The following is a 229,282-nucleotide window of genomic DNA, read 5'->3' as shown; positions in this document are numbered from 1 at the left end:
AAAAACTGGTTTCATTTTGGCCATGCTTCATTCAAATGTAAAACCAATAAAAAAAAACTGCAACATGAGGAAACAATTAAGTTTTGTCAATTCAATGTTTTTGTGTATACTTTTGGGATAGATCACAGACCCTGACTTGTAAACCAACAGTTCAGCTCATCAGTCACTGGCCTTGTTCTTATCTGCTGTGGGATGTATGGTGTAACAGGGCACAGGTTAGAACACACTGTAATGGAGTCATGTGGGAGGCAGAGGCACTGTTTTTATTTATTTGGCCAGCTGTTTCTCACATCCTGTGGCTTTACTCACACGGTAAATACCGTTTTAGTAGTTTGTAAAAACATAAAACAATCTTATCTGGTGTGGACGAATTTATTAAAGATATACCAATATTTCATTGCTTAAATACTATAGTAAAATGGTAAAATATAGTAAAACTGTATGGATGGTGACATCCTCATCACAACTAGTCTATCAGCCCTTGTGTGTGTGTGTGTGTGTGTGTGTGTGTGTCAGTATGTGTACTGTAATTTAAGTTTAAATGTTCTAAGTGGTGGCAGCTGTTCTGTCCACATGTTACAGCCATTTAACATAAACAGGATACTGTAAAGACAGGAGCAAGATCAAGGTCCATGTTGCAATGGAAAGCTACAAGTTACTGAAAGATCCAAGTTTCACTTCTAGTTTCGCCTACATTAATCTGGATTAAGATCTGTTGCTCTATAGTGACACTCACAGGTTTTTTAAGCTTCTATGAAGCCTCTTAAAAAGCCCACAATTGAACTTTGGCAGATTTTCACTCCCCCCTAACAAAGGCTAATTTGACATCTGTCTTGCATCCTGTCTCTTCTCTGAGCTCTCTCCAGTTAGTCAAACTCAGTCCAATGTCTTTTCTCTTGCTCTGTCACTTTGTCTTTCTTTTCCTCTCTTCCTCTGATAATGTCCCCTTGCGTTTCTTTGTTGAATCAGCCATGGTGCACATCTTAAACGGCCAATTTTGAAGTGCAGGTTCTTAGCCTCGGTACGCTGCAGGGCAACAATGGCTTCAGGAACGTACATAATGAAAGTCAGCGTAGTATCAAAATGAGTCAGAAGCACAAAGTTTTAATGTCAGAAAGTTATGTAGTCTTACTTTCAGCTGCGTTTGTTTATCTGCCTGTTAGCAACATAACTCAAAAAGTTATGGACAGACTTTGATGAAATTTTCAGGAAATCTCAGAAATGGAATAATGAACCGGGATTATATTTTGGGGGGATCCAGATCACCTCATAGATCCAGGAGGTTTTTTAAAAGATCCTTTACTACGGGGAGCTAGGGATACTTTTGCCATTAGAGCTTCTAACTCAAACATTATGTTATCTTGGTGGAGGTCTGCGCTCTCTGAGTGTAGACCTCTAGTAACGTCTAACTTTTTTATTCTTTCTTTCTTTCTTTCTTTCTTTCTTTCTTTCTTTCTTTCTTTCTTTTCTTTCTTTCTTTTAATTTAATTTCATTTCATTTCATTTTATCTTATTTACATTACCATTTCCTTCAGACAGATTGGTCCAACTGTTCCTTTTTTACTTTCTCTTTTCTTTTCAAAGTGAGATGTGGGTAGCTTTCCAGTGATCTTTCCTTTCTGTGAGATATAAATATCATCCTCTTTGCACCTCAAAGAACTATGTAAATTAAAGCATCTAAGAAGTTTTGAGGTGAAATCTGTCTTATTTGGTGACACTACAAACAGCTCACAGAAATTTTCAAAAAAGTGATGAAAGACTTTTTTTTTATTATTATTATTTGTTTATGAATTTTTTATTTTATTTTATTTCAAACTAAAATTTCAAACAGGCTCCAGCCAGACAGTTTTTTCTGAGATGATGAACTAAAAGTGTTTCATTTAAGGTTAGGAAATCTTCTTTTAAAGTAAAATCTTAAACAGAAAGGTAAGTGACTACAGACCTTGGATGAATTATGAGTAAATTGTTGTGAGGTAAAATACTAAACTGCCAGCAAAAACAGTTCATGCAAGTAAAACTTAAACAAGTATTTCAATCCACATCAAAAATTTGGTTCACAGTCATTTTACGAATGGGGTTAAATAATGTATAAAGTCAGAACATTTGCGCTGCATGTTTGTGGTTTTCTACATGTTTCTAAACAGCTGCAGCTGAAATAATTTAGAATATGATAGAAAACAGAGATATATAAATAAAAAGCAGCTCCTCTAATCTGGCATTTCCCAGAAATCACTCAGTTTCTGCAGAAATGCACAAGTGGTGGTCGTTCAGTCTTTTGGAAAGCATGCATGCACCATCTAGTGGTATTTACAGTTATCTACACAGATAGTGTCACAATACCCTGCAGCTACACAGATGAATAATTGTGCTCTGTGTTTGCAGAAAATCTTATAATCATGTTTGCTGGAGTCTTAAGAAACCCAGAGTGATGTTGAAATGAGAATGATTTCGAACAGAAACACATATTTTGTTTTATTCACATGTTTGTACTAAATCTGGCATGTGTGTGTTTTATAAGTGTGTGTATGGGGAAGGAGCATTATATTACATTCATATTTCACAATCTTGGAAACAAATATATGTTGGACTCCCTCCAAGGCATTTATCAGAAAGTTGTACTTGTGCAGAGTTTGAACTTGTCATCTGGTTTTCATCCAGAATTAATTTCTACAACCAAATGAGCGCTAAAAAAAACTACAAAAGAAATTCCCAGAAAGTTTTTACTATGTAAATACAGCTGGTACTTTTTTGTTTAAACCACAGAAAACTAGATTTACACTGGAAAACAAACTATGATTATGTAATAAGATGATGTGGCTGCCTTAATCAAAAGATAATGACGGAGTGAATGGGGTGAATTAATGTTGAGAAACTGGGGAAATTTTAGCACTTGTGAGAACAAGTAACAAGCAGTGTGGGAAAAAGAAGGATTTAGGTTTCTAGCCAGTTATTGGCCAAAAGTAAATTTTTATCTGCCACAATATTTAAAAAAAACAAGCAATGAACATGTTGCTCTGAGAATATGTGTTTCATTGAGGTTATTTAGTCTTACTGTGCAGAATCATTTTGTACACCAGGCATCTCAATCTTCAGTGTGTGTTGGAGCAGGGAAGCGTCTAAAACTGGGTCATTGGCTTTTGAAGACTGAAATTTAAGATCCTTGAGGTGTACAGTCTGTATTGTCTGAGGGGGAAAGTTCTTCTGACTCATACTGAATCAGACTTTAACACATATGAGAGGACATATCAATAACATCCCATCAGGTATGATTCTTAAAGGAGGGAGAACAGTTAAAACAGCAAGCAACAATAGTGACCATCTGTTATTGATCCAATATATATAAACTTGATCAATTTTTATTTCTGTCTTTTACAGTTTGAAAATAACCGTTTGGGCTTGCCTAATCAGTATTTAGTAACATCTTTTTGGCAGGTAATACAGCTTTTTATAGCAGCTCTGTTTGGAGCATTTCCATCGACTTTTCCCGTAAAAGAATTTGGTAAGTTTGTCTTGGACGGATTATAATGCTTGAGGAAGTTCATTGTTGATTTAAACTGTTCAGAACTAACAATGTGAAAACAGAAGTTTCTTCAGCCTATAAGCAGGTGTTTGCTTCTGAAGTTTACTGTATTTAATTAACACTGAAATGTCCAAAAACAATGATCAGTCCCACACTGTGATTAACAAGATGAATGTCATTATTTTCAAAGCTCTTTATTTTTCTATTAAATCATCAGGACTTTTTTTCTGACCTGTTCAGAGGTTCTTTTGCAAAGTTCATATTTTTAGAAAAGCAATGCATCATCTTTATTTATTTATTTATTTAGAGTTGCCTTTGCATCAGTTCTTATAATCATCCACTGGGAAGGTTTTTCTTGATATCACAGACTTCATATTTACTCCCAATTCTACAGGTAACTCTCATTTTGTCAATAGATAACAAGTTGATTAAAGATTTCTCTGAATGATCCCTGCTATACCCTGCTGCTTCCTGTTTGGCCATTTTTATTATTATTGTTATTGCCAGAGTGCTGAGAGGCTGCATAGACAAGCCCAAGACTGCAGATCGTACGGACAAGGTTTGATGAGTCTGTACTGATAAACGTTTGCAACGCCTGGCCTCCTGAATGATGATCGACAACAAACAGCAACGTTAATAAGGACAGGCAAGTTTATTTGTATAGCGCAATTCAACAACAGGGTGATTCAAAGGGCTTTACAGAAACATTAAAACATTAGAAAAAAAGAAGCATAATTTAAAATTAAAAACAACAGAAAAATGAATAAGAAAGAACATTAGATTAAAAACATTATAAAACATGATCAAGTTTAAAAATTAAAGAGTAAAATAAACAGTGAAGATTTGGACTTTTAAATAAAACCCATTTAAATGCAGCAGAGAACAGGTGGGTCTTTAACCAGGATTTAAATAAACAGAGTGTTTCAGTTCATCTGAGGCTTTCTGGGAGTTTGTTCCAGACATGTGGAGCATAGAAGCTGAATGCAGCTTCTCCATGTCTGGTTCTGACTCTGGGAACTGATAAAAGACCAGATCCAGATGACCTGAGGGCGGTAGGTTCATACTGATGTCAGTGATGTATTTTGGTCCTAAACCATTCAGAGCTTTATAGACCAGCAGCAAAATTTTAAAGTCTATTCTCTGATGGACTAGAAGCCAGTGTAAAGACCTCAGAGCTGGACTGATGTGGTCCACTTTCTTTGGTCTTAGTGAGGACTCGAGCAGCAGAGTTCTGAATAAGTTGCAGGTGTCTAATTGATTTTTTATGTAGACCTGTAAAGACACTGTTACAATAATAAAGCTGAATATAGCTGATAATAATCAATAAGCTAGGACGGAAAATGTGACCAGAGTTATCTGATTATTCCCCAAATTATCCACCCAGACTTTAGCATGAGGCTCCACATTTTAACACTGAAAACTGTACTAAACTAAATTTATTCACTGATTTCCTTTCCTTTGGAAAGATGTTCCATCTTTAACTTTAACTGGTAAGTGAGCAGTTAATCTTCCATACACAGCTGTTTCTAGTAAAATATATATTTTGAACAGAATAAATAAAGTTTTAATGCCACTGTATGTATGATGCATGTCCCTACCAATGTCCAACAAGTCCCGAGTTTTCTCTTCCATTTTCCTGTGCTCTCTATCTGCAGTAGCTGCTATAAGTCCTTCTTTATAACCTATTTAAACTGATATGATTAGCTGTGCTCATTTAATATCGTTTCACACTGGTTAGCGCTAACTAGTGGCAGGAAGCAACGCTAACAGCAGTGGTGTACTGTATCTTCAGTCTGAATATCAGGAGAAATGAAATTAAAAGTGGATAGGAGTTATTTTAGAGTAAGTCAATGTAAAAGTTGTCACAAAGAGATTATTTTCTAAACTGCTATTGAGTCATTAATAATGGTGATAATAGTCACTAAGCCAAAAGAGAAAAATAAATCTTTAACATGCATCAATATGTTATTTTTGTCAGCTGACAAAAATGAAAGCTGCCAGGCAGTTTAAAGAAAGAAGAAGAGGTTGAAGAAGGTGAGTTTTAGTACTCAGAGTTGTGGCTTTGTCTTCATAATTCATTCAAATCCAATCAAAATCATAATATGATATGCTGAAGTGTTTACCTAACATTTAAATGGTATTGTACAAACTTAAAAGGCACTTTTGTTTGGTACATATCCCTGCAAAAAAAATTATCATGATAATTTTAACACTTTTTAATTTAAATTACCATTAAAATTATGTAAAGATGAATGTTCCTTGTATCACAAATTCTGTGTAATCGCAATGACTCATTTATCGCATTTTTTTTTTCAAAATTATTAAAATTATGTGCATAATTATGTGCTGTGTAACATCACTGTGTTTGCATTTCTATCTTTTAATGTGCACATTTTCCTTCAACATTGCATTAAGTAATGGATTTCTTTACTGTAAGATTAAAAAACATTTCTGTGTTGTTGATGAGTACTTTACAGTAAATATATGACAAAGTCAAACTGTCTTTTTGTCTGGACAATACTTATGTGAAACAAATGTCTTCATCATAACATTACTGGAATCATTAAGTAAAATAACTCCTTTCAGTAAAGACACAAAAAATTGAATTATTTTGCTATAAACTTCTGCTTGTTCAGAGTTTCTGTATGCTCTAAATAATATTATATCGCAAATAAACATCATAAGTGCTAAATAACCTTCCATGGGCCTCTATGGGCCACTTTTATGATGGGTACATTATTCACTTACTTCAGAATATTAACACAATAACAGAAATATTAGTTCATCCCTGATTTTACTGAACCAGGATTTTTGACACATTGACACCTAAAATGTATGTGTTTATCAAACGCCAAACTTATACTGTTTTCTATTAACCCTAAAAGGGGGGATGAAACGCTAGTAACTGTCTGTAGGTTGGTGACATCGCAGGTAAAAAATAAACATCAACATGACTAATAGTTCAATTAACCCTTTAAGGCCCGACCCATGAAGAAATGTGAGTTCTTTATTTGGCACTTTAACAAAATATAACAAAAAATATAAAAAAGATTTTAGGGGGGATATTTACCATTTATTATCATCTGATATGTCAAAATTATTATAGTGTAATAAGGGGCAGAAGACAAGTATCAGATTGTGTTCAACAGGATTTTGAGTGAAGTTTATACCATTAAGAGATGCAAAATATCTCAAAACTGTATGTATCAAAAATGTTACATTGGGCTCTAAAGGATCAAACACTTTTTTTTTAACGTCTGAGGAGGCTGCTGAAATAATTTTAATATGTCCCTTTTTTATAGCCCAATTTAAACTTGTAAACCCATGCCCATGATCACAAGAATACTGTCACTTACTTAATTTTTTTACATCATATTAATAGATATTGCCTACTGTGAAGATATCTCACTAATTGCAGTATTTAGCTGTGTTGGTGACATTAAAGGCTGACAGGCAAGTCATTTCCTCCAATTAAATTATAATAGGACTAAATTAACCCATATTTGGTCCATCAACAGTCTCAACAATAAACTTTACCCTCTAAACTAGAAGTTTGTAGTTTGAAGCCATTAAAAATGGGTTTTCTGCGACGCTGAGTTTTAACAAACAAATCGGTGGTGTAGTGAAAGCTCAATTTTGTCATCCTAGAAATAGTCAACTGTAACTCTTTCTCACAGGGACCTAGAAATGGCCATTTTTTTTCATTTATTTTCAGTTGGACTACTGAAAAAAAAGCTTGGCACAAAAAGTAAGAAAATTTGTATTTGTTGGATTATTTCTTTGTTAAAACAATATTTTGTGGCAGTGAATTGTATACTTTTGGAAAGCCTGTTTATTTCCTTGTAAACGGTGCCACATTTATTTGTAAGGAAGATGGATTTGTGGGATAAGCAGAAGAGCTGAGTATGTGGGTTGTGCCCATGGAAAACTTACCAAATTGCCAATGCCAAACTGCTGTTAACTCTTGTTTGGTGTTTTGTTGAACTGGATAAATGAAGTCTAAAGAAACCAGATATACTGGCTTTTGTAAGCACTGTTTCTTGTTTATTACAATAACTAAAACTAAAACAAAAGTGTGCAGCAACGACAATGACAGCAGCAGCATGACAGCATCATTGGATGATGGGTATGGTTCGATGTTCCAGACGGGGTTGCAGTGTTACTGTTTGGACAGTTCTTGCCCCCATGGATGACCTTGGTCAATGGCAGCTCAGTTTGAATGCTGATACGACTTGCTGGGGAGGTAGCATCCGGGACCTTGGGTCTGGCTCCCAGCTGGGCCCACTCAGTTAGGTGTATCCAGGCCAGGTTGCGCGAAAGCCTTGGTCGACTGCCTGACATCAGGGCCTTAAGTTTAGGGTGCTCAGGTAATCCATTTTGATGGTTGCTAAACACTCCTTGTGATCACCAGATCCAGTTGCCACTCCAGTGTTGTTCGACACCAGCAATGGCAGAGCACTGGTGGAGTCCTAAACTGGAGCCTGTGAGAGCCGGGAGGACTGGGCAAAAGCAACAGACATAAAGTTATCGATCAGCTTATCTTTGTCCCAGATTTTCTTCTTACACACACTGCTGTGGGATGGCATCCCATTATTTAACCAGCATTTGTTTCAAGTCACCCATTCTGTTCGAGATGGTCATTCTGGCACAAACAGCACGCCCAAGCTGATCCCACAAGTGTTCAGTGGAGTTGAGGTCAGGACTGCAGGCCATTACATCTTCTCCACTCCCAAATTCTGGAGGCAGTTTCTGATATACCCCACTCTGTGAGGCTGAGAATTTTCATCTTGAAACACAGAGTGTAATCTCAGATTGTGGAAATATAGGATTGCCACTGGTTGCAGATTCTTATCTCGACATCTCTCAGGAGTGAGATTGCTTCCAGGGATGACAAACTTTGTTTTTCCAGTGAGATAGACCAAAAGCTGTAACCCTGTCAATGAAGCAATCAGCATAATGTTCTCTGTCTTTTGCCCACTGTCCCTACGATTCATCTGCAGTTGGTAGATAATCTAGACTTGCCACTGAACATAATGTTCCTTGACATGTCCAGGTTCCAATGCTGTATACTGCTAATCAGGCAGTATATTGTTGGCGCCTGGGGTACCAGAAGCTGAAAACAATAGTATATCTTCTTTATAATCTGTGAAGCATATAGAAGTTCTGGCAAGCTTTTCATGGACGCAATCCACATACTCAAATTTGCTTTTTCTTTACAGATGTGGCAGTTTTTATTTTATTTTAGTTTTTTTTTTGTTTGTTTGTTTGTTTGTTTGTTTGTTTTTTTGGTTTTTCTTTGTTTTTGTCTGTTCTGCATTCATGTGTGGCTAAATCACTCCAGGTTTTAAAGACTACAGTTGTTCACAATGTTAATACTAGATTCTTAATAGGGACAAAAAAAGAAACAGCTCATACGCTCCCTTTACACGTGCAAACAGGTATCAAACGTCACTGCTCTACTTTCACGTGTTCCTTTCCATTGTCATGGTTGTGAGCCATTACATCCACCAGAGAGCAGGGCAGAGCTCAGCATCCAAGCTTCTAGTCAGTTTCAGGTAATAACAAAAATGTGGTGAAGATGGAAGAGATCATATTAATGTACATTCTCAGAAAGAGACATAAAAGGAGGCAGCACAATCAATGGCGATGTGTGGTAAATATATTGCAGGTTCTTTCTCGACTTCTACGTTCCTTTCGCAGGCCCCCAAAAAAGGACAAAAATATGAATGTATATAATGTAGAAGATGGACAAAATGTTCTGTATCTGTCTTTAGTACAAGCCATAAATTGGCACTAATTCTGACTAAGTTTCCTAAGTTACCAGTTTGATACTGGAGTGATTTTAAAATTATATTTATTTCCAATGCTCTTCATATTTTAGCCTGACAGTGCATCACTGATGTTACATTACTGGTTATTTCAGGCATTTCCAAAGTTACAACGTTCAGCCTCTTGTTCTTTATCTTCTTTTTATCAAACAACATTCTAGCACAGAAGTAACTCATCAAAAATATCAGTCATAATTTTCAGTCATCTTTTAATGCTACCCAGTCAGCAGTATTCTGTGCCACTGAAGGACTGTGAAACAAAATAAGTCAACATTTGGAATAAGAGACTTTTTTTTAAGGTAAAGTCCACTTCTGTCACCTCTGAGCTGCATTTCTTTTTTCTATATGGCATATACTCTGTGCACAGCAGAATATTCAGGCCAAATCAGAAGCTGCAAAGTGTATCACTGCTGGCCTGAAGGCCTCTGCAGAACTCTTAATGCAGCTGTGTGAAATAAAATCAAAATAAGGTCACTGTTAGATGTGTAGCACCTATAAGAATTTATTTTTATTTATTTATTTATTTGCTTGCATATTTAGTTTCACTGTGATTCAAACATATTTTCAGTCAAATAGTTTACCATTGTCACCCTTAGGGGGCAGAGCAAACAGTTTGTGAGTGAGCGGCCAGACATAGGAAGAGGAAGAGTCCAGAAACGTGTGCAGTAGTCGAGGCATGTGCCCGGTGCTGATGTATCAGTTTTGCAGTCTGCCCATCTTCTAGAAATAAAAATGAAGTTTTCTATATCCAGTGCCGTCAGTGTAAGTGATGTAACAGATGCACCAATGATGACTGGGAATTTAACTCAGCACCATAAACAATCCTACTTGCAGCATCACAATTCACATTGCTCTATCGTGTTGCAGTTACCTGAGATCCACATCAGGAATCTGCGGCTTCATTAATATATCGTCTCTGTATGACTTCGACGCATCATATAATGAGAACATCAGGAACATTTCTCCCGCCTGCGGCTGGACTGATGGTCTGCATGTTGATAATGGTGTGATGGAGCTGTTTGCTGCCCCCTGCGGGTTTGCAGTGGGTACTGACGATGTTACGTAGGAAAACCCTCTAATCTGCTTTCTGCAGTCAGCAGCCTTGTGTGGACAGGTACAGACATTCACACACGCAAACAGACTAAATATGGCGCTAAGTAAGCCTGCATTTATTTTGGTATAAAACAAATAGCACAGCATGCTTGATTTTTCCCTTTCATAATAAAAATGAATTTGTCAAGGTGATTAAAACCAAACACATTATTTCTGCTGCAAATAAGTCAGATTATTTTGATAATTTGTTTTTAAAATGTACCGATTTTTGTGATTACTCTGTTTAAGCAGGGCTTGTAACTAATTCACTATAATTTACCAGTGCTTTGGAAATGGCATGATGCGTCTTTACGCACACGGATCTAAACGCCCATTTTATTGATGTGGTGAAGCGGATTGGCTGCTAAAGATACCAGCGACTTGAGGCTCTCTGTGATTGGCTGCGACTCTCCTGGCCCTTACGTTATGCCTACTCCACACACACTGGCAGCTGGAGAGAGGGAAGACGTAATGGTTTGATTCCCTGTGCATTTGCAATGGTCGTCGCTCTGACATTACTCGGCAGATTCCTCTAACGGGAGGTGCAATGAAGGTATGTGGTTGCATTTAGACAGAATGATGACATGGATGCTTTTAGGGAGTCGACTTTGTGTTTTTTTAGTGATATGTACACTAGGCTGCACAGGGATGCAGGGAATACCCCCATCTTAATGTGAATTAATGTGAGTTTTATGTTCCCTGATGTCTCTATATCAACAGGCTAAATGCAGGATTCACTGTTTGGTTTGAACTTGTCATCAAATGTGTCCCCCAAGCGCTGTCAGTCTGCTCTGCTGCTTCTTATTATTATTTTTTAAATAGATTTTTATTTATTTATTTTCTCATCGAGCTTGCAAGCCCGGAAACGCTTCCCCTGCATCTCCATCCGTTATGATAAACAGTGGGTACAGCGTGTAGCCTTATAATGAGACTATTTTGACCCCGGTGTGATAGTTCAGTGGACTAAAGCGGTCGCAGCGACGTCCATTCACCGTCAGACTTTAATCCGCTCTAATAAGATAGAGACTGCGGTCATTGAGAGCGGGGATGTTTGGAGACGTCTCGGGAGGAGGACTGAGGATCACCTCTCAGGTCCGAGCTCTGTCATCCCGAGCAGGAGACTCCGTCTTCACTGTTGAGTGTGTATTTGTGTGTTTGTGCTGTTGCAGTAAAGGAAGGAAAAGTGATAATGCTGTCTGGCAGCTCGAGCTCAAGACTCATAGAGGATGGCGATGATGTCATTTGTACCGTGGTGGTGGCAGGTTTCTGGTGAAAGGTGAAGTGGAGGCAGGGCTAACATTACAACCAGCCACTGTGTTCATCAGCTGCAGCAGCATCAGTCAGTAAATGTGAACACGCAGTGAAAAACAGCTAATCAGCTGTTCTTGCTGTCAAAACACTGTTTTTGTGGACTGGCTGAAATCAATCTGCCTGTTTTTGTTTGGGGGGGTGAGCTTTATCTTCCACAACATTCATGTGATGCAATGCAGTGAAAACAATCACGGTTGTGTATGTAGTTCAGTGACTGGAAATGTAATGTTGCAGTAATGAGCTACAGTTCACTGTATTGTACAGTGAACTGATTTTGCGTTTCCACGTTGTAAAAATGTCATAAAATATAAAGACAAAAGTATAAAAGTAAATGTTAAGCTCTGCAAACATCTATGAAACCACATATATAATGCGGAATAAACCAATATGCAGTTAAATAGCTTTCTGTGAGCTTCTTCACAATACATCTATAATAGATTTTTTTTTTAAATTCCAGCATAAAAAAGAAAATCTTTTAGATTTTCCTCTGACTTTCACAGAAATTTTCAAGAGAAATTTCACCAGCATATCAATACCTTGTCAGTGTCCGACCAGGCCTGAAGGTATGAACAAAAAATCCTGCGAAGACAACCCACCGCACCTTAAGAAAATGTATCCAAGTCAACAAAACAAGAAAAAAAAAAGAATAACTAAGACAGCAGTGCTTAAACACAGCAGGGTTTAATATCTAAATCATGCAGCTGAAGCTGTGTTTTCTGTTGACCTTCCTGGGTCACTGTAGGATCCCCACTAGCTACAAGCTGAACACTCAGTTCTTTTTGAGATTCAAATCTGGACTTAGCCAAAAAAAAAAAAATCAGCACTGGCCTTTTTGTCCAGTCTGGCCATATACAATCATGCACACCACAAATCTTTCTGCTCCCTTAAACGTATAACCTGGGCAACTCCTTAAAATCACTAAAACCATGTTGTGACTTAGCAGGAATCAGTGAAAGACATATTAAATACTTCCAAAAAGTGTAATCTCTTAATATAATAAAAGTCTATACTCCAGAACATTGATGAATATTAGAGCAGCGTTAATCCTACTTTGGGTTTGAGGGAGAACGAAAATAGAAAGAACTGACATGAGAAATGATGAGCATGGTAGCTGCATCCACTGGCACAGAGCGGGGTTTAAAGAATCTGATTGGTTCAGCCTGGTGTCAGTTAAAAGACCCAATGGGCCCCAGGTTAACATGTTTCGTGGGACGGTGGTGAGGAAAGAAAGTTCTGTGCTGACTATGAATAAATTACTCAGGCTCAGAGACCACAGCGAGAGGGGGTGGTGTTTAAAAATCTGAGCAGGGCAGTCCAGTGTTAGCTGGGCCACCAATCTACTGAATTTTATGGACCAATCCGACCAGTAAATAAACTGTCAGCCCACTGGTAATATGCCTGATGACCAGCCCACCCCTGCTGGATATTGTATGTATGTGATGTTAATCTGTGCCATTCATTTGGATTTTTGTTTTGTTTATTCACTTTGGCTAATCCTCTTAAATGTGTTTGAAATGTTGCTCTTTAAAAAGGTCATTTATTTTAATTTATTTAATTAGCTACCTTCAGCTAGCAGTAATATATGTACATTATGCACAATCCACAGTACTGATACATCCATTGAATTTGCCCTTTACAGTGAATAAGTTATTTTTTAAATACTCCCAGATATTTTATAAGCTGTTAATCACAATATTGGGGAAAGATAAGAGAACACAGGGCTTAACTCTGTGAAGTTAATTTTCCCAAGGCACACCATCACTAACAGCGTCCCAGGGAAGCAAAATGGATGTGATGTTTTATTGACTAATCTGGTTTAAATTAAAAAGCAGCTTTTCTGCCCCTGTGGAGGGAACGGCATTCTCTGTGTTAGGAGACATCTCAACACAGGAGAGACTACCATAGAGTGTTATCAAGGCTATATTTGAATCAGTGATAGAGGCATGACTGGATCCTTAATACTACAACATGAATGTTTGACTTTTTAATTCTTCTTTACATTAAACTTGTCCAGAATAAGCACATAGTGTTCAAATTCTACAAAATCTGGTGCAGTACTGCACACGTGGCTCACTTTTTTTAATTCTAAATGAGACTAAACTCACTTCAGGGTTGAATTTTCAAGTGGAGGACAAAGTCTGAAGCTATTAAGAGCATCCGGAGGCACAGCAGATTTCTGGTGATAGTTGTAAAATAGTCCAGTCGTGTTTTATATCGCTGAATAATCTCCCCCAGCTTAATTTTCTATTTGCATCTCTGCACCAAAGGCTAAATCCCACCCAAGTTCTCCTCTGCTTTGGACTAGATTGGAGAAATCAGCTATTTTTTTTGGACACAAATCCAAAACATTGCAGGCGACACCTCAAGGTCTGCTTACATATCTGCCCATTTGACATGAGCAGGCGCTGTCACTCAGCTTTGTTCAGGTTCAGGTCATGTTTATAATTTAAATTAACTATTACACTTAGCTCCATTTTTAAAGGTGTTGAATGGCAGAGTTTAGTTTTTGTGACAGAAAAATCTCCCACTGATTTTACTTTCCAGCATGTGCGTGACATTTCCAGTTCGCGCAAGACGAGAAAATGAAAAGGATGTAATGAAAAGTGCAGGAGAGACAGTGGATGATGAAGGCTGTCTTTTTTAAATATATGAGCATACACATTTGATTCAGATTCATCTGGTACATATTTGTGTACTGATGGCTGCACAGATATACACTTAGTCTGAGCATCAGGCTGTGACATGAAAAGATATAAAAGTGTCAGCTCCAGGGGATTGATAAGAGTTTATACAGATTGACTCCCTCTAAAAAGAGAACCTCATTGATTTAACATTGCACTCCTGTAACAGTGGCAGACTCAGCAACTTTGGAAATACCTTTGTTTCATTTACGTGCACATCTCTTTTTTTTAAAAAAAAAAAACACCAGGCAGCTATCGTGTTGCTGTCAGTCAAATAGTTTTTATTGTTCAGGCACTTTTTTTTAAACCAGCTTAAAAATTATTGAGTTTGTGTGATGAGGATTTCCTGAAAGCTGCATCCAACTTTTTAGCTCATATACAGCAAAACCTCCAAACTCCAGTTGACAGATTTAGATATCTTTGTCTATATTTGTGTTGCAAATCACTGAGCAAGACTGATTTAGACTTAAAGTCTGTGACGTTAGAGTGTGTAAAGTACTTTGGGACAGACAAGGAGGTGTTAGGTGCAACAAAGATTCACAGCACAAAGCACAAAGCACCTGAAAGTTCTTTTGCTTGACTTTAAAGTAGCACTCCTTCAGGCAGCTGCAGGGAAATTTAACTCACATGATTTTTTTCACATTGAGGAAACAAGGAATTAAATCCAGTTATATTCAAATACATTCACCTATAAACAATTAGAAAATAAAGCAAGCTAAACTGTGTTCACTGTTAGTTTAAAGGCAAATATTAATCAGGAAGAAAATGATTTTCCCCCAAACCAGCTGGTTGCATATTCCTTGAACATCTTCATTGGTCATATTTGAGCTCCATGAGGAAAAATGACTAAAGTCCATTTTGGGTTAAGGATGTTCTGTTCTATTTATAGCTTGTTTCTCAGTTGAATTACCACAAAGGTTATTACAAATAATAATATCTATAGTAACTGATATTATGTAGACTAGTGAAGAAGAAAATTTCCATAAAATTGCTGAGTGGTCCTAAGCCAGTAATATACTTGCTTTTAATTACATGTTTGTCATGACTGTCTTGTGTATTTTGCATTTGTTTAAAGTGTCCTCAGAAATTAGCACTACGCATTCGCAAGCTGTGGTATGGGAGTAACCGGTAGAGGCAAAGTAGACAGCAATTTGGCCAGCTGTAAGGTCACAGGGTTGACGATGCTGATGCAGTTGTTGAGATTTGATCTCCAAAAGCTCATTTGATGAGGTCAGATAACTGCTCATCCACATGAGCCTTTTCCCTTTGGGTTTTTCTATTTAAGTCTGAGCCTCTGTCTGAATTTGCTGCTTTCCCCCGTTAGTGGTTTTTGTGTGAGTATGTGATGTGTATGAGAGTGTGTGAGTGAAATGGACTGGATTGTTTGCCAGTTGCATTACAGCAGCAGTTTAGGAAACATCTCACTTATTTGTCAAATAAGATCTGACATCCAAAGCCTTCAGATGCGGTGGGAATGCTAAAAATCATTCTTTATACCCACAAGTGTATAGCTCAGGTAAACGGCACTTCTCCCTATTGTGGGACTCCCTGCCTGCAGAGCTTTCATTGCTGATATAAGTGATTGAGGGAAGTCAAGCTGCTGGATGGAAGCCAAGTAAGACAGTGGCTCCTCATCTGGGAGGGGTGCAATAAATATTAATTTTTTTGTGGCTTCACACCCTGATGAGGGGAGGCTGCATTGAACTGGGGAGACTGTTAAACCGTAAAACATCAGATCAAGTTTGTGCCACAGGAAAATAATGCAAGTTGTTATACATCATGGTTTCATTTTTTCAATTTCTCTGAGGGAACCTCCCAAAGGGATTAATAAAGTTGTCTGAAGTATGAAGAAATCTGTAGAGCTCATCCCGACAAATTCAGCTGCTGTTGACGGATTTAACTGAGAACAACACGCATAACAACAAAAATTTATAAAGAATTTGGGCTGAAACAGCTGATTGACATTTCTGATCTGCATTTTTAGCCTTTAATGACAAATATTGTAGAGTCCAGCTCTGAAGATTCATTGCATTGTAAAGTTTTATGTGACGATAAATATTGTTTTTAGGATTTTAGACTGACACTGAGCTATTTCAAGATGTCACCTTGGGCTGGGAGTAACTTATCAACATGTTTTCTCTGTTCATCTAATAGAATGAACAATTTTGGTCAACATAGTAAAAATCTAAAGGTATTTGTTTTATTATTTACAGTCCTGCACGATGTAGTTTTTCAATATAATGATTTTGTACATTGACTGGCAGGCAAGCAAAAAAAAATTACAAACTTTACAGGAAAATTTAAAACACAATAAATTAAACAACACTTTGCTGTCTATGTGCACTGAGGACAGCCCTCTTTTTCAACCTGACTCTACAAATAGTGCCTCATTCCTGAGATTACATAACGAATCCCTAAGCAGATGGAAGAGGTCAGATCAGGGTGTTTGTGACATGTCCGAGCAGAGCGCTGCCATAAGAGGAGATGTGGCAGGACCCTGTGAATTCTATTGTTTTCCTGTTCAGAGTCGGGAACCACAGAGGGCTTACATTATGCTCATGTCAGCTATTGATTCTGCAGGCTGGGAGGGAAACAGAAGACGTATTCTCCCCCTCCCTCCTCTTCTCATCAGTATGCTCCAAAAAGCCATGGCTCCCATCGTACCATCTTTGCTCTCTGTCTCTGCACCGTCAGGGCAGAGATTATCACTGCTTTTATCAGCTGCAGAATGAAAGCTATGCACAAATTTAATGAATCAAATATTATAATCAAATTGTACAATATTCTTGCACAGTAGAAAGGTTTTTTGGTAAAACAAGTTTATAAAATTACAGCGTTAAGAATGAAACATGCTTTACCACATTTTCAGCAAGATTGCTGTTTTTTTTTCCTTATATTGTGCAGAGTGTGAAGAAGGGTCATGCAAAAGTTTGCAAGCGATCTGAGCTCTCAGATAGTTTGTAGATCATCATTATTGAGAAAGACTAGGTAGTAAAAAATTCAAAGCTTTATAAACACTTTGGCTCCTGAAGCTCTCCAAGCCTCTGAAAAGTAGAAAAAACAGATGCCTACAGAGAAATTTCAGTCTGTCATGTTATGATAAAGCAATAGTTAAGAGAAACGGTTGAAGTCAAGATTAGGAAAACATTTAGAGAGCAAATCTCATAAGAAAGCTTTGAAGGCGAATTTATCTGACTCTGGAGTTGCGGCACACTGCTCCACTTCAATACCTTCATAGAAAAAGTCTTCAGAAGAAAAGCTTTCCTGCCTCTTCATAAGTAATTTAGCCTAAGAAATGTGTATATTTTTACATTTTAATTTCCCACTAAACACCACGTTGCCATGTCATCACAGTTTTGTTGACTTGCTAACTGTGTTACATTGTTCGTAGACCTTTCAAAGACCTTTGGTCTGGTTGATCATAGGCTGCTGTTGGCTAGTTGAAGAACTAGTCTGCAGACAGAACTCGGTGTGTTTATGTTGATGGGAGTAAAATCAAGTGTTTTGAAGATTTCTAAGGGACTTCTAAAGTTTCTGTTTTTGCCCCAGTTTTCTTTTCTATGTTTATCAACAATGTTGGGATTCAGGTTCACTCAGCTAAAGTGCACTAGTAGGCAGACAACACTGTATTGTACGGATGTGCTCCCTGCCTTACTGTGGCTATTCATAATCTTCAGATTGCACTTAATTAGCTGTAGGTTTGTGTAATCTGAATCAGGTTTTCAACGCAAAGAAAACAAATTAATTGTCTTTTCTAGGACTCACTCTTAGCTCACACCCTCTGTTGTTCCCTTATCTAGAGATAACATTGGAAAGGTTTCATGATGTAAACACTTGAGCATCTGGGTGGACAATGAGCTCTTTCAGAGTGCATATCGAGAAGCTAAGAGTTAGGCTTGGGTTTCATTAGCAAAATAGGTCTTTAATACAAGGCAAAGATAATTTTTAACTGTTTCAGTCTATCGTGACACTATTTATATTCATACTTCATCATTTGTGCTCCGTCGCCTTGACTCTGGTTATCATTTCTGCCTGCATTTTATCTCAAATTTTTTTACCCAGCATACATCATTGTGTTATTTATAATCTGGTCTACTGTCCCTCACTGACCTCAGGAGAAAATACTACTGGTTAATTTTAGTCTACTGGGTAAATTGTTATATTCAAGAAGTTTCTTTATACCAATCAATAGCTTTTATTGACTGCTATAGCTTGTCATTGGCCAGGTCTCCCTAGGAAAAGAGATAGTATTCTCAAGGGACTTCCAGGTTAAATAAAGGTTAACAAAAATATTTTTCTGGAGCAGTTTTGAAATAAGATACTTTTGTCTCTACTAAATACAACAAAATGAGTTTAAATTACACTTATTGTCCCTGTAGCCTTTGATACCAATCAAACAAACCAAAAAAGGTTGCTGCCAAACCAACAAAATAAATCTGTGTGAAATAATTAGTATAAAAATGGAGCAGTGCAGCAACAAAGGTACGGAGATGTTGGCTTTCATTTAATTTGCTGTAAATATCACACAGCTACATATTAAAAAAATACAGTAAAGGATACATATTGTAAAGTGTAACAGGCTAAAATGTGTGTACTCATGTAACTTTCCATAGGCAGGGGCGTCGTCCATGTGGGCGTCATGCTGCGGGCTGCTGAACGAGGTGATGGGCACGGGAACGATGCGGGCGCAGCAGCCAGGGTTTGGAGCAGGGGCGGGGCCCTTCCGCTTCGCCCCCAGTGCAGGGTACTCCACCTACCCCCCCACCACCTCAGGGAGTGCCGGGCAGCTCTGCAAGGCTTGCGGACTGGCCTTCTCTGTCTTCAGACGCAAGGTAAGCACGTGTGAGGAGAAGTGATGAAAAGTGAAGGAGGTGAAGGGAGTCCTTTGCAGTCCTCTTTTTATTTATTTATCATGTTATGAAGGTTTAACAAGTGATTTTTACTTCTTGTTTACTTATTTAAGGTAACATTAGCACCCCTAATTACCAAGATAGTTTCTAAAATGAAGAAAATCTTCTGAAATAATCTGGATTTAGTTTACTTTAAGCGGGCGCTGGGAACATTGTAACAAATGGGTGGATTTTATTATCATTTTGTCTAAAGAGCCCCTTGTGAGTGTACACTGCATGACATTAGTAACTTAACCTGAAGGATAGAAGGCGTTTGGTTTTTTTTGGGAAAGGGCTTAATTATTTATTAAAATTAGTGTCAATTTTTTCTTATTAAATAATAAAATTCCGTTTTTTTATATATAAAGGAAAGGGTAGACTATAAGAGATACAAAATGCTTACATTTTGTCTACTGTCTTTCATTAAATTGCGGCCAACAAAGTCCTGGAAAAGTTGTAAATTGTGCATTTATGTAACTATGTCTGGGGAGGCTAAGTTTCTCAACAGTGAAGTTAATGAGGGGTTCAGTTAACTGTTTATGCAAACATATATTTACTTTTTTCAGTTGGTTTTCTAGATTGGCTAAATCTCAGACAGCTCATGATCTGGATTCTCTTTGTGAGAATTCAGGTCTCCTCTTTCTGAGTGCCATAAATGCACTACACTAGTGTAAATGGTAAATGGTCCGTATTTATATAGCGCTTTACTGTACCTGGGATGATACCCAAAGTGCTTTACATCATACCTCACATTCACCCATTCACACACACATTCATACACTGATGGCGGAAGCTGCCATGCAAGGCTCTCAACCACGACCCATCAGGAGCAATTAGGGGTTCAGTGTCTTGCCCAAGGACACCTCGACATGAACTCGACTTGGCCGAGGACCGAACTGGCAACCCTCAGGTTACAAGACGACCGCTCTACCTTGCTGAGCCACGCTAGTGTAAAATATCTACCTGATATTTATTTCTTCGTCTAAACTTGAATTCATACAGAGAAAGTTTAATGGATGAATAAATCTGCCTGGCAGACAGACAAACTGATAAAAAGTCTGCCTTCCTCACTTCTCATCTCACTGCTTCAGATCACTTTCTCATCATCCACACGCCCATTTCTGACAGCGATATGGCTCCCATTTGAGTGTCAACAAGATATTTTCATAGTATGTAAAAAGACCCGCCAGGGGATTAACAACAAGTGATTGAAGAAAAGCATCTGTTACGGTGGAAATGTGCTCCTGGTGGATCCGGAGCACAAGTTGTGCTTAAGTGATAAGGAAATGTTTACGCCATGTCTGACCTGCTTCTCTGCCCATTTGAAGTGTCAATCTACTGAGTTGCTTGGTGTCAGTGTTAAGCCTGTTAAATGTCAAATATCACCAGGAGCTACAGATACTTTAATTTGCTTTTCTTTACTCACTCCTAGAAATCACTCAGCGTGCTGTAATATAAAACTTTTTCCTCTGTGTAAGTCACAGAGGAATGTACAGAAATAACAATGACCATAGAAGTCCAAACATTAGCTATTCAGTCATGGCTAAACATTAGCTTTAATCCAACCTAATGCAGTCATGTCAGGAGTTGAAATGCTGTAGCTTAGCTGCCCCAGTTTTCAGCTCCACTATCAGATAAACCCTTTCTAGCAGATGGTTCATTTATTCATCAAAAGTAGCATGAATGACTAAGAGTTTAATGGGCTAAGTCAGACGTCGGGGCCTAGTTAGAAATTATGAAAAGAGTTTTGGTTATGGGAAAAAATAACTTCAAGAACAAGTTTGGTTGCTTCAGTTAGCAGACAAGGACAAGCTGAAAACATCTGTCCATCACTCTCTTCTCCTGCTGCAGCACATCTGCTGTGACTGTAAGAAGAGCTTCTGCGCTCTGTGCTCAGTGCTGCAAGAAAACCTGCGCTGCTGCACGACCTGCCACCTGCTGCGTGGCACGGCTTTCCAGCGACCTCGCCTCATGCAGCTCCGGGTGAAAGACCTGCGCCAGTACCTGCTGCTGCGCAACATCCCCACCGACACGTGCAGGGAGAAGGAAGACCTTGTAGACCTGGTGCTGTGCCATCAGGGGACACGGGAGACCCCTAGACCTGTAATGGAAGAGGACGAGGAGGAGGAGGAGGAAGAGGAAGAAGAAGAGGAGGAGGAGGAGGACACACGTGAGGATGAAGGAGAAGATGAAGGGGGAGATGACACAGACAGTCTGCACTCGCTCCCTCACTCACGTGCCGCCTCACCACCCTCTGCAACACGTTCCACCTCTGAACAGTCGGTCTTGTCCGCCTCTCAGGGAGACGTGCTCAGCCCAAGCGACAGCTCAGGGACCACCAGCCAGGTTTGTGCACCCAAACACACAGCTTATATTCAGCAGTTTACTCCACCCAGCCACACACACACACACACTCAGACATCCCCTCACATCTGCCCTCAATCTATCCAAAATAATTAATTTCAAATGTGAAATCAACTTATTTACAAGTTTCACAGTGTTTGAAGTCAGACAAGCAAGCAGCCTCATGTGCACTGGTTTAGATGTCAGCTTTCTTCTATTTGTTGTCTTCTGATTGTTCAGCTCTCGCTACTTTGTTATGAATGAAGCCTGAAAATCCGCTACATTACAGTGGATTTTCAGTGTTCAGCAAAAGGTCCATGTGACAGCTTTAAACAGCTGTGTTGGCTTCGTGTGTGAGAGCAGAGCCCTCAGACCAGCCAGCGAGGCAGCTTAAGCCCTTTGCCTTTTTTTGGTCTGTTACATAGGCTGATATTGTTATGTAACAAGCACACAAAACTCCCCACAGCATTGCAGCTGCAACCAGAGAACAGAAACGCTACTGCAGTACATCATTCTTCTCCATATGTCTGTGTGAATAAATGTTTTTTTTTTCATGCCTTGGATTTTTAATGCAGAAATAAAAATGAAATTTCTGCTTAAATTAATCAGAGAAACAAAAAAGCTAAATTATGTTTAATCTTCTTGTTGAAATGACTATCTCACATGTCAAAATTAGGGGCTGCAAGAATTAAATTAATTTAGAAACTAGAGCATCCCGTTTTCTGAAAGCACATGAATAAGTGTGGCTTTCTGTCATATGATCCACTTTTTACACTTTTTCATGTCAAGAGAATAAGAAACAATGAAATGAACAATTCACTAGGGCAAGTTTAGAGTAGTTACTTTATAAAATGTTTCTGATAATTAACACAATAACATGGTAATAAAATGTGACATGTAGTCATTACCACACTGCATGTCTTTAATTTAAGGGTATTCAAGTTCCAAATTGATGAAGATGAACTGTCTCCTCCAAGAGCTCGAGTGTATGTGGAGAAATTAATAAAACAATGAATTAAATGGTAAAACATTGTTGACAGCAAGGTCAGAAAACCATGTATGTCCTTAGAAATGGATTTCTTTTGTTGCTTTCTCAGTCGTTGATTTTCTGCCTTTGGTTTTCACTTCAGCAGATGAAGGCGATTGAATTTACTGTTGCAGAATTTTTCTTTATTTCTTTATATTGAATAAATCCTGGATTGCTCTCACAATATGTTTTGGTTTAATCTCTGTCTAAACTGTGAAGCATTGACCAATCAATTTGGTTTAAAATTAGTCGAAAGTATACTTCATATTATAGACCTAGTGCAGTTGGAAGGTCTTTTTTGTGTTGTCAAACTCAGCTGTTTTTCAAAATGGCACTCAAAATATTTCCTTCCTCATTGTCATTAAATCTGTGGATCATTTTTCCGGCTTAAGGATGACCTGTTTTATTTGCATTGAGATACAAATGCTGCACTGAACAGGCCATATTTATTTTATAACCATAACTTTTCAGACTTCACTGGAAATTTCAGCTTTTTAATATTTCCTGCATTCTGTGAGTTTTCTATTGAAAGACTGAACTGGTTTAAAAAATGTGCATAAACTTCAGTGGCATTTAGTATCAGATCAGGCTGTCGATCATGGGAATCGTTTTTTCTTTTTCCTTCATTTCCTTTTTTCTAATATGCTCCATATTTCATCATAAATTGTTGGGGAAAAAAAAGAAATGTGACATGCCAACACATGATTGTCTGTCACGTGCACAACATATTTTCATGGGACTGACTCATGTCAGACTATTTTTCCTGTTTAAATAACAATAACAGCAGCTTTCACAGCAGAAAAGTACTTTCTAGTAGTTTCACGTTTGAAGTAGCTGAAGAAAATCTAACATCACGTCAAAGAAATGCTGTGTTCCAGGGAGGTTTAGCTCTTCGAGTGAGTCGTCACTATTGCTCATGTTTGTGTCTCCGAGGAGTCTCGTCTGAGTATGAACATGATGTCTGTGCGAGGGCTGGCATCTAACACTGCGACGCTGACGAATGCATTATTAACACATCTTTATTGGAGAAAGATGGTGGTGTGCTGGAATGGGGAAAGGCCTAAAGATAGTTTGTTTTCATGGCACAGAGGTGGAAATGCCAAACTACACATCAGATATCACAAACTCTTTTTTGCTGAACAGATAAAAGAAAAGGAAAAGAATATATTTGTTATTCAAAGTGCACAAATTGGCTAAAATACCACACACATGCAAATCACCTGAATTATAATGCCGCTTATTAAATTTTTTTTCAAACCAGTAAAATCTGGTTTGAAAGGTGTGAAAAAAGTCTGGAACTTCATATTTGATTAGAATCATTAATTATCAGATTTTTTAACATTTCTAATACTCATTAGTTGTCTGTGCAGTTGCACAAGAATGAAATTGCATTTCAGTTGTTCTCATCAGTAATTAGGAATACATGATCACTATCTCTTGAAGAAGAGAAACAGATATTAATTGGTTTAGTATGTTTTTCCACATAGTGAGTTTTTGCATGAGCACTCAACAAAAAACCTCTTCACACACCATTCATCATGCTCCTCTAGGCTGCTTTGGATTGTCATGAACTCCTGCCTCGTATATCATACATCAGTAATGCTACATTTTCGCAGTCCTTCATAATTGCATTACATTACTGCCATTTAGCACAGTGGTTCCCAACCTAGGGTCTGGGACTCCCCAAGGGGGTCACCCAAAGAGCACAGGGGGTCCCTGAGGCTCTGAACATTAGAGCCATTGTGATTAATGTCCACAAATTGTCCCTGTAATAAGAAAAAAAAGTGAGGCTATATGTTGTTCATTAAACTTTGACTTTATCAAAGGACAGGACTCAACCAGAACACATTATATATGATGAGAATCTCACTTTTGAAAGCATAAAACCACGCATGGTTTCAGCATAGAGTGGAGCAGGGGTCCACCACATTTTAGAATATGCATGAAGGGGATCCCCAAGGAAAAAAGGTTGGGAACCACTGATTTAGCAGATGCTTTTCTCCAAAGCGACTTACATCTACGAGTAGGTAGTAGCATTAAGGGTCTTGCCCAAGGATCCATGTGGAAGTTGTTAATATTCATCCTCTGTGGGATTTGAACTTTTGTCTCCCGCATAGGAGATGGATGCATTTTATAACTGTTGTATCTCAAGTCATATTATAATTATAATTCTATAAGGAAGCATGTATAATGACAGTTTCACTGTGTAACATTTACTGGCAAAAATTCATAGCTATGTTTTTATTACCTTAAAACCAGCCATTTAAATCCAAAGACTTAATGGGTCACTTTTCTCGCCCTCCTTCATGTTTCACCTCCATATTACTACAGTAGCCCAGCGGGGACAAACCAAACAGTCACTTCTGGATGGCCTGCTGGGCTTATCTTTAGAATGGCTTTGTTATAAATTATGAGAAACTATGACTGTATGTGACAGCTCGGTCTTTTAAAGGGATGTAGTGTGCAACATCATTTAATGTGACCGGTCATGTCATCCATGCTAGGTTGCTGTAAAGTTTTCATAAGCATAAAAGGAAAATCCTTCAAACAGCTGGGAGCGACTAACAAAACTTCAAAATCCGTCATGTTACTGACGCTTTGCAGCAGGAAAGTTGTAGGCTACTTTCATGGACATTTCAGTTTTTGATGTGAAATTATAAAGCAACACGCATAAGACCAGACTAAAAATACCTGAAAGGTGTTTTGTGGTTTAGAGAGGTTTTCTGTACAGATTCTGTCTTTTGTGCTTTGTGTAATGTTTATTGCGCACTGATGTAGTGGAAATGTGGATAAAGATAGATGTTCAAATACTGTCTTGTTTGCAGAGGAGCCATGTTTAACCCATAAAACTATTTCTCATTTCAAGGAGGAGCTTTAAGGCTTCCTTTTATTTGGCGTGAGATTAGTTTGGGAAGTGTGAGAACATAAGACAGACTGACAGAAGCTGTCTCACACCAAAAGCATAACATCAGTAACCCTGCAGAGTGATTTTCCTCCTGTCTGTGAATATGTCCCTGATGGGCCTTTTATGGCACTAAATAATTTGATTATGCTAACAAGGAGCTGGCAATTTTTCAAGCTAACTTATAAGTTCAGAATCATTTTGCAAATATAATGCAACTTAAACTGACTTCACTGTGTTAATCTCCTCTCACAGGAACATGAGGATACTCCAACAGCGTCCCTTTTGAACCTGGAGCCCACTGAAAATATCTTAGAGGTGGGCCGTTTGTTTCTATAAACATCTAAAGAGCCCATCTAAAGATCTTTATCCTAAAAGTGTAAGTGAGCGCAGTCCTGCCGCGTCAGTGATTACAGCCCTGTTCCCATTTGGATTGTAGGTCAGCCCGGCGACGCAGAGGAGGATCAGAGCTTCGCTGTCTGATCTCGACAATGAAGAGGCGATAGAGAACCTCTCTGTCCGCCAGCTGAAAGAGATTCTCGCCAGGAACTTTGTCAATTACTCCGGCTGCTGCGAGAAGTGGGAGCTGCTGGAGCGGGTGCACCGACTCTACAGAGAAAATGAGCAGAACAGAAAATCCAGTGAGCACTTTGGCTTTTGCATATAAATTCCATGCTTTAATATTTGGTGTTATCCATGCCTAAAATACTATTTTTCTCTCTCTTCTTTTTTCTTTAGTGGAAAATGTCAGCATAACTGCAGGTAATTGCTTTTGACTATTGTATTTATGTTTGAGATATGACTTTGCTTTTTGATGTTATTGGTGTATTAAGCTCACTTTAACTGGATGAAGACATATTTAATTAAGAAAATACTGTATTATGTGATCCCATAGCATTGTTTCACACAAAAGGGCGCATTTGTTGTTTCCTAAACTAAATGATTTTCTTTATTACTGCCTATTCTTGCCTATAAAGTGGTTGCATATCCTCCACCTCTCTGCAACAGTGGAGTTGGAGGTAAGATGTTAATACGAAAAGCCACCTTCTCACCTCCTCCATGATTGTCACTCATCTGTCAGTCATTGGTAAAGGCATGCTGCAGCCATCTTTTCCCCACTCGATGTATTCCATTATCTTTTGTATTATCATTTTGTGGTCATTATTTCCAGCCTGGTTAAATGTTTCCACATTATGTCACTAGTGTGTCTCTTCCAGTGTGCATCATCTCGTGTAATTCTCAGGGACAGCCTCTTGTCCTGTCATTAATGCAATCTATTAAAGCTTTTACCTCTTGATGAGCCATCATATTACTCCAGTAGCAGCATGTCTCCATCAAGTGTAATTACATTGTCAAGCTTCTACACTGAAAAAAAGGGCTCAAGGATCTTATTAGCCCACTTAACATTCAGCTGTGCAGGGATGGTGGACAGGCTGCAGCTGGATGGATTTTTTTCTTCTTTTTCCTGTCACACAAAATGTGAGCAGCAGCAGGAGCCAGATTTAGGCCAGTCAGCTGATCAGTCAGCATTTAACTCCCATAAGCCAGTGCACTGACACGATTTGATCTTAAACTACTGTGATGGGTATGGCTCTTCTTCCCCAAGCTGGATTGGACAGTTGATTATTTTTCTTTGATGTATAGATGATTCATCTACATGTTAATCTGCACATAAAAAATGTCAGAACAGACATAAAACTCCTAAGTTTGTGACATCTGGCTAAAGAAATTGTAAATAAGCACTAAATAAATTTGAGTGGCTATAAAAATATAGTTTGTCCATTCTGGGCTGCTCCTGAAACATGCTAGACTCCTTGGATGTATAGATTTAAATATCTGGTTTGAGTGTATTATTCATCAAGAACAGTGTGAAAATTAAGTAGAAGTGATGGAGGAAGACGAATCGATGCAGATGGAGTCACTGGCTTTCTGGAGCAGCTGCTCATCACCTTCAATCTTAATAAGCATTCAGGGAACAATTGTTTACTGACCATATGTTTTTAACTTTTCCATTTACAGATGGTGTCAAAGCTCAGCTGGCAGCAGATGAAAACCTTTGTCGCATCTGCATGGATGCCATCATCGACTGTGTGTTACTGGAATGTGGTCACATGGTAACCTGTACCAAATGTGGGAAGAGGATGAGCGAGTGCCCCATCTGCAGGCAGTATGTAGTGCGGGCCGTGCATGTCTTCAAGTCTTAAAACTCTGTGCGTGCATCGGAGCCGCCCTCAGGCGTGCACGTGGCTCAAGCCCTGAATTTATTTCTGAGGATGAACTGCTGTGCATGATGTCTCACAGGGCCTAATGCTGCAGCAGGCGAGAGCAACTTTCCGGTCTTTGAAACCAGACTGTTGCCTCTGGCCTACCATGGTTTACCCCCCACCCCGTCACCTCTCACTAAACTCACATTCCAGTCCTGCCTCTCCTCCCTGGATGACCATCTTCAGCTGCACCGGGTCTCTCAGACACTCCTGCCATCACTTCTCTCCATTTTCTGTTCAGACTCTTCTCACATGAGACAACAGGAGGTGGTCCTGTGGATACTTGAAGAGGGTTGGCTTATTGTTTGTGGTGAAATATATAAGATCCCAGGGTTAGAGTCAATATGGTTTACACGGTCATACCACATGACACCGTATTATCTCCCTCAGTGTACTTTAGGATGTGCAATATATGAGATAAAGAATTGTCTTTTTAGAAAAATGTCTATTTATCATTCTGAACACTTCATGCACTGAGTCATCTCCTCACACACACAGGAGCATGTAAGGTGCCGAACATCATGCCTTCCATGGATATTTGGTTAAAATCTCACAGTATGCATCTGATAACCAGCAAGCTTGGTGTGATAGATTACTCTCGGTTTCAGGTTTTATTTTATCTTTTTATTTTTTGCAAATGAACTTTAGGAATTAAAAGTATTCATGTAAACCTTTTAACACTGTGTGAAGGATGTGCATTTTCATTTTCCTGTCTGATAATATACATTCCTGTTTTTGTGTAAAAATTCATCCAAAAAAAAACAAAAAAAAAACAAAGGCCTACTTACAGGCTTTTTCTGGACTTTTCCCCAGCTTTTGCCATTTCTGTGATTGGATCACTCGGCTCACTCGGTTCGGCTGACATCATATGACATAACATAGTCTTATAATGATCCCGTTTTCAAAAAAAATGTTGCAGCACTGTAAAATGTGTCATCCTTCCTCTGAGAGCCAGAATGAAATACAGCCGAGAGCTTTATTAAAAAGCAGATCTTGAGTTTAGATTCTGTTTTTATCGTTTATTACACTCATTCCTCTTTAACTTTAAATAACTTTCACCAAGCAATACCACCTCATTTTAGAGTCTACCAGTTGTTTGTGCTGTCCTCTAATGTCAGATCTAAAGGTAGATAACAGGTGCTACTTCCTTGTTTCTGAGCGTAACCTCAGAATACTTTTTGTCCTGTCATCCAGGCTTCCTTCCACATGTCCCTCACACAGTGAGAGGTAGAAGTAGCAGATTTACTTTGACCTGTTATGCAAATGAAACGCATCCTTCATGTCATGAGATCCAGTTAATTCAGATGTCACTAAAATATCTGTGTGTTCTGTTTGCCTGTGGTATATTCAAACAAACTGCAGCTGATTTGCTCCTAAGCGAATCTCATAGATAGCTTTTATGGTTGTTTAATGATAAGTTATTAAATGTATATTTTTCCATTTTACTTGGGAGACGTGATTTAAAGTTCTACTAAGTATGAAGGTTTAAAAATAAAAAAACTATACTGTTTTCCAGAATGTATTCCTGATGGTTTTGTTCTCTCACCATTAAAGCTACATCACAGTTTCTATTTCTTACACCTTCTTGTCATCATCTGCTTCAAATCCAAAACCAACACCTGCATCACACCACCGTAACAAGTCACCTGTTGTTCTCGAAGATGTCACTCATGGGCAGCTACAGTATAATCGGACTGGGAGGGTATCGTGATCACTCATAATCCCGGATCTTTATATTTTGAATGTTGAATCCTTTTTTATTTTGGTTAACAGGGGAAATGTTTATTTGAATTCAATAAAATGCAGTACCACAAACCAGAGAGTAAAATCTTGCTCCTCTTTTTTTTGAAGTGGTGATAAAAGTAGTTGGCATGCAGCTGTATGAATCAGACAATGCTCAATATTTAAAATGAATTTAATATCTCAAAAAGTTTACTTTTCCTAAAGGCTTTACATGTACAATATGTACAGATAGATCTGAAGTAATGTACTAAATTTTGATGGTGACACAGTCTTTTAATAAAAACATGAATTTTTAATGTAAACCCATCCACCAAACTAGAAAAAAAGGACTGCTATTCAGGAGTCACACAAAAGACTTTAAAAAAAACTCAACAAAACTTCCATTTTAAAGATCAAAAACCCAGAAAACCTATAAAATAATTAAGCTAGTGAGTTCTACAAAGGTTAAAATGAAAAGCCATTTCAAATGACTTGTAGGAAAAGCTGAAAAACACAACCAGCGTGAATGTGTGTCTTATTCAGTCGAATCAAAAGGAATTTAATTGTAATTTTCACAAATCTTTTGAAAATCAATTGCAAGCTGTTCGCATGAAAGGTAACAGCATGCCTGTTCAGTGTATTAAGTCTTAGATGGAGTTCTTGAACATTGTCTTATACAAGTCGTTGTAAAATATGTTGTTTTGAGACTTCATACACACTAGTTAGAAACAGTTTTGAACTGTGTGATGGTGAAAATTTTGGAATAAACAGGAAGAAAACTGGGTCGGGGCTGAACAAAGGAATCACAGCTATGTCTGTCCGATCACACCTAAGTGACCCTGTCAGCCGTCTGTGGAAGAAAACCCTTTTCTAAAGGATCTGCACAAAATGAATATACTATTCCTTAACTTTTGCTGTTTGCTGATGATGATTTTTCTTATGTGCCTCAGCAACATATCTTTTCTTATCACATGAAAAAGGGTTGGAATAAACAGGTTATATTGTTAAAAGCTTAATAAATGTACTTGATGACGTAAACATTTATTTGCTGCATGCAGAGCTAAAATGCTTACTTCCACAAAGCACCAATAATACTAAAGAGATGGCAGAGACCATACTGTGCATGTACATCTTAACCAAAGACACAAGCAGTTAGTAAAATTAGCTGAACATCTCAGTGGTGAAAAAATATGCTTTTTAACACTTTACACTGTAGTGTTTGTGAGAATACATTCATGTATTCATATTTACCGCATCAGTGCAAATAACTTTGAAACGACTGAAACGTTTCTACCACATCTCTCATCCAGACATGATGTTATTGTGTGGAAAACAAAATATACAGTACCTGTCTCTATTTAAAAAAACAGAGCGTAGCCACATACAATTGAATATATATATATATATATATATATATATATATATATATACAGTATCTTACAGAAGTGAGTACACCCTCACATTTTTGACAACACTATAGAAATGGAACTTTGACTTACAGAATATCAAAGTTTAGTTTCTATAGTTTGATATTCTGTATATCCAAATTTCATTTCTATAGTGTTGTCTCATGAAAAGATATTCTAAAATATTTGCAAAAATGTGAGGGGTGTACTCACTTCTGTGAGATACTGTATACATACATATATATATATATATATATATATATATATATATATATATATATATATGTATAAAATTGTATGTGGCTGAGCTGAAAAAATCAAGCTACCTTTCAACAGTTTGCAACAAATCAATAGACATTTGCTTCTCAACAATAAAGAGCTTAAGGGTACAGCCAACTGATTATCAAGTTCAGCACTATAATACTGTACAGTGGTGCATTTAATACTGCACATACTTGTATGAAACACTTTCTGATACAAAAATATTGATCTATAATGCAAAAAACTTTGCATTGGAACAAAAAATAGTCTATAAACACCAAGGAATAACTGTGGTACAATACATAAACAATCAGTTAAAGAATAAATAACTTATGAACAGGTGCAACAACAAAACCTTTTGTAATATTGCCTTCACTGAACAAGACTTCCATTTTTACATTCTGGCCTTGCAGCACAGCTTCACTTTACATCAGGATATTAATCCTTGTGTTCATTGTGTCTGTCTGGCACACAGTCATCTGCTGCCTCCATGTGGACAGTAGTTTCACCTCCTGCGAGTGTCACACAGTCTTCCATTGTCCTTCTCCTAACTGATCTTCTGCAGCAATTTATCCTCTATCAGTTCGAACTGTACACTGACTGACATCTCTGCAATGAACTGGTCGCACCCCTCCTTGGTCACCTGTTTACAGTATCGCAGGTCGATGTGGCAAATGCTTCCACAGCGTTTGAAATAGGTCAGCGACTGGTCAGTGACCCTGTTACAGACTGCAGAGAGAAACTGGGTTAGAAGAAACAAATGGTGCATAATGGGTCAAGTGCTCTAACATGAATTATGCACACACACAGATTAATCAGCCTTGTAAGATAAGACATTAAATCAAAAAAACTCATTATAATGAGCCCTGTTTTTCAGATTAATGTAGCTGATTGAATCAAAAAGCCAGGAAATATTTTCTTTTTTTTATTCACTGCTTCAACATCAAGTTATTTTTACACTTGCACTTTGCATAGAAAAGTCTGTTTTGAAATAAGACACTGTGTATGCTGTGTTAAGACAGACCTGTCTTGTAATTTTGGACATTGGCTGCTTTTCCCTTTATTTTCAGTCAAATTTGTACCCGAGCATTGTCAAAGAAATTTGTTTTTGTTATCATGTCACTCAACACTGACCTATGATTTATTCAAGCATAAAAGGCACCAAGCTCAAGTCACGTAAACACATTACTGACATCTAAGCAGAGGAAGCATTTTAAATTGTATCTTTAAGTACTCTGTAACTTGAGCTGCATTGAGAGATACATCTGGATCTTTATCTGATGCAGCTACTGTTTGCTGAAGCCTCATCAGAAATGGCCTCCAGGGTGGCTGTCAAGAAGTCATTCTTTAGAAAGGGAAGCAGGGACAAAAGGCTGAGGTACGCCAAATTACACAAGAACTGGGCTGAAAACCAGAGGCAACAGGTTTATATGTGAACCCTCCCCAGATCTCAGACCTTAAAATTATTGAAGCAGTGTGGGATCATTTTAAAAAAGAACAGAACAAAAAGGCAGCTGGTTTCCAAAGACGAGCTTTGAAATGTCCTTCAAGAAGCCTAAAGATTTTTTTTATGTCTCCTTAAAGAAATTACAAGAAAGCTTGTCTAAGAGGGTTCAGACTGTGAAGAATTTGTGAAGAATTAAGGTGGTCATAATATTGGCTTTGTTACGCCAGCCGGCTTATCAGCCAAGAGGAACTGGAGTTGCAGCAAGCGCTGGAAAACCAAGTGACTGTGGAGACTACCCAGCACCCGCCTCCCCTGCTTCCTGATTGGCCGCCCTACGCTTCACTCCCTAACCAGCTACCCAATCCGGAGGAGAGGCCTCCTTTAAGAATGCATCATCACCATCATTCGTGGCAGCTGTGGATTGTGGGAAACACGCTTGCCAGTTTGAGAGAGATTTCTGCTTGTGTGGTTCAGAGACTTTCCTGTGTGTGGATTTTGGAATATTGCTTTTGCTATTAATTGCTTTTGTGTTCTGAGTTTGAGTACCGTCCCTGCCTGAAATAAGGATGTTTTATGTTGTGTTCTTAGGAGTTTGGTTTTGTTAGATTATTAGAAGTCCGCCTGAGAACGTGTATTTATTTTGTTTGTTAGTATTCCGCCTGTGAGAGTGTAGCCTGTTTTAGGGACATTTTTGGTTTGTTTGGTTTATTTGTTAATTGTTAGTGTTAAAGATAATTGTTAAAACCCAAAAGGGACACTTTTAGTTTGTTTATTTTGTTTTATAGTTAAATCATAGCCAGAGAAGGATTGTTTGTGTTTTGGAACCCATTTTTGTTTTGATTATTAATAAAGATCATTGTATTTTATTTATCCGGCTTCGTCTGTGTTACTGTCCTATTGACCCCTGGACAAAAGGGGCACGTAACATAGTGGGGGCTCGTCCGGGAGATTAATTTGTTATATTTCATAACGATTTATTAGGTAAGTGTGTGTGGTTTGAGTACCCATCGTGGTGTGAGTGGTTACTCATACTACCGTGTGTTTGTGTGGCTCCTTTTCAGGCACGGTAAGAAAAGTAAAACTCAGTTTGTTTGGCATTGTACGGGTAAGTTTAAGTGTAATTTTGTGACATGGCTATGCAACGTGCCCCATTTGATCTGGATCGGTTCATTGTGGAACCGACCCTGGATTGTTTGCAGGCATGTCGTAAAGATGATTTAGCCTTAGTGGCGGACCACTATGACATTCCATGGCCAAAACAAAGTCGGAAAAAGGAACTGAAGTCATTAGTGGTGGCAGGCTTGGTGGAACGGCAGGTGCTTCAGGTGCCTGAGGTTGCTGGGAAGTCAGAGGATTCTCCTGATGAGGCTGTTCCCTCCACCAGTGTGGGTGGGGTGGAAGCTGAGCAGAAGGCTCAGCTGGGTCTGGTTGACATGGATGAGGAACTTGAGGACGGGGATAGGCCTGCGACGCCTGTCACGTTCCCCGTTTTGATCCTCTCCAGTTAGACAGCGACTCTAGTGCTTCAACACTGAGTGCACGTTATAGGCTAAAGCTGGCCAGACTTCAAATGGAAGCCCAGGAGAAGGCCCAGCAGCGACAATTTCAGCTTGAAATCAAAAGGCTGGAAATTTGAAGCCGACAAAGCTGGGCGCTTGCAGCAGGTCGAGCTGGCTGCCCAGGCCAAGGCCACCTCGCCGTGGATCTCTGCTGCACCTTCAGGGTCTCAGAGTCCTATGGCTCCGTATGACATCTCAAAATTCATTCCTTTTGTTCTGGTGTTTGGTGAGTCTGATGTGGACAGCTATTTTCCGGCGTTTGAGCGCATTGCGCTTGCACTGCACTGGCCATTTTTGGCCATTATTAGTACAATGCCGATTAACTGGTAAAGCTCAGGAGGGGGTAGCAGCGCTCCCTCTAGTAGCTAGCCAGAATTATGAAATTGTGAAGGCTACGGTTCTCAAAGCGTATGCGCTGGTACCGGAGGCATACAGGCAGAAGTTTCGCGCCCATAAGAAAGAGTCCTCTCAGACTTTTGTGGAGTATGCACGAGAGAAGAGCACGCTCTTCGATCGCTGGTGTGCTTCGTGTGGTGTAACAACTTTTGAAAAACTTAGAGAGCTGATTCTGGTTGAAGAATTTTAAGAATCGGTTATCAGAAGGGTTGGTGGTGCATCTTAATGAGCACCGAGTGGATAACGTATCCTCTGCGGCCACCCTATCCGATGAGTATGTGTTCACTCACAAAGTGGTGTTTTCGGCTCCAGCTAAACCCACTTTCAGAAAAACAAATGAAACCGACAGAGTGAGAGAACCTGAGGACAGAAAATGCTTCTATTGTCATAAGCCTGGTCATTTTATTGCAAACTGTCAAAAGCTGGCACAGAAAGAACAAAACACTCCTTCACAGAAAGAAGTTGGTTTTGTTAAGCAAGCAGGACAAGAGGTGAAAAGTGGCAGTAACCTCGTAGACCCTTGCTTTAAGCCATTTGTGATGACAGGAGAAATCTTCCTCAGTGGCCAGAGCTGTGATGAGAAGGAAGTGCAGGTGTTGTGTGACACTGGAGCGTCACAAACCTTTATTTTGGCAAGTGCTTTGCCCTTTTCTGATGCTTCATCTGAGGGTTAGTGTTATGTTAGGAGGTGTGGAAATGGGATATGTGAAGTGCACAGAGTGCATTTAAAAACCGATTTAGTCAGCGGTGTTTTCCCCATGGCAATTTGTTCTGAACTTTCTTAAAACAAGAAAGCTGTCAGCGAGATTAATTTCATCAGTTAAGTTTCTAACACAGCTTTCTCGCTTGTGCACTCCAGTCAGCGCTTCCGCCTTTATGGCATTAACCTCCACCGGATTGCTGATCACTTCTAGGGAAGGCATCACTCGTCCTCCTGCAATGTCGTTCCCTAAAAGCAACGTCAAAGCAACGTCAACGTCACGTTAGCAACAGGATGCATTCTTAAAGGAGGCCTCTCCTACGGATTGGGTAGCTGGTTAGGGAGTGAAGCCTAGGTCGGCCAATCAGGAAGCAGGGGAGGCGGGTGCTGGGTAGTCTCCACAGTCACTTGGTTTTCCAGCACTTCCTGCATCTCTAGTTCCTCTTGGCTGATAAGCCAGCGGGCGTAACAGCTTTTAAGCTCAGATTTTGCCTTGCATAATGAATTTCCATTCATGTTTGAACCTGCTTCAGTAAAATCTCCTGGTAATATATAAAGAAATAAGGACATGCTCAAGTCTTTTGAAATGCATGTTCATTTGATGTGTTTTAGGACAGAGGCATGGATACCACTGCGCTGCATCACAAACAAGTGAGCTACCCATGTGCCCTAAACCACCACAGATGAATCACAGATGCAGGCTATTTAACTGTGCTGATAAACCTCCTGCTTTCACGATTTCCAAAACTAATTATGATTTTACATTTTTCAGACCACAATAATCTAATATTTCACCTACATGAACTGAACTGAGGCATTTCTGGATCATATGATGTTTTCGCTGCATGGAAAAGTTTGAGCCAGTAATAAATGAAATGGTCCCTTGCATACAGATAATTCAACACATTCTCAAAATCTTTTAATATTGCCTTTTTCCATCTGTAATTCTGAAAAACTGACTTTTATTTCTAAAAAAAAAAAAAAAAAAATCTCTCCAAATTTAGAAAAATGGTTAAAGCTGTAAAGATACCAGTTGTTGTAAAACTTAATATCTGATTCACACACAAGTAAATGGTGTGAATGGACATCAAATTTACAGCCTACAAAGACAGTCATACCTGATAGGTTGATGTCAGTCAGTGAGTCTCTGGTTGTCGTCCCTGCAGCAGTCAAGATGTTGACGGACTGGTCAGTGACGTGGTTGCAGTAGCTGAGGTCAAGCTTAGATAACAGGGGCATGTAACGAATGATGAGCCGAAGAGATGTGTCTGTGATGTCCAACCCTGCCAGACGTAAGTCCTCCACGTTACGCAGTTTACTCCTGTTGTCTAACTGACCTACAAAAAAAAAAAAAACAGGGAAGATTAACAGAGAGATAATGCAAAACGGAGACAATTTATTGTAGATGGATAGTGTTGTTGGCTTGTCTGATTAGATGACTTTTCCTTATGTTCAACAAAGCCAAAGTAAAGACTAAACTACTAACAACAGCTGTCTGTGCACCCATGGCACAGCATAACTTAATATTCTGTGCCACAGAGCTCCACTATTGACTAAATCCAAAATTCAAAACACATCAGTGAGTCACAGCATCACTTTGGGTAACATGTTCCTGCATTACAATGACAATAGATCAGGGGTAGGCAACGTCGGTCCTCGAGGGCACCAATCCAGCAGGTTTTCCAGATTTCCCTGCTCCAGCACACCTGACTCAAATTAAATGGATCCAGCAGCCTATAAGTATCTCCACAATGACTTGTTAGTTTAAGTCAGGTGTGTTGGAGCACGGAAATCTGGAAAACCTGCCGGATTGGTGCCCTCGAGGACCGACGTTGGCTACCCCTGCAATAGATACTTTAGCCAGGGCACTGATTGTGTTTACCCAAAGCTGAAAATAGTCCCTTGTCATATAGTCCCCACTTTTCATGCATCTGCATTAGATTACAGGAGCTAGGCTTTATCGTGAAATGGTTTAGCCTTTTTTTTTTTTTTATTTATTTTAAACTGGACTTGTTAGCCTTTTTCAGCTCTGGGACTCGGTGACAGAGATGAAGACTTTATTTTAGCACATATTTAATCTTAGCTGATAAAAAGTTACAAGTACACTGAAGACAAATAATCTGTATCATTGTATGCTAACAAAACAATTTTAAAATGAATGATTGCAGTGTGATATATTAAGTTTCCTCTCTTCCATGATTAGCTCACTTACTTAGCCTCTAATGGTTGTGTCTAATAGTCCCGACAGATAATGTGCTTGTACCTGGCCTGTTATCCGTGGGTGGCGACAGCAGGTCTCTCATCTGGGCGTCCTTCAGTCCCTCGACCCACTGAACGTCCAGCGTTCGCAGGAGGGGACAGCTGGAGGTGCAAAGAGCAGAGACGGCCACCCAGGAGCATCCTGACAGAAGCAACACACGCAGACCTGCAGAGACAGCAGGATTACACAAAACCGTATACACTTTTTTAAAGATGCAGCACACTCATTACTTGTGTTTTTTCATGTTAACAAGAGCAGTAATTATGAAAGCTAAATATATGTTTGAAGAGTTTAACCTCATCTAAAGTCCCAAATTTAAGTAAACTGATGCAGGTAATGTTCTTAGCTGCATGAATGGTGATGGTGCATCAAAGGGATTTATGGGTAACCAAAAGACCCATGTGATGTAAAACTGATCATGATTTTTTTTTTTTTTAATTACCTGAAACAGTGACCACACTATAGAAAGTGTTTGCTGTTTCAGTGTCGAAAAAAGTGCTCTTCTAAGTTACCATTTAATGGATCAAGCATGGACACTTTAAACTGTTATCTCAGCTCTAACATTAACCTACAATTTTATATCTGAAAATAGAGGCACTTTCCAGTCACCTAAAATAGTCCTTGCTTTGAGAGGTTTTCTAAAATTCTGTGAACTGATTAAACATCCACCATGAAATAATGTTCAAATAGTAAATTCCCCCAAAATATAGTTATAAGCAAACAGCCACAGGGTCATCAAAGCCCAGCAGAGCAAAAACAGTTGCAATTACAGCCAGTAAATGAGAAAAGCAAATAATGCACAATGTAAAGCATTACACCATCTATGCTCTCTATGAGATCAGCAGAGTTTCCTCTAACTTTGCTTTATGAACATAGAGCACAATGATTGAGGATAAAGCAAAAAAAATATAGTCAAAAAAAAAAAAATCAGTCAAATACTGTATGCTTATAGAAATCTGAAATTTGATTGAATCTCTATCTAAAGAGCAACAAACCCTCTCCTCTACACTACTTAATTTTTCCTCCACCTTCGCTTTTGTTTGATGTGATAAGTAACACTTAAATACACAAAGCACTCAGCAATTTCATTAAAAAAAAGCACCACTATCCTATGCAAGTTTATGTTTCATATAAAACCAGACTATAGTTATTGTTGAATCAAACTGTTTACCAGGAAGTCTGTTGATGAGCCAGCTGAGCTGTTTCTTGGATATGTTGGTCCAGCTGAGGTCCAGAGCAACAGGCTGTCTCCGGATGATCCCGCTCAGCATAAGAGGTGTGATGGACTTACAGCGGTTCAGATTGATGTGATTCCAAAGTCTCTTGTCGCAGCACCTGGTGAGAGAAACGGCAGATAGTTTCAGAGGAGCGCCGTGGGATGACCTGTTTTCAGTTGAACCTCTACCCACCATCTGTTCCAGGTTCGGCAGACTCGCATGCAGACACAGAGATCTCTGTGAGTAAGGTGACTGAATACGGTCATCCAGGTCTCTCGCCGCATCACGTGAGCTTCCCCGTCATTTAGTGGCAGTCTGTCGGGTGGGGGGCTGATGGGAGGCGGCCGAATCACATGGCGTTCCATTTGGATACATTTTGGCGGTGACCGGCGAGGGAGTGGCCGGGGGCCCATTGGTGTGATCGGAGTGCTTCTGCTCCAGTTGATTGGTGAGTAGCCGTGCTGTGCCCCGTTCACCTCCCGTCCTCTGTGTCGGAGCCAGTCACCCAGATCGCCGCTGCCGTTATTAAGAGGCCACCTAGGCTTCTGGTCTTCTACCTCAGTCTCAGGCTCAGATTTTACAGGCTTGTGATTTTGGTTGGTCAGACAATCTTCTGTTTTCAATGGTTGTCTGTTCTGATTTGCCAAACCCTCCTCTATTTTAATGGCTCTACGGGTCTGATTAGTGGTTGAGTCGTCTGTTTTTAGCGGTTTACGATTTTGACTGGTCACAGAATCTTCATTCTTCAGTGGTCTGCGATTATGGTTGGCTGAGCCATCCTCTGTCTTAACCGAACCATGTTTTTGGTTGCTCAAAGAGTCTTCTGTTTTGGAAATCTCCTGTTTGAGCTCTTTGCTCGCCTCTTTGGGAAGACGTCGACACTGATGGCGAGCCTTAAGCTGAGCGGAGCTCCTCTCCTGAGTGTCTCCTGACTCGCTGCTTGGTCCAGCTCTGGGCGAGTTGGAGGACGAATGATCACTTTCTCTAGCTCTTAGCAGGGGGTTTGAGAGAACCTTAGTTTTGTCGTCTGCACTACTGTCCCTCTCTTTTGTTACTGTCTCCTCTTCCTCAGTATCGTCTTCTTGCACCTCAACATCATACTCATTTTTTTCTTTAAAATGCATACTATCCAGGGACAACCTATCTTCTTCATGATCCTCCCGTTCCTCATCTTCATCTCCATGATCATTCTCTGTCTTGATTTGCCGCAACAGCTTCGAACTGAATTGGTCATCTGGTTTTGAAAGTTTTTTCTAAGAAAGAGTAAAAGTATAATAATTACATTTTCAAAGAAACAAACTTTATTTTCAACTTTTACTTTTAAAGTATTTTCAACTGAGGCAAAAAAAAAATTAAAATGAAGACACATAACTGTAATATTAGTTTAAACCAAAAATTTAGGAGAAAAATACTGAAATCTCTGTCAGCATTTTAGCTGAGTCTCAAAAAGTTGTGAAAATTTTAAGTCAAATATGATTTGCTTTCCTCTAACTCCCCATAAACCAATTTATTTCCAAGCTTTACCACCGGGTAAATTTTGCAAACACAAAGCCAACAGTAAAGGTAATAAGTCACATCTTTGTGCTTTTTTGCTGACTGCTCTGCTGTATCTTTGCTTCATTTTTTTGGTCCTTTTTACTCCCTCATCCTACCTCTGCAGCACTTCCTGTTTATTCTACAATAAAAGTTTAGTTTCTAACTCCCTCCCACTTCTAAGTCCGGTGTTGAGGTTCTTCATTTTTGTTGCCCAATACCATGGATTGTGACAGTCTCAATAACAAGAAAAGCAGGCCTTTACCTTAATGGTAAAGGTGTCAACTACAGTATACTGTTGTCTTCACAGTAGCACAATAGCTAAACTATGTACTAGAATGGACAGCAAAAAATTCATTTCAGCCTTTGATAAAAAGTGAAACATTAATATTTTTCATGATGTGCAAATAATACAGTTTTACTGCTTTATTTGCCATCAGAAAGCCCTTCTGAGAGATCACCATTATACCATTATCACTCACATACTGGAGATGCTGGTCTGCTTTAATCTGTCCTGCTAAATCTGTTTGAATCTGTAAAAGCCCCCAAATAACACAATAAAAACAGATTTAGGTAGCAGTAAACCAACAACCACCATGTCCACTATGGTAAAATGTTAAGGGAGTACCTTTTAGCTTTAGTAAATAACATTTACTTTAGCTTTGACTGTCAAAAGGGCAGTCTTGTGAAAATTGTGATCCTCAGGGACAATCGGAAATTGAAGAATTTTTAAACCATGTTTGTCGCTGTGTTTCAGTGTTGTTTTTTTGTGATTTTTTTGGGCAGTATTTTACTCTTGCTGTTGTCAGATAGCAGAAACAGTAACATAAGCCCACTTTTGACTATGTGATAAGTTAAAACTCACAAGTCGACGTCCAGTGTGGAGTTTTTATTGGTGTCATGAATGGTGACAAAATCATCATCCATTTGATTTACTTGGTTTCTAATTTTGGGACCTTTAGGTCCTGTCTCTTCCAAGAATATTTAAATCTCCTTTGAAAACAGTGGCTGAAAGATTACTTCTGCCATTTGAGTCTTTATTCAGTAAAACATGGCCCTGGTAACGTGATTATAAGACAATAAGGGTGACCTACCTTCTTTTTCATAATGACAGGCTCATCATTGGTGTCAAACAGTTTCCTTTTTTTCCTGAGCGGATTATCTTCCAGTCTTGGTCGAGGCATACCGTCCAGAGACAGCAGAGGTGGGCGTTTCTTTGGAGGCTCCTCATCGTTCCTTTTAGAGATGACGTCCCGCTCTGCCTTCCTCTTCACTGCAGATGTGGTAGTCAAGGCAGGAACAGTTGCTGTAGCCACCGTGGGTGAGTCAGACTCCTCTTTTGAATCCCGGTTTAAGCGTGGTTCTTTCAGAAGCGAGCCAGGGAGGTTTGACGCATACTTAAATCCTGGCCCCCTTTTTTGCTTTGAGGCCAAAAGATTGGAAAAAAATAGGGTAGGACTTTATTTTTCTGGTTACAAGACACTTAGATAAAGTAAGGTGTTGAAGAAAATCATCCATCAGTCTGTTACATGTAGAATAAAGAGCATACTGATGCTTACTTTCCCTGTTTTCCCTGCATGGTTACACTTTGGGCATTCCCAGCAATTTGGCAACTCATCATTAACTAATCCATTTGAGTCTTTGACCTGAACAAAAGAAGCACAGATACACTATTAGAGAGCATTTTGCAGCTATAACAAGGAACCCCAAGTCCACAATTTTACCAACATTGTTCACTGTGCTAATTTTTAATGCATATTAATATCAAGGGATTTGCCTTGAGGCAGTTGGGATGAACAATCTCATTGCAGATGGAGCACTCCATGAGCATCAGGTTAAACTTCTCCTCCTCATCTTCCACTGTGTCTTCCTTTCCAGCTTCTCCACAAACAAGACACACTGCTGTGTGGGGCAGGACAGGCTGCAGAAAACAAAACACATTGGAAAAGACAGCGAGGCTGCATGAAATCACTACTCTTAGCTGCAAAAGCTAACCAGTATCTTTAAATAGTTAGTTATGTACAATGTTTTGTGTATGCTTGCAGTGAAGTAGTATGATGATTCTGGAAGATGAGGCAAACAGATTTATAACATCTCTTTGCCAGGACTTGTACCAACCTGTTGATGAGATGATTTAGCTAAGAACCTAATCTGACCATGAAATCTTAAGTAATATTGATGTGGCGATAAGCCTAAGAATGTGGTAATTCACTTCATTCTGGTTCTATGTTGTACATAAAGTTAATAATTCACAGTCAACATAGTTTCTGTTTAACATTTTCTTCTCTTTGCATTTGAATGCATCCTATTCAATTTGAACCCCGTCATTTTTAGAAGCTTAAAACCTCTAAAAATGACTAAAATTGTTTTTTTGTTTTTTTTTTTTTTACTTTATGATTCCCTACATCAATCTTTCAATTTCCAAACATCTGTCCCAGAAAAACACCAACATTTTTGGCTGTAGGGATATCATCTCCAGTTCAGCCTTTGTTTACTCAGACCAGAGGATTTTGCTTCTCATTATCTGAGTCATTTGGAAGCATTTTGGCAAATTCCCAGCAGGCTGCCAGGTGTCTTTTAGTGGCTTCTGTCTGATTATTCTTCCACAAAGGCCCGACTACTGGAGTGCTCCTTCAGTTGTTGTTTTTGTGTAAGGGTCTCCCTTCTTCACAAATAATCCTTAGATCTAATTCTTAGTGACAAGGGACATATTAGTTAGCTGTCTGATTGAGGCCCTTCCTCCATGATGACTTGGTTTATCCTTGACACACAGATCACTTCCAAACTTCCTCCAGTTTAAGGAGACATAGAGACATAGTGTGCTGATTCACCAGACCTTTGGTCCGTATGTCTGTTTGTTTTTAATAAATCAACAGAACACTTGAAACACTTGTTTTCCTTATATAAATGTGGAGTACTCTGTGTAGACTGATGAAAGTAAACAAATAAACAGTTTGAGATGTAAAAACTTTCTTTGGCTCTGCAGGTAGTCCAACATGCTGAGACTGTAGTAGGATATCAAAGGAAGGTAAACACTGACTATGCTAAAGGTGAGAGGGACACAGTTGAAAGAGATTACATTTCTGCCAATTTGGGATATTAGGACAATAACAACAGATGCTCACACAATCTTCACTATACTGGTAAAACTTTCCTACTCAGTTTTTACAATCATCTACGTTATAGAAACAAATCCAGTTTCTGTCCATGGTACTGAAACCTGCAACCACAGCCCAATAAAATGTGCTCATGAAGCCAAACTAAGTCCTGCTGCCTTTCTTTAGTATAGATTCAACTTGGATGACAGGAAATCTTCACAAACAATCTCTGCATTTATTTTTGCAGGCACTATTATTAACTGATAACATTATTAGTTTTAGTTGCTGACATTGTTAGTGTTCTACAGCAAATGTTCAACCTGGGTTTTTAATCCTATAAGGAATAGTCTGAGATTTTGGAAAGAGGGTTTACATAGACTGACAACCAAATCTGAAGCTATAGATATAGAAATTGTTCTGGATTATCACAGATGCAAGAATCTCTGTTCAAAGGCTAAATAAACTACCTCCAAGCTCTTGACTAATATTGTATGTTTTTTTTTACAGAGACAATAAGTTATTTTAAGAAGATTAAGAAGGTTTCTGGAGGGTTTACATGTTTGAACTATTTGTTGACCAGGAGTAGGATGGATGGTTGCAATGGTTGAATTGCAACTCACTGTGACATACAGGCACAAGGACATTACCTGTGAATCAAGTCAAAACAATATATAATGTGTTAATTAGAGTTATTGTTTACCTCTGCATAGAGCCAAGGCAGCTGTTTCCAGTGTTCATGATACATAAGATATGCTTATCACCTCCTAGATGCACTTTTTTATTTATTTATACAATCTTCTTATGTCAGATAGAAAAGCAAATGTCAAACATCATGTATATAATAAGAAAATAAACTCCAAACATTATGTACTTACAGCAATACACTGCCTCATGATGCATGACTGTTTCATTCGCCCTGGCCCACCAAACTTCTTCATGTCCTTACAAAAGTGGCACTCTCCGCACTCTGTCCGCAGGCATGCCTCACACTTTCGGCAACGAGTCCTTCTCCTCCTGGCACCAGATGTTCCCCGACTGGCTGACAGCTTGACTGCTGATGCAGGAGATGCAGCCATCTTAGGTTTCGGCCGGTTAGGAGGCCGGGGCTAAAAGAATGAAGAGGGTACAGTATCAAGTACCTAAAAACAATAAGCCAACAAATATTTCACAGAGATCTTGACTGCAAAATAAAATGGTTTATGCCGTTATATATGAAGTCTACAACTAATGTATCTGGAAATTATTTATTGCAAATGTACTGCAAGTTGATAAATATAATGACATCATGCAGGTGTTAAAGGGAGTTTGGTTTGCTCTTCAAGCAAACCAAATCAAGCACTTCAAAATCATTACAAAGAATGAATGGTTAAAAAATCATAACACACATGGTTATGTATATGGAATGCTGCCTTTCTGTCTCTAGGTTAATATATCAAAAACAGACTAACAAAAAAAAACATATTGATATACAATACAGAAAACAAACCTGATCCAAACATGCTGGGTATAAACACAATATTCGTGGCTCTCACAGCACAGAAAATAAGAGCAAAGAAAAAAAAAAACACACACACACATCAAAAATGTCCCTGAAGGCGCCTTCCAAATTTAGCACCTCACTTGCTTGCATGTTTCTACTTCAAAGAGAAGCTACACTTATGGCTACATTTCACACATTTATCACTAAGACCCATTATTCACTGTCACAGGGCGCACAAACTGATTTAGAGCAAAACACATTATCAAATTTTGCTGGGCAATAAAGAATGGATGTCTTTGATCAGCACCATTATTGTTTCTACGATATAAATTCTGCTCTCTCTCAGACTCAGAGTCAAACCACAACAATGTGGGGGCTTTATTACCATGAAAACTGCTGTGAAAACACTGCCAGCAATTCACATCAGACAATAAGTGGCAGTGTGAAATAAACAAGAACAAGGGCTGAAAAACACTGCAGCTCTTGGAGATGAAGATCGGGATTCTTTAGTTACATCGGCAGTGCAGATTTTCCTGGTGTCAGCATAGCAACAGCCACATCCCATTCCCTAACAGAACAGTGTATGACACACACACACTTGTAACCAATGAGAACTGTAATGAGAGCCTCTACCAGAAAAAGTGAGCGGGCTGAATCTTAGGCACATTACAATAATTTATTCTAACAATAGCCACAAAATAGACCGACAGAGGCAGTCAGATATGTGGTAAGCAGACAGGATTAGAGTGAGATATTGGGGAGGGGGGTAGGGCTTGTGCAGTCTGCACTGGACTGTTGTGGGGGTATGCATGGGGATTAACAAGAGGAGAAACACTGAAATGAGACCAAATAACCCACTAAAAGAAGCCCAGCCTTGAAGCAAATACATCCTGATCTGTTACCCAACCATTCCTGGGTGGTGTAGGACAAATGTGTTCAAGTGAATGATGTGCATCATATACTGTCTATCGATGTGCACTTGTCACTTTATTTACAGGTATGATTAGCAAATAATAAAAGAAGGAAAAACACTGATAACTGTCCATATTGTCCACTAATTCCCCTCTTACCCCCTGCACAGCCCCCACTGTCTGATAAGTACGTGATCTCTGAAGCAAATATCTCTATGGCATGCACAATTAAATGATAAGACAACTTGACAGCAAGACTATCAAAAACTTTTTTTTCCTGTCTCAGGTATTTTGTTTTTTTTTTGTTGTTGTTGTTTTTGTTTTTTCTTCAGTGATACCACAAATACAGCAGTTAAACTTTCAGCATTGTGTTTCTGAAGAGATGGACATCACATGTATCTTCTCTGAATAGTAATAAGGGCAGCACTTGTGACCAGGTAGTAATGTCTTAGCACATCAAAGCTCACTCAGCTGGGGAATGTTTTGAAGAAGACTGAAATGGCTAAGAGCCATTTTTCACCACATCAAAACACCCCCTGAAGACAGCTTAAACTGATTACAGGGTGCACAAATATTGTGAAAAATTATTTTATTAAAGCAGAAACAATAGATGAAAGCATCAATACTTAGAGAACTGTGGCATCTTAAACCTACGATGACACAAATAATCCACTTCTGTGTTGTTCACTTTCCATCTCTAACATGAATTCTCTTCACGTGGACAGGACTGACTAAAAAATCCAACAAAAAGAAAATTTAGACAAGCGTCAACTTCAAACATCAAAAACCTGCAACAGCGTCAATCAATTAAAAACAAGATGCTGACACTACACTGCACAAGCACATCATATGATAGTAAACTGATTTATCAGCTGCTCAGATTCAGCTAAAAACAAGAGCCCTCTTACCAGATATTTAGCTCGCTGTGCCTGTTAGCTTTAATATCAGCAAATTTTAGTCACTCCAAGAACAGGTGTTTTAACGTCACTGGGATGAAACTTGAAAAATGCCCCGTGATATTTATCAGAACAGCAAGATTCACACAATCATCTGCAGTCAGCGTTTTTCAAACTCATATGCAGTCATGGACTTAATGTAAGGGGGTGTGGTTAGGAGGTAAGAAGAGTAGCAGGACTATATTTAAATTAACAAAACACATATCATTTTCCTAGTAAGCAAGTTCCATCTGACACACACCTGACATTTGCACCAATGAAGACTAATGATCCCTCCTTTTTTAAGTAACACAAACTGGCATAACTGGCATGTTATGTGCATCACTTTCATAATCAAATTGCAAAAGATTTCTTTCCTGCATCTTGAAACAGCCAACAGAACGTCTGAGCTAGAAAAACACAGGCTTGTTGTGGTGCTAAATTTACCAGATTAAAGCACAAGCATACTCTCTTGTCTCCCTCTCACACACACACAAACATCAAACCTTTAAAGACAAAAAATCACAGACCAAGAACAGAGGGCAGACTAAATCAATGCTTTTGTCTCAAGGTAGCTCCATTTCCTCGCTGCCCTGTGATGCTGCACACTGTTCTGTCTGACACCAAGCATTCCTCTAGCTTCCTCACTATTGCCTGCCTGCAGGGCTTCTGTGTGCTAACCTGCTCAGAGTCTGAGTCGTAGTCCTCATCATCAGCACTCAACGACATGGCCATGGCTTGCTTTCAGACACCGTCCAGCTCACAGCAAACTGACATGGCTGCAGTCTCCTCCTCCTCCTCCTCTTCCTTCTACTCTTGCTACCGCAGTCAAGCCTACAGCCCTCCCTCTTGCTCCACAGCTTCACAATACCACAAGCAGATGTAGAGAGCAAGCCTGCCTCATTAATATGGAATGGCTCCCTGGGAAGGAGGAGGGATTCTGGGAAGCACAGAGCCAATAGGAGGCTGTGATGCATCAGAATATGTACTGGTAGGAGTCTGCCTCTATCCAATGGAGAAAGATGCAGCAGCAAAGGTGTTACAATATTCATGATGAGCATCACAGGGAGAGGGGAACAGGCTCTACACAGCCAATAGATCCAGATGGCATCTCATTACAAAAGGCAAACACAAAGAGGACCTGCGACCAGCAGCTGGTCGGGTGGGGACTGGTGCGGGGTGATCCCAAGATCTGATCCAGAGATCAGCAAGAACTTAATTTTCATATATTCATGTAAAACACAGTCCTTGTTCAAACTTCTGTTACGGTTTCTTAGTTTCCTTTGTAGTAACTGTGTTTGTTTGGACAGTTATAGAGAAGTTAGAAAGTTATACATCTGAGACAAACTACATCCATAATATCCACAGGATTTAAGCTATTGTCCAAGCACATTTCATCACTTCTTTAAGACACAGTGCAAGCAGGGGTGTAAGATAAAAGTGAAATTGGTAACAGAAAAATTGGAGATGGTGGATCATTGTTTCTTTTTTTCCTACATTTTGCATATTAACATAAAGCTTTGATTCTAACCCTTTTACATCAGCTTAAGGCAACATGAAATCAACCTGCCAGTGTTTACAACTGGCATCATAATTTCACTTTCTTTTTCAATTTTATGAAGCATTATGATTCCCAAAAGGCACAAAGTTGCACTAAAATAATGATTATTTGCCCACATTAAAATTTATTGATTAAATTTCTGATGTCTAATGTAACAATAAACACATAGACAGCTAAATATTTCATAGTTTATCTGTAAATGCTCTGAAAATGCACTGTATAGTTTTAGTACATAGTAAACACATCTGTCTAATGGCTGGGTTTACAGTTATTGTGAATCTGTTTAGTCAAAGTTATGCAAATGAGTATCCTACAACTACTGTTCCTGAAAGAATGCAAAGGAGGGCAGTGGGTGTCAGATAAAAAAAAACAAAGAAAAAACAAAAAAACAGGATCTGAAACTGATTTGAGGGCAAGAGAACAAAGAAGTAAAGGGACTTGGAAGGCAATGAAAGAAAAATGCCAAGTGTAAACAATGCAATATACTGTAGATTATACACACTGACAGTTTTGCTGAAAATACAGATCAGTGAAAAACAATCAAGTCAAGCTGGCAGAGTTTCAAACAAAGCTGTTCTCTATGATACTACAACTAATGCACCACTAATTAACTTTCTTACACATAATATACACCTATACAATATACTGTACCTTATAAAAACTTTCACTCTGGTGACTTACAAAAGACAGCTACACACCCCAATCAGCCACAGTATCATGACCATTGGTCTATCTTATGGCACGAGCTGAACAAATCTTCTGAAGGTGTCCATGGTAATAGAAACTGAGACTTTACCAGCATTTCCTACAGGTTGTGTTGCAGCCTTCACCCCACAAATGTACCCGCTCATCCCACAGATACACCATCAGACCATCAGATCTGAGGAAAGTAAATATGATCACATTAGCCCTGATTACTTGCCTTATTCCTCTAGTGCATCACCCTGCCACCACACATGTTCCCAGCCATTCACACAGCATGAAAGAAAATCTTACTCAATACTTGTAGACCAAGACATCTTACAATGCCGCATGGTCCCGACATTTGTTCGGTCAATGAAAGTCAGCTTGACCAGACTGTGGCTATGCTTTGTGTAAAGCACTTTGAATTGTCTTGTACATCAAAAGTGCTAATCAGATAAAGTTGTCTTGCTCTATGTGCTACAGCAGCTTTTCTGTGGGAGTGGACTACATGGGTCATCTTTTGGGGGTCGTTTCTCGCAATCACGCCCCTCCAGATCTCACTGTCATTGAAGTCCCCTAACAGAACGAGGAGTCCCCAGAAGGAGTGCTCTCCAACACCCCATCCAAGAACTCCAAAAAGGGTGGGTACTCTGAATTCGGTTCGGTGCACACAACAACAGTCAGGACCCGTCCCCCTACCTGAAGGCGGAGGGAGGCTACCCTCTCATCCTCCAGGGTAAACCACAACGTACAAGCGCCAAGTCGGGGGGGAATGAGTATGCCCACACCTGCTCAGTATATCTCACCGAGAGCAACTCCAGAATGGAAGAGGGGCCCAGGGATCAAGAGGGTCTATCCCTTTCTGAGGACAGTGGTTCCAGAGCCGAAGCCATGCGTCGAGGGGAGTCTAACTATATCTAGCCGGAACCATTCAACATTGCGCACCAGCTCAAGCTCCTTCCCTGCCAGAGAGGTGATGTTTCACGTCCCTAGAGCTAGTTTCTGCTGCCGAGTATCAGACCACCAGGTTCCCCACCTTCGGCTGCCACCCAGCTCACATTGCACCCGACCCCTTTGGCCCCTCCTGCAGGAGGTGAGCCCAGAGGAGGGGGGGCTCATGTCACCCTTTCAGGCTGAGCCCGATGGGGCCCTATGTGCAAAGACCTGGCCACCAGGTGCCCGCCTCCGTCCCCCACCTCCAGGCCTGGCTCCAGAGGGGGACCGGGTGACCCACATCTGGGCAAGGGAAACTTGGATCCATTGTTTTTAGTCATCATGGGGATCTACTGAGCAGCGCTTTGTCTGGTCTCTCCCCTAGAGACCTGTTTGCCATGGGTGACTCTAACAGGGGCATAAAGCCCCCGACAACATATCTCCTTAGATTGTCAGGACGCATAAACTCTTCCACCGTGGTAAGGTGGCAGCTCAGGGAGGAGATTTAATTATGTCCTCCCTCACAAAGTCAAGAAAATAGGTCCATAAGATCAAAACGCTTGATTTTACACTGAGTTTTTTATTCTAAAGTGTTCACTAAGTAAATTTGAATGACAGAAATGTAAATGTAAAGGAAAACAAATCATGTGTATCTTAGTTCAGGTTAAAAATATTCTTACCTTTGTCATTTTCTTAGTCCAGTACACCACAGGAAATCCAGTGATTGCTAATTTGGGGTCATCATCAGCATGTTCTTTTAAGACAACCTTAACAGCCACAGAAAACAAGTAAAACTTTAATGGAAATCTATTGAGTGAATTTACAATGGCTTATCATTTTTTCTTTTACCTTAATGTCCTCTAGGAGAGCAAGAGGGTTCTCTATTGCCTCTGGAACACATTTTTTATTTTCAGGAAGTGATTCCAGCTTCTCAACCAGTGTCCTGAGTCCAGTCAGCTCAAACTCAGTTAAATGGGTCCATTTACTCAGAGACTCTGAGGCTGGGGAGTCAGACGGGGTCTTGGGAAAATCTAGAGTGGTGGAGCCAGGATTGCAGCTGTCCTCGGAGTCAACGGATAAAACAGTCTTGAGGAACATGCCCTTTTCATTTTCAGGTGAGCAGGGGCCATTCTCAGTAACCCCATCAATTTTTTCTCCCTGATCCTCTCTGACTTGAGTCCCACATGAGTCCTCACTTATGTCCTGATTCCTGGCGTCAGAGGAGGGGCTCTCTGTTTTTCCCTTTGTCTCATAATCTGAAAGGACAAAAGCATTTTTTTAAACCAACATTACTTTAAGAGGATCTGAAGCATATCATTAGATTTGTGAGAGACATAAAAGATGCAGCAGTTTTTAGTTTGACGGCAGCAACATGTAAAAAATACAAAGTAGACTTAGTACAGGAGGAAACTAAAGAGTGAAAAATAGAATCTAGATAACTAAAATGGCTGTAGTCTTTTGGCCCAAGAGCAACGCTGCACTGAAAACAGACACAGCAGTCACAACTGTATATGGCTCAGGAACCCCTCAATGAAAACTAGTGACCACGTTTTATTCCCTATTTCCACAAATTAAAAATATAACTACACAGTAAGACAAAATTAAAAATCCAGAAACACTAAAACGTTTTATGGACTCCAGTTATTAAAGCTGAACTGAGTCAGAGTGGAAACCTGTTTTTTGAAAGAATCGCAATCTGAAATTCCTTTTAAAAATCACAGACCAGAGCTCGTTACCACAGTTCAGTCATTTCAAAGGCCACATCCACCATAAAATGGTGGCGCATCAGTTCGCATGGCATGGGTAAATTATTACCGAGAGGTGTAATTAATACTGAATAATATATACACATTTTAGAATAAAATATGCTCCCACCCAGATGATTTCTTTCAATGCCAATCAACATTTTGTATATTTTTACAAAAGCAAAGCTTTATACAAGTGATACGACATGAAAAACTACAATAATTTGTCTCCTTAGTTCCCAAAAGTACCGTTAAAACAAAAGGTGATGAGGCATAGTGGTAAATATGCATGTTTTGTTTTATTAATTAGTCACAGAATGCAGAACAGGTTGCTGCTAATTTGGCATCTATCTTGCATCCCATCTCTTTTCTGAGCTCTCTCCAAGTATGTCATCAAAACAAGTCAAAAGCAAAGAGTTTTAAGGTCAGAATGTTTTTTTGTATTGCTTTAAAACATATTATGATTTTTTTTTGTAGCGCTGCTCTGACCTGGGAAGTCTGTTAATACAGCTGCCTTCTGGGAAATGCTACAGGTTCATTATTAACTGTTTAAGTGCCATCAAAGAACTCGGCAATTATTACTGGGAATGTGCTCATTAAAAAAAAAAACACTTGTAATGTGCAATACACTACGAGCAATATGCCAGTTTTATTCTTGCTGCTATTATTTATGTCTAGTATTTATGTTTCAGTGTTATTTATCTCATACTTTTATCCTATAACAAAAAGTTGTATGTGATTTTTTTTGCTGTACATATGCACACTGAAAATTATTTTTTTTTCACACTGGGCTGTAATTAACTTTACTCACCTACTGGCTCTTTGGGGATGTTCTGAGCAATGTAGGACCGTTTGGTCAGGCAGTGCAGGTATCTCTCCAGGACATACCAGCACATTTCGTAGTAAAAGGGGAAACGGAATTTGGAGTGAACCTGTAGAGAAGGGAAAAAAACTATTTTCATTAATTAAAGACTGCAAAATTTTAAAAAAGCCACTATTTTAATGACTAAAAAACAAAGTTTTCTTATTAGGAGCAACATTTAGGATCCCTTGGCAAAAACCTGATTTCTTAGTTTCTTCAGTTATCAAATTTCTGTTTTTACACGTCTGTGTATACTTCAGACAAGAAACATATCTCTGACAACAGTGCAGGGGATAAACTGCTCAAGTGACACACACACAAACAACTGAAAGCCACTAAAATAGCTTCACTGCTATAATTGTTGCTCTCCAAAATCCTGAAAGAAAGTTACAAAATGATGGCTTATGTAATAGTATGTAGTAACAATTGTTACTGAACTGGTTTTGGATTAATTTCCTTTTCCAGTCTAGCCTGGCTGATGCCTCCTCCACCACTCCTCATACCCTTGTGAAGACTTGACTTGAGACTAATATATTCCATGTGGATTTCACACACTGGTAAATTCTGAGTCCTACCTTAGTCCTGTTCTCTATCTCATGGATGGTAAGCTGCATAGGAATGTTAAAGCTGTGCAGAATGTTGCCCCCAAACACCAATGTGTCCACAGGAGTGTAGACGGCATGAATCCAACCTTAATAGCAAAAAGCAAAAACACAACACACATTTAAATAAATAAGGAACAAAGAGAGATTTCACACAAATTTACAGAGATAATTAATAATACAGCATAATAACCAGGTGAAGCTTCATTCATGTAGCAGCAAATCTATTTCAGCTGGCTACTTAAAACAATCAACAGACCAGACGGGATGAAGAAGGTGTATCCTTGTTTAAGCTCCACTCTCTGACATCCATCAGCTTGGTCCCCCAGGAAGATATCACTCTGCTTGCCTGACAAGACCCAGTCCTCATACAGTGCCAGGTTATGAGGGGTCGGAGGCACAAGCCAGAATACCTGAGGACATTAAGATGACGTCCAAACCGAGGCTGTTGAGTTTCATTTTTAACAGACTTGAAAATGTAACCAAAATCCTAATGCTTAATAAATAACTACTAAATAAGAACTTATGGAACAAAATATTCGAACTGTTATCAAAAGAAATTTAATTAACTCACTTTCTGTCCCTTAAACACATGATACCAAACAGATGTTCCTCCGAAATCAATGTGGAAGTCTGTGTAGCAGCCTTTCACACTCATCAAGCAATACCTAGCAAGGAAAAAAGTCATTTCAAATAAGATCAACATTAAGTAGAATATTAAAAATGAAAAACAGCAACTGTACTGCTTAACAAAAATTTAATTAAATAAAAAATAAAAAATAGAAACACAAAGATCATTACTGACTTGTTTCTCATTCGAAATGTGTGCAAAATAGTCACTTGAAAGATTTAGTTCATGCTTAAATGTAAATGAAAAAAAAATTAAAGTAAAAACTAAACACAGATTTCCAGTTTAAACCTCTAATCAGTCATTTTATATGAGAGAAATCTTAAATAAATAATAGTCCTTTGAACAGCTGAATATTTGGGAAAACATGAAAATGGGTCTAAACGGGGTTTACATTTGTATGTTTGACAATAAAACTTAACTCTTGGTCTTTAGTATGTCTCAGTATAATACTAAAAAAAATTCTATCAATCCTGAAGCTGAATTAACTCCACCAAGGCGGAGGTTGTTTTCGGTGGCGTACGTTTGTCTCTCTGTTTTCAGTAAATATTCAAAATGGAATGAGGAAAAAGTGATTAGATTGTGGGGGTGATCCGGATCACCACCCGGATCCTTTTATTTACACTGGATACGGGAACATTCCAATATCCCCTAGAACCGCCAGAGGGGGTCATTTTTCCACCACGCAGACGCAGCATAAAAATGATAATGTGATGTTTACAGAGGCCAACTTTTTCTCTTTTAATCTTTTTATCATTTGGTAGTAGACGCATCTTCAATGAATACTTGATTAGCATGTCGGATTATTTTGGGCTTGTATGTCAAATAGAAAATGTCAAACACATACTAGCTTATAACATTCACTTAATCAATTAACATATAACAAAATTAAATCTTTTTTTTTAAACGTATTTATATTTTTAACAATTATTTGAGGGGGAACAATTAGATAAGAAGCTTCATATAATGCTAAAGTAATGAAACAAAGTGCTGGATGTCAGCGGATATTGATTTATTGTATTGCATGTCGACAGCTCAGTAATGGACGCACATCGGGTCATTCTGGAATCAATCCAGATTCGGTAGAGGACTAATGCATTCAGTGCAGCCATGTCCAAAATGTTATAAAACACAGCAACAGGCCATCTTCTAGTTGCAGGTAGAAATGAATGCTGCCTCTGCATCTTGTCAAGGATGTCTCCTCCTATCTAGGTCGTCTTGTAGTATGAGGAGCTGATCATTTCTCCACCTGAGTCCTCATTTATTTGCTGTAGCATAGCCAAAGTTTCTTCTGCATTCATTTTTCTGCTGCTGTTCATTTTTTTTATTATGTTTTTGGTTGCAATCGTTTTTTTGTCTGTCTGCAACATAACTCAAAAAATTATAGATGGATTATGATTAAATTTTCAAGAAATGTCATAGATCAAATAAAGAAACAAGTGATTACATTTTGGAGTTTATCTGGATCACCATCTGGATCCAGGAATTTCTTTAAGGATTCTTTACTATTGGGAGATAGGAATAATTTGCCCATTACAGCTTCCAACTCATCAGATAATGCCAAGAATCGCTGGCAAAAAAAGAAATGATCTATTTTATAGATTTTTTTAAAATATTGCAATAACAAATGCCTTTTCTACAATTAACTTGAATGATTTACATGCAGCTGTTTTTAGTGACTCCATCAAAACAGCATAATGTCTAATAAAAAATAGTGTTTCTGCTGTCATTAACACCAACTATTAATATACATAACCATCTGTATAACTGTTGCTGTTTAATATACACCACAAAAAGAAGAGTTTATAGATATTTAATTCATACAACTTAGTTCTTAAAATGAGTAAAAGAGAACAAATTATTGGTTTAAATTAATTTTGGTTCCACTTTAGCTGGCTGGCTGAGACAGGTCTGTGCAGTCAGACCACAGCTGTTACAAACCATCATTTTCTGTAGCGGTAAGAAAACTGCTGCCTAGCAACAATCAAGAGCACGAATGAGGTGAAAATACTTACTGTTCATACATGAGATTTTCTGATAGCAACAGAAGGGGCATTTCTAACATTTATATTTTCTATACTGATAGTCTACTCACATCTTTTTTTCTCATGGACTGACACATAACTGAGGAGAGCTTAATTAAAATGGTCATACCTTTGCACTTTAGGGTATTTCATCTCTGAGATAACATTAGTGGCTTCTGTTTGGCTTTGTTTCAGAGCAGAAGGCCACATGTTGTCCACCCAGTCAACTTGATCCACCTGTAAGAGCAAAACTAAATGTTTACACATCAGTCACATTATAACCAACGCCTTTTATTAAACAGCGAGTTGTAAGTTGCATTACCACTGTGGGCCGCTTGATGAGGTTCTCCAACTTAGTGTGGCTAAACTCTAAGCTGATGACGTTGAAGAGTTTGTCACGTTCTTCTTCTGGTGTCTCGTAATAACGGACAAACTGAGCCATGCTCATTTCAGAGCCTTTTTGAGTGCTCACGTCCATAACATCCACAGAGCGTCGACTACCTGCAAGAAACAAGCAGGACCTGGATGAAATTAGCCTATTAGCTAATGTAACACAGCTTGTCCAAAAGGAGAACAGAGACTGAACACATATGAAACTAAAACCAAATAATTTGTTTCCAGTTTCAGTGAAAATGATCAAGACCTGCAGTATCTCTTCTTCTGAGAGAGTTTGTGTAATGTTGCAGAGAAATAAAGAACCAGCAAATCCTCTGCCAAAGTGTTATTGACTATGTTCCCCACTAGATGGCGCAATTACTTGATCAGATATTTCAACTTAACAGCAATAATCCATGCAACAGTTTTTCAGAAACTACACAGGCACATGAAAGTGGTTATAAGCATGCCTACTGTGACTAGCTAGACAAAAAAACAAACAGTAAATGATTAAAAATGTGTGCAATCTCTCATAATATGACACCTAAAATACCACTCTAACAATAAACCTATATTATTCTTAGAATTTAAACGTCACTGTAAGTCCATATTTTAATGTCCATTTCCCTTTTCATTCACTGTTTTATTGCTTATCTCTGCAAAATTTTTTCCAATTCATGAACTATCTACTTTTACATCTGTGGACACTTCTTCAACATCAGATTTAAAAAGTGTACCTTCTAGTTGAGTCACACTGTGACAAGATCTGTATGTTTGGCCAACTTTATCATAAAAACATTTTTCAATTTGTGCTGTGATTGCATAGTATGGATCCGAATTTTAGGAGACTTCAGATCAGTTTTGGAAGAGGACTTTCAGACTCTCAACATCGCAGCGACTTGTTACCTTGCCATGAAAATTTATTTCAAATGTCCCTAAACTGAACTACATCAGCAGGCCTAACTGTCCGCCTCAGGAGCTGGGATGCTTGTGAAGGAGGATATGCTTGGGTTTGGTTTAAATTACAGACAGGTTTGATAGGTCTAGATTTAAATGTATAAAATATGTTTGTGTGCATGTATTTATAACATTACACTTACCAACTAAACCTTTAATTTCACTGACTGTAAACTCAGGATCAGGCATTCTATACAAATGTAAGAAAGAGATGCAAGTTAGTCATGCGATACATAATGTGGTGTAAAGAGTTTAAAAAATAAAACAGAACTCTTGTTAACAAAAGTTGGGTAGTTACAGATAACAGATAATTGTGATCACTTTTTTAAATGTGTAATTAGGTAATTGTTACATTGCCAAACACATTTCTTGGGTTATAGATAGATTTTATTCTTTTAAATCATATTGACAAAGGAACATTTGTATTTCGAATAAGTGCTGGAGCACTATCCTCTAGGTGGTCATTAATTTAGAAAAAGCTTCACAAATTTACACAAAAGAGTAGTACATAGGTCATTTTGCCCTATACTGATTCGGTTTACTTACAGTGTAACTTAAAACTCCTTTTAATTGCCGTAAAAATGCTAATATACATACTTTAATATTTGACTATGGAGCAGCCCAAAAATATCAGATAATATATTTTTCATCAAATGGTTTGTTTTACTAACTAGTTCAATTTAAATGTAATTAGTATTATTTAAATGACCACATTTCAAAGTAACTTGGCCCAACCCTGTTAGTAAAAACATTAACTATGCATAAACTGTATCATGTGCAGGAAAGACTCCTTACCTAATCCCTAATTCATCTTTCTCTTTAAAAATGAGCGGGATCCTGAGGGCCTCCCTTTGTACATATTCATATGTGAAGTCTGCAAGACAATAGCTGTATGTTTAGTCCAAAGTATTTAAAAACACATTTACTGGTGCAAAGACATACATCATCTCAACCAAAGTTGCATTTTATTTAGCTGCAAAATAGTGTCATTATGGCAATAGAGGCTGACTGAAAAGAAACATGACATGCTCTGTGTTTCTTTACCTTTGCCCTCCATTAAGTGGACAAAGTTTGCGCTGTAGCTTTCGCTGACAAGCTTTTCCTCCACACTGAAACCTCTGACGTTTGCAATTTCTTCTACATCAGACAAGTCCTCGTTTTCGTCGTACATCCTCCGGCAGATGGAGCGCTGCCATAAAAAATTGACAGGATTTACATGACAAAACTGAAACACGAGTGGAAAACAAATTCTTCACAAAGGCCCGCGCCTAAAATACGGAGTGAAGAATAAATGAACGTCCATTTCATGGCGAACTTTAAAACTGGGGCAGGGGGTCATATTCAGGTTTTCACAGCGCATTTTACGTTGCTACAACGGCATCATTTCTTCATCTAATGTCTCGCACTACAACGACGCTTATCAGAGAAGAAGGAAGCTACTGCTGGTACGATATTCCAAGATAACTGTGCATTGCTTGCACTCAACTATATTGATTTCTCCTGTTTTAACCGCTGTACGTTGGGCAAAAACTAAAAATATGAAAGAAGTTCTCAAATCTAAACTGTGACATCTATCGTTTTCACCCGTTTTCTCAAACTTGAGCAGTTTCAGTGACATGACAAATATCCCAAGGTTTACTGTTGCAAACGTTAGCTTAGCTAACTAATTAGCTCGCTGCCAGTCTCTCCTCATAAGCTAACGTTAACATGGCAGATGCTACACACCAGCCTACGTCCAGATTCAGCACACGTTTCCGCGGACTGAGCCATCGTCTCTTAAAAATAATTTTCCAGTCAGTCAGTTTGGGAAAAGCATCCTCGCGCGTAGTAAAGTTAAAGAAGCACTTAGCACGCTTTACAGGTTCAAAACAAGGGAACCATGTTTTTGTGTATTACGTCATCGCCAGGAACCAAAACATTGTTGGACAGCGTCATGGTATGTCATTCCGCTGCTTACAAATCTGAAATATTCATCATATTTGACGGTTGCTGTTTGGAAGTGGATAGAAAAATCAAAGAGCTGCCTTTAAACAATTAATATGGATGATTCATTCTACTGGTTTCATAACAAAAAGACTTTCAGAAGAGCAGCTTTCGTCGTAAAATTGGAAGAAGAAAAATCAAGAATTCTCATTCCCACTCACCCACGACTGTTTTGCCTCAACAAAACTAGTGAATAAAATAATAATAATTTCATTTACCACCCTTCTCATTCGCACAATAAAACGTGATATTAGATAAACCTGGCTGCAAAAGAAATAGCCCATTTGGGGATAATAAAGCTAACATTGAAACCGTTTTAAAGCAAAAGAAATAGCCATTTTAATGAACGTGAGTTTGGGACGTTTCGGTGATATCAGCCAGCTCTAGTTTTTATCCAAATTAGCTTTTTCCTAATATTTGAGTCAGTACTTACAAACTTTACAGTTGTATTTTTACTAACATTTTGAATGTTTATTTGTACATTATAAATAGTACGATTATCGTCTAACATTTTGTTCCTAAAACAAATTATTGCACCTTATTTTAATTAGGCAGCTAAAGACAATTCTCCAGTCTCCAAGAACATTTATTAGACCTCTGTATACCGAATGTATAGTGTTTTCTTGTGGGTATATTTTAATCTTTGCGTATCTTAACAGAAAAATTCAAAATACTTCAAGGTTGATGTATAAAATACCTCAGCTGGACAAGTTTCGTGATGATTCGCATTCAAAGTGTCTCGCTTCATCCATTTCGTGACTAACAATAATGTCTAAATGATGACTGTTCATTAAATATAAAAATAGAACATGTTGCCTATTTTATATACGTGTTACAACAGTGTTGTTACAAGATGTGCAGTAGTAACCCTTTATGGAACCAATTCTACCGTCAGTTTACTCGGTGACGGATGTTCCTCTCAGCGCGCGGGGGCTTGTGGGTAATTAAAGGTTCAGGCAGTCCAAACACGCTGGAGGAAGACTGTTGGTGAAAAATTAGCTTCCGCAGTTCTGTCAACAGGCGGGGGTAAATGCTTTCCAAGTGTGTATAGTTGGACTATCTTTTCTATCTTGTAGCGCAAGAGTTCCAAACAGCTGCGCTGCTCGGCCGGTGTTTTCATTGTCGGCGCAACATGAGTCTGAACGAGCATTCACTGCAAGCACTGTCCTGGAGAAAGCTGTACCTGAGTCGAGCTAAACTGAAGGCTTCTAGTCGAACATCAGCTCTGCTTTCTGGATTTGCTATGGTAACGTTATCTCCAAAGTATCGTCTTGTATCTATGTGGATTAACCACTCACATGAAAGTTCGGGCATGTGTTAAAAGTTGTGCCTCTGCTTTTCTTTTCTTTTAGGTGGCTATGGTAGAGGTGCAGCTGGATAACAGTTATCCTTACCCACCTGCTCTTCTCATCGCCTTCAGTGCCTGCACCACTGTACTTGTGGCCGTTCACCTGTTTGCTCTGATGGTCAGCACCTGCATTTTGCCAAATATAGAGGCTGTCAGCAACGTCCACAATCTCAACTCTGTGAAGGAGTCCCCACATGAGCGGATGCACAGGCATATTGAACTGGCCTGGGCTTTTTCTACTGTCATTGGCACTTTGCTTTTTCTTGCTGAGGTAGTTCTACTCTGCTGGGTCAAATTTTTACCTGTTAAGCCCAATAAATCCAGTAATAATACAGTTTCTACGGTTTCATCTGGTGTGGCTGCTGCTATTACTTCAACCTCTATTATGGTTCCCTTTGGTTTAGTCTTCATTGTCTTTGCTGTGCATTTCTATCGCTCCTTGGTCAGCCACAAGACTGACAGACAGTTTCAGGAGCTTGAAGAGCTATCTAACCTAACCAGACTTCAAAACGAGCTTGACAACAGGGGGGAATCTTCAATTTTGCAGTCTCCAAGCTCACATTTTCCATGAACAAGTACAGTTGATTCGTATCTGTGGTGGAACTCTGACTTCTTGGAATTTCTCCAAGCCTGAAGCCACAATTTTGGCTTCAGATTCTTTTTTTTAAACAGGAATGAAGATGTAACTTGCCCATAGTTGTGAACTTTTAATTTTGTGAAGAGCTGTATTTTTAGAAGACACATTTCATCAACTGTGAACACATAAATCTGCCATAATGCATGTAGCTTGAAATCATTCAATCTTAAATGTGATCGTAGCTTGATAAATCTCTTACATTATGGACATTATGGCAGACATATGATCAGTAACTTGGAATCCTGTCTGTTGCCTGCTGCATTTATTTATGTTTATCAGCAAATATTGCATATCTTTATGTATAGTATGTTTCGTGAACTACAGACTTACTCTGTTTCCTCCTCATTTACAGGATTTATGATAATGAACTCCATTTCTATTTGTACTGCTTGCTCTTTCTGATAACTGACTAATCAGCTGCCAAAATTAAATATTAGAAAATTGCTGACATACAGTATGTGGCATAGCTGTGGTGATAGAATAAACCTTTTTTTAAGAGTTTTTCAGGCTTTGTGTGTTAACATATTTCTGATCTTATCCATGCAAACAACATGCAATCAAAGATGGTTTTGTGTTGACAAACGACATTAAGTACCACTACCAGTTTTCCTTACACTGTGTGATTTGTCTTAACTGACACTTATATTTTTTTATCTGATTTATTGCACCTTCTGTAGTCTGATCCTTAATTCATATGTATGTTTTTTTTCTTACATTCCTCTAGAGACCCACAGGGAGCTTATCAGTCAGTCATGTTTATTAACATTTCTCTGTTATTTTATGCTCAACAGATTAAAGAAGCTGGTCTCTTTTTGAATTTGATAGGAGCAGACATAATTAAAAGTGGAAGCATGGCAATCCTCTTTCAGATTGGTTGCTGGAGATGGAGTATTGTTTAAGAATGGTTTCTTGTGGCTAATGTATATTGAACTACATGTCAAGCTTAAATAATTTGATGGTGAGTTTGCATCAACATTGTTAGTTTTACAGTATGGAATTAATATAGTGTTTGTACATACAGGAGTACAGTTTTCTCTTCACCATGGGTCTGTTATCGCAATGGCAGCAAATGAACTTTTTTTTTTATTTAAGCAATGTCTTCAGCTCAGTTTGATCATGAACTCTGAAGCGGGTGACCTAAGTGAGAGTACTGACGAGATGAAACATGTTGAATACTTATGCATATTTTTATTACATAATGGAGTAGACTTAATGATCCTCTTGCTGAAAGTCAAGACTGACCATTGTAAGCTGATTCAGCTTCCCTTAAAACTGACTCCACATCCACCAGACATACCTTAAAATAGAAAAAGAACATTTTAGTCAATACTAAATAGGAAAGGGGCTGTTTGGTCTATGCTCATTTGACCATGTCATAAAAGTGATTTGGAAATTGATTTAATTAGATGCAAGTTGAAGTAGTCCAAATGTTTTACCTTTGGAATTGGAAGTTTGGCAGGTGTTGGGGCTGCATCCCTTTCATAATCAGACAGGGTTCCACATTTTGCCACTCCATCCACCCAAAAACCTTCATAGAGCATGCCTTTGTCAGAATAGTAGAACTTGCCATTACCATTCTTTTGGCCATGTTGCCATGTCCCTTCATACCAGTTTCCATTTGCTTTAAAACAAGTTAAATCATACAATTTAGAGTATATCTCAGTTAAAACTACAATCCATTTTATTAATGCAAGGGAAAATTTTCTTACAAAATCTAATAATTCCTTGCCCATCACGTTTATCCTTCATCCACTCTCCCTCATAGATGTCTCCATTGTCATAGTACATCCTTCCCCAGCCACTCCGTTGGTTCTCACTCCATTCCCCTTCATAGAATGCCAAGTTGTTGTAGAAGTACATCCCATCACCCTGAGGAGTAGAAATTTATATCACAAATTTGGGATGTATATGTTACAGCATGCATGTTAAACATTATGTCAAATACATACGTGTTTCTTTCCATTTTTCCATCCACCACTGTACCTCCTTGTGTACTCCTGTGATCCTGGGAGAAGCACACTATAATCGCCATACCCATCAGGTTTTCCAAATTTCCATTCTCCATTATAAACGGCAGCAGGTCTCTTCCAAACCTGAGTTCCTTTGCCTTGACAAAAGAAAACAAGCCAGTAATCAATTATTTAACCAATCATTTAACATAGACCTCTCAGTGGTTTAGTTGAAACAATGACTAAGCAGTATCTAACCATGCTTCTTGTCATCCCTCCACTCTCCAGTGTATTTATTTCCACTGACAGAGAAAACTGTGTGTCGAAGTCCGCATTTCTGTGACTTCAAATCCTTCAGTGTTGAGTTTGGCAGATTCTTTTTAGATCGTTTGATAACTGGCATGGCTGGAGGTAGCTCAATGACACCCTGTAAAATAGAAAACCAGTGAGTCTCAACTGGTGGGTCCTGACCCAAAGATGGTAGCTGACCCACTTTCCCCAGTTTTTCCTATTCATTCCTCCAGACCAAGGTCTATGATGTTGGTGTCACACCTGAGGTTGAAGTGAATGAAACTTAATTTTTCTGGAAAGGACAGTGCTTTCAGTATTTACCAGACAAGAAAAAAAATTTATATACCTGTATCTTTTTTATTTAATCTATTTTGAGTTTGTGGTTAGAAATCTGCTATGTTGGTTTTCAGACTCAGTGAGTGACTATGTTCAGCTCATTTTATTTTATTTAACATTTGAAGACAAATTAAGAGCAAGCTTTTATTTACTTCTCAGTTGCACTTTTTATGTCATGCCTTTTGCAGGAAAACACCAACTGAAACTTGTAAAAAAAAATGGCTGTTACAGAAATATTTTGTTATGGCAGCCTTATTCTTAAAGTTTCACTGAATAATGTAACTATTACAATGTTTGTTAAATATGCAATGAGAGGTTATGCAGCTAAATCTTTATATTTCTGAGTTTTGGGTTGTTGTTTTTTTAACAACTTCTCCATTGTTGCAATTTTTTTAGCATGCTTGTGCATGTCAGCACTATTAATTCTGTACAATCTGAGGTCGATTTGGATCACAGCTTGTCATTAAGGGGTGATGGTGGGTCTCAACGCCAGACCAGTTGAGAACCACTGTTTTAAGCTATAGGTTTGTCTGTCTCCTCTTATGTCAACAAATTAATCTGGATCTCAGTCAGTTTGAGCTGGGTTATTTCAGAATCCACTGGTCATCATTTATGGCAAGATTCCCTAGTCCACACAGGCAGCAAAACAGACCAAACCACGATACTTCCTCTACCATGTTTACAAAATGGATGAGGCTCTTAGGCTGATATATGGGATTTTTTCTTTTGTTAAACAGCATTTTTTTTATCCATACAAAAAATATAAATTTTTTTGGAATCTCTAGTTTACGAATATTCATCAAACCAACGACAAATGTCTCCTTAATAATGATTAATCTAGTATTTCAGATTATGTTTACACGAAAAAAGTACTAAAAATATTGAACGCATCAAAAACTATTCATCACAATGTCACGACTTCATAAGAGGAATGGTGGCTTATATATTTTTTTTATAAAAGTTCAAATAAATTCAAAGAAGATTATTTGTACCTTAGCAGTGTGTCCAAGTGGATTACTTTTTAATTAAATCCTATCTGTTAAATGAGCACATGTAACAATGAAGAAAACATGTTACTAGCTAGCTAGCAGTCTAACTTCCTCAGCTGTGGAGCAGATGTGTTTGTTGTATCCTAGCAACACAAACGCGCACTGTCATTAATAGTCAATCATTTAATCCATTGCTAAATTTAAATTAAAGTTTAATATATCTGGTGTTTCTTGTTGATACCTCAGTCATTTCAACTCAGGGATATAAATGTTTGTTGACTTAAAACAGGTTCAACTGTGGTTCAGTTCGACCTAACAGTGAATGTGCGCCTGCGCCGTGGAGCACAATTAAAAAGCGTCTGAGTGGGACTGAGCAGCCCGTGTGAGGAGGTAATCGGGGTGAAACCGTGTGGAAACGTCCTCTTCGTCTCGCCGTTTTTGTACCACAATGTCCAAACCGAAGTTTCAGATGGAGTGGGAGGAAATTGACGAAGAATATCAACAATTACAGGTAACAGGAATCACTAATACGAGTGTTTTATCATACATGCTGGGTTGCAAGAAGTATCGTGCCGTGGATGTCACTGACAGCCCATAGTGTAGCGGCTAGGGTAGTTTGTCTGGCTCTTTGCTATTCGCCATTCATTTTCGGCTTAGCTTTAAACGCCACACTGAGCTCATAACTGCGCTTTTGGGAGTAATATCTGGGGAATGGATTATGTTTTACCAGGCGCTTATCATGGAGTTTGTCGCAACAAACATAGCAACCTGCTAACGTTAGCAGCAGGTTGCTTTTTTTCTGTTTGCCGCTGAAGAGCAGCTAGCCTCTCATTTCAATATGTAGCTACTGATCAAGGAGTTGCAAAGTTACGTAAAGGTCGTATGGGTGTTTTTTCTCTTTAATTTTTTGCCTGGGTAAGTTATTTAACTATCACTGAATATATTATCTATTTCTAGTCACCGGGCTAGCTCACTTAAGCTATAGTTGGCTAACTTGAAACAACTTCATGCAAAGGTGCTGTTCACTTAGAGCTGCAGCGATACATGTCAGTGTTTGTGATCATGGGTTACAACTACCTTTTTTGTCACGCAGATGGTGTTAGATGGCTGAGATGTTGACCTGTGTTCCCTTTAAAATCCCAAATCTATAGCTGGTCTCTGGGGGGAACAAGGTTGTTATGATGGAGAAGGTGATCAAATGCACAGGGATTACTAAACTAAAGCCAGACCACCTTTCAGACAGCTGTCTTAGGATTCAAGAGCCATCTCTTTGGAAGGACTTGAATAGCTTTGGAGAGACGTTGTGGCTCTGAGGCATAAAATATGACATAACAATGACATTAAAAAAATGAAGATCATAAGATTCAGTCTCAGTTAGAGGACCATGCATAATTCTGCATAACAGATTCATTCAGTTTCTAATTCTTTCAAGTAATTCTGTGAAGTTTGTCACTTATGCCAGCATTCCAAACTCTTTATTAAAATATTCCTTTAATTTTCATCTCCATCACTCTAAAATAATTTTTTACAAGCACACTGCCAAGCATCAGACATGAAATAATGCTGGCCTATGTCCCAACACAAATTATATATATAATAATAAAAATAGGTCCTTATACTTGTGCAAAATGACATTGTTTTTGTGAAGTTTCATTCTGCTCATCATCTGGACCATCTCCTGTCTCGTGTACACTCCTGACCAACCTGTGGTAGAAAGCCATTCTTTAATCATGTGCACTTAAGCGTTATTGTTGTGAGAAAACTGTCATGTGAATATACTGAATATAGATACTGTAAACACATGAGAACTCTCTTCTCCCCTAAGATGTGGCTGTTTTTATTTTCTTACACCAGAATAAGGTTTGCCTTCGTCAGATGTTTCAGTCATTTGTGCAGAGGTGCTGTTTTGTTTTTTGTTTTTTTGTTGCAATCATGCTTTTGGGACCAGAATTATTTTCAAGCAAGACTATAGTTCATGAGACAAGTAGAGTTCCAGAAAAAGCAGCCTATTGCCCACTTTTTCTCACTTCATTTTATGTCTTTTTCCTCCTTAAATAGCATTTGAACATGTATGCACTAAGAAAGGATGAGCAGTGCAAATCATTTTGAGGGAGCTAGTAATGAGTCCCCGTCCTCAGATCATAGGATTATCTGTGCTGAATGAGCAGCTTCACCTCCACAGATTTGTCTACTCTTGCTGGTAACGGGTTATGATGGATAAAATGAGCACCTTTTTGTAAAGTTTGTTTTAAAATAAAAATAACCTCTTGGATTTCAAGATCTGATTTTATAACAATTGTGCAACACAAGATTCTACAATAAAATTAAAGCTGTACTGACCTTGTGTCGCCCATGAAAAAGGCTCATGAATAAACAAATAAAGAAAAATAAAAACCAAACTTTTGGAGAAGTATGGAACACAAATTCATCTGTCTCACAGTATGAGGAAACATTTTTATGATGCAAATCATGCTTTGGTTTACCACCTCTGAATGCAGAAGCATTTGTGTTCAGAGGCTAGATAATATTCCACACCTGTGAACTTATCTTTGGCAAAAACTTTTATTCGCTCTTTCAGTAGATTATTAGTTTCTTTCATTGCTCAATTCTGACAGTTGGTAGATGTTTCTAACTCAGTATTCGTTTGATCCCCAGGAAACTCATAAAATATACAGACAGAAATTAGAAGAACTCACAAATCTTCAGACAACGTGCAGCAGCGCCATCAGTAAACAGAGAAAATGCCTGAAAGACCTGAGATACAGCTTGAACAAGTGAGTGCAGCCAATCATTAGTGAACCCTTGCTTTAGATTTCTACAGCTAAAGTGCACTAAGATGGGATATTTTTGGCTAAACATGAATGGATTTAAAGTAAATTTAAATTGTTCCTCTACTGATGAACATTTGCTCTGTTTACAGGTGTGCACAGACGTGTGACGAGAAAGAGCTAAAGCTAATAACAGACATCAAAACACAAATCAAAGATAAAGAAAATTTTTTCTTTGATATGGAAGCATATTTGCCAAAGAAGAACGGGTAAGTGTGTTTTCATGTGCAGTTCTGTTGAAAGCTGTAGAAACACAAAAAGCATCTTGCATCCGTGACACTGTACACGTTTGCTTTTCATTTGTTTAATTAGGTTGAGTGTTAATTGTGGGATTTTTGCTTTCTTTTTTCAGACTGTACTTAAGCTTGGTCCTGGGCAATGTGAACGTGACACTTCTCAGTAACCAGGCAAAGTATGTGAAGCCTTAAGATGGCTTAAAAAATATAGTTTTAGACTATGATCTCCTTGTCAGTCTCATCATCCTCTTCTTCATCTTCTAATCTCACAGATTTGCCTACAAAGATGAGTATGAGAAGTTCAAGCTTTATATGACAATAATTCTGATGTTTGGAGCTATAACCTGCCTCTTCTTTCTCAACTGTCGGTGAGACCTTTTTCTTTCAAGTGTTGTTGTTTGTAATGAAATCAGTTTTAATTAAACTTTTCCTGTTATGTGTAGAGTCACTGATGAAATCTTTAACTTCTTACTGGTGTGGTACTACTGCACATTGACCATAAGGGAAAGCATCCTCATGAGCAACGGCTCCAGGTGTGTGTTTTTATTTTTTTCTTAAATTTGTCAATTTATTCTTTAGTATTTCATTTGTAATGTTTATGTGATTTTGGATATATGATAAAATAGGATTTTGCTTGTGCTCCTGTCTTGATTCAAACTTTTTTGTACGTTTCAGGATCAAAGGCTGGTGGGTATCTCACCACTATGTGTCCACCTTTCTGTCAGGTGTTATGCTTACCTGGTGAGTTTGTGTTTCCGTTCGCTTAGTCAGATTCACCCTTGAAAGGATTGAAATGTGTTGAAGTTATCGACTCAAAAGAGAAAAAGGCTACAGTATCTTGGTTTCCGTTTCTCTGTGTCTTTCCACAGGCCAGAGGGACCAATCTATCAGCTGTTCAGGAGCCAGTTCCTCGCATTCTCCATTTATCAGAGTAAGTCTTGTGGTTTGTACTCTGTTATCTTCTTTTTATTTGTATGGTCCTTAAATCAACAAAATGTTATCTGACAGATGTTTAAAATATTCATTTTTAGCTTAATGTTTAATGCTGATCACATTAATCAGTAATCAGTAAAATTGACCTTCTGTTCCATGTGTTCAAATGTTAGAATTTATTAAGGCAACCTCTTAAAGTTTGAATCAACTGATATTGTAATATACTGTACATGTGAGACATTTGTGTCGTTATTTTTTTCATTTTTGGTTTCTTTTATAATAAAGTTACAAAGAAATAGATTAAAGTTACATTAAAGCATGAGATTGATTTTAAAAGTGATAAAGTCTTATTCAACAAAACAAAGCCAGTATAATGCTGTCTGAGAGTGTAGCTTATTTTTATTATCTAATCTATAAATTAGTGTAACAGAATCGTCCTGGTTCCACTTGGATGTTGTGTGTTTGTCACAAAAGAAAGACACAAGTATAATATTGAAAATGGTAAAATGTTGAGCCACAGCCAAAGACGGAAAAGCAGACGGTGTTGTGAAGACATAATCTGACGTCTGCCGTGCGCAATATAGAGAGGAGAGGATCAAATTAACTTGACCTTCTTGGGAGGGCGGGAGTAGGCGCCCCCTAATATAATGGTAGGGGAAACACTGTTTGGCGGAGGTGTAGTTCAGTAAAACTTATTTACATTAACAGGAGATGATCACCTTTAGTGAAGGGGCTCATTTATAACATGAGTCCCACTTGTTATGTTACTAGTTGTGTTGATCAGTAGAATTTTGAACATTTACCACTGGTCTTATAATAAAAGGACTGAAATATTTTCTCATCAGAAAGGAAAAGGAAAATTGTAAAACACATTGGTGGTTAAGTCATTGCTTTGTAAATCACATGTAAACTCATGATGTTTAATTGTGTAACATTTCTAGTTAAGTTTCAGCTGACAAGTCAAATGTTTTTTTTACTGCAGTGATGTAGCTGTTTTTGTTAAAATCATCTGAAGTGAAACCATCTTTCTGCATAATAATATGATGTAACCTGAGCTAGTCCAGTCTTTCTAATGTGCTGCAATCCAGTCATTTTTGTTGTCACTCTGCCCTCCAGGCTTTGTCCAGTTCCTCCAGTATTACTACCAGAGTGGTTGCTTGTACAGGCTGCGTGCTTTAGGAGAGAGAAATCAACTGGATCTCACAGTGGGTGAGTTGTAAGCTATTTTTGGTGGTAGCCATTTCAATCGTTTGAACCCTCAAGCCATCTGCAATACCATGTCTGGAAAAAAATGGGGTAAAGGTGAGAAATGGAGACAGCTGTTGACATCAATGTGCTGGGATGCAGATGTCAGGCATACTGGAGTAAGACCTTGTTGAGCTCATGTCTTAAAACCATCTCTAATATCAAACTGTTGTGAAGAGAAAAGCCACAAGAAATGCATCAATCACTTGTGTATTAGTATTCTGTATCATGAAATTGATTATTATGTGTCTATGCAGAGGGGTTCCAGTCCTGGATGTGGAGAGGACTTACTTTTCTATTGCCTTTCCTCTTTTTTGGCCATGTAAGTCAAAACCCTTTCTGGTTTTCTTACTTGTATTCTCATCAACTCTGTCACTTTAACACCTTTATAGCAGTATTATAAAAGCAGTCAATTCCACATGAGCTTATGAGGCAGTGACACACGTTTTTACATCATATCTGTTATTTAATCTGTATTGGGCACTTTAAAGATCAAAGTAAAAACGTGCTTGTGCCATCAGAGAGTGTGGAAACATTATGAAAGATGATGCCTCTTCTGTCTCCGCAGTTTTGGCAGCTGTACAACTCAGTGACCCTGTTTCGCTTGGCAGGACGCGAGGACTGTAAGGAGTGGCAGGTAAGGATCACATCCACAGAGTCAGTACTGGAGTTTTGTAAGATTAAAAAGTTTTTTTTGTTTTTTGTTTTTTTTTTACTGCACACAATTAAGTTTGATGAGTAATGTTGAAATCATGGTAACTTGTTACATGCATGCTGATATGCAAACAATTCTGTTAAAACAGTTTGAGTCCTGCGTTGATTCCTGAGAACAAGCATCCATATATACACCTAGAATCTGGCTGAGTGCATGCTCAGTCTGCAAAGTTACCAGTTTTAAGGTGTATTCAGTCAGCTGCTGGGGGACCTGGTGAACTCTGGCAGACTGATGCAGATCACTAAATTTAGGTGCATTAACCGTTCACACAAGCAGATACAAAGATCTTGGAAAAGACTAAAGCTGCAGAGTTTTTTTTTTTTTTTTAAACATAGTAACAAGCTCAGATTGTTGGAGAAATATTGCGGAGACAAAGACAAACACTTTGTACCATTTGTTCAAAATGTATTGACAGTGAAAACGGCCTTCTTTGAGTGTTGGTGTGTTGAATCTAGAAAAACAGGGTTTAAATGTAACGGCCACCAGACTCCAGTGTTAAGTCAGTGGCCCTCAAGTGACCTGCATGCACAGAAGAAAACATGTCTTACGCAGCACATTGCATTTGCAGATCTCCCCACTTCTGCTGTGAAAACGTGCCATCTGTCTCACTTCCATGTCATAAACATGACCGTTCAGGCTGAGTTTGCTTTCAAAAACATCAGATTGTGATGTGATATGAGAAAAAAAATTAATTTGTGCTGTTCAGACTATCATAAAATAAAAACAATCAAATATACGGTAGGTCACATGTGGGCATAATAGTCAGATTTGGGCTACTTTTGCCTGCCGGTTATGAACTGAATACAGAAATGAAAAGCGTGCATGTGTAGGTCTTTGAATCTTTTACAAAATGGGGAGAATTTTGGAAAACAAGGATACTGGAATGCATTTTTAGTTTCTAGGGAAAATATTAATTTACTCAGGTACAAAATTCACACTTGCTTATTTAAAAATACTGATCAAGCTAGATTTAGTAGATTTTGTGACTTGTGTTGAAGTAAAACTCTTCCTTTAACTTTCAGGTGTTTATGCTGGCGCTGACATTCCTCGTCCTCTTCCTGGGAAATTTTCTCACTACCTTAAAAGTTGTCCACCAAAAAATTCAAAAGAACCAGGAAAAAGTGCAAAAGAGTGACTGAGATTAAGCTGTGTGACCCTTCGAAAGGCCAGTACCCATGAAGCAAACACGCACAGTTGCTCTGTGGACTGACCACCAACGATCAGGCCGAGAGGACAGACCTAAAACCACCATTTCTCTCAGGCTTTGATAATGGCAGCAGCGTCCAGCCAAAGTGTCCGGTAAACATGCTCTTACCCTCTAATGACTTGATGTTGCCATGAGGCGCAAATCAACGAGGATGTTTGCCTAATAAGATGAACAGTTTGTTGCTTTATCCTGTGTATATAAAATGTGCGTGGAGAGAATGTGTTACTTGACGTTTGTGTTGGTGCATGAGTGCAGAGCCTTTGTTCAAATCATATGCAACTAAACAAGGACAGGTAGCAGAAGGAAACAAAGTTTGCCTCTAAAGACCTAATGTCTGTCATGTGCACACTTCTGTGAAGTAGTAATGGTCAAAGATGCTCTGGCTTGTATTTACTTTGGCACTGAACATCATGTCATGAGCCTCTCAACTTTAAAAATGTAGTTCTCAACACTTTATCATGTAATGTCACAGCTACGTAAGTATTTCTACCAGAGTTTTGGTCTCTGAAATGATAAATGGTACACAGAACTACTCATCTGCCCATTGTTTACTTAATTTTAAGGGAAAAAATCTGATGTACTCTTTCATTGTCAGAGGGGGACTCATATCTTGAAAGAGCTGGAACTACAATTGAAGGCACCACTTCTCCCACCAGGCAGTTGCTACAAAAGCTTTGTTTTATTATGCTCTACCTAAACTTTCTTCCTCCTATGAATCACTACAAGATGCACATGAAACGTAAACCATTTTAATTCTTACCAGTGAGGATTGAAGGGGCATTCCCTGTAACGTTAATCACTTAACATGTTACTAAAGAACTGTAATATGGACAGGTTTATCATGCTTCACTGATGGTCTTAATTTGGTCAGATTTGAACAATTTATCACAAAGTTAAAGATTGATTTGAAAGATCTGTTTTCATTATTGTGTCTGTTACCGTTTTCTTATGTGATGTTGCAGAAACGATTGAATGCTGCTATTCACACTCGTACTGTTTGCCCATGATACAGCTAAAAGTGCTGGATTATTTTTCTAAGTCTGATCAAAAAGCCAGTATGCTGTACAATTAAATATTTGTCTTAATATATGATCAAATCTTTCATTGTAGTTGCCTGTAGTTTTGTCTCACCTGTGGTTTCAGCATGTGTTTTCAAGGCTCAGGTCTATAAAGCCTTATTCTCCCTTTATAGGAAAGAAAAAAAAAGTCTTGTTTCTTCTGTTTTAAAAATCCTGCTCTTTTGAGTAATTACAGCACTTGCACTTTTTTTTTAAGGGAAATCAAAGCCTGTTTTAGACCAAAATGTTACATTTCATGTGGGAGCTGCCAGAGTGCACAAAACATGATGTCCTCATTTTTCATGATGTTGCTGTTCATTTCAAGACTGTATCAGGTGGTCAGTAACACAAGACAGTTGCCATTTTCTCAATCTGTATACATCATTGTAAAAGAAAAAAAGAAATACAAATGCCTCAATTAAAAACAATAGATATGCAAACGTTCATGTGCAATGACACAGACAGTACTTGTATTTATTTCAATGAAAATTAGTTGCAACTATGGCCTTGACAAATTGTGCAGCAGATGCTTTTATGATTTTCCACCTCTAGTGGGTGCTATAGGTAAAGCTAAGATCTGCAGGCTCACTGAGCCCTATGATAACCAACAGTATCTTTTTTTTTTTTTTTTTTTTTTTTTTGTGCTGAAAATGTACGAAACCTTACTTATATGTGAAGGGAAAAAAATTACAGTGTCATTGTGTAATAAATTTCAGCAATTGCCTGAGACTTTATTTTCTACCAGCAGGTTTAAAGTGGATTTTCTAGGCCTGACAAATTAAATCCATAACAACAAATTAGGAACAAACTCTTCTCACCCTCCAATAAAGTCAAACAAATTGCCATATTTGTAGAAAAAAAGTGCAAAATTCTTTGAAAAAATATATTGAAAACCCTAAAAATGACATTCAAATGTTAATTGGAAAGTTCATCGGGATGCTACTTGCAAAACAGTTTTTCTTTTGCATCGTATCTCATTTTTTTTGCAGCATTAAAGAAACGCCCGCTGATGGTTCAGCGAGGTCCAAATGTCCATAGACTGATGCACAGTTTCTTAATGTCCCCACTTTGATGTCAGCATTTGAGAAACTATAGGATTGTCTAAAGGACTGCAGGAATTCACATGAAGGATGGAGAAATCCTGGAGTTTCTGTCCTTTTGTCTTCACAAAACAACACATTTCTTCTTCCTCTTCTTCTTTCTCAGTTTTCGATTGACTGCTAAAGCTTTTTTCGTTGCCTCCTTGAAAATGTCTTCTACATTTTCCTGATACTTCGCTGAACACTCGAGGTAGAGCTCTGCATTCATTTGCTGCCGGGTTTCCTCACCCTACACACAGAACAACCAACAATTAGACTGTATGACTGGGGTAAAACACAAAATCTGCATTTTGATGAAATCTGTTGTTAAACAAGATCAATTTGGTTATAAATTCTTGCTAGAGTTCTTCATCTTTCATATTACACCGCCTGTGAAAAGCCCTGGTTTCATAGATCAGTAAATGTTTGCAAACATCTTATTTTCTTACCTGCATGTAAGTGATGGGAGCCTGATTCATGGCCTTCAGCTTTCTTGCACACTCTTTATCCTTCCTGAGGTCAGTCTTGCAGCCAATCAAGATGACTGGTATTTCCTGACAGAAGTGCTTCACCTCTGGGTACCACTGGGTTAACAAAATGAGGATTTAAGAGACTCAAACAATGGGTGTTTGTAAGTGAACATCAGGCTTTGTTGCGCTGTAGGTCTGACTTATCTGACAGCATTTCTTTCTGTTTGTTTTTGCAGCACTGCACAGTCTATAGGGGATCAACGTCCACAGTGCCTCTCATAGAGCATGAGTTAATCACAGCTAAAAGAATGCAGCCAATGCCAACCTACCAACCTCTATTAATCATTTACTAACTGAACTTGTGCAAACCTGAAACTCTACTTGGACACAAAGAAATTCTTTAGATTCTTTGTACATGTTTAACTTGACACAATGAGGTTAATACCTTTATCAGGACATTTTCAAAGCTGGTGGGGTTGGTGACATCAAAACACACTAGAACCAGATTTGCCTCTTGGTATGAAAGTGGTCTCAGTCTGTCATAGTCATCTTGCCCTAAAGGAACAAAAGCAGGAGTTATTTGATAGATCATACGTTCAACACGCTAACACACCCATAGATAATAAACTATATGTGTAAATGAACAACAGAACTCAGAACAATTGCTCTGCTTTGATGCTACAGTCTGAAAATAAAGATATGATGTATGTGACAAAGCTAAAGGGTAAACTCATAAAACCACATCCTGACTTCAGCTTCCTCTTCTGCTGATGCAAGGCACTCTGCTGCTGTTCAAGACATAGTTCCTGTCATGGTTTTTACTAAAAATTAAATGGTTTTACACACTGCTTATGACATGAGTGTCATGCTCCAAAACAACAGAACAAGGGTAAATTTCAAACCAGTATCTCAATTTACAATTAATACAAAGACGCGAAGTACTCAGTATTTTGCTACACAACTCCAGTAGGTTTATATATATATATGAGCTCTACAGACTTAGTTCAGCTAAAATACAACTGAATTGGTACAACTGAATGGAAATTATCTTAGATTTATGCAAATAATAAAACAAATGCTCAAACATATAGTTACTATTATGGGGGGATATTAAACTGGAAGTGAAAATGAGATAATAATAATAAAAAAAAATATGCATTAATTTATTGCAATGAAAAAGCCTTTAACACTAAATTTATCAAATGAAATTTAATTTAGTAGCTTCTAATTTCTGTTCCTGACAGATGATGCTGATGATGCTGTAGTATGAATATTGACCTTTACCACTTCCTCTGTGTCCATCACTGTCAGAATAAGATAAAGACTACAGTTCTCAGGCTGCGAGGCTGCGGGAACTATAATGTCTTTAAAGATAGAAAACCACCATTTGCCTTTCAGGCAGTCATCATTGACCTCTGAGTCTGCTTGTGTGTGGTATTTCTGACGTTTTTCTGCTCAGTCTGCTCCAAACCCTGCTGTCTTTTTATATAATGTGAAAGTGCGAATAATGTGTTGTCTTGAGAGACCGAACTGGAACATGAATGTTCATCAACAAATTATTGTCGTCTTACCGGCTGTATCATACAAGTTGAGCTTTATCTCTTTTCCTCCTAGAGAGATAGTTGTGACATATTTTTCAAACACTGATGGTGCATATTTCTGTTTTTGACACACAAGAAAAAAAGATGTCAGATTTATGTACACATCCGGGATTTTCCTAGTTATAAAATATTATTTAAGAACTATACAAGGAAACTTATATTTTACTTATACTTCATTATTTTTACATTTATGGTCAGACATCATGTCTGTAGTAATAAACTGTATGGAAAGGCGTTGTACAGCTCCTCTTACCTCTGGAAAATCACCTTTGGCATAAACCATCAGAAGAGATGTTTTTCCACAGCCTCCATCTCCTACAATCACAATTTTCAGTTCCTCTCCTTTTTTTGTGGTACCATTAGCAGTCCCAGCACCATTTTGCGTCATTTTGCCTCCAGACAAGTCAAAGGGGTGCCAAGCAGAAAAAGGCAGAAGATGCTCCCTCCAGATTTAAGTTAAATTCATGACTAAGCCTACTGAACCCACATCTGGAAAGCTGAGATGAGTTTCACACACTGTGTAGAGAGAGGAACAGACAAGCCTCATGTTTCACCAGGTAGCTCACCGCTTCCTCTTCCTGTCATGCTGACGTTTCTAACTGACCCCCTACACTTCTCTCCTATCCCATCATCGGTCTGCTCACTGAGTGCACAGAAGTGCTGTAGCTGAGGAACACATGTATGGCTGCTGAGTAGCTGCTCATACTTCCTCTTTTGCATGCATCTGCTTATTTCACTCACTGGGTGTGTACTCACACCGAGGTACTGCCTCTACTGATTGCGTGTATATATGTGGGAGTTTTTTTTTTTTTTTTTTTTAAAAAACACTAAATGTTATCACTTAAGTTAGGAATGTGTGACATGGCGTTGCTCTGATAACTGCAGATGGTTGTGTCCTTACTGAGTGGATCTAACCTTACACTTTCCTTTAAGCTATTTTTCTACACAAACAAAAGCGAAAGCACAGATACAGGAGATTATGTTTTGGCTTGGCCACTAATTCAACCATATCAGGTTGAGAGATTAGATTTATGGATACTGTTTTAATTAATTAAAGTGCAAAAGTTCCTGCTTTGTGACAGTTTTCAACTTGAATCAACATGTACACCTTAAGAGCACTGAGCATCCACCAGATGCATTTAGATTAGATATATATATATATATATATATATATATGTCAGTATATTACTGCTAATGTGGTCAGTTTGAATGGTTGAATCATTTGAGTCATTTGAATCAAAGTTGAACACCAGGACAAGCTTTTCTCTCATCCTTCTGTGTAATCAGGACTTGATCTTATTTTTGGCAACAAGCTAATTAACTCAACAAACAAATAGGCTGGAGATAGGATTCGAAGGCGCAGGATGACACCTAAACAGGACACCATGACAGGCTGCTCGGAGACATGATGACTATATCTTATCGGTTTTTAAAATTAGATTAGCTTTCGGGTCAGCGTTGAATGTTGCCAGTTACAGTGAAACACTGAGCCAGATGTGGTGTATCTGCATGAGATGCAGGACAAAATGCAAATCTGGCTTTTAAATTCAGTTTCTTTACTTTAATCAACACTGCACATAAAAAGAGAATGAAATGGGGGAGGTTTGGGTATATTTTTAGCAGGGATGATAATCACAATCAGATCAATTATAGTGTCATGTAAGAAGAGGTAATAGAGAATAAGCATACGTTAATATGTTCAAATACATTTGCTCCTGAACATTTTAGCTATCTTGAAAGCCCAACAGGCTTCTAAGTCAAATTTAAATGGGGTTACTGTGCTAAAAGCACAGCCATTAAAGAAAGCTGTCTCCTTTAAGGGAAAAGACAACACCCTTTACTGTGCTTTTGTATTTTATCTTTAAAGCATTATTGTACACATTTTCATTGTTGACTCCAAATGACAAGGGATGTTTACTACACATTTTGATTTTATATGCTAAAATACTGCTTTACACCTGGGCCTGAAAATCCTCTTTAAAAAATGTAACTTGTGTCAGTTCTCACAAAATAGAATAAAACACATTTGAAAACGAGTTACTGCATAGTCTATTTATTTAAATACACCCCATACACATACATATTTATAATACTAAGTAAAAGTGACTAAATCACAAGACATATTACATTTAAATGCATGCAGATATTTCAGAGCTACAACGATATGTTGTTTTAAATAAATACGGTACCAATCCAAAAAAGATCCTTTAAAAAGCGATTGTGTCCATAAAAAGACACAAAGCTCCGAGGATGCCTGCATTGATTCAGTGAACAATCCATAAGAATGAAAAGCTGAAAGTACAAAAGATCATGTGGCAGTGTGCTTGTCTGCTTCTGATTCCAGAGAAATGAGCCATCCACTGTTTTCATATGCTTCAAATCTTAAAATTAGTCACGTTTGGTTTATAATAAAGTCTTCTTTAAATAAAATGTATAATATATAATAAAAAGTGCTTGCTTGACTTACACAGTGAAACTGGAAGCCTCACATAAAGCCTGTAAAGAATATTAAATGTATCCTACAGAATATCCACACGCAGTCAGCCTCTCATCAATGAACAAAGAACAATTGTTAAAATGTTTTTCGCCGTGCAGAGAGACAGCTGTCCTGTGGAAGAGAGGCCAATCCCTTGTGTGGAATATTCCAGTCTGTCAGCGGTAAAGCTGAGCGCCGCGACCCACTGGGGGAATGTGTTGGGTTTTTTTCTCTCTCTCTCTTTCCCTGCAAACAAAAGGCCTATAAATAACCTGATTGGTGGATTTCAACGGCAACTCTGAACTAAAGTTACATTTCCACTTCTTCTTACACATACATCACTTCATAAATTTGCGGCCACTGCAGTATAGGCTGGGAGGATAAACAGCCAACCTTGAGATTAAAAAAAAGGGTGTCAGCAGCCTCGTGACCTGACTGCGCGCTTGGTGGTTGTTCGAGGGTAAGAACTGTGAACAGGAAAAACAGGCCTCTTGTCACACACACTGCAATCGGTGTGTGCCCTGGTGTACTGTAGACACACTGGCATCGAAAAAGCGTGCGTGGCAAGCACCGTTAACCCAGAGATACACCTGGGGACCCCCTTTACGCATGCAAATAAAGACCCTCCCACCTAGATTTTTAACTCCTTCACCGAAAAAAATCTGAATCGCATCTTATTTGTTTCCTCTATCTGGTCTGCGGCGCTTTAAACATTTCGTGTCGGTTGGTTGATGGTCCGCTGTTTGTATCGAACCAGAGAGAGCACGCGCAGAAGCCCGAAGCACCCTTCACCCAGATACAAAGACAACGCGGCGTATTGCAGAGGATTCCTGTTGACCTTATATGGCAGTGTGGGGGAGCAGCAGCGCGCTCGAGCTCTCATGGCAACCATCCAGAGCTCTAGGATTAAAGCCGTTGCCAGGGCAAGTCAGCCCGACAGCCTGAACATGCAGCTCTTATTAAAGTTTCCTTCCTCACACGTACCGTCCTTCGTCTTTCATCATTTTCTTTGTCAAACATACACTATTTCAGATTAAACCACCCAGCTACAGTTGATGAATCAACTTCCTTTTTTGAATCTCGTTGAAATACGACCGACCTCCTCGAGGGGGGGGGGGGAAAAGGCGCACTCCCGAGCCTCACCCAGTTATGGCGCAGCAACATTTTTACAGCACAGTGCTCCCTTTGTCTGTAAAGAAGCCATTTTGAGACAGAACAGCAGAGAAACCACTGAGCACGTACAGTTTACCACCCAAAGTGTCTCTGGATGAGGGGAAGCAGTGAAAAACACAAGATTTCTCCCTATTAGACTCTGTTTGTTCGTTAAAGACTTGGATTACTTGTTTTGAATACTAACTGTAAGTTTATTATATCAAGCAAAAAGAAATGTGGGTTATAGCAATAATTTTAAAAGTGAACTGAAATCATCTTTTTGTCATTAAGTTGCATATTAATGATATATATTTCAAAAGAAAATTAAAGTGCTGATAAATGACTTGGTAAATAAAGTGAAATAGCTCAAATTCCGTTACCTTCACCCAATTTTCCTTGTGGTTTCATATGATGTAGATCACATAGAAATGTCGAGATAGACGAGGTTATACTCGACTGCAATCCTGTCTTCAAGAAGAGATGGTTTGCATATTGCCCACACTGATGATGCTTGAAGATGCATATTCGCTGGCTGAAAGGGGAATGCAACCACTGATTAAAAAAAACTTTTCAAAAGAGCTGTCGTGCTAATGGATTCCTTCCTTTTCAGGGGACGCTTTCCTGACCCATATAAATGCCATTAATAGAGGATCCGAAGATGGAGCTGAAAGCAGTCATCCTGTCCCTGCGTATAGGCCTGTTAACTGCATTTCACCAATGTACTGAGGTAAATATTTTCACAACAGACGTTTTCCCTGCATCTGTTTCCTCTTACATTCTTTTGTTTGTGTTTTAAGTCGTCGTAGAAGATGTGCTTTTTTCATAGGAAAAAAAGGAAAGCGAGTCTACCTGAAAGGACTTCTTTAGATATTCAAATGTACCCTTGAGGCAAGGTCAAGCCGGCGTTTACACTTTGGACGCATTTGCCTCTTAAATGGCCGTGCTTGACGTTGTCTCCACTGTTGCAGGACAGGGCACAAGCCAAGCCATCTTGCTGTTGTGAGAGGAAGTGTTTAAAGTCATTAATCAAAGCAAAAGGGTAATCATTCAACACTAAAAAAAATCAAATGTAAAAGCACATTTAACTATAATAAATAGACCATTAGTTTATTCATGGCCTGCTTTGGAACTGTGGTACAAACCCAGTATATTTATACACCAGCATGCAGTGAACATTATGAATATAGTTGGCTATTACAGAACTTATGTGACTAATCTCATGATAGCTCAATAGAAATATAGAGACAACATACCAACACTTAACTGCATGCCTCACATTTGATATTATTCAATTGTAAAAACTGTTAATTATAAAAGAATTGAACTTACTCATTGCTACTCATTTCCTACAAGGCCATAAGTGCATTGCCAACATTTTGTCACTTTAACTGTGGATTTTCTATCACACATCTCCAAAATCATAAAGCTGTTTATTTACAATATTTGGTTTCTTTTCACTTAAGAAATATAAATACTATTATATGGGTGTGCCATGACCTAGTTAAGACAAAGATGGTTTCCAGGCAGAGGAAAAAAGGTTCAAAATGTCAGGGTATTACATCCAGCACATTCTCTTCCATCTTCTCAATCCTTTAAAAGGAGCAATCATAGTTTTATCATAGTCCGTAAGAGATGAGGAAATCAAGTGTTAGATCCCTTTTGGAACAAAGGAAACCCATATAGGCCATTGAGTCCTGTTTAAGGAAAATGGCTGCCGAGAGCGCTCAGCCCCCTCTCCCTGCTCTCTGTTGAAGGACTTCTGAGCCGTGCCTCTAATAGCAGACAGCTCCACTGCTGCTGCGCTCTGATTGGCCCGTTGAGCTACTGCTGTTAACCAGCCAATTGCCCGATCACTGCAAACAGGCAATGTCAAACAAAACCCAGTTCGCTCGACGAAAAAGCAGTTCGTCAAAACAATAATAAAAAATAATAAAAAAAAAAATAAAAATAAAAAAATAAAAACAGCTTTGGTTTTATACTGTGTAATTCACCACCTCCTCGATTATTTATAAGCTAAAACCCGAGAACCTACACTATAGTTTGTTGGTTTGGACTGGACTAACTGTCGATGTATTGAAACAAACCGCCGCATTCCAACAGTCGCAAACCCGAGACAAACAGCTAATTTTAACAGCTAATAAAACAAAATTGGTATTTAAGTCCAATTACTTTGCAACAAATTTAACTTTAACTGTCAGCTATTAGCTCTAGCATAGTCATATTCGTATAAGTCCCGACGTGTCTGAATTTATAAACGGCCACACGTCTGAACAAACGCTCGCGACCAAATCAGCTTCATTAGCTTTTCGAGGCAGTTAAGAAGATATTACCCCCTGTGTCTATCTTGTGTTGCCAGCTAGGTAAATGCTATCGGCAGATTCCACAAAAATTATTCAGGGGTTTGTGGACACTAAACTGTCACTATTTCTAAAGTAAGTCTGTGTATTAATTTCGCTATTGCCATTTAAACGGCCTTGAGCACCTCAATTTCATGGAAAGTGTCTGTTTATTTACATTACCGATGGAAAGTGAGGCAAGTTTGTAACGAAAGTGCGACAAGCACAGGGGGTGGGCAAGCCTAGCGGTGTATTGTGGGAGAGACAGCAGCTACAGACCAGAGGCACACAATATGTGCTGGCTCTCGCCTAAAAGGAGGCAGTATTCTTCAAGCTAAATCATGTAATGTAAACGGCAAAAGGAAAGCGATTTCATCTTTTCGTCAATTAAAAAAACACTCGATCGGACGAACAATGTCCAAGCCAGGGGAGAGGAACAGATTGAACGAAGACCATGGCAGAAAGCAGAGTTCAAGTAAGCTTGTTCTTTTTTTCCTCTTTCTCCAGTCCTCCTAATGCCTGTTTTCCGAAAGTGGGATATACGCTAGATCCCATTTTCGCTATCACAGGGGTTCCCTCCACCACCAAAGTCATGCATCTGTAGCGTTAGGCATTTTAAAATTGTTCGGGGCTGGCAAGAGGACCGTGTTTAGCGCTGCTTGCCGATAACGTTAGCTCTTCTCTCCTTGTCGCTGACTGCCGTTTCAGGTTTGGCGAACGGCATGGACAGTCATCCCGTCTGTGGCTCGGCGGAGAAGCGGAGTCACCACTGGAGAAGTTACAAGTTGATAATCGACCCGGCGCTGAAGAAGGGATCGCACAAACTGTACCGCTACGATGGACAGACTTTCAGCATGCCTGTAAGTGCCGCCTTTGACGCGGCGAAACGGCTACAATAGTAACCGAGTAGCCGACCTCCATGATATGTTACAATGTGCCCGTGTTGCCGGGCATGTTCAGCATCTTGAACACCGAGTCGGAGGTCTTAATTCTGATCAAAAACCTCCTCTGGATTTTACAGGACTACTTTTGAAACAAGTTAGTTCTGTGAAGTTTCTTGGTGGGATGTGTAACAAGATTGTGTGACCCCCCTTTTCTCCTACAGAACCCCGGGATACCACCGGTGGACATCGTCCGGGACCCGAGGATCGGTCGTCTTTGGACCAAATACAAAGAGACGGACCTGCCGGTGCCGAAATTTAAGGTATCTGCAGGAGCAGAAGCTTGATTCACAAATTTTCCTTATGGAGAAGATGTGCTGTCAGAAGTTGCAGACACACCCCCCTCCCTGTCAAGTTTAGGATGTGGAGTGATTGTCGGAAGATTGATTCTACCATCTGCTCCGATGCATGCTTTGATTTCAGGACTTTGTAACATTAACGCATTAATTCAACACTTCTCAAGCATCATTATTCTCGTCTCAGCTGTCAACTGTTGCCCCACATCTTGCAACATTAATCCGGCGGAACTTTGCCTTAACTCCTGTCATTCTTCTCCCAGATCGACGAGTGTTACATCGGCCCGGTCCCTCCAAAAGAGGTGACTTTCGCCAGGCTAAACGACAACATCAGAGAAGGATTTCTTACCGACATGTGCAAAAAATTCGGAGAGATCGAGGAGGTTGAGATCCTGTACAATCCGAAGAACAAAAAGCACCTAGGAATAGCCAAAGTTGTTTTTGAAACCGTGAAGTCAGCCAAGGTGGCTGTTCAGTCGCTTCACAACACGTCTGTGATGGGAAACATCATCCACGTGGAGCTGGACCCAAAAGGTAAACAGTGATTCATTCATTCAGAGCGAAGACGTTCTAGCTGCGCTTGTGCAGAGTCCATCAGTTACCAGACGCATCGGCAGAAAAATATTAAAAAGGTTATAATTACGTGTTTTGAATTTTTAGGGTGACAGCAGTCACGTGTTCAGATTTAGATTCGTTGCCTGGAAACGTGGGATAATTGAATTTAATTGAAAATGAGTCCGTTCCCACAAGCCTGGAGCTGACGCTGCTGTGTACTCCCACTGTGCATAATTTCAGACCTGCAAACAAACACAAACCAATCTGTTCTCTTCACCTCAGTTTGCATCAGTAGAGGCACTTTTAAAAAGTCCTTTTAAAGTCAGTAATTATGTTGTTCTTTATAGTTGCAAACCTGATCATTTAATACTTTTTAATATGATGGAGTGTTTTTTTTGTTTTTTGTTTTTTTTTAGATTTTTGCACATGTGCTGGTTAAGTGAAAGGAAACGTGATTTAGAGGGTTAGAGTTTTTGTAATTATGGTGTTGGATATGCAGACATGTGTTGCTTTAAGCTGTTAAATCATTGTGTGACTACAGTAACTGAAAACAGTTCACACTTTTTTCTTTCTTTTCAGAAATGTTCATTTTTGATATTCTTAGACAACGAATAAGACATAAGTAATTTGTGATCACTTTTAATGGTCTTCCATCACCTAAGCCTGCTTTCTAAACCTGACATTAAACTGATGCATTTTTACTGTTCTGCAGGTGAGAATCGCCTTAGATACTTCCAGCTTTTGATGAATGGCAGCTATACTCCACGGACGCTGCCTGTTGGTGGAGAGGAAGCCAGAGAAGTTTCACCTCGGAGCCTGGCAGAAGCTTTGCTGGTAAATATAATAATAATAATAATAACTTTCAGCAATATGCATAGTGTTGTAGTTAATTTAAAGTCACTCTCTTAATTGTGCTACTTAGCATGAAACATTTTTTATTATGATTTTGTTCCATTGCATGTGGGTATTGTTACTGAATTGTAGTTTTGCTTTGTAGAAATAAGCTAGTTTGTCAACCAAGCTTACCCATAATTTGTCATTTATGTTACTAGTGCAACAAGAGGTAGAGCTGTGCAGCAATGATGCTATTCAGACCTTTGACTGTGGTCTGAACCTCAGTCATTGAAACTTGCACTTTGGCTTTGTAGCATGACAGTTTTCAGGGTTTACATAGAATGAATGTTTGTTTGTGACATCAGGATTGATCTCCATTGTGTTTGTTTCCTCACAGGCCTGCGAACCCATCCGCAGGTTATCGGAGAGCAGCTTGTCTGCTGTTGGAGGAGCATTGCCATCCAGCAGCTCCACAACCCCTCTGAGTCTGGAGACAGGCTACTCCAGCCTAAGGCAGGACACGCCTCAGTCCCAGGGAACCCCTCACACCCCACGCCAGGCAGGAACACCTTTCTCTCAAGACTCCAGTTACTCCAGTCGGCAGTCCACACCTGCGTATCAGTCCAGCCGTCCTGAAAGCTCCGGAAGCTACAAGTCTCGCAGACACGAGAGTAAGTTCCAGGATGCGTACAACCGCAGACCGGAGCGGCCTCAATATCGCAGCAACATGTATCGAAGCACATCATCTGAACAAGCTCCTTTTAAACTACACCAGCTCACCCCACCTGAACCTCCACCATCAACCCCTTCCTTCAACTACACTGCCCCTCCTCCTGCAACGCCTAACTTTAAGTCAGCCTTTTCACCCTACCAGGCTCCTTTGCCTCCTGCCTTCCCCCCATCAGAGCCAGCTTTCCATCACCCAGCCCAAAGGGAGGGTGAGTACCTCCGACCACCACAGCCACCACTGGCAGCTGCCACAGACTTTTTACCCATCAAGGAGAGACCAGAAACTCCTCCAATCCCAGAGCCGCCACCAGAACCCGTACCCCATCCGACTACCCCTCCTCCTCAAACACCAGAGGGCTGCCCCTCACCAGGCTCACCGGTGCTGGATCCAGAGCGTAACAGCCTGGATTCCCGCATTGAAATGCTTCTCAAGGAAAAAAGGACAAAATTGCTGCCATTTCTTGAGGAGCGAGACTCGGACAATGAGGTGCGAATGGAGGGAAGTCCCATTTCCTCCTCATCCTCTCAGCTATCACCAATCCCACCCTACCCCAGCGGTTCTCAAGGTGGGCAGCCAAATTCCCGTCCCTCTAGCACAGGCTTGGAGGATATCAGCCCGACACCACTGCCAGACTCGGATGATGACGAGCCCATTACTGGAACTGCCTCATTGATTAAGAGAATAAGCTCTCCTGTTCATGAGAAGGCAAACAACAATGACCTCAAAGATGGACCTTTTCGAGGCCATACTCCCACTGATAAAATGGACACGGTAAGGCACAGACACGTATTTGAAAATAACTACATTTGAAATGTTTCAGCTATGTTTGATTTTTCAAGAGACAGCAGAAGATGCTGCTGTAATCAGCTCTTAAAGTTTTGACTAGTTGGTAGTACTGTGGTGCTGATGGTATGTGTGCAGCTGTGAATGACAGTTATTCAGGGGACACAGGAAGTCAGGTGTAGTTTCAGATTGAGATAATACTCGTAGTAAAACCTCTCATTGTTTTTATTGATGTTTGTAAAGCAACAGCTCTTATCTGCGGTACCAGAAGTTTTATAACGTGCATATGCATGAAAATGAAACAAATACTCTCTATAAAGGTAGCTACTTGTTAGCGGTTTGTTGCTACTTTACTGAAAGAAACACAAATCAAACAGCAGTCACAACTCCAACAACAAAAACACAATCTGCATGATATACAACTTGCTGAGAAATGAAAATTTCCTTTACAGAGATGAAGAAGCTGATCTCATGATAAAACATTGTACAGTGATGTTGTATTTGTACATTTTGCTTTCTGCTTTGAAAGGAGAAATACGAGTCATTCTGCTGTTGCAGAATGAAGGGGTATTGTTTCCTCTTTCTAACACTCACTGCGAACACACACGCACATGGAGGAAAACAGTTTGGCTGTTGGCCCCATTCAGCACCTCACTTCCTGGTTTTGGCTGAGCCTGACAGGCAGGATTGCGTCTCTGTTCTCATATTCCAAGTTATCACAAAGCAAACAGTGTAAACGGGTCATTTGGGTAGCGATGCCCCTCCCGTTCTGAGTTTACTGTGCTTAGTTTAATTTCTCCAGCCGTTGTGACGGGGATCACTTTCTTATATTCAACAACAGAAGAGACTTCATTGTGATGTGTGTTTGATGTTAAAATCTTGCATAATTCTTGACACAAAGTTGCCTGAACAAACAGCTCTGTTGGAAAACACTCTGACCAAAGACGTGGGTCAGCTGTGTTTGACTGAATTTGTGGGCATACAAAACTTTGAACTCAGATCAGGTTTGAAGTCATTTGCGGCACTCATTTAGAGATAGTACCAAGGTGTCAGCTCTCACTCTGGCACTGACATATGAAATATGTTCCTCACCCATGAATATCAAAAGCAGTCAAGTATTGCTGGTTGGCAACACTTTTCCTTTACACATCTCTGCTATTGTTTTAGTCTGTTATTTTTGTCTTTTTTGTCGACATGTAACATATATGTTCGGTTGGCGAAACATTTGTTTTTCAAAACAGAGCAGTCATCCCCCCCCCGCCCAAAGGGGAAAATCAATCATTTGCAAACATCTTTTTGACTCTGTGTTTGAACCTGTGAAAATCCTCAACAATATCAGTAAAAACATAGGGAAATAAATATATAGATAACAGTAAGTTAAGTAGCTGACCTGATCTCAAAGTAATGGCAGATGATTACACAGATTGTACACAAGTTTGACAGGTTGTACTTTTTTCATACAGGGGCATCAGTCGTCAGGAGAAGATATGGAAATCTCTGATGACGAGATGCCAGGGGCACCAATAACCAGTGGAGACTGTGGCAAGGACATTGTTGTAAACTCTGCAGTATCCCCAATGCAGACCATTCCCATCCACCCTGCTGGCTACCACCCCTTACAACACCAAGCCGGTTTTCCCATCCCGCATCCTCACCTGGCCCCTCACTCTGCCGTGCCTCACCTGGCTGGTCACCCTGGAGTGCCTCCCCATATGCTTCCACATATGGGTCACTACCCTACTGGCATGATGTCGCTGATGCAAATGGAGCTGATGAATTGCCTACGGTGGGAGCACTGGAGCACGGTCCCCATGTCCTTCCAAATGCAGCAACAGATGCTGAGTCGTATGGCTCAGACTAGAGGGCCCTATCCATACCCTCATTTTATTGATGGTGGTGCATCTGGGCCATTTGGGGGGCCCTACCCACCTCTCTCTATGGGTGCTACACCTGCTAATACAGGAGCACTCGATCAACAGTGGCAGCATTCCAGTTTACCAAAGTTCAATCCAACGGTTCCTCCTCCTGGGTATGAGACAAAGAAGGAGGATCCCCACAAGGCCACTGTTGATGGCGTGCTGCTGGTCATTGTCAAAGAGCTGAAGGCCATCATGAAGAGGGACCTTAATCGCAAAATGGTTGAGGTGGTGGCTTTCAGAGCTTTCGATGAGTGGTGGGATAAGAAGGAACATTCAGCAAAGGTAAGTGAAAACAAATCATAGTGAAATCAGTAACACTCATTCATGTACTACCTAATCCTTTCTGCAGACCATAATATGTGTGTGTAGCTACAGCTGATTTGCCTCTTTGTGGTCAAACTTGTATGTACAGCCAAGAGTTTTGAATTAATAGTATGGCACCTGTCACAACTAAGTAGTGCCACAATGGATTTATCTGAGCTGACTTGTCTTGTTGTTGCTATTAATGCAAATTGCGCTGAAATGTGGTAAAATTTCACTTAGTAAAGTCAACCATTTTGCTAATTAATCATTTAAGTAATCTGTCAAGGGAAGATTTTGAATGTACAAGGTTTTAGCTTATGAGGATTTGTTGCTGCTTGTTTTATTTAATTGAAAATTAAACTGTTTAGCTTTAGCTTGTTGGTTTAGATTACACAGACAATTTCAAGACGTCTTCTTTTGTAGCCTGCAAAGGGAGTTTTTAATAATTTTCTAATAGTTAATTGAATAGCAGTTTGAAAATGATTGATTTGGGAAACTTATGAGTTGTTTTTGCATCTGGAGCAGGTTCTTTTTAAAAACATTCCAGCTGTAAGAAAAATTTTTTTTCTTCTTTTTGTTTTTGTCAGACAACTTTGACTCCAGTGAAGGGTGCTGAAGTAAAAGAAGAAGACAGACCCAAACCCAATAAGACGATTGGTTCCAGTCTGCTTGAAAACTGGAACAAGGGTGAAGGGCTTGGTTACGAGGGAATGGGTCTTGGAATTGGTTTGCGAGGAGCCATTCGCTTACCCTCCTTCAAGGTAAGATTTACATTTTCACTAAACATGGGGAAGAGAGTATTTGCCCCAGGTGAGTGCTGAAAAGTTGGCTTTTGTGCACAGGTAAAAAGGAAGGATCCACCTGAGGCTGCTGCAGCAGGAGACAGTAAACGAGCCAGACCGTCCACCCCTGTGGATGACGAGTTGGAGGATGAAGGTAACCCTTAGCTGTAAAAACAAATCTGATGCTCTACTTATGCAGTCCTTTTCAAAAACCTAATTTTCTGGGTGGTAAACTTCTGTCAGACCGGGATCGAGATGCAGCTGAGTTCCCTTTGGATGATTCCAAAATGGATGGCGACGGCACATCAGCAAAACGACGGCGCGCGCGACCACTTGAATTGGACAGTGAGGGAGAGGAGGAGGCGGACACATCAGGAAAGGAGGAGTCATTGTCTGACAGGGAGGATGAGGAGCCAGATCAAGTGAAAGCTACAGACAGGCTCTCGGCGGGCAAGGTTTGCTCAGTCCTGAAATACAACATATTTGAGGTTTCTGTCTTTTTTCCCTACCAATAATTGTTTTTTATGATCTGTCTGGTCAACTTATAGAAGAGTGGTGATGAGGAGAGTGATGATGAAGAGGATAGAGACTCATCCAGTGGCAGTGCATCCTCAGATTCATCTGATGATGGTACTTCAAATATCTTACACAAGCATCTGGTTGGTTCCTGTTATGTTCCTGTTGTTTATGCTTTCTTGCCTTGTCGCTTGCAGAAGCTGAGAGTTCAGCTTCCTCCAAAGCCAGCTCAGACTCCTCAGCAGTAAGTTCAGACTCTTCGGCAGAAAGCTCATCCTCTGAGTACGAGTTAAGCTCAGAAGAGGAAGAGGAGGAAGAAAAAGAGACAAAAGCAACAGATGTAGAGGATGGCAAAGATGCAGATTCGTCCTCCTCTTCTTCATCCTCTTCATCTTCATCCTCTGATGAGGAGGACAGGGATGCAGACGTCAAACCTCCAAGTCCTCCAACAGGACCAGTCAGGGAGATCAAGGAGGAGTCAAAGGACAGGGAAGAGCTAAGTACCAAGTTTGTACGCAGGCCTCCCAGTCCAAAGGAGGAGGAGGTAGAGGACCTACAGCCACCATCAGTTAAAGGTGTCCCAGGTGATTGTCTCCTCCCACTTTTGATATAAAATGTGTTATCTTGGAGATTATTTTAAAGAAATATATTTTCTTGTCTTTTAGTCAAAGGGCAAGACATCCATGTCCATGGCAACATCATAGTGAAGTCTGAACCTCTGGAGCATGTAGCAAACCTTCGGCCACCCACTCCCACAGGAGCCCTGATTGAGAGTGACCGGGAAACTAAACCCCAAGGTAAAGCAGAGTCTGAACAAGTACCCTGCACCCCTGGTCGATTAACCGCTTCCCACTTAGATCCAAACACACCTGTCCCCAAATCAGGCTCCACATCTTTAATTCACCTCCCCCTCCCTCCTCACCCTACAGTAGAAGGTCGTTCCCTCCTCCACCCACCCACTGGTCCCCTGCCTGACTTCCCCCAGCGGCCCAGGCTCCCTACAGATGAGGATATCCCTCGCACTCCGGGCAGGGACTTGATGGAGCGTGCCCGAGGTCTGGGGAAATCCCAGAGCACTGACACCGTGCCCATCACACCTGGTAGTGATGCCCCTCTAACAGGTAGCAGTCTGTTGCTTAGCTCCCCTCACATCCCCGGTAGTCCATTTTCCTACCCTGCACAGTCCCCAGTTCTTAGTGCTGGAATCCCTCGTACTCCAGGAAGAGACTTAACATTCACCCCTGTCTTCCCTGACCCCACAGCGCTGGCACTTAATAGGAACATATCCTCTGACAGCCTCGATGATAGACCAGTTTTTAAAGAGCCACCCATCAACACCGTGCCAAACCAGGCCCTGTCAGCTGGCACAGAGCATTCAGCCAGCCTCCTTGAAGGTCTACCTACTGGTCTCTCTGTAGACATCTCTGAACCATCAGACACCACCCTGTCAAAGAAGAAACCTGGACGACCCAAAGGCAAAAAGATCTCGTCTGCAGAGGATGAGTCTTTAGAGCTCTCCTCTGATTCCACAGCTCTTTCTCAGGAAGCACATCTGGGAGATTTATCAATACAAATGTTGTCTGCTAAGTCACCCAAACACCCAAGCCTGGACTTCCGGGAAGGAGAAGGAGACCCTCAGACCATGTTACTTGCTGAAGATGGCTTCCTCTCTTATAAAGAGGAGGCACCTGTGGCCACGAAGCCGGCTCGGAGGACGCGGCGGTGCTGGGAGGAGATACTGTTGGGCAGCCTGTCACCCGTAACCACACCACCCCGGTCATTTTTCAGCCCACGCTCTGAATTTGAAGAGATGACCATTCTGTATGACATCTGGAATGAAGGTATAGATGAGGAGGACATACGGCTCCTGCAGATCACGTATGACAAGATGCTCCAGCAGGATAACGGCAATGACTGGCTAAATGACACGCTCTGGGTCAACCATCCTCATATCCTTTACTTCTTAACATGTACTCATTTATACAAAGTGTCACTTGTGTTTATCTTTACATCCCAACAGTCTAGAAAAAAAAGGCAATTAGTTCAGTTTGATATATTAAAACATTTTCTGTCATAATAAAATTGCTGCACATCAAAGATCAGCGCCCTCTGCTGGTAAAAAAGAGGAACTCTTCATAATTGAGTTGCAGAGGTTTTGCTATTTTTGGTTTCTTCCTTGACTTCCCTGCACCTACCAACATCCCTGGAGTGAAGAAAAAGAGGAGAGACGATGGCATGAGGGATCACACAACCGGCTGTGCGCGAAGTGAGGGATATTACAAAATTGACAAGAAGGACAAGATCAAGTATCTACAGAGCACACGACTACAGTCAGAGGAGCCACCGGTGGACACACAGGTAAAAGAAGACAGATTGCAATTGCCTAAGTTAGCTGCTAGGTTGAATACAGTTGACTTAAAAAGGAAACAGAGGCACTGGAGCGTGTTAACCTGTGTGTGAACTTGTCATCTGTGCAGGGTATGAGTATTCCCGCACAGGTCCACGCCTCCACCAGAGCTGGCTCAGAGCGCCGGTCAGAGCAACGACGTTTGCTGTCATCGTTCGCATGCGACAGTGACCTGCTCAAGTTTAACCAGTTGAAGGTAAACCAAAGTTAATGTTACTGTTGCCTGGTGGGAAATTTGGTACACACTAAAGAACAGTAATAAAAAAGGAGTCTTATTTTATTCTTGTAAATACTGTAAACTTTTTAATTACGTTATTAATTTGGTACTTTGGTCTCCACCAGTTCCGTAAGAAGAAGATCAGATTCTGTAAATCACACATCCACGAGTGGGGTCTGTTTGCTATGGAGCCAATTGCTGCAGATGAGATGGTAATTGAGTACGTGGGCCAGAACATCAGACAGGTGAGATATGGTTGACTGGTTTGTGCCAAATAGATTTTCTATGTCTAAACAAGTGTTTGCTTTTTTTTTTTTTTTTTTTTAAACAAATTATTCATTTACTCCCATCTTCATTGAGACTGTGTTCCTGTTTAGACCTGATGTTAACATGCATCCTGATTGTTGGATACTGGGTGTCTCAGTGATCATTTTCCTACTGTATATAAAAATGGATCATTCTTGTCTGTAAAGGGATAATGGACTTAGCTTCCTATTCTGCCAGAAAGAAGAGGAGGAATACGCTTCTCATATCTGGTCTATATAAGAAGAAATGAAAACAACACTGACTGGAGCAATTTATTGTCCTGTTTCTGATTAAATCAAGCTAAAGATGTTTTTACATACTTGTTATCTAGCTAGCTAAAATAAGATTACAGCACCCGGTGTTGCAATTTTACAATGCTGCAGATGCATCAACAAGTGCATGCTATTTTTGCAGAATCCCCAAAATTGCCCAGACAACATGCATTCACATTCTTCTGAGAATGTGGCCTCAAGCGTCCCAAACTATCCTGGGTCTGTATGTGTTCTCAACCCATTTACATGATCATCAAAATCAGATATCTGGGAATATTTAAACAATTGTAATAATCTGATCTGATGTGTTTACATGCACTTCGGAATGTCTAATATTCTAAAAGTCTTTGTTAATGTTATGAGTTCATTATCAGATTCATTTCAGAAGACGTACATGTGTGGTGATGTCACTTCCTGTTATTTTCAAAACATCCAGTTTTCATTGAACATGGCAGCACCAACTGTCTTGCCGTTGTCTAGACGTGGGAACTAATAAGTCAGCAAAATAGCCAGCGTTCGAATGCCTTACTTGTTTGAGGAATTGTCACACATAAACAAATGCTTTGTACTTTTGATTCTTTGTTTGCCATGTGCACACCCACCTGTACTTCACATATGAAACATAATTCAGGTTAAATCTACACCCCAAGGGGAAAACAAACTTAACCAGTGGTGTTCATGCATGCCTGGTGACAACGATGAGGCTGAATCGTCTGTTGGGTTAGACGACCATTTACTTTGCCAAAGCCCATATCTACGTTATTCCCGTCTAAATAGATAAAGGTCTGTGACCCAAGAGTACATTAGCACATCAAAAAATGTTTTAAGTTTTGATTCGCTGGTGTTATTTTCCCGTTTAGCTCAATAATAAGCTGCCCATAAAAAGTTCCAGCTCATGCGAGTCTGGTCTCATATAGCCATCAAGGAGATGGAGAATATCAAGGGTCTTTATTTCTTTGAGCGTGCAAGTTGTTTCCTCCTCGTTCCATAAATAATTCTTTGTTTGCGTCCCGCTGCTGCACGTTTTGTTTTTCTTTTGTTCTGCTTGGGTTACGACTGGTTAGCTTCTGTCTTTTCTAACCTCCTTTTTACATATTTTGTTTTAACTTCTTCTGTTAAAGGATTCTTTTGCACATGTACAACACTAAATAAATTGTATATATGGATTTACATGCACAAAGATATCAGAGTATTGGAGAGAAATCTAGGTGTGTAAATTCAGATTTCTCATAATTCAATTGTGTTATCTGATAATGGATATCAGATTGTGCTGTTTACATGATCACTTGAATTATTTGATAACTCAAGTAATCCAGAAATGATCAGATTTTTGGTGTGCATGTAAACGCCCTCATTGTGTTGTCTGAATGCGTTCACATGTGTGATCAGATCACCCTGGACACATGTTTGCACTATATCTAAACAGCACCAGATCTCGCTGGCCTTAGATGTAAATGGCCAAAAATAAATCTCAAACATTAATATTTTGTTGTACCACTGTTGCAGCCTGCATTCACAGTGGCATTGTTTTGATTAATTCTATTCAATGTCACAACATTAAATTCCATCGTGTTCCTTTTCATCCAGTAAAGTTTTACTCCAGATAACTTTACACAAGCAATAGTAAAAAAAATAACAAATAATCCAGTGATCTGTTCATTACATCATATAACAAGTGACAATCTTCCCTGACAGGTGATTGCCGACATGAGAGAGAAGCGCTATGAAGAGGAGGGTATTGGTAGCAGCTACATGTTCCGGGTAGACCACGACACCATCATAGATGCTACCAAGTGTGGCAACTTTGCCCGTTTCATCAACCACAGCTGCAATGTAAGGCAACATCAGGATTAGTACCATGTAAAAATCCAAGCTTGGGAAAAAAAAGTATTCTTATTTAAGTTTTGTTTCGTTTTTTCCTTGCAGCCTAACTGTTATGCAAAAGTCATCACAGTGGAGTCACAGAAGAAGATTGTGATCTACTCCAGACAGCAGATTAATGTCAACGAGGAAATCACTTACGACTACAAGTTCCCCATCGAGGACGAGAAGATCCCATGTTTGTGTGGGGCAGAGAACTGCAGGGGAACGCTTAATTAACGTCCAGTCCAGGTCAGAAAAATCTCCCATGTGGTGGAAAAGCACTGGCTGTTAAGTTTCTGTGACTTTTTGCCAGAACCTGGACAAGGAGGAATGGATTTAAGTGAGGAGGAAAGGTGTTGAGTCACCTGGATAGAGCTAAGCTACCTGTACGGCACCCTCCATACTTTAAACTTTAGATTGTTTACGATTTATGGTGCTCTTAACAGGGAAAACGCATGGTTTTTCTTTGTGTGAACACACACCTTGCTGGTGCAGCATTTTCTCCTCTCATCTCAGCATTAGACAGTATTTCAACATGAGTCCTTCCACATCCATTCTGGTTTGTGCAAAATCTTGAGACCTTCTCTCATTTTTCTCATAAGCTTTATCCACACATGTGGTACAAAACAATAGAAACACATGTTCAGCTGCTTACAAACACTGTTGAGACGCACAAATCTCCACAAGGTGGAAGGGAGGGGGAGGACTTCCATCCAGCAGCAGGTGGCAGGACAGCGAAGTTCCTCGCTGCTACCTCTGCATCACTTTCCCCTGAAATCAAACTAAAACAAAGCATCTCGAGCAACACAAAATGGTTAAATCATGCTGCAAAAACCTGGAATATTCAAACAACTCTCCAACTTCCACGAGCTAAAAATGGATCATGCTGCTTCCTATTAGTTTATGCAAAAGGTTATGATGAGGTGCAGAATTTGCATTAATCATTTTCCAGTGTTCTTTTTTGTTTGTTTGTTTTTGTTTTTTCGGTTTATTTTGGTAGTTTTCTTCATGCTTTTTTTTCTCCTTTCAAAGACACTATGTGTGTGCTTCAGTGTGAATGAGGCTCAATTGAGATGATAGTTTCGTGATGGTTTGAGAATGTGAGTGTACCGCCCCCTGTAGGCTGCAAGCAGAATTAATCATGCACCGTAAGAAAACAGAAGCAAAATCACATCCTGTCTTCATCCACTGAGCAGCAGCAAGCTAATCTGAGTTTTCAGCTTCGGAGGAGTTATTATTATCTCTTATTTTAAGTGCCATACGAATGTGAAACTATTTCTTTAATCTGATGAGGCTGATGTCTGTTCCTGTGTTATAACAAGCATGTGCAAGGACTTTCTGCCTATTTGGGGTGTTTGATGTTTTGACTTGCTTTATTTGTACCCAGGATGACTGGCTGATATCTGTGTGCTCATATGTTTCTCTTTAACTCTTGTTGTCTTGTACCAGTGTTTAATGTTTGCAGCGTCATTGAATAGTCTCTTCTGACCTCCTTACACAAGGGTTGCTATTTCTTTATATTTTATTAAGACAAAAGAAAGAATACTGAAAGCACTCAAGGCTTGCACTTCTGCTTCATACCCTCTTTACACCAGTCAGTTCCCTCTCAAAGACCAAGTCAGTCATTGCTTTTTTACTCACCTGGATTAATAATGGAGATTTTCCTTTTTTTTTTTTCACCACTGATGTTCATATTGTATATGATTAGTTGTACAGGCGATCTAAAGCTTTTTTTTTATCTTCAAAGAGGTAACACTTTTTTAAATGCATTTTCTTTCTCCTTTTTTTTTTAAACAAAAGACTGAGTATTTAAAATATTTTCAGGGATCTGTAAAGGAATCTGAAGGTTAAAAGGGTTGTTTATTTAAAGGAAAAGGTCCACTGTGTACAGGAAAAGCCTCCATCTCCCTTTTGAAAGATTGTTTCTTGTAGAAACGTCTTCATTTTCTGCCCATTGCGTTGTAATCCTAAAATGTGTAAATAATGTAACTGTGAATACTATATATATTTGTTCCCTGGGATTTGCTAAGTGAACACAGCTCAGCTGGTGAGCTGGTAGCAGGAAATTCAGCTTGTGTCAAGCTTCTTTTTTTCTTTTTTTTTTTAACTTTGTGTTGTAAATTCTATGAAAAATTGTTTGCGGTGTGGAGAATTAAAAAAAAAAGGTGCAGAATCGGCATGGGATGACGTCTGAAGCATCAGCCGGTTTCTCGTGTCTATTTATTATATGACAAATGTATAAAAAATTTAAAAAATAAATAAAGCAATTTTGCATACAACCATCAATATTAGTTTTGGTTTTGTTTTCATTAAGATGGTATGCACAATGTGACAAAAACAACATAACACAACAACATAAAAAGATTGAATAAAAATAATAATTGTCTCAAAAGAGCTCACACTGATACCAAATCTTCATAAATTACAAAATGTAATCAGTGTGTTTTGGCAGGGTCATGTGATCCATCTCAGATTACCAGGATTTTATTGTAGAACGAAAGGCAACCGGGATGTGTTTGATCAGTTTCTGTTGAGTCAGTCCACCATTAATCTTCCAGTGTGACAGCTGCAGGTAATAAAAGGTCCACACAGATCTGTCTCCTGCTGAAACTGGTGCATCATAAAGACAAGAATCAAACTGATGACCACAGACTAAGCTTAATCTTTCATTTAGAATCCACTTGTCAACATGTGTGTGCACACACATACACACACATAAAAAAACTTCCCTCACCAACCTTCCCATCTCCCCTGGGCACTGGGTAGGCTGGGTGGCTGTTCATCTCAAACTCGGGTCCTCTACCAGAATTCTGGGAGCTTGAGTGTCCTATGCAGTATCTTAGCTGATCATATCATATCTTCTGGATGGAGATGTCTGATGTTTCTCCAGATATCTATTGGAGCCACTTCTCCAATGTGGGGGATGCGGCCCCCAGTGCTCTGATGACCGCTGGTACTACTGCCTTCACCTTCCAGGCTTTCTCCAGCTCCTCCTTGAGTCCTTGGTATTTCTTTAGTTTCTTGTGTTCATGTTTCATGATATTTCCATCGTTGGGGATGGCTACATCGATCACCACGGCTTTTCTTTGCTGCTTATCCATGATCTCAATATCTGGTTGGTTAGCCACCACCATTTTGTCGGCCTGTATCTGGAAGTCCCACATGATCTTAGCCCTCTCATTTTCCACTATCTTGGGAGGTGTTTCCCATTATGACCGAGGGGTCTCCAGTCCATACTCTGCACAGATGTTTCTGTACACTATGACGGCTACTTGGTTTTGGCGTTCTGTGTATTCTTTGCCTGCCAGGATCTTGCAGCCTGCTGTGTGGTGCTGGACTGTTTCAGGGGCCTCTACACAGCCTTCACCTGGGGTCCTGCCTGGTGTGGTCTGGCTTTGTTTGCTCTGGTACTCAAGGCTTGCTCCTGTGCTACCATGAGTAACGCCTCTGTGCTGTCCAGTCCAGCCCTCTCTAGCAATTGGCAGGACTTGTTCATATGTGCCACTTCGGCTATTTGTCGGTGGTTCATCCCATGCAGGGACTTGCTCTCCCATGATGGTTCCTCCATTTCATTCTCCTCCAGGTTCCTTTGCCTGAGGCATTCACACAGTGCTTCATCCCTTGGAGTCACCTTTCTGATGTATTCATGGATCTTGGATGTTTCATCTTGGATAGCAGCCCTGATGCTCACTAGTCCTTGGCCTCCCTCATTGTGCTCAGTGTATAGCCTCTGGACACTGGACTTGGGGTGGAATCCTCCATGTACAGCTTCCATGTTTTAACATCTGTGGTGTGAATTTCCTCCTTTGACCAGCTTAGTATCCCAGCAGGGTATCTGATCACTGGCAGGGTATAGCTGTTAATTGCCCAGATCTTGTTGTTGCCATTGAGCTGACTTCTCAGGACTTGCCTTACTCGTTGCAGATATTTACCTGTGCCAGCTTTCCTTGTGGCTTCTTTGTGGTTGCCGTTTGCTTATGGTATTCCAAGGTACTTGTAGCTCTCCTCAGCATCTGTTATTCTGCCCACTGGGAGTGCAATGCCCTCTGTATGGACTATCTTCCCTCTCTTTGTTACCATAAGGTCACATTTCTCCAGTCCAGTCTCCAGTATCTCTTCAGTCTCTAACTGGGATAACAGTTGCAATTTGCGGATGTTGGAAAACTGAGCTACGAGTTGTTTTGATGTCAGTGTAGAATGTAGGTATCAAAGTATCCATACAGTACATTCAACATTCTCCTCATATAGCCCTGCTCACTAGTTTTACTAGAGTAGTAGCATTCCAACAGTGCCTTGTTTGCATCCCTTGTCCAGTGGTGTCTATTTTGTGTGTACATATATATATATATATATATATATATATATATATATATATGAGAGAGAGAGTATGTTTATACAAACTCACCTTTCACTTTATTAGTTACACCTTGTTGTAACAAATGTGTTCCACCAAATCCCAAATGTACTCTACTGGATATAGATTTGTTGGAGTACAGTGAACTCATTATTATGCTTGAGAAACTAGTTGGAGATTATTGGAGCTTTGTGACATGATGCATTATCTTGCTTGGAGTAGTTGTCAGAAGATGATACACTGTGATCATAAAGGGACGGACATGGTCAACATTAATACTCAGGTGGGTGGTGTTTAAATGAGGTTCAGTTGATACCAAGAGGCTCAAAGTGTATCTTTCATGTTGTTTGTGCCTAATTCTGACCTTACCAGAATGTCTGAATGTCACAGCTAAAACTGAAACTCATCAGACAAAGAAGCATTTTTCAAATAACGTCCAGTTTTGTTGACCATGTGTGAATTGCAGCCTCAGTTTTGTAGCTGACAGAAGTGGTACCCAGTGGGGTCTTCTGCTGTAGCTCATCTGCCTCAAGGCTGCATACCTTGCTTGTAACCAGTGATTGTTTGAGTTACTGTTGTCTATCGTTTCCAACCAGTGTACTTATTCTCTGACATCCAGAATGCATTTTGGTCTAGTCATCTAGTCACCTACCGCTAACTGGATATTTCCTCTTTGTATGTGAAAATCCCAGTAGATAAGCGGTTTCTGAAATACTCAGACCAATCTGTCTGGCACCAACAAATATTTCACATTCAAAGTCACTTATATCCCCTTCATTCCAAATTCTGATGCTCAGTTTAAACTTATGCAAGTCTTGACCAGGTCTGCTTAACTCAATGCATTCATTTGCTGCCATGTGATTGGCTGATTAACTATTGGCGTTAAAAAGGAATTGAACAGGTACACCTAATGAAAGTGGAAAGTGAGTGTATGGCATCTGTACTATAAAATGTATAACTTATGAAATTATATGTAAAAGTACTTAGAATACTGGTTTTCCTGATGTAGTTGGCTGAGGTGGAGCTCCCTTTGAACTGTTCCATCAAACTGCAACTAATGACTGATTTAACTGATTAGTTTTTTAATCAGCAAATTAATTGGTTGAGTGTTTAGTATAAGTTTAAAAAATAGTGGTAATTGTCAGATCAAAGAAAAATGATCAATATAGTTAAAATTTTTCTATCAACTGATTGATCCATGTTCTAATGGTTTAAACTTCCGGGTGGTGGGAATGATGACAACTTGAAACAACCAAACCTTTAGCTGCAAGAATCTCTCAGGAAACATTGAAAGCTCACAAATCTTTATAAGAAAATACTAATTTAACATCCAGTTATGGTGTGTCCTCAGCATTGGATATTACTGATTTGAGAGTGGAATTTGATTCATTCTTGCTTTGGAAGACAAGCTAATCACTACTTGTTTGTTATGAATTGGTAATCCCATGTTTGGCTGCAGTGAAACTCTGCAGCTTGACATTATCTTCACCAATCCCTGGATTCACATTCAGTCACAGTCCCCAGAGAAAAGGCTTACACTGAGATCTGTGTGTGAGTCTATGTGTGTGTGTGAATGTGTGTGCCCCAAGGCCGTGACAGGAGGAGGATGGTGTGACCACAAGCAGAGAGGCAGGGCTGGGAGAGGCAGCATGGGAGCCCAAATCACACCCATCTCCATCTGCTTAATACATATCATGAACACAAACAGTGCAGCACACGCCTCCATGCCGAGTGATCTGATTGGTCGGACCACATCGCTCCAACTGTGCCTTCTTGTTTTGTTGGTCATCTTTCCAGCTCTGTTCAAAGCTCGAGGCCTACTGTTTTTGAACATAATGTATGGTATGGCAGTACAGTCTAGAAAAAAGTTCATCCTTTGTTCAGTAAAGCAAAAGTTTGAGCATCATCTTTGGTATTATTATAATTTTTTGTAACAGCTAAAAGACATGCAGTCCTTAAGGTGTGTTAAGGATTCAAATTCCTGATGCCATCTTCTTGTCATCTTCTCATCTTCATCCTTGTTTGTTTTTTGTCTGAACATATAGTGCCTTTCCTCATTGCCCAAATTTTTACATGCCTCTGTATATTGGTGAACACCTACTGACGTCTATGCAACACCTGTCTGAGCTGGCTTGGTTGTGTTATTTCAGCAAGACATGTTGCCCACACCTTAGCCACAGATTTACAACTCACTGAGGCTTTTTTTGCATGATTAGTTTATCTTATCAAACAGGAAATGATACAGAGAGAAGAAAGGTCATTTAATCAACTACAAAATGAAAAGAAAAAAAAAAAACACAAAAAAACAAAAACCATCAGAAACCATCATCTTATAGAATGAGACTTTTTATTGTTAGAGTACACCAACTGGTCCAAGAGATAGACTTCAAATGAAAGTTTGTGAACTTTAACACACATGTGAAGCATTTAGCTACTTTTCTTATTTGCAAATGTTTATTTTTCATTTTAATCCTGTTTGCATACTTCAGTCCACAATGCTGATGGCTTCTGGAATTAGACAAACACTCCGAGACAGAAACACACAAGTGAAAATGTAGCTTGATGGATGCTGTAGGAGCGACTCAGTAACTATTACTTTATTCTAATGGTCTCTGTTCATCACAGGCGATGACAACATCAAAAATGGCTCCATTTCATTTCAATGAACATGAGTTTGCAGATCGGTCAGAATCCAAAATATAATTATTCTGAAACAGGTAAATTAAGATGTATATTATCAGTTGTATATTTCTTTCCTGTCCAACTGTCTTTCATGAAAAGGATTGTTGTTGTAGGAAGAATTACACAAAAAGGGAGAAGTCTGTGCAAGTATAAATGATTGCTATGATTCTGTGAAGGTGTCCAGATGTAGACTCCTAACACTGCTGTGAGGTGGAGATGTTGGTATCATGGTGAAATAATGTCTTTTTGAGAATCTTTTTTTTCCAAATGTAAATCAAAACAAAACACAATAATTTGTTAAATATGTTAAAAACCTATGTAGTATTCAATTTGAATTACTGGAAAAATGATCCACTTCTTTTAACAGCACTCGGAATGATTTTGGTATCTGACAAACGACAGTTGCAGTTTGAAATTCTCACATATATAGTTTAATATTTTTTAATGCAATGAAATTTCTCAGTCTTAACATTACACACATGGTGTTTGTATAACTTTCATCCGCATATAGAGGGTAAATGACTTAGCTTTATTTTATAAAGACCAGCTTTTTCAGGAATGGGTCATATTTGATCTTATCCTTTTTTTTTCCTACCACCACTGATTTAAAATATTTGTTCAATACTACATCTAATGATCAAACATATAAAGATAAAGGGTTACATACAATGTTGACCAAAAGTAAAAATAATAAAATAAACAAACAAAACCTACCATTTATGTTAGCATTTTACCTTTTTTTAATGAGTGCACATGCCTTTGGGTTATAGATGCATATATAAATGGTTGCAAAGACGAAACAAAAAATAATTTTAACCCACGTCTCTTCATGTCACCATAGACTGTTAGCAAAGTGCTAATTTAGTCATGACATAACTGTAGACTCATGGATCATTAAATAACATTTACAGTACTTTACTTCACAGTTTTCTTCCTTTTATATTCACTATTTGCTGGTATAAATTTCCAGTGTACCTCATGATCAAACAAGAAACTTATATGGTTACCGAACTTCATCTAAATACTGTTTTGGGTTCAATGAATTGTAAAATTAACCTTCTTACAAACCATGTTCCCCAGTTCAGTATTGTCTTTACATTTGTTAACCCTTCTGTTATATTTCAAAGGAATAAAATACAATTTGATCCCTAGAACAGAGAAACCCACTGTAACATTCCTACATGTGCTATATAAATCTAGGGAGCACAGCATTCTTAGAGTAAAGAAATGACTTCTTTTTTAGTGTTATGTGGCATTACAGTGCTAAAGTCCAGGGATGAAGCTTCCCAGTAAGATGATCTGAAGCAGATGCAGTGATACTGCTGACCTGAGGGGCTGACCTGATGTCCCTCTGAGGATTTTGGCATCTTTCGAGGCAGATACGGTGCGACTGAAGGTGGGATGGATGTGCCTGAAGTTGTTTTGCAGAGGTGTCACCTGCTCTGCATCTTCCTCTGTGGAGAAGATCTGTGAGGTAAACTGAGCCAGCTGTGGAGAAAATTTAAAGAAAATATACATGAACTTTTTCTTTCCAAGTAGAAGTCAGAAAACCTTTTTCTTTTTCTCAAAGATACTATAAACAAGTAAAGAGACCTACTTGGGACCATGAGATGTAGATGGGGACCTCATACAAAGTCCAGACAACGGCTTGAGAACATGGTGGGGTGGTGAGGCTGCCATAATACCGGTAATACTGACTCATGTTGTGCTTTGGTAGAAGGCTCATCAGCAGGAAGGGTTTGACTTTAGCTGTTTGGCCTTTAAAGAAGCATGTACAATCATAATGAGAACATAGTTAAAAGTAACATAAATTGGAAGAGAGAGGTGGAATCTCTTTGTCTCTCCTAACCTTTATAGGCAACAGAAGACAGTTTTTGGGATATGTGTCCAAAGTGCACATTGTCTGCATAAACAACCTGCAAAAGCAGACCTAATTAGCACAGTTTTATACAAAAATGCAGCAAATAAATAAAAATGCAAGGAAAGTATGACAACTGACATCAATGAAGAAGCCAAGAACAGCAATCCCAGTTGGATCGTCCAAAGCCGCAGACATGTTTGGGTGGACTGACTTCATATTGACTATGTGCATCTAGGAAAGAGTCAAATAAGAGCACAGAGATATTAAGGGAGATGTGCACTGTATTCGTCTGCAAGAACAGTTGCTCTGTGACAGTGTAAAGCTGTCTACTGACCATACTGTACCTCCATTGGGTATCTGCGTCTGTCCACTGTATGCTCAGAACCGTTAGTGGCTGGACCTCCCCAGTGGAAGTGCAGCTGGATGGTGTAGTAAACATCTGGAAGTCCTCCACCACTCACTGCCATGCCGCTGCCAACCTGAAGCACAACTGGGAGCAGCGACAAACATGTCAGATCCAACATAAAAGAGGCAGCAATGCTATCCATGATTGTACTGTCTGTATACAGTGTATTCACCAGAATGTCCATCATTAGTGAGTGTCCAGTGACCTGATTGGATCACGTCAAAACCCTCCAGATGCAAAGGCCCGAGGGAGTCGTTTCTAGTCATGTGATGGTCCAAGTTGATGGGAGAGTGATGGAGTTCAAGTAAAGGGTGGCATGAAGGGAAAGAGTCTCCCCATGCATAAGGGTCTGGTGAAGAAAAATGAATCACAGAAGCATCAAATGCAATGATGGTTAGAATTATTGACACCCATGAATCTTGAGTACAGGATTTAGAATATCTTCAGAAATTAATATCAATGAACCCATTCTGTAAAATTACAGTATTTTGGTACAAATCTTCTCATACACTTATTGGCACCTACATTGAAAACGTTTAGGCAAGAAAGAAAATGAAAAAAGACGCCAGTGGTCACATGGACTGATTTTACTAATGAATGATGGTTTTATTGTATGAAAAGGAGCAGATTGTTTCCAGTATTGCCTACCTCACAATGCTCGTCTGTGTGCATCAGAAAATATTTAAAAGTCTACAAAATACCAACATGCATAAAACTGTTAAGATGATGTACTGAGCAAAATTCAAGGGATACTTCTGCAGAAGTTAGAAAAGAATTGTTGGAAAAAACTCAACAAATCTAAAGAACTTCAAGCAAGAACTGGAGTACTCTTAGGAGGTATTTTCAGGGTACACGGTACACTGCACACTAAGCTAAGTAGGCCAAGGAAGACCCCACTATTCAAAGAAAAGGACAAAAGGTAGGAGTAATGTATTCAAAGCCACCATGGTTCTGAGATTATGTAGTCAGGACAGAGGGAGTCAAGGCTCTTTGGGAATGAAATGCATTGGTTTAAAGAAATGAAACCCTACCTACAGTGAAACAAGGCAGAGCTTTTATCATGCTGTGGAGTTGCTTTGCGAGAAAAGTGTTACCTAGCATAGAAAAGCTCAGTTTGGGGTAAAGCTCTTGGATTCTTTAGCTGGATAATGACTTGATGTATCTCAAGAGAGCTGCAACTTCAAACACAATCCTGCAAATGTGAAAACACTTGCGCACTAAACAGAAGAAACGACCACCAGATAAGAAGCTCTGAAAATGGTTGCAAGAAATGTTTAGAAGAATTCATTGTTGTCAAATGTTCTTATACCAATTAGAGAAGGGTGCCCATAACTGGGTTTTTGGGCTATATTTTGTGTGTAATTTAATTTTATTGTCTTTCCTTTGTTTTAATTAATTTCAAAACTCCATCAAAGTAGTCTGATTGTATAAAATGGATTCATTTACATCTATGATTAAAGATAAATCTGAATACTGACAGTCAGTGCCCCAACTGGGTTATTTTAGAGCTGATGTTATATTAAAATAATAAAAATAATAATAAAAGTGGTTCATAGACTGGGCTACTTACCACAGTGAGGTTCGTTGTAACAGTAGTCCTCTGAAACATATAAACACCGCAGCATTGACAAAGAATTCCCTTTTCTTTTACAATAAATTGACCACAAACAATTTAATAGAAAGTTTTTTTAACCTTTTAATTGGAGAACCCTCACCTGAAGCAGCACACCAAGCGACAATCATCAGGAGAGCTGTGGTCCAAATCATTGCTGGTCCAGACAGGTGTCAGTATCTGAGGTAGACTGAAAAATCAGCATCAACGTCCTGCTTAAGAAGGAAAGAAGGTGAAAGCTGGGTTTTATTTTCTCCTGAGCTGATCAGTGAACTGTGTCATTACCAGTCTAGTGGTCTTTTCTGATCAACAGGCTCATTGATGCAACGGACAGCTTCAACCCCCCCCAGCAGAGATGCCCAGTGACTAGTAACAAGACCTATTCATCTCATGGGAAAGTCAGAGGATGTGTGAGCAGGCTGAACAGAATATATATGACTTTGGTTATGGAAAATGTAAATATTATCTTCATCTCTCTTTTGATCCTAATTTCTGTCATTGTTCTCCACATTAATATTCCACAGTGAGAGACACACTAAATATAAATGAATGCAGTCTTATTTAAGGTTACACAAGTGTAACAATATGAAAAACTGAACAGGTTAGAAAATAACTAAATCCTCTATTTAACATGTAAAACCAGTTTTATTTCCAATTGCCTCATAAGTCATAAGTTTAGACTTAAACAGCTCAGCGTCAAGTGTCACATCTCTCCCATCCAGGAATAGTTATTCTGCAAACAAAGCCTCTTTTCTTCACAGACAGCTGGGTATCACCATCTCTGCTCTGTCTGCTGGCTTATGAGTCACTGTAAAGTGCAATATATCTGCTTCCTTCAAATCATTTGAATCTTTTGATTCACCCATAAGCTCCGTCTCACTGTTGGGGGATTTCCCTAAATCCCACGTTAATCCTCTTTGACATTTGGTCACTAAAAAAGGAATTTCCTCAATGAAGACTCACTGAGCGGCTAAATGTCGTGGCAGCCCATGTTCAACACGAAGTTCAGAGCGTGCTCAGTACCAGTGACGCACGAACCGTCCTTCACGGTGTATTTTATTTGGTGATTAATAAAATAAACATTAACCTAAGAAAAACACGAGCTCCCCCTGACAGTGAAGATTTTTTTTTATTTTAATTTAAAGGCTATCAAAGAAAAGACAATGAAATGTAGCATTAGTTGTATTACATTTAAAACATTTCAATCCCCCCACCCTCAAAAATGAGTTCTCACACTGCTGTAGTCTGGCACATACACTACAGCATACATGTAGCTGTTTGGGGTGGAGGGAAGGTTGTCAATGCACACAGACATTAAACTATATGCAGGAGTCTTTGCGCCTAATGTACACCATCCAGCTAAAAATCTTCAAAAGAGGAAGAAAAAAAAAAAAAAAATCTCAGCATGCCAAAGGACAAAACGCATGCACCAGAATTCCATAAAGAGGGTTGAGAAAAAACAAAAAAAAAAAACACTAAAATTTGGTACAAAAAAGAAAGAAAGAAAAAAAAAAAATCAAAATCAGTTCAACTATTAAACACATGCACACTTTTAACAATTCATGAAAACATGATTTTGTTTGCTGGATAATCCATTGTGGATTGTCAATGCAAAAAAAAAAAAAAAAAAAAAAAAAAAAAAAAAAAAAAATTTATATATATATATATATATATATATAGGGGAAATGAGCTTAAAGACAAGCACAAAGAAAATCATGTTATAAATTCAGTACATTCAAACATGAGATGTGCAGCGTGACATTTACAAATGTTGTTTTGGAGGCGGATCATGAACGGTTGGGATTGGATGCTGGTGCTGGTGGAGCCTTTCCGGCTCGACAATCCAACTTCTATTGACTTTGTAAAATTCAGCCTCTAGAGAATCAAACGATTGTCATCTTACTTGTTCCAAATATACAGTTTACACTTGTCCTAAAACAAAAGAAAAAGACAATCCCACTGAGAAACAAGAAAAGTAGCAGACCCATCGAACATCATAATCATCTCTGACTTCCATAATAGAGATCACAAATGTAGTGTGTGAAGAGTTGCACAGACAGATGCATCAGGGATGAGAGGGCAGCATCCAAATGTGACCATTGATCTTTTTTATTTATTTATTTTTTTTTAAATATAAGATTGAGTGGAGGGATGACTGTGAAAAACACCGGGTTTCATAACCACTGAGTAGCAAATCCTCCTGTTGATGATAAAGATACAACAGAAGGCATAACTTGTGTGATTATATGACTAAATGATTGGAATAGCCTTTTTAAACTAATATATATATATATCTATATATATATATAGATATATATATATATATATTTTATTTTATTTTATTTTTTTTTTAGACAGAATATCATCCCTAATCTTCACACATACACTTGGAAAGTCTTCATCACTGCACTGATTAACAGAGAAATCATCCTACATCTATCCCACAATCAATCCACCAAGATTACAACCTGCAGTCATAAATTATCATCAAAAATAACACAAAATCGAAGTCATATTGATCAGTATCACAATATTTGTCTTCCAATATTCAAAGCTTTGTCAGAATTACTTGTTAAAAACCCAGCAGCAGGAAACTAACTGTACCTTCTTAAGCCGTTACCTACAAAACTTCATGCTCTGCAAATACGCACTATAAATCTGGAAGACAGATTCATGTGTCAGAGAATAAAAATGGGAGTTACAGAAGGCTTTTATGAGCAAATAGAAATCTGACTCTGGGTCATGCTGTGGCACAAATTGTGGATGTTATTGTAGCTTTGAGATTGATACAGATGCATCAGTTTCATCAAGAATGATGCTAACAAAAAGCACACAAGCAAAAAAGCTGGTTTCACCGTCATTATTGGCTTTTTGCTGGACTGAGACAGACAAGAAATACAGTTTAGACGGGGGAGGTATTTACAGCAGGATGTCTCGGCCACTTTTAAGCTTTGTTCAGCCAGCACTAGAGATGGAAGTGCAGCCACCTCAGCCTGAATGTTTTTCCTGTCTGTACAGAATCAGTCCTCGCTGCTCTTTCAGATGCCAGTGTCTAAAAGAAAACAACAAACCCCTCCCCCTCCCAAAACAAAAATCAATGCTGTGAAGGACAGCTGTCTTCAGAAAAAGAGCCACTGGTGCTGTTGCACCTCAATAAAAGCAGCTGCTCCAGCTTCTGATGTCTGTACAAACTTTTTTTTCTGCCCCCTGCAGTCAGGATTAAACGACACACAGTCTGCTGTGTCTTCTCCTGGCACAGAACACACCTGCAACGTGCCTCAGCCAGCGGGAAAATAAGCGGGTGCAGCTCCCTGAAGTCTGCTTGTGGCCCTATACCATGGTGCTGAGGGAGGAGGCACAGTCTGCAGACATGGAAGTGGGGGTGTGGCCATCTGTTGGCGTGTCAGGCCCCACCAGGAGGGTGCTGCTATCTATGGAGTCCTCCCTCTCTTGAGAGGATGGTGCTGAGACTGGCCCAGGACCGGGCATGTTAGGAACATCGGTCTGGAGCCCATCTCCAATAGCGTTCATCTGTCTTGGCACCATGGTAACCCCGCTGTGCCCTGGAAGCAAAAACAAAAAGCGGAAAGGATGATGAAAGCTGATTACTCTGCACACAATTAGATTCATAAACAAGAGAAAGGACGGGCGCTTACCGAGGTCCACATAGAGGAGGCTGTCTGGGTTGATGGAGGCTTCATATGGAGGAGGGGGGTCATCTGGATGCTGGATGTCAGGGTATTTGTAGGCTGCGTATGGAGGAGGAGGCTCCTGGAAATGAAAAGCACCTCCCTCTCCATCGTCAGACAGATGCAGAGGCGTGAGACCAGTACCAAAAGCATCCGGCCCATAGTCAAAGCCTGGGACTCGTCTTCCGAGATTAAAGTGGTGCACTGAGTAAATAAATGCAGATAAACATGAAGGTGTGAGCAGTTAGAGAGGAGGGTTTATGTAACTGTGATAATGCAGTTATTCCATTTAAAGGGCAATAAGTACACGCTTTGTGTTTCACACCAACTGAGAGATAAAATAAAAAACCTAAAATCATTCAGACAGTGTATTTATGACTACTCTAACGGGCATCATGCTTACAGTTGCCTCCAATCAGCGTTTCAATGCGTTCACGTCTTCTCTGTCGGAGTCTGTGCACCATGAAGAGCAGCAAAGAGAGAATGAGGAAGGACGAGATGCAGCTGACAATCAGTCTCATCCCACTCGCCATCGAGTCAAACAGACTGTTTCCATCTGATTAAAATAACAAAATAAGTATTATGTAGTGCAACCTGTTGGATCCTGAGTTAATGCTTGTGGGAAAAAAAAACTCCCTGTGTACAAAGTCTAAATAACCTGAGAGCAAATTTAACAATCATTTTACTCACTAATGCAGTAAATTAAATAATGTACAGTGAGATGCATCATGGTTGTACCTGGATCCAGGCAAGTAAACTTGCAGCACTCCTTGGGATCCTTGCGAAAGTGCTGACAGCCCTGCGGCCGCTCACACAGCGCAGCCACACACATCTCCGGCTCACCATCATGACATGTGCAGCTCAGGCACGGATCATCTCCTTTCGGAGTGAAATAGTATCCCTCGTTTACGACGTTGTCTTTTATGTCCACACATGTTTGCCCTGTAAGAGGAATAAAAACATCAAGACATGCTCCAAAATCTCCAGCTGATTTCACATGCAATGGAAAATACTACATAAGCACATACTCCTTTTGCACAGGAACGGGAACTTCTTGTAGCAGTTCTCAGCATGCCAGCTATGCAGGCCTCGCTCATTCATACTCCTGATCTGAAAGCGCTGGAGCTGGGCACAGAAGATGTTGTCCTGGGAGGGAGAGGTCTCTCCAAACTTTGTAAGACCCTCAGGAGGCAAAAACACCTGCATGGACCCTTTATAGGCACATAATATCAACAATTTACTCACAAATATGCTCAAATGAGAAAAAGACAACAGATTCTTAAAAAATAAATAAATAAAATATTTCCTACCTTTGTATGCTACTTCCCAACGTCCCTCCAAGGAGTGGCTCTGATTGGTAATGACATACTGGTAGCCAACCCAAAACCTGAAAAAAAATAAATAAATTTTTAAAAAGAGAAAACAACACTATTTACAGCATCTGTTTGATGGTTTATGAATTAACCACTTCTCGCCACTAGATGGCCTGCAACCAGTAACAGAGCACCATTTCTCCCTGACCTCTGATACAACCTACTCACATTTACATCATAAAAACATAATCAGGTCAGCACATCAGTTTAATTTAAGTTAGAGACTACACTTGCCACTTAAATGTTTTAACCTCTAGAGTCTGGCTTTAATGTTTGGTGAATGAAACCTGACAGCTGATTTCAGCATGCATGTTCAGCCAGATACTCACTTGCACTGGTCTCTGCGCTCGCAGACTTTGTCATCAAAATCCACCTCGATCTTTAGTATGAACTGTAGCTCCTCGTTGGTCACAAACGTAGCCAAAGAGCCGTTGACTTTCTGACATGTGTCCACTGCCTGCCAGTAGTTCTCGTTCTTCAGGTAGACTTTGTAGCAGCTGGCTGTCTTCTCATAGTGGTGCCACCCGCTGGGACATTTCTCTGTGGATAGAGGGGTGACTTGGTCAGCTTTCATGGATAAAGCAGCACATGACAAACAGCGGAGAGCAAAGTGGGATGCTTACTGTTGAAGCGCACAGGCTGAGCCACACCAATGACGTCGTCTACCTGGTCATATCCATTCCCAAAACGAAACCTCTCGTCCTTTATAGCTGTTGGGAAAAAAAGCGACTGTCACTACCTTTATTAATAAGACAAAAATGGTCCCTGTAAACTATTTACAATGTGCAAATTAATTTTACATTCAAAATAACCAACTTTGAGTAAACAAAGAAACAAAGATCTGAGGCCAGTCAAAAAAGAAGCAAAATCCTTTTGATTTGGGAAGAGGTAAGAGATATAATTCAAAATATTATTTCCAAACAAATAATACTAGAACCAAAATTGTTTTTATTTAGCTTATATCCAGAGAAACACACCTACACTAAAAATGAACGAACATTTATAGACCTCAGTCTGTTTAACGCCAAAAGATGTATAGCTTTATTTTGGAAAATAACTTCCAGACCATGCGGCACCCACTGGATTCAGCAGATGTTATCTGCTCTGCCACTTGAGAAGATTACGTATGTATTTAAAGGCAAACAGGAACTTTTTGAATGCATCTGGAACCCCTTTATTGATCATGTAAAAGATTTGGATTTAACGGAGGACAGCATCAATGACTGAGTTATGCAGGCTCTGTAGTTTCTATTTGGACATATATGTACTAGTCTACTTATACTGCTTAAATTTTATTGATTGTCATTTTTATCATTTAAGATGAATATGTATAGCACGTTGCATTGATCATTAATAGCTTTTATTGGCACTTTTTGCTTGTTTATGCATGTTTAAATTGTATGAAAACTTAATAAAATTATGGAAGAAAAAACATCCTTCTGATTGTGCAGATTTTACCCTCATGTAGATACTGCATAATCAGGCGTTTAAAGAGATTAAATCTGAGGGAAGAATCTTGACATTGGCACAATGTTTTATAATCTCCACTCTTGAGAAGACATTAACATGAATCTCTAGCAAATATCTCATGTACCATATCCGCAGTTTTTATTGTGTGGAAGAAAATGTAGAGGATGGTTTGAATGAAAATTTATACTTCAATGGCTTCTAATGGTCTAATAGTCAGCAAACACTGTTAAATCTTCACTCATTTAAAAAATAAAAAAAAAAGACATACCCTTTCCCACTAAAACTGGTGTGTTGATACATGTTTTGCAAATGCTGGCAGGTAATAAAAACTATAAGAATTTAGGGGAGTTTCACTGCAACTGAAAATAACTCAGCTGTAATGAAAACAAAATTATAACAATTCAGATTTAGAGGAACTGGATAAAAAATTCTTCCTGTTTAAAATATGTTAACAAAACATTGTTTTTTGCAGCTATGCTGTTGATGTATATTTGTTTTCTGAGAGTCAATTATACAGTCATATTTGCATACGCAGACACAGTCAATATTTTACTTCTCCCAAGTATTTAATGTTTTCAGTCAACATTACCAGGTTGATTAACCCGTTTCTCTGGTATTTGCCAATATGGTTTTACTGGGAGAGATGGCACCACCTTTTTGTGTTATTAAACAAAGAGATAATCCCAAACAAGAACATCGATTGTCATGCACGCTGTTGATTCAACAATAACCCATTGCTGAGGCATATGAAGGCGTTGTTTGGATTTTCTTGTTTTTCCTCAAACTGCTGCTTCTTTGCACATTGTAAACAGGAAAATCATTACTTTCAGCTTCAAGTTAATTTACCAGCTTTCTAATGCTATATACGCATTTGTTCCAAAGTAACCGATTTAGATGAATAAACAAAGAAGGCAGGAAGTTTCTTCTTTAGCATTCTGTGCAGTTGCCTGCCAAACAATTGTTCCCTCACTGAAGAATGAATAGAGTCCAGTGTTAAACCTAAATCAGCTGTAGGCCTACAATGATAACACCAAGCATGCAAAACTACTCCTGTATAGAGGTCACATGCTGTACTCAATCCTTTCAATAATTCCCATTATGCGGTCAGAGATCTGGGGATAAGTCTTTTGGATTTAAGGGGAAAACAAAGGGATTTTGGTTAAAGGCTGAGCACTACAACATCTATACACTGTTCAAGAGCTCAAGTAATTGTAAACAAAAACACAGACACATGTGGACCCACTAAGAACTTAACACTGCCTCCTCCTGCTGTCTGTTAGTCCAGAGTCCTGCATGTTGATCCACTCTGGGGACAATGACTAATTTTCCTATACCTGCAGACTTAAAAACCACATATGGGCTGTTTGGTAAACGCACATCAGATGGACTGGGTTGTGTTTTGGGGGGTTTAGTGGGTTTAAACACATACTACAAAGGTGACCAGTTCATCCAGTAGGTTAGTCACTGTATTCACAAAGCATGCTAAGACACATATGTCATACAGTTCATATACATACAGTTCATATGTGGTGAAGACGTACAACTGTATCTCTCAACATTGCTTGGTAAGACTAAAAAGATGCTACACAAAGCTATTCTTTCCAGGATAATTTTAGATGGCAGTAACAGAGTGGGTATAAAAATGCTTAAGTGAGCTATACTCACAGGGACAGTCCATCTCGTCACTCTTGTCCTCACATGCAGTCCAGCCATCACACTGCCAGGACATCGGGATACACTGCATCTTCCCACTGCGACAGGCAAACTGCCCAGGGTTGCAGCGCTGCCCTGAAATACAACAAGAGGGTTTGTATGGTCAAACGAGCACATGATTTAAACCTTTTCCAAACAAGAGAAAGCCAGGAGAGGACTGAGTGATGCTCCGTGAGCTTTAACAGCAATTCAGACATTAATGAAATCTTAGGTGGTGATAGGGTGGATATCTGGAATAGATAAAAACAAGGTTAATGTTCTTCTTGATGACAAAATAGTGCAAGCTGAATCTGCAGATAGTGCATACAGCACTGCGATTGTTAGGATTCACCTCCATATATGCTCATACAAAGTAAAGTCACTGTTAGCAGAATCACACTATACAGAATATAAACAGCGGCAGCAAAGTAGGAGAAAACAGAACAAATTTCAACTCAGTCACTGAATACTGTTGATCTTTCTGCCGAGCATGTGGACAGACCCAAAGGAGGAACATTTTATTTGTTACAAAGCTGTAGACAGACCGATCTAATCTCGTCTGCCAGCGACAGACAACATTAGACTTGTTCTGAGCGGATGAGAGAAATTCATCAAACTCCACAAGATCAGGCCACTGACAATAAAGCAAACGTTCTTCTTATGTACACGTATTCAAGTTCAGTTCAGTTATACAGACAACTGGGAAGCAGTAGCCTAAGGCCTGTAGCTGACCCATCATTAACGTCTACAGTTTGTCCTTTTGAAACGCACTGCGCACGTCTAAACACCAACGGCACAGAGTCTTCCTTGTGTGATGTAACTACAGCTCCATCAGCAAACTAAAAAGATTCAGTCAAAGGAGAAAGGGCAACTTGTCTTGTTTTTGAGATTACAATACGAACTTTATTTCACTTCTTGGAAAATTACTTTTATGTACAAAGAAGCTGTTTGAAACAGAAAACAACTTTTAGAATATTAGAAAATTGCACTTCTGCTGTTTAAAATAGATGTTTTTGACCCCCCCTACACTACACTAACAAAACAAACTGCTTTCTTACCTGACAATAATCTTGCCAGAGCTAGCCGTGGACCTGAAACAAACAGAAACAATCAAGTGACTACCAGTATTCTGTTTGTCAGAAAGTTTTAATTTCACCTGAGATTCAACTGAGCCAAAGAAAGTATATGCTGTTTGTGCTGTAAAGCATGTTGAGAAAATCTATCACTGATACTGTCAGCAGTCCTCTGGCATCTGTCAGTGATTCGCTCATTGCTAAGCCTGAAATGGGACCATCTGTTGGTTAGGATGTGGTTGGTTTTCTGTACCTACAATGGAGCAAGAAAACCCACTTCCCTGGAAAATATTGCAACACTATTTTTAAATTTTTTTTTTTTTTTTTTAATAATATACAAATAAATAAAACAAAAACTCTATTTCTACCTCTAGGCAGTGGCTCTTTTAATTCTGTACCAACCATCTCAGGTGACTCCCCCACATAAATCACTTAACTATGGTCAGCCACACAGCGTAAAGCTACAAAATAGACTTTTATAGTTATAACAACCACTTTTTCTTTACAACAGAGCTGGTGGAACAGCAGCAAACTGGTTACTTTTAACAATAAATGCTGCATTTCACTGTGCTTATTAGTACTGATGAGGGACAAAAGACAAATTAAAATGTGAAACTACAAACTGAAAGGCTAACTATATCGCTCTTTTATTAGGAGTCTTCAGCAGCCATCATCCTGTTTTCAGTGCCGTTAAGTGGATTGAGAGGCATTACAGACCCGTGTCCGTCTCCTGGGATTGAACGTTGCGATTAAATGTGGGTCAGATTTAAAGAGAACACAAGAAACCATACATTTCAATTAGCTTATTGGTAAATACTTAATACATTGCAAGAGAATAAATGTTTGCTGGCTGGTTCAGAAAAAAACCTAATGGCTTTTAAAGACGTGTCAATATTTTGCTCAGCAGAAAAAAAAATATTTGAACATTTTGCTATTAAAATATAATGTATACCTTTGCCAATATTCCACAAACTTTCAGACTTTTCTCAACAAGCACAGGCATGAAAATTTTCAACAATACACGATGTGTGGATGGTACGGCGCAACAAGATGATGTAATGAATCCTCCCACAGCTTAGGACATTTGACATGTACATATTTTTCTGATATCTACTGAAATGTGACTTGTTATAAAGACTATTATGCAAACTAAACTCAAATCCATTTGAGTATTTACAATTCATCAGGATTTTTAATCTGCAGCTACATCGTCCTGTCCCAGAACCACAAAATGAATTCCTGGTTGGCATCTCCGATGCATCCGAGCTCCGTTTGAACAGAGAATGACTGCATACATCAGTATTCATGATTTCTGTGAATTTCTGGAAAGTGTGCTGCTAAAAACTGCACAAGAAGAGAATTTATTCAGATACCAGGAGCTGCAGGTTATCAGATATGACAAGCTGAAGGCCCAGCTTGGGGACAGCCAGATTAAATCATCTTCGATCTATAGCAGCGTCAAATTAAAGTGCCTTGGTGTCATACTTTTGTCATAATCTGAATTTCCTTATGATTGGGATGGACTAACTGAATTTGGTATAAAAACAGTTTGAAAGCTCATCTTTACTTCCCTCTTTGGTGCTAATTTCTGCAGAGGTATTCTAGTGTAATAAGGCAGTTCTTGTTTAGTATTTTTTCATTTAGAAGGAGGAACTCTTCCAGTCTGAAGAAATACATCTGCCTGGGAATAGCAATACACAATGACGACATAACAGGAACTTAATGTTAAGGGACTTTGTTTTTACAGAAATATGGTTTCATTCTATCACAAACTAAGATTTATGTCTTCCAGGTTGTGTCCTAACCAATAAAGAATAAATAAGAAATGTGTTCCTTGAGACTAGTTTATTCTATTCATGTAAACTCCTGACAAATTGGCAGGATCCTGGAATTCTGTATTCTTTGATAGAGCTGTTCCACAGAATTATGTTCATAAACAGCAGTGATTAACGGTCATCATCTGCGTCTGTGTTGGAGGTTAGAGGTATAATTATGACTAAACCACCACTTGAGATTGGTGCGTAGGTGATAAAAATGTGCTCTGGAAAAATCTAATGGTGAATGCTGCAATGGGGAGCCACCTTTTCAGCCGAGGTCAAGTCTGTCCAAACTGTTTATCCTCCTCTTTCTGTCTTTTCCCCTCTAAATCTGTGGTCTTTCCATTTGCTTCAAGAGGACAGAGAGCATAAATTATTCTGTGACCTACAATGAAATACTTAGTATAGAGATTGCAAACCATTTTAAAGAGTGTTTTTGTACATAACATCAACTCGTTTTGTTGAATTTAAGCAAAGGCTGGAAGGCTCTGCTCATAAATAAAGCTATAGGCATCTGGTTCTGTTTAGAAATATCCTCTTTATTTACAACTTGAGTTGCCTGACAGAGGTAGTGTAGAAAGTCTAGCCAAGCCTGTCATCTTTAGGTAAAAAATACAACTCATCATTGATGGATAAGCAGAATAAAATCTTCTCATATAGAGTACATTTCTCAAACAAACTTTGGATTTTGTGAAGCATCTACAGGTTTAAAAATGAGTGAACACTTGCTATCCTGAAAGAAATTACCGTTTGGATCTCTTATAAAACCAGTAGGAAACTACAATAAAGATTATGAGGCCGCCCCGACTCTCCAAATGAAGTACAACAGCTCAGTGAAGTGGCCTTGTCCTTGTGTTTGCTGTTGAAAGCAGTGAGTGGATATATGGACAATTGTTTTCTTTGTACCACCTCAAATATACAATCGTCACTCTTCTCATCACTGCGTGGATGAAAACACTGCAGGCCAGCTTCCTTCAAAAATCCAACCAAAGCAAAACAATTTTCAGCTAGGAAAACACTACAATTTTAACTGTCTACCAAGAAGTGAAATCACATGTTTGCTTTCATCTTGTCTTTTTTTTTTTATATATTTATAAATTCTTCAGCAGTTGTATTCTGATATGACGCGCAACACCTAATATGGTAACTAGCCCCTGTACAGTTCATAATATCATAAGGAACGTTAATGCAGTTCATACGCACAGTAAGAAAATAGTAAATAACTCAAACATGTAGTTTCAGGAAGAACAGACTGTCTTTAAAAACCACATAATCATAATTAATCTTGGAGTGATCCGATGTTTTACATGTTTAATGTCATTCATTATTTCCCCTGATCTTCAACTCTTTTAGCTGCAGTTTCAACTGCTCAAATGAGGTCAAGTTGTCAATCACTTCAGGTGACAGAAAAAGACTTGTTTTTAGCTAGAAATGTGTAGTAGGTCAGTGGTTTCTGTGAGCATGCTGACACAGGAAATAAGGCAACTAAAAGAGCAGCTAAGGGGAACCATAACATGGCTTCACATCTGTATTATGCTTCAGTTAAAACTCTATTCAATTGTTTACCACAAGATTAGTTTTTAAATATTTACTTAATAATAATAATAATAATAATAATAATAATAATAATAATAATAATAAAACCTGTACATATAGAAATATAATTCATAAGTAGCTGGTTGGCTGTTGTTGAAAGGTACCTTGCAAAAGTTGCAATACAACTGACTTTGTTGTGCTAAATGAGCGATGACAGTAACGCAGGTCAGTCTCAGCTTCACAGACAATCAACAAAAGTTCAGCTGACTGCTCGCTCAAATTGATAACCATCTTGGGAATGTTCAATTCAATATTTGTCTAGTCATTCTAAAAATCTGTTTCTATTATTCATCTGTGTTCACCCATATTTGTTTATTCAGACATTTAAGGCCAAAATTCAGTCTTCACATCACAAGAATAAACCCAAGCAACCACAGGACAGACACACACAAAGTCCAGAGAGCTCTGTCATGTGCATGTCTAGTTTCACATTTGTCTCATATTAATAATATTTTGCAATGTTCAGTAGGGTGAATAAACAGTCCGTCTTTAGAGCTGCATTATTTGCTTGCGAATATCATTTGGCCAACAAGATCAATGTGAATTATTGTGTCAAAATTGCTAAATAAATACTTTATATGATGTAGAGATTGTGTTTAAACTTTATGAGATGAAAGAAAATGACTAGACCATTTGACACTGAAAAAACAAAAATGTAATTGTGTTCCTGCAAAAAATATTTCGCAGGTTGAGGTCTAAATTGGTGGATATCGAGAAAATATCATCACCAACCAGAGATGACAAAATATGTACCAAAGGAACAAACCTCAACACAAATAAAGTGCTTGTTTAATTTGTTTTCTAGACAGGAGGTCATTCCTTTGCTTAGAGCCAGACAATAAGGCGTTTATCCATGAGCTGAACTGATAACCGTTTCTGTAATCCACACAATTGGCAAGATCACAAGACCAGACCTAAAGGAAACCACAAGATGCTGCTTAAAAACCAATGTAAAGGCTTTCATTCAAAGTTGAGACAGATGACACAAATATTTCCTTGTTTTGTTAGTTTAACAGTTGCATGTCTAGTAAAAAAATGAGGATGATCAAACCAGATCTAAGCAGAGGATGATAGTATGCCAATACTCTGCTTGAAGCAGATAAATGTCTATAAACAAATACATATACTGTGCATGTCCTTAAAAGGATTCTTCTGCTTTTATTATGCTTTTATTATTATTTGTTTCCATGAAAAAAAATCTGAGATGATTTTTTAGTTTAGCAAATCATGATTAGGGAGTGTTAAAAAATAAGTGTGTAGTTTCTCAGTCTGGTGCGTTTAAGTCACTGTGAGCTGTTTAGTGATGCAGGAGCATGAATCTTTGACGTGCATTTCAAATTATAGCTTCAAAGCTAAAAAGAGACTAACCGGACAATGCAGAGGATGGGAACCTTAATGTTAAGAAATATTTAATAAATAGATAAATTACCATAAATTCCCACTGTAACTGGATTAATACATCACGGCTAGCGTATATTTCTATGCAACTGCTGGTATTATTTGGAAACTAGTGTCGTCACCAATTTATAAATAAAAAAACGTAGCTATGTGAACTGCTTTGATTTTAAGGCACTTTGTTAGGTGCCTGTCGAGTGGCTATTTTATTTAGCCTACTTTTAGAGGAAAATACTGCTACAGCGCCTACAATAAGGTGGTCCAGCAGCAGCAAGGACGCGGCTTAAAAACCAACAGACTGCCTGGTTTGCCCGACAGGCCTCTGCTCCAGACCTGCCGCCCTAATCTCTTTCTCCCACTTTTCCGTTGTAGCCCACGAGAATATATGGGAACAGTAAAAAAAACAACTTGAGCTTATTTACCTGTCCGTGGTGGGTCCGTTAACGTCAGGACGAAGAGAAGGGAGAAGAGGACGAAACTGCTGCTGTCAGCCTTCGGCAACATTTATCCTCCATTCATAGTAACTCCTCTATCCAGAAATTTAAAAATATATTGAGGATCTGCAACACCGCCACCCTCTCTCAAATTATAACGATAAACGCTTAACACAAATTGTCCCCATTTTCACCCACTTAAAGCGTCGACTACAGAAGCAAAACAAAGTATATAAAGCACAGTCACATTGCACGGCGACACGGATTGTTGTTAATCTGGCCGTGCAGCTAATGTTGGCTAGCTGAATACCGTTAACGTCCTCCGTCCTCTGCTTCTGCTACTCGGTGCGCAGCGACGCTCTTCCAAGATGGCTGCGACCTCCCATCACAACAATTCCAAACATGCAACACAGGCAGGCCATCAGCTGGAGGTGCTGCCGGGGCGGAGTTTAGCAGATTACGCCGATTGGTAAGTAAAGGAGTACTGTGTGTGTGTGTGTGGTTGTAAACCACAATGTGAAGAACAACTCGCATTATTATCACTGGTTTTGTAGAGCTAATGTTCGATCGATGATGGCCAGTGTAACATCAAATTCTGTGACCCAACAGATATTGTCCCTCAAACAGATCAACAGTTTATTACAGAACACGCGGGTCCTGGGCACGCATAATGTATTTTGTTTAAGATGAAGTTTGACTTAAAAAAAAATAATAAAATAAAACTTATTTTAAGAGAAAAGCTAATTATAGTTTAACTCAATTCCGAAATTTACACGAACCACCACAGATAACCCTTGTTAATAACATTTTGAACAATAAAAACTGTTAGGGCCTACAAAACCATGCGAAGATGATTATAAAATATAATTTGTCCGTTTAAGTTGGAACCTTTTAGCAACATATGTGCAAAATGTTGCTGAAAAGTGTCTTAACATCAGAGTTATGCAACCGCAAATTAACTTCCACAATGGAAATTGAAAAATGAGGAAGTATTAATAGTAGTTCAGCATTTCCACTTTCAGCCCTAAAACCACTAAAGTCTAACAACGTAGAACTAAAATAGTTTCAACTATCAGCTTCTTGTTTGCAATATACATCTGCAAGAAAAATATGAAGTTATCAGGATTTGAACTTTTATTATACTTAAAATGTGGATTGATTGGTCACATTTGTATACAGATTTACATAACTCATTACAACAAACAGTTGTGCTTTTTATTTCTTTACAGAACATACTGAGTAATCATTAGTCTGGGCAGAAAAAGTGTGTGCAGTTAAGGAAGTGAGATGATTGAAACTGCAGGTTGTAGAAGGCCTCTGCTCTATAAATAACGGTCAGCTCTTCTGAGGAAAGACTTGTTGGTGCTTCAATCACATTTTTAACAGGGCCCACAAGGAGATGTTACAGATTCAGAAAGCTGGAAAAAGCTGTATAAGCAACTGTAAAGTTCTTGCACAATATGTCAAAATTGTTTACAATTCAGGAAATCCAGTGCAGTTGCTATGCTCATTACAAGAAGAGCAAAAAGTAAAAAGAAAAACACAAAGAAAATCTCTTTTTTCCTCATATAACAAACAATTATTGGTTGTCAAGAATACAAGATACTACACAACTTCTTTTAGAAAATTATGGGGGCAGATGAGACATAAATTAGCAAAAATGCACATAATGCATGTTTGGAGGAGTAAAATTGCATCACACACAAACAGTTAAATCTAATCCCTATTGTGATGCACAGTGGAGAGACCATCATACTTTGGAACTGCTTGTCCTCATCATAGGTTAGGGACAATGTACATAAATTTGTAGCTACTATACTTTTCATAGAATGTCACAGCAGCTGTTCAGGCCCTGAAGCTTAGATGAGGGTGGGTGGTAGAGACTCCCTGATAAAAAAAAAAAGTGTATTGGATAGGCAGAATCCAGGTACCAATGTTCATTATACTGACCAAATATACACTGCTAAAAAAATAAATAATGGGAACACTTAAACACCACATTTAAGATCTTGAAAAATATTCCATTTAATCTTCATTAATTACGTAGCAGAATGTGTTGAGAATAATATAATAATGACCAATGGAAACCAAAATCATTAACCCATGAAGGTCTGGATTCAGAATCATACTAAAAATAAAAGTGGAAAGATCAGATCACAGGAGCACCCATGTGCCTCAAAACCTTTCAGAATGAGGTTCAGTAGTGTGTGTGTGTGTGTGTGTGGTCTCAATGGGCCTGTATGCACTCCCTACAATGCCTGGGCATGCTCCTGATGAGATGACAGCAGATGTTCTGAGGGACCTCCTCCCAGAGTCTATGGCACGGCATGGCGGCAGTAGATGGAAAAAGAATGTCCCAGACGTTCTCAACTGGATTCAGGTCTGGTGAATAGGTCAGTCCATAGTATCAATGCCTTTGTCATACAGCAGGGCTACTCAATTCGGTCCTACGAGGGCCGCAATCCAGCAGGTTTTCCATGTATCCCTGCACCAACACACCTTAGTCAAATTAGGTGGCTCTAACAGCCAATCAGGTTCTACACAATGACTCATTAATTTGACTCAGGTGTGTTGGTGCAGGGATACATGGAAAACCTAATGGATTGAGGCCCTCGTAGGACCGAATTGAGTAGCCCTGTCATACAGGAACAGTTGACACACTCCAGCCACATGAGGCTGAGTATTGTCATGCATCAGAAGGAACCCAGGTATCACTGCATCAGCATATGGTCTGACAATAGGTCTGAGGTTTTCATCCTGGTTCCTAATGACCGGCATTGTATCTCTGGCTAGCACATGGATGTCTGTGTGGCCGTCCTAGAATATGCTTCTCCAGACCATCACTGACCCACTGCCAAACAGGTCATCTTGGAGGATATTGCAAGAAGTAGAACATATTTTCTACATGTCTCCAGACTCCCACGACTGTCACATGTACTCAGTGTGAACTTGCTGTCATCTGTGAAGAGCACAGGGCACCAATAGTGAACCTACCAATCCTGGTGTTCTCTGGCAAATGGTAACCAGACTGCACAGTGTTGGGTGGTGAGCACAGGCCCCACTGGTAGATGTCAGGCCCTCATACCAACCTCATGGAGTCTGACAGTTTGAGCAGAAACCTGCACATTAGTGGCCTGATGGTGGTCATTTTGTAGGGCTCTGGCAGCACTCCTGTTCCTCCTTGCACAAATGAACAGAAAGCGGTCCTGCTGCTGGGCTGTTGTCCTACAGCCCACCCCACTGTCCCCTGGGATCTCCTCCATGCTCTCGATACTGTGCTGGGAGAACCAGCAAACCTTCTTGCCACAGCACGCATTGATGTTCCATCCTGGATGAGCTGCACGACCTGAGCAAGGTTTGTAGGTTGCAGACACGGGTCATGATGTTACCTCTAGCTGCGATGGGACTGGCAAAATTCAAATGAGACCAAAAATCAGCCAGAATGGATAAAGACAGGGAAATAGGAGCTACTTCCTAAGTGAACAGATTGCTATACTAGTGTGAATGTGACCTAAATATTTAGGGAAATTCTGTCTATCCCCCAACTACAAATCTTTAAATCATCTGGAGGCAGCACTCAAGTAAATTAAACCTGTCCCTTTTTTAAATTAATATCAATACAAAAATTAACACAAAAATAAATGGAAATGCCATTTTTAAAAAATGTAATGTTCGAAGTTTAGTAAAAACAATGCGATTTACTCCTGGAAAACATCTGTGCTGTTAAAACACTGACATGTGAGCCACGATTCTCCTGAGAGGATGAAAGCCTAAAATCTGTGTTCAAAACAGCATGTGTTCATGTCCAGATCCTTCCTGTATTACCTAAAATATTCCAGAAAAGAAATATAAAATATGTTAGAGTACTTCTGGTAACTATTTGTGAAAACAACATTTGGTGAGAAATAGCATTTTTCCCCCCATGATGCTGACATTTGTGAACCCAAGCTGAAAGATAAACATTCAAGATATTATATAACTTCTATGATGCAGAAACAAACACTGATGTGATTAGTTTCATTCAAAGGTCTTGTTTATGACTTAAACTATACAGGGAATAAAAAATAAAAATATAGAACAAAGACTTTGGACACCAAGATGCATTTCACAGTGATTTAAATTAACATATCTGTACTAAAATGGAACAAATTCATCCTTATAAATTCTTCAGTCCACATTTTTTATACCTTTTTCCAGCAAAAACAAAAGGTCTTTAACTGACAAAACTGGTTCTGAAAATGTATGGCCAAGTTTTTTTTTTTTTAAACAATTTGAGCAGAGAGCAATTTCTTTCAAAAAAAGTCTGAGGCTTTCCGTCTCTTGGGAAGCTGCAGGAGGTTGTCTGTGAGTGATGTAAGGTCCTGAGAGCTCGGTGTCTTGGCTTTGTTGGGCGTTGGTGTTCCTGAAGGAGTGGCTGGGCCAGCGAATGGAGACTTGCAACCAATGATTCTGTGTGAGGGTGAAGGGGTGTAACTTGCTCGAAGGGCTTTGTCCGTGTATTTGCTAGATGTCCGATTTACGAGCCGCTGCAGGGCAGGTGTGAGGGCTGGGCTCAGACCTTTAGGTGTAAGACTGCAACACAAACATTGAGGCGATCCATAAGTTCATGATATTAATTTCCTCATCAATGCACAAATAACATCTCTAAGTATTCAAGGAAAACAAAATACTCTTTTATATCTATTCTAATCAAGATTATTAAGTCTTGTTACCTTGCAAGGTTCTCGGTGACTTTTCGTAATGCCTCCTGCTTCTTTGCACGGTTTTTGGCAGCAGCTTCATTGGCCATCTTCAAACCCAGTCTCTCTCGTCTTCCTGGTTCAGGAATCTTTCAGAAGGAAAAGATACTGTCAAATTTCTCAAGTTAAACACATCCTCACATCCAAATGAGTTTGGATGCTGTGAAAGATGTCAATAATAACACAATTCAATTGTTTACAAATCACATAAACCAATATTTTTCACACAAAAGCACATAAAAAATGCAATGTTTTCTAAGTCAGACATTTTCCCATTTCAAAAAAATAATTATTTGAATTTGAGGCAGCAGCACATCTAGAAAGATCTGCGACAGTGACAGGTTAACCAGTGGAATATGTTCCACTGAACATATTGTGTGGCTGTAACTCTGTAAACTGAGATTTCACCGAATTTTATGTATGTACTGCTGTAGATGCTGGAATATTAAAAGTCTTTCAAAACTAAGTGTTGCTGCCTTCAAATCCAAGAACAGATTACATCCTCATAAAATTATGAAATGTCTCACTTTCAACATTTGATATTTTGAAAAAAATATTAGTATATGACATATGCAAATAACTCGATTCTATTTTTATCTACATTTTATGTAGAGAGGGGCACCATTTTTTATAACTGGGGTTCTATTTATAAATCAATGCTCAATTAATCTAACTGAATATTTTAGTACCTTAAATGATGGTCCATGGTTTCTTTCAACATATGGAGTGTCTGATCCGTCCAAACGAAATGGGGTGCTCTCAATCTCACCCCAGGTCATCAGAGGTGACTCACACACACCTTATGAAACAAAGGGCTTGGTAAACATCCAAATACAGCAGTGGCACGTGTGCTTCCTCAGCCTCATCTCAAACAGCTCAGTGACTATTAAAGTGACAAAAAGTACTTTACTTGTGACAGCAATTTAAGCTGAATATTTTTTCCCCATGAGAAAAAAATACATATTTTTTTTTCACTCAGTAACACCTGAAAAATAGCAGCAGTTGATGCAAAAAATAAAACAGACTAGAGGAAGTCATAACACCACATTAATGTGGAAATGTTTTGGGTTTTGGTGTTGCCATTAAAAATAATTTTACAGATTTTCCTAGTTGTTTGAACTAAGCGTGGTTTAATGACAGACCTGATCCAGCACATGACACCTAATGTCGTTGTGTGAAGCCCTAAATTTACCCCGGGATATTTTGTATTGTTTGATAGAAGTCACCATTTTGAGAGCTTTGAGGATTAGAAAAAAGAAATTTACCAGGTGCAGGGGAAGGAGTCCTTTCAAACCCATATCCATTCACTGTTGGGGATTCGTGGGGAATAAGTTCTTTCCCATCAGGGCCCACTTTACCCTGTTTAAACTGCAAAACAAATATGATACATTAGTGAAATTCTTCAGGTAAATATTTTTCAGCTTACAGAAAGCAAAAATAAAATTAAATAAGTTATGTACTGTTTCATTTTCCTAAACATACCTGTGCATTAAGGGCTGCCGCCTGCTGAATCTGACTTTTGTTGAGCGCTTTGCTGAATGGATCTCCAGAAAAGCGAGTATTCTTGTGAACTACCTCTCTTGGCTTCTTAAAGACAGAATCATCATCTTTTACACCTGATTTAAAGGAAAAAGGAAGAAACATAAAGAATTGCTTACTCTTATACAGCTTAAATTAGATAACTGTTCGTTAATGGTACAAAATTAAGTAGAAAAGAAGAAAAGCAGCTTTCTGTATTTGGTCTTCATACCCTCTGGATAATACATCAAGGCATTCTTTGCTTTGTACTCCCATGTCTCCAGTCCAGCTTTGACACATTCAAGAGCAGCCTTCTCTGCTGGCGGTAAGGCAAGGTTCTCCTCGTGGCGCTGGAAAATGATCAGAAAGTGTTTTATTTGTTTAACCAGACAAAAAAATCAAACAGGAATCAAGAATGTAACCATTAAAGTTCTTGTTTTGATGCAATAGAAAACAGCCATGGGCTTTGTAAATACACAAGGGAATGATTTGATCACAAGCAATTTGCTCAAATTGAGGCTGTCCCAAAAATCACTCTTAGGGCTTTGAAGCTTTTTTGAGATTTATCCTAAGTAGTTGCAACTTGTAAGCGTGTTAGACAGTCACATGCTAAGATTAAATGTCTTTGTCTGAAAAGAATAATAATAGGCTGACACATAATGGATAATTATGGATTAAAAGTTTCCATCTGACAGGCTATATGGGATTTTTGTGATGATGCACACACACTGCCTGGCTCTCCAAAAAGTCATTAAATAGAATAAACTAAGAAAAAGTACTGCAGTGATTAATGTTTTAGTGACAAGTTATTTAACCCAAACTGATGTAGTGAGTAGCCTCTCATTCTTTAAACAACCATGTCAAAGATACTTTCCTTGGTCGTGGCAAAGTCATTACTCAGACACCGGGGAACTACCACTTTAAAATCTGAACTGTTCTCAACTTTCCACTACAATCTACACTGGCAGCAGCAGGGCAACACAAAATGTCAAAGTGATCGAGAAGCAAGACCACTGACGCCTGAAACATTTATGTGTGAACCCTTTGCCCATAACATATATTAAAGTACAAGCCTTGAGGAAAAATATTATGATCTGGGGGAGCCTTAGCTGGTCAGATCTAGGTTCAGCAATGTAATCAGTGGACTTCCTGAATATAATGAAAAATCAGTTCATTCAATCAATAGATTTTATTTTGGCATAGGTAAATTCAAGATGAAAGTGTCAGGATTAATCAAGCTCAAGTTCTGAAAGACTGGGTGATCATTTGTTAAAATGGACTGGTCACCACAGATTCCAGACCTTAGCCCACTGAGGATCTTTGAGATACGCTGAAGAATCATCATTAATTAAGAACTTGTTGAAAAATGAATGCAACTCTGGACAGAAAAAGCATTAGCCTATTGAAATGATGCCATGGGAAATACATTTCATAATCCTAGTTTAAGTTTTTACTGGCTGTTTTTTTTTTTGACCTAGGCAGTGTTAAAGAATAGTAATGCTAAAACAAAAGCAAAAAAACAAAACATTCAATGTCTGATTTGAGTGTAGAATAACCATGACAACAGATGAAGTTGTAACCATTAACACATCTGTAAGTATTTGTTTAATTTACTTCAAATAAAAAACAAAAGCATTCTGCACACACTAACCTGTTTAAATTCAGCCTCAGCTTCATATAACCAAGCATGCCTCAGCTTCTCCTTGTCTTCTGCCAGGTCCATTATCTGTTCAAATGACGCATTGTCCTCACTAGTATTTTTAGCGAGGAAGCGGTCCAAACTGGGCAGCTTTTTTTCTTCGTCATCGTCCTTTTTCTCTATGAAAACATGATTGATAAAAGTAGGAATAAAATAGAAGCACTCAGAGAGCACAGACATCTGCCAAGACATCGTCTTTTTTTTTTTTTCATCAATGATTGTGGGCATTCGTCTTTTAGTTAGTAGCTCTAATGGCAGAATTATCTCTATCTCTCCTTGGGCTGGGGCAAACCTACGTCACAACCTGGCTGTCACGTGACCATGAACAGCTTGCTGGTGAAACCAAACCCTGCATTATACCAGCATCTGTGTTGTTCTCCTAGTTTTAAGTTTTCTCCATCAGTTTAGATTGAAACTTATCCATAATCATAGTTATATTAACACTCTCAGTGTCAAGGTTAAAAAAAAGATATGAGGCAAAGCTAGTGGCAATAGGACTGAACGACTGCCCTCATGTTTATACACCATCACATTGTGAAGGTGCCGCTAACAAGAAAACACTGAGAGCGTCACAAAAACCACCAACAGACGTTTGTTATTTTTACTGTACCCAGCCATTTCATTGTATTTTTGGCATCAATACAAAAACAAGCATGTTTTAAACCATAATATCATTATAAATGTTTCATTCACCAGTCACAAAATATTAACAAATTATTGATTATTTCAAAAGGACTCCAAGCATTCACATCAGCACTGACATGCTTGATAGCCAGTTATCACATTTTTCTGGGCTTTTGTGTCTTTTCTGTAGTTCGAAGAGGTATTTCTAGTTGTCTGTGGAATAACTATCTTTATGGCAGCCAACAACAACACAACTTTTTTGGTATATTTAAAGGAAACTATACAAAAAGCAAAGAAAAGGCTATGAGGATTGATTTTAGCAACCTTTTGTTTTTACCCGCGAAAGACACAGATGTGACAAAGTTCACCAATGTTCCTGTTTCCGCCTGCCCTGCACCTGTAAAAAAATCCTTAAAAAAATTTCTGGATCCAGTTAGTGATCCGGATCACCCCAAATCTAATCACTTGTTCCTTATTCCATTGTTCCTTCAAATTTAGTCAAAATCCATCCATTTAAAAAAAAAAGAAAATGATGCCGCTAACAGACAAACAAACCAACACTGCCGAAAACAAGACCTCTGGCATAGGTATCACCACATATTTTTACTGTACCCAGCCATTTCATTGTATTTTTGGCATCAATACAAAAACAAGCATGTTTTAAACCATAATATCATTATAAATGTTTCATTCACCAGTCACAAAATATTAACAAATTATTGATTATTTCAAAAGGACTCCAAGCATTCACATCAGCACTGACATGCTTGATAGCCAGTTATCACATTTTTCTGGGCTTTTGTGTCTTTTCTGTAGTTCGAAGAGGTATTTCTAGTTGTCTGTGGAATAACTATCTTTATGGCAGCCAACAACAACACAACTTTTTTGGTATATTTAAAGGAAACTATACAAAAAGCAAAGAAAAGGCTATGAGGATTGATTTTAGCAACCTTTTGTTTTTACCCGCGAAAGACACAGATGTGACAAAGTTCACCAATGTTCCTGTTTCCGCCTGCCCTGCACCTGTAAAAAAATCCTTAAAAAAATTTCTGGATCCAGTTAGTGATCCGGATCACCCCAAATCTAATCACTTGTTCCTTATTCCATTGTTCCTTCAAATTTAGTCAAAATCCATCCATTTAAAAAAAAAAGAAAATGATGCCGCTAACAGACAAACAAACCAACACTGCCGAAAACAAGACCTCTGGCATAGGTATCACCACATAAGTTAATTCAATTGACTGCCAAACAATTCAAATGACGACGAGAGTACAATATGAGAAATTTTAAGATTTTAAAGAGGGTCTGTGCATTTGCATAAATACAAAGTAAACTAAAGATACCACGTTAAGTCAATCGTTAATCTTCAAAGCCTTGATACTTACCTACATCTGAACCTTTACAAGAATAAGTAGAGGATGGTGATCCAGAATGGCCCACTGGTGTTTCAAAGCTAGCTGGAGTCACATCTAACACATAAGGAGACAAAAAATTATTAATGCCAAGCACATTGTTGGTAATTAGAGCAGCAGAAGAAAAAGAGATCTGTTTTTCCTTCTGCATATGAAGAATCATGTTTGCTCACAAGGTGCTGAAGAGTGTGGTGTAGATTTCAAAGATGATCCATATCGTATGGATATCTCTCTCATTCTCTCAAGGTCTCCATTTTCCTCTGCTTCAAGATAGTCCTTTTGTGCTTGCAGTTTTGTTACATCTGGAAAAAAGTCCCTCTGTATGATTTTTTCCAAGCTCTGCCAAAAGCAAACAAGCACACAAGGTCAAAATGAACTAAATTTGTTTTCACTGTGTATACGTAATTAAAATTAGCATCTGGTACGTCACCTAAGCTAACAGGAGCTTCTTTCTTTCATCATGAACAAGTTGTCAGTCACTTACCTCGATATACTCCTCTTCGTCAAGGACGTTTCTTTTCAACTTTTCCTTCTCATTCTCATTCTCCTCGGGTTGACGGAGGGCAACTGTTGTGACCGCTGAAGGTACTAGAGTCCCGGACAACGCTTTCCTCACACTAGCACTACCCTCCATTGTGGACCCTGTTAACCTGCTAGCTTAAAAGCTAAAAGCAAGTCGCTTACCAAAAACAACGACGGAATCGAAAAGGAAAGCAATTTGTTAACCTGACAAAAAGGTTTTAACACATCCAACTTAACAAATAATTCCACGTTTAGCGCAGTGCTGACCACTGTAAGCTAACCTTTAACCAAAAACACCACCGTACGCACACACAACGTACCTACGTAATGCCTGAATAGTCACGTCACCGGAAGGTCAATCCTTAAAGCCACAACTAACAAAATACAACTTCGTTACCACTGAATAATATTAATTATTTTAATAATTTAATTTTTTAGTACAGGCATGGGTGACTTATTTATCAAATGTTTACTAGTTTTACACGAATGTGGACCACAAATTTCTGCTGAAATCGCTGAAAGGTGTCTTAGAAAAATAAGTTTTTGCTTGTGGAAAAGCTTGGACAGTCTACAGGTTTTAAGTCACATGAGGTATATTTAGTCATGATTTGGTCAGGAACAAGAACCCCAAAAACATAAAGACAACCATTAGATAGGTAAGTTGGCTAAATTAAATAAAAATAATTATTTTATTGGAATTTGACTAATTTTGGTTACCTCACATCCCAATGAAATTGATTACATTAGTTATGTAAATATCAGTCCCAATCAGCATAAACAAGAGATATGGAATACAGATAAATTTTTTAATCCCCAAACTTCTATTTTAGGCTAATTTAAGTAAAACATTGATATCTAAACCACCTTCTGTAAAAGGGACTCTAACTTAAATAATTTATCTACACCTACCACGAATTACACAATATAACAAAAACAACAAACAAAACCAAAACAAAACAACACAACAATAACAATATTTCTGGCTTTAAGCATGGCCATTATATTATCCTCATATTGATTTAAAATTTGTATTTTTTAATCTTCTTGTTAAGTAAAACATTAAAATATTTCAGAGTTTTCAGTGGCTGTCAGCTTGTAAATATAGATTTAGTGTGCCTGTAGATTAGATTTGTTATGAGAACAATCACACCATTCTTTAAAAAGAAAAAGATTTATTTTCAAATAAATTTATTTACAATGTGTTCACATCGCAACAAGCCATTTATACATTTAAATACATATTTTGTCAGTGTTAGTATTAGCTCATAATACTAGTACTTACATACACTCAACTTTCCAAAAATGGGCTACTGCCTACTGTCACTTGATAAAATTAACATCCATGTTTGTTCACTTTATGATATTTATAGCTTTATCTTTTCCCATTCTTGTAGCCTAAATATACAGTGCAAAATTTAGTGTCCTGTGTTTCCGACCACGTATGAGAGTCTTTTCTGACGTCTCCACTTTGCTCTTCGGTTTTTAAACCACACCTGTAATTCCAGGAAAGAGGCGATGTTATTGAGCTGTAACTTCAAACCTTGAATGACATCCTGTATTTCTCTTAGGAGTAAACTTACACTCAAGCGCTTTTTTCTCGTATATAATTTTACTAAGCACTCTGCAACTTAAAACACAAACCCGAGTGTGCCAGCTATCTCACCTCTACTCTTTCTTCTCTTAAGTGAGTAAGCTGTGCAAGTTTTTCTCTTGCGTTTACATCTGGGTACTGGTTCTGTAGGAACAGCTCCTCCAATGCATCCAGCTGTTCCTCAGTGAAAATGGTACGGTGACGTCTGGTTCGCCTCTGGATTTGACCAGACGACTGCTCCTCCCTGTGAGTGTCTCCCAGCCTGCATGGCTCTGAGAGCATCACAGGGCTCCATCCATACTGACAGGCTGCAGGGAGGAGATTTAGAGTTTGGGAGCAGAACACCAAAGGCAGTGCCAATTTTGTGCAAAGATAGCTGATGGATTGGTCCTACCTTCATGGATGAAATCAGTGTGGAATATATCAGCACAGCGGGAGCAGTAACAACAGCAAAGACAGGCATGATGCACAGACTCTGCATGGCCTCCAGCAGGACACATTGTCTTCTCCTTTAGTCCAAGACCACTTGCTCCACATGACCGTTTATCTCCATTACTGTTTGGGTATTTGCTCAGAATGTTTTCAATAGTGAATGGAAACTTTTGCCTTTCCATGCTGACCGGTCCGTCCATCTTTGAAGAAATTCCAAGAAAACTCAAAGCAGTGATGATCACAGGATAGTGACACACAACAGTATTTCAGCCTCGATTGCTCCTCTCCTTCTCCTCTTTCAACAACAGTGAGTCAGGCCCTTATAGGCCAAAAAGAAAAAAAAAAAGAAAAAAGTTAAAGTAAAACTATAATCCCCCTGCGGACCAGACACATAAAACGGTTGAAACTTAATTCCTTGCTAATCTGGGCAGTTTTGTGAAGAGGTTAGGGAGGACAGCAGATTCAGTTAATCTTGCCTTATTCCTTTCTCCAAAGGAAATCAGATTTCACTGCATAAAATGAGAAGTGGAGAGCTCCTAAGATCCTTATTGTTGAGGTTTTAGAGAAAAGGGGATTGCTTGGTATTAGAAACCTGGATTTAAAGATGAACATTTTCAGTGTGGCCTGAGACTTGTGTGCGATGAATTTGAGGATTAGCTTTTTACTTAATTTCATAACATCACTTTTCTGTTTGGCGTTATTGACAAATGATCTTGAATAAATTTGTAGATTTGTTCAGAACATCATGCAAGCTGGTACCAAGCTGACATTAACAGTGCATACTAATTGCACACTATAACTAGAGATTAATGAATGACTCATCTTGCCTGAGTCAGTGGCGTGTGGTGGTGACATGGTGAGAATTGTACTAAATACAGAGCAAGATGCATCATAGAAGTAAAATTAGAAAAGGCATCCACCTATGTAGTTTGTATTCACAATCATGCATCATGTGTCTTATCTGTGTGCTGCAGTCTTTTCAGTTTGACTTCTCTGACAATGTGCACAGCTGAGGTAAAGCTATTACAGGTTAAATTCATCCCCCCCAGCAAATCCTGTGATTTCATACAAGGCAATACACCTTTTTTTCAGGGAATTAATGGATTTCCACAATCTGTCTTAAGCCCCCCTTTATAAGGGTATTTGAAAAAAAAGATAACAATAAACACTATCCTTTTCACTTGGGTTTAATGGCGTCCAGATTGTTGATGTATAGTTTGCGCAGCATGTGAGATTGTTATCTGCAGTTATTGTGGTTTTTAATACAAAGAATTGTACCACAGCCTTGTAGGTTCAAACAGTTCAAAATTCATTACTGGGGATTAGAATGATAAAAGGTTTGTGTTGTTATTGTAAGCAATATTTGGTACAAGAAGTAAAGTGACAGAAACTGTCACAGCTTTTTGTGGATTTTTAAGGACATTTTTTTTATAAAAGCTCTCACTTTGAAGGGATTTTTTAACCCAGAATATTCCTATAACTACAAATAAATAATATTTTAAAAAGCCTACAACTACAATGAAAAAATACAACATTAAGCCTTCACAATTACAGTTTTATTTTGTTTTTCTAATATGCCCTTTGGGTTACATGTTGGGATAAGACATTTTAAAAGGAAGGCATTGGGAAGAAAACGGAAATAAAGGACACAAATCAAATCACTACAAATAAGACAGGAGATATGAGGTTAGAAATACACTCACATGCTTGATAAATGAGCTAAGAACTCATTCATGTGTAAAAAAAAATACTCTGTGCTTGCTTGCTGCTGGACTGGATAATAACACCTCCTGGGCAAAAAAAAAAAAAAAAAGAAAGAAAGTTATGTATGCAGCTGTGTGACCAGGAAATGCAGAGGATCAGCCTTCCTTTTTGTATTTTTTGGCACATGGCTCAGAAAACACTGTCCAGACTTTAGGGTGGTCAGTAAAACCAGCCTTGCAGAATGTATAAAACTAATATCTGCACACACTGATTCCCTCTGTTATGTTTTTGTCTAACAATGTTCCCATGGGGTGTGAAAATTAGCTCTGGGACGTGGCGTTGAGTTTCTCTCATTCCCAGTTTCTGTGGAAAATGGGATGCAGTGTAAGATCAAAATAATCAAGAATACATCTGAATACATCTATTTGTTCATCCATCTTCTTCTTATTCTCCCAGGCACTGGTTAGGAGTGGGAATTCAACCTGGATAGGTCACAGGGACAGACATGCATACAAGATCACACACATACGTCCAGTTTAGAATTACCAAATAAATCACACCCAGATGTCTTTGGATGGTGGAAAGAATCTGGAACAGTCTAAAAGTCCAGTCAGACACACAGGGAAAGCATACAACCTCAAAACAAAAAGCAATGATTTGCAAATCACTTTTATCCTACTTGTCACTTAAATAATGCCAAGATAAGTTACCAAACAGTTCTGATTATCTGTTAAAAAACAAACAAAAAACCTTTTATTTGTCTATTTTTAAAGGCCACCTAAAAGCAATTTTTAATGACATTTGTGTATATATACTTTGGCTTTGTTGTTGTACCCCACAAGTGTTTTCAGGCACTGGGCCAGAATTGTGAATAATAATTTGTTCTCAATGTGTTGCCAGGTTAAACAAACAAACAAACAAACAAACAATAAATAAATAAATAAATATATAACCATCCATTCATCCAACCCCATTTTTTATATATACGCCCAGTTGCTGAAGCTGACACGGGTAAATCTTTATTAGTGCGCCCCCCTGTGTTTACCTATTATAATACCAACTGTTGAACGGCAAAGCGACACGCGCGGCAGGCAGCTCGCCACTCGCGATAATTCGCGCTAGAGAGCAGAAGCTGGGCGGAAAAGGCGGGAGAAGACTGCCGCTTCCGCGTCCGCGCAACAGAGTAGAAGCATAAAACACAAGACGAAATGGATGATAAGTTGATATTGGCTGTATTTAATTTCCCAGAGCTGTTTAATATCACTTTACCGAATTATCGCTGCACGGAAAGTCGTGCAAACGCATGGAGAAACATCAGCATCTCCCTGGGTATCCCATGTGAGTATTTGTTTATTGTTTATCACAACTTTACTGCCAGTTATTATTTGCCTAGCCGCTGTTGGCTAGGCAAGTATTATGTGTTGTAAGTGTATTTCACACAAGTGCTTTGATATTCGCAACCTTTTAGGTTCCTTTCCCCCCCTTTTTTTGTCTTCTTTACATCCCGCTGGCGTAGATGCAGTCGCGCGCGCCGTGTTAGCGGTAGCCGCCTCCGTTGCTCGCACGCCGTAGGCCGCGTTGCACTCAACCGCACGATCCGTGTTAACTGCGTGTCCAACACCGCACGGTGGATGGGAAAAGCTGCTCAGCAACACAGAGCGTACACATGAATTACGAACTGGAATGATCGAGCCCGTTCCGTTAACGCTCGGAGCTCTTTCTGGGGGTTTCGCTGTAGCGGCAACACCGCGGCGTGTTGGATAAAATATATACCAGACCGTGAGGACGCCCGCCCCCTTCTGAAATATAACCGGGTGCACAACCTCATGGTCGGGAATGGGACAGAAAAAGTGACCCACGACTTTTCTCTGCTGCACTATCGACTCAATAAGGAGAAAATGAACTAAAGAGGCTTTTTTTCTCATTCTAGGCAGCTTTGTGAACATGTAACCACCCAAATGTCCTATAAATACATAATTGGTAGTTTGAATCATGGCAATGAGTTGCAGAACAGGAAAAATTATATTGATGAAAAGATAACAGTTCATTAATCATTAAACACATTTATGTTTTCTGAATGATGTTAAATCTTCGTGTTCAGGATAAGGTTTTGTTTTCTGAAATGTTCCCTAAAGCAACTGGGGAATGATAGTTTTGGCGTTTTATTACCCCATTATATATTATAGCAATTATAATAGTTTTATGACAAAACATTTTTAAATGGCTCATTTCAAAATTTTGCGCATATGTTGCATGTATTATATTAATATGTGATCCTTTACAACTTTGGGTCAGTAAAACAATGTAGAGAACTTGGATTATGATTTTTTTTAAAGAACATGTTTGGTTGATCATGGGAGAGTCAACATTTCTGTAATGTGTGAAATTATTACACTAATCTGAGATACAGATGTTGGACTGTAGCATTGATTTATATTGCACAAAAGCCAGTTTGGTTATTTAGCCTAAGAGCTGTGTGGCGTTACACTGGAGCTATTTTGCCCTCATTTTCATGTTTCCTACTACAAGAAGGGCAACAATGTGCTACAAAAGAGCTTGTTTAAATTTTTGGCTAACAGTAGTAAATTTCAAAACACTAAAATGGACTCTTTCATCATCTAATACGTACCGTGACTAAGATCCCAGTCCTGCAATGTAAGAGATGGCAATACAGTGGGATAATTCCAGCAAGAGACACAGTGGAATTTCTAGTCTGTACTCTTAGGATTTGTGCAGGAGACTATTGTGCTGTGCAGAATTACAGGAGATTTATTTTGTATTATAACCATGTAATTTTTTTTACCTTGTTGCATGCTGCTTCAGCTTTTACGTTTGCATTATTTTTCTGTGATGTAATGGTTCTTACCCTCTTATATTTCTACTTTTAAAGCTGAGGAGTGCAAAAGAAAATGGAAGAACTTGAGAGACAGGTACCTGAAGGAAGTCCGAATGGAGATCAAAAGCAAGAAGCAGGGAGAAATCGTACAAAGTAAATGGAAATACAGACAACTTATGAACTTTATTGCCCCCTTCACTGGATCAAGAGGTAGCGTGGCAGATATTTGTGGCAACAATGACGATGACCAAGACAATCCTGACAATGAATCTGGCAGTACGGAGGGAGAAACCACTTTGTCTGAGTCATTCAAATCACCACAGAATATCACAAAGGTCCCCATGACCCCACCTGAATCCAAGCCCCAAGGGGCATTCGTAACACAGATATCTGCACCATCTCAGGACACGCAAGTGGCCCAGCTGGCTGTTGTAGCCAAGATGTCACCAGTCCCACAGATAACCCCTAGCAGTAATACTGGACGTAAACGGAAACCAGCACCAGAGTCCCCGTCACCGCCTTCCCCTCAAGGTACACCATCGCCAACGAAATGGCTTGTCAAAGACAATGGCGCATCGTTTCCCTCTAGGATACGTGATGAGGACGAACTATTTCTGCTGAGCTTCGTTCCGGCTCTGAAGAGACTTGCTCCACAAAAAAGGTGTGAGACAAAAATGAAGATCCAGCAGATTATGTATGAAGCAGAATTCAATGTTGCACAGGCAGAATTACAAGAGAGAAAGATGGAGTCAGAAGCACAGGACTGATCTAGATTAACTTTTTTAAAAAACTTTTTCTAAGATACTCTTCCACAAAGTAACAACTATTTTCTCTTTGTAATACAAAGCAGACAAGTCAAAGTTGAACCCTTTTTCATGTAGAATATGTTATAGTTTGTCTTGATTTTTGTATTTATTAGACGAGACTTTTTCTATTAGTAAAGTCAATAGATTTACACAATTATAAAAAAGACAAGTATTAACTTAATCTATAAGCTTTACTGTCAATAGAGGAAACTGACATTTAGAAATGTTTCATGTTCAACAACCAGTCTCCATTTGAACTCTGTAATCTACAGTATTACACATTTAATAACAATGCTATACAGAAAACAGCAAAGAAAATAATTAGACATTTGATGAAAAACACTGCTTTTAAAATAAAGTTTTAATCAGCTTAATTTTGCTTAATGTGCAAAAAAACAAACAAAAAAAAAACCAACTTAAATTTTAATTAAAATAAAGCAACATCTGTCATTTGAGTAATTTCTGCTGGAGTCTTCATTTGTAAACATCTTGATGAGGAAAACACTTGCAATATCTTAACGTTAACTTCCCATTACAGTATAGTCAATTAAATGTACACTAAACCATTTGTGGCATTTAAAACCCAAATACTAAAAAGAAAAGCATCCATGCATATACAAAGCCTCTAATAATGATCACACATTGAGGCTTACTTTACACATGTGAAAGTGTCAAAATTAGGACAATTTGTGAGTTTTTCAGACATGTCCACAATGGGAGAAAGTAAAAAGAAAAAGATGTAGTTGCATTCTTTGCAGCATTTTTGCATGAATCTGTTTTGTTGGCCTGTGAATCTTGTGAGGGAAAAGTACGAGTAGATTCACCAATGCCTCACCATTGCATGCATATAAGAAGCAACAGGAAGTTTTTATGACTTGATTCACAGTAATAGTTCATTACAGATCTTTGTGTTACTGAATATCCACTTTATTTAAATGTAAGATGAGATTCAAAGAGAAAAAGGTCAAGAATGTGATACTGTAATAGTAAAACGTTTGAGCTAAGAACAATGAAACACCTCTGTCAAACTTTTGACAGTGCAGTCTCGTTCCAGTCATCTATGCAATCAGCAGCCAAAACATAATCACTAGAGCGACAAACAGGAAGAGTCGAGACAGAAACTGTTCATCCATGTGCTGTGGTGTCCCTGGAGCTGCTGTTTGGGTAATAGTTAAACAGAAGTTAGTTGATATATTGTTGCTAGAAGACAAAGGAAAAAAAAATTCAAGGTGAAAGTGTAATTACCTGGAGGAGGTCGTCCATCATTAATATTGAAAGCTGTAGCAAAAATACCAAATGGAAAGGCCCCAATTCCAAATGACATCTGGAAACCACCATCTCCAAAGCCAAATCCCTGGAACCCCTGCAAGAGGTGTTTTAAGATGAAAAAGTGAGATGGGGAGCCATCTCAACAAAATCAGTAGTAATGTTAAACAGCGTAAGTGGTTCGTGATGCAACAGGCATAAGATTTGTGGTCATTCTCATGAGAAAAAGCAGCAGTTCAGGTATTAACATGTAATAGGTCCCAGTAGGAAATCCTTATTTGTGGATGGGCGCTGAGCCCAGGTTTGTACTGCTGCTGTTACATCATTGCAGGTAATACTTACATCATGAGTGCACAATGTTACTCAACATGATGTGATTAAAAATTACAAAAAAAATGAAGGCATTGATGCTGATGCAAATAGAATAATATACATTGTTTTGAGTATGTAGATGTTTTAAGTACTTACACCACGGTTTTCTGGCTCAGGTCTTTGTCCTTGTGGCCGAGGGGGTGTCCTTTCTCTTTAAAAGAATTTAGTGAAAAATAAATCACTTCATATACCAGAAATTTCAGAAAAAAATCATTTATGTTGTAATGTTAGCCTCTGTCACTGAATCCTAAAACACAAAATGTGAACTAAACATCTTTTCCATTTTGATTAGATTATAGATTGTAACTGCACAATACACAAAGTTAGCCAGATATGTGTTAATACATCTAAATACCCACCTGGGATCCTGCTGGCCTGTACTTCCCCTCCCATATAAGGGGATTACTTTGTCCCTGCTGATACCAGCTTTACACACTGGACATACTTGTCTGTTTGGTCGGGTTTCCAACCACTGCATAAAAACAAAGAAAAATGTTAAGGAATCCCGTCTACTTTATAAAGCAAATGTGACAATTTAGCCTCTTTGTTGTTTAAATACGGGACAAAGAGTGCTTACCTGATGCAAACAAGGCCAACTAGTCAGAAGTTGAGAGGGAAGATGAAAAAAATAATGTCATTGTGACAATGTCATGCAGTACAGCAAGTCACGTATCTTGTTTCTTGCTTTTCTACCACTAAAGCAATTTTTGATAAAGTTTCAGAAGAAAGAGCTGACTTTTTGTCACACTATTAACAAAAATGAAGATTAACCACACTATTAAAAATCAAGATTTTTGTACTCATAACGCCCTAAAGGTTATATAACATAGTGTTTTGCTACAGATAAAACTAGCAAATATTAAGTAAAGCTGAAATTATTAAATTATGCAACGTTAACGCCAATCATGTACAAACACTAGTGATTGCAGTATGATCGAGAAAATGCCAAAAACATTAATGTTAAGACATCCTCATTTGTTAATGATCTCACTCCTGTTTAGTCCGGTGGATTTCTAATTTCAAAACAAACATAGGAACAGACTGCAATTTGGGTCTTACCAAAAGAGGTGTCCACACAAGCTGATCACGGCATCCTTGGCCGTGTCTAAACATATATTGCACTCGAAAGTGCTGTCCTGGTTGCCACCGTCAGCCTGAGTCGAGCTGCTGGACCCGGGGCTTGTGTTTTCAGCGGCTGCAGAGGAGCCAGGAGCTGGTGAAGAAGATGCAGCGGCAGCCATTTGTTATAACTGGATCCAATAATCGGGACAAAACAGTTGGGGTAATTCCGTTGACACCCAGCGCCTCAAAAACACACATATGGAGGTCGAGTGGACAGGACTGGTGGCTAACAAAAAGGAAAAATGATAATGAAAGGAGTGAAATCAAACAAATTTTATTGCTAGCTGGCGTCCACCTGGAAAAAATAATGTATGCTAACGATAGCAAGCGCAGAAGATTTCACTCTCTGACGGGTAAACCGAACAAAAAGCTAAACAAACTGTTATGAATAAAGCATGAATCCAAAGTGGCGATTACAATAAAAGTTTATGGAAACTGTTAATGACAACTTTGTAAAAAGTTGAGAAAATATCCTTACAGCCAGTTGCATCACATCCGCAACTCTACAAACCGGAAGTAGTTCCTGACGTTGGAGGAGGAGCATGGACACTATGAGAGGGGCGTGGTCTTTACGGCACGAATTTACTAGGAAAATGTTTAGATTTCATAAGTGAAATACTTTACAATCATTCAAGTTCGTTAAAAATAAGAAATAAGACGTTTTACATCTTAGCCTGTTATATCATACCTTGTACTTTTTCTCCCATAGCTGACAACAATTTGTCTTTATACAAAGTACAGTTCTTTGTACTCCCATGGAAGTTAATAAATAGTAAGCCTATATAATAATAATAATAATAATAATTATAATAATAATAAAACTTAGCCTTAATATTTTTTTACAAGAAAAACAGGAAACCAGCAATGCTTTATAATTAAATTAATTTCAATTCTAGATTATCACAGTCATTTTAAGGTACTTTACAGACACAGTCTAATTCAATATTCAATTCAATTTATTGTCCAATTATATTTCAAATAAAACACTCATTATGTGATCCGCATTAGTCTTACATATATATAAATAACTGTGTTCAGGTAAGCTGTTTCATGAAAAATAACTGCCTGAAAAAAACAAGGGTTTGCATCAATATTGAAGTTACTGTACAAGAAAAAAATACAATAAAGTCAATATTTTATATGATAATTTTTTCATAGATGTTTAAATATGTAGCCTATTTCCTTCTGACATAACAAACAGGATTAGTTACTTATTTATGTACACTGAATTAATAGAGAACACAGAGATTTTGAATTTTTGTCACTTTTCTTTAATTCAAAATTGAAAAAATCTGTTTATTACAAATAATTTGATATTCAGCAACAAACTAAACACATCTCACTGGTAGACATTCCAGCACACAAAACAGGTCACAAACACAAAAGTTATTCACATATAAAAGAGGACCTCAATACCATTGTTTCTCCAGGTATCTGTTGGAGCCATTTTTCCAGTGTTGGGGACACGGCCCCAAGTGCTCCAGTGACCACTGGTACTACTGCTGTCTTCACCTTCCATGCTTTCTCCAGCTCTCCATATCGTCCTCAGTATTTCTCCAGTTTCCCACGCTCCTTTATTGGCTTTCCTTTGTTGCTTATCCATGATCACAATGTCTTTTTGGTTGGCCACCATCATTTTGTCCCACAGGATCTTAGTCCTGGTGTGGTAGATCTGGGCCTCAATTGCCCTGGCACTTAAGGCTTGCTTCTGTGCTGCCATAATTAGTATGGCCTGTTCATATCCTCCACTTCAGCTATCTTTTGGTGGTCGTCTCAACAAATGGTCATTTTGTCATGAACTTTACATTACATAAAAAAATAACATTTATGCACATTATTTTTTATGCACGTTATATTTTACATTACATAAAAAATAACGTGCATAAATGTCATCCAAATTTACAGCAATCTCCATATACAGTTAATTACTCCTTAGCATATGTTATCTAAATGTCAGCTTAGTTTTTTATTATTTCCATTGACTTGCACCTAGATTGACTGAGACCACCTGTGCGTAAATCTTCTGCCATTGCATCCTCAATCCTTGACATTAAAGACCGCTTTAGAGTTTTTTTGAAGTCATTACCAATAAACACATAGAGAATGGGGGATATGAAGCTGTTAGCTGAAGCCAGGGTGGTCCCAACTTTTAGCCCAGTTTGAAGTACTTCCAGGCTGTGGTTCCTATAATCCAACTCCAGGAGAACAAAAGTATGATAGGGGACCCAGCAGAAGAAAAAAGACAGAATGAGTGCCACCATGATTTTATAAGGTTTTCTTGACCTGATGGTCAAACTTCTCAGCTTTACACCAAGCACCACGCAGCAGAACACAGTCATCAGGCAAGGAATCAAGAACCCACAGATGAATCGACTCAGTGCCACTGCCCTGTGTCTGGAATGGTCCATGTACTCTGTGTAACACTGAGTGATTGAGCCATGGATTGTTGTTTGTCTGAAGATCAGTGAGGGCAATGTCAGGAGTGCAGAGAAGAGCCACATCAGAACAACTACTCCATAAGCTTTCTGCACTGTCCGGTGGTTGTGTGCCCACACAGGAAACCAAATCATGACACAGCGGTCAGCGCTGATCAGAACTAAGAGAAACACACTGCTGTACATGTTGAGAAATAGGACGGAAGAGCTGAGTTTGCACAAGACTTGTCCAAAAGGCCAATGGGATGTTATCATGTAGAATATTTCAAAGGGCAATATGGCACAGAATAAAAAGTCTGAAATGGCCAGACTCATGTACCAGGTGGTGACGACAGTAGTTTTCATTTTCCATCCACAGATCCAAATCACTAATAAGTTTCCTCCAAGCCCAACAATTGATATAATAATATTGACTGCCACAAGAACATGAGTCAGAGAAGACTTAGATGTACTAAAAGTCAAAAATCCTTCATTAATTGTGGTGTTCTCAGTTTGGTTGTCTGGAGTGTAATCGTCATAGTCAATATAATCCACACCCATGGTTGACTTTCCTGAAAAATGAAGCAACATGATCTTCTTAACAAACACTTCTACATACATGTGTAAATAACTAGATTTTAACTTAAATCAGGGTAAATATTCTTTGAATACTTACGTTGTGTCTCGATGTGAAAGTAGCTACAAAAAACAAGAAGCTGCTGGTACTGCCTTCCTCAGTCTGTAGCAACTGGATACAGCTTCTCACTTCTGTTTCCTGGGTAGTGTCAATGAGAAGAGTGACATTTGTATGAAATTTGGTCACAAAGGTTAAAAAGACTTAAGGGAAATTAAGCCATTTATTAGGGACTGTTACAGTTTCAACATGGATTACATAAGAGTGACAAAAACCACCCCCTTATGTTCCTTACACAAAAATGTCACGTATCTATAAACCATTTAACCGGAAAGGTGGTATGTGCAAAAACTGTAGTTCAAGAAAGATTTTCTATACGTTATATAAGTTATGATAAGCCTTAATTAAAATGACCTGGTTGGTTTACTTCCAGGGTTAAGAAAACTAACTTTCCATAACAAAAATTATTTTATATAGAAATCTTAAAAAAAAAACAAGAGCTGCTCAAACTGTGCTTTTTCTGTCAGCTTCTCTTTGAGGTTTTTCTAAGTCAGACCATACAATTTCCTCTCATCAGCATGCTTTCAAACCAAAACTGACAGATTTGTGAAAATAAACAGTCTAATTGTTTTTTCTTTTGACTTCAGCTGTATATTAACATGTAACATTAATGATAAATTTTAAAACTTTTTAGGACTGAGGCCATAGAACCCAAATAGCATAGAAGCTTGAAAATGGCAAAGAAAGACAAAAATGTTTAAAAAAATAAAACAAGGTTTTTCTGTATTATTCAATGGTATATTTGCTGAGACAAGATGTTACATGTCACATGTACAACATTAAAAGCAACATCATTTTAAGTAAAGACAGTAATTATCTAAATATACTTAAAAAATTATAAAAGCTCAATATTCAGGACCCCTTAGTGTAGAGCATATTTAGTCGCCTACAGGGATGAAATATTTAACACATCAACAATATGACAGTAGATAAATGGTTAACATTTGTTAATCAAGTGGTTGTTTCATATTATACATCAACAGTGTTGTTATAAACACACAGTCCTATGCTGTTCCCCAAAAATCATATGATGTTCTTATGCAGCAGAAAAAATGCTGACTACTTTATTCTCAGAAAAATAAGGACAAATCACCAAATCACCAAATCTCGCTGATGCAAATGGTTGAGCATTATTTCAAATATTCCTCTTTATCCTCAACAGACAAATATTCATTTTGTATGATTTTCTAGTTATTTTGAAAGAACTATTTAGATACCTAACTTTGGTAAAATATTGTATTACAAGTGTTGAATCATGGGACTTAAACTAAACAACTATTACAATTAAATTTGCTTCAAATATAATAAATAAAAGTAATAGTTTGGTAGAATAGAACAATTTGCAGTCAAAGAAGATATCCATAATTGTTATCAGCCTATGTTACATTTTCAGTCCACTGTGTTGTCCATTAACACCCTGGTGTTTGTGGTCCTTCAACAACTTTATCTCTTCTACCAGAATTTGGTAGGCTGATCATGTGAATAACAGAATATGATTCCTCCTTTAAACACAACTCAGTAAGCTTACAAAACATGAAAAGACCAGCTGCTATAGTTATTAAAAGAATGTTTTTCCCATTCTTGCTTGATATATGCTCTTATCAGCTCAACTCTTCATTCTTTGTTCTTTCGATTGCAATCACCAATAAAGACTTCTAGGAGATCTAGGAGCAAAATGTTGCTGCAAACCTTGAATAACCTAAGAATCCTCAAGAAGTGCTCAGTCCTTTTTGTAAACAGTCTGTTTTCAACTGCTAGTCCAATTTGTTAGGTATTTGTGTAAGGTATAAGGTATTTGTAGCTCTTCAATAAATTACTTCTTCCAGTATAGAATTAGTGTTCCACTTATCTCCAGTCCTCTTAACATCCATAATGTACAGCTATGATTGATTCATGATAAGTAAGATTATTGTGTTGTTGGTAAAACCTTGAATTTAAATATTCTGCTTAAATTGGTACTTAAAAACTACTTTTAAACTGATTAGTTCACACAAACTGGGCATGCGTAGTTCTTGTTAGTTTAGCTCCTCCCCCCAGGCCGCTACGTCAGCTCCAGGCTCAAAGCTGCTGTTTGAAACTGCGCCATTTGGTAAATATGGCGAGTACTGTGGTGAACAAGTGTCTCAGTCCTCTGGCTTTCCTCACCAGGAGGCTCTCAGCTCCACAGCTGATCACTCAGTGTTGCTACCACCAAAAGGTAAATATTATGCAAATTAAAAATTATATTAATTATCATGCTTTGCTTGTAACTTGCTAACTGATGTAGCCGCTTTCCGGCTAATGTTTACAAATATTGCTATTAGGTTTGACTAACTTTATTACTGTATGAACTTAAAACAAGTTCCATGAGCACGTAGATGTTGTCACCTTACTCAGGAAATTATTTAAAGGTTAACTGTCTTGGCAGGGGATAACCACAGGGAAGTAGCTTACATATATTTGGCTGGACAAAAGCCCGAAATTACATCAGTCAGGCTTCATCTCTGGGTTATCACATACAGGGAGATACATAGCCTATCATCAGACTCTGGGATGTTGATCAAGAATATTTATGAGATGCGTTTCATTGAAGCAGTTTAAGAAGTTGGAGACTAGAATAACGTCTTAATCTTCCTCCCAGCTGTCCACAGTTTTAATTCTTAAATCACATCCGATTAAAACGCGTTAAGTGATTGTGTTGGCGCACAGTGTTCTAGAAATAACAGTAAATATGTTCAAGTAAATGTTCCGTAATACCTGAGCTGTAGCTTCTTCTTAGCTATGTAGTATCTTTAAGTTAACTTAACAACAGTAAATTTGCTTGTCTGATGCAACAGAAAAAGTAGATTAGTAATTGTCAGAATAAGGGATGTAATAGACACGAAAAGAGTTTGTGTGGTCCTGATTGTTTAAACTGAGTATTTATGGATAAAGGTACTCTAACCAATAGATGATGAACCTTTCTTAAAGTCTGACTAGCTGTACATTGTCTATTTTAATGTTACAGAAAAATAATCTAATGAATATTTTTTTTCAATCTATTTTTGATTTATTTAAATCAATTTGACTTATCTTCTATTTAAATTATCCCAGAATTTATATGCTCTCTTGGCCTTATGTAGTCTTGTTCACAATGACTCAGCAGAAACTCCGGCAGGGCAAGACAAAGGCATTTGTTCTGTGGACATGGTATCCAGTCCAGTTCTGTGTATTTAAGCGTCTTACATTAGGGAAGAAATTTGTGGTTGTGAAACAGTGATGCAAAGAAATATGGACATTTTTTAAGTACAATGTATATAAAAAAAATTAAGATATCTCTGCCATCCAGCTTTGTCTCATTTATTTTGATATTATAGAGAAGCAGCAACATTGTGTTAGTCCTCACACCGCTTTTTCTCTCTCTGTTTCTGAAGGTGGTGGATCATTATGAAAACCCAAGAAATGTGGGCTCGTTGGACAAAGCCTCCAAGAATGTTGGGACTGGCTTGGTGGGCGCTCCAGCCTGTGGAGATGTAATGAAACTTCAGGTGTGCTTGTTACCTTGTTAAGTAAGGATGGACTGCAGATTTCTAAGCTGTTTGGGCTTGTCTATAGATGTGTAACAACAAAACAAAAGATATCTCATGTGTTTTGTGGTTTATTTATTGAAGGTAATTTTAATATATATTTGTACAGTGATGTATGAGTACTTTTCACCTTTGAAGTTGTAGTAAAAGTAAAAACTTCTTGCAGATCGAAGTTGATGACCAGGGAAAGATTGTGGATGCCAAGTTCAAAACCTTTGGCTGCGGCTCCGCCATCGCCTCCAGCTCTCTGGCAACTGAGTGGGTGAAAGGCAAATCTGTGAGTGACAATTCTGTCTCTGCCTTTTGGAGCAGGGAATGTATTGTTTTTCATCTTTAACATATATTCTACTCTGTCCACTTCTTGTTGTCAGGTAAGTTTTTTTTTTATGATTCCTGAAGCTGTCTGCTTCTCTTTTCAGTTGGATGAAGCTTTGCAGATTAAGAACACTGACATCGCCAAAGAGCTCAGTCTTCCACCTGTTAAACTCCACTGCTCCAGTAAGATTTTAATTAATTTAATTTAATCATACACATGTTCCTTAAGAGTTTGTAAAATTAACAAGTATTTGTTGCTGTCATAGTGCTTGCAGAGGATGCCATCAAGGCAGCCCTAGCTGACTATCGCCTCAAGCAGCATGACAGCCAGCAGGAGGCAGTTAGGGTCAGCAATTAAATGGAGCCATCTCACTTTGAGCTGGATGCCGTCTGCTTCCTGTTGCCAAGAAGAGAAGTGGCAGTAGTCCTGCATCACCAATTCACTTTCCAGCAGTTATGACAAGTACACCGTGGTCAACCCTCTGTAGCAGAGTTCCACCAGGCTTTCTGTATTAGTCTGTGGTCCTATAACCCTGTCTACTGTATCTTTTAGCCTGTCATGTAAACGCACAATGTAAGCACTGGAGTTTGTTGGTACAAAGCTGAGCCTTATGTTTTTTGAGATTGTTTTGCCAGTTTTTTTCTTGCCACTTTCAGATTTTGCTCTGAAAGAGTTATATTTTGACAAGTATGGTGGAGGTCAAAGTTAAAAGCTGCGTGGTGTCTGCACTCTGAAAGCACTGGCAGATTGATATGCAGTGAAGTGGCTTCAGATGAAAAAGGGGATCCAGTGGTATTATCGTAATAAGTGTAATTTGTTATATTTATAAATGCTTTCTTGAAAGCCTGCAATAAAAGTATTCTCAGTCATACTTTTCAGTCCAATTTATTACTAGGAAAAATAGATATATTCGACATTGAGATTGTGTTTATGGGAGCAATTCAGGTTGAACTCTTTACTTGATGCCTCATCATGAATGCCAAAGGTTACAAAATATAAACCTGGAAACAGTTTATCTAGATAAAATGATCATAAACCCTATCACACATATGCACCTCATAAACTGACTAAAATATAGACGTGTAGCACATATGTAGACAATCTTTCTTTGTTTTACTGTTCAAGTCAAATGAAGCTCCTCGGGTACTTAAATCTCACATTCACTAAAACTGAGTTATAATCAGTTCTTAGTGTTTTATTTAAAAGTAATTAGGATAATTATACATATTGCAGACAAATATACTAAAATTCTGACCAAAAAAAGATAATATGATATATTTATGAAATTACATAATTTATTCAATCAGGGCTGAAAGGCTGCTCTAACTGGGTTATCTGAGTGAAAACAGAATATAGGAAAAACATCTTTTGGTGGAACATATCTGTATTTGCTTAAATAATCGTAGAAATCTGTGAGGATGGAACTGACAAATCTCTTCTTTTATTCAAATCATTCATTATTCAGTTACTAGAAGGCAGTTTTCTCTCCTGCAATGAGCTGAAGTGTTGCAGAATCATTGTGAATGTGTAAAGAGGCAGGCCGGAGACTCCTGCCAGTTGAAGGCTCTCTTGAGTCCTCCCCTGTTTTCAGCTGCTCTGGAGCATCCGGTTCTGAAGTAGCTGCTGCTGCTGCTTCACTGTCAGAAAGCTCACTCTGGCCCTTCTCCTCAGGGAGACTTGCTAGCTGCTGGTCCAGGATGCTGTCATCTGCTTTAGAGTTGTCCTCAGGATTGAGGTCTGCTGCTTTCTGACAGGACTCACTTCCCTCTGCAGCATCAACAGATTTATTTGGTGTGCGAAGGCTCTTGGCAGCTCTCATGATGTCTGCCTGGAGCTGCTTGTGAGAGTCCACTGGCTCCTTTTGCTGTTCAGGAGAAGATTTTTCTTGCACTTCATTAAAGGGTTTAGCACCTCCGGTTTTGTCCTGGTGGTCCACGTACATTTTTGAAGGGAAAGAGGAAGGGTAGTAGGCATTGACTTTACGCCTGCGACTCATGAAAATTGCCCCACAGATAATAAGGATGATGAGAAGGAGGAGAGTTGTTGCCACAAGGATTAGGAGCATGTTCTCCTCCAGAAAGTTGACAAGCTGTTTCAGCAAGTCTGTTTCTTGTTGGATTGGTTCAGCTGGTGTGGTTTGGTACTCATTGGAGAGGACTCTGGTGGACACAGAGGAATTAATGTAACTGTGTTCTTCCTCATCCGTACTTCCCTCTAGAGAGCTGTAAAAACGTAGTGTTGTGGCCTGGCTGCCGATAACGGAAAACACCACACACAGACTGATCTGAAGAAGGGCCACAGGGAGCATCCTTTCCTCTCAGGATCTGAAGAAAAAACACATTTGATGTCAGTTCCATATGGGAAGACTGTTTTTTTGTGCACATTTGAGTCAAACAGCATCTGTTTTTCTTTAAAATATAAACCTGTTCAATTAAAAACGCAGCTGCTGTTCAGGCAGCTATTCCTGTTTCCTTGAAGACATTTGGCCATTTAAACAAGAGAATATTTAGCCTGTTTCATAATGAAGGATTTTTAAGCAACTTCTGCAAACTAGCACGCTGTGAAATGCAAAATGAAAGTAGAAAGCAATTTAAAGTATTATGACACTAAAAATATTTTGAAACATATTTTAGTGCAGTGGCTAATTGTTAAATGAGAAACCATACATTTCCATTTACCTGCACCCATTTAAAATGAAAAGACTCCAAAACAGGACACTGCACACTCACTAAACTCAAGATGGATCAAATGAACATGATGTATGTAAAGAACGTGGAGATAAACACACTTATTAATTATTGAATTTAATAGCAACATGTGTCAAAACAGAGAGGTAGTTTCCACACTACACTGCAGTTCTTGTTTTAATCCAACAGCAAGCATTTGAGAACTGAGACCAGCTTTGAAAAGGAAGTACATTCTTATCCTAGCTTGATATATAATCCCAGCTGCCCAACAGCATACACATGCATATGACATGTGCAATTTCTGATTGTGACAAATGACATGTAACATGAATGTATCATACAGATCAGAATATTTCAGAAAAAGGAGCAAGAAGAACCAATCATGTATTCCTGGCTTTATATCAAATAGATGTTTTACAGTGTTTTTTGCAACTTGGGTAGACTAACCCTCTAAACTCTGTTTCAACTCTGCTATGTGTGTGTGTGTGTTTTTTTTTTATTTGGATCACGCTTTGCTTTCTGCTCAGAGTGTGTGTTAACTGGCAACAACTCTCACACTTTTATCCCTGTTCTGCTGCATCTGTGTGCAAGCTGGCCCGCATGAAATTCTGCTCTTAACTGGAAAAGGGGGTGGGATTTTCTCTTTTTCTTTTTCCAAATGAATCACCCCAGATTGCATACAAAACCACACATGCCTGTAGTCAGACACAAACATAAGGACATGAGGTGGTAACATAAACACAAAGGAACAAGAGTCTTCACTCAGCAGATTTTTGGAAATGTTAAAAGTGAAAACTCAAAAGAAGAATGACCCAATTTCAGTTGTTGGCTTTTCTAACTACAGCAGACACTAAATATTATACCAAAGTTTAATTATCATGCTCTAAGCTCCTGAATCTGGATGCTTCTCGTGGGCGTCATGATGCTGTCATGTCACCATATATCAAACCATTGTGTGGGCTGACAGGATGTTGAGGAGCTCCAGTATTGTTTTAGTACATTGTGGAATAACTAAACTTAGAATCAAAAACAGGTGAAAGAACACATTTTACTCACCATACAGTGTAGGAGAAGACGTGTCTCTGATGAAATCCCCTCTGATGGAGGTTAAGTGAAACCTGTTTAGAAGAAGTGATCTTAGAGGGAGCACAGCAAAGAGTGCACGCAACAGCTTGGTGAACCACGCCACTTCTGCAGTTTCAGGTTTCACTGTGGAGGTTTGTCTGGATAGTGCAAGAAAGATGTCATTAACCATGAGTACAGATCCCTCCTTCTGCCTCTCCACTGTTCTCCTCCCCCTCCAGTTTCCCCAAAAGTGTCTGGGCTCTCCTGCCTGCACACAGATTGTTCTTGTTAGGTAGGAGTTTATAAAGTGCTGTGGGGGCAGGGGCCTCCTCTCCTTCTCTCCTGTGTGGTTAACAGGATGTGTAAGGCCCATTTAACAATAGATAAATACTTTAAAAGCTTTACACACCAGCCCTTAACCATAACAATTTCATCAGATCAAACCTCTGATCAAACCTCTGACTGACAGCCGAGTGACCTGTTAGTGCAGGAAGAGGTTAATGTTTCCTGTGAGGACAATGTTTTGCTTTGGAGCCATTACAAACAATGTGGTATTATTTATCCAGAGACAAGCAATTAAACTCACACGGTGTGAGTGTGACCACTTTAGGGAGGGAGTGTGACTGTGCATGAGTGAATGCATTTTTATTTGGTAAGTCTGCTATGTGATTGCTCAAGACAAATCTAGCTTTATATGGTCAACAGGAGCATGGGATGAGGTCCTGCATCCACCAGGTTTACATTTGACTCAGATCTGTTGATAATCACGGCTGTCTGTTTCAGTTCCATGAAAAAAAGAAAAAAAGGCTTCAAGGACCAAATATGAATTCAGAGAACCGTTTTGTTTTCTCAGGAAGGGAAGTGAATATGAAATCCACTCCAGTGTGGGAGAAGGGCTTCTTGTGAACCTTTTATAAATAAGGGAACAGACTGAGTTGAGAGAATGTCCAGTTTTATTATGATTGTTTACAATTTCACATACATGTAAATACATGTTACACACAAAAAACAATTATTAAAAAATAGAAAAAGAGCTCTGCTTTATTCCTTTTTTTTTTTTTTTTTTTTTTTTAGCAAATTAAGCAACACATGCCCTTATATTCAATCTTAGACTAAGAAACATTTACAAACTCTGGTAGCATAAGTTTAGAAAATGTCATATTTACATTAACAATAAGGGTGTTTAACTAGTAAATTAAGAGATCATTTCCAATTAAAGGAGGTCATTTTGGGATTTTTCTTTCTGTTCAGACTATCAAATGGCTTTTTGTTCATGTAAAAGATCTTCAATGTTTTAAATGACCAAAAGGAAGTCCTGACCCTAAAATGCATTGACAACTGAAATCAAAGTTCTTAAAGCCAAATTAACACTCCCAGGCAGTTTGGTGGGGGTTGAATTACTCCTGCACATATACACTCAACTTGACTCAAACTGGTTTTCAAACTGTTGATGCATAGAAGAAAAAGCCCAAAACAACAAAAACAAACCACAAAGATCTTGTAATTAGCTGGTAGTAACACCCACTGCTGCTACCAGCTGTCTGTTGGTACAATTAGTCTACTAGTAGTAAGTGGGTACTACTAGTAGCTGTGCAGTGCAAGTAAACATACAGACTGTTATTGAAATGCCAGAAATATGTTCGTAGTTCAGACTTTTCATTAGTTATCTACATCACCTTGTAACACTGTACTTCCTGGTGAGTAGTCTGGCACACTTCAGTGAACTAATGAACACCTGATTACCAGTCCATTAAGCAGAATGAGGTGTTTGGAAAAGGAGCTGCAGATATGTACAATATGACGTTTTCCTTTTTTTTTATAATGTAAACTTAAGAGACCCTTCAGATAAAAAAAAAAGATCTGTAAATGAACATACCATGGGTTCTTTAAATCCTTACATTTCCATCAAGCTGGATTTTTTTTTTACTTTAAAATGTTTATCAGAAAGTTAAATAAAACAATTACTTAATACATCAGTACTATGAAGAAGCTGCATCTTTTCATTCATTTCATTCATCTTTACATTCTTGTTAGTCACCATTAAACAGCTTCTGTGAGGAACAAAAGTGTCTTTAAAAGAAGCACAAAGTAAGCCTTCCTGTCTCCTGTTGCAAAGTGAAATACCATCAGGGCCCTGCTCCGGATGCTAAAAAAAACCCCCCCAAAAAACCCCAGAAAACTGCTTTGATAACTCTGCATCCGGGCTTAAATTGTCCAGTTGGGGGCAAGTGTGGAGTTATGTGAAAAGGAAAAAGTACCGCCTTTTTTCACCAACTGCTAGATACAGTTAATGATGCTTGAACATTTTTTTTGTCATTTCTGTATGTTGCTCTGCAGATAGTGGGTTAACCTCAACGCATGCCCTGACATAAAAGAGGCCACTGTTTCCACATCACTGACTCCAGACTGTTCAGAATGATGTGTAGATAAGAATCCTACTTGTTGTAGATTAATTCAAACATAGCGGTCATTTTCTGGTAGAAAGCTACTGAGCGTGAGGTTATCTCCTCCATCCTCATCGCTGTCCCCAGCCCCAGGAAACACCAGGACTCCATTTGTGATTGGATTGCGTTGTCTTGTATAGGCATGATTCCTCTCAGGTAGCAGAGAAGAGATGCACATCATCTCAGTGGCCTGCTGAGGTCTCCTCAGCTTGCTCTTCCTTGCTGACAGCTTGGCGCAGAGAACTATAGTAGAAACCATGAAGATGGTTGCCAAAGCAGCCAGGGCGGCGATAACAATGAGGCACTGCTTCACAACACCTCGAGTGGAGCAGGGCTGGGCCTCATTGGTTGGGGAGCTCTTGGATCCTTCTTTTGGAGCTGCTGTAGTTGCTGGAGCTGATCTGGTTGTTGGAACTGGCAACCCATCGAGTCCTTTAGGGTACAAGATTCCTGCTGTACTGTTGGAGATGTAAGTGGTGGAGCTGGGATAATCAGTTGTAGTAGAGCTTGATCCTACTGTATCAGGAAACTTAGATGAAGAGATTTGGATGCTTGTGGCAGAATTAAAATGAGATGTGGATAAGTGTTCAGCACTTGTGGATGTTTTAGCCTTAGAGGGATAATGATAGAATGCTTCCTCGGAAGTGGGGTTTGCCGAGTTTGTGGTTGTGGAAGTCGTGGAACTTAAGTTCTGAGTGACATTCAAAACTGTCTGAGTAGACTTTTCCAAAGAGGAGGTGGAAGCCAATGCCGATGCACTTTCAGGGTGAGTAGATGTGGTGTGTGGGAAAGAAACAGACACCGTTCCTGCAAGAACTGTAGAAGCTGTTGCAGAAGCAGTCACAAAACTGGGAGTGGATGGTTGATGGGACTGATTTCCTGCTGTTTTAGTTGTGTCTGTGATCGTTGTATTGTGGGAAGGTTGTGCTGCACCTGGAACTGTGGTCGCTGCAGGCGAATGTTGAGCTTTACTTGCAGCAGTGGTCACTGCAGGCGAATGTTGAGCTTTACTTGCAGCAGTGGTCACTGCAGGAGAAGGCTGCGCTTCATTCTTAGCTGTGGATTCTGCTGTTAAACCAAGACTTTTAGAGCTGGTGGTAGCTGTTGCAGTGCTCATGGTAACCAAACCATCTGTGCCGCTGTATGAGCTGTTAGTTTTGTTATTCTCAGTTGCTCCTGTGGGTAACTCCGTCATCTGTAGTGCTGCTGTGTTGCTAACTTCTGCATATCTTTGTGTTGGATTCAAAGTTGAAGGTTGTGACTCTTTTACATGTGCAGGGGTGTTCCTGGTTGTGCTGTTTAACTCAACAGTGATTTCATTGCTGGTTTCTGGCCTGGAAGTTGTCATAGACTCCACAGAAAACAAAACACACAGTCCGCATAGCAAAGGCACACATATCTTCATACTGGAGAGCATCATTGTTGATTAATTGTCTGAAATTAAAAGAAAAGGTTCAAGTTTACTAGTTGTAGCTTAAAAGGTTGGTTGAACTCTCTTTAAAAATTAAGTCAAAAAAGACATGGAAAAAAAGAAATTCTTGGTTATGTGTCAGTCATCGACAACTCAGATATGATGAAACAACCATGTGCCTTTACCACATCCTTTACTTCATGTTTTACAGATAAAACAGAGCTACTGCATTTGTAGAGAAGCATTAATGCAGTCTGTCCAAAAATCCTATGACAATTTTACAAAAAAGTTCATCTATAGACCAATAAATAAATAAATAAATAAATAAATAAATTCCAGGGTTTCTGCAATGTTGTAAAAGTTTTTTTTTTTTTTTTTTTTAAAAAAAGATGAGCTTAAAGGAAGAAAGGTAGAGTAGATCCTAAAGCCAGAAACATCCACCCAGAACTTAGACACATCATCTTACCTTGTTTCTGGTACAGCAGAAAGCTGTATGCGAGGTAAAAACTTCAGTTAAGTTCAGCTCATTTCAACTTCTCTGGAAGAAAGTCTTTGCAGCTTTGACATGCTGGCTATTGCCCTGCCTCAAAAAGAAACAGGAAATGATCAGACTTTCTTTAAAAAACACTTTAGTATAATGACATTTTAGACACCTCAGATATGCAAAATAAAAAAAACAAAAAAAGAAAAACACTTCCTTTTGAAACCTTAACTCATATCAGCCCCATCAGCTCTCTTTTTTTCCCCTCAGAATTTTACTGTTGAAGGCATGACGATGACTTAAATCAGCTCAGCTTGTAGATTTTAAGAACATATACATTTATCGGCAGAATATTTCCTTACCTGAAATATGAACAGCAGACAAGAGCTCAGGTTCCTCTGGGCACTGTTTTTTGCATGTCCTGATTACTTCTTTATTTAAAGTAGCAGGAAGTACGCAGTTCTGTAAACTGCAAGAACGCTTGTCGCATGTCAACTGTTGATCATATCTCCATGTAAGATTTAAAGCTGTCATGTGGGTACAAAGCAGCAACTCGTGGATTTCAAGGGACTGAATAAACCACAGAGCAGTCACTCATGGACAAAATGATGCACATTAAATGTATCATGTGAATGAGGAACAAGCATAAAAAAAGCTCATGATGGAAGAGTGTCACCACTTTTCAAGGGTGGTGCATCATTACAGTTTTCGTAAAATGAAGCTTGGGCTCCCCCCCATTTCTATTCTGTATGGTAATAGACTTGCTCGTCATTTGGAAATTGTAACTGTCACTTCCTGTGTTGGTGAATCACTGAGATGTGGCCTTAAAAAACATTTGAAGTCACAAATAAATGCTGTTTGTTTTTTGTTTTTGCAGGTTACCATGTTGCGAAGAGAAAAAAAAACTCCACCGGAAGGGTGCAATACATTTTGCCAGTGTTTATTTTCAACCATGATATGCTGCAGACGTTGTTCATAAAAATACATTTTTTCATTCACTGGTCAGTTTTGAGACAAAACAAAAATGAACCTGATTTCACTCACCTGATTTTCTCTTCTCTTTGGCCCTCATCTCACCTGCATCTTGTCCCTCAGTCAGCTCCTCTTTATCTGCTGACTTAATCACTTCTGATGTGTTTAAACCTCAAGATTTCCATAAGTTATCACCTGTGATTTTTTTTTGTGTGTTTAAGCAAAAAATCACCAGTTTGGCAACAATTACAATTATTCCAAACCCCCCAGTTCTTTTAAATCTATATTCTGTATAACCACTTTAGTCTGCTGTCTTTTGTGGCATGTCACCCCTTCTCTCTGTTTTATTCCTTTCTTCTCTCCTCTGTTGATATAGGTCACTAGAACCCACAAACTTTTTACTTTCACATATTACGCTTCAAACTGTGCATTTTAAACAAATGAATTAATTGTTTTTGATCACACAGGGCTTAACCACAAGACATCAACAAATGCTGAATATTACTTTCATTAACCCAAAGATGGAAACTTTGTGGGATTAATAATAATTTATTAATGTTTCATGCATAATAATAGGCTTATGGCACAGAGCTGGTATTTGGGATTCAACAAAAAACAGATCCCTGTGCATTGATAAAACATGGCCACAGGTTTGACATTACCCTGCTTGACCAGTCACCACCAGGATTTTACCAAAGCTAGTGATCTTGGACTTCTTCAACTGAATATGTCTAGCTTCAGTATTTGTCCAAAAAAAAAAAAAAAAATTTGTGAATATATTTACATTGACAGTGATGGTGTTGATGGAGATAATAATTGATGTTGATAATCATGATGATGATGTATTTCCGTTGCTGTCTGTGTCTCTTATGCAACTCATGTATTTTCTTATCTGCTTCTTTTGATCTTGTACAGCACAAGATGCCTAACGTATGAATAAATCTGCTTGCATTTGCCTTAATATTTTTATTAGCTTTTCTTCCTTGATCTCTTTGACATATTGATTTTGGAAGAAGGCCATGTCAAAGTTCAAAAAACACTATATATATATATATATATATATATATATATATATATATATATATATATATATATATATGTATACAGGGGAGAGATCATCAGAAATGAAGAAAACAGAAACAAATGTTTTGATGTGTAAAATCTTTATTATGTGCACAGAACTGTTTTTCAGGGGTTCAGTGAAACACAAGCTGTGTGAGTGGTCCCTTCCCAACACCAATATGCACCAGAAAGGGCAACTTTGCTTTGACCCCTTAACAGTGACAAGAGGCACCACTACTTTCGTACAACATTTACACCAGAACGATGAAAACCCTCCCTTCCCTCCTCCCACCTCCCATCATAGTCCCAACATTAAACTTCAAGCCCAGAGGAACAAGAACAAAATGTTTTAGAAGGATTTTGTCCACATTCATAAATCTAATGGATACCAATGAGCAAACTGGTGGGAAGAAACAGTTCAACAGCTATTGTTCATAAAAAAAAAAAAAATCCAGCTTGACAATATTGTTCTACCAGGTGGTGACTGGAATGTACAACAGGAGGAAAAATAATGTAAAAGCAGTGCATTAAACAGCACACAATTCATATTTGGCAACACAAAAATAACAATGGAAATACTGATGCTACATACAGTTTTTGAGCAGTAAGTACAAACTTCACATAAGAATGTTTTACCACAGGTTGAAAATAAAAACAGTAAGACTTCCTTCAACAAAACTGTCTTTCTTTTCAGATGTGTACATGAGCTGCATGGGTTTTTCCTTTTCTCTGTGTGTGTTTTTGTGTGTGTGTGTGAAAACAGAGGCTTGATGAGCAAAACTAAAGTTCATCTTGGAATGTGGGCTTGGTCTCATCACAGAAACGAGGCCAAGCTCAGTGAAGCCGAATCTTGAGAATTTGGCCACTGCTGACCCGGTCCACTTGTTTGTTCCCAAACAATCGATGGTCCTGGGAAGACTCCATGTCTTACATGGCAACCTTGGCAACTTGCTCTTCCAGTCTGGCAATCCGACGGTCTTGAAGGATGACGCGGTCCCTGAGTGACCTAAACTCTCGGAGTACTTCTTCCAGTTTGTCTTCCATTTTCTGGAGAAGAAAACATAGTGAAAGTTAGTGCCACAAAAGTTATTTATGCTGATTAGGATTTACAGAACAGTTTAAAAAATATGAGGCAATAATTTGTGTGAAATATCTGTGAGATAACAATTTGTAGAGTGCACATGAAAAACAAATTTAAATTGTTTTTAATCCCAGTAAAGTGAGATAGGATCAGACAGGCAACAAGGCCCTGTAGCTGTTAACATTTTCCTTTCCTGCTGCACTGAATTGTGACCCAAATACCAGAATATGTGCTGATCTATAACTTTCTTAAAGTGTTCCAACCAAAATAATTACTGCAAACAGGGAAAATGTCAGCAAAACAGCTTGGAAACTGAACTTTAAGACTTTATAAAATTGTTCTGCTTACAGGACACTGGAAGAATGAGCTATATCAAAGATAAAGAACAAAAAAAAGAGTAAAATATGACTTATTTCTCAGCTAATTTAATTTATACACTCACCACAGAGGACTGTGGAGAAGGAGAAGGAGAAGCGTGCTTGTGGATAATTGAGATGGTTTCTGCTTTTGGGGCCGGCTTATTCTCCAGGACATTCGTCTTGATCACTTTCAGGTCCCGGCTCTTTGTGGAGACGTAGCCATCTTTGAGTGAGATCAGGATTGGGCCTCCGTTCTTACCCGCAAACCACTCCTCTGCTTCCAGGGCAGGATCAGGACCGGCTGTGTCTGGATATAGGTCATCTTGGAACAGATCCGACTGGGTACATGCAGAGGACACAGGAAATGCCATGAGGAAGGCAGGATAGATGAAAAAACTAAGTTATACAAACAGAAAAAGTGCATAGCATATGGATAAGCCATAAAGAACAGGAAGTTAAAAAAAGCAGACTTACTTTACGTGGGACTGTCATGATGATTGGTTCACATTTCCTCTCATGTAACTTGTAAAACCTACAAATATTATTAATATAAGGTGACTGAGTCTTGATAGAGTTGTTTGGCCACAATAAGCAGAGGTGTGTTTGGAGGAGTAAAATCTATAAGGACTTCACCAACTGTCAAGCACAGTGAAGGTAGTATCATACTCTAGGATACTGCAAAAAGTGGATAGAATAATTAAAAAGAAAGACTTCTGCAGAATTCATAACCTCTTACTGTCAGGTAAAGATTATAAACTCAACAATTAGAGGTACCAAAGCCATTAGTGGAGTGGATTTAGCATGCTAACATTACAGTTTTAGAATAGTTTTCCCAAAGTCCAGACCTTAGCCCTACTGACAATGTATGGCATGTGCTTACAAGTCAGATTAATGCCAGAAAACCCAACTAATTTAACAGAATTTTCTCTTTTCATTAAACCATTTGACCCCAGAAAATAATATTTTATAGAAACCCAACACATAGAACAGTATTTTTTTTATTTGTTTTGCCTCTGTACCTTGCGATTTCACATTTGTTGACGTCCAAACCTCTCTTGGGCATGTACCCCATACCCCTCTGCGGCTCCTTTGTGGAAAAGGTGTTGAGGTAGTGTACAAACGGTGCCTCGTCAGTGATCTCAAAGTACCGAATGCTGCTGTCACCCTGAGGACGTAGTCACAGCAAAAAGTGGGTTTTTAATCCAGCCTTGGAGATGTTGAGTGACAAAGCTCATATTTTTCATTATAAGGGGGGTTACCTTTCCACACAGGTAGACTATGTTGGTGTCAGAGTCATAGAAGGGCAGCAGAACTCCATTACTGGAGTCCATCTCTTGAACACATATCGGCTCATCCATGTTATCCTGCACACAAATACATACTTAAAGTAAAGGCTCTGTTTGGAAGAACCTTGAGTAAAGAACGGGATGGGGGATAAAGAACACAAACACATTAAACCATGTAATCACAGAGGTCAAGTCTCTGGGTAAATGATACACTTTGTATTTGATGCCCCCAACTGGAGCTAAGGTGTTACAGCCTCAGTACACATATAGAAAGAAAATCTCTCCTAGTGATGGCATGGATAAAATGGAGAAAAAGATCCTCTTTGTGTAAAATTTGGGTAAGATGTGAGGCGATTGAGGGTGTTAAATAAGTTACATTATGAACAAGATAATGTAAGGAGCAAGATTCTATAGACTTCATGCAGTTAATTCATCAAGCTCATGATGGCTCACAGGTATTTTGAGCTGTTTTATGCATTTTTACCATATATTTGCCTTTTTTGCACAATTTACCAGAAGAAATTATTCCAAACTTAAAGAATTATGAGGCTTTACACATGGTTATCATGCTTAAGTAGAAAGAGAGATCGCTCTGAATACTACCATAAAAAACCTGTGTGTGATTGTTTGACCTTCATGACATGATGATAAATTTCAAACAGGCTTTGCTCACATCTGATCCTTACTACTTTGTTTTGAGAAAGCATGACTAGGAAACTGGCATCATCAAGGCAATGTGATATGTCCTAGCCCTATTAATACCATTTGGAGTCCATGCAGTCTCTGATACTCCATCATTTACCAGGTGACATAGTTCAAGTATGTGAGGGATTAGTGATTAGGGTGGAGATTGGTATTTGGCTGATGTGTTTGTGGTGTATCAGTGTGTTTAGGATTAAATGAGATCGAGAGCAGTGACATACAGATTTCCACAGGGCTAGCTGGCGCTCGCTCATGCGGCTGAATCCAGTGGTGAAAATATTTCCATCTGCTAAAAAGATCGCTCTCATTGGTCGAGCTCCCTCATGAGCTTTGTCCTTCTCCTAAAAACAGAAACACACTTGTCAGACATGGCAGCTATGACTCCATGCCTCATCAGCATCTTGCTGTGTTAAAGGAGTGGTTATACCACATGCAAAGCACTTCAGCCTCAAACCTCTTGAGGCTTTCACTTACCACCACAACCTTCTTTTTACGAGGGTCGATGACGCGGACCTTCTTGTCCTTGCAGGCGGTGCACAAGAGGCTGCCATTGCGACTCCAGCTGACACTAAAGATAACATCAGGGTGCATGTCCTCCAGGTAGATCATGGCCTCTCCAGTGCCCACATTCCAGATGATGATCTGGTTGTCACACCCTAAAATGGAAACACACAGTCTAAGTGCACACCCATCTCTATCGAGGTTTTTATTTGGTGCTTTACAGCACACAGAATCATTCCTATTTGGAGGTCAGCAGTGAGAAGTGGACAAAGTACAGACCAAGTACTTCAACAGAAAGCAGCAAAGCTTCAGTTACAGTTACCTGCACTGAGGAGAACGTTGCGAGCGGTGGGATGCCAAGACACAATGCCAACCCTTTTAGAATGGCCCTCCAACACAACCACAGGCTCTGACAGGGAGGTCTCAAGTCCGTTCTCAGGTATCTGCCAGACCTGTGTTAGTCAAAGAACAACTATGAGATACAAAAAACAACAAAAAAAAACTTTGCCAATAAAAATGATTTTCAACAAACTAAAGCAAAACCATAAAACTAAAGAAACAGTCTAGTGTAGGGTATCATAGCACTCACAGGTCTGCTTTGTTAAATAGCATCCTGCTCATAAACAAGGAAAGGCTCTAAGCTCATTTGGCCATTCAGAGATGAACAGTGTCCTTACCATGACTGTGCAGTCCTCCGAGCCACTAGCAATGACAAGATCATTATGAGGACACCAGTCGATGTCCAGCACTGGGCCTGTGTGACCACACACTGTCGGGTACACCTTGTCTATACGGCCAGTCTAAGAAACAGAGTTACGTTTGTTACAAAGAGGACGAGGAATGTGAGCTGACTGACAGCCAAAGAGATATAACTATATAACTTCAGTCTTTTGCATAGCTACAGGACTCTTTTCTCTACTTTGTAACTACCTTGTTACAGTGTTGTTTCACACAAAAAATAACATAAAACACTTTATGATAAAAAAAGAACGCATTCATTGTCAGCCCAGAGAAGAGAAAAAGTGACTCCATTCAGTGCTCTATTCTGCTATAACTTCAGCTAATTTAATCAATAAACATATTTACAACAATGACCTTATCAGTTATAGGTACATATCTGAAGATCTTAAAGGTACAGCAGCTTCTGCAGAAGCAGAGCATCATGCAACAAACATAACTTAATTAACCCAGTATCATCGATTATCTATGGTGTTAACTACAGATCTAAACCTCTGTGAACAGCAGGATCAGTGTTACGCTGAAGAACAGGCCTGCAGAATTGATTCACTGCATGCTCTTATTGCTATAATGTGATATTATGCAGCACATTGTTATGACCCTTGTTCCTGTGGACATGTTTTACACCTTCAGTATCGTATTTTAATCCTCAAGGCTCCGTGTTATACACAGGTTTAAATTCTTTCTGTCTTTCTGCTCTAAAGCTAATTGCTCATTTTGTAGAAGATATTTGGAAGACTGCCTCAGCTTAGCATGTTGGCATGTTCATATTTGCTAGTTTAATAACTATAGGGGTTGCCACAGTTTATCCTGAGCACTAAGGGAATTTCTATATAAATTTATCCAAAATCTGCTCAGATATCTCAGCTGGGACAAAAAGACTTGACTGCTTGGCCTCAGATGCCTTAAATCAATTCTATTATTTCTACTAACCTAATGGAAAGATGGAACATAGATTAACTGACTAAAATTCAACATTTACTAAATATATTAAAAGTTGCATTTCATAGTTCTTCTGTACTAATGCAGCAAAAATCTATTCTCAAGAAGTAAAAAATGAGGATATCTCACCTTGTGTAGAGGAAGGACAAGAAAGGCCCCTCCTCCGCTTGCCTCAATGATGATGGCGACAAACTTGGGGTTGACAGCACAGAAGGAACTGTCCCATGTTACCCTGGACACCCGGATGTCATCGTAGCACTGATCGTTCCTCACAGCCTGACCGAACACATGACGGAACTTGCTCTGTCGCACAACTCGCCGCAACATATCTGCAGACAGAAATAGGAGCACAGTGACTCACCACTGTGTTTCTTGCCTAAAGAGACCAAGATATTTTTGTAAGTACAGTCAAAAGTGATGTTTTAGTCCACAGAAATCTGAGAATGAACTTCTTTCAGATGCATACTGAGAAAGCTTTAAGATTTTAGGCAAAGGCAAAGGCCTTTTTAGTGTTAAGATTACGTTTATTAATTGTGACTAAGCTTGTTTTTGTACATGCAAAGGAAAAATAGTCAGCTCTGTCTGCAGGCAAAGCTTTGAGGTGAACTGCACAAGATACATTTATTCTCCACCTGTGTTTACCTCCAAATGTCAGTGTAAATTTGTCAGTGTAAAAAAAAAGCCCTAGTTCTGTGAATGTCGTTGGCTGTAGCTGCTCATATTCTAGTCAAGTTAGCCCATTTCCTCTTTAGTATTTTTCAATTCACTAGATCAAGCTTTTCAAATAATAAGCAGTTTAGCCTTATTGGACAAATATTATATCTATTTTAGTCTAACTGTAGCCCTACACATGAACAACACTGTATATTTTAGGGTCTATTGATCAGGATGCAGTGATGAAGACTCAGAACTGTCATAGCGGATGTTATATTTTTAAAGTGCTGCATCAGTTCCTGTGAATGCACCACAGATGGCCTGTTACTGCTCCAAGATTCTGGAAATTATTTCAAACCTTGCTCCATATTTAATGATCACATCATGGCTCACAGTATCTTTACGTTTCTTTTCTGTTCAACTCTGCTTTAAGCTTCAAGAGAAGTTAGTCATTAAGATGAGTTGGTTTTGCAGTGGAAAACATAAAAAGTAAAAAAAATATGCTGTTTACTTTAATAGTCAATATGCTCATCTTAAATACTTTTCCACTTTTTAGTGGAAAGGTGGAATTTACAGAGGATCAGAGATAATTAGGCCACCAGTCTGAAGTGACATTCAGAGTTGATAAACAAGCTGCAGTTTCTTTAGCTTCTTTCCAGTCATGGACAGGTTTGTCATTACAGCAGACCACCTGCTCTTTCTCATTCAGTCTGTAGAGTTTGAAAATGGAAAAGCTGACGCATCGAGAAGTTTTTGTTTTTTTTAACTTAAACCTTCCTCTTCAAACTCTGGAACACATTTTATAAGACTGCACGTAGCTTAACTGCATTTGTACCATTAAAATGTATCTTTTTCATTTAGTCAGATAGCTTGACTTTGCTATTTTTTTTTTACTTCTACATACATTGTACACCCACATACATGCCAATTATTCGGTCTGTTTAGAGTTTACCTACCGTGTGGGTGCATACTGAATGACACTCTTCTCTAGTTTTGCCACATCAGGTTTCATTAGTTTTTTTTTATTTCAATAAATTTGTGCAACATTGTTGTGAATCTTACATATTTACAGTGAATATTTACACAGTTTAATGATTTGAAAATAAAAAGAGTTTGATAAAAAAAAAACCCTAAACACACTACTAATGTACACACAACTCTTAGGACCATATGGACCAATGTGTAGACATCTCTTTACATTTTCTTTCTCATATACATATCCTGTATAATCAGAAAACTGCTTTAAGTCAAACGTATCATATTTTACACTATTTTTACATGTAGTAATTAAAAAAGCACTTAAATCTATAACACCCTTATTATAATAATATATATATACATATATACACAAGATTGTTCTGTTTAACATCAGCTGCCTCGATTCACTCATATATTCATGACAAAAAAAAAAAAAAAAAAAAAAATAATAATTTGCTTCAGCCCTGCAGATGGACATTTTTTGTCACACATTTTGGTTGTTATGCATATATTTGTATTCATATGATGTGGTTAGCTTGCATATTAAAACAACTGTCTCATACTACATGACTACTTAAAACTAGTTTGGGGATTTGGGACTTAGTGTCTCACATAGAATATATGCATCTTGTCACTTTCATTTTTGTTATTTGCACCTATTTGAAACAGGGTGTTCTTTGTCTCTTGCTGTTTGTCATCTGCCTCCAAGTTTCTTTTTTAATCTCTTAATTGTTGTAATGAGTCCCATACTATTAAACAGTCTTTCTTTTGCCACGTGTTCCATAACATTTGTATCTCTCTTTGGGGCAATTTGGCATTACTTTATACTTATTTTATGGCCCATTTTTGTTATTTTCGCATCCTTCTTGTTACAGACTGTTTCTCAATTTGGCCGTATGGTCTAATATTTTATTGGTTTGCATTTCTGTATTCCTTCTGTCTTTGGGTCATATGCAAAATATGTCGCATCTCATTTGGTTATTATCCCCATTCTGTGTCTCTTTGGCCAATTTTTCTTACATTTTGGACTCATGGTATCTCCATTGAATATATTCATTTACAACTACACTCTTTCGATTTTTCTGAACTCTTTTGTGCAGACCTAGTCAGGGTCCAGGTGTGGGCTGTACGAGTATTCCTTATAGATGAAGAGAAGCGAGGCACCTTTCAGGAGACTTCTCTGTCGTGACAAATAGGCTAACGATTTGTGGGTGTGCGCCACGCGACAAATTACCGGTTTACCAGCTTTACACCAGTGTGGTAAACGTCCGTCGCTGTTAGCATTCACAGGCGTCTGCTACCCCACAGTTAAAACAATGGTTACCTGCTAACGTTAGCTTTCATCACAATGATGCTCCCTCGTTCCCGTAGATGCAAGGCGCTCGTTAGAAACAAATTTGCCCAAAAAAACACTAAAGACCGAGTTGGGATTTTAGACTACCTTGCCAGTGTTTTACCAAACCAGGACATTAGTGTTGTAAAGCTAAAGCGAGATGCTTTGAATGCTAGTTGAAGTTAGCTACCTCACATTTACTAAAAGCAAGGGGTGGAGATTTGTGTTTTGGTGAGCGCTGTCCAGATGTTGTTTTTAAAACAGCAGAGAGCAAAGTCTGCAATGCTAATATTCCTAAAGACATTTAAGAAAAAAAATATAAATAAATAAATAAATAAATAAAGAATATCTAACGCTATATAAAGAGTGGAAGATCACAGAGCAGCTTGCGCCACACCGCTCGGGCAGCTGTGCCGGGGCTGGTCCCATCAACAGCGGCGGACGCGTTCAGGGAGGAGGCAAAAGAAGGGGATGATTATCTCTAAAATATCACAGAAGTGGAACTTATGTTCACACAAACGTGCAGAGTCACCATTATGTGCTGCTTTGCATTGGCTGGACTGTGTGTTTTGCATCCAAACTGCTGATGGGTTAGCACGCTGCTAGCAGTTAGCTGCGGTGGACCGCTGCCAGCTGACGCAAGTGCAGATATTTCCACCCGAGGTTTTTGGCTGCTCCCATTCTCAAATACATCCATCGAGCATACATGGATGCTGCACAACCCGACAGATCAAATACTAATTGCACAACGCAAAGACACCTTTCAGGCTTTCTTACCTCCTAAATCTATGCAAGACTTTCCTACGCACGGGGGTTTTCCACACTCAACACATGAATCTGGTAGTTTAGGCGCGCCCTTATCCTGCAGGACGTTGCTTTAATATCCCTTGACTCCACGAAAAAAAAAAGTCCAGTCGCAACGACCCCTTTCCCTCGCGATTGCTAATATTTGCCCACAGCCAGTAATTTAAAGCTTTTTCAGGACGCCAGTTCACAAAACACGCATGTACTGTCCGTTCCTCACCTGCGGAAGACTACCAATACTCTATTCTCATCCCGTTATTAAATTCAGTAGGATCCACTGACGAGTGACGACTCTCTGCGGCACATGCGCAAACGAAAAGTCTGATTTAATTTCCCAATGATCTGAACGGGGATAGAACTGCAGGAAATCTGAGCATCCCGTTGTCACATAAATGTAGAGTTCTTATGATTTGGTTAAGCTATGGAAAAATGTGAACATCTTTTTTAGCAGCATCTTTTGTGTGAGGATCTCTCCCCTCCCCCTCTGCCCCATCCCATTGTACCCAGCCTGTCCTGTCCCAGCACGGTGAAGACACCCCACCCCTTAATAGTAAGTGAGGTACCCATTCACAGGGTATCTAAAAGTATTTAGGAGAATGGTAACTATACACATTTGAAAGCTTTGTTTGATGCTCGTGATCTAAAAACTGAAGTTTATTGTTTTATAAGTTCCAATAAACATCTGGCCAACTGGCAAACAATCCTTGTCTTATTGAGCACTTTCAGATCTAAAGAGAAACAAAGCAATTAACAGAACTTACATATACATTTTGTGGAAGCATCATGTCCCTCTGTTGTCATTTTATTTTTCTTTACGGTTGTTCCATTTAAGTAATTTAGACCAATTTTCCTTTTTTTCTGTTCAGGTTGTTTGATTCCTATTTTGTGTTATATGTAGTCAATTTTATTAATTTATTTTTCTTTTTGTTTTTGCATATTTTTGGTCTTTTGTATTATATATATATATATGCACCTAGGGGTGCACTAGAGTCTTCCAGAGCCATGATAGGATCAGCATCATGACTGAACTCTTGTTCCCAGATAACTGGGACACTTTATAAAATGTAAATAAAAGCTGAACACAAAAAGCAAATCAATAAAGTCTATATTCTCAGAAAACAACATAAATACATGATATTTTTAATTTCATACTGTGCTAAATGTTTTTAGTGTCAGTTCAGGACAGGGCTTTACTGACTGCAGGGTAGTTATAAGCTTTTATCACAGAAGCATTCACTGGTAATATGTGCAGCATGAGGTTTGGCACTATCTTGTTAAAATTAACGAGTCGAAAAGAGTTCAAATGGATGACATCATATGTTGCTGCAAAACCCTGTCTGTGAAATCCTTCATATATCAGAGTTGTGTAAGTTACCCATGCCATTTTTGAGCTGCATGCTCACCTCTGGTTGAATGGCCCTTCTCTATTGTAGCCCAAAAGACAGGGTACAAAATAATAATAAAAACAAACAACCCCCCTCCCCACCTAAAAAACTAAACAAAAAACAAACAAACAAACATACATACACTACCGTTCAAAAGTTTGGGGTCACTTTGCCATGGGATTCAATAGGGAAGTGACCCCAAACTTTTGAACGGTCGTGTACAAAAAAAAAAAACGAACATTTATTTACATGATTATTTTCTTTGCATGTTTGTAACTTGCGTTTTTGGATACAGCAATGCACTGACAATGAAAAAGAAATGTTCTCTGATGTTTTCCTGCCACAGTTCAGTGATTTTCACAGCAAAATTGTATTTAATGTAGAGTTACTTGAGTTTTCAAAAGTAATTCAATATTTGTTTCACGCTTTGTTCCTTGTATACAGATATTTTTGTGGATCCCATTTACGCTGTAATGATGTAATGTATACAGAAAATGAATCCATATTTGATTTTCTTCTTCTTTTTTTAAATTTTGTTTTGAGAACGGTTTTTCCTAAATTGTTGATCTATTTCTTTACAATCTTATAAGAGAAGTGAACATCTCTCCAAGTTACACAGCCTCTCCGTGATGTTTGTGCACACAATGTGTTGACAACCTTGATCTCATCATGATTATATTATTTTAATATTATATTATATTTATTTACAGCAGTTTCTAATAGATTTCATGCTCTGAAATTAAATCATAAATACTTAATATCTTAGATTTATTAGCTTTTGGAAAATCAAATTGTGGCACAGAGAACCTACCTTTCTTTGGAGGTGCTTGCACTTCTGTTGGTCTCTCCTTGGATTTTTTTGGGACATCAAAGGCGTTTTTCATTTGGGATACCTTCACACTGGGGTTTTGCTCCACCAAGCGAACCAGGGGTTTGACGCCTTCAGCTTTGATCCGACTCTGCTGTTTTTGCATTTGGTTAGTTTCTCTGATAATTTCTGCCACAGGCTTGAAGGAACCTACCTCACTGCCCCTTCCTGCATCTCGCTCACTACAATAATCTGTAAAAGCTTTAGGGTCCCCGTAGTTACTAAGATTGTCATCACTGATTTGCATATGTACTCTTTCAGATAGAAGCTCAGGGTGTCTTTCTCTTTTCCCTGAAAAATAAGGTTTTGGACTTTGAGTTTCATCATCTAGTGTGACCTCAGGTATATCAAGAGTCTCTGTGCAAACAAAAGATTTTGGACGTTTTTTTGTTCCAGGAGGAGGTGACCATTTACATCTGGATCGTCTCTCTAGGAATACTCTTCTCTGCAACATGTCCAAGTTTTGAGTCTCTTCCTCTGGAGATAGTTCTTCCATCCGCACACAGTAGTCAAAATCAATCATATCTCCATAGTGGTCATCCATGTGTCCAAGAGAGAGCTGTTCCCATGGGCTGAGGTCAATTGAGAGTCGACGATTGTTAGTCGGTATGGTGTAAGTCCCCCTTTCATCCCATAGCATGCACATGTCCTGATTAGTTGGGGTGCTGCATGGAGGGTCTTTGTTAAAATGAAAAGTGTGTCTCCTCTTGACCCTTTCTTCTGAACGCAGATAATCTTTACCTCTTCTTGGCACATCAGTTGACATTAATTGTGCAGTTTTAAGCTTTATAAATGGGTTCTTAGGTTTTTTGGGGACAGGTGGAGGTGGACCTTTGACTTTAGGCTTTTCTGTTGGCATCAGTTCATCTTTCGATGTGCACGAGATGGATGTGGTACATGGAACTGCTGTTGATTTGACAGAGCTTCCCATGGTTGCGTCTTTGTTAGGCATCAGATAAGTTAAAGGTGGAGGTGTGACGACAGCAGTGAAGCAAACAAGCTCACTCTCTTTCTTTAAGCTGGCAACCTGTGCTTTCCCATCATTATCTTTGCTTGTCATGGGAGGACAAGGCATTAAGTCACCTTGTTCCTGTGTAAATGAGGGACTATCTTGTGGTTGTGGTATGGCAGAAAGTACAGTGACTGCCTCTTTCTTTGCACATGGTAAAATATTGCTTTCAACTCCAGCTTTAGCCCTCTTCAAGACAGCTCCTGCAAACTTGCTCTGATCCCCTACTTGTGGTTGTTGTGAACTGAACCCTGAACTGTGGCAGTCCTGACTCTGATTTTTAGACTTGTTTTGTGCTGACAGAGGCTCCCACTTAGCTGCTAGATTTTGCTCCCTCTCTGCTATTCCACCAGTTGTCTCACTGTGAGCAGCTCCAACATGACTTACTTCTTTTAGCCGACACCTGCTGCCTGTCACTTCAGCCAAATGTTGACCCATTTTCCTCTCAAAAGGGGCTTCGGGTGAACTCCTAGCACGTGCGCCATCAGTGACGAGCTTTTCTCCGCTTTGCCTTCTATTACTCTTCTCTTGAGAACTATCCCTGGAAAGTTGTGTAGGGTTGTCATTCCAGGATTGAGAAGCGTCTTTTTCTGCTCCTCTTTTCCTGTGGCCAAAGGCACTGTTGTTTTCTGCATTAGATGACATCCAAGTTTCATCCCGCTCCAGCACCACAAAGCCGTCTTCATTAGTGGGATTAAGTGAAGTTGTTGGACCTCTGGTGTGAGTCTCAGGACCTAACCTGCTTCCCTCAGCCTCTGATGTAGTTTGATTACCCTGCTCTTCCATAGCAGTCGTCCCAGTCCAGGCCACAGCCCTGTTCTCAGAGCCTTGCTTTTTGTTAGAAGTTTGTCTTGTCTCCTTAGGACTTAGAGCAGTTTTTGACTCTCTTACAGTTCGAGTGACTCTCTCCCTGTCTCCACCGAAGCACTCTCCTCTAGCGTTCACAGGGGGCTCCTGCTGACCGAGAGGCCTGATTGGCTGCCCAGTTTGGGGGTCGGTACATGTATAAGTGACACTGCGCTCCTTTTGGTGCCCACTGACCAAGCTGCTGACACTAATCCGGCTAATCCCACCAATACTCTGATGGGTTGCAGAAGTGCCATCCTCCTGATGTTTACTTTCATCATTCTCTGCAAACTCTGACTGAAGTGTGTCTCCAGTTTGCTCGGACCAGTCAGAATTATCAAGTGACTCCTCATCATTTTCTGACAGCTTCTCCAGCTTCTGGCCCATGGCTGTCGTTCTGTATAAGCAGTATCAAAAGAAACACTCATGTCAAATCACTGATGCAATTTATAGGCAAGTCACACTGACATAATGAGGATGGAGTGCTTTTCCATCCCAATGAAATTAAATCACACAACAGGTTTTGCTGTTTACCTTTAACTACTTTGAATCTTTCTCTATTTTTGTGTATTCTTCAACACAGTTCACACATGCTTTGCCAAGACCTCTATTTATCTCCCTATTCTGTCAGAAAGGAATGCTGTGGTGGCTATAATTAAAGTTGGTCTGACGGCTGCCAGTGAGTCAAGAGGCCAAAAAGGAAACAAGATAAGTTAGATAAGAGGTCAGCTGCCAGGTGCCAAGGTCAGACAAAATGTCCAAAACAGATATACAGATACAATACAGATTCTTAATCATGTTAAATAGCTTTCAAGTTCTTTAAAACTACCCACACAGGGCTTGAATTGCATCAAAGCTTTATGCTGTTTAATTTGTGAGTTTAATAACTCATGTTGGAGCCACATTCCTCTTTATGATACATCATGCACTGTCAATTACAGCTGTGGCGACAAGGCTGGTCTGTGCTGTGCGTGCCTGCCCTCAGCCTGTCTGAATGTTTATGATTGTTTTGGTGACGGGGTCTATAGAAAGGTCACCCGAAATACGTGATTCAAGTCACAAAGGCTTTGACTTGCAAACTGAATTCTTTGTCCAGAGTTTGCTGAGAACAGTTTAACTGCTGACTTGATGGATGGTGGATGGGAGATTAATACAAAGGGGAAACAGCTCAACAGGCTTTAGTGGCATGTAGCATGTGGGATGGGTATTCTTAGCTCTCAAGGCAAGAACTAAATGTAAAGGAGAAAGTACTGCGTTGATGCATGTTATAGTTTTGAGTTCTACAGTTGATTATGTTTAAAACCTTTATATTTTACTTAAATGTTATAGCGCTTCATGCTTTGATTTATTATTCTACCAAATACATTAAAACATTTATTATAACTTTTTGGAAATATATATCTTTTATTTATTAAGATACTAAAAAATATTAGTCATGTTTCTACAATTGTGATTCTTTACTGGAATCCTGAAATAATTTGTATAAAAAGTTCTGGTTGCCAGACACTAAACTAAAACAAAATAGAAACAAACAAAATGATCTTATTACCTAGCAGCTTGAGACACCACAGTGACACTTTTAGAACTGAGTATGAACCTCTAAATTATATTTTCCTCTGCTTCAGAGGTTCTTTTTTTAAACACTTTGTTCTTGCCAAATCATCAAGATCCTCCACTGTTTTTTCTTTAATTGCTCCATCTGTCCCTTAAAAGTCCCTGCAAAGCAGCTTCAACTGTGGAACACTTTTCCTCTTCACATTTGAGCAGTGATTTAAATTAAAACAATCTTCGACAGACAGTTATTCATCAGATTCAAAAGTGCTATGTGTCCAGATGAGTCATCTTACTGTTACTGACTTTTGAAATGACTAAATCCAAAATACCACAAAGAATACCTTGTGAGCCGGATGCTGCTGTATAGATGACATAAAGAGCAAAATGTCAAATAAAAACTCTTATGGGGACTTAAACCTTTCCAGTTAGTAAATTCTTATCCCCTATGTTAATCTTTTCCTTAAAAATGTTTAATTATTGTATAGTTTAGTTTTTTAATAGTATTGTCTTGCTTGCTTTGTCATAGTGACTGAAAAAAGTGGCTTTGGAAAACATCTTAGAGATGACAGTTCTTCTTCCATATTAATGATGATTGTGACAGTAATAAAGACTTCTTTAAAGAGAAAAATGATTGAACCTTTTTGTACTGAATATGTAAATCTTTCTCCTCTCCTTCAAACATTTCAAACACAGAGAGCAATGAGACGTTTTAATTTCTGTCTACTTAAGAAAATACTAGCATAAATAAAATTGTTCCTGTTGAAATCTGGTGCCAGCTGATTCATAAATTGTGGTTATAGTTCCCACAGGGGTCACTTCAGTTAAATTACAGCATGTGGAAAGTCTGTAAAGTAACTTTACCAATTTAAACTGATTAAATGTTAATACAATCTGAACACAGAGGAGCTGTATATTCACTTATTTAATCAGCAGCAGCTGAACACCATGTACTGAAAATATTGGCCAAGCAACTGAAACAGTAATTTAGAAGTAATTATTAGCTGAAGGAAATGGCATTGTCAGTACAGAGGAGTTCTCATGTTGGTACACTGCCTCATTTCTTCTCATGTTATGGCCTGTAGTCTTGGAATCAGCCAACATTGTTTAACAGCAGCTCTGGTTTTCTGGTGTGTGGTCAACAACAGTCCAACGATGCGACAGATGCATGTGCCTGCAGCTTTAATGCATCTAAAGTGTTATTTTGAGATGGATGTGTTATACTGGCAGTGGTGGGGGGTATCTGTGGCATTGGCTTGTGAAATCCCCTCACTCTCTCTCTCTGTCCAGTTCCCATTTATGTTCCTGTCATGCTTCCAATAGTAAGCAAACAGTTTATAGGAGACTTGTGACATAGAGTACCCAAACTATTAGTTCTGTCATAAGATAGGGCTTTATGCTCCAGCAAAGTGTACTTTTCTGTTGTAGCATTAACGTTCTACTGTTAGCTGAAATGTTAACCGTTGATCAGGGCGATATTCAGATCATCTAGTTATCTAGGTGGACTGTAGAATTTACATAGTGGCAAACGAGGGAGGATTTACAACCATAAAAAGATAATGTGCTGTAACCCTGAGGTGGCACAGTGGATTAATGTGGAGAAGAAACTTGTATGAAGCTATTTATCCAGCTTCAAAAACGTATTTCAGAGAACGTAACCACATATTTACTCAATATAAATGCATGCACAACACTACTTCACACCTCCAATGATAAACTGTTCTGTTAAGAAAAGTGACAGATTAATATTTCATTTTCTGTCACTATATCTTTCACAATAAGAGGTTTCACTGACATTTCAGTCTGTAAAAACCTGAGAAACAACAAGATAGAACAGGAAGTTACTTACTGAAGCTGAGGCTCTGCCTGCCCGTTGTCCTGCGGGACTTTGCTCTGTCTGAGAGACATCGACTTCAGAAGTCACCTGCTCTGTTATGTCAGACTGACTTAATTTGACTAATTCAATAAGAGCGCTTTCTGTGTGCAGTCTTTTTTGACCAAGAGAGCAAGTCAAGTCACCAATGTGCATCAACTTCAGATTCAAATAGTTTTTCCCCTTACTGAAGTTAAGCTGGTTTAGAAAATGGATGAATGAATAGATTGATGTAGCTTCCCTATTATAAACACATTTTTCAATATTTGTTAGGGAGATTGCACTGACCAAAATGTGTCTAAATAAGCAATATTTAGTACAATTAAATACTAAAGTTTCAGTCATCAGCTTCTTTTAGCCCCAAATGTGAAAATTTGCTGAGCTATCTATGTTGATGCATCCAAAAATGAACTTATTATGCGGAAGAAATTGTTTATTTGCATGATGAACATTAGACTGGACACCATTTTAACAAAATGTAAAAAAAAAAGAAAAGTGCATACACATGAACATTGGCATTGTACAGTACAGTACAGAAAAGTAAAAATAAAATCATTAAAAAAACAACAAAAATACTCCCAGGAAGGTTTTATATTTTCTTCATTTTCCATTCATCACAACCTCACATGCTTCAGAGTAGACTTGTGCTCCGTTAAGTACATTCAGTAAATATCAGACCCTTTTAAATTATATTATGCTTAATGTCCTGAAAGCTTTCTTAACTACGATTGTCTTGTTGCTGTCTGCTACCTGCCTGGGACTTATGAACTAAAAAACTTTCAGCCATTTTTAAAGGGGCCTGAAATATTTGCCCAAAGTAGAATTTAACTAAAGTCATTTTGCTTTAATTTGAACACAAAAACTTATGAAAGCTTCTCAATACACTGTAGCATTATCAATATTTTTCTTCATATTGACCACGTCTGCAAGCTGATGTACTCAAATAGCAAATTGTACCATAGAGGAAAGATATGTACAGACTGGTAAATGTCAAAAGACAAATGCATCCTGTTTCATATTCTGATGCAAGTAACAGTTCTCATTCCAGCAAATAAGGTTCTTCTATCAGTTTTGGAACCAATATAATGTACCACAAGTCTCAACAATATCAAACAAATACAGTATTATTATATGCTATTAATAAACGGAAGTCCATCAAGTATATGTGTATGAGGGAGAGGAGGCTGTGGTGGATGAGCTATGTGTGTTTGCATACAATATACTGTATTATGTGCCACGTTAAACATAGCAAAAAGCATTATTACTAGGAGGGTAAGAAAAGTACAAAAAGCCAGACCACCAACACACTCACAGAAGCTCTGCAAAGGCTGTTATGCTTTACAATAGAGCAACGGCCAAAGTTAAGGCACTTAAATACAAAGCAAATTCAAATCACGAAGCAAACAACCAAATGTAGTGTGGCGGTCCAGAGAAACAAGGATTTTACATCTCAGGTAAGGATCAAATTAAGGAGTTGTTTGATACAATCTTAACTTAAAATGATTAATTGCCTAATTTGTCTACAACGCAAGATTTATTAGTTTAACAACAAAGGCTGTAACATTGTAAGATGTCTACATATTTTCGGGCATATGCTTGAGGTGGGTTTCTTGCCTGGGGAATATGCAGTTGATAAATTGAGTTTTTTGTAACATGCTATTTACCTAAACTCAACTAACTTATCAAAGGAAAATAAAAGAAATAATAAGAAGCAATTTATAAAATGACAAAACGCATGAATCAACTAAAATAAATAAATACTGTACTGACACCAAATTGTACATGCACTCCACTCTCCTAGGTGAAAGTACTTATTCAACTCATACCTGTAAATCCTCAGGCAGACTTTGTGGCATTAATGCTCAAACAGAAAAAGAAAGAGAGAAAAAGAAAAAAAAAATGTGTGTCTTATAATATTGCAGCCTCTTTAGTGAAACTGAGACATTCATACTTGCTCTCTTGCCAACAGAAAATGAAGTTACAAACAGTATTTGGCTAGTTAGCTATGCTAAGTATAAAAAGGAGTCACTGTTTTGGGGTGGCAAGGGTCGTTCAATGTGTTCCAATCTGAAACTTTGCCAGTAGATATCACTAAATATCACACATTGCTTCTTTCAATAAATAAGCTCAGTTTATGAACTGAAGAAGTAAAGGTGCCCACCCCTTTATTTATTTATTTTTTATTCTAGGCTAAGCTAACTGGGTGGTGATTATAGTCTCATTTTAGCACAGGCAAAGGTAAAGCTATAATCATTAGCCTGTTAGCTTAGCCTAGCATAAAGACAGTTTACTAGTATGCTATAGACTTCTATAGTTCATAAATATGTTATATATCTTTCTTCAGTGTCCAAAAAGGAAAAGGGAAAAGGTTTTAGTGACTTCTAGTGGCAAGTGAATATCAATATGCATGTTACTAAATCTTGCACATAGCTCCATTAAAGAAATGAAATAACATGTTCATGAACTGTAGAAGTGACAGTGTTTCCAGTCTTTATGCTAAGCTAACTGCTTGGTAATTACAGGTTAATTTCAGCACAGACCAAAAAGTGATGTCAATCTTTTTTATCCAACTTCTGAAAAGTTGAAGAATATTGTTTCCCCATTGTTTAACATTTCAGTCATTAACAGTTTTGCAACTCCGACATTTTTTTAATTTCAATTTATTTTAGTCCTAAATCTCTGAATGTGTGTAGTATCAGCAGCTTTGTTATGTGTTATGCAATGTTCAAACAGACGAAAGCTTTTATGGAAAACCAAATATTTTTAATCTAATTTCTAGAGTAATCCTGCTGCACTCTCATATAAAGGAACTGAAGAGACACACAATGTAACATTTTCTACTAAACTAAAGGATGAAAAACTAAATTGACAAAAATATAGAAACACTATCATTAAGATTTGCATTCATTCTTTGCACAGTTTTCTTTTTCACCTGAAGTGCACAAAACACAGTAATATAAACTTTCTTGTGCTTTTCCTGCTTGCAAACAGGCATCAATCAATGACATTTAAGCACACCCAGCGTGCCATAAAAGAATACATTATCAGCCAAACAGAAAAAAACCTGCAGAGTAACACCTTGTGGCACAGCAACCTGGTAATAACTTGTTTAAAAATATGCCTCAGGCAATTGGGACATGCAAACATATTCAAATGTATAAATAAAATTAAATAAAATGTATGAATGATTATATGGATTTTAAAACCAGCTGTGTAGATAACCAGCAGTTGTTGCTTTTAGATATTTAATATTAAGGAAATCAAGGCTTGCAAACTAATATTTTCCAACATTTTTTTTCTAAGTTGTCTTTTGTTTCACAATTGTTATCAACAGATTTTACAGCTGTTGACTCTTATCCATCTGGTGGTTATTGAATCAAATAAATCAAATAAACCATGGTATACAAAGATCGATTCTACTGGTGGCTGGAAGCAAATAATTTAATCACTTCTTTAAAATGTGGTGTAGACATTTTATTGTCTCTCAATTTATGGGTTAGTGTGCTCTAAATAATTAAAATTAAATGTTTATTAGATGTATGTATTGAACACATCTGTGCACCAAGTAAATAAATACTAGAGTTGTGCTTAGAAGCTAAATCTATATTTACATTTTTAAACATTTGCAAATATAAGGGAAAATGCCTTAGAGGGTTTTTTTTTGTTTTGTTTTGTTTTACAAAAAGTTAAGAAAAACTAAATGGCTGAGTTATGTTGATCACAGAAGCCTTTGATATAAACAACTACCCAAATGCAGAACGGGTACAAACAGCACGTTATGGCTTTGGTCGCTTTGCAAATTATTTCACTGTGGGTTAAGTTTACATGCTTATGTATGATTATTGTAGCATCTTCCAATATTCCTTTCATCCATCATTCTTTCAGGTGCAAGAAAAGCAAAAAATATTGAAATCCTTCTGATGAATTGCTGCATGTTTTGTTATTACAAATTTAATCTAAGCCAATAATCAAATGCTAAAACCTTTAGTATGCCAAATATTTAATATATTATATATATATAAAATAAAAAGGTGCAAATTATTGATAGCTTCGACACATGTTGAATGTGTTTTGTAATACAACACTCATGCATGAGCTAAACTGAGTTCTAGTAAGTACATGATTACATTAGCTTTAATAGAGTTCAGGTTGAACCAACCACTTAGCACAGAGAACAAAACAGTCTTTGACCAAAACAGTCTGAAATGCTTGTGGTCTGAGGTATGACTCTTACAAAGAGACATAAAAACTGTCACATATGGCAATGTCCTTTTTTTTTTAGTTATATTAACTGTATATATAAATAATTATTATTTAACATCAAATGCCCCGTGCTGATGCAAAAAAAAGGAGTGAAGCGGCTGGTAATGTGAGAATATAGTGGATGGAGTTGTTGAGTTGAACTGAAAACATACAGCAAACTGACGAGAGCATATCATTTCAGTTTTTTTTTAACTTTTAATCAACATTAATGTGCTAAGTGGAGCACTCTGTGGAATCAGACAAAAACAACATAAGATTCAGCAAACCACTGCCTTGCCAAACCTGTCTGTTGAAGATAAGACTGCATTCCCACTGGGATGTGGGGAAGCGTGCCTCTGTTATATTTGAGGAGCAGTTAAAGAGCATCCAGGCTTTTAAACGCATGGTTAAAAAACAAGCAGCTCCACCTAGATCTAAATTCCAGATGTGCATGGCAAGAACTCTGTAAATGTGCAGAGAGCTGTCGTAGCCTTAGAAAATAAAGCTATGAGGCTTGGATGTTACAGAAGTCAGCACGCCTCATTATGTCTGATATGACACTGGAGAAGTGGATATTGTATGTTTCACAGCCATCATAGTGGTTGAGGCAGTGGTAAGCCACCTCTTCCATCAAGTCGATGCAGGAGTTGCTGTATCAAGGCAGGGGCCCCACCGGAAGCTGGCCCTCCATGGTCATGCTGGGCAGCTTCTCAAGCTGCTCTGCTCTCTGTCGCATCAACTCAAGACCAAATTGTATCCCAAGTCCTGGCATTTGTAGCTGGACCAGAGTCTGCTGCTGGAGTTCCACTCTATCGCCATGTTGCAGTTTTAACCCCTCAGCATCAGTAATGTTGATGGACTCAGCACTACGTCTTAACATCTCTTCCCGAATGTCTCCACCCTGCAGTATGTACATGTCCTCTGTATCCTCACAGTTCATGGGTGAGAAAGGTTTCTGGTGATTGGTCTGAGGGGCAGATATGTCACCAAGGGTGCAGGTGGCACAGTGGTAGAGATGAGTGCAGGGCTGGACTAGGTTAGGTGGGACGACTGCAGAAGTTGGCAAAGACTGAAGAACTGAGGTGGAGGAAAAATGTGTCCCTGGTGGATCTATGCAAATGGAGGGAACAGTGCAGTGGCGGGAGGGGTTAAGGCGATGGGAACGGCCTCCTGCTGGACGGTCGCAGCGCCGTCCTTGCGGTAGACGCATGCAGTCTTTACATGACTGATAGGAGGGCTTCACTTTTAAAGGGTTCCCTGTACTAGTACTGTCCTAAACAGACCAAAAATGGAACAGATAAAGTGTATGGTCAGTGGTATACAGGATCATTAAAATTCAGTTTATTGCATAATATTTAACTCTGACATGAAAAACAGCTTTAAATATGTGATTTTACCAAGTTATATTTTCTTAACTCACGTCAAACGCTGCAGGGCAGCTACGCTTGGCAGCTAAGCGGTTGCTGTTGTTGGTGTTCAGGTTCGCTAAACCCAACCGGCTCTCCTCACTCCTTTCAGCTTCATCACCTTCCTTCCTTCCATCTGAATTTCCAGGCGTTTGTGCCAAGGCTGCCATCTCAGCTTCTTCTTTCTTGGCCTCCTCTTCATCCTCTTCCTCCAAAGTACTGAACTCCAGCCTCAGTCTCATGTCCTCCATGGGATCAAGGCGCCCACAGGTTTGAGCTGCTGTGCCCTCACCAGGTAGGGTTAGGTGGGCCATGGGGAAACCCTCATCCTCCAATAGAGCATCTCTCTCCACATCTTCAATCTCAATGAAAACCCTCTCCATTCCTAGCAGAGGGGGTCCCCGCACTGGAGTGGAGGGCTCACTGTCGAGTGCAGAGTCTGACAAACGTCTGAAGTAATAGTTATAGTTAAGGGAGTCTAGCGGTTCCATTTCCAGACCCCTGCAGGGAGAAGCCCCACAGCCTCCCCAGGCTTCATCCTCTCTGGATACTGGTGTCTCTTCTCCACCAGTGCAGTGACCAGATGCTTCATCTGATCCCTCGTCATCAGTGCCAGGCCTCCACAGCTTGTTGTGACGCTGTTTACTGTGGGTACAAAAAACACCTTGGTGTGTGTGGGAAAAAAAACTGAGAAATGCACAAAAAGTTTCACAAAGTACAATCATTGTTTGTTAAAACAAGTTTTATAAAGAGCAGCTTTGACATCACCTGAACCAAAGAACAATTACAAAATCACTTAGGTGAGAAACCTGATCATAACAGTAGACTCGCCTACCTGGCATCCAGGATTCCTTCATATTCTGCCAGTTGTCTCATGAAACCAGCGTTTGGTTGAGCTATACTCCGCTTCTGTTTGACAAAGTTGTAGGCTTTCTCCAGGGGCCAGCCATACTCCTTCATTGCATAGGCAATAACTGTAGAGGCAGACCGGCTCACCCCCATCTTACAGTGCACCAGGCACTTGGAATTATTATTCCTGTTAGACAAATTAAAAAAGTGTAACAGAGAACCATTTAAAACAATGAAAGATAAACTATGCCATACAGAGGTTTTGTTTTGTTTTACAATCATTTAAGGAAAAGATAAATGACTGAGTATATGTATTGGACACAGTTTTCTGAATTCTTCCACAGAATATGCTGCATCCGTTATATCTTTCAGACTCAGTGGTGAGAGCTACGCTTCTCCAAATATAGATTCCTACAGCTAATTTTTAAACAATACATTATAGCAGCTTCTGATGTTTAACTGCACAGATCTTTCATTTTAACTGTACCATGGGTCCTGCATCATCCCAAGCCTGAACAACCTAAGCAAGCAAGATGAAGGGGAGGAACAGAAAGAAAAAAATATTTTCTTTTTGCTAAATACTTTGTATTCACCAAATTATCTTGTGTGATTACGGTCTTAGTATTTTGGGAAGATGCAGGATGATGTGAGTCAACTCCCTTTGTTAAAAGCATTTGCTGCAGCACAGCTCTGCTGTTCAACACCCAAATCAAACACTTCTTAAATATCAACCTGAAATAAAACTAATGTTAATTTTTCTTTTTTATCCTGTCTTATGCAACCCAAAAGCACAAGAGCAGTGATTTGCTTTCACACGCAGTCATACTTGGCTTTGACAATGAAGTTGTAGGTGTCGTTCCAGTGGGCGAGCAGGTCAGTTGCCTCCTCATCGTACACACGGACATTGTGATAGGAAAACATCCCTGGGAAGAAGTTGTCGATCTCTCTGGTAACATTCAGAATGTAACTGACCCTGCAACAAAAAGAAATAAGGCAACTGCTTTCTTTAACTGTTACATAATGTGAAATTAGTCTCATTTGCTGTTGTACTGATTGCATTACACCCTGAAAGCCATGCAGAGACATGTGCCTATGTTTTGAACAGGTATTTTATGCTCTGCCTGCCAAAGACTAAACTGTAAAATTGAAATATGTTATTGGATTTGCTCAATACAGTGCTGCTTTAGAATTTGTATGTAACCCAACATTGCCTTTTTGTCAGGACTTGGATTCATTTGACATGCGTTATTTGAGCACCAAAGATCACAAAGTATGAAAAAATTTTAAGCTAAATTTTGCATCCAGTATTAAAGACATCAGTTGCTTTAAATTTTGTACCAACATAATTTTTCTAATCCAAGGGGGGACAGATCAGTGCATCAAGGTGTATCTATCCAAAACAAATAATGCACACATGCTATATTTAATCAATACTGTAACACTATGAAATATTTTGGATTTACCCAATATTTATTGTCTGTTAATAGTGAGAAGAGCTCACCCGCAGTCACGTAGTTCTTCAAGATTGGAAGCATTCCACTCAGAGCCCTAGAGTGGAAAAAAAAACACAAAAACGTCCTTAGAAAAATCCATTAGTTCATTTTGTAGCCATTTTAATGCCTTAATCAGTCCATGCTGGTATTAAGAAAGATGCAGGATAAACCCTGGTCACTACTCCATCACATAATAAAACATAACAGTTCACTCATATAAGTCCAATTTAAAACCTCCTATGAGCCTAAAATATATCTTCTTGCTATTTGGGAAGAGCATCTGGAAAACTGGATCATGGCACATACCAGTAAACCAAAACAAGTGTGGAGGAAAAAAACAAAAACAAAACAAAACATAAGTATCAGACAAAAAACAACAACAAAAAAAAACAAAAAACAAAACACAAAAACATTCAGGCAGCAGATATGCTGAAAATTTATTTCAGCATATCCAAGTTCAAAAGTAAATTAATAATTATTTTACTGTAACTTAACATTTAGAAATTTTGATCAATCTGTAAATTCACAGTAAATGGCCTGAGAGAAACTGAATATATCTTAAAACAAACAAACAAACAAACAAACAAAAAAAGAATTTTTGATTGATCATAAAGGTAGCAGAGAACAAAACAGCAAAGAAAAAAAGTGACTCACCAAATAAACATGGTCAAAGATAAGTGTGGCCTTATCCATTTGTCCCAGGATTAAAAGCATCTCATTGTCTATGAACTCCTTGTATTCTTTAAGGTTACAGCTCATGTGCTGCTCCAGCTCGTTTCGGATCTGAGGAAGAATAATTATTATAATTTCAGTTTTTCTAAAATGAGGCTTAAGCAGGCACCTCTTACAAGTGAAATAGATGTAGTTTTGTTCTGAGCTTCTCATTCTTTTTGTTAATCTATGCAAAATGCAATAAATGTGTTCATAAACACGACTCAAAAGCAGTGAAGGTTTTTAAAATGCATTTCTGTTCAAGAAAACTATTACTATATATATCTGAACCATAAAAAATATCTGAATCTTTATATAAAATTGTGATAAAACTAAAAGCTCCACAAGCTGTTCAGCTGTTGATGGACTGACCTCCTTTGAGGTGATGTTCTCCAGATCTTGAAACATCATGATGTTGCGAAGTTTGGCTTTAATGACGCACTCGGTTCTTTCGCGCTCTGTTGGCCTGCAAAAAGTGAGCCAGTACATCCGTGAAACTTGCTGAATTAAAAACATCTCAACAGTGAATTAAGTTTCCGTTAATGATGACAAAATGGGCAGCAGAAGCTTCAAAATCTCCTATCCTCATCCATAACATAGGCAACCCGAGCATGTCATAACCCAGCTGGTCTGTTTGGTCACATGAGATAAAGTTTGAAATCAGATTGAAAGTACTTGCTCAAATCATTTCCCAAAATAAGATTATTACACAAGCTGGAAGTACAATAACACCCAAAAGTAATGCTAATATGTCACACTTCAGTAGGAGCCTTGTGGGGTCTCACCGGTCGACAAACATGGTGGGAGAATCAGACCGGGTGGTCTCCAGATCGGTCATAGCATTCCACTCATTGATGAAGCTTTGCTCTGAGGTGATGCAGCTCTCATAGAAGGCCATCCATGTAAGAGCAATGCCCCCTGGGAAGTAGTTGAAGCGGCGCGATACCTCACATGCTTTATGGAGGACCTGCAGGGCAGACCTGCAGGAATACATGTTTGTACTATTGTCAATGTGCAATGTGATAAAGCAGAGTGGGGGAAAAAAACCTGCTCTGGGGGGGAAAAAAACAAACTGTGTGGTAACTCTGATAAATGACCAGTAGGTGGCACATGAGTGCTTTTTCTTTTAAATTCTCAATGTATGTTAACTGAGAATGAAGGAGTAAATGATCTTGCAAAATGTACTCTTAGAGAGATGACACATTAACACAAGGTCTATTCATGTGTTTGTGTGCTGTGAACTGTTCCCAGTTCAGCTGTAATTCTATGAGGTTAACGGGACAAGAATGAATAAAATTTGCCCAGCTGCTGCGACACTAACAAAATACATGATGTACACGAGTATCAGGGAAAATGACTAATTTTAGCAACAAGGACACTGGATTGATGTCCATCTTTTTAGTGAAAATGAATCCATGAGGATGATAAAAATTTGTCTCTCACAAACAGTGTATTACTACTCATTATAAACTCAAAGAACTTACTCACCACATGGCCTGCACAGATACAGGCTTGAAGACATGTGACCGCCCTGCTGTGTTCACACTGAAGCCTCTGGTGAAGAAGATGAGGAAGAAGAGGAGATAGGGGATCAGTTTAGGCTGAGATAGAGGTAAAGAGCATTGAGGGGGATATAAACAAGCACTGGATGAGGCTCAGTGATGGGACTATTCAGTGCGCTAAACAGTGGAACATTCCTCTGACATACAGAGACAATGTTAACAGGTCAGCAAGAACTGCCCTCCCGCAGAGAAATATGAGTGTAATTCAGTTCTCTGCCACTTGGGGGCAGTAAAGCCTACAATAAAGAGTAGCTTATTATGAGAAACATTTGAGGCTCCTCTATCACACAGAAGGATTCTTTAAAGTGTTTGTGCTTGATATAATCAACTTATTGATTTTAGTTTTGATTGTCACAATGTTTTATGTTGGGACTAACTGAAACTTACCCATCACCATCCAAATGTATGTTGGTGTCACTCCACAGTGGCAGCACCATCCCAATAGAACAGTTTTTACTAGAGATAAAAATAAATAAATAAATAAATTCTATTATTATTGTTTTTTTAAACAAATCACATAAATTGATTAAAAATAGAAGGAATGCATGTTTACAGAAAGATTATACCTGTCCTTGTCTGTAAAGTCCATTCCTAAAACAATATTTTCTTCTGTATCTTGGTGGCCGTTGGTATAGATGACAACCATGTAACGTACTCGATCTGACCGTACACTCTCTAACCGCACAGCCTGTGAAACAAAAAGAGTTAAAAAAAAATTTTAATTGCACTAATACCATGAACGTATTGTGTGTTTTGCTGCATGAAAACACAAAATGTGGCCACATTCTGCTTCTTGAACCACTCCTGCCTTCTGATTTGATGCCTAAAACCTGGTGTTTTAGGCATTAAATCAAATGTGTTTCAGCACAGATGTCAGGTAAAGTGAACACAGTGAAACTTTATTGTCGACAGATAAACATAAAAACGACCTTCCAGTTAGACTGGACAGTAAAGGCGAATTAACAAGCCACAAAACACATGAAATAACCCAATAAATATGAGAATCAACACATTCCTATCAAGACTAATTTTAGTTCAACTCAAATGTAAAAGGACAGTTGAATAACTTGAAAGTGGCTTTGCAGCAAAAGACTGCAGTATATGTTTTATCAAACCATTACTAGGTTTATGTTGTGACTTTCAGAAAAAAAGGACAATTATTAATTAGGCGGTAAATTAATAGCATAAATGATGAGAAAGTGTACAATAATGAGCAGATCAGAGCATCTTTATACTGACCAGCTTGATGCGATCTTCAGTCCGGAGAATCTTAAACATGACCTGCAGGTGCTGAGGTAAGTCACCTGGAAGTGAACCAATTACACTGCTCAGATGACTGACATAATAAATGTGCAGTGAACCTGATATAGATTAGCTTTTTAAATCAACAAGTTGTTTATAAACTGACAACTGAACCAAAGTCCAGTAACTAAATCAACTCGTGACTTTCTCTGTCTTTGTTCTCAAATGGTTTCAGACTCAAAGAGGACACATTATTGTAGGTGAAAGTAAAAAATCTGACAAAAATGTATTTCAATCAGACCGTATATTTTCCACTACAATAATAAATAATAATAAAGTACTTTAATTCAGCAATGGCAAAAAAAATTAGCACAATAGATGCATCCTGACAGAGCTAGTTAATGTCCTCAGTATTATTATAGGTAGTTGGATAAAAAACTTAAATGCAAATCTGCAACTTCCTCTGTCTCATTCACCGTTGTCAACGGAGTATTTATTATGTAATTTTAGTTCTAAAACATATTTTCTAACCTCATACTCACACAGTTTGCACACATTTCTTTAAATCCTTTGAACAATCTGTCTTAGATGACTAAAAGGATTTCCAGACCAAACAAAGAAATGGTTCCGCACACAGTTCACAATAAATCCAGACAAACCCACAGAGAGAAAAGCTGCAGCAAAAACAATCTAGCTTTTGTCTGAACCTCATCTGCCTAGAGAACGGGAGCTAAAGAGTGAGAAACAAAGCTTTTTGTGTGTTTGTGTCTGTTCCTACCTGCGTGTTTGTGGTGAGTTGGAGTTTTTGGTTCTTGTGCATTGCCGCCCTGCTGGAGGAAGAGTGCAGCTCCTTTAACCATGAAGAAGCTCTCACTGAGGCTAGAAAGAAGAAAAAATGCAAAAGAAAAAGAAAAAGCTCAGTGATACTGAGGTCTTGACAAGAGTACGTTCGATTTATTAGTTCAACATTTTTTTTTTTTTTGCTTTATTCCGACCTCTAAAATCCAAACAGAAAGCAAGGTAAACAACCATCTTCACCAAGTCAGTAATGATGTTGGTTACCTTTTTCATTTCAGAAGGGATTGAGAATTTACCATCCAGTTTCGTAATGCAAAGAATCTCAATGGGGTTCAGATCTGGACTCTGTGCTGGTCTATCCATGTGTGAAAAATGATGTCTCATACTCCCTAAACCACTGTTTCACAATTTGAGCCTGATGAATCCTGGCATTATTGTCTTGGAATATAGCCATGCCATCAAAGAAGATGGAATAACCTGCTCATTCAGTATATTCAGGTATTAGCTGACCTCATTCTTTGGGCTTATAACGTTGCAGAACTTAGACATGACTAACTGCAGCAACCCCAGATCATAGCACTGCCCCCACAGGCTTGTACAGTAGGCACTAGGCATGATGGCTGCATCACTTCATCTGCCTTTTTTACTTACCCTGATGCTACCATCACTTTGGAACAGGGTCATTCTCAGACTCATCAGACCACATGACCTTCTTCCATTGCTCTAGTGTCCAATCTTTATGCTCCCTAGCAAACTGAAGCCTTTTTCTCTGGCTAAACTTACTGATTAGTGGTTTTCTTATGGCTACACAGCTGTTCAGTCCCAATCCCTTGAGATCACTTTACATTGTGCATGTGGAAATGTTCTCTTTTTTGATATTAAACATAGCCCTGAGCTGTTTTTTCTTCGATTTGATTTCACCAAACATTTAAGTGATCACTGATCACCATCATTCAGGATTTTTTTCCAACCAGTTTTCTTTAATATGAGGTTTTAACCCCAACTTTAACAGTTTCTGTAATGTCCTTACATGTTTCCTCTGCTTGATGCATGCCAATATTTTGACCCTTCCTAAACAGATTGAACTCTCTTCCACGACCACGGGACATTTTTTTTTACATGGTTGCTACTCATTGCATCAGTTGGGCTTAAATAATTTGTTTCCAGCTGAAAGATAATCACCCATGCAGTAATTATCCGATAGGAGGCTCGTACCTATTTGCTTGGTTAAATCCAGGTGGTGACTTTTGTTCTTTTTTGGCCAGGCAGTATAATAATAATAACAATAATAATAATAATTAAAGCCGCAAGCGGCATCCATCGGGTCCGAGCTGCCTGGACCCCGCCACCCGATGTTGCCATGACAACAGGTGGTGTAATGCGTTAAGGACCCAACCTGTATGAATCCTGTCAAGTTTGGTGCAGATCCCACGTATTCCTATGGAGATATAAGCAAACCGTGTTTCATGGCGAGAAGGCATTTTTCCGTCGGTTGCCACGGTTACACGCTTTTTCCTATTAGAAAGATTTGAGGAGCGTTTGGTCCCCAACTTGTCAGGAAGCTTCCCACCAAGTTTGGAGTCAGTCGCACTAATCCCCTCAGACTAGTTCGTTAAAATGGGAGTGAAATCCAAGATGGCAGGCAGTGCGTTGCCATGGCAACAGGTGTTCGATTGACATCAATGCTGGACTTGGGTTGTCACAAGTATGAATCCTGTCAAGTTTGGTGCAGATCCCATCTATTTCCATGGAGATATGAGCAAACCGTGTTTCATGGCGAGGTCATTTTACGTCAGTTGCCACGGTAACACGCTTTCTGCTATTAGAAAGATTTGAATAGCGTTTGGTCCCCAACTTGTCAGGAAGCTTCCCACCAAGTTTGGAGTCAGTCGCACGAATCCCCTCAGACTAGTTCGTTCAAATGGCAGTGAAATCCAAGATGGTGGGCACCTCGTTGCCATGGCAACAGGTGTTTGATTGACTTCTTTGCTGGACTTTGGGTGTCACAAGTATGAATACTGTCAAGTTTGGTGCAGATCCCACGTATTTCTATGGAGATATGAGCAAACCGTGTTTCATGGCGAGAAGGCGTTTTTCCGTCGGTTGCCACGGTAACACGTTTCCTGCTATTAGAAAGATTTGAATAATTTTTGGTCCCCAACTTGTCAGGAAGCTTCCCACCAAGTTTGGAGTCAGTCGCACGAATCTCCTCAGACTAGTTCGTTCAAATACGATGTGTGTAAAGTGCAAAAAATGGGAAAAAAATGGCCGCACACGCCAAGATGGCGGGCACCCCGTTGTCATGGCAACAGGTGTTAGATTGACTTTTTTGCTTGACTCGGGGTGTTACACGTGTGTGCCGAGTTTCGTCTTCCTACGTCGAAGTACACTTTTTGGACCCCATTGACTGGGGTATTTTTGGGGTGTCTAGGTGGCGCTGTTGAGCCACTTTCTAATTGAAGTGTATGCGGACCTTAGAATATCGAAATTTTCGCCGGGCTTGACGTGTGTGCCAAGTTTCACAACTTTTCATGGGCGTTTAGGGGGTCAAATTTGGCGTCGATGTGCTTAGAACGAGAAAAATAAACATTTCAGGAACAATAGGGCCTTGCCATACTTTGTATGGCTCGGACCCTAATTAAAGCCGCAAGCGGCATCCATCGGGTCCGAACTGCCTGGACCCCGCCACCCGATGTTGCCATGACAACAGGTGGTGTAATGCGTTAAGGACCCAACAAGTATGAATCCTGTCAAGTTTGGTGCAGTTCCCATTTATTCCTGTGGAGATATAAGCAAACCGTGTTTCATGGCGAGAAGGCGTTTTCCATCGGTTGCCACGGTAACAGGCTTTCTCCTATTAGAAAGATTTGAATAGCGTTTGGTCCCCAACTTGTCAGCAAGCTTCCCACCAAGTTTGGAGTCAATCGCACGAAGCCCCTCAGACTAGTTCGTTCAAATACGATGTGTGTAAAGTGCAAAAAATGGAAAAAAAATGGCCGAACACGCCAAGATGGCGGGCACCCCGTTGCCATGGCAACAGGTGTTAGATTGACTTTTTTGCTCGACTCGGGGTGTTACACGTGTGTGCCGAGTTTCACAACTTTTCATGGGGGTTTAGGGGGTCAAATTTGGGGTCGAAACGCTTAGAAGAATAAACATTTCAGGAACAATAGGGCCCTGCCATACTTTGTATGGCTCGGACCCTAATAATTTAAACATTTGCAGTGTGGACTGTTATTTTATTATTTATCTTTATTATTATTTTGTTTTCTAAAAAATTTAATTAAATAAAAACCAGTAGACAAGTCCTGCCTCAGGATATTTACATAGAATAGAAAAATGACAATGGGCACAGCAGATTCAGGTAAAGGGAAGATTGGTGAGATTGTTTTTCTTGAGTTAACTGCACTTGTTAGTGTGAGTGCAATAACATAGAATCTAACATAGAAGTCAGGGGGTGGCCATCCCCCTACATTAATAGACATCAGTATTTGACAGTAAGCCAGGACGGATCAGCCAGCGACAGCTTCATGTATGCAGGTTTCATTTTCAGTCTAGGTGCAGAGGTGAATATATGCTGCAGCTGGGAGAAACTGACAGATAAAGTCGCTAATTACTCATTTAACAAAATAAATAAAAATAAGGAGTTGCTAGAAGTATAGTAGAGTCACTAAGTTGGCAACACTGCAAGTTACCAGCTTTTTCCTTACTTGCACAGGTCAACGTGCAGTGAAAAATTAGGTGCACCACTCCAATTTTACTTGCACATGCATGCAGTATTTCAATCCCTGTAGAAGCCAGTCTAACTTCTTGTCCAAAAATATAAACATAAAGAAGGTTTTCTTCCAAATCAGAAGAATCCTGATCCAGCATGTTTACTAGCTCCACATTTTGTAGCAGGATGATAGCACGCTTCATTTGACCGGGAGTGCTGACCTTTCATAGATCACTCGTTACACCACACCTACTCCACCCTGTATTGAATGAAACGCTTCTGAATTAAAACTTTAATATGAGGGTTGCTGAAGAAAAGCTTTGGTGTGTCTTCTCACACAGAATAATTCCTCCTTTAAGTCCTTATTCAATAGAAACACACAAAGGATAGTGTGACTTAGCAGTACCATTATCATAAAAAAGAAAATTCATATAATAGCAAATAATATATAATAATATGTAATAATATACATTATATATTAATATGATATATAAAATATCAAATTCAAAGTATCCAAATTCAAATATCAAAGTCCAATGCAAGAAAGAAAAGTACATCAGTACCTCACTGGAAATACATTCATTCCCTCAGTGAAATCATGTAATGTTGCACATTAAAATGTATACAAACCAATAAGTTAGTTTAAGGCTAACTTATTTGGAAAATACAGTTGGCAGGCTAGCGAACGAAATAAAGGGAATAAAATAGCTTTGTCCATCAACAAACGTTAACAATATTATCTGTATTCACTTACAAATTGACTAGAATACTCAAAGAAAAATGTTTTCTGGCCATAAAGAAGACCATGAAAAACTTCTTAACGTCTATATTCTGTCTAAACTGACTACGGAACGACTGAAGGGACAAAACACACTGGTTCACAGCAAAAAATTTCCCCACTAGAAGGCTGCTTAACCAGAACGTCACAGTATAGTAAGGATGTTTCTTGATTTTTCCCGGCAATGGAAGAATAAAGTTTAATAATGAAGATGAAAACAACATCATTGTTTACATGTTTATGATGGTTGTCAATATCAGGACATTCAGACTGATTTCTGAAATCATTATAAACAGGGAGTTCATAATAACTGGATTGTTTGGATTCATTGAAGAAAGTTGCAATATGCAGTAATAAAGAAAATTGATGCAACACATTGTGATGCATCGTTGAATTGAATTGAATCATAATCATCAAATTGTGACACCAGTGAAGATGCACAGCCGGAATAGAAACCCACTATTTAATAATATAATTATTTTTGTTAGTGTTACGCTCAATCATGAGGAAAATCATCATTCATTTGTTGCCAAAGCTCAAGCGTTAAGATGCAGCTGACTGTATGCATGCTTTCAAATCTGAGATTAAAACACATAAGATGGGAAATTAAATTAATAACACATTTCCACATCCCGTACCTCAACTACATTCAGTTTCTCTAAATCTTAAAAGTTCTTTAAGAGGGTCTGCTCTGAGAACTTACATGCGAAAGAGCTCCGTCTGAGTCAAAGCAGCTTTCTCCACAAAGTGAGGCAGCATGGCCAACATGGCTCAATGTGAAGTTTCACAACTAGATGCATCCTGCTGATTTTAGTATTTACAGCTCAGAGTAAACCGTCATCCAAAAAGGCCCTTCTTGCTAACACCCTCAGGTCCAACTTTTCCAGCTGCATTTTCTCTGAACGCAGCCTATTTTGGTTCAACTTGTCTAGTCTCGGTCTGTCTTTTCCTCCCACAGCTTTCAGTCCACCTCAATCCTTGAAGCTTGCACGTCTGAAGTGCTTGGTCTGCTCAGAATCAGCTCCAGTTCTCCTCTTCACAGCACGTGATTCAGCAATCAGCTCTCCCTATGCGACACTCCGCAACAATGCCATCATTCATGCATTCGTGCAGGCGGTGGGAATGCTACTTGGCAGCAGGCTCATGTTTGACATACAGAATCCTAAATCAAGATTCCACACCAATGGATCACAAAGCATGACACGGCCGTTTCAGCTGTGGCAAACTCACATACACAATCAGAACAAAGACAGAGTCTGTGCCAAAGCTTTGCTGACTCTTGCCATTATTTTATGACGTCGAGTTGGTCAAAGAAGAGCTTTGTGACTGAGCGGGACAAATGTTTATGTACTCTATGTTATGTAACTGAGTACAAGAACCTTATTATTTTTACTCTTGTCACATTAAATAACCTCTTTCATCTCCTTGACAACAGTGAGTCAACGATGAGAATACACTGCCAAACGGATGCTGCCATTAATCCGACACACTGACTCGCAGTGTTGAATCTACAGGAGTGAGAACAGGACAACCAGCTCATCACCTCTTAAAAAAAGTGCTTAATAATGAAGGCAAATTGATTGACAGTCTAATGCCCTGCATGCAAATAATTCTAGATAAAAAAAAACAACAAAAATGCGATTGCAAGGACAAAATCAGATAAATTCTGTTCATGGAAAAAAACAATCAACATGCTGTTTGACGTTCACCATCCTGATGTCTGAAACTTTGTTTAATAATAGAATCATTATATCTAATTGTGCACTAGCATTTGGAAGAAACACAACCAACTAACACATATTCGCAGGTATATAGTGGAAATTTAATGTGGAGTTAAGAGAAAATTAAACATGCTGCATTCATGATAGAATCTATTTATTACATGAAAAAATTTCTCTCTGACCTGCTTATTTTTTTGTCCGTTGCAGAAATTACTGAACTGCTTGAGATAAATTCAAATCAGAGGATATTTTGTTGTCTTCTAAATGAAAATAACACTGAGATTTTTATGTTAGGTCAGTAGGCAACCTTTGGTGGCCTTAATGGTTTGATTTTCCTTTTTGTAATCCTTAAATTTAGTAAAGACATCATAGTCAAGGTTAGGAGGTTGAAATGTTGACACAATTACAGTAAGAAATATGCAATGCCATTACTGAATATAGCACATTATAGAATATACCTGATGAAAAGATTTACTGGACCTCTGTATTTGACTACACATGCTTTAAAATAGTTTAAAATCGGCCAATGAGTAAGTTCACCTTAAGAAATGTGAGGATAGTTTTCCTGTTGCCAAACCTTGAGTTTCTCCTTTGCTGCTGAGCAACTGCTCATTGTAATAAAAAACTTTTAATCAGACCGGATGTCTGAAGTACATTTCTACCTGACTGTCACAAGATTTTTCTGAGCTCCACTGTGTCCCATTTCTGTCAGTGATCCTGAAGGTCTTTCTATAACTTGACGGAAGTTTATCTGTGCCTAATTGAATTTATAAGATATCATTACTAAGACATAATTACAGCAGCCTCCATCATTTTAAAATGGAACACAATCAGAAGGACCAACAGATTTCCTAGATCTGGCTGCTTAGCAAAACAGAGATATTATGGAGGAAGGAACTCAGTAATACAGGAAACCAAAGATCTAGTGGTGTGAATTATATCCAGAGCTACTTTGTGAAAATTGGAAAACTTTTCCTAAAACCATCAGCTCAGGATTCCACCAAGCAGAGTTTCCAGGTAGAGTTGCCAGATAGAAACTATTCCTCGCTAAAAGCACATAAAGACTTGCTTAAAATTTTCAGAGCAAGAAAGCTGTCTTATTTGATAAACACAGCTTGAAGACTTTGGTCACTATTACCAATGAATATCAACTCATGAAGCAGACCATCCCTAGATTCAAATATAAGAGTAGGGTCATTCTGTAGGGAGCTGGTAGACCTGATCTTCCTATGAATAAACTGTCAGGTGAATGGGCTATATTGTGCAGAAGCTTCAACTAACACCTCTTTATATGAACTTAATCTTTTTCAGATTTTTATTGACATTTTTAAGGTGCATTTAGATGTGAAAGGGTGGATGGAAATGCACAGGAGAGTTTATAGCCTATTTCAAATCATATCTGATCTGGCAATGATTAAAAAAATGTAACTCACCAGCTGTTTGTAGTCTAGTTTGGCAAACAATATGCACATGATACTGGCTATTGTCTTTCCTGATTTGATATTACGTTACAAACATGAGCAGCATTGCCCAGCTTTTGTTGTATTACTCTTAATTTCTGAGGGGATTTGTAGGTTTAGTCAATCCACCATATAGACACACACACACACACAAAAAAAAAAACAAAACTCAAAACTCCTGAGTGTTTTGAACTTGCTTTGTAATACATCCCTCAGCAGTTTTGATGTATGACAGAACTTAACATGAAACACTGGAGCAAGGAGGGAGATTTGTGTTGTTGCACAATATAAAGTGCACACAGCCCTTGGATGCAAAACAGGATGGACAGCTGCTGTTTATTGTTAACATATGATTTGCTGTTTTTCAGTCTTTTTTTGGTTAGTGTGATTCAGCATTAAAAGCTGCATATTTTAAAAAGATTCATTTTGCATGTCTAGTCAGCAGAGGTGTGCTGACAACAAGCACAAATCAGCTATTTTGTGCTCTTTACGTCTCAGAAACTGCACCAGTTACATAACTGAACTTACTCAAGTGTTAATGGAAAAAAATAGATCAAATAATTTAGAATTCCTCAGCACAAATCTAAAATGTGGTAGTTAAAATGTTATTCATCATATTTGTTGCTCTGCTGACTGACTGATACAGTTCATGTGCTTATTTATTTATAGAGTAGGTAGATAACTAAGCTCTGATCACAAGATATGGATTTTAACCTCAGGTGTGAACAGATAGAGCTGTAACTTGTGATTACACACATGACAATTCCAGGTATGTATAGGGCCTTTGTATATTGTTTTCTCCAAATACATACGTCTTACCTCTGATTATTTTTCCTGTCATCGTCACTTCCGAAATCCTGGAAGACAAACAGAAAGCAAAGACTGTAATTTTCTTAGACAGTAATAGTTGAACACCTTAAAAAAACTGAACAATTGTTCATGAGGAGTTTGAGTCATTAATGTTATCAGAGAAAAACATCACTTCAAGAGAAGGAAGGAGTAAAGCATGCCAGCACCATCTGCTGGTCGGTGTTATTATCCAACCTGCTCTAAATCGTTTGAAGAGATGAGGCTGGATGTTCAGGACACATTCAAACTGCAATAATTCAAACATCACGCCAACTCTTTGTTCCTGCTTACACAATAATGAACCACTGTGCTGAAAGCGATATGGAGGACCCACTCATCTTCAGAAGAGGAATGTCTCACCTCAGTCCAGACAGTCTACTTCAGAACACTTAATCCAGTTTCCAAAAATGAGAAACTGGAGCACTAACACTGATGCTATGATTTCACTGGAATGTAGGACCTAAACCTCAACAAAGTCAGTGTTAGTTCTCATTAGTCTGGAGATGACAGCCAATGCCAATTCTAACTTTATGTTTCATATCACTGGGAAAAAGACTAACACTATGTCTACAGACAGTATGTAACAAACAGACTGTTTCCTGTGTGCTGCAGCATACAGATTGGGTTTAGACTCTGGCAAAAGGCCAGTTGGTCTTTCACAAGACATGTGACAACCCACCATCTCATCATGCAAATCTGCTTTTCGTTTTTCCTGAAATCTCTGGAAGTTCATAAACATTTGACAGAGGACTGCTAAGCCACAGTATACATTAGTCTGTAAGTCATTCTCCTCAATAGTCTCCAAAAACTTGGACCGCATAACTGCAAATGAAATCCCAGTAACAAGGAGGGAGAGCAACCTGAATGCAACGCAGCAAAATGAGCACTTTGTCTTCACAGCTAAACCCAACAGCCCCCCCTCCCCCTCTGCAGGATTTTGTTTACAAATCCGCTGCCACAGTTGCCAAAAAAAAAAAAAAAAAAAAAAAAGGAATGAACTCTGCTGGAACAATGTAACATTAGCCTGTTAAGTTCACAACACGCGAAGATATGGAAGTGAAGTTAATCCTTCTCTGCAAGATAGCAAACACCACCCAGTTTGTATTTGGATCCTGCATGCGTTCCTTGGCGTTTCCTCTTACCGCGTACACAAAGACCCAGCCCCGGCTTTTCCACTCACCTCCCCCGCACTGCTGTTGGACGAGGATGCTGCACTTGGGGTGGGAGAGCGCTGCAGAGTCACCAGAGCCATGGTCGGTGGTCTGCAGCCGTGGAGGTCAGCAGTGGAGAAGGGAGGGGAGGAGGAGCACCTATCCGGGAAGATGCGCCGCTGTGATTGTCTCTGTCACCGGGTAGAAAATGCCTAGTCAGACTCTCCTCCAGCAACACCTGACTCCGCAGCCCCGGCGGTGCTGCCTCTGGGCTCTGCTCCGTGCGTCTTCTGCGGTAACTGGAGTCTTCATGAGCGGAAATTAATGAGAGAGTTTGCCTGTTAGTATCGAACCAGCAGTCCCGGCGATTTCATCTCTGGTGCGCAGACAGACAAACAAAACACGGTGCAGGTTGCAAGCAGGGCAGAAATGACGCGCAGTCTTGCCGGATGATTGTGATTGGCTGGCCTAGTTCGCGTGTGCGCTGTCATTGGGCCAATGTTGTCAAGGTGACAGAAGACTAGGAACTCCCATACAATGTTGATGGAATTATAATCTATTTATTCTTCATTCTATTTGTTTATTCTTCTTTTCTTTATTCTGTTATAATTCTACTCGTTTGATGAATGTTGACAGTGTTTCTGGACCAACTTCTATATCGTATAAACAGTTTAGTACATATATTTCTTCATCAACACCCCCCTTGCCATTATACATCGATTTAGTTTTCTTTTGTTCAACCCACATTTCAAAACCTATGCACATTTTCAGAGACTGAATTGTAACAGACATCTTTATTTTTTAAAATGAATTCTTAGGTCATTTAGCAAGTTACATTGTTCAATAAATGCTTACAATTTTACATTGCGTTGACAACGGCAAAATTTTTCTCTTTCAAAGCACAAGATGAAAACTTCACATTTCCTTGAAAAACTATTATGTAGATTTAAGTTCATGAGAGGTTGCCAAATCTCATATCCAAATACATAAGTTAGAGTTTGACCCTCAAAGCTTAATTTAATAATTTCTGCAATTCATTATAAGTGTTGCTAGTTGCTCATTGTATAATGGAATTTATCAATATTAGTTTGTCACAAAATTGGTCACAAAACCTAAATTATAATATTAGCTAAACACATGTTCCATTTCACATTTTGCAGGAATCATACTGATAAACTGTTTTGTTGGCTGCTAAATAAAAAATCTTTAGTTTTTACATCTCATTTCTGTTTACTGCTGACTGATCTAACATTTTAGGGAATTTTAACTACATGCTGTTAAAGTTTACTTCTACTTTACTAGTTAAAAATATTAACAGGAAAAGAAGAATGGTCAACTTTCTGATGTCGACCATTTTATAGCAGCATAAAACGTTTCAACAAATTTCAAAACATTTTTGTAATTTAGGCCACAGACAAAACACTTATCAGAAGAAGAGGGGTATTTTGGGTCAGTTTGATATGTTATACTAAATAAGTCTTAGATGAAATACAAGTAAACTAATCAAACGACTACACAATGGGGGCATGGATATTTAAAAAAAAAAAAAAAGGTTTTTCATATATGATAAATTTTAAAAAAGAATAATTTTAGGCATTGAAATTTGCATTCATGGCTTTATGGATGTTTTGCACCAAATTCGATCCATTCCAGTGAAAAATGAGCAACCCGTGATGACAGAAAAGATATTTAAGATTTTACAAGGTCCCAGGTGATATGGAAGAGTTGAATAAGCTAATGTAGAAGGTATGAATTGGGAAGTTCACAAAAAAAAGAGAGAAAATAATCAGTAAAAGCACATGGCTTTATATTAAAAAAATAAAGAAATCAACACATATAAAATAAAATTCTCAGTTTCTTGAGGTTTAAAATGTATCTGCACAGTACAAAATGCTTTTCTGAAAATGCCCTTCTTTTGCCTCTAAACGCCCAAATAAAGAGCAGGTAAACAAATCAGTCCAGTAACAAACGTACTTCAGCTCTTATTAGACATGAGAAGTAGGCCCTCATTTATTACTCCCAACCTGTAATGATCATTCAGATGATTTAACCCATCATTAAACAAATAAACACAGCTTCTTCAGGAGTCTGGAAGGTGTAAAAAAATATCTTTGACTTGTCTTCCTGGTTATGTCTGTCCCATGGAGTTTGAGGTACCATATGTCTGTCTGGTTGTGTTGGTTGTCTGCCCTTCAGCCTCCTGATCAAGAGTAGACTCTTGCAGAACCCTGCCCAGGGTCTCAACAGGCAGGAGCAAAGATGCAATTCCAGCAAGCAGACAACAGCCACAGTACACGGACAGGGTCAAATACACAGACGTCCTGAGCAACACCTAGAAAACATCAGATCTGAGGAGTCAGTGTCTGCAGCACTTTGCTTCATGATATCCTTAATTACTGTCCCTTTAAAAATGTTCACAGTTACTAGCTGCTTTAAATGTGTTAGGTTACACAAACAACTAAACAAACAAACAAACAAAAAAAAACAACAATAAAAATGACAAAACACTCTGTTTTGTAGTCTATAAACAACTCTTATGACGTTGAGTCATCATTTACTGGTTCATTTAATTCATAAGAGCCCTGAAAATTAAGCAGATTAATTAAGTCTTCTTTTAGATGCTACAATAAATCAATCAAATAGATCAAAATTTGAGTTTCCGTTTTTCATTTACTCTATAGAAACCTTTGTGATGTGATTCCATAATGTATACATATAATTACCAAAATAATCTGATAATACAAAATAGCTCAATTTGCATTAAAATGAGAAGATAAATACTTTCCTTATGTTCAGCAATGACAAAACCTCTTAGTAGTGGTGTAACTTTGGGTTAAATTCTATCCTTGTTTTGGTGATCACTGTCTCAAATGTTTGCTCTTTACATTTTGGTCTCTGACAAAGTTTTAGTTAAACCCACAATCAGATTTGAACAAAATTTGCAGCCTAAACCACAAGTTTTTTATTACTCTACTCTACTGTCCCCAATTTGTAGTCATGAACAATTTATCCTGTTGTAGGTTTTTAAAGAATTTGAAGCATTTACTCAACGGTTAACCTGGACTTCTCTGAAAACAAGAAAATCAAATACCACTGCACCTGTGCCACAAAAGGTGTGATTAGAGCACCAATCTTGGCCATTGCACTGGAAGTCCCCATTGCTACAGCTCTGGTTTCTGTAGGGAACACCTTCAAATAAAAAGAGAGCACATCTTGTTCAAAAATCAGCTTCATTTCTAAAAATGTTTCATATAAAAAGGAAACATACTTCTGGTGTGTAAACAAAAACAACTTGGTATCCTCCAGAGATGAAGGCTCTGGAGACAAAGATGACGATGGTAAGAGCGATCCTGTATGAACAAAAACAGAGAGACACAATGAGATCCAGCAGGATTTGGTTTTTTAATTCGCTGCTGATGTTTCAAACAAGTCACAATGAACTCACCTCCCAATACAAGCAAACAACGGTAGTGTGAACAAAGAAAACATGAAGAAGGACAGTGCCATGCTTTTCTTCCTGCCAATATATTCAACAGCCACAACAATGATGAAAAGACCTGAAACAAACAAAACAATTAATGCTTTTAAAGTTGATGTTAAAATAAATAATAGCTCATCAACCAAAACAACTGCACTCACTACCAATTGAGCCGAGTAATGTGATGAATCTATATATATATATATAAATATATATATATTTTTTTTACCAGGAAATTCAGCCAATGTTGTCCATAAAAGATCCTTGTAGTCCTCTGATGTTAAATATTTACATTCAAGGCTGCAGCTTGGCTCAATCTTGGCTCCTTGGGTCACTAAAGGAAGGAAAACAGTTTTATTTTGATATTTGCTCTAACTCAAGGCACACTTAGTCATCATAAAGGGAGCTTCTACACACCACCGCATGAATCTCCTGCTTGGAACAGTTCAGTTGTCAACAGCACAATCCCGTAGTAAGAAAAAGCATTTGCAAACCTTTGATGAAATAAAAGAGGAGTTATTTCTTTTTAAATCAAGCTGTGGAAATAATAGACTCAACAAATAAGCTAATGCCTTTTTTCAGTAAACCTTTCATGAACAGTACACAGGAAATACACAAGGACATCTCTGCATTATTTTACCTAAAGTCAAATATACAAGTCACAAAGTCCCTTATAACTGATTATTTATACAACAGTATTTAAACCATACATGTTTTTCTTTCCATTAAACTGGAGCATAGTTCAACTAATGCACAGTAAACCTTTGCACAGCTGGTAAGCCTTGATTAAATAATTACATTTGATAAAGAGACATGATTAAAGAAAGTTGAGGACAAAGTACAACATATGTTACTCAGGCTAACCATATAAACCACAGAAGAAGAGTTGTCCTCCTGTATGGTGGAGAGAAGAGATCTTTGATCTGTCCACGGTCATTCTGTGAAATTAAAATGCCAACAGAAAACATATGTGTAAATTTGAAATCCTTTATTCCTATTGTCTTGTCACGTTAAGATCAAATGATTTATTTGTAATTTAACCTGTTTATAATCAATTATTGTCCCCCGGGGCATAACTTTGCCATTGTCTTTAGAGATTCGTAGTAAAGTTGCCATGGCCCGTTCCCTTTTTCCTGTCAGCACATCAAAGCGAGGACTTTCAGGCAGCCACTGCATGACACAGAAAAACTGAGTTGAGTGTTTGGCTGCAGCTGGTTTTACTTTTTAGGGTCCTCTAATAGTCACCAAGATACTCACAAAGCAGAGAGACACAAAAATAGTCACTGGTATGGTGGATAGGCCGAGCAGCCACCTCCAGCCAAGAGTGGGCATTATCCACAAAGCCAGGAGGACTTCAAGCACAGCACCGATAGCCCAGAAAGCCTGAGACACACATACACATGTCAGGAGGGATTTTTATGTAGCCGTTTGAGTGGGATCATAGACTAAAATCTGAAATACAGTAAAAACCATCTGGTTCATTATAAAAAATCACCACAGTACAGAAATGAGCATGATGCAGATGCCTCTCGCCTTCATTGGAAGGAACTCCGAATACAGCGTCACCCTAAAAAGGAAAGTGAATGTTAGTGGGTAATCACAAACCTTTTCATATACTCATTAAAGATTCTTTATTTTATCTCAAAGATGATAAAAAAAGGGAGTAAAGTTACGACTGAGGAGCTCCACCAATGCCAAAGCCTACGAGGCCCCGCAGGAACAAGAGCCAGCCGTAAACGGGTGAAAAGGCACTCAGCAGGCCGTAGAACATAGTCCAACACATACAAGCCGTCAGACCCTTTCAGTGCAGAAACATACAGAAAATATGTGAAGTAATAGACATCAATCATTAAGCTCTCCATTAAAAAGCCAAACGTTACACTCACTATTTTTCTGCCGTACTTGTCAGACACATTCCCCCATACAGGCGAGCTGAACCCCATCCCAATAAAGACCGCCTGATGCAAAAAAACCAACAGCAACAACAAATCAAAAACAAGAAAAAAATGTTAATGCTGAAATTAGCATAGATTACACAAGTTCTAGAAAATTACAGTGTCTTTACCGATGTTATGAGTGCCACTTGATAGCTAGGGAGCCTCCACTCGCAGTGCAGCTGGGGGCCCAGGATGCTGAGGATCATCATCTCCATGGCATCTCCAATCTGAGCCAAAGCAACAAATGAACAATGTGAGGCATGTGAATATTAGAGAAATGTTGATTCTGTACTGTAAGTATATTCACCCATGCTAGTCCTGTGAGGAGTGAGATTTTCCATTGAAACACTCCAAATCCAATGGTCTCCAGAGCATCGTCAACTGTAAAGGTTTCTGTAAAAGGTACAATTCAGTCATGGCAGGCTCAATATCATCAGTAAATATGTTCTCAAGAATAAAAAAAGACTGTATTAAAGCTATTGATATTTGGCATTGTTAGATTCAACAACAACTGAAAGTGTATGAATCAACAAACTTTATAAAAGTATTATTATTTCCCTGAATAATGATTTAAAGATCATTTCAAGTACTGACAGAGGTCATTTAGTAACAAGACCTACACAAGCAGTACTTTCACTTGGGAGACTTCTAAGAATTTAGATGCTATGATTACATCAAAAGCATAATTTTAACTCACAGTTTAGCATTTTTCCAAAACTTCAGTTTCACTTCTAGTTCTGTAAATTATATGAAGACATCCTGATCAGCTGATGCTTACAGTGTTACATCTGTATATAAACTATTAGATTTTTTCCTCTAATCAAAGATAGCTGGCATTAAAAAGAAGAATGATAAAAAAAAAGTTTTAGCCACCAACAGCAGTGCTTTACAAACCTCCAGTTTTATTAGTACCAGAGCTGTTTGCGGACTGCCTGTCCCCAGATTCCACCTTGGCTGAGGTTATTGTGCAGATGTCATTATCTGCTCCGTGACATTCATCAGTTTGACCCACAGAATTAGTCTCATCCCTAAATGTCAACACACAAAAAAAGCAGACATTTTTGATTACAGAAGTTGATTTAACTACATACCACAGTTTATTTTAACAAGTTTTAATGAAGACACAGGTAGTAGTGACGTGCAGAACGATACTAAAATATTGATACTTCTGATACCAGCTTTTTATGTTCTAGAAATAATTTTCATGCTAGGATATCGATATTTTAGTGATGTGGGGTAAAAATGCAGATCATGAAGAACTGGAATGCAGTGGAAAGTAACTATAATATCAGGATCTTCTCTAAATATACCCAATATGCAGGAACTACTTTTTCTTCCGCCTGCCGGAAGACCTAGAGGTGTTGTAGTAACACCACAAACCTCTTTAAACATCTGAGAGTCAACCATAGCACAGTATGTAGTAGTATTATGACGAACAGGAGAAAATTAACAGGACAGGTACTGTAAGGGTGAGACAAGTCACTCTTAGAGTCCTCTGATGCTGCCGGCAGGCACTAACCTTTATTCAGAGGTAGAACAAGTGGAGCTGTGTACAACTAATGCTAAATTTTGGTCTGCTAGGCTCAGATTTTTGTGTTGATGTTCAAACAGCCTGTTTTGTTATGTAGAGTATTAAATATGGTTATGAAATAAGAAAATGCTGCAATAAATAGCTGTAAGTCTTCAGCTTGCAGTGATATGTTTCCCTGAGTTCAGCTCACATCATTTCAACAGGTCTAGATTTAGTTGGTAAGGATGGTTGCAGAGTTTGGGTGTCATTAAATAGTCGATGAAACAGCCATTGTAGGATTTTAAAAACTAAAAATATGGATGAAAAATATTTAATAGGAAAGAAACATAATTACATCAATCTCTCCTATTTGTTTAGACTGTAGCTTTGACTGTGCCTGCTTTGAAAATGATTTTCCAAACACATGAAGTTGTTGTACAAGGTATCGTTATTGGTGTCACTGACACTGGCTTATATTTTACTTGTTATCGGCTCGGAAAGAAAATAAGTGGTATCACACATCACTAACAGGTAGCATTAGCTGTAGCCAAACTCTCACACACAGACTTGTTCTGTGAGAGAGAGTTATCTTTTAGCATCACAACTTTTAAGTTAAACAAAATGACAGAAGTTTTGAAAATTTACCCCTGTTCAGGATTGTTCCACCGCTTGTAAGTGACTTTAGTTGTCTGGGCCCAGTTGTCCATGTCAGTGTTCAACAGCACACAGCTGAAAATGAGGCTACAGCTGACAATACACAAGTCATTTGCTGTCAAACCTGCTGGTGCAGGTTTCTGAGAAACACCCAATCAAAAACAATACATGTGAAAGCTTAAAAGGGGTGGAGCCAAAACAGGAAGCACAGCTGTGCTATTTCAGGTAAGAACTCAGTACAGCAAGGTCTCTGCTCAGGGTTTTGGTGACAAAGCTTATCAATCAACTGTCACATTGCTAGAAAGGGACTATCAGAAAAAGTCAAATAAAGTAAAAGTAAATAAGTGGTCCTGTTACTGAATTATTGTAAATGATGAGAGTGATAGTTTTATGGTGTAGTTGTTCAAGTAAAAGTCAAAAGAATAATTACAAACACTGATATTTAGGGATTAATGAATTGAAAAAAAATTAATAAAAATTACCAGCACAATCAGAAATTTTGCATAAAAATCCCTGTTTGAATAAAAACAAGGAAATTTGGTTTCATCATTAATTTGATTTCATTGTGATGAACAAGCCTGTTTGGTTTATAAAAAGTATAAAAAGCAAAACACCTTGATTGATGTCTAAACAGCTAATTAATATTGATTGTAAATTTATGCGCTTATGTCCCTGTGTATTTTCCCAGTGATCTAACTGGTTCATATGAACTGATAGTTTTGAGGTCTGGTTCTGAATTTAGAAAAATGGGTTATTTACAGTTGTTTTCCCTGATGATGATTAAACTAATAACAGCACAGGTAAAATAAACCATTTGCTTCTGTCCTCTAATTAAAGTTCTTATTTAGGTTACTAGCAAAAATCATAACAGAAGGGGCAAAAACATAATTAAGCCAAACTCAAAATTTGCTCTTAACTTATTCACTACAACCTTGGTCAAATTTTGATTTAAAGTGGTGATTTTTGTTTTGTATTTAGCCTCTCAGTTTTCCCTGGCTTTAAAGAGTATAAGTAAAAAGAATAGCTTTGGACAAGTCAAGGATAGTAGAAATAAAGAAATTAATGTGGAGATGGTATTTTGCATAATAACAGAAAAAAACTTTTAAAATGGTTTTATCTAGTCTATAATATAATCACAATTTCCATTTATATAAATATTTAAAGAATGATGACTAAAAATGTTGGTAGAGTCAGAGCTGAGCAAATGACTTTTCATTTAAATTTACTTGCACCAGCACAGTGGTTTAACGTCTATCATAGCCTGTGGCTGACAGCAGGTTGTGCTCTCATGCTGTTGTTCGTAGTGTTACAAAAACAGCCATCAGCAGAGGTTGCTGTTGTCAGTGGTACTTCATGATGTGTGCATGTTAGTTAAATAAGTGGTGCAACTCATTCCATACCATCTTTATTTATAAAGCACCTTCAAAACAACAACGTGGCTGACCAAACTGCTGTACAATAAAAATAGAAATAAAATAAAATAAAACAACAAAAACATTAAAACCCTAGACTGAAATTAAAAACAAATTTATAAAAAGGGACACAGGGACACTCTTAAAACAGAAAATAAAAAGCAAATAATAACAACTAAAACCAACAAATATCTAAAAAGCAACTGTCCCAGCCTCACTCTGGGTTAAAGAGCAAAGAATAAAGGTGTGTTTTTAAATGAGATTTAAAAGCAGCAATTGAGGGAGCCTGGCTGATGCGCTGTGGAAGCTTATTCCATAGCTTAGAACCCAAAACAGAGAAGGCATAATCACCTCTAAGTTTTCTTTGATGCTTTGGAACTACGAGATGGCACATATGGCTGCAGCAGGTCAAACAAATAAGAAGGGGCATGGGAATTAAAAGATTTATAAACAAATAAAATAATGTAAAAATTAATTCGCAAGTGCACAGGAAGCCAGGGAAGGGTTGCTAGAACTGGAGTGATGTGCTCCCTTTATTTGTACCTGTTAAAAACCGGGCAGCTGCAATCTGAATGACTTGCAGTCTGGCTTTGCAGGCCTGGGTAACTCCTGCCAAAACTGAGTTGCAGTAATCCAAACGGGATGTGATAAAAGCATGGATTACAGTTTCTAGATTACGTTTGGATAAAACAGGTTTTATTTTAAAGAGGGAAAAGCAGGATTTAATCACTGCATTTACATATTTGTCCAGTTTTAGATCAGCATCTATTTTCATACCTAGATCTGTGATAACAGGCTTTTTATTGGGAGCAAGCAAAGAAAGATCAACACTGGCTGTCCTGCAAGTACTGCTGCAAATTACTTCAGTCTTCTTTTCATTGAAATTCAAAAAGTTCAGAGCCATCCAGTTCCTAACCTCTGAGAGGCAGTTGCGTAGAGGCTGAACAGAGCAAGCACCTGTATGCCTGAGGGGAAAATAAACCTGACAATCATCAGCATACAGATGTTATGCTCCCTGAAAATTGTACCCAGAGGCAAAAGGTACAAAGAAACAAGGAGGGGCCCCAGAACTGAACCTTGTGGGACCCCCCAAGGAAGGTTGTCAGTGGAGGAGCTCCCCAAATCTTACACAGAAACTTTGCTTTTGAGAGGTATGACCTAAACCACTGGAGAGCGGCTCCTGTGATGCCCACCCACTAATGCTGTCCAAAAGCAAAAAATCACCTGGGAGCTTTAGAAAATGTTATTTTTTTCTGAATAGCACCTAATTTTGTTATCTGTGAGGACTTCATGGAATTTCATCTTCAGCCCAGACTTGCTGTTTCTTTGATACAGAACTCTGATTTACTTTCAGAATCCAGAATAGAGAGAAAGTATGTGGGTTCAAAGGATACAATATTATATTTTCAAAAGACATAAAAGGAACTGAGACACATTTCATTTAGAATGAAATGGAAATATACAGGTAGAACTTTATCAGACTTCACTTCTCCTGACATGATCATGTTTACACAGGTGTATCATCCTGGTGACCCAGACATCCACAGCATAAATGAGAAAAAATATAGTTACTCAACTGAACCTAAAGAATTTCTCCTCAAACTAGTTGTCTATAGTTTTTGGGGTCAGGATCTTTGAGTCCATCATCTAAGCAGGAGAATAAGGTCACCCTTAGAAGCTGTAGAAAAGTAGGACACTAGAGGACATGCTGAGACTGCTGCATTGGGCAGCCATAAATACAGTACAGGTAGAAAATACAGAGCATTCTTCTGTCCCCTCATCAGCTGCTTGGTGAGGCTAACAGAGAGCAGTACAGAATCTCAGCAGAGCTTTTGGAATTTGCACAAAAAAGTGTGACATGGATTGGAAGGTAAGATTTGATATCGGCATGCACTATACCAAAAAACTGTTATGGTTAGAAATCTTTATTCTGTTGACACAGATTTGATTGGTATGTTAAACTGAACAGTTTGAGTTCACCTTGTGATGCTGTACTTAAATCACTGTGTCATGTCTTCACTGGATGCACCATTTCTGAAACCAACAACAGAGTCCTGCCCCAGTGCCAGGAATCTGTTTGCTTACATGAATGCAGAATTAGATTAACATTTAGTTGTAACTGAGGCTGTAAAAATTAAATTTACATAAAGGTTAATAAATTACTTCTACCAAATATAACCGTCCTTAAAAAATAAGTTTTAACTGTAACTGGGCGAATCTATTGATAAGTACAAGAGTGAAAGCTTTACTTGGGACCTAGATTCTTGCATGATATTGCATGTTTTCCAGATACGGCATTGGTCACAGTAATATAGTTAGAAATAAGCTGTAGCTCTTATTATCATACCTTTTCTACATGTTTTAATCATCTGAAGTGCTTACCATCCCATTAAATGTGCTTTGTGTTGAAGCATTTCCCATTCTTTAAAGAAAGCAAATAAAACATTTTAAATATGTGTTTTTTTTAACCAATTAGTGCATTACAAGCAGGGAAATGACCCAGTTAATGTGTGAATAGATACATACAGTACCAGTCAAAAGTTTGGACACACTTTCCCATTAGATTTAATTTAAATGTGTGTCCAAACTTTTGACATACAAACATTTTCTGCCCCTGAGACCTCCCAGTCTATGTCTCCCTAGCAACCACTATTGCAAGGTAAAATCAAGATGATCCCAAACCAGCCAAGAGACATTATCTCTTTGAGTCCTGCATCAGTGCTGAGGCCTCATTTGGTTCAAAGGTCTGAGGTTCCTCCTCAAAACAGAGAAAAATAGTCTCAAAACATTTAAAACAGAGTGGGAGAATGATCAGATGAGGGCAAAACCTACAGTGACCAATGATGGTCAAGATGAAGACAGTGCTGAGAAATCCAAAGATGTTGATTTACAAATCAATTCATTAGCACAGTGATTAAAAGATTAAGATTGTGAATACTAGCAGGTGGTATGAACTTTCACAAAAAATGGTTCTGGGTGCTGGTTTTGGTGAAACACTTAGTCAACCAGGACTGGCTCACAGTACAGGTGACGTTTAGACTCATCCAAAACAGTCAACCAAGCAGTTTTCGGTGTCTGGTCAGGCTGCCCTACATGGGGAACAAAACTTCAAGATACTAAAACTCCTCCAAGGGAGCAACTTTCAGAGTAGTTGGAGTAGGCCTGGATAGGACCATTTTTTAAACTGTGGACAATGATTTGGACCTGGAGGTGTTAATTTTCGAACCAGTTTCTTCATGCTTTGCTCCAGTAAGCTGAAGCTTTCTGGTCAATGAAGCCAATAGGCTCACATCATCTGCAAAAAGAAACAACTACAACCCATTAGCTGTGTTCATTAATTCTGTACAAAGAGCAGCCCTGGTCATATCCAGTACCCACCAGAAAAAAGTCTTTACTGTTAGCTATATGAGCCACTTCCCTGCTTCCTTGGTCTTGTCCAATTTTGTTAAAATGCATCATTGTTTTGAAATGAAGATACAGCATTCTTCTGAACAGGTTTGTGTTCATTACTTGTGTAATCCAAGTGGACTTGTACTCTTTAAAGATTGAGAGGATCCTAGGAATCCCCCAGTATTTACATAATGAACTGCATTATGCTAATGACAATTTTTCCATCATGCTCTCTTGTGTCGCTGTGTATTTTGGCCAATCACGAGGTGGTAATGTAAGATGGCTTTGTTGATACTTTCAGGAAGCAATTTTAAATATTAAACAGGTGGAATAAGAAGGCAACATTACATTGTCTCTCACAGCTGAACCACATGAACAAAAGGGATTGAACCCCCAGATGTAATCTCTACTGACAAAGTGTAACAAGCGTGGTATCTGCTGGAGTGTGTTGCGTCATTCCTAATTTTCTGTCAGCTCTTAGTATATATATCAAAAGTCAACCTTGATCACAAGTTGTGTAGAATGTAAGCAGACCAGGAGAATAAAATGAGAATGAAATGAATAGGAAAACCCCACTCAAATTTTTAAGAATATTTAACTTATTATTGCATATTTTTAGAAAACACAGTTCATTAATGCATCCATGAAACTAAAATCCAAAAATCAAGATTCATCATCAGGTTGATGCAATTTATGGCATTTAAAAAGAATTCAGAAACTCTCACTTCTTGGGGTCTGAACAAATTTAAAATTTACTAAAAAAAAAAAAAAAAAAAAAGAAAAAAAAAAGGAGAAAACAGTTTAAATATTGCACATTTAAAAGTCATGGATGCTACATCATCTGGCCTAAAGGAAGAGGGACCCCATAGTTCAAAACCCTGCATCCATGATGAGACTTGGATTGCATTACAGCTTGTGGCATAAAAACTAATGCTTGGCATAACATACACCTGATAGCACAACATTTATGCTAAATATTATCCATAGGTTTTGGAGCAACATGTGCTACTATTCAATGATGTAATTTTCAGAGAAGGTCTTGCTTATTTCAGCAAGAAAAGACCATGTACGCTACTTTTCAGTTTCAGTGACACAGTTTCCCAAGTGCATCCTAATTTTTTGAAAGGTACTGATAAAAAAAATCCCAAAAAACTGTCAGCAAAAGATCCTCTAAAAGATTTAAATGGTTTGCAAATGCATTTTTTGGTTTTGTTGTTTGATGTTGTTTAAAATGTGTTTTTAAAAATGCACATTTTAGACAACAGCCAAACTTTTTTCTTTTCAAAACATTGACATAACAATTTAAATTCAAGTTTATGTTTTAATTTTAACTTTAATTAATTAAATTTCCTGTAATAGAATTTGGTCCCAAGAAGTTGATTTATGTTGATAGCTTCTGTCATTGAATCGGCAGTAATTATGTCCCAAACTGTCATGTTCCTTCTGGCTTTAACGAGCTGCTCGTAATTAGTTTGAAATGCATCTGCCTAATCAAAGATCAGTAATTGAATACCTGTACTGTAATTTTGTGGGGAGCATGGTGAGAGCGGGTCTGTGGGTGGATCGAGTTACTACATCCTTGTATTACATATATGCACAAACACACACAAACACACACACACACTCTTCCTTAAACACACAGTTCAACACTCAGGCGAAGCGCTGAATGAATGTTTGCTGCCTGGACTCCATGAATGTTTAAGCAACCCAGTGCTTCCAGAGCAGCAGCTCATTACTGCGTCATTACTGATGATGAAGGAACACCAGCACGGCAGGAAGCAGCAGTTCCACCTTCCTGCACCTGGTTAGTTTTTCTGTCCCAGGCTGTGGTACCAGACCTCATATGAGATAATATTTAGCGATGATTTACTGATGAGCATCATAGAAAAGAAAATGGATTATTGGTGAAATACCTTGAAAGGGTTCCGCTATGGAAGAACTCTCTACCTACTGAAGCTATTACACACCTGTGGACCAAAGTTCAGTGGAATCTGGATTTGTCGCATAAGACTGACTCAACCATGACACACAATGCTTTGGAATTTAAGGAGGTAAACTGCATGAGCTAAGCTTGACTTTTTTAAATGATCACAGCATAATTGAGAATGATGCATCTTCTATATTTGTATAAAAGTAGACAAGACCTTTGAAGTTTAGTGCTTCTAGAGACACTTATTAGTGACATTCACTGGATGATGTCTTTGTGCAACACCCTATGTTCATTTTCTCATCTGATAAGTATTGGTCGACTAACTTATGGGAGCTACACATATGGCAGTGATGAGAAAATTTTGAAGTGTAAATGTTGCACATAGTGATGAATGCACCAGAACTGTCATCCATTAGAATATTTTACTGACTTCTAGCTTTTTTTTTTTAGGAGTCCACAACACAATGTTTTAGCTCATTGTTACAGGATATATTTACCCCCCAAATCCTTCAGCTTTTGCCTAAAACTGTTTTTTTTTAATGATAAAAGACTTGTTGTGGACCAACTATTTTACTGGATCCTACTTTACTACTTTTACTGGATCCCTGCTGATGTAACAGGACCTATTTTGTTGCAGTTTCATGGAGTACAGCTTTGCTTCAAAGATGAGTTGCATTTCAGAAATAAGTGTTTATGGAAGTGTTTACTAATGTATGGTACACATCATTCAAGTCTCAATAATCTTAGCTTTCCAATTGTGTACAACATGTGGAGGTACTTGGAAGGGAGACTGAGTAAAATACTTATTTATTTGTTGTATCCTGCCTACGGGACTTCTGGTACCAATGGGTTCTGGTACTGAATGTTTTCAGTCTGTTTTCAGTAATACTGTTTTCAGTACATGAAGACTGCAAAGTAATGAGGCTCTCAATAAGAGGTATTTGTATATGTTAGAGTACTTTTATAATTTAAGATATGAGGAGATGAGTTGTTACTTTTAAGACTGAAGACCTGAAATTAGGATTAAACAAGTCATATTTTTGGTTTGTTTAAAAATTGTTACACACGACCCTCTAAAGTGATGGATAAGGTGGGTTTAAAATGAAAGCAGTTCTTTGACACTACATGGCAAGAAGAAATACAAACTAATATTTCTACTGTTTACCTTTCATACATGAGATAAAATCTAACAATTAGCTAGAATTTACAACTACAGAGAAATTATGGTGTCTGAAAGTTTATTCTTTAGCTTGTTTCTCTGTCCCCAAGTGATTAAGGAACAATGATTATGTGCAGTTTTCAATAAAATCCACATATCTTATATACTGGGTATTCAACTGATAGCTTGTTAGTGCATGCTAGTGTGAAACTGTACCAACAGAGGAGGTAGAATACTTGCTTGGTGCATTGGAGTCTTGCTGAAGGTCAAGTTTCTCTAAACACCTGGAGCCCCTTAAATGTGTGTTGCCCTGGGTGATGTGTGGTGTCAGTCAAAGGCCCACGAGGAGTGCTATCTCTTTCAGGAACCTAACTGCCACTTTGTGGCTGCGTAACAGGATCCTGCACCATACTGGATAGATGTGGACAATGAGGAGCCCTCTCAGGTGATGGTCTCCTGGTCAGATAGATTTTCCTGTACGAATGCAATGTTAACCGTACTTACCACTTTTGTATTTAAACACTTGACTGTGTTTGGTTCAGCTCAATTTTATGACTGGCTTTGATTTCTGTGGTCTGCACCATTTGCTTTAAAAAATGAATGACAGTATTATCAGGGAAGCTAACATTGTTCCTTGGGATTGTTAATGACATTGCATTATAGCATTTGTTCCTCTCATCTGATGTGTGATCATCAGATGTCACATTTCCTTTGAGTAGCAGAAAATTCCTGTTCTGCTCCTGATGACATCCAACAACTCAGATGCCCACCAGAAAATGACCAGTAACCAAGGGGCATAATTGCAGTGGACCTGGCTGCTGTACATCTCAGGCTGGATATGTTATAAAGCTTTATTCAAGGGTTTCCCAAAGACAACGCTGAGCATTTCTATAAAATTATAAAATAAACAAACAAAATTAGTTTCAATTTTACTATTTGGTTCCGATTTTGATTATTTCTGCTGCTATATAGGTGGCCTTCTAAAGTCACTGTAGAAAAGGCACTGCATTAAAGAAATAAAATTGAAATTTAATATCAAACCACAAGAAGTGACAAGATCTGCACAGTAGTTTTCACAGTAATGTCTGTTATATACTATTTAAATGCTGAATATATTACAAATACAAACCGATTTGAGGTTAAATAAAATAACATCAAAGCCTATTGTAACACAACAAACCATTTAAGTTATGTAGCCTAAGTTATGCATGTATTTTGTGTCTACTCACAATAAATAAAAAAATCTAATAAAATAAGCACATAAATACATATTTAGATTTTGGATTAACTTCCTTTGTTGGACTCACTACGTTATTGATGGCTTCCTACTGAAGGAAGTAAAGACTGTAATCTATTAGTGTTTCCTGTGTTCCTTTTAATAAAAGCAGATGTTTAGTTCAGTCCAGAAAATTATATTGAGGCACATAGATACACAAGGGACCATCAGGGTAGGTGGATTTTACAGTTTTTCTAGCAAAAATAAAATGTTGACCATGATAATAATCACATGTTCATATGAAGTTTTCAGAACAAGGTTGCTTATTAAAACATTTAGCTGTGAATTTCTGCCAGGTCAGTAGATCAGCAGCTTGTTTCTGTGGAGAAAGAGCTGTCAGTCTCAATTACTCTGACTTGGTGACAGGTCAACTCGGCAGTGATGAAAGCCAAACTACTGAAGCATAATATCCGATGGCTCTTTCATAGCACCGTAATTAAAGTGCATTGCACTGCTGATTATTTCCTGGCAAAAATTCAGTTGTGTGTTTTGCAGCAGAACATATCCTGTGTTTATGCATAAAATAATGAATGTTTCTACTTGTGGACTTTACTTGATGGAGTTTTAATTTTATTATACTTTATTTATCCCAAGCTGGGGGATTCTTTCCCTACATTTAACCCAACCTAGTTGGTAGGAGCAGTGGGCTGCCAGATTCCAGCATCTGGGGAGCAGTTGGAGGTTAAGGGCTTTACTCAGGGGCCCACAGTGGTTTCTCTAAGCTGCCAACCTGGGGACTTAAACCCAGGTTCTCCAGACCCAAGCCCACCTCTGTAACCACTGGGCTACATATGCATTCATGTCAGGTGTTGTTGAACCCTGTGGTTTTTAATATAAATCAATACAAGGTGTGTAATCTTTATCTAATGTAGGTGGGCTGTTAGGTGTTCACTTTACCTTTGCTGAAAAGAGTGATGGCTTTTTAGAGAACTCAGAAGCAGATTAGATAGTGGTGGCTGAATTTAGATTTGAAATGAACCTAAAGGATGTTGCCAAGGCCACTAACTGGAATTTGTAGATATGGGGACAAACATGCAGGAAGTGAGTCTTCTAGTGGGAATTATATTCGACCAAGGTTATGAGGATGTTAGGGAATGTTGACAAGTGCTGTCAGCTTCAACATACAAACAAAGATAACTGAGAGAAAAATGACACAGGAAAAGGGTGGGACACATATTATAAGAACAGTGTTGGACTTGGTCTAACAACATTTTATCTGTAGTTAGTGCTCTTCTTTCATGGTAACACCACTGATGTGCTTCTGCTCCAACTCAGAGCTTGGAGGAGCGGTGTAACCAGATCCTGAGGAACATGGAGGCCTCCCTGACCGCCAGGGACCGCGTGGGCATCCAGGATTTTGTTCTCTTGGACGCCTACACAAGTGAGAGTGCCTTCCTGGACAACCTGAGGAAACGCTTCCATGAGAATATCATTTATGTAAGTCTATCCTGTATGGTGTCATATCAGATAACCTTCATCATTCTATTATTTTAATCAAACATCATCATCCTCAACCTTCAACCCCTGATGTGCTAATGCTGCACTGCCTTCTGCTGGATCTGGCACCTCGTGCTGCTGAGATAGCAGCTCTGGTTCTTTTCATTTGCAGAGTGAGCACTCTTTAGGTCACTGCTGTCCACTGAGTCGTGACAAGTGATTAACTATATTTATTGCTGTTGATAAAGGACAAAACTACATACAGTATGAGTGGAATGATTTTTTTCCTTTAGATGCCATGTGATCATTAAGAAAAATTGTCTTTATTATCAAACACACAAGGGTTGCTGACCATGAGTTCATGTCCTTGTCGCTCTCTTCAGACTTACATTGGGACTCTCTTGGTGTCAGTAAACCCCTATAAGGTGTTAGACATCTACAGCAAGAAGCAAATGGATACCTACATGGGAGTTAACTTCTTTGAGCTGCCACCTCATATGTGAGTTTTTTTTCCTATTTTCTTACTGACTCATTTGCATACAGTGAATTTCAGTGGTAAATGAATTAGTTCAGACATGTTTATATACATATGTTTTTGCTTTAAATCAGTCACAAATATCTCCAAAAGAATCTTAATACAATAGTTGATCATGATGTTTTCTACAAAGATTCTGAGGATCATCCCTTATAGTCTTTGGTTATCCTCCGTCTTTATTTCAAGGTACACCCTGAGGTGGATATTTGTCATTTAAAATGAACATTACATAATAGGTTTTCAGGATATTTGCTTCAGATTTTTATATTTCCTATAAGATGAACCACAGTTTTCGCTAGTAATTTCTTGTCTCAAAAAGAGAGCAAAACCTAACCTATGTGTTTTTATTTTAATCTATTACTTCATTTTCAGTTACGCTCTGGCAGACAACGTTTTCCGCACTATGCAGTCTGAGTTCAACAACCACTTCATCTTGATCTCAGGCGAGAGTGGAGCCGGAAAGACAGAGGCTTCCAAGAAAATCCTTCAATACTATGCTGTCAGCTGCCCGAGCACCAAACTCCTGAACAATGTCCGAGACAGACTGCTTCTCTCCAATCCAGTGCTTGAAGTCAGTGACATGGAAATTTTGTACTCTGTAAGCCCGGTTTTAAGGTGTAACATGTTTTTAAAATCAGGCATTTTTTTGCATACATTTTTAAAATAAATTTCTAGGCTTTTGGAAATGCCAAAACTCTAAAGAATGACAACTCGAGCCGATTTGGGAAATACATGGACATCCAGTTTGACCATCAGGTAGAGTGAAGTTTTTCATATTTAATTACAAATTATGAAGTCACAATAATGCAAAACTACAATCTCATAGCCTAAATGATTAACATGTTAACAAATAAGCGGAAGGGTTAAAGATGCCCCTTTTCCTTCAGGGTGGAGCAGTTGGTGGTCACATCCTCAGTTATCTACTAGAGAAGTCCCGTGTGGTCCACCAGAATCATGGGGAGAGAAACTTCCACATCTTCTACCAGCTGGTAGAAGGTGGAGAAGAAGATCTTCTCCGTTGGCTCGGACTGGAGAGAAACTGCAAGAACTACCGCTACCTGGTGCAGGTCAGATGGAGAAAACAACAACAACAACAAAAAAATCACAAGTTTTCTGAAGAACAAAAAGGAGTTCTTTCTCAGAGTTTGTTTTTCTCTTTCTTTTAGGGGGATTGTGCCAAAGTAAGCTCTATCAATGATAAAAGTGATTGGAGGACGGTGCAGAAAGCCCTGTCTGTCATAGACTTCAGTGAGAGTGATACTGAGGTCAGGTGGTGAAGTTAAACTTTGCATGTAATTATGTATGATGGATTTTTATTAGCATGTTATAAGCCTTTTCTCCTCTGGCTTAATGCAGCATCTGTTTGGAATTATCGCTAGTGTGCTCCACTTGGGAAACATCAAGTTTGAAGCAGATGCCCGTGGTTATGCTACTCTGAACAACAACCAGGAGATGCACTGGGTGTCAAAGGTGAAATCCAAACAAAGGGTTAAACCTTTTCACTTTTACTTAATAATTTTTTTATCCCACAAGACTGAATTTGCTTCACATTTTCCATTCAGTTGTTGGGGATTCCTAATCAGGTGCTACAACAGGGCTTAACCCACAGAAAGATTGAAGCCAAAACAGAGGAGGTGATGCTTCTAAATAAAATACACAAGGTATTTTAGGTTATTTGTGGTGTTCAATTTGAATAAATAATCTTTTATAATTATTCTGATGTTAAAGGTGCTCAGTCCCTTCTCTGTGGACCATGCAGTATACGCCAGAGATGCTCTTGCCAAAGCCATCTATGGCCGCACTTTCAACTGGCTGGTAAACAAGATCAATGAATCATTATCTAACAAGGTGAACAATAAAGCAAACCACTCTTGACTTATTACACCCACTAAAATTTAAAGCTAACAAGGTAGCTCACTTAAAGTAGCCATTTCATTGACTGTGGCATCTGATAATAGAAAAAGCACACATAAAAATACAATAAAAATATGTGCTTGAATTCAGAATAGGTCTGACAATACAAAACATCACTATGTTTAAACTACTGTAAAAACCCCAAATCCTTTTATTTTTATATATTTTTTTAGGATTCATCAAGGAAGACGGTGATTGGTCTGCTTGACATTTATGGGTTTGAGGTTTTTACTGTGAACAGGTGAGATCTTGCACATTTTAGTTGATTCTTCAACAGCAAATAGCTATAATGAAAAAGTTTGATATTTACAGCTGCTGTTTTCTTATTTTAGCTTTGAACAGTTTTGCATCAACTACTGCAACGAGAAGCTGCAGCAGCTTTTCATCCAACTGACCCTCAAATCAGAACAGGAGGAATATGAAATGGAGGGGATTGAAGTAATAAAACCGCTATTCAGTCTACCTGATGTTTATTTAGAATAAACTCTGAAACAGTGACATTTAATCAACTGTTATGGCTCTTATTTTTTGGTCTATAGTGGGAACCAGTGCCATATTTCAACAACAAAATTATCTGTGATCTTGTGGAGGAGAAATTCAGAGGAATCATCTCTTTATTGGTAAAGTTAAACTGATTGTTGAAAGATGCAAAATAAATAAATAAAATGACAAATAAATGCTCTGCCACAATACAAAATCATAGCTGAATCATTGATGCTTTTTTTCTCATTTCAGGATGAGGAATGTTTACGCCCTGGAGAGGCCACTGATCTCACCTTCCTGGAGAAGATGGAGGAAACGATTGGTGGTCATCCACATTTTGTCACGTGAGTTTTTACACTGAGGATTTACAGGAATATATGGTGCAGAAAATGATCCAGCTGTGAAACGGGACATCCCATGACAACAGCATTTTCTGTCTAATCTAAAATACTGTTTTCTTCCTGCAGACATAAACTTGCAGACATGAAAACAAGGAAAACACTGGAAAGAGGAGACTTCCGCCTCTTGCACTACGCTGGGGAGGTTACATACTGTGTTGTTGGTACTAACATAATTTTTCTCTGTTGTCATGCTTTTATCCAGTCTATATAACAATCACCAAAATGTAGAGGAGTCATAAAGTTCTAATACCAACCTTGACATAAAACTACACAGTCTGTTAATGACTGATGAGACTAACAAGCTGTAGTTTAGCATGCTGACATATTCCAGAGTTTGTCTTATTGTTTATGAATTCAAGTTCCCATCTGTAAGAAAACGAAGGCGTTTCTAAAAATGAATTAATTTCACTCTTTGTTCTTTAATATTTTAGGATTCCTGGACAAAAACAATGATCTGCTGTACCGATATGGAAAAGAGGTGATTTTTATTTTGTTTGCAGAGGGCCAAACAGATTATACCCTATTTTCAGCTGACTGGTGATTTCTTGCACACAAATGCATCTGATTCATTGCATCACATACACAATGAATACTCCTGAAGTTACCAGATGACATTTAGTCTTCTTCACTGCTATGAAATGAACCAAAAACTTTGATTATAGATATGTATTTGGTGGAAGTTTACATTGTGGGCCACCAATAATTCTGGTTATTTCAGGTTTTCTATGAACTATTCTGTTTATTAGGTATAATTATTGTACAATTAAAACACAATGATAATAAAGAAGAAAAAAAAGAAGAAATCTGTTCTCAAACTTTCATGCATTTGAAATCAGCACAGGGCAAAACTGGCGCATAAAGACTCAAAAATGAGAATACACTTTCTAAAATTTGTTGTAAGATAAGACTACATGATTTCTGTAACCATCAACATGCTTCAGTTGCAGCTCTTGTTGGATACTTGACCTCTTTCCTTGACAGAAACGGCATAATTTAAATAAACTGGCACAAAACCAACTCTGTGTTTGTCCACTCCACAGCTAATTCCACATGTGTTTGGGGTCATTGTCCAAACAATGTCTGGATCCCATGTCAGACTGATTGTGGTTCATTGTTTTACTAAAGGATTACGTGTTCACAGGTTTACAAGAGGTTTTCTTTTAGACCTTGGCAAAGTTGCCACATCTCTCATTAGTTTAAACTTTTCTAGAAATTGTTGAATGATTGGGATATGGTATTGCCTAGAAAATAGACATGGTGTTTATTTTTACAATCCTGTTAATCAAATCTGCTCCCATCTTTTTGGACTGTGCTGTCAAACAAACCCTTTTTATGTTGGCAAAGCGAGATTCCCACCTGCAGTCAACCACTTACAGGCAACTGCCTTAACAAGTTCGAATACATGTGAAATTAAAAACTTAGCGCTGTATTAATATTTTTGTGTCTGAAGTGTAAGTTTGGCCCTGTGTTGATTTCAGAAAACTAAAAATAAGTCAAGACTTGCACCAAATTCTTGTTTTCGTTCCATGAAGATTTGGATTAGATGCCATCAACATAATTCTGCACAAAAAGAGCATTTGATGACAATCACAAAAAATATTAGGATATATACTGAATATTTGAAAAGGCCGACTTAGTAATTATATCCCTGTTTTCCCTAAGGTCATGCGGCAGTCCAAGAACTCTATCATCCAGCACTGCTTTCCCTCCAGTGAACCAGACAGCAAGAAGAGACCTGAAACTGTAAGAAGTCATTCAAGTGGTAGAGGGCAATTCTGATCTCAGTATCACATCAGTATTCACAAAATTGCCTTTTTCATGTCACTTCTCAGGTGGTGACCCAGTTTAAGAGTAGCTTAGTGGGTCTGACTGAAATCTTAATGTCCAAAGAACCCTGGTATGTCCGCTGCATTAAACCTAATGAAGCCAAGCAAGCAGGTGAGACTTTGTGTTTGAAAAATCTTTTATAATTGTAGTTTTTAGAGTGTTACCCTGCAGTCAGCCTTTGTTTGGACCTAACTACCTATTAGATCTTATTGTTGTGGTGTGCTGTAGGACAATTTGACGATGTGCTGGTGAGACATCAGGTTAAATACCTGGGGCTGATGGAGCACCTGAGAGTCAGACGGGCTGGTTTTGCTTACCGACGCAAATATGATATCTTTCTTCAAAGGTAGCGAGACATCTTTTGTCTGCTGTAGTTTTGGCCTGAATGAATGTTAAGTTCAGTCATTTTGAAACAAGATACTTAGTGTGTATTGCAGCTGTTCTTCTGTGCTCAGGTATAAGCCTCTGTGTCCAGACACCTGGCCCAACTGGAAAGGTACCGCAGCTGAAGGTGTAAAGTGCCTGATCAAACACCTGGGCTATAGACCTGATGAGTACAAGATGGGGAAGTATGATTGGTGCAAACTCATCCAGAAAGAAAGATCAGTTCATTATTATCATCATTATTTTTAATCAAGCTCTTTCTTTATCTCAAGAACCAAGATTTTCATCCGCCATCCTCGAACTCTGTTTGCTACAGAAGATGCCTTTCAGGTCTGCAAACATAAGCTAGGTGAGACTTGGTATTTCAGTTGTAGTGCTACAATTTAATAAATATGAAAAAATATTACACATAATTTTTTCACTGTTGTTGTTGCAGCAACAACGATTCAGGCAAAGTACAAAGGCTACAGGGTGAAAGGAGACTACCTGAAACAGAAAGAGGCTGGTGAGTGTTGGTGTGGCAAGACTATGCTTTGATTGTTGAAGCAAAAGTAAATGTTAACCAGATTAAATCTGTTCATGTTTTTTTGACATGTCAAAATAGCCACTAAGATTGAAAACTGCTGGAGAGGTTTGATGGCGAGGAAGGAACGCGAGAGGAGAGCCTGGGCTGTCAAGGTCATCAAGAAGTAAGTAACAGCATATTAAGATGACTTTTATACTTGAATAAAAGACTTAAGTTATGTGTGTAAGAAAAAGTTTGATAAGAAAGTCTATTGAGAGGTAACCTGTCAGTCAATTTTTTTTAGGTTCATTAAAGGTTTCATGACCAGAAATCAACCACCCTGCATCGACAACAGCGAGTACTTGGCCTATGTGAGGCAAAGCTACCTCACACGGCTGAGAGAAAACCTCCCCAAAACAGTCCTGGAAAAAGATTCCTGGCTCACCCCACCTCCTATAATCCAGGAGGTGAGTGTTAATACATGTCATAAACCATCGTTTGTAAAGGTTGCATCCAGCTACTACAGTATTACTACTACAACTGTTGTAATACTGTAGGTGCATCCTGTAATGGTAATGGTAAGAAGTTGAGCATTTCATAATAAAAGACTGCTGCATTTTTACAGGCTTCCCAGATATTGAAAAAGATCTACATTCGACACTTGGTATGGAAGTACGTCAGAGGAATCACGTCCCAAAGGAAAGCACAGGTATACTTTTCAAGCAATAATATATGTAATACAGTGCAGGGTGGAACATCAAATTAACTTTTAAATTAACGTGTTTGTCTGCAGCAATGTCACATTTATCTTTAAAACTAAATTCTCCTATTTCAAAGAACTCATACTTCTGTGCAGACTCATTGTTTTGGGTAGCCTAGAAGAATAGGTTTAAATCTAACTGCAGCATACTATAACTTCTAGTGGAAACCTTAGCCACATTGGCTGACATTACCTGTTTGCTAACAGTGATAAGTAACAGAAGAAAGGGCTTGGCTTCACATTGCAGCCAGTTCAGAAGTAGCTTTGTTTGTCTGTGACGTTGCAAGTTTGCAGAGCTTTTGAGTTAATCAAAAGCTTTTCATCAGACTAAAATAATGGAAAACCCAAAAAGCAAACACGACGTTTTAGGTATATCTTTTCAAATATTTTCTAAATAGACATTTGCAGTATTTTGTTTTCATCTCTCTACTTCCAGCTTCTGTTAAAAGAACAGACGAGCTCCATGTTCAAAGGAAAAAAAGAAAACTACCCCTTAAGTGTGTGTAGACCGTTTGTGGACACCAGGATTGGTAAGATTACAATGCTTTATTCTTGACATTAAGTTTAATGTCACGCCATGCAGTATTTAATATTACTTATTTTAAAGGTAAATAATTTACAGTAAAACAATACTGAGATGCTCATATGAAGAATTACTGTACATTGAAATCATCCTTATTGTTATAAATTACATATAATTTCTTTTATGGAGAATTTTATTACACAGCACATTGCAGTAATGCTACAGTTGGATGGCTGTATGTATTATCTGACACTTCTTCCTCAAGGGTAGAAATGTTCTATACCATGGATTTATGGATGACCTCAATGATCAATTTATGGAGACATTAGCATGTTCATATACCCAAATTATCTATTATTTTTTTCTCATTTATTCTGAATATTCTTTTTATTATTTTATCAAGCTTTAGGAGACATAAACATCAAAGTCCTTCAGATGATTCAACATGAGCACATCAAGGTAAACCGATACCAGAATTCACTTTGCATCTGTCCTTCTTTTCAGTGCTCCCTGATCAGTGTGTCTGTCCTCCACAGTACAGTGTGCCAGTGGTGAAGTATGATAGGAACGGGTTCAGGCCTCGTCTCCGGCAGCTCATTTTCACCCAGGAAGCTGCTTACCTGGTCGAAGAAGCCAAGATCAAGCAGAGGATCAATTACACCTCTCTGAAAGGTAACAAGTGTCACAACCAGACAAAGTAGGCCTCATTATCCACTGAGAGGGACATTTATCTACTCACTGCTTTATACACATTTTATGTTGTGTTTTAAGGGTAAACTTTTCATTTTAGGTGTGTCAGTCAGCAACCTGAGTGACAGCTTCCTCATCCTTCATGTTACATGTGATGATATCAAGCAAAAGGTAGATCTGAAAACCAGCAATAGATATCCAGAAACTGAAAACACTGGAAATGTTTTAAACTATTAATGTCAAAACTGTCAGTTTCTACCATACTTCTAAAGGAATGTTATTGAACAATGAGTTTCCTTTTTCAGTAAATCTGCACAAGGGCATTTTTCATTAATTAGGTAATTAGATAACTGTAAGTAGACTGCCCCCTGATTTTTTTTTTTTTTTTCCAGGGGGATCTGGTTCTGCAGTGTGACTACCTGTTTGAAGCCCTGACTAAGCTGAGTGTTATTGCAGACAAGCAGAACTTCATCAAAGTTGTCCAGGGCAGGTACAGAATCTGAATTATATAATGCAAAATTTTTATAAACAATTTCATCCTTTGGCATTCCAGTGGGTTGCAGGCGGGATGCTTTGGCTGCTCCTGCAAGGTTGCAGGGACACTAGAGGCTTGATATTAAAAGTGACCTCAGCTCAGTATGGAATTATTTTTATTTTGAACAGTGTACGATTTGACATCCAGCCTGGCAGAGAAGGGTTCGTTGACTTCAAAAGTGGTCAAGAGTCAATGGTTTACAGGGCAAAGAATGGCCATTTGATGGTGGTGAGTCTGGAGTTTATGCAATCCTAATTTACTTTTGAAGCTGTAAGCAACTCACCAAGCTCTTTGTCTTTCTTTTAGGAATCGACGAAAGCAAAGTCCAGATAAAGAGGCTGGATATGCTGGATAGTGGTGCTTCTAGAAGTCTCAGAGCTTCAAACCAAAATAAAAAGCCATGCTTGCTCTGTAGCTCTGCTCAGTTATTGTTATCCTCAACCTATGTTTTATGTCAGCCTATTTTTACTTTTGCGTCTTTATGACAATGAAAAACAATAAAGAATATGCTACTATTGCACAAAAAACTGCCAATGTCTTAGCTGTAGGAAGTGCAAATCACAGCTGAGCCTGGCCAGAGAAATGTTTAGACTTTAAATGAACTTATGAAAAAATAGATTCCATTTCACATTTTAGTACAAACTGTATAGGCACCTGTAAGATTTTAAGGTTTTTTTCTTTTGTGATTTATTTACTTTTTTTTGTATTTGAATCTTACTTAATCCTACTTACACTGTAACAGTAAAGACATGCATGTGGATGAAGCCACAACTGTAACAATTCTAACAGCTTGACCATGCTACAGATTTATATTAAAACGCGTTAAATCAGGAGGACGTTTGAATCTTTATCTTGAATGACTGGTTCAGTACAAATTAAACAGTAAAAAGATTTTCACCTAAACTATGTTATGATTCTATATGCAGAAGCGCTCCCTTAAAGACTAAGGTCCCTGGGTGAGAGTCTTATGGTCACATTGGGGCTATGGATTATGTCTAATAAAGGACTGAACAGAGATGGGCTCTATTAACATGGTGGACACTTGGTTTATTTCCGCTCTCCCAACAGGAAGTAACCTCTCACCTCACCACATGGCTTTGGTGCCTACAGGTTGATACTACACTTATATAAAGCAATTATCATTCAAAACTGGGGTTTTGGCCACAATACACCGTATTATGCTAATATTGACATACAAACATGCTAAATTTAATATAATTTGCATCTGCACTTTTAAAAAATCTTCTGGATTAATATTTTCACATAACTCACCTTCTTCATAATAGAAGGGAAAATCTCAGCTCACAGAATATATGAAAAACAAAAATGTTAGTTAAGTGACAGATTCAGTTCCACTTTAAACTAAAACTTTTATTGTAATATAGTTTCTTAAAAAACAAAACAGTTTACTTATAAAAAAGACCATTAACATGTGAGGTTCAATGAATGGAGATGAGTGGATGCACACAATACAAAACAATACACTGAGCAAGATGATCTTCAAGTTAACACAGAGAGACGCAGCCTAGTGAAGAACTCATATGGCCAGCTAACACCAGACCCAGGGGACACCCGGTGGTGGGGCCATTACAAATGTCACTTACCAAGACAAATATTCTCTAAGCAAAGTGCATATTTGATTAAACATCTCCATAAAGTCACACACTGAATTGAAAGCTTATACATATACGATGGTAAATTAAAAGAACATTGTGTAAGAATTAATCTCATGTAGGAATCGTATATCACATTCTAACGTATAGTGCATTCTAGCGTCTCACTTTCTCAAACACATATTGCAGCAACCGTAGCTGCTGTGTCTCAAAAAGCCTCATTTCATGATTTCATAAATACTGCAAACTGCATCCTATTAAACTGTCAGATATTGTTCCTCTGTGTTTAGAAGGAAGACTGGTTCTCACAGGGTGAACGGATCTCAACAGGGAAACTGGCCTCAACACAGCACCAGCTTTTTGTCACAGTAAAAGCAAGCTTATAAAGCCTTCCCACCGGCTTTTAGTCTGGCTTTATTGCCAGTGAAAGCTGCCATTTACCATGACTATGAAAGTAACTGAAACCACAGAAAAATACACTTCTGTACCAACGAGGCTGGTGTATTTTAGCAGAAACTACTGCTATGCTGCAACACTGTCTAACAAAACCGGATGAAAAAAGTTTAGGCTCATTTGGGTAGTACCTTTGACTTAGTTGTCGAGGAGAAAGCTGGCAACTTCAGCATCCTTTTAAAAAATCTTCCTCCTTCTTGAGCTCCTTCCATCTGAGGAAGGCTAACTAGCGCGATGTTGATCTTCCTTTTTGTAAGTCCCCTTTTTCGCTTTCTTGGCAACAGCTCCTGTGCTGCTGCTGCTGCTGCATATGTCTCTTGTCTCTTGTCTCTTGTCTCTTGCTGGCGGCCATAGTTTCAAGATGGCAGACTATCATTTAAATGAACAAATCTAAAATTCTTTGTTTATGAGAATGTGTCATTAACAGAGGTCATAATACACCAGCAATAACACATATGTACATGCAGACATCGATTTTGGCCAATAAACAACAGAAAATGTTACACAGTGTTCCTTTAAGTGAATAAAAAGCAAGTTATGTTTTTACTGGGTAACCTAAACAAATTGACCGGCTATAAGATCAGAGGAAAAGAAAATGAGAAAAAAATATCTAAAAAATTTAGAATTTATTTCTCCTGGAAAAATGGGAGATCTGTGGGAACCTAAAATGACTCAGTGACTTGTTTTTCCAATTTGTCTAAAAAAAAAAAAAAAAAAAAAAAAAGGTATTTTCCAATAAATATTTACTTTATGGTACACTTTGTTGCTTCCACCAAGAAAAAAATTTAAAGGAAAACTAAGAAAAATATTTCTTTACACTGTTTCATTATTACTCTTTAACTTTTGGAGAAAAAAACGAGAAAGAAGAGAAAGAAGTCTTTGACTAATTTTAGTTTCACACAGATCTCACTTTGTCTAGGAGAAATGAATTTAATGATTTTTAAGATTTTTTCACATTGTCATTCCTCTGGATAGACATGTGAGGATACAACTGAAAATAGTTCCAATCATGACCCTTGGTTGATGATTAATCAGAAGTTTGTAAATGCAGATAATCAAAGGTCCAAGGTTTAGGAAACTGCTGAGCATATCTAGAGTATAAGGAGTTGTTGTAGAAGCACAGAGAACCCAGCTGGGTTCATGTCTGACAATCTGACTGCCAGAATGGAAAGACCTGGATTGGTAATAGTTCTCATTCTGGTTTCATGTGTCTGCGGGACTTTAGGCAAGTACTCAAAATTTCACACATACTTACTGTGGATCAGTAAAAACAAAATTTCCAATTGTCATTTAGTGTTTTGTAAATCTGTGATTTAAACCAGATTTATTTAGTGCTGTAAAGATTCATTTAAATATTTTTGTGACTATAACTAAACATAAACCCCTAAAGGATTTATAAAGATGTTTGAATTGAAAAACAGAAAATTTAAATAACACTTTGTATTAAAATTCAATAAAATATAAATATTTCTACTTTCTAAATCACAGCAACTAAGCCTGAATTATAAGTCTTGACCCTTTTAAGCTTTCACTAATGAAATTTTGCTAACCCCTATCTGATTAAGGTCAACCGATCCAACAAATTTGGACCAAGTAAACAGAAATAATACTAAATATCTGATTATTGATTAATTGTATAAAAATTATTATGCAAATTATACGGTGTTATTAAAAATGTATGTTGATTAAATTTGATTAAGATATGTTAAGGTTCCTTAAATCCTAATGAAGTCAAATTTGTTGTTTAAATGCTTGTATTTGGCCTATCTTATAAAAGATCTTGTAATAAAACAAAGACACAAAAGTGCCTGGCTCAGCAATGGGCAAATTAAATAATTAAAACAATTAAAACATTGTTAGAACTCATCCTGCATATTGGGGAAAATGCTAGATTTCTTTTAAATGAAAGGTTTACCTTTTATTTGTATATTTTAGAATTATTTTAAAGGTACTTGGCCATTGCATATTTTCTGCCCTCTTTCTGTAAACTGACTGTCCAGATCTAAGAATTAAATTAAAATTACAATTATGTAAAACCAACAAAAGGTAGTACTGTGAACACAGGAGCACCATGTCTAAATCCTTTCAAACTATCATTTTTACTACAAGGTTCATAGTTAAGTTGTTATGTTCTCATGTCATATTACTTATGATGATGTCATCAGATTACTTGCTCTCATTAAGGAGATCAGTTTAGAAATTACTTTAACAATAAGCAAGACACCATCTTTAGATGTTTGTCTAATACTGTAAAGTACACAAATGTTCAGTTTTACATGCTTTTTGTTTGAGACCTAACTGAGCTGATCTATTGCATTCATTTTATAGTCACTCAATGTAATGTAAGATATGTGGTGCCGACATCGGGGTTTGTGTTAAAGGCCACTGGAAGCTTTATCAGTCCTTTATGGACAGAAGTACCTGAGGGGCCAAACACTCCCACGCCCCTAGTTTAAGGCCTGTCAGAAACAGAGTGGGAAAAGGTTTTCTACTCCTGTTATTTTAGCTGCTTCATTCTAACAGGCCAGGCATGTGAAGGAAACTGTGGAGAAATGTTCAGCTCATGTTCATGCCACTCAACATGTGTGTCCCTGGGGACCTGTTGCATCGACTACACAGAATACTGTGTTAATATCTCACCGTATTCTGGGTCAATTATGGGTGGACAAGACTTTATTGTTCTTGATGCAAGTTTCAATAAAAGTTCTCACATTGTATGCAGGTGAGATATTACTTTCTATAGTCTGATTAAGCAAAACAAAAACTTGTTGCTGCCAAAAGACTCTCCTTTGAACTGATTTATTATTTTTTTCTTAATGGCAGATTCAATAATAAAACCAACACTGTGGGGTACGTAGATGACAATGGTAGAGGCCATTGCATCTCCCCACTATTATACGAAACAGGATGGGTTCCTTTTCACATCTCCTCAGATAATGGTACTACTTTCAGCAGAGCTGGAGCTTGGCTCTCAGGTACTACACCCACATTCATGTTGTAAATAGCATGATATGAAAGGTCTTTGATATTGCACTAATCTTCATTTTATATGATTTGCATGCGCGGATGAAGTTCACACAGGAAAGTTAGATAATCAGTTTAAAGCTGATCTGGTAAACTCAACGAAGTGGCAGTATTACGGCACCCCTAATGTCCAGGGCACTCTTAAAATGACATGGAATAGCTCTTTGGTCAGAGCAGACAGAGTCAATATGGAGCTGTGGGGATACAGAGAGACAGGTAAGTAAAACATGTAGAAGAGTTTTGCAGATTGCATTACCACGTTAATTTGAGAAAACATTGACTTCTAAAAATGTTTTAAAAGGAAAGCCTTATTCTGAGTACTGGCAGGGCGAGTGGGAGTATCTCTACTCACTTGCAAAGGATCAGCCCAACAATGGCTCCTTTAGCTTTTTACCCAAACCAGCAGAGGATGGCTTTTCAAGTTGGGAGCTTGGTTCTATTCGAGTTAGCTCCAGCAGCTACCCAGATGGCACATGGTACATACAAACACACCAGACAACACTTTTGACAGACAACACTTATGTAATCATGGTTAAAAAACTCCACCCATTTCTTGTCTTTGCTTTTTATTTAGGAATGTCCAAGCTACATGGACTGAGGATCACGCACTGGCCTGGCATCTGGAGGAAAA

At 38.5% G+C, this 229,282-nt stretch overlaps 21 protein-coding genes across 33 annotated transcripts in view; 8 read left to right on the top strand and 13 right to left on the bottom strand.

Annotated features, from left to right (window-relative positions):
* The first annotated feature begins 10,907 nt into the window (after positions 1–10,907).
* rnf34b (ring finger protein 34b) lies at positions 10,908–29,425 on the top strand. 2 transcript variants are annotated; one of them, XM_041970873.1, is made up of 8 exons: positions 10,908–10,993; positions 19,046–19,264; positions 21,173–21,667; positions 25,849–25,911; positions 26,033–26,234; positions 26,332–26,355; positions 26,571–26,612; positions 27,613–29,425. In XM_041970873.1, the coding sequence occupies exons 1-8, from the start codon at positions 10,988–10,990 to the stop codon at positions 27,795–27,797; spliced, it is 1,236 nt and encodes a 411-aa protein (XP_041826807.1). In that variant the 5' UTR covers positions 10,908–10,987; the 3' UTR covers positions 27,798–29,425. The 2 variants fall into 2 exon arrangements, with proteins under 2 accessions (XP_041826807.1, XP_041826808.1); XM_041970874.1 differs by lacking the exon at positions 26,571–26,612.
* Positions 29,426–31,162: 1,737 nt separating this feature from the next.
* On the bottom strand, positions 31,163–59,289 carry LOC121630086 (lysine-specific demethylase 2B). 2 transcript variants are annotated; one of them, XM_041970148.1, is made up of 21 exons: positions 58,879–59,289; positions 58,198–58,342; positions 57,949–58,027; positions 57,297–57,343; positions 56,144–56,322; positions 55,952–56,058; positions 53,744–53,837; positions 53,429–53,582; positions 53,143–53,258; positions 52,517–52,637; positions 50,810–51,216; positions 50,641–50,727; positions 44,332–44,562; positions 42,136–42,279; positions 41,918–42,004; positions 41,453–41,788; positions 39,018–40,078; positions 38,780–38,943; positions 37,612–37,773; positions 36,467–36,685; positions 31,163–31,975 (listed from the first exon to the last, which is right to left on the bottom strand). In XM_041970148.1, the coding sequence occupies exons 1-21, from the start codon at positions 58,921–58,923 to the stop codon at positions 31,794–31,796; spliced, it is 4,167 nt and encodes a 1,388-aa protein (XP_041826082.1). In that variant the 5' UTR covers positions 58,924–59,289; the 3' UTR covers positions 31,163–31,793. The 2 variants fall into 2 exon arrangements, with proteins under 2 accessions (XP_041826082.1, XP_041826083.1); XM_041970149.1 differs by having other exon boundaries at positions 41,453–41,779.
* Positions 58,329–61,622, top strand: orai1b (ORAI calcium release-activated calcium modulator 1b). Its single transcript, XM_041970153.1, has 3 exons — positions 58,329–58,598; positions 60,213–60,382; positions 60,489–61,622. Exons 2-3 carry the CDS (start codon positions 60,269–60,271, stop codon positions 61,053–61,055), a joined length of 681 nt encoding a protein of 226 aa, XP_041826087.1. The 5' UTR covers positions 58,329–58,598; positions 60,213–60,268; the 3' UTR covers positions 61,056–61,622.
* A 672-nt stretch (positions 61,623–62,294) lies between these two features.
* On the bottom strand, positions 62,295–64,841 carry morn3 (MORN repeat containing 3). The gene is made up of 6 exons (XM_041970151.1): positions 64,690–64,841; positions 63,329–63,497; positions 63,071–63,228; positions 62,831–62,990; positions 62,558–62,742; positions 62,295–62,418 (listed from the first exon to the last, which is right to left on the bottom strand). Exons 2-6 carry the CDS (start codon positions 63,471–63,473, stop codon positions 62,353–62,355), a joined length of 714 nt encoding a protein of 237 aa, XP_041826085.1. The 5' UTR covers positions 63,474–63,497; positions 64,690–64,841; the 3' UTR covers positions 62,295–62,352.
* A 189-nt stretch (positions 64,842–65,030) lies between these two features.
* Positions 65,031–72,761, top strand: tmem120b (transmembrane protein 120B). Its single transcript, XM_041970150.1, has 12 exons — positions 65,031–65,197; positions 67,342–67,460; positions 67,607–67,723; positions 67,867–67,926; positions 68,023–68,118; positions 68,194–68,283; positions 68,426–68,491; positions 68,620–68,681; positions 69,800–69,892; positions 70,186–70,250; positions 70,497–70,565; positions 71,666–72,761. The coding sequence occupies exons 1-12, from the start codon at positions 65,135–65,137 to the stop codon at positions 71,780–71,782; spliced, it is 1,017 nt and encodes a 338-aa protein (XP_041826084.1). The 5' UTR covers positions 65,031–65,134; the 3' UTR covers positions 71,783–72,761.
* A 506-nt stretch (positions 72,762–73,267) lies between these two features.
* On the bottom strand, positions 73,268–80,199 carry rhof (ras homolog family member F). Of its 2 annotated transcripts, none has more exons than XM_041970154.1 (6): positions 80,067–80,199; positions 76,312–78,780; positions 76,029–76,116; positions 74,903–75,012; positions 74,437–74,571; positions 73,268–74,237 (listed from the first exon to the last, which is right to left on the bottom strand). In XM_041970154.1, exons 2-6 carry the CDS (start codon positions 76,444–76,446, stop codon positions 74,073–74,075), a joined length of 633 nt encoding a protein of 210 aa, XP_041826088.1. In that variant the 5' UTR covers positions 76,447–78,780; positions 80,067–80,199; the 3' UTR covers positions 73,268–74,072. The 2 variants fall into 2 exon arrangements, with proteins under 2 accessions (XP_041826088.1, XP_041826089.1); XM_041970155.1 differs by lacking the exon at positions 80,067–80,199 and adding an exon at positions 78,872–79,705.
* A 131-nt stretch (positions 80,200–80,330) lies between these two features.
* On the top strand, positions 80,331–97,032 carry setd1ba (SET domain containing 1B, histone lysine methyltransferase a). Of its 2 annotated transcripts, none has more exons than XM_041970147.1 (18): positions 80,331–80,413; positions 82,731–82,882; positions 83,128–83,226; positions 83,523–83,793; positions 84,527–84,648; positions 85,046–86,149; positions 87,625–88,362; positions 88,971–89,144; positions 89,226–89,319; positions 89,409–89,620; positions 89,714–89,795; positions 89,879–90,265; positions 90,347–91,630; positions 91,873–92,039; positions 92,159–92,284; positions 92,431–92,550; positions 94,579–94,716; positions 94,810–97,032. In XM_041970147.1, the coding sequence occupies exons 2-18, from the start codon at positions 82,745–82,747 to the stop codon at positions 94,981–94,983; spliced, it is 5,430 nt and encodes a 1,809-aa protein (XP_041826081.1). In that variant the 5' UTR covers positions 80,331–80,413; positions 82,731–82,744; the 3' UTR covers positions 94,984–97,032. The 2 variants fall into 2 exon arrangements, with proteins under 2 accessions (XP_041826081.1, XP_041826080.1); XM_041970146.1 differs by lacking the exon at positions 80,331–80,413 and adding an exon at positions 82,014–82,497.
* Positions 97,033–102,079: 5,047 nt separating this feature from the next.
* car15 (carbonic anhydrase 15) lies at positions 102,080–106,100 on the bottom strand. The gene is made up of 8 exons (XM_041969184.1): positions 105,765–106,100; positions 105,620–105,649; positions 104,222–104,398; positions 103,988–104,133; positions 103,782–103,874; positions 103,632–103,698; positions 103,380–103,540; positions 102,080–103,270 (listed from the first exon to the last, which is right to left on the bottom strand). Exons 1-8 carry the CDS (start codon positions 105,814–105,816, stop codon positions 103,046–103,048), a joined length of 951 nt encoding a protein of 316 aa, XP_041825118.1. The 5' UTR covers positions 105,817–106,100; the 3' UTR covers positions 102,080–103,045.
* Positions 106,101–106,771: 671 nt separating this feature from the next.
* On the bottom strand, positions 106,772–120,592 carry dgcr2 (DiGeorge syndrome critical region gene 2). 2 transcript variants are annotated; one of them, XM_041970449.1, is made up of 11 exons: positions 120,189–120,592; positions 114,944–114,976; positions 113,859–113,981; positions 111,347–111,433; positions 111,053–111,263; positions 110,661–110,737; positions 110,379–110,561; positions 110,089–110,292; positions 109,754–109,906; positions 109,318–109,554; positions 106,772–109,224 (listed from the first exon to the last, which is right to left on the bottom strand). In XM_041970449.1, the coding sequence occupies exons 1-11, from the start codon at positions 120,268–120,270 to the stop codon at positions 108,992–108,994; spliced, it is 1,623 nt and encodes a 540-aa protein (XP_041826383.1). In that variant the 5' UTR covers positions 120,271–120,592; the 3' UTR covers positions 106,772–108,991. The 2 variants fall into 2 exon arrangements, with proteins under 2 accessions (XP_041826383.1, XP_041826384.1); XM_041970450.1 differs by lacking the exon at positions 114,944–114,976 and having other exon boundaries at positions 120,189–120,590.
* Positions 120,593–124,211: 3,619 nt separating this feature from the next.
* ess2 (ess-2 splicing factor homolog) lies at positions 124,212–131,046 on the bottom strand. 2 transcript variants are annotated; one of them, XM_041970724.1, is made up of 10 exons: positions 130,677–131,046; positions 130,366–130,531; positions 130,166–130,249; positions 128,109–128,275; positions 126,690–126,807; positions 126,422–126,555; positions 126,205–126,307; positions 125,629–125,738; positions 124,913–125,028; positions 124,212–124,772 (listed from the first exon to the last, which is right to left on the bottom strand). In XM_041970724.1, exons 1-10 carry the CDS (start codon positions 130,824–130,826, stop codon positions 124,493–124,495), a joined length of 1,428 nt encoding a protein of 475 aa, XP_041826658.1. In that variant the 5' UTR covers positions 130,827–131,046; the 3' UTR covers positions 124,212–124,492. The 2 variants fall into 2 exon arrangements, with proteins under 2 accessions (XP_041826658.1, XP_041826659.1); XM_041970725.1 differs by having other exon boundaries at positions 130,366–130,494; positions 130,677–130,805.
* Positions 131,047–135,514: 4,468 nt separating this feature from the next.
* Positions 135,515–138,044, top strand: LOC121630350. The gene is made up of 2 exons (XM_041970612.1): positions 135,515–135,779; positions 137,332–138,044. Exons 1-2 carry the CDS (start codon positions 135,650–135,652, stop codon positions 138,042–138,044), a joined length of 843 nt encoding a protein of 280 aa, XP_041826546.1. The 5' UTR covers positions 135,515–135,649.
* An 815-nt stretch (positions 138,045–138,859) lies between these two features.
* Positions 138,860–141,401, bottom strand: rnf185 (ring finger protein 185). Of its 2 annotated transcripts, XM_041970613.1 has the most exons (7): positions 141,322–141,401; positions 140,781–141,069; positions 140,299–140,317; positions 140,081–140,193; positions 139,818–139,872; positions 139,329–139,446; positions 138,860–139,239 (listed from the first exon to the last, which is right to left on the bottom strand). In XM_041970613.1, exons 2-7 carry the CDS (start codon positions 140,960–140,962, stop codon positions 139,142–139,144), a joined length of 585 nt encoding a protein of 194 aa, XP_041826547.1. In that variant the 5' UTR covers positions 140,963–141,069; positions 141,322–141,401; the 3' UTR covers positions 138,860–139,141. The 2 variants fall into 2 exon arrangements, with proteins under 2 accessions (XP_041826547.1, XP_041826548.1); XM_041970614.1 differs by having other exon boundaries at positions 138,860–139,236; positions 140,781–141,364.
* A 501-nt stretch (positions 141,402–141,902) lies between these two features.
* On the bottom strand, positions 141,903–144,020 carry LOC121630139 (chemokine-like receptor 1). The gene is made up of 2 exons (XM_041970241.1): positions 143,934–144,020; positions 141,903–143,829 (listed from the first exon to the last, which is right to left on the bottom strand). The coding sequence occupies exon 2, from the start codon at positions 143,816–143,818 to the stop codon at positions 142,802–142,804; it is 1,017 nt and encodes a 338-aa protein (XP_041826175.1). The 5' UTR covers positions 143,819–143,829; positions 143,934–144,020; the 3' UTR covers positions 141,903–142,801.
* Positions 144,021–145,994: 1,974 nt separating this feature from the next.
* Positions 145,995–148,681, top strand: iscub (iron-sulfur cluster assembly enzyme b). Its single transcript, XM_041970802.1, has 5 exons — positions 145,995–146,148; positions 147,344–147,457; positions 147,663–147,773; positions 147,916–147,994; positions 148,078–148,681. The coding sequence occupies exons 1-5, from the start codon at positions 146,047–146,049 to the stop codon at positions 148,167–148,169; spliced, it is 498 nt and encodes a 165-aa protein (XP_041826736.1). The 5' UTR covers positions 145,995–146,046; the 3' UTR covers positions 148,170–148,681.
* tmem119b (transmembrane protein 119b) lies at positions 148,456–151,708 on the bottom strand. Its single transcript, XM_041970801.1, has 2 exons — positions 151,556–151,708; positions 148,456–150,136 (listed from the first exon to the last, which is right to left on the bottom strand). Exon 2 carries the CDS (start codon positions 150,118–150,120, stop codon positions 149,281–149,283), a length of 840 nt encoding a protein of 279 aa, XP_041826735.1. The 5' UTR covers positions 150,121–150,136; positions 151,556–151,708; the 3' UTR covers positions 148,456–149,280.
* Positions 151,709–152,499: 791 nt separating this feature from the next.
* selplg (selectin P ligand) lies at positions 152,500–156,611 on the bottom strand. 2 transcript variants are annotated; one of them, XM_041969124.1, is made up of 3 exons: positions 156,263–156,611; positions 155,886–156,003; positions 152,500–155,442 (listed from the first exon to the last, which is right to left on the bottom strand). In XM_041969124.1, the coding sequence occupies exon 3, from the start codon at positions 155,426–155,428 to the stop codon at positions 154,019–154,021; it is 1,410 nt and encodes a 469-aa protein (XP_041825058.1). In that variant the 5' UTR covers positions 155,429–155,442; positions 155,886–156,003; positions 156,263–156,611; the 3' UTR covers positions 152,500–154,018. The 2 variants fall into 2 exon arrangements, with proteins under 2 accessions (XP_041825058.1, XP_041825059.1); XM_041969125.1 differs by having other exon boundaries at positions 155,886–155,999.
* A 1,757-nt stretch (positions 156,612–158,368) lies between these two features.
* LOC121630526 (coronin-1C-A-like) lies at positions 158,369–169,531 on the bottom strand. 4 transcript variants are annotated; one of them, XM_041970851.1, is made up of 11 exons: positions 169,509–169,531; positions 163,673–163,872; positions 162,541–162,663; positions 162,186–162,315; positions 161,837–162,018; positions 161,584–161,703; positions 160,634–160,738; positions 160,394–160,539; positions 159,849–159,906; positions 159,458–159,712; positions 158,369–158,981 (listed from the first exon to the last, which is right to left on the bottom strand). In XM_041970851.1, the coding sequence occupies exons 2-11, from the start codon at positions 163,868–163,870 to the stop codon at positions 158,862–158,864; spliced, it is 1,437 nt and encodes a 478-aa protein (XP_041826785.1). In that variant the 5' UTR covers positions 163,871–163,872; positions 169,509–169,531; the 3' UTR covers positions 158,369–158,861. The 4 variants fall into 4 exon arrangements, with proteins under 4 accessions (XP_041826785.1, XP_041826786.1, XP_041826789.1 ...); XM_041970852.1 differs by lacking the exon at positions 169,509–169,531 and adding an exon at positions 167,286–167,579; XM_041970855.1 differs by lacking the exon at positions 169,509–169,531 and adding an exon at positions 167,533–167,574.
* Positions 169,532–175,259: 5,728 nt separating this feature from the next.
* On the bottom strand, positions 175,260–197,255 carry ssh1b (slingshot protein phosphatase 1b). The gene is made up of 15 exons (XM_041970757.1): positions 196,851–197,255; positions 195,641–195,678; positions 187,128–187,228; positions 186,347–186,411; positions 185,674–185,795; positions 185,495–185,563; positions 185,034–185,099; positions 184,331–184,525; positions 183,918–184,011; positions 183,489–183,617; positions 182,843–182,889; positions 182,168–182,314; positions 181,328–181,528; positions 180,507–181,137; positions 175,260–180,359 (listed from the first exon to the last, which is right to left on the bottom strand). Exons 1-15 carry the CDS (start codon positions 196,920–196,922, stop codon positions 179,742–179,744), a joined length of 2,595 nt encoding a protein of 864 aa, XP_041826691.1. The 5' UTR covers positions 196,923–197,255; the 3' UTR covers positions 175,260–179,741.
* Positions 197,256–198,366: 1,111 nt separating this feature from the next.
* LOC121629549 (synaptic vesicle 2-related protein-like) lies at positions 198,367–204,512 on the bottom strand. Its single transcript, XM_041969181.1, has 16 exons — positions 204,392–204,512; positions 203,131–203,264; positions 202,544–202,629; positions 202,365–202,463; positions 202,186–202,257; positions 201,973–202,097; positions 201,803–201,866; positions 201,557–201,682; positions 201,341–201,469; positions 201,164–201,237; positions 200,717–200,793; positions 200,529–200,633; positions 200,267–200,378; positions 200,090–200,171; positions 199,921–200,010; positions 198,367–199,153 (listed from the first exon to the last, which is right to left on the bottom strand). The coding sequence occupies exons 1-16, from the start codon at positions 204,451–204,453 to the stop codon at positions 198,950–198,952; spliced, it is 1,641 nt and encodes a 546-aa protein (XP_041825115.1). The 5' UTR covers positions 204,454–204,512; the 3' UTR covers positions 198,367–198,949.
* Positions 204,513–214,803: 10,291 nt separating this feature from the next.
* Positions 214,804–224,499, top strand: myo1hb (myosin IHb). The gene is made up of 31 exons (XM_041970417.1): positions 214,804–215,004; positions 215,388–215,503; positions 215,912–216,110; positions 216,215–216,295; positions 216,427–216,606; positions 216,706–216,804; positions 216,896–217,009; positions 217,102–217,173; positions 217,268–217,387; positions 217,627–217,694; positions 217,786–217,891; positions 217,993–218,073; positions 218,189–218,280; positions 218,404–218,498; positions 218,769–218,815; positions 220,000–220,080; positions 220,170–220,275; positions 220,393–220,510; positions 220,620–220,733; positions 220,821–220,897; positions 220,985–221,053; positions 221,153–221,237; positions 221,358–221,520; positions 221,679–221,762; positions 222,250–222,343; positions 222,740–222,795; positions 222,873–223,008; positions 223,127–223,197; positions 223,419–223,516; positions 223,690–223,789; positions 223,868–224,499. The coding sequence occupies exons 1-31, from the start codon at positions 214,879–214,881 to the stop codon at positions 223,892–223,894; spliced, it is 3,075 nt and encodes a 1,024-aa protein (XP_041826351.1). The 5' UTR covers positions 214,804–214,878; the 3' UTR covers positions 223,895–224,499.
* Positions 224,500–226,730: 2,231 nt separating this feature from the next.
* The window catches only part of LOC121630208 (sushi domain-containing protein 2-like), an 8,602-nt gene continuing 6,050 nt past the window's right edge, over positions 226,731–229,282 (top strand). The window contains exons 1-6 of one of the 2 annotated variants that reach the window (XM_041970354.1): positions 226,731–226,852; positions 228,151–228,349; positions 228,451–228,602; positions 228,700–228,867; positions 228,953–229,127; positions 229,226–229,282. The exon at positions 229,226–229,282 is cut by the window's right edge and continues 145 nt beyond it. In XM_041970354.1, the coding sequence (XP_041826288.1) occupies positions 226,768–226,852; positions 228,151–228,349; positions 228,451–228,602; positions 228,700–228,867; positions 228,953–229,127; positions 229,226–229,282 (836 nt within the window). In that variant the 5' untranslated portion in view covers positions 226,731–226,767. The remainder of the gene's footprint in view (positions 226,853–228,150; positions 228,350–228,450; positions 228,603–228,699; positions 228,868–228,952; positions 229,128–229,225) is intronic. The other variant, XM_041970355.1, reaches the window with a different exon arrangement.

This window comes from Melanotaenia boesemani, chromosome 19, assembly GCF_017639745.1.
Source record: "Melanotaenia boesemani isolate fMelBoe1 chromosome 19, fMelBoe1.pri, whole genome shotgun sequence".
Taxonomy (NCBI): domain Eukaryota; kingdom Metazoa; phylum Chordata; class Actinopteri; order Atheriniformes; family Melanotaeniidae; genus Melanotaenia; species Melanotaenia boesemani.
Note: the sequence above shows the minus strand (reverse complement) of the source record. Positions and strands in the feature narration are given on the sequence as shown.

Excerpts from the sequence above, each read along its gene's own strand:
- rnf34b (XM_041970873.1), top strand. Across the intron at positions 21,668-25,848 it reads GCTCAGGGACCACCAGCCAG|GAACATGAGGATACTCCAAC; the intron begins GTTTGTGCACCC and ends CTCCTCTCACAG. Across the intron at positions 26,613-27,612 it reads CTGCAACAGTGGAGTTGGAG|ATGGTGTCAAAGCTCAGCTG; the intron begins GTAAGATGTTAA and ends TTCCATTTACAG.
- LOC121630086 (XM_041970148.1), bottom strand. The coding sequence starts at position 58,923 with ATGGCTCAGTCCGCGGAAACGTGTGCTGAATCTGGACGTAGGCTG. Across the intron at positions 53,259-53,428 it reads CACCTTCTTCATCCCGTCTG|GTTGGATTCATGCCGTCTAC; the intron begins GTCTGTTGATTG and ends TTTGCTATTAAG. Across the intron at positions 44,563-50,640 it reads GGACTAAGAAAATGACAAAG|CCCCGGCCTCCTAACCGGCC; the intron begins GTAAGAATATTT and ends TCATTCTTTTAG.
- orai1b (XM_041970153.1), top strand. The coding sequence starts at position 60,269 with ATGAGTCTGAACGAGCATTCACTGCAAGCACTGTCCTGGAGAAAGCTG. Across the intron at positions 60,383-60,488 it reads TGCTTTCTGGATTTGCTATG|GTGGCTATGGTAGAGGTGCA; the intron begins GTAACGTTATCT and ends CTTTTCTTTTAG.
- morn3 (XM_041970151.1), bottom strand. The coding sequence starts at position 63,473 with ATGCCAGTTATCAAACGATCTAAAAAGAATCTGCCAAACTCAACACTG. Across the intron at positions 62,991-63,070 it reads GGAAAAATGGAAAGAAACAC|GGTGATGGGATGTACTTCTA; the intron begins GTATGTATTTGA and ends TCTACTCCTCAG. Across the intron at positions 62,419-62,557 it reads CCAAACTTCCAATTCCAAAG|GTATGTCTGGTGGATGTGGA; the intron begins GTAAAACATTTG and ends TTCTATTTTAAG.
- tmem120b (XM_041970150.1), top strand. The coding sequence starts at position 65,135 with ATGTCCAAACCGAAGTTTCAGATGGAGTGGGAGGAAATTGACGAAGAA. Across the intron at positions 68,682-69,799 it reads CGCATTCTCCATTTATCAGA|GCTTTGTCCAGTTCCTCCAG; the intron begins GTAAGTCTTGTG and ends TCTGCCCTCCAG. Across the intron at positions 70,251-70,496 it reads CTTTCCTCTTTTTTGGCCAT|TTTTGGCAGCTGTACAACTC; the intron begins GTAAGTCAAAAC and ends CTGTCTCCGCAG.
- rhof (XM_041970154.1), bottom strand. The coding sequence starts at position 76,446 with ATGACGCAAAATGGTGCTGGGACTGCTAATGGTACCACAAAAAAAGGA. Across the intron at positions 75,013-76,028 it reads CAACTTGTATGATACAGCCG|GGCAAGATGACTATGACAGA; the intron begins GTAAGACGACAA and ends TTGTTCCTTTAG. Across the intron at positions 74,238-74,436 it reads CTCCCATCACTTACATGCAG|GGTGAGGAAACCCGGCAGCA; the intron begins GTAAGAAAATAA and ends TTCTGTGTGTAG.
- setd1ba (XM_041970146.1), top strand. The coding sequence starts at position 82,437 with ATGTCCAAGCCAGGGGAGAGGAACAGATTGAACGAAGACCATGGCAGA. Across the intron at positions 82,883-83,127 it reads GACAGACTTTCAGCATGCCT|AACCCCGGGATACCACCGGT; the intron begins GTAAGTGCCGCC and ends TTTCTCCTACAG. Across the intron at positions 88,363-88,970 it reads AGAAGGAACATTCAGCAAAG|ACAACTTTGACTCCAGTGAA; the intron begins GTAAGTGAAAAC and ends TGTTTTTGTCAG.
- car15 (XM_041969184.1), bottom strand. The coding sequence starts at position 105,816 with ATGATTTGGACCACAGCTCTCCTGATGATTGTCGCTTGGTGTGCTGCT. Across the intron at positions 104,399-105,619 it reads TTACAACGAACCTCACTGTG|ACCCTTATGCATGGGGAGAC; the intron begins GTAAGTAGCCCA and ends TTTCTTCACCAG. Across the intron at positions 104,134-104,221 it reads CACTAATGATGGACATTCTG|TTGTGCTTCAGGTTGGCAGC; the intron begins GTGAATACACTG and ends CGCTGCTCCCAG.
- dgcr2 (XM_041970449.1), bottom strand. The coding sequence starts at position 120,270 with ATGTTGCCGAAGGCTGACAGCAGCAGTTTCGTCCTCTTCTCCCTTCTC. Across the intron at positions 113,982-114,943 it reads TCTGGCAAGATTATTGTCAG|GGCAGCGCTGCAACCCTGGG; the intron begins GTAAGAAAGCAG and ends GTTGTATTTCAG. Across the intron at positions 109,907-110,088 it reads GTTTACTTGCCTGGATCCAG|ATGGAAACAGTCTGTTTGAC; the intron begins GTACAACCATGA and ends TATTTTAATCAG.
- ess2 (XM_041970724.1), bottom strand. The coding sequence starts at position 130,826 with ATGGAGGGTAGTGCTAGTGTGAGGAAAGCGTTGTCCGGGACTCTAGTA. Across the intron at positions 130,532-130,676 it reads ACGAAGAGGAGTATATCGAG|AGCTTGGAAAAAATCATACA; the intron begins GTAAGTGACTGA and ends TGCTTTTGGCAG. Across the intron at positions 126,808-128,108 it reads CTGAGGCTGAATTTAAACAG|CGCCACGAGGAGAACCTTGC; the intron begins GTTAGTGTGTGC and ends ATCATTTTCCAG.
- LOC121630350 (XM_041970612.1), top strand. The coding sequence starts at position 135,650 with ATGGATGATAAGTTGATATTGGCTGTATTTAATTTCCCAGAGCTGTTT. Across the intron at positions 135,780-137,331 it reads CATCTCCCTGGGTATCCCAT|CTGAGGAGTGCAAAAGAAAA; the intron begins GTGAGTATTTGT and ends CTACTTTTAAAG.
- rnf185 (XM_041970613.1), bottom strand. The coding sequence starts at position 140,962 with ATGGCTGCCGCTGCATCTTCTTCACCAGCTCCTGGCTCCTCTGCAGCC. Across the intron at positions 139,873-140,080 it reads ACAGGCCAGCAGGATCCCAG|AGAAAGGACACCCCCTCGGC; the intron begins GTGGGTATTTAG and ends ATTCTTTTAAAG. Across the intron at positions 139,240-139,328 it reads TGATGGACGACCTCCTCCAG|CAGCTCCAGGGACACCACAG; the intron begins GTAATTACACTT and ends TTACCCAAACAG.
- LOC121630139 (XM_041970241.1), bottom strand. The coding sequence starts at position 143,818 with ATGGGTGTGGATTATATTGACTATGACGATTACACTCCAGACAACCAA.
- iscub (XM_041970802.1), top strand. The coding sequence starts at position 146,047 with ATGGCGAGTACTGTGGTGAACAAGTGTCTCAGTCCTCTGGCTTTCCTC. Across the intron at positions 147,458-147,662 it reads GAGATGTAATGAAACTTCAG|ATCGAAGTTGATGACCAGGG; the intron begins GTGTGCTTGTTA and ends AACTTCTTGCAG. Across the intron at positions 147,995-148,077 it reads TGTTAAACTCCACTGCTCCA|TGCTTGCAGAGGATGCCATC; the intron begins GTAAGATTTTAA and ends TTGCTGTCATAG.
- tmem119b (XM_041970801.1), bottom strand. The coding sequence starts at position 150,120 with ATGCTCCCTGTGGCCCTTCTTCAGATCAGTCTGTGTGTGGTGTTTTCC.
- selplg (XM_041969124.1), bottom strand. The coding sequence starts at position 155,428 with ATGATGCTCTCCAGTATGAAGATATGTGTGCCTTTGCTATGCGGACTG.
- LOC121630526 (XM_041970851.1), bottom strand. The coding sequence starts at position 163,870 with ATGTTGCGGCGAGTTGTGCGACAGAGCAAGTTCCGTCATGTGTTCGGT. Across the intron at positions 159,907-160,393 it reads AACAAATGTGAAATCGCAAG|GTTTTACAAGTTACATGAGA; the intron begins GTACAGAGGCAA and ends TAATATTTGTAG. Across the intron at positions 159,713-159,848 it reads TCATGACAGTCCCACGTAAA|TCGGATCTGTTCCAAGATGA; the intron begins GTAAGTCTGCTT and ends GCATGTACCCAG.
- ssh1b (XM_041970757.1), bottom strand. The coding sequence starts at position 196,922 with ATGGCTCTGGTGACTCTGCAGCGCTCTCCCACCCCAAGTGCAGCATCC. Across the intron at positions 195,679-196,850 it reads CCAACAGCAGTGCGGGGGAG|GATTTCGGAAGTGACGATGA; the intron begins GTGAGTGGAAAA and ends TTTGTCTTCCAG. Across the intron at positions 182,890-183,488 it reads TCTTTGACCATGTTTATTTG|GGCTCTGAGTGGAATGCTTC; the intron begins GTGAGTCACTTT and ends TTTCCACTCTAG.
- LOC121629549 (XM_041969181.1), bottom strand. The coding sequence starts at position 204,453 with ATGGACAACTGGGCCCAGACAACTAAAGTCACTTACAAGCGGTGGAAC. Across the intron at positions 201,683-201,802 it reads TCTGCATCATGCTCATTTCT|GCTTTCTGGGCTATCGGTGC; the intron begins GTACTGTGGTGA and ends TGTGTGTCTCAG. Across the intron at positions 200,172-200,266 it reads TTGTTTGCTTGTATTGGGAG|GATCGCTCTTACCATCGTCA; the intron begins GTGAGTTCATTG and ends TTGTTCATACAG.
- myo1hb (XM_041970417.1), top strand. The coding sequence starts at position 214,879 with ATGGAGGCCTCCCTGACCGCCAGGGACCGCGTGGGCATCCAGGATTTT. Across the intron at positions 216,805-216,895 it reads TCAGTGAGAGTGATACTGAG|CATCTGTTTGGAATTATCGC; the intron begins GTCAGGTGGTGA and ends GGCTTAATGCAG. Across the intron at positions 223,009-223,126 it reads CAATTACACCTCTCTGAAAG|GTGTGTCAGTCAGCAACCTG; the intron begins GTAACAAGTGTC and ends TTTTCATTTTAG.